This window comes from Anoplopoma fimbria, chromosome 10, assembly GCF_027596085.1.
Source record: "Anoplopoma fimbria isolate UVic2021 breed Golden Eagle Sablefish chromosome 10, Afim_UVic_2022, whole genome shotgun sequence".
Lineage (NCBI taxonomy): Eukaryota > Metazoa > Chordata > Actinopteri > Perciformes > Anoplopomatidae > Anoplopoma > Anoplopoma fimbria.
In genome coordinates this window covers 17,208,657-17,497,014 of record NC_072458.1, presented here as the reverse complement: position 1 = coordinate 17,497,014, position 288,358 = coordinate 17,208,657, and the positions used below count along the sequence as shown (strand labels likewise).

Genomic DNA, 288,358 nt, shown 5'->3' with positions numbered 1-288,358 from the left:
TCCTGCTAAAATCACAAATTGTTTTTACAGCTGTGTCCATGAAAGTATTAAACAACACAACATTTTAATTTGTGAGCTTTAAATGTGCTAGCAGGTGTACTTTTAAACTTTCGATAGAGCCAAGCCCTTAATCTTTACACTAAACTAGGCTAATTACCTACTAGCTTCAACTACACACCAATGCACAAACAAGGTTATGGTATTGATCTCCTGTTTTACTCTGGGAAAGAAACAAAATATGCATATTTCCTAAAATATTTAATCTTTACTTTAAAACAAGACGTTGCAACATAAACACACTTTTTTAAACAGTTGCATAATACCAGGGTGGCTGAAGCTCGGGGAGTTAAAATATATAGGATGGGTAAAATGCAGAGGTCAGAGTTCATGTATTGTACGTGATGTGACAATATAATTTAATAAAGTTACCCTCTCGGCTTCCCGAGTACCACACATGGTTTATTCCAAAGCACAATCGTGTAATCATGCCATACTCCATGATGTCAATGTACTCCCATATACTACTTCATGCTGTTTGAAGTTAATTGACTTATACATAAAGAAAAGGCTTGTTTTCCTGTGAGTGTCTCTTGAATCTATCGGCCTATTGAGTCTGGCTCGACACAGACTGCAGCGATGGAGCAGATGCTGGTGAATGAAAGCACTGTCAAGACCAGCGGTCTCAGACAGTTCGTCCTTTCTTCTGAGGGTCTTTCTGTGCTTTCTGAGAGCCCTCCAGCCACGCAGCCTCTTCCTCGTCATCTGTCGTTGGCAGACGTCAGGTCAGCTCCGAGAGGCAGCAGGTGGTCTTTAGTGATTGTCAACCTCTCCGTTTCTGACTGGCTGGACTCTGGATCTGCAGGACTTGTAAGAGTCTCAGCTCAACTCTGCAGAAAGTGAATCTGTGCATCACTGTGTGCCTGTACCTGTACTGCTGACACTGCACGTCGACAGCTGTTGATCTGATTTGACAGTAGAAAGTCCCTTGACTTCTGCAAACCCAACTGACATGGTGCAAAGTTACTGGGAGCTTCAGATGAGAAAGTGCATTTGGTATTGTGTTTCAGTACTCACAGGCTGTATTTTTTTTAGTTCACAGAATTTAATCAAGCATAAAACCCATCCACTCAAACTCAAGATTGATTTCCCTTTGAGTCATTCTCTGACAAAGAAGAGAAAATAGCTCTAGCTGGTGCACAGAGGTACAGACTGAATAAGATATAAAAGTTAGACACATGAAATGACAGCGATCAACTGCATCACAGGTGTGCAAGAAAATACTTGTTTACAGTCATGACTATAATCACGACTGCCAGGTTATAGCTAACTGACTGATCAGGCAGTCCTCAATTACTCTGTGACTCCTGATGAAGACATACTGGACTGCTATGTGCAAAGTACGTCTTTAAAGGGCAAACAAATATAATAGTTACTAGTGAAATATGCAGCCAGATCATTGTTGCTTTGCTGCTTCACTGCACTGTTTATGTAGGTACCAAAGTTCTTCTAAGTTAGTCACTATCCTGACGATTTCCATCATGGATGGTTTGAATGACATTATAGGTTCTGTCACTAATGGTATTTGGATTTACCGCTTGGGGCATAAAAAAACCCAATAAATGTTTCTCTGCACTCTTAATAGATCATGGATGTTTTATGAGAACGTGCTTTTTTAAAATCATTCTTTTTCATATTGTAATACCAGGTGTGAACTTAAGTATTTGTGTTAATGCAAGGTATGAAAAGGGCCTTACGTGAAATTATGAACAATACAGCTAAAGAGCATGCATGCAGCATTTTCTGCGGATCCTGAGAAAGTGGGCAACAATTCAAGTCACAAGTCCTTCATGGCAATATTCAGGTCAAGTCACATTTATTCATGAGTAAGCCGTAAATTTAAAAGAAAGTTTACGCTGAGGTGGAAAAATTGGGTGGATTAAAAACTAGTCCAATAGAAATAGACAGGCTATAAATCATGTTGTATGTAATCACTTTAATGTCATTCAAGCTTCCATTCCACTGAAGAGACGAAAACATCAGATCTGTGATGAGCAATGAGGTGACTGTAACCTTCCTCAAATTAAAACATGACACACATATCTTATTTCCATCAAGTTTTACACAGTTCATGTTAATTTAAGATTCGACTGGAGCTTTTTCAATTACACCAACTCCCTATAACCTCACACAGGTAGAAAGATGGAAATGCACATTAATTGCTGGAAATTTGGTAAAAATGTGTGCTTTATATGAATGGAAATCTGACTGTTGAAATACTGTATACAAGGTTAACACATGCTTATAATTGCAAGATCTCCACAACTGTTTACATAACCTACAAAAGTCATATTTTATTAATTGAACTGCTAGGTGGACCAGAGGGAAAAAAACTTCAAGCTCAGCCAAGAACAGCTGCTGGACTAGCTGCCTTCTTGATGATATGCACTATCTTAGACTGATCATTGGGCCATGAGAAATACACATAGTTTCTCATAATAGGATTGAGTGGTTTTCAAAAATGTTGCTGATTATCAGTTGTGAAAGCAGGAAGTAGGATATGTGTGCTTTTAAGATTATCATTTTTCTTTTTATTGCATTTCTGCTTTATCTTTTAGTTAGAGAGACAGACAGGAAAGGCAGGGCAGAGAGAGGGAGAGAGGGGATGACATGCAGCAAATAGTGTGGCAAGCACCCAGCCCCAATGGCATGCGCTCCACCCACTGAGCTACCAGGGCGCCTATGAATGTGTGATGCAATAAGTCAGACTGCTGTGGTGATGCAAGCACTCAAGGAACATTCCTGTAAACATGATTAACAGTGGGAAAATAAGCTCCTCCTTCAGTTTAATGGTTTTCTTCAATCAGTCACACTGTGTTAAAGGCACAGAGGTTACAAAGTGCTTGAGAATCTTCCTGCTGCTGTCAGGTCAGAACTCGTCAGGTTGTTGCTTTCAGGTTTACAGGCAAGTAAATTCTCTCACCCAAGTCTTAAGTCTACTTCTTCTATTTATTCCCAACAACACATTGCATCATATGACTCAAGGAGTAATTCCTGTACCATGCCACAGTCATTCATTCCGTACAGCCTAGTGATGTCAGACATTTTACTCGAGAAGATGTATTCCGTAATCAGGGGGCAGCTCTTGGGATGGGCTCAAATTACATGAGAACACATCTGTGGTTTTAAGGCAGTCTGGGATGGTACGGTTACTCGCCACACCCGAGTTTAAGTGGTTCCAAAATGTATTTAGTGTAGATTTAGAAGAAGAGCAGACGTCAAGTTAAGTTCCCCCAAGAGTTTTGTTTTTTTTATCATGTCTTTCGCACCATATTTTGTCTTCAATATGCTGCATTTCCTCCTACGTTTGGATTATACTTAAGTAAACGTTGTAGTTATACAGTGGCTTGAGTGCTGGGACTATACAACCAACAGCCGGTTGCAGTAAATTCCTGTAGACTTGTTTTCTCAGGGAATTGCCAGACAACCAGGTGGATGAATACACAGTTTTTTGCATTCTTTTTAACCTTATGCTAAGCAAGGATAGTTGCTCCTCTGTTCTAGCTCTACCGTGTGAGTGGTATTGATCTTCCTATTTAACTCTTAAGAATAAGAAGGTAATGGAGAAAATGTTCCCAAATTTTTAGCTACAGATACATACAGAAAGCGACTTTCACAGCTTTCATCTTGAATGTCAACAATATCTCCGATTCCTCAGAATACTATTTCAGACACGGAAACTGCGCCACGTTCAAGTTGAAAGTGAATTCTTTAAATTTCCTTCCTGTTGAGGTTTCTACTCACAAATGCATGGAATGAGAGTAATGTCAGCTGCCTGTGGATGTGAAGCTGCTGTGTACGGTGGAAGGCAGTCCACTCCCTGGGAGGAGACAAAGTGGAATGTTGGATGTGACCTCCTTTTCGGGGCTTTACTGTTGTTTCTTAATGCGCGAGAGAGCCTCGGCTTTACATTACACTGTTTTTAGATTAAGTCGGTAGAGTGAAGTGTATGCGTGGGAGTGCGACTGTGTTTGTGTGTGTGTGTGTCTCCACTTGCCAGAATCCATCATACTGTTGTAGAGTGGCTGTGAAGCCTGCCACTGCTATGGACCCCAGTTTAATCATTTCCCCTCATTGTCTGTCCCGGGCTGCAGGAAGGAGTGGATGGAGAAAGATTGCATTTCCTTTCAACAAACTGTCACCTTGTGGGTTTTCTGTTGAGCAGAAGTGCTTTTCAGGAGGCTAATGGGCAGCTGCTTGTGTCTTCTCTTTTTTTTTTTTGTCTTGAGTCAATGGTTGTAGTTGTGGAGGTTGTGGTGGTGGTAGAGGGATGGCAGGAGGGAGATTAGTAACCTGAGGAGAGGTGCATCCCCAGGGTGTTGAGTTTAGAAAGAAAGACAGGAACTGGGAGAGGCAGAGCGTTAAAAAAAAAGAGAGGGCGAGATGCAAGCAGAGATAGAGCAACTGAGGAAAAGTGAGGGGGGGGGAAATTATCTGATTGAGTTTTAATGGCAACAAGAAACAAGGAAAAAAAGACCTGCTCAGCAAGTCTAGACTAAAAGTTGGGCCTAAGTCAATGATTACTGCTTTGACTTTGATAAACCCTTCTCTCCATCTCCCTCTCACACACATAAAAACATAAACACATGCACAGACGCTTGCCCATGCACGTCCCGCATGAAGTAACAAAGAACCGATATATCCTGTCAATATTGACCATAATCAGTCACAAAACTAACAAGTATTGTACCCAGCTAACTCAGCATTGTGATCAGGTTCAACATGATTATAACTTATTCATATACTTTACATTTTAAATATTAAATCTGGGTGCAATTTATCCACAAATGTCAACTCCAACACAAAAGGCCCATATCGACCGAGCCCTAAACCCCCCCCCACATATGTCACCCTGTTCTCTGCACGTCCATAGAGTAATGCTACACTCACTATAGCACGTGTGCACCCAGTCCATGAATCATTAACCATCTGCTGGTTGGCTGGGAGGAGGGAGGGAAGGAGGGAGGGAAGGAGGGGGGACGACAGAGGGAAAGAAAGAGAGCGCATAGAACAAAGTCTGCTTTTTTATGGCTTCTCTAAGACCCAAAACAAAGGATCTGTTTAGTTGCCCTGCAGCATGATGGGAAGATTGGGATGATAAGGGGGTGGTGTTCAAAAACAGGCAAGAACAGAGAAGTCCAGTTCTTATGGAGGTTAAGAGAGGCTGTTCATGACATTGATATTTTTCATTTACTGTCTTTTGTAACTTGTGACATTTTTATATATATTGAGAATCATGACTTACTGAATGGATTGCCATGACATTTTGTACAGCTGTTTCCTGTCCACAGAGGATATGTCCTAAATATTTTGGTGATCCTCATCCGGCTCCACAACAGTTCACATTTTTCTCTTATCCTGTGAAATATCAACATCTACAATATGGATTAGTACAAATTTAGCAAAAACATTCATGGTTCCCAGAGGACGAATCCTTATGACTTCAAAGATCCCTTGACTTTTCATTTAGTGTCATTTTACATAATACTCTGGTTTATGGCTAAATAATTGTAAAACCGATGACATTCCCATCAGCCTCAGAATTGTGTTTCGTGCTAATTTGCAAATGTTAGCCAGCTAACAAGCAAAATTAAGATGGTGAACTCGGCCAACATTATACCTGCTAACATTTAAGCATTTAAGCCTGCTGATGTACCTCATCACAGAACAGCTAACATAGCTGTAGACTCTTAGTCTTGTATTAATGTTAAAAGATCCATTCAGTGTACATTTCTTCATTACAAATCTTGTAAAAAGGTGGATTCTTATTCGAAAGTGTTCATATTTTTATATATTTTTTATACCTTTGCCCGATACTGTGTTCAGTATTGTAATAAAATGAAGGTCATCTGGTTTTTGCAAGACTAGCACTCTATATAATGGAACAATCCAACAGATAACATACTCAAACGGTGCATAATGCAAGTAAAACCATCTGTGCCTGTTCACACCGGTAGTGTCTTAATGTATATTGTGGCTGTATAAACCACTGTCACATTTCCCAGCATCAACTCAGGTTAACCAACCAGAAATCACTACTATTTATGTCTGTTAGGCATGTCTGGTCCATACACCGGGACTGGTTTTTGATGCACTTATGTTGTTGCACTTGTTTTAAGCATTCTGAGCCCTGAAGTAAGTTAAGCATGCTGTTTGTTCAAACTGTTTTGTTTCAGTTCTCTACAGACCTGTCATACCACTTTGTAGAAGGGTTAACAACTATCTGCAACAGAACTATTGCTTCATGTGTTTCTGTACCTTTCACAATCTTACAGTAAGTTTTTAACCAGGAAGTAGCATACGGTGCATTAAGTGTATCATGGCTGGGATGACAATGACACTTTCAGGTGCAAGTAAGGGTAACTTCAAAGCACAAAGCTATACTGTCAGTGACAGTGTTGGCGCAGAACACTCAGGATCTATTCATGTACTGGACCCATGTAATTGCAATTTCCTGGATCTGTTGAATGTGTGTGATTGTGAAGCCACAACATCTCGTCTCACGAGTCTCACAATGGTAAAAGCACTGAAAGCTGAATTATTAGGTACAAATATATCATTAAGTGTTGACTCACCTAGGGTGAGAGAGGGAGATGAATGACAGCCATGACAAATGCTGTAATTCATAAAGGTACTATATTATTCTTTATTGTGTCTTTTTCTCAGAGCACGCTAGCCAGTGGAACACCATTGAGCTCTGCCAAAGTGTACTGACATGTTCCCTTTGAATGAATGCACAGCAGTAAAATGTGTTATTGATTTCTTAATGGGTCCTCATGACAGCTATTACAAAGTCAAATGAAAAAGCAGCAGTCACGCCATATAAAATTAGTAATGTGTGGTTAGCATTTACACACCTCTTTGCCAGTGTCAACAAAAACTGAAAGGCGTGGATTATTGCAGTGCCGTTGTAGATTGTACAGGTGTATCTAATAAACTATATGTTATTATTGCATATGATCCAATGAACTGCTCATGTTGACTTGCAGGTTCAAGGAAGGTCAGAGAGTGGGCATTTGGATTGAGCTGCAGAGGAGTGAGTAAAAGTTGCAGGGCAGGTCTGGTGACCATTTCTCTTTCTCAGAGACCGGCCACACCCCTTTCAACAATGAAATCAGACTGAAGCGCATATGCTTATGCTTGCTTAAATGCAGAGGATAAAATGTATGTACCTTTTAAAAAAGTTTCCCTTCTCAGATGGCGGTGCACCACAGTCATTGCAATTCATCCTGAGGAGTGCAGGCATATGTGTACCAAAGCAGTGGAACAACCAAAGGACCATCTTGACTGTGAGAAGATCCCAAGACCTTGAATCCGTGCAGCTTTGTGACTGTTTGTGCAGGCCATCATATGTAGCTTTGATACAGTGGAAAGATAAGGAAACAGTTAGTGAGTGGCTCATGAGCTGGGATTGTTTTGTCAAGCTAAATCAGAGGAATTCATTTTTCCCAGCCTTTGTTGCATTATTTAAAGTAGGGTGACCAGATGTCTCTAAAAATTAAGAGCAGTTGTTGCGAAACCCAAATCCTGTCCTGTCTGTCCCAAAAATCGGATTAAACCAGAGTTCTGATTAGTAATAGTCCATTAAAACATGAAATACTTATCGTTGTGAAACATGATGTTTGTGTTGCCTGCAGACGGGGACTGTTATGTCCTAAGCCTATATGAATTATGGCTGGGTTTTTTAGCCCTGTACAGCATTGCCAAGAATTGATGAAATACTGGACATAGCAGTGACGTAAAGTTATAATGTTGTTGAATAAAAACATTTACAGAGGGAAATTAAAACCATCCTTTACACACATAGTGCCCTGTGTCCAAGGACCTGGTCGACATCCAGCCAAAAAGCCAAAACATAATTGCAGGAGGAGTGAGGATGGAAATACCTGTGAATCATTGATGCCTTATGAGATCCAAAGCGTTTTGCAAAGTCTGCAGGAAAGAAAATGATTACCTCTGAACGTTGACATGGAATTTATTGTACTGGAGGACACGCCCACTTCGGCCACGCCCACCCCCTACTCACATGTCCAGACTTTCCCCCATTCTCATATGGTAACCCTAATTTATAGTTATTTTAAGAATACCAGCTTCACCAAAATGTTTGAGGATCATTTATATTCTTACAGAATTGATTGAACACATTATGATTAGCTGTAATATCTTCATTTGTCCTTAAAATAACCCCAACGCATTACATAATTTAAAAAAAAGCTTGCAAATTGTAATGCAATCTTTAAAAAAAATGCTTCAGATCATTTTTTGTGCAGCAAAGATAACAAAAAGCACTCTTGGTGGGCCTGTTTTGTGTGCTACAATGTGTCATTGTGTGTAAGATAATGCTCTCAAAGTGAATGTGTGTGGCAGCAAACAGCAGTGTGTTGCAATAATGGCATGGGGCAAGAATGGAGCATAGCTGCAAGCTGTCACTCTCTCTCTGACTTAAAGAGGCAGTGTGCTAACACACACACACCCAGTTGCATACCAGCTATTATACCCAACCAGCCAGCAGGAGGAAATGAAGCATCATTGTCATACGCAAGCACACAAACACACATCACAGCCTCAAGTGTTCTCTTTTGTTGTGGACGGCAACAAAAGACACTGGGACAATGAGAGGAGGAGATGGCTGCCTCTGAGGGGCGGCAATGAATGAAAGAAGTAGAGATGGAGGACAGAAAAAAGAGAACAGAGGTGGTGTTGTTGTGATGGAAAGGTGAAGGCAGGCAGTTAAATGGGGAACTGGATGAGCAAGTGCTGATTTGTATGGCATTTAACCACTAGCCACATGTCAGTATTGTGTAGGTGGTGGTGTAGGGGATATTAGTGTGCAGCACAAGAATGGGATGTGTATTAGGTCACTTGCATCCAAGCAGCAAAAGGCTCTGCAGTAACCGTGCCATTTTATCAAGGAATGGGGGCTTTTGCATAAACAGCATTTGTAAAAAATAAAATCCAGGGCCAGGATCACTACAAGAATTGCCTTATTTCTTGGATTTATCGCAGCCCAAGGTCATTAACGTGTCCTTGTATGGGACCAAACCCTGCAATTTGTCCTTCACTTTTAAATCCCAGCCTCTCCGCTCAGATCGCCTCAACATTCACATCACACTTACACCTTCTACACGCCGTGCACACGCCGCCGTGCACACGCCGCCGTGCACATACGTACACGGACACAGCTCCCCACCCACACACCCTCCAGAGCCGCGCAGGGAAGGGCTGCGGATGCCTGATACCTCGCTGTGCTCTGTCAGAGACCCAGTGGCAGGAAAGTGGCCGAATGCATGTGCAAGGATGGGGGTGGGATTAGAACTATTTAAAGCCGTACGCGTCTGTCTCTCCAGGCTCAAGCACTAGATACGTCGTCGTCCCCCCCCTCCTTCTCTCTTTTTCCTTTTTTCCACAGAAAACATCCCATGCACCACTGTGGCTCAGCGAGGCAGGCATGCAGGCCTCTGTCCCTGGGCTCAATCCACTTATGTAACATCGTCATTGGTGGAGAAGGAGCACCATCTGGGCCTGGGGCTACTGTACTCGCTGTCCTCAGTGTGTGCCTTTGTGAGTTTGTGTAACAGAGAAGGAAAGGGTATAACTGATATCATCAGTTTTCTCATTAAATGTCTAATAAACATTAATCTATCAGTGTAATAAAATTGTGATATTTAAAGAAGATTAGTGTTAAAGGATAAGAAAAAGTATTTCAAACTCAAGACCAAATTTGCGATAAAATTGTAGGTGATAAATCGTTAGAACTGATTTCTCCATCTGCCTTTTATTATCTTATTTCCAATATAGGACATAATGCTATTGCTACTGGTGGAGCCAAGATAGGGTATCAGGTGTGGGGTGCCTCAGGGATCCATCCTTGGCCCATATTTTCTTGGTATCTGTAGCTGAAGTAAAATGTCAGTTTTAAATAACACTAAAATCAATTCCACTATTTTTAAGCCTTGAGGGTGCATTCACACCTAACCTGCTTGGTTCAGTTGGAGCAAACTATGGTCTGTTTATCCGGTTAGAACAGTTCATTTGTGCTGCATGGTGTGAAATCTGTCAGTCCATCACTGGTGCGGACCAAACAACTGGACGGAGATGGCTTGAAAAGGTGGGTCTGGGTCAGCTTTAGAAGGGAATCCGGTGCAGTTCCGAAAGCAAACAAACCCACCACGATTCATCCACCAGATAGACATAGACACGTGTTTTTGACTGGAATCGTCTCAAAAATGCTCCAGAGACAGTTTAGCTGCCATTAGCAGCAATGATATGTCCTCCAACACAACTTTTGATCACAAAAAAGCAACGGTAAAACATAAATACTGTAGCCTATCTTGACCTCCACAAACAGATCAAAAAACAGATCTGTAGGACACTTTCTCAGGTCTAGTGTAAAGGGAAACAAAGCTCCTTGTCTGCATAGTACTGCTCTTTTCTCTTTCCAGTCATCTGTCAAATGTGCATTAAGAATGATTGATTGATGTCAAAATGTTATGGCACAACTATGATTGGCGTTGAGATATATGTTTTTATGCTATTGTGGTGGAGCAACATGAGAAGTAAAAGTTGTCTGGCAGGCTAATGTGTTGCTCTTATCCTCTGTCGCATTCAAGCTTGGTTTGTGGTTTGGCTGAGATCCAACAAACACATATTCCACCATGAATCCTTTTTCTCTCATCACTTGACTTTAGTGTAGCTGATATAAGTTTTCCTAAAGGAGAGATATCCTTCAATATTTCTTTTGAACAGTTAATTCATGTTCTGAGCCTCTCGCTCCATACTTTTTGATGTTGGGAAGGTTTAGGGGCAGAAGACCATGTCCTGCTGGGTTGTCACTCGGCTGCAGCAAGAGTCCCAGCGACATCAGAAAAAAATACTGTCAAAGCCATAGTCACCCGAAATGGGTTTTAAAAAGTATTCTCACTTAAAACCACATAGACCTCAAGGTTGTTTTTCTGCCCTGGAAGATCAGTTGGGTTTTTTTCACTGCTAGCTTAGTCACAGTGTTAGCTTTTATATATTTTAAGAATAAATGTTCCAATACCTCTAAGGCACTATGTTTCACTAGCTCTTTGATTATGTTATTGGAATACTGCAATATTTGGTTCACATGACTTTAAAAACCCATCGCTGGTGGAAACAACTTTTCAGTCACTGTAGTTCTGTTGGAAAAAACAACAATCCCTCTTGAGAAAATACACTAACATTGGTAACACAACCTTTGTATTAGTCTTAATGAAATAGGGGAAAGAAAAATCGCAATTAGCTGGATTATCAGCCTGGATTTCTCCAACCCAAAACCTACATTAATGTTAGACAAATTAGGGAAATTTTAGCTTTTTTAAAGAGCGACAATATAGAACAAAAACACTCCAGCCCCATGAAGGACAGTTATAAGTCACTCTCTGCCAGATTGTGTTTTATTCGTTGCCTTCATTTTTTTAGCCTTTTTTCTCTCCTTTTGACTGTTGCCTGCCTGCTTTAGCCCCGTGGATTTGTTTGCCTGGTCTGACTCCCCTCTGTTGTACTCTGTTTTTTGCCTTCTGACCTAGTTTTACACTGTTTTTTAAGCACAGCTGTTCTGCCCCCTGAGTCTGCTTCCCAGAACTAGATCTTTGATTCAGTGTTACACCTGCAGTTTTTAACACAATATTCTTTTTTCTCATATGCAAATCCATTTAGATGGCATCAGACAGCAGGAAACCGTACTCATGAGTTCATTTTTAATAATCCTCATCACTGTATAATCAGAGTAATTCTTATTTGTATGAATGTGTTATGTTTAAAGTTGTGTGTACTATCTGAAGATATTTTGGCAGATGATTGGTTATAGACCACCTAATAGCAAAGAGGGAGGAGCTATTTTGAGCCCACAGGTTGTGGATGTAAAAGTACATTTATGCTTAGACAATCTTTTAGGAAACTGGCAGTTGGAGTGAGCTGCGATGGATAAATGGACATGAAACTGTGCAATTTGAATCATCAGAATAAGGGGAAGAAACATGGCCCATGCAAGTACGCAAACACCCCTATTGACTCGCCCAATGAAAACTGTGAAAGGGTCAGATGGCTAGTTTTCGGTAGCCTTGCTAGCTTATCAACTAGAACTGTAGATGAATAAAAACAGTAAATAAATGCATAACTCAACATTCCTTGGAAAAGTAGTAAAACTCTATATCACAACAGAAAAGCTGTTAATTAACCTGTCATGGTTCTGTGGTCAGTCACCCTTTATTTCACCCTTTATTGTGAGTTTCAAAATGCAAACATTTTAAAAATGTAAAAAGGATGATAAACAAATGTCTTAGAGACACTAAGACACTAAATCATGTATGGATATTCATGCAAGCATAACTTGATGAACACATTTAAGGATACGACAGTAGTATTATCACAAAATGTTCCCTCATTTTTTAATGTGTGTCTATCAGTCGCAAAATACGTAGATATATCAGGTAATGATGAGGACACAGATCAGTGCTGCTCCCTTTAAAAAAAGTATATAGACTTAAATAAAAACGACAACGTCAAAATAATTGAAACTGGTGGCCTCTGCATGACTTTATATGCTAGCATTGTGAAATTCTCCAGAAGGCTTCATCTCCTCCCACTTAACAACACTATTGTAATAAGCCGATAATCAATTGGGACATGCACGGGGGACCTGTACAGGATCTGCATGAGCTGATCCCGTCTTTGTTCATGCATTGTGCGGGTCACGCTGGTCATCTCTCCTCCAATTTGCAATTCTCCCCCCTGAGTTCTCCGTTCATGTTATTTCATGCTTCGATAACTAAATGGCACACAGTTCATCCGCTGCAGGTTACAAAAAAACCTTGCAAGTGGTTTCAGTTCAAATGTGACCTGCTGCATTTTAGCAGAGGAAAAAAAAAAAGGGCCAGCGGAGAAGAGTGTTTGAGAGCCATGTTGAGCCCCGCAGCCTCTTCACTCCCCTCTCTCTCTCTCTGTTTCCTCCTGTGCAGAATGGCCAGCAGTAATGACCTCCCTCCGCTCTGCAGAGCACCTTCAGCCTGGCCGTGGGCTGAGGCAATCTGTCGCTTGTTTGTGCCGGTGACATCTGCTCCCATGGGGACGCAGGATTATTTCTCCTCTCTTTACCAGAAGCTCCCAGAATGTGAACCTGTGCGTTTGTGGACTTTATTGTATTGTCGGGGTGTGATGAGTGCAAGACACAGTGGGAAAAGCACTTGCATACACGCACATTCTGGTTGTGATGTGAAAATGACTGTTTGACCTGGATGGGTTGAGTGTCGGCACTGTGGCCAGCAACGTTAATTTGTGGTAAGGGCATTTCGATGAATGAAAGGAGCGTCGATGATGGAGTGCACACTAGTTTAGGCTGACAACTTGAGTGTGCTGGTTGACTTAGGGCCTCAGCATGGTTCAGATTAAGTGCACTTCACACACTGCCTGAAACCTCCTCCTGCCACACATTTTCAAACGGCAGAATTTAAGGGGAAGGTGAATTTAAAATCCTTGTTACAATGGCTATGACACCTCTACGTTCTCCATATAACTATGTGGAACGTTATGAATAGGGCTGTATCATATGTTTTATTTTTTGTTAACATTCAAAGCATTAATTGTGTTCCTTTTTTTTTTAAACAAAGTTTCCAATGTCTTTCGTCATTTGTTATGATATCCCCCTAAAAAGATGGGAAATATGATTTTGTGTTGTTGTGGTTATATAAATGTAATGGGAGATAACGGGAGAGAAAACATATTTTTTGACCACAGGGAAATGTTGTTTTTGGAATGGCTAATAGGTTGAAGCAGAATATTTTGTATGATGAAAATATTTTGTCTATAAATGTTGACTCTTGGACTGAGTACTGAGCGCTACTTTGATCGCTGTGTGCGATTTGGAGGGAGAGAATGACAGAGAGAGGGGAAGAGAAGGTGAACTATTGCACAAAAATGTTAATAATAATGATTAAAACGTCAACTTATGATTTAAGCTTTGAACTATTAAGTACAGCCCTAGTTATGGATATGATTTTGATTGTGATTTTATGGATGTAAAGTAAACCGGCCCATGATGCACATGACACTTTGAAAAGTAATTTTAAATAATTTAAATAATTGTTCACACAAATTTAAAATCAAAAATCAGGACCATGTTTGGACAATATGAAAATAAAAACGATCTCCCAACCCTATTTATTATAATAACACAAGCAAGCTAACGTGTGTGTGTGTGTGCATGGCTCTTTATGTTGCCCCATACAGTTGCGCCACACTATTTTTTATGACCACAATAAAAGCCTCTTGAGCCAGATTATAACTGCAAACACCACACGCTGAAAGAAACGGAGTGAAGAGGAGGAAAACAGTGAGTAACAATGTCCCTGGGCTGTGAAACGCAATTTGTGGAGTGGTGGGAAGATAGTGTATAGTGAAAAGTGTGTGTTTGGGTGTGTGTTATGTATTCATTGCACGACTACACAGCAGTGCTCTGTACCTAATCGCAATTTACTCTCGGTCAGCATTCCAACAATCTTACTGGTCCCTGCACAGCAGATTCAAGCCATCGACTTACCGTGGATCAAAACCAATTATGTGTGATCACCGACACAAATGGAGACATAGGGAGAGAGAGGAGACGGCCGTAGAGGGGAGAGAAGAAGAGCATGTAAAAGGATCATTTAGATTATGGCACTAAGCAGTCGTGTAGTATTAAATCAAAGGTGCGTAAACTATGACCTCCAGTCAGTAATTATCTTTTAAGCAAAGCAGCCACCAAAATAAAAAAACTTAATTTAAGCCATAACATCAATCCGATGCTCTTTATTATAATGGACACCATTAATGATTGCCATAAAGGTTTATGTCAGCCAGAGAAGGTGGACAGATATCACTTGCAGCAAAGTTAGGTGGACTGCCTGATTACGGCTGCATCCTTGACAATAAGAGAGAAAATTGGTGACATGGTGGAACATGAACTGCACCACATGAGAAATTAAGTCCCAAAATCTTGCAGAAAACAATCAGATGGAGGTGCATCTCCCTGTCTCGGGATTCTGAACCTTCAGTAAGTCAGTCAACTTCTCAGGGAAGCTTTTCATAATTTCTTCTCAAGACAGTAAGACAAAGCAGACATCTGCTTTCAAGGAAGAATCTTCGGATGTTTCAGAACCATTTAACAACCTGTTTTAACTCAAACACGCCACCCTACCCCATCACATATTCAAAAAATGCAGTTTAATTTACGGTCAGTCCTGGTTTTCTACAGCTACAACTACTTTATTCCAATCAGCAGGGACAAGTGAATGATGACAAGATAATTATTTTATTATAACAGATGAATAGACTTTTGACAAAAAATCTTTGGCGTTAAGAGTCTACAGGCAGATTTGTTATCAAGGGGCGTCTGACCTGAGCAGCAGAGAGATAAATCCACCCATGGAGTCCAGACACTGGTGGCTGATGGTTCTGCAAAGACTACTAGGTGATGGGGAAGTGGAAAAGGAGTGTCTGACAGCAACATCCAAGTGAAAAGAGAGAGCAGCAAGATGATAGGCTAACAAACGTAACACTGTAAGGTTGTGGCTGTGCTATTGATGAGAGCATCTGATAGGAACAGCTGAAACACCCAAAAAACTATGACAGCAAGGAAAGTCAGCATCCGTGAGAGAAGTGAAGGCAGGATGAATGAGAAATAAACTACAGGCCTACAGTCTAATAGTGTTTCTAACTGAACTTACAGAGTTACTACTACCACTTAGTGGTAGAATAAGTATTCATATACTTTATTTAGGTAGGTTTAAGTACAGCAGTATTATACTAAAGTAAAATATAAGGTCTCAAAATGTAGCTTTACAGTACTGAGTAAATGAACCTAGTTTTTTTCTATCACTTGATGATGATATGGTGAACAGAATCTACATTTTGCATTAAGTTTGTTGTATTCGGGGTTAAAGTGGTGAGGTTGCAAATATCTGGTGGTTGCCATGAACATAAACATTGATTTCAAGGCCTGCTGATGGTGAGCTAAGTACAACCAAATGCTGAATAAGAAATTAATGTTCACACTGTGAAACTGTGAAAGTATTATGCCGTTGTAATTACTTGTCAATCAGAAATATATATATATATATAGAAAGCCTATAGAAGTATTATAATAGCCTATAGAAGTATTATAATAGCCCAAATGGTAACACTCTGCAGTGTGTTTTCTGCTCCGCTGAGTTCAAGCTCTGTACTTGTTTTTCTTTTTCCCTGTTCTGATGACACAAGATTTACAGGAATTTGTTCTGGAGCTGGAGCAGTAATAGACCGGGGTGAGGAGTGTTTTTCCGCACAGACCCGTATTCCTTATCAGCAGGCCCTGTGTGTGTTCGTTCCCAGTCCGTGTGAGACATGTTGTTCTCGAGGGTTATGGTGCGAGAAACAACTTGTCACCGTCTTTGTACACAAACAAGGTGGACTCAGAACACAGTGGGGTTCCACTGATACAGCAGATTAATGTTGGCCTTTAACTATTTAAGATATTGGGCCACCAGAGTGATTTTACCAGGGATATTATGCTATTTCTGACTAGGGTACTAAGTTAGTTAGTTAGTGTTTTTATTCAGTCATCACACACAATACAATGTATACAACCTATATATAATATAGTATACAATATAACTGAAAAGGCATAGGCAGAAGCATTAAGTTTATATATGCCTATCCTACTTTCCCATCAATCAAGCCACCCTCAATAAAACAAAATATATAAAAAAAGAAAAGAAAATATATTTCATTCAGACTTGTAACCCTCAAAAATAGATTTATAAACAGTCCTTTTGAAAACCAAAAAAGAGTTACACATTCTTACATTTATATTAGAATTGTTCCAAATTTTAACCCCAACAATAGAAATTAATCTTCTTTTAATCCCCTTTTTAGCTTTTTGAACAGTAAACTTACAAAGTCTTGGGGCTTCTAATAAAAGTACAGAGTTTTACAGGGCCGTCCTCACTTCAGTGTGATTATACAATTGTGATTTGCCACACAGCCAGAGTCCGACATCTGCCAAGGAATGCCAGTGATGAGTAAAACCAGCGCCGCACTAAGCATCTATCTCAGATAGAAGTAAGTATCCAGTCCCAGAGAGGGATAAGGAAAGGCTATTGTTGACCACTAATTTCCACATTTATCACCACTAGTCAATCAGTGGCCAGGAAATGCATTCATGTTTGATGATTCAGCAGCAGTTTACGTCCAATGCCAACATTTAGTGGCAATGCAAGAAAGATTGTGCCCATTATAAGGCAGAAGATAAGGATGTCGAGGTCTGGGTGGTTGATGGGTGTGCAGCAAAACCATGTATAGATATTCATGGGATGCTCATTTTGTTGGAGGTTCAGCAACAAATAAACCTTATTGATGTGGAAAAAGGTTATCATATGCATCATTTTAGCAGCTGGCTTTTGAAGTTCCCTGCACTCATACTAAATTCAGATGGTTTTCATTGTTGAAGACTAAATAAATTCAACACTTCTAACCAAAAAACACGTGTCCCCGTAGAGGTTCCCTGTGGAGTTTTTGACCGCTATAGTAACCCCATGTAGAAATGTTTTCATAATAGCGCCTTTTCTCGTCTTTCAACCACTCAAAGCGCTTTAACACTACATGTCATTCACCCATCCACACCCATTCATACACTGATGGGCAGGGGCTACCATACAAGGTGTCACCTGCCCATCAGGACTAACTAACCCATTCATACCAACACATACACCGAAGGCACAGCTTTCGGGAGAAATTTGGGGTTAAGTGTCTTGCCCCAAAGACGAATAGAAATGGACTGGAGAAGCCAGGGATCGAACATCCGATCTTCTTATTGGAGGAAAACCCGCCCCATGTGCATATATTAAAATATTTGCAGACTTGAGATGTCTCTTGGCTCTCTCGCTGCAGAGCTCTGTGTGCACAGTTTCTGCCCTGTGTGCACATTTCACAGCTCTGTGCATCCAAAATTTATGACACTAAATAAATGCTGTGGCGTGTACTCTGCTTCACATCATGATACCGCTACAGTTTTCAATGCCTCGGTAATCTTAATGGAAACAGTACTGTCACAAGAGTACTAAACACAATAACTGTTTTCCAGCCTTTTTAATTACATTGAATCTAAACTTTTAAGAGAAAGACCGCCCTCTTGAAGCTTATTAGCATTTCCCTCAATTCTCCCTGTTCATTTGATAATGGGCCTTCTTTTATTTTATTCTCTTGTAATGTGTGAATGATTCAATAACTTAATAATATTTTTAAAAAGCTCCTCCATTTGTCTTTGTTTACACAAGGATAAGTTCTTTCCACTTTACTCAATGGGGGCTTGCATGAATCAAAGCTAGATGATTTCAATTGTTGACATTATCAAACTGAAAATATTCAGTCGACTAAAAACCTGGTATCAATTTGGTATCAAAAGACGCCGCTTTAAGGATATCAATAAGTTTGTCTCCTTAAGGCGCTGTTACACCAGCATTTAACAAGCAGGACTTTTGATGGCATTTGTTGAAAAAAATATTTGGTGGCCATGACCTGTGGAAAGGCGGTTATTATGTCGTGGCTGCACTTTAACAAGCCGTGGGAATTTATTATTTTGCATAGCCACAAGAAGCTGATTGTTTGTCAACTGATGGAATCCATGCAAAAAAAAGGACAATGTTTGATTCTTGCAGCTCTGGATCTTTTCATTTCCTTCTTTCAAATCAGTGATGAAGAACACCAGGAGCCATTGCAAGGAGCTGAGTTTTCATTTACACCATAATTATTTACACCATAATTATGTGTGTTAAAGAGAGAGCACACAGGGCCATATTGCCTCCTATCTTAGTCTAAAATATGACCGGTTGCTGACAAACAATGTAGCATTTAAAAGGCTAAATTTTCCAAATGGAGTCCAGCACAGAGCTCACTCCACATAAAACACACCGGGGCTACATCACATCACTTCCAGCTTCACGGAAGAACAATGAGAGCAAAACATCACCGATTTGTTTTAACCTAATATTCTGCTGTTATCTCCTCTTCATCTGTGGAGAGCCTAACCCCACGCAAAAAAGACTGAATACTAGCACAAATTATATCAGCAGCTAACTCAAAAACATGGTGCGCTTACAAATCACTTTAATCGTTTTCCTTCACACCTTCTCTTCCTCAGGCAGCTCTTTTGTCTCCAGTGCTGCTGTTTAAATTCTCTACATTCCTGACTCTCGTACGCCTCCATTTGGGTCACTGTCTAGGCCCCTGGGCTCATTCACAACAACTCTCTGCAACTGCATCACCCTCGTCATTATTTCCCCAACCAGGCAGCCAGGAGTAGCACAGATGAGTCAACAGCATGCTCATACAGTCCAGTACACCTGGTGATGTATCTGAGCTGTTGAAACACATCTACACAGGATTTAATTGCCCTGTGAGGTGTTTTCGGAGCAATCAACAGATTTCAGTTGACTGAAACAATTCCTTTATTCATTAGGCTGTACCGAGTTGTATGACAAACACCCATGCTTGGTCCTGATTAAACTGTGGAGAGCACTTACTGATTTCCCCCTATGGCCCTGCAATCAGTGTAGGATCAGGATAAAAGAGAGCCCAGCTCTCCCCCACAACACCCACATCAGTAAATTGCGACTAAAAACCTCACATCACTTCTGACATGCTATTTTTATGTGCTGGGAGATTAATTTTTACAACAATCAAATGTGAAGTGGTCCTTCTTGGGATGCAGTAATAATCTGTGTTTTCATAGAATGAACATTTTTTTAAGCTTCTGTCATCTTTTTCTTATCTAATGGTTAAGAATTGATTCGTTTATCATCAAGGTTAGGGGACGTTTGTTGTCATGGTAACAATGATATCCACTTGGTTACAGAATAACCGCGCTTATGATTAAGGCTGCAGCCACACTAATACGTTTCAGTTTAAAAAACGAGGTTTTAAAAAGAAAACGATCTACATCCACACAGGCTTTTTAGCATCGTAAACAGGAAGTAGATTGGTTACTTAGTCACAGATAATACTTATAATAATAAAAGGTTGTGTTTGATACTCAAGATTTCCCTCTGCCATCTCCCTCTATATACTCAAACAAACTTAGTTACCATGCTGAAGGTCTTGTTCTTTCTCTCTCTCATACACAAACATTACATTTGCTTTAAAATGAACACTTACAAATCAAAGTTAGCTAGATTATTGTTCAATAAATGTGGTCAACACACATCTCAAGGGTTTTACTCTGTTTCGTTGTTGTCTGTTTTCATACTCGTAGCTGTGCTGGGTGGCTGGAAGTCCCAAACGTACTGGAGAACTTTTATTATTTTGTTCGTTTACAGTTTCTCCGTGAAATTTACAATAGTTGTACAGAACACAATCAGCATTGATAATAAAAGGAAAGTCCTCTGTTTTGTGTGCATCGCCCTCCTCTCTGTGATTTCAAACGTCCGCTCTGTAGGGCTGATGGTAACGGTGGACACGGCGCTTGCTAATTACTACAATAATAGCTGGCTTCCTCCACATGAAAGCAGCAGTAGAATTATAAATGAAGGCTGTTGGACAGTTCCAGGACACTTCATGACTGCTACGACCCAATCTACATCATCATTTTCAAAGGTCTACGTTTCCACCGTCCACACTACAAGCTAACCCCGGAGCTTTCAAACTTACCCGGCCGGCCTTGGTAGCATTTCTACACTCCTTCATTGCAAAAGATATTCGTTTTGAAATGGAAACGAAGTAGTGTGGATGTAGCCTAAGAACTCATCGAACAACTGTCTTCAACTGTCCAAAATACATGCCTTGGAAAGATGTGACCCTCTCTTGTATTCTGACGTGCATTAATCAGCGATGCAAAAATTATCCCTGTAACATCTTAAATAATTGTAGTCATAGACTCATATAAAAAGCCATCGCAGAAAAACAAAGGCTGGGTAATAACCATTAAGAGGAGGGTGGAACTGCCTGTTCTATAATGGATCAGATGTCATTCTTCACACATCTACCGCTGTCACTTGATGTGTGCGCAACCAGGCGCAACACTTCAAGAATCTACTCCCTGACAATGTGTACAATGTGTACTGTTATCCCCTTTCCTCGCCCTTCCCAATGACTGCAGGCCTTTTGCTTGCCTTCGAGTGTAGCCATTGCTCAGATGTCAATTTGTACGAACTGTTTTTTGGAAAAGCTGAAACTGCTTTCAGATGATCAGAAATGTGCTCTTTGCTCACTGTAAGTAGGGCACAGAGCATAATGTGGACACTTGGAGAGGAAAAGCACAGTGCAGGTATACAATGTCAAGAAGTGTATACGTCAAATACAGCTGTCATCTCATTGGTTGAGCTTAAAAGGTCAACGGCAATCGAGGTCACAAGTTGAATTAATTTGAAATGTTACCGCTGCTCATGTTTGGGCAGCTTTAGTACCTCTCACTTTTTTAAAACAGAAACAGAAACAATATAATATATAAAATATACTTTGGTAACAGGAAATATAAGAAATAAAGGGCTGTCATTTATATAATACTGTTCCAAATAAAGGCCTATCTCTAGCTGAGGTAACTAACTAATTGAGAATTGCTGAACACACATATATTTTCTGCGATCACTAATTTACATCTAACATGAACACACGGCCTCTTATATAATGTTTGTGTTTGTGTGTGTGTGTGTGTGTGTGTGTGTGTGTGTGTGTGTGTGTTTGTGTGTGTGTGTGTGTGTGTGTGTCTTACAAGATTTACATACAACAGCAGCGAGAGTGGATGCTGTGTACATTTTTCCACCTCAAATGGTGCGTTCATACTGTGTTGCCATAGAAGCCTGATTCGATGTGTAATTGCTAATGGGCTCATTAGTGAGGGGGAGAGATGTGTGAGGGGAAAGGGAAACGTCCACTGTGTGTGTGATGCAAGGTGTTTGCATGTTAACTGAGCTTTATTGATGTAGTACGATGCTCTTTAAAATGTTTTGTGTATCAACAATCTCTGGTTGTATTAGAGAGAAATGTTCATATCAGCAGGCAGAAGGTGGCCGTGGTCCTTAATGTTTGAAACTTGCTGTAAAAATAATAATTAAAAAAGTAATATAGTAAAAACAGAGAATTCTGTTCTGAATCGTCAAATTCTGTTCATTTTGCAGGTTTGTTCTCATCAATGCAATGACCAAAACAGCAGCAGCAGTCTTATGCCTCAGCATCACCTGAGAGAAAAAACTGTTCTGAGCACTAGAAGTGCTCCAGGAGCAAACAAAGGACACTGCGTGCTGTGCATAAACATGCGGACCGCCGTACACATGAGTGTGTCGAAAGAAATAAGAGGAGAGACGATATGCATAAAAACAAGGATTTCGTGGATGGAGCTTGTTGTGTTGACATGTACATAAATTTCATAAAGCATAAAGCCTTTATAATAAGAGGTTAGTACTGGGAACAAGAGGAAAGGTGGAACATTCCCTGCAATAAACAAATAACACATAATGCTTGCCTTGAGAAAATATACAGTCTATTAGCACGTTAATTATTTTCAATAGCCTGTTTTGTTTGAGTAGTCACAACATTTTTACTGCTTTAGTTGTGTTGGTATTTATTCCAAACAGTTTTGCAAAACAATATTTAATTCCCTTCGTAATCGACATAAGCTGTTAGATTGCTGTAGATGCAGAAAACAGAATCGAGTTGGAGAAGGCTAAACACAGTTGCTAGCCATAATGGAGAAGGGTGAATGTTTAATGTCTTGGATAGATAACCAGAATTAAACTATAAAGCAGAAGGACGGCAGCAGTGGAAAACATTCAATCACAGGTTAGTTATGGGGGTGGTTTATACGCTGCTTTCATCACGTTTCTACCTTGTTTGACTTCAGCACAATTCAACCAAGTTCTCCAAAGTCAATGAAAAAATATGCCACTTGTATTTATGATGTAATTTATCTGCAGCTTTAATCGTACGCTTTTCACTTTCAAAACATAGAGTGCAACAATAGTGAAGTGCAAGTGTGATCAGTCAACAAATAATGTAGTCTCTGTGTTGTATACTATCTGCCAGTCCTGGGTACTGCTTGGATTTCCATGTAGAGTCCATGTAGATGTTTTTTAATGCAGTGGGCAGATTGCATTCATCACCTTTTTAGTGCCCACACACACACACTCTTTCAACTGAATAAATCAAAGGCACACAGTGTAAACTTTTCATAAGTTGCAAGTGCTACATTAACCTCACTAACAGGCATAGCTGTTGTCTGTTTACAAGGGCATATAAACAGATGGCCAAATTTAAAGATCATAAATTTGCAGATTAATTTTACTTGAATTTGATCAAAAGAGTAAACTACTAATGTTGCAGATCGCCGCCAGGTGTGTCTGCAACGATTGGCTAACCCCCCCCCGTCCAACACCAATGGCCTATAAGGCGTTGTGAAATGCATAAAACCCCATTCAAATTAAGAAAGTGGCTATGAGTGAAGCCAATTTCAAAATGAGACCCACCAAGCAGTCAGCGGCTAAGTTGTGTTGATGTACAGCCGCGTACGGGTAGTTCCATTAGCTGTTAGCTTTTAGCCAGGCATACGGCCCAAGCAATAAAAGATATCTGCAGTGCAGCAGCCGAGAGGTAAGCAGCAGGGGGGGAATGGTATTTCTGTTAGCTGACAGCCAAACCCACCGTTCACCGTTCAGATAGCCTTTACTGCAAACTGTTAAAGAAAAAAAACAACAGAATACAACATTTTCAACACATCAACACACAGAGCTAGAGCAGGAAAAAGGAAAAGCTTAGACTCCTTCAGGAGTGGATTGTCCTGGCAGTCCTATATAGTATTAGCCCTTCTAAGAACCTGCCTGTTATAAATGTCCAAGAGAATATCCATACGCCCTCCTTCCCAAGTCTATTCTTATGGGACAAATTTAGATTTCAAAACCAAAGAAAATACACAAAGGGTTGAAACGGATTCAATGAAACATTTGTAAAAGAGAGTATTCTGCTAAGAAGAAACTCTAAAGGAGTTATTTCATGATGATAAATATTCCCCGAAGAAAATGTCTTTGCTTGACCTTTTTTGAGGTAGCATCAACATGGGATTCAGGACTACTACAACTACCTTTGTTACAACTTGACTTTGAGGTAAAAGTTTAAAGTTAAGTTGAAAGACACTTCAAGAGTGAAATGTCTCTTAAAGTAGTAGATCAACATTTTTGTGAACTCTTGCTTTCTTGTTGAAAGTGAGATGAGAAAAATCTCTGCCATTTTCAAATGGCTTTGTTTCCAAGGCTGTGAAAAGAGACTCTTAACTCCACAATGTAACCCATTTACATGAGTGTATCGGAAGCTTTTTAAAAGCACATCTTTCTAAATTCATGAACTTGAAGTCAGAAAAATATGAACAAAACTGACATTTAATCAAGTTGGGATGTATTCGGTTGGTTAGGTTCAAATTGGTTAGTATATGTTTATCATGAATTACTCATAAATAATCATATACATTTGTAAATCCTGTTTTCAGTTGTGAATCATGAAATACGCATTTATTGATACAAATTTCTCTCCATATTATCATAGCACAAAAACTGGAAACTGGAGGAAACAGCTAACCTTCCATGAACCCACTGAAGACCTAAACTTGTCATTTTGTGTGATTTATAGAAAAATATATAGATGTCAGATTTAGAGGTACTGGTAGACTGATATGGTTACCTTCAACATAACCAAGCCAGCTGTTTGGCTCTGTCTCATCCTTTACACTTAAGCCAACAGGCTTCTGCTGTTACAGACTTATGTATCAATCTTGTCACGTAACTCTCTAATGACAGGTGATCTCTGGGTAGTGCAGTGCAAAAACACAACAGCAATGAGCCTTAGCACCAAAGATGGAAGCTAATTGAAAACACTTATTTGGGATTTCTACTTTAAATGGTTAAACAGGAAAAATTCAGATATGCAGTATCCAGGAAGGGGGGCCTCTTCGGGATTCAGGCCACACGTCGATCAGTTCTGATGAGTCACGCTGTTACACCATGCCTCCGCATCTATCCCTCTGCTGTACACCGGCTTTATCTGTGTCTGTCTCTCTCTTTCCATCCCTCCCTGCTGTTGACACAAACACACACACACACACACACACACACACACACACACACACACACACACACACACACACACACACACACACACACACACACACACACACACACACACACACATTCAGTGACAAACTCTCCTCCCCCATTATTCTGCAAGGCAAAAAAAAAAGCTAGAACACTATACTTCCCTGCCACCAATCCGTGCCCTCGTTTTAAACATATCTCCTGCCTAATTCACTCAGTTACGCAACAGACAATTATACAACCAATTCAGAGCGCTCCTCAAAGACTAGCCTTACAAGGGCACTCCAAGCGCAGCGGTAAGCAGGCCAATGGTGATGGGGGGAAGAGGAGGAAATGTGTAAGTAATTCTAATAAAGAGAAGAAGTACAGTTGCGACCCATCATAGACTAATGATAGGAAATGAATAACGTGGAGGGAAGGAGCCGGTGTGAAATTGTCAATTAGGATTTTCTTCCTGTGGCAACTAGAGGGAATTCAATAAGCCAGAGGCAATAGCAAGCCGCCTCTATTTGGAGATCGCAGGGGCCTGCTTCTCCCTCTCTGTGTGAGAGCTGAAGCTCCACAAGCTAAAGGCAAACGGCAGATTATAAGATCAGCTTTAATGAATGCAGTGAAGCGGTCATGGAGGCGTTATTTTTTTATTATCCAGTTAGTGTCATCCACCTCTGCATATATTTAACATTCATTTTTCGTATGTGTATTTGCAGTTCAGGTCCAAATCAACTTCATATATATTGGCTACAACATTTTCTGGCCTGCAACATCCCTATCTCAAGAGTTTGAAGGGTGATTCAGGTGGAGTATTTGGCAAAGAATGTCATTTTTGTAATTTGAGTCGTCCACTTTCGTATTTATAGAATACAAATCTACAGCAGACCCTTCTTCTTATCATACAAGTCCATGTGGAAAATAGTTACTGAATAGAATGTGGTGAAGACGTTTCCTCAACTGCTGTGTCTAAACCTATTTTGTCAGACAAAATATTCTTAACTTCAAGTCTACAACCTTTTTACAGACCTTTTCGGCTGTCTTTGAGTTGGCTTCGTAGTCCTGAGATTACCAAAGTAAGGAAACTTCAGTCACATGTTGTTATATTATTATATGACTCTTTGGTTTTGAAATCTAAATTTGTCCCATAAGAATAGACTTGGGAAGGAGGGCGTATGGATATTCTCTTGGACATTTATAACAGGCAGGTTCTTAGAAGGGCTAATACTATATTTTGATCGCTGCTCCCTTGTAACCAGTCCTGAATCATGGTGTGCTCCACTCCATCCTGATATTAACTGAGCTCCTCCACTGTTTTCATGCTGATGGCTGTGAGCTTCCCACTGCTCACCCACAACAGAGCCTAACATTCCTGGGAACATGTGATTTGCCCCTGAGCTTCCCTTCCTCGCTTCCCTTCCTCGCCTCCCCCACCTCCCCGACCTCCCTGACCACCCAGACACGTGACTACGAGGCTGTGACTCCCTGGAAAACAGCCCGAGCAGGAGGCTACAGTAAGAGGCCAGCAACTGCAGAGAGAGACACTTCTGATTAACACAGGCAATATGATACTGTTAATTCTACAACTGCTTCTTCTATTAATGTTACTACAATCACTGCAGCAACTACTACTGCTCTTGCCACTTCTACTACTGCTGCTGCTTCCAATTCTACAACTATCCATGATGTTGCTACTAATAGTATTTCTACTACTAGTTGTCAGCAACGTTTTAAATGCACGTAACAGCTCCAGAAGTCAGATGGGTATTTACAGACGTATTTTATGTTGTAGTCCAAAACCGAAACATCTTTTAAGCTTTTGTTAACCACAGACCTTATTGTCATCTAACCAAAAAAACAACAACCATTGACTATAGAACAGAGAACCGAAAGTCATTCCTGCACCACTCTATGCTGCTACTTTAGTGGTGCACTGTTGTTACTGTACAAAAGACTGTATATAAAGATGGAAGACCTTAAGCATCTGTTTACTGATGTTTTGTATTTTGGGCCAAATCTGCACCCGTAGCGTGAAACCTAATGGGTAATGTACTTTCTACATTGTTAAATGGTAAATGGACTGTACTGAACTAACATTGCCCAAGGACACATCGGCATGGACTTGTGGAGCCAGGGATCGAACCGCCGATCTTCTGATTGAATGACGAACCCTGCTCCACAACTGAGCCACATTTTGTCATTGTCAGGCAGCTAAGATGTGCTGAATGCTGTTGCTTAATAAAAGGTTAACGATTAGTCGTAGTGGGAGTAATTATTGTAATGCCACTCACAGAAAATAGTTGAAGATTCAAGAACCAACAAATAAACTGTACACGCTCTGCTACGTTCACAGCTCTAACGTTACTGATAACATCATAATTACCATTTTACACACACACTGTCTCCCTTGACCGGACACTTGCTCACGTTGTGCCAGGCTTGGAATACACTGGCGGCAATCCCAATAGAGAATGCCAGAAAAACACACAGCTGACTTACTGGGAAAGTGGCTGCATGTTTCCATGACAATGCACGTAACATCATGGTGGCTAACTCTCCCGGACGGGTGAACTCAGGACTGCCTGTTTTGGTAGCAAATTATGGATTTAATTGGGTTAGCGTTGCAGCTGGGCAGCTTGTTAGGCACTTCAAGCACATCACCCCTGCATGCAAGACAATCATTTAGTCTGTTTATGGTTAATGATCGGTTAACAAGGTTCTGCTATTGGTCAGAAAAAATCTTAATCAGTATCCCTACTTGTAACACTATTACTGCTAGTATCACAGCTACTATGTCTGCTGCTAGTAATACAAATATTACTAACATCTACTTGTATTGCTATGGCTCCTGATGTTACTGTTCTTCTATTATTGCTGCTGTTACCATGCCATTTCCACTGCTGCAAAATAGAAATAAAACACAATAACAACTGGAGGCCATTTGTCCAGATGGATGTAAGAATTGCTGGATTGGATGGGGCGGTCTGCATCACTCAAAGCCAAAAATGAAACAGCTGTGGTGCACCACAATCATCATGTACTGGCCACCATATCCCAGAAGGTCACCAGGCCAGCTGTTGAAACGTGGACACACATCTGCTTCTTTGAGAAATAAAAAACATCATATACCAGCCCACTTGTGGAATAACTTGGAATGTGTTACCAAATTAGAAAAAGTGAAGACTCTTGTTGATTTTCTGCCTCTGCGATACGAGCCAAGGTCAAATTTGAGTATTGTGGAGTAGGACATCACATACTTTAACATATGTTCTACAACGTAACGGCAGATCAGCACATTATGGACAAAGATGAAAAAGAAAGAAAAAAGCCTTTTCAGAATAGAAAGTGAAATGTTCCACAAGTGACAAAACATTAAACAAATTATTTTGGCAAATAATTTGAACCTATGGTCTGTTAACTAACCCTGATAAGTGAACAACTGTCGCTACGCCTGTCAAGCTTTCTCTGCTCTTTAGTTTTTTGGTTTTGGGAAGGCAGATTTAAGAAAAGATTTTCACTCTTCTCTGTTGTTGCTGCCTGCACAAAAGTCTTGCTAACTGCATCTTGTGAATATGAAGTTTATCCCACAGTGAGTGTGGGTCACCTTCAGCTTAATCAAGTGTGTCAAACAAAATACAATGAAAGCCTCCTCTTGCCTTGAGGCGCTGTCAGCGTACAAATAATTTCAGCTGCTTTAATTTCAGTAGAGCACACTTAATCCTTGTGAATTTTGGCAATATTTAATCTCAAACATTGTCTGAAATGTTGAAGTATATTGCTAAAAATGAGAAAACATTTTCTTATTTAATTTTTACATCTTTGGCTGAGGTTTGAAGAACTGTCTTTTCCCCACCAGCTGCAAAACAAGGCGATGACCTCTGGTTGTGCAAGATGGTCATGGTCAGGAGAGTCCAAATGGGAGAAAAACATCTGTCACCAAGAAGGACACCAACAAAGACCTTTCTCTAGGTCGAGTTCATGTAGGAATAACCCAACCAAGGACAGCGTGTGTGTGTTTGACCCGTTCAACCATATTTATGTGAATGAGATCGTAAAAGGATACATAAGAGGACTTGAGGAGGGTTTGCCCTTCGCTTTCCTCTGTCTTAATCAATGCTGGCAGGAGGAGTTTTGATTTACGGTTCCCAGGATCTGTGCTCCAGGAACAACCCCAGCTGTTCCATTGACACAGCTGAGGCCAGGAGCGAGATGAGTAATATAATTAGCCAATGAATGAAAGGAGGAAGATGGAGCGATGGGTCTGCATGAAGGGCTGGGGGCGAGGCGTGGGGGTGCAGATGCCCGCCGATGTTCCCACACGACACAGCCATATCTCAGTGTTTACAAAAGCCCTGCTCCGATGTCATCCTCTCAGCATAATTAAATGAGATAAAAGTCGCAGTGGAGGAGTCAGCCTTAAAGCCTAACGACTGCATCAGTGTGGCGCTGCTCCACTGTTCATGTTTCTGTGATATCAACATGCTCAGTTACATCTCTGCTGGGGCGGCTCAGCAGCTCGTGCACACGCTGAGGAATTATTGGAGAGTGAGTACGAGGCAGAGGAGACCGATACAGGTAGATAGATTTTTGCACTTTAGCTGCAAAAACCTGATTTGTGCAAAATTTTAGAAATGAAAGGCATTGGGTTTTATCCTGTTTTATTGATTACAAATCCAATATCCAATATCCAACGCCAGGTGCGCGGGGGAATTGTTTGGAGAAGCGAGCGGTTTTTCTGCACTTAAAATACAGTACCAGTCAAAAGTTTGGACACACCTTCTCATTCAACTACTTTGAAGAATCTAAAATATAAAACATATTCTGGTTTGTTGAGCATTTGTTTGTTTACCACATAATTCCATATGTGTTCCTTCATAGTTTGGATGTCTTCAATATTAATCTACAATGTAGAAAAAAAATTAAAAAGAAAGAAAGAAAAACCATTGAATGAGAAGGTGTGTCCACACTTTTGACTGGTACTGTATAGTTTTTAATAGAATAAATGCCAATACATATGGAGTGAATCTGAATATTTCATTAGATGAAAAGATTATGAATTTTGGAAATGAATACATAACATCTATCTTTTATTGATTACATTCAGACTTCTGGACTTTACAACGCTCTATATAACAGGAGTCCAGCCATTGTTACACATTCACCACTGGTTGAGTATACAGGTCCGTGTCCACCAAAGCCTTTTTTTCCCAGCTGAAAACACCAGGCTCTCTTCTAGAAAACGGCCAGCTGGGAGCACTTGAGATCACTATGGAGGCGCAGCATTTTTTCACCTGAGACGCTGTAGTTGCAACTGGTTGCTAAGATAAACGATGTACAGTACTTGCTCTGGCCCTTGCTCTTGATGAAGCATGTAGCAAGAGAGGACGGACCTATTATACATCTTGGCGAGTATCATCGATTTGTTCAGATTTTGAACAAGTTTTTTATCTCACCAGGTGAAAATCGTATGATTCAGTGCCTCAGATATGAGGTCACCATAAAGTCCACTGTAAAAGCATTAAAAAATATAGCATATCATACACAATCAGACCACAACATACTCATAATTGAACAGATTTGATCGCATTTTTATGGTGAGCTATTTGTCCTGCCCCTCCTCCACTGTGATTGGGCATCTGTGTAAAAAGTGAGCGCAGCGTTTTATACAAAGTTGAACAATCAATTTGGTAATCCAAGCATAAGTAGGCACTAGAAAACTCATAATCTGCCATTATGCCAAAATCTTTAACGCTGCAGTCCGTGTATGTTTGTAGAACATCAAACACAGCGAAGCTTCTAGTGTTTGTGATGTTAAACCTTGTTCATCATTATTCAAATAATTTCTGATATCAGCTTTAAAATTGGCACAACTGCCTATTTAAATATCTAATAAAATGTGATCCATCCTCTTATCAGTGTCCAAAAGCCTGAGAAACAGCTGTTAGACCATCATGAGACATTGAGTTTGGCAGCAAACATCAAGCAGAATTGAATTCTGCATATTCTAGTTGGCAAACGGTCTGAAAGTGTTACAAAGCAGCACCATGTAGCTTTGATCTCCGCCACAGAGAGCAGAAGTTGACAACATTTGTGCACATGCAGCCTCCTCACCACCTCACAGTACACTGTTGCCCATTAAGTGGTTAATGATGTCATGTAATGAATGTTCCCTCGCAGTGCTCCTCACAAGCTCTTCGGTCTGGAGAGGACGTCACCAAATGAATCACTGTGCGTAGCGGTGTTTCCACACAGCACTGCGCTCTCCACAGTTTATCCACAGACATACATGTGTACACTTAAACTGATCTCACTTGATGTAAAAACCTGAAAAACAAATGTCATTGGGTTGATTCGTAGCAGACAAACTGCATCTATAAAAGCATTGTGAGACTAAATACCTTAATATTTATATCTTCAAATGCCATTCATTTACTAATAGATAATGACTGATGTAATAATGGACAACTAATAGATAAAATATGGTATATATATATATATATTTATGGTACTTCAAACTGAGTGATTAACATAAAAGTCATCACTTAAATGCCCTGCATGAGGTAAACCCCCTTAAGTTAAAGTAATTATTCTGCCTGATTAGACTTCTTCACTGAGCAGACTGCCATCTTGTTATCTTCGTCGCATAGATAGATAGATAGATAGATAGATAGATAGATAGATAGATAGATAGATAGATAGATAGATAGATAGATAGATAGATAGATAGATAGATAGATAGATAGATAGATAGATAGATAGATAGATAGATAGATAGATTGTGTCATGCACAAAAACGTGCCCAACCCTCATGGGTTTACAAGACACCAACAGTACAGCTGCAGTGGATCCACATCTCATCAGGTCACATTTGATTACAAAATGACATGTTGCTTCACCGCTCCATCTTAAATCTACTCTTGGTCTCAAGATCGGTTTCAAGACCACGTTTTAAAGGTCTTGTCTCTGCATAGACCGCATATTTGTACAGCGGTGACAAGGTTTCAGTCAAAGGGGGCGCTAGATTTTATTGCAAGACCACAACTGCGGGGATATCGCTAAATTGCCTGTGCATTGTCTTATTTATTTGTTAACATTAAATTCAAGACATTTCTCATGGCATACTTATACACACATATACAGTATATATATATATATATATATATATATATATATATATATATATATATATATATATGAAATGGAATGGAAGGGGAATCCTTATTTGTTTTCTGTGGGTGTTTTTATGGGAACGTGGGTCTTTGTGATAAATTTGTGAAGTGACTTGTGTGCGTGGTCCACATTTATCTGAATTGTCACATGCAGTGTGTAAGTTCGCACGTCTCTGGTCTTGGTCTTGACTCAGTCTCAATTCCTCAAAGTCTTGTTCTTGTCTCAGACTCTCGATACTCTCTGGTCCTAGCCATGACTCGGTCCTTATACCTTTATCCTTCAAAACCCCATTTCCGACATAAACCCCCCTTTATGTTAATCTGATGGGTGAATTAGCACCTTACTCACTTTGAGTAAAAGTCACAACAGCATTCTTACCAGGTCCAAATTAGTAACATTTCTGTAGACACAAGTCTGAATTGAATGCCGTCAGATCAATGTGAACGACTGCAGCAGCACAAGGTTAAACATGCAGAGAAATAAATTAAATGCGAGTCATGTTCGCTTCTGTGAGAGAACCCTTTAGGCTATATGGTTCAATTATGGTCTCCTTCTCTGCTCCTAGCAAATAAAAAACAGAAGATAAGAGATTCGTATCATGCCGGATCAGTCTATAAAAAAACTTTATTAGGAATATTTTAATGTCTTGTCATTGAATGATTGACGTTGGAGAGAGAAATCTATAGGGGATTCAGTGTGAGATGAGAGGTGGGCGTCCCTCAAGCTCTCAGGGTCATTAATATTAAAGCTTCAATTGTAAAATACGTTTTATAATTCGGTCCTGATGCAGCCTGAGAGAGAACAGAAAGCACTTTTCTTCCTTTGTACGATTGCTTTCCAAGGCATGGTCCTGTCAGCATGAAGCCATTACAAACATTTACATAACATTCACCCCGACCTGAAGGACAAACAGCCATCACTCTAACAGCTTGAGGAAGCCATCAATGTTTCATGTACCATGTCTTTATTGATATATGAAGGCCAGTTACCCAACTCAACCTGAGCGGGGCCTTTAACTTTGACCATGAGAGAACCTGCTGTTTACCATTTAAAAGCCCTTAATACATTTGAATAATAGGATCCATTTATTTATCCTTTTGTAGATTATCCTCATCCATAACTCCTTAATGAAGGACCTTCTATGGTACAAAAATAAAGGTTACATGTAATATTCTGTAGATTTCACATGGGAGTTTACCCAGTAGCCTTAAGCATTTACCATTAGCATTTAAAATACCATTAATTAAGTCACCTTGACTTCCTAACCTTGATGTTAGGAATCCCTTCAAATATTTTTCATCCGGAAACATTTGTGTATTTATGTTACCCTTAAATTGTAATTCATTAGTTAATTTAGGTCTTTTAAAATTAAAATAATTGAATCGTGTTTGCCTTTTCAAATTAAAGGCTTTCTGATAACCACACAAAACCAAATGTTTTCAAGTGTAAATTAAGGATGAATTCAGAAGAGCGTGCCATTCAAATATTTGTCATTTTTTTAAGCGCTACATGTATATAGCTGGAGGCCGTCATTTATATCAGAGGCGCAGTATATAACTGCATGAAAGTATCTGATATCTTCCCTTTGCATTAACAAACCTACTGTGTGTGAGTCTTAATGGAGAGTGGTTGAGAACAGAATAAGAGAGAGTGAGCATGAGAGAGAGAGAGAGAGAGAGAGAGAGAGAGAGAGAGAGAGAGAGAGAGAGAGATACTTCATCACCACGGTGTAAAACAAAGTAATCTGCCCATCCCCCTTCACAGATCTGCTCCACTCTGCTGCGGCCTCACGCGAGTAAAGGCAGTCCTGAGCGCTGAGCTGCTTGAGCGTGGTGTTTAGCCTACACATTAGAACTAAAGCTGCAATAAGACAGATCTACATTTTCCATGGTAGATTGAGTGGGATACGGCTCATACCACGCACCAGAAATGTGATGGATGAGACAGCATCACTGGACAGATTCTTCTTTAAACGTGCCCTGAAATCACATTTTGGAAAGTAAGCTTTATGGCTTTATTATCTTTGCAAGAGGGAGTGTATTCGTGTCTTTGCATTAAGTATGGAGCACTTGGATGTGTTTAGCCTATGGCTTAGCGTGGATCACAGGCAAGGGGAAACAGCTAGGCTTGCTCCTTCTGTGCATTAACCTAGTCTAACCTCTGCATGGAGAGAAAGAGGAGTTAGATAATCACTTTCTTGAAGATCAGTTTACATCCATCCACTATAGCATCCCGGGATACAATGCAGATTGCCAGATACAGTCAATAAGCACAGGCACTGGTTTTGGATTCTGTGCAGACAAGATGGGACCCAACAGATGACAATACTTTGAGAAGTTGTGCAAAGTCACAACAACTGGCTGTTGTTTGCCAAGAAGTAGTTCCAGCATTTTATGTACTGATTAAGCAAATGAAGAAAAACATGTTCATTTGTGAGCTTTAGAGTTGTTGATAGGTTTGTTTTCAGACAGAGTGAGGCTCACTATTTCCTTGTACCTTCCAGTCTTGATGCTAAGCTAGGCTAACCACATCCTGACTCCGACGCAAGATTGAAATCAATCCTCTCATCTCTGTTCAGAAAGAAGGCAGATGAGCACATGTTTTGTGTAACGTTTTGTTTTAAAGAGCTGCTTAACTATAAATAGTATTTTTTACACATCCATGTTCTGCTATTTGTCGTATTAAAAGACAACAAGACAGAAACCAACTCCCCTTCTGTTACACGACACTCACTCTATTCGCGCACTGTAAAATTAATTTAGTGGATTTTTCAAAGAAAGAAATGAGATCAATCCATGTAAAAGTTGTTTGTTCATTAGTCACAGTTACATATTGGGAGAATTTCTATTACCTCTCAACAGTTCTCAACAATTGGCCAAAGAAATCATGTTTGAGGAACATTTCAACATTTTAAGAAATATGCTTCTTCACTTTGTTTTGAGAGGAATACGATGAGAATATTGATATAAATCTTAGACACAAGAGTGGTATCGATCTCTTCTACTACCTCTCAGAAAGAAAACAAATAAGCATACTTCCCAAAATGTTGAACTATGTCTTTAAAGATGAACAAAAGAGCACCGGCAGCAGAGACGTACAGTCTGTAAGAGTATATGTTTGCACAAAATGAAGGAAGAACAGTCCATTTTTATCTCAGACTGACCGGCCGCCTGGCCTGCTGCTTCTGTTACATGTCTAATAGGAGGAAATGGCTTGTGGTGGGGAGAGCATCCAGCCCTTCTGTGGGAGTTTAATTCAATCACAGCTCTGGTCAAAAATGAATTAAAACTCTCATTAAGCCCCCCGTCCTGTATTCCAGAGACTAAGCCGGCTGCTCGGGCTCACAAGTAGATATTTGGGTGTTACATAGAAGCATCAGTCAGCCTTGCAGTTATCCGTCTGTGAGTCAGCCATCAGTCACTAACTCCATCATTTTGTTATTTTAATTTGCAGTGCTTCACGCTCACCCACACACAGTGAGCTCAACAGACCCGGCTGCAGATGATCCAAACGACAGTGGGCTTTGTGGACGTCTTGTTGTTTCAATGCAAAACAAGTCACAGTTTGATGAAATAGAGACAGCGGTGCTCCCTCTGCCTGGACTTCATATCTCAATGAGCACAATGAGGATTATACACTGCGATCCACATCACAAGATCAGTGACCTGTCCACGGTACACTGTAACTAACCACTTTAGACTGTAGCTGTTTTTTATATGGAGCCGAGCAGCAGAAAGTGTTGTTGTGTGTCAGGGAGAGAAAGAGGAACCTGTGTGTTGTAACCCCACAGGAAAACATCTCTGCGCCTCAGAGCACTTAAGTGTTTCTACTGTGGGATCAATTCAGCCTCGCTCTGTCGCTTCTGAGCAGCGGCTTACATTATCACTGGCGTCACACTGATACGCTGTTACATCCATTGTTATGTCAGGACAAAATGGCATTGAGGCAAATTCTATTCTCAGCACATTAATGTATTCTAGTTATTTCTTTGTGGATTTAACAAAATGCAAACCATGAATTTTCTCACAGATAAAATGTGCAAGATTTGGGGTATTTTGTTTCTCTGCCACTTGGAAATGAGACATAAACAATTCAAGGAGCTCTAAGCAAAAACTGTGATGCTGATAATAGCCTTGTACAATCTGTAAAGCTAAACGGCTGGCTAAAGGCCTTTCTACATGAGGGAAATGCAACTTTTTTTTTTCTTCTCTAATCAAACATGAGTCTTCAAATGTGAAACATGAGCTCCCCCTGCTGATTTAAAGATGGGAAGTGTGCTGCCTTCAGGTGCACTTGAAAAGTCATAAAGCATAAGGGATTTGATGTGATAGCTAAGATACATGTAGACAGTGGTGGAAAGTAAATAGTACAGTACTGTATTGTAGTTTTGAGGTACTTGCACTTGACTTGTGTAAAGGCTTATCCATGTTATGCTATAATTCGAGCCCACAACAATTCAATTATTCTTTACATGTTAATAAAAATCCAATCAAGTCAAATATACAATAGCATAACTCACTGGAAGGGATGCATTGTGATTACATTTACTTTTTATGCTTTAATGTGCAGTGAATAATGCAGCACTTTCACTCAAGTAAAGTTTTAAATACATGACTTTTACCTAGAGTTTATTTTTTACATTGTAGTATTGCTACTTAAACACTTAAAACACACAAATGCTATCATTAAGAGGTTAGTTAACAAGGTTTTTGTTATCTTGAATCTATTTTTGGTGACGCCAAAAGAACATAGCTACAAATATTTTACCACAAGTTTGTTTATATTGTCACAAAGACGTTTTTTTATAGCAGCTATTGGTAAATGTCACTATTCATTACAGATTTTAGATTATAAATACAGCAAAAAAAATATTTCCACAGAGGGGTTTGATGATGGCAACCAAATAACAAGTTTAAAATAAAATACCAACAGACAATAACATAAATAATTTCTATTATTAACTATTTTAATGCTATAAATTATAAAATGATGCTGTTTTATTAACAAGTGCAGGGTAAGATTAACAGATGGGACACCATTTGCGGCAATAAAACAACAGCAGAGTCGCTGCCCATCTTTCGACGCAAGCTGAAAACTCACCTCTTCATGAAGTGCTACCCTGAGCCTTCCACTTAGTATTTATTGTATTCGTATTAGTTTGTTGCACTTATTGTATTCGTATTAGTTTGTTTCTGTACTTTTGCTCTGGTTTATGCTTTTAGATGCTTGTTTAAGAAAGGAGATGCACTTATGACTTCTGGTGACTAGTAGTTCTCTTGAATACCTATGTTGAATACACTTATTGTAAGTCGCTTTGGATAAAAGCGTCTGCTAAATGACTGTAATGTAATGTAATGTAAAACAAGGATATGTCCATTACTCCCAACGAACTTAGCTTTGGGCCAATAAAAACGCTGATATGATTGTGATATAATAAGTTAATTATTTCTAAATTAAAGCCATTGAATTCAGTCTGAGAACCCCTGTTCTAGAGTATATAGGACGCTTTGCCAATATTGTTTTAAACCTAAGCTGTGGCGTAGTGGAGAGCAAGGTAGTTCTCCAATCAGAGGGTCAGTGGTTCGATACCCGGCTTCGGCAGTCGATGTGTCCTTGGGCAAGACACTTAACCCTAAGTTGCTCCCGAAGGCTTGCTATCGGTGTGGACTGGATGATGAATGTTAGTTAGAGTCTGATGATGGTAGCCCTGTCATCAGTGTGTGAATGATATGTAATATACTACTGATTGTAAGTCGCTTTGGATAAAAGCGTCTGCTAAATGACTGTAATGTAAAACAAGGATATGTCCATTACTCCCAACGACCTTAGCTTTGGGCCAATAAAAACGCTGATATGATTGTGATATAATAAGTTAATTATTTCTAAATTAAAGCCATTGAATTCAGTCTGAGAACCCCTGTTCTAGAGTATATAGGACGCTTTGCCAATATTGTTTTACACTTAAGCCAATAAAGCATATTTAATTGTGTTGAATCAAGATGGTGAAGTACCAGACTAGTTCCACCAGGGGGCAGCAGAGCAGCATAGCGTATGGTGGCTGCAGTAAAACCCTAAAGAGAAGAAGAAGTACCACCTTGCTTGTAAGCAAGCGTGTGAATTGTGATGAATGATGAACTGCAGCACTAAGTCGTGGTCCAGACACGTGTAGAGTCAATTGGAGGATAGATGGGTCTTTAGCCAAGCAAAAAATAAATTTGTTTCTGGCAAAAGGTTTTTTTTTTGCTTCGTCGAATATTTCTTTAAAAGAGTATCTCTGGCTGAATATTTTGGTGAGTTGAAATCTGATACTTTTGATAGAGGTTGTTGGCTAGCTAGCAGCCTAAAGCAAGCTAAGCCAAACACAATAACAAACCAGGACATCCGGGTAAAATGTACATTTCAAAATAAAACTGTTTGAAATACAATGGCAGCAGTGCAATGTGATTTAATGATTACATTTATGAAGTAGACTCATGATCCCAAATGGTGTTTAATATGCTGATAAAGATGGTCATTTGAGCTATTTAGCAGTTTTGTTTTTATGCTTTTATTATGACTAACATTACTTTGGATTTTATTTTGAAGGCCGCGCCGGGCATTCTGGTTACATGGAAGTTGGCGGGCTTGATGGTGTGAAATGAAAAAAGAAACTCTTTGTATTTACAGAGAAGAACTCTAGTCAGCCACGGTGCTTTGTTCCGCTAAACGTCACCTTCTCCGCTTTCAAAAGCAGCCACTAATAAAGGCCTTGGTTTTGTTTGTCTGATAGAAAGACTGGTTCACAGTTAGCTTAAAGCTAGCGGTATTACTTTGGTCGCGTTTGCTTTATGGACGCGGGTAGCCCGGGCGGGCGGTCCACTCGTGTAGCTCTGTAGCGTTCCAAAGGGAATGCGGAAGTCCCCGCCCGCTCGTTCAACACTGTGTGTCAAATCCAGCGCTTCACATGTGCCATGTGGATGAAAAACTTGTATATACTTCTACTTTTATTTATATATATATTTATATATATATACACACATACTAAACGTTATGTTAGTGAACCAACAGTGTTTGTATCTGTAACATTACATTATATATATATATATATATATATATATTATATATATATATATATATTTATATATATATATATATATATATATATATATATATTATATATATATACTTACTAAACGTTATGTTAGTGAACCAACAGTGTTTGTATCTGTAACATTACATTATATATATATATATATATATATATATATATATATATAAACTTATTGTAAATACGACCTTAGTCCATTTCCTGTCAGATAATGTTATCTTAACCCCGATTTGGTAGGAATCAGACAGCCTGCAAAAATATTTATATAGTGTACAGTACCAGTGAAAAGTTTGGACACACCTTCTCATTCAACTACTTTGAAGAATCTAAAATATTAAACATATTCTGGTTTGTTGAGCATTTGTTTGTTTACCACATAATTCCATATGTGTTCCTTCATAGTTTGGATGTCTTCAATATTAATCTACAATGTAGGAAAAAAATAAAGAAAAACCATTGAATGAGAATGTGTGACTTTTGACTGGTACTGTATATCAATAGGTTATATAAAATCTAGTATTTTGTTAATAATATAACTCCAAAGTGCGCCCTAAAGAAGTCCACTAACTAAATTACTTTTGGATCTTTCAACCACATTTGTTGGGCCTTTATCAGCACTTGAGATCTACCCCTATACATGACCGCCTGTTTCTTAACTGTCATTGTAACTGTAGTTTTTGTTGCTTTGTTTTAAGCATTGTTCTTCAGAGGTGTATAGTTGTGTATATTTCTTCTCTCATAAACAGTGAAGCCAAAAACAACTTTTTCCAAAGCACAATACAGTGTTAATGATGGCTTTTATCCCTTCAATGAATAGTTATGCATGGTCTCCAGTTTGATTTGAACCTCTCATCTAGCTCCAGATACCAGAGCAGAATGATGAAGTATATCCTGGTAACTGGAGGAGTTATCTCAGGCATCGGGAAAGGCATCATTGCGAGCAGCGTGGGCACAATTCTGAAGTCCTGCGGCCTGCATGTGACTGCCATCAAGATCGACCCTTACATCAACATAGATGCAGGCACATTTTCACCCTATGAGCACGGTACGTCAGAGGAAATGATCATTCTTATGTAACACGTTCAGACTTAAACAGGCGCGTGTTATGTATGTTTGTATGTGTGTTTCACGATTGTACTGTGCACGCTTTGTCCAGGGGAAGTGTTCGTGCTGGACGACGGGGGCGAGGTGGACTTGGATCTGGGGAACTACGAACGCTTCCTCGACATCCGGCTGACCAGAGACAACAACCTGACCACCGGCAAGATCTATCAGTCGGTCATCAACAAAGAGAGGAGGGGAGACTACCTGGGAAAGACTGTGCAGGGTAAACAACCGTTGTTTTAGTTTGGTTAAGGGCGTAATGCTGAAGCGAAATTATTAACAAAGAACATTTTCTCTCTCTTTTCCAGTGGTGCCACACATCACAGATGCCATCCAGGAATGGGTTGTAAAACAGGCCAAAGTGCCGGTTGATGACGACGATGTAGAGCCTCAAGTTTGTGTAATAGAGGTAAGCGGAGCAGCTAATGTTATAACGTCATAATTTGAGCCCCAAAAAATAGCTTCTAATCAAGATATTTCGCACAGCTGTATCTGCTGCAGTGGTTTTCACTGCTCATATTTGTCTGCATGTGTTCAGTTAGGAGGCACTGTTGGAGACATAGAGAGTATGCCTTTCATCGAGGCCTTCAGGCAGTTCCAGTTTAAAGTGAAGAGAGAGAACTTCTGCAACATTCACGTCAGTCTGATACCACAGGTAAGAGGGCAACACTTTCAGGTCTGACTGGTTTTATCTTGGGGGCAGATCTGTCAACTGTTCTGCAGAACACCCTGGTTCAAACTCAAACACTTATTCATAAGACAAGTGAGTCATCCTCTGGAGGTACCAATACTTGCACTGACAAAAGAAAAAAAGATCTTAAGCAGTCTTTGAAAATGAATCATAACAGGATGAACACTGATCTCCAATTTTATAACTCCACTGTAATTCTGAATACACAAGACCCTAAATCAGATTTGACTTGTCTTCATGGCAGGTGGGACTCATTGTCAGAATAAGAAGTCTTTGTCTGCTCCTACTGAAGACCTTTGAGTCGTGAGCATTGAGTCATGCTCTGGCGAATATCGGCACAGATGGGAGAAGGGCCAGTTAAGACTGATCTCTGACTTCTGAGAGATGCAGGCCCAGAAATGTCCTTACTTCATAATTTTCTAGCATTCCAAGGTTTTATTGAGCAAGGACGGAGCAACTCCTCTGACCGGTGAAACAGAAGCAGTATGTAGAGTGTGTCTCCTGTTTCTCCGATTAAACATGTTAGTATGTGGTTTTAGATTAGTCAATTAAGCCTCACACATCAGGCTCAATTGATGTATGAAAAGTTCATATCTGATTCTGAATCTTCAATGTGTAATATTTGAACTCTAGTTTGAGCTATTTTTTTGTTTGTTTTTATACATCATTTTGATCATTATTTTTATCAGCGTAAATTGAATCTCTTTAGACTTGGGACTGATAAAAAAACAAGTTAATTGAAGATGGCACATTGAGTTCTAGAAAAGTTAATTCATTGAATTGTAAAAAAAGAGTATGTTAGATGTTGCAGGTGAAAACAGCTGAGAACCTCTAAACAGTCAGTTTAACATTCATGTTGTAACGTCTCCGTTGTTCTGTCCAGCCCAGCGCAACTGGAGAGCAAAAGACCAAACCAACACAGAACAGCGTCAGAGAGCTGAGAGGACTGGGCTTGTCCCCTGATCTGGTGAGTCAACATCACTATGGTCTTCTATGTATGTCTGCATTTTCCTCCAAAACACACTTGAACCTTTTAGGTATGACATTCTCTTGCCCTAAATCATGGTGACATTTTGATTTGGCACGGTCTAAGTGACATTGATACGTTGGTATACAGTGGCATTACAATGGTGCTCATTTGGTATGAATGGCACTTATGTGAGCCATAATCATATTTTGCTTTTGTATAAATGTAGGATTTCCGAGCATAAAGTAAAAATATCAATATTTACAGTTATACTGTATATTAAAAGCTTTTTCTAGCTAAGTTAGACTCTAGGTCAATTCAATTCTGTTTATTATTTCTCGCTGTTGGTATAATCTTCAAGGAAGTACATATTACCTAATTTGCAGATTAGCATACAATAGGAGAGTTTATTTGTCTTAAAAATGTTGCAAAATCAAATCTTTTCAAACTGAGCCAAATTAAACTGAAATAATGTGATTTAGAACAATGTTTAAAAATGTTAAGTTTTTCTAATCACAATCGTTAAAGTTTCTAATCTTCGCCGACAGATCATGTGTCGCTGTTCCACTGCTCTGGAGAACTCCGTCAAAGAGAAGATCTCGATGTTCTGCCATGTAGAACCTGAACAGGTACGTCACTGACACCGAAACACGTTGTTCTCGTCATCTTTTGATGAAGAAGAGCCGCGCCTCTCTCAGCTGCTCTGAACTCACCGACCCGTCTCGTTCCAGGTCATCTGTGTGCACGACGTGTCGTCCATCTACAGAGTACCGATACTGCTGGAGCAGCAGGGCGTGGTGGGCTACCTCACCAAGAGGCTGAATATGCCCATAGAGACTCGGCCCAGGAAAATGCTGACTCAGTGGAAGGAGATGTCGGACAGGTGAGTCTTCAACGGAGGTCAAACATTTGCTCAATTAAACGGGTTTGAAAACTCTTTGTGACCTGATGGGTTTTACTCCAGATAACGTCCTGTTTCAAATGTTTTACTGACGCAGACTCTTCTCTTCACAGGTCGGACAGACTGCTAGAGCACTGCTCCATCGCTCTAGTTGGGAAGTACACCAAGTTTTCCGACTCCTATGCTTCTGTTATCAAGGCGCTGGAGCACTCGGCGCTGGCCATTAGCCATAAACTGGAGGTCATGGTATGTACGCGGTGTTCTTAACCCACGCTGTTTATTACCACAGTCTTCATTTTGCTCACTCAAACAAACAAAAGAATCAACGTTGCAGCAGAATGCCCAATAGAGATGTAACTACTGCAATAGGACCTCCCCAGATGGAGCCTTTGCTGTGTCAAGTTTAATGTTAGAGACAAAGTGTGTGGGGGGGGGGCACTCCCTCACAGGGATAATCATGCTTAATCATCATGCTCATTACCCATGATGCAATGAGGGATGTAAGCGGAGAGTCTAATGTTGCCATGACTTTAGTAAGTTAACTGTGAGCTACAACTTGAAGCTTGTTTTTTTTTTTTTTTTTTTTTAAGCCTACATTTGTTAACATTTTGGCAAATTGGTAGCATATGTGCTCATGAACGTACGGACAACTATCACATGATGATTTTCCGGAACATTCTGGGGTCATAAGATGCCTCTTTTTACGATTATTTTGAATAGGATTTATGGAAAAATATGTGTACTGTGTCTATGTATGTGCAGTCACTTTGTTACACTGTCAGTTGATCCTGGTCCCAATCTCTATTCTTCATTGCAACAGAAAATGTTTGCCTTTTTTTTTTACAGAGACAATCCAGTAATTCAGTCCTTAAGGCAAAACAAATCTGGTAAAATGTTTAATGTGGCCCAGTGCTATGTAAACCAAAATAAAGTGGGATGTATTTTTCACCCTACGACATTAAAATACAGAAATCAACTGTTGTGTTTGGAGTAATATGAAAAAAAACATCAAGATTGAGAGTGTGCAACTTCCACTACGAATGAGCTCGCAGTTACAGTGTTTGTGGCCTACCACTCATTAAAGGGATAGTTTGGATTTTCTTTTAAGTGGGGTTGTATCCATAGTTGGTGCGTTACCTACATTAGAAGCCCTCATAATTGCAACTTGAAACCTTTGACCCTACAGAGGTCGGTGTTTTATCTACATACAAGATTTAGAGTCTCCAATGTCACGGAGGGTTAATGGGTGGGGACAAAAGTCAAATAGGTGGCCCAAGCAGTAACTTTGAGATGGAAGTGATATATTTTCCTATCAACACGTTAAAGCTTTGACTGTTCCAGACCTGCCACCAGTTAACAAGTCTCTTCTCCTCAGTATATAGACTCGGCAAATTTGGAGCCCAATACGCTGCAGGATGAACCGGTTAAATACCACGAGGCCTGGCAGAAACTCTGCAGTGCTGAGTGAGTGCTGAGACACCATTTTTTTGTTAACTAATACAGGCTTGACATTACATTTGTAGTTTCATCAACTGTTTTTGCTCTATTCTCAGTGGCATCCTGGTTCCTGGAGGTTTTGGTGTCAGAGGAACTGAAGGAAAGATTCATGCCATCAACTGGGCCAGGAAACAGAAAAAACCCTTCCTAGGTAAACGGATGGCTGTCAGAATAACTTTGATTACATCATCTTACTTCATACCTAATTTTTTCTTAAAGATTTTAGATCAAAAAGAGTAGCCTCATCCATAACAGTGAACGCACTGCCTGACTGATACCTGTGTTTCTGCAGGCGTGTGTCTCGGAATGCAGTTGGCCGTATGTGAATTTGCCAGGAACACACTCGGCTGGACAGGTAACATTAAATCTCCCATGTAGCGTAGCAGAAGGTCTACAGGGTTTTGTTTTTCCCTCTTAAAGAAAAGCTGAAGGTCCCCACGTCTGAAGAGAGATTCATCACGCTATTAAAATATGCTCTTAAGTTGCAAAGCCAGTTTTCTAATAGGTCTGTTAATAATTAAGGTGAAAAATGATATTCCAGTGGTGGATCCAAGGGTTTCTTTTCAAGCTGAACACAACAACTTGCCAAAAACTAGTTTTGTTCTTTTAAATTGTGACTTTTGGAGAATTTGATGAATTACAAATGCTGAATATTTTTAATTTTGACTATTGCCCTATTTTAACAATTTCCCAAACTGAAAAGAAATTGAGTTTAGTGGTTCATTGGTGATTTTGGGAGAGTAGTTTATGAGAACAATCTTAACTCTAGATCCACTAGCTATCCTTTTGTGGAGCGAACTGATAAAGGCTGTGTGATGCCTGTAAAATACTATTGATATAAAGATACAAATAATTGGTCAAACTGAAAAGAAATGAGTGTGCCCCTTAATCAGTCTATTAAAACAATCTGAAGAGAGAGAGAGAGCTCTTTTGCATTAATATTAATTATGTAAATGATAATAGTATTTTCAAACTGCTATATTGAACCTTTGAATTTAGATGGTTTTATTTAGATGTAATGCACACATTTGGTGTTTATTGTTACCTTCCAAAAATTGCTAGCTGCAGTAGATGAATACTTTAACTTACTGATTTCATGTCTTTGCCTGTTTTTTTTTACCTTAGATGCCAACTCAACTGAGTTTGATCCAGAATCAAAGCATCCTGTGGTAAGCTTGTTTTACATTCAGAAATAGCTTCATTTTAATCTGACCTACATAAGTGCATTGAATTGATTGTTCTGTTGAACCTCTGCAGGTGATCGACATGCCAGAACACAACCCCGGGCAGATGGGTGGAACTATGAGACTAGGAAAGAGACGGACCATTTTCAAGACGAACAACAGTGTATTACGTAAGAAAAAAACGTTAAAGTCTGCGTTCAACCTAATTCTGATGTGTTGTTGCATCTGCCATGTGCTTACAGCTGTTCTGTGTTCCAGGGAAACTTTATGGAGATGCAGAATATGTGGATGAAAGGCACAGACATCGCTTTGAGGTACGTTGACCTCACAGTATAAACTTATGTATAAACTTACTGACAGTGGAGTGGGAATATATATATATTTCTGTAACTGTATTGTCCTTGTACAGGTCAATCCTGAGCTCAAGAGTCACTTTGAAGAGAAGGGCTTCCGCTTCGTAGGTCAAGACGTTGAAGGGGAAAGAATGGAGGTCATAGAGCTGGATGGTACGGATAAGGAAACACTGAATTGCTTCTTTTTTTTTTGCGTTTCTGGGCATTTAAAGGTCAGAAATTTGACTTCAACCTTCTTTGTACTTAATTTGTTTTAAATCTAATGTTGTTTTTCAGATCATCCATATTTCGTCGGCGTGCAGTATCACCCAGAGTTCACCTCTCGCCCCATTAAGCCATCACCCCCGTATCTCGGTTTGCTGCTGGCTGCAGCCGGGAAGCTGCCGAGCTACTTACAGAAGGGCTGCCGTCTGTCTCCACGGTAAAAATAAAAATGCAGCATCAGATTTAATGTTTCTACGCCTACATAAACTACAAGTACAGTTTTAGATCAGATTAATGACAATGAATTCTGTCTTTTGACACAGGGATACATACAGCGATCAGAGCGGCAGCAGCAGTCCAGAGATATCGGAGTTGAAATTACCTTCCATCTCAAATGAATGACTTTGACGTACACAAGTTTTCAGAAGGATGTTTCATTTGCAACTTGAGTTATTACCACCAAATACAATTTCAACTTGACCTAAAGATGGGCAGATACAAGAGTTGGGTTTTTTTCCAATACATTGTGACCGATTTGTCAAATGAATACCATGTGACTGACTCCACTGCTGCATCATTCAGTTCAGTTTTGCAACTAAGCACATTAATGAAATAAATGAGATTAATTAGGTAAGATGGTGATGGACAGCAGAAACACAAATACTGGAACATTTACACCAGATCTGAATTAATATCATCTTCCAATCACATTGTGGAAACTGGGCTTAAGTAGATTGTTTGTCAGTGCAAATGTTTCTGGAGTTTTACTGTTGCAGCATTCCTTGACACAGTATTAGGGAAATAAGTTGCAAGTCTGAACCCCAATTACAAGAGGCAAACTGTTAATTTGTCCCATCTGGAAGGGCTGCTACTAGTTTGCAAGCCAACGCGTCATCTTTTCCACTATTTTAACTCCTTTTACATCGTTACATTAGTCATTCAGCAGACGCTGTTATCCAAAGCGACTTACAGGAAGTTGTGAGTCATTGTTGACTTTAGTTTGTGGCACCTGGTGAGCAGCAGGTAGTTCTGGAATACGTTACTGAATACTTCATGGCATGTAGCGCCAATCACACTATTGTGGCCTTATTTTAAAGGTTCATGTGGCTAAATGGAACTACAACCATTAACTATGAATGCACAATTGAATAAATAACAGAATTTCAAAATAATTGTCAAGTGTTTTATTTCATTTAATGACAGTACACAATTGATTGCAACTCAGACCACATGTGACTGCAATAACTTCATTGGGGGCACAGTTTGTGCCAACTGTACAGACAAATGGTTGCATCTGCAATCCAACATCCTCATAGTCCACCCGCACAGGACGACTTTGACCGTGAACACGTCACTGGATCTGGAAGGAAGGGGAAAATAAAATTAAAAAAAGATTTAAAACCATCTCTGCTTAAGCCAAATTTTTCTTAGCATATTATTCAATGGCTGATCTCAGTCCCATATCCGCGAGTTTCATCCAACAGTCCTCTCATTAAGTGTCATCATGGATCAGAAAATAAAATCAAAAAAGAGCAAATCAGTGACTACATACCTTCAGATCAGGGATGCAGTCCAGCCCATGGAGCCCAAGGCCACCCGGTTCAACTTCAGATTAATGTCTACAGTAGAAGAAAAAAAACTATTATTAAAACATGAACATTTAACACCCGACTGCTTTGCTTGCAAACAATAATCTGTAGGATAGTTGAGTGGCTGATGGTGGCAGAAGAGGCCAGAACAGTCAAAGACCACCCCATTTTCTTGCATGCACTTGGAGAACCTAGAGCTACAAACAAGCCCCGGTCCTTAGGATAGCATGCTACAATGAGAGCGAGATATTAATTATAAAAAGTTACCTTATCATGAGAAGTTCTCATCCAGTCACTTAGGAGTCAGCCATGAGGATCACCTAAACGGGAACAATTTACTCAGTTATGCAAATCCATCACCACTGTATGTAAAACAATTGTGGACAAGTGTGGCTCAGTTAAATAATGTCTCAATCAAGCATGTCAGTGAGGGCAAGTTTGTAATCACAGCCAGAATTATTATTATTTTTTTATTGAAGATAAGGCAGGCAGTGGCTGATGGTGGCAGAAGAGGCCAGAACAGTCAAAGACCACCCCATTTTCGTGCATGCACTTGGAGAACCTAGAGCTACAAACAAGCCCCGGTCCTTAGGATAGCATGCTACAATGAGAGCGAGATATTAATTATAAAAAGTTACCTTAACATGAGAAGTTCTCATCCAGTCACTTAGGAGTCAGCCATGAGGATCACCTAAACGGGAACAATTTACTCAGTTATGCAAATCCATCACCACTGTATGCAAAACAATTGTGGACAAGTGTGGCTCAGTTAAATAATGTCTCAATCAAGCATGTCAGTGAGGGCAAGTTTGTAATCACAGCCAGAATTATTATTTTTATTGAAGATGTGGCTCAGAAAGTACCTGAATTTGATGTCACGGTCCACCCATCAGAGTGAAACTTTCTCCCATTCCTGCAGAAAGGAATACAGTTATGAGTTAAGAAACTTAACACTTTACACATAGGCAACTTAATGCATTATCATTGTTTTCCAAATGTCCTTCCCCTTAATGTTGCTGTAACAATTATTCATTTAAACTGAACAGCGACCGTCGGTGAAAGTCATCCTCTGGGCTGCCTGTTGACCGTTCACTGCTACAGAAGAGCATGAACGGCTTCGATAGGAGCCGGTGACGTAGAAACGGTATGTATGACGTAGTGATGGATATACACACATACCTGTGTTCTACATAGAGAGCCATGGTCGGGGAGGTCAGGTGGAGCTCCTGCTTATTCAAGTTGGACACTGTAGAGAGAGAAACACGTGGTAAGTCAATGCATTTATGCAAATTAGTCTTCTAAAGTAAAATCACATTATGAAAAACTTAATCTGCAGAGATAGTGACGTAGAAGGGATGAATAGTGAAAATGTGCATTAAATTAGTTTTATGCAAATTAGTCTTCTAAAGTAACGTATATACATATATATATATATATATATATATATATATACACATACATATATATATATATTATATTCACATATATATATTGTGTATCAGGAGGAAGGGCTCAGAGGAACCTTGCCACGTGGTTTGCACACGTTAGCATCATGCTAATGCTAGTTAGCTTAAGTCACTTTGAGTGCAGGCGAGCCAATAACTGCGTTTACATAAATACATTATACTTATGTGTTAGTTCACAACGTGTAAGTTACGTATAAGTTATGGACATGTAAACAAAGTGTAAGTAACGATGAATAGTTGAAGTCTTACCAGAAGTTTGTCCTGCCTTCTCCTCGGAGAAGACGTGAAGAGGAAGAGATCGAATGTGAGCGTCTCTCGCCTTTATATACGCCGGCGCCGAGCAGCAGCCCTCTGATTGGTCCGCATAAATCACATGGACCCCATTGCATGACGGGATATGTATTTTTACAAGCGTTTCGGGGAATTTGGATATATTGTGACTTAGACACATTGATAACAGCAGAAAACATGATTTTAACATTTAACAGCACACATTTTTAACAATAACACAATAATTATGTATAAAAAAAATGTGAATAAAGTGAGAAATGCATTGTACAGTCCTGACATTAACCTACTTCAGAACCACGGACAGCAACCTGCCTCCTACCACTGATCTGGCTCTTGTGGTTTTCAGATAATAACTGTGTCATACAGTTGCGAAATATTACTCTCACATGCCATGTTTGTACATTTTTTTTTCTTCTATACAAAACCTATTAATATTATTATACCTCTAGGAAAATCCCCAATTATGTGGCTTTAAAAATTCCACTAAGGCTTATCTGGCTGTCAAAACACACAATAAACTTATTTATTGTTGCAATAGTGGAGCATAGGTGAATCTATCACATGATTGCTGCGGGTTGATCTGTGATTTCCTGTGCAGAAAGCAAGGCAGCAGCAGCAGCAGCAGACTGGGCTTCATGTAAACACGCAGCAGGGCTTTGTTTCACACACACACACACACACACACACACAGACGCACAGACACACACGCACTCCGCTGGTATCCCTCTCTTCTAGTCATGCAATGGATATTTTGTGGCAATACCAGTTCAGGATCATCTTACTCGGGGATTCGACAGTGGGGAAGTCGTCGCTGCTGAAACGCTTCACGGACGGTATTTACAGTGATGTGGCGGATCCCACCGTCGGGGTAGATTTTTATGCCCGATCGCTTGATATCGAGCCCGGGGTGAAAATCAAGCTTCAGCTGTGGGACACGGCCGGTCAGGAACGATTCAGGTATGTGATAGAATGAAATATATTACATAATAAAAGCATATATCTCTGTGGTTTAAATGCAAAGACCAATCTTCACCGAGAAGGTTTTGTGGTTAAATAATGGACAGGCCTTAGGTTGGCTGTCGTGTGTTTTTTTTTTTTATTCTATTGTTAAAATGAAACCCCCTTTTAATTAGATTAAGGCTTTTCCCCCTCGCTCATTGTGATGTAATGAAGTGATTGTAGGGTCAGGAGAAGATTAGATAGGCCTCGATCCCATGATGCCCTGGCCTGTATAGTACCACTGAAAATGGAGCTGCATCATTGCATTCATTCATGGATGATGGGCAGCCTCCTCATATCTAGGCCCCAGTCTGATTCCCTGACATACTGGCTCCACAGGATGTCATCTCTAAACCCAAATCTATTTATTTTTTTTGTTTTTTGTTTTAAATTCATCTGCCCTGTTGCTTGTTTTGTTTCGTGTGTTTCTTGCTGTCATGGATAATTTCCTTTGAAGCACTTCTGTGTGTGCAGAGGCAGCTCCGCTCTCAGATCTGTTTCCCCTTTGAAGGCATATCTTCAGAGGGTGGTTTCCTTCAGGCTTCACCACACTTTCACTTCTGTCTTAAGTGACTATGAGGAGTGTTTGTGAAATGAATGGGCAATTTTTAAAACCGCCATGTGCACGGATTAGGATTCGTGTGGATCTAGGTAAGGCTAGGGCAAGGGGGGGGCAAAGACCTTTAGGGGGCCCCATGAGCCGCGTTTATTGCCTGGTTTGAGGTTATTTGATTCATTTAATTAAACTCAGCTCAATTATAAACCATCTTTCATTCCCAGCAGGGTAATTATAACACGTTGGGGCCCTGTTTTATGAAGGTACCCTCTATCAAAATCTACTTTTAGTACCTTTATTAGCCTTTTTCATCGATAGTGTGCATGCATAATGTAAAAATGCCTTAATACATTAACATTTGAAGATACAAACTGTCCCATGACAAACCTGATATTTCATTTTAGAACAATACCGATAGATAGGACAGGGACATGCAGGCTGTCCGTGGCCTTGATATACCATGACTATTTATTTGGTAGACCTAATTGCAGAGGCGTTAAACACTAACACCATTTGAAAGGAAAATGTTCAAATGCTATGTCGTTTTTATTGGTCAGCATTCAGTGACCTGAAAGACTTAGCTTCACTTGCTGCGTATTGAGGCATGACTTGGACGTGCCTCAACTGATTTAACATGCATGACAGGACTTGAGACCTGACTCGCATTTGTGACTTGAAACACATAATTCTGTGGGCTGAGGGTGCAGTAAGTAAGTACAATGAACATGTAGTCAGCTAGAGGAGACGTGACTTGGACTTTTCATATATCACTTCAGACTTCTCTGAGGTCTCTCAAGTCTTTCTTGAGACCTGCTTTGACAAAACCCCAGGCTTGACGTTGACTTGTCTCAACTGACTTGAGACCTCCTCCAAAAGACTTCAAACCGCTTCGCATTTTTAATACATTTAGGATGGGGGAAAAGCCTTAGCTTGCAGGTCAAAGTTGTGTTTTTATCAGAGCTGTCCTAGATGTTCAAAAGTACTAAATCAAGATATTTCTCCCCTTGAATCACTAACATGTCATTAATCTATGCACCCACCAGGTCCATCACAACGTCCTACTACCGTAACTCCGTGGGCGGGCTTCTCGTCTTTGACCTCACCAATCGCAAGACCTTTGAACACGTGAGGGAGTGGCACAAGGAGGTGAGTGAGCACATCCTGCCCCACCACATGGTCTACATCCTCATCGGCCACAAGAGCGACCTCAACAAGGACCGCAAGGTGAGCCGCGACGAGGCGGAGCATCTGGCGGCCGAGATGGGCATCCGCTACGTGGAGACGTCGGCCAAGTGCAACAGCAACGTGGACCGGGCCTTCGAGCTGCTGACGAAGGACATCTACGAGCTGATGAAGATGGGGGAGATCGTCACCCGCGACGGCTGGGACGGGGTCAAGAGCGGCCTCACCGCCAAGGTCCTCTACCCGGCCGACGACGAAGACGAACTTGCCACCGCCGTCCCCGAAAGGGGCTGCAACTGCTGACTGTGAACTCTCCAAACACTGTCCTGTCACACCAAGAGTTCACCTCGTCTCACAGTTGTCCATCGAAACCAAGTCACTCAGGCTCAGCACCCTGTGATATCACCATCCATCACTTCCTCACCTTGTGCGTCGTGCCCTCTCCGTGTGTGTGTGGGAGTTATTCTCACATCTGGGGTTCTTTTCTAACCTGGGGGGCCATTGTATATCCAGATGTGTATCTTAACGGGCAAGTTTTGTTTTTTTCCTCTAGAGCCATGTGGCGTAGCATGAGCTGAGCTGTTTTGGGCCTTGTTAGGTTCGGAAAGTGAGGTGATCAGGTCATAGTTCTTAGAGTGTCGCCAATACTGATTTTCACAGGCCTGGAGTCAGTGGACTACTGAGTACGCTGAAGACACGGATACATTTCACAGAGCACCATAGTGGGTTTCTATCTGTCCAAGTTTGTGCGATGCTTTTCCTGCAATCATTTGTGACTGTAATATTGTAAATAATAGTGAAATCTATAGAGATGAAAGCTATAAGGTCACTGAAAGCTATTCCATTGGTGGTGTGAACAGAGACAGTGCACTCTTCAATATAAGTGTCACCATATTAAATCAGTGTGCTCCTCCTGCTACTGTAAGCTCTATGTGCACTAACGCCAAACTTACTTTTCTGTGAATAGATGAGTAATGCTTAAAAAATAGATTAAGTTGTATACATAAAGTCAGGCCTTTGTAATTAGAGTAGGTGGCCTTTAGGTATTTGTATCATAGCCTCAACAGGAGCAAGACATCAAGTCTGTTACATCTCAGTCATCAAACCTTTAATGACTGCATCCACAGTAGGAAAGACATGTTTGACTAAGAACAAAAGGAAGTTTGAACAGCTGTTTCTTTTGTTCAATGCTGAATTCACAAAAATATTATTCCAATCAGGCCTGAGCTGACGATGGATACCAACTCATTCAATCCATATGTGGATATGTGAGCTGCTTTTGCGGGCCTGTATGCTGTGATCCAGAGGTGTCAGTAGGAAGGTTTGGTTTATGTTTTATTGATGAAAGTTAGACCTCCAGGTACAAAACCTTGGCAATATTAACAACCCCTGAGATGTCACATTAACATGGCAGTATATGCTGCAAAAGCTAATTAGCATTTATTTTTTCAATTATTTTTACAGTCCTCAAACCCACCACAGTTTAGCAGCCTCGACAGGGAACATGACATGAAACCTCAGCACCCAGGATTGGATTTGGGCAAGGAAACTTTTCCGTATGTCGTTGCCCCTCTCACTCACATTTCTGCAAAATGTTTCATTTGATCGTCGTGGGGCCTTAAAAGAAAATACTTCAACATTTTGGGATGCTGTCTTTCCAAGAGTTAGATAACAAAATTGATATCTGTCTAATTTCTTTTTGAGTTAAGTGCCATTAGCCTAGCTTAGCATTAAGACTGAAGACAGCCTGCTCTCCATAGTTAAGCAGCACCTCTGAAGCTCAGGAATAAACACATGATATTCTGTTTATTCTGAACACAAACATGAATCTAGAAACAACGTATGGTTTTTGGGTACAAATTAAACAAACAAGACAGCGTATTATTTTATAGCATTAGAGGTTTTTATTTGTATTGACCCTTTTCCCCTCTGCTTCCAGTATATGCTAAGCTAGGCTAGCCAACTTATTCTTCTTATGTACTTAATTCACAGACATAACACTGGTATCCACATTCTCATCTAACTCACTCAAAGACAGCAACTCGGCGTATTTAACAAAATGTTGAAATAAGTCCTTAAAGCTATCAAAATGCTTGTTCTTACTCCGACAGAAGTGCTTGCCGATGTTAATTGACCTTTAAGGCCGGGATTTTCATTAACCTTAAAGCTGCACGTAAGAAATTCTTTGTTAGTAACTTTGACATACCAAACATAACTGAAGCTTTAACCTGTTATAATTGATAAAAGCTGTATGGTTGATCCAGTAATTCTAAAACATTTGCAACATCCCTTTATTTCTTCGTCTCTTTAGAGATTCTAACTGTATACTTCCTAATGAACTGCCATCTGTTATAGCTCGGTTTAAATACAGTAGGTGAGGACTTGATCACAGGGGCACAATGCCTTGAAATCTAACTAAATGTCCTTGCAACATCCAAAATAACCATTTGAAAACCAGCTTTTTTTATGCTACGACCTTTCTCACTTTCGTCTCTCATCTGAACAGGGTTAAATTGTATATTAATTGTTTGAGTTTGTTTGTTAAAACTGTGCTATAAGCCAACTGTTCTCCAGTTAGCATGATTCCCATTCCTGAGCACTGCACACCAGAAAGGCCCATTGTTCGGCACAGTGCAAAGATGGCAGCCTCAAAGCGTTGGAGAGCACTGGTTACATTTAAAGGACAACTTTGCAAAGACACAAAGAAGAAATGGCTTTTTTGAAAGATTGACTTTATGGGAAGAAATAAGCTTATTTCTCATCAACTATTACTAGACACCTCTATACCCAGCAATGAGACATTTAAATAAGATAATAGTGATACTATTTACAATATCATTTGTAAGATAACAAACAGTGACCATCGTGTTAAATGACCATGATAATGTTGGTGACCAATTTCAGTTCAGATCCAGCCTCTCGCTTCCTGTAATCTTAAAGGAGTAGTTCAACATTTTGGGAAATACAATTATTCTCTTTCTTTCTGGGTATTAGATGACAACATTGATACCACTCTCGTTGACGAATTTGGTACCATTGTGCCTGTACAGACACCTATAATAAAACAGCCTAGTTTGCGCTGCATCTCAGTATTGTTCGGATGGATAAACTGTTTTTCGTCAGGATATGGTTCCAGCAAGAAAATCCAAATTGTGGTTTTAATCCCCTTAAAACCACAATTTGGCCATTTTAATTTCTGTTTGTGTACAGGCTAAACAGATAAGATGAAATAGATAAATGGCGTGCATTAAATGTGTTGATAGGCATATTTTTGAACTTTTGAAAGAGACAAATATCTGTTTCCCTCTGCTTTTGGTTTCTATGCTAAGCTAGGCTAACCACAACTTGGCTCCAACCACACATTTGAACATGATATGTATATCAATCTCCTCATCTCCAAGAAAGACAATATGTAAGATCATTTCCCAAAATGTTAAACAATGTCTTTAATGGTGTATTTTTATGTTGTTCACCGGAATGATTAAACTAACCTGTTAAGGCCTCTGTACCAGAAAACATCAGCGGATGTCTGGCCTGCTGGATGGTACATAGCACAAAACTGTTCAGCTCTTGATCCCTATGGTCACATTTCACAGCTTTACTGAATAAATGTTATTTATTTTATATTTGATGTGATTTTATTGATTGGTTAAAAAAATAAATAGATGTACAATGAATAATGTTTGGACTCAAAGTTTGTTTGTTGCTTTTTAACTATAGGACTGATTATGGAGAATTATCACGACTAGATTGGTTATTCTGATATATTAATGGTGATAAAGATTTGCACATTGCCATGTTATGACAGGGACCAAACCAGGTCCACCATGCCAACTTTTATCCGAAACAAATGTTACATTAGGTATGAATAGATTTAGTTGCTGATAGTGAGATATTGCTACAATCAGGTGCAGTAGGAAGAAAATAAAACAAACAAACACAATTTAAATAGATAGTCCATATTAGCTGGGAGCCCTGGTTTTGAAATAAATGTCATAGAGTTTATGTTATCAAGTTTATGATGAGTCTATGATGCTTATACTTGATGATATTTTCAATTATATTTGTATTTAACGTAAGATTAACACATTTTTTTAGCAACGTTAATTCCTTGTCTCCAAAGTGTGTATTTCAGAATTTGAACAAAAAAGGAGTTTATACTTAAAACTATAACAAATTCCACAAGGACAGCTGTTAAGGCTATTTCTGACAATATTTTAGACAAAACATTAAATTAGATATGACAAAAAATGTACCCCTGGAATTACATTACATTACATTACATTACAGTCATTTAGCAGACGCTAATTAGATGTAAGCTACAACTTTAGTATCTCTAAAATCCTGTCTACAGCCCTGCATCTGTTTATCTATTTCATCATCTTTCATGTGGATTAAGGCATACTGAGAGAGAGAGCAGCCAAAATGTACACAAAACTTCTTTAGTCATGGCTTAATTTGCATTTGAACTAAATCTCTGTCAACCCACAATTAACATTTCCATTGATTTCGTTTGTCTCGGTGCTCATTGCTTTCCCCCACGTTTAGTGAACGCAACACTGGTTGGAAGTGCGCACAGCAACCAATGAGAGCCGACGCTTGTATTTTAGCCCCGCCTTTATTTTACCCATCATGCTCTGCGAGGGCCAAATCTACACAAGCAAATGTATCATAACTCCGATAATAATTCCCAATTGACAACACATTTTGAATATAACAATTGTTGTTAATGGCTACTACGCAGCCCAACACAAATCACGCACACACAGACATAACGTCACATTTCCGACACCTCTGAGTGAGGAGCATGTCGCCACTGGTTAGTAGGTGGGATGTTCAGGTACATCGTTAAAAAGGGCTTCTGCTGTGCTTGGCACAGGAGGGGTGGGGATAACCACTCCTTCTGCGGAATCGCCATCAAGAGATTTCGGAAGCATAATTTTTAACTCAGGGGAGGCTAGTGATCACTTGTCCTGGCGCCCCGTCCTTCATGTGTTTAAAAGAAATAATGATAGAAAACGACGCTCAGTCTGACCCACAAACGCATCTTTCCACAATGATTCTCACGGTGTAAAAACAGGCGTGAGATCTCCTTATAATGTTATAATGTTATAATGTAATGTGAAACTGGCACATTTATGTTAACTTGCATTCCATTGGTTAGGATTAGGACTCACATAAGCTTTAATATAGTATTAAAAAAGTCAAACAATACATAATAACACCCCTTCGGATACAAGCAGAGTAGACCCACACACATATATATATATATATATATATACATACATATATATCTTAATAAACAACACACATGCAAGCAGAAGCTATCACTAAATATCAAACACTCTGCACATTTAATACAGACATTCTAGTCAGTTAAATGATAATAGTTGTATTTTCTCAGGGTTTACAGGAGCGTGAAAACAAGGCAGCAGCAGCAGCAGAGCCTGGTTCTGCAGGAAGTCCAGACTGCACCTACTGCGCATGCGCGGCAGCTCCGCTCTCAATCTAGCGCTGCTGCGTTTTTCTGTCCATAAACACGGTAAGGACTATTCTATTGTTGCGTGATTGCAAAACAAATAACCTCTGCGGTGCGGGAGCAGACGAACGCACGACGCCTTGGGGGAGGGGGCTGTAGTTGTAGTTGTAGTTTTTTTTTTAGGGCGCATTACGCACGGGGGTTCAGCCGGCGCGCCGTGCCGTGCCGTTCCGTTGTTTGCCGTACGTGCCGCCGCACAGGGGGAGGACGTCATTTTGAGGAGGGAGCGGAGAGTTAAAAAACATGCGTTACGGAGAAGGGACGTACGGCTCAGGAGACAAAGCGGCACGTCACCGGCAATGCAATGCGTTTACCCCCCAACCACGTCCCGTATGGTGCAAACATGCGGTGCAAGTCGCCACATATGAAGTTACGCCCTTTGCGTTGAGCCGTAATGGCTACCGGAGTGTGTGTGTGCGTGTCTGTGTGTGTGGGGAGAGAGCTCATCTGCAAAAAAAAAAAAAAGAAAAAGCCCATGTCGGTGGTGATAACCTACTTTATTTTTTATTGTAATCATGTTTTTGGGTTTTTTTTGCAACAAATTCAGTTAGTGAATTCAGTGTGAAATTTACTTTAAATCACGCAAAAAAAACAAAAAAATTGCGGGTTTTTATTCCCCTCCTCCCCTAACGCGCGGGATATATAAAGCATGCATGTTACAATGAGCTCCAAAAAAGCTTTAGAAAAGTGTGATTGCATCGTTCATTTGCATAAATAAGCATGTTTTTTTTTTTGTTTTTTTATGATAATTTAACTTTTGCTTCATTTAGATCACATGCACACAAATAAATAAGATAATAATGCACCGTTACAATGAGCTCCAAAAAAGCTCATCAACAACAAAATCACATGCACACAACGAAACTGTTCATTAACGTTTAAATAAATAAGATAATAATGCACCGTTACAATGAGCTCCAACAACAAAAAAAAGAAATTTGACAGCTTTAGAAAACTGTGATTGCATCGTTCATTTGCATAAATAAGCATGTTTTTATTTTATTTATGATAATTTAACTTTTGCTTCATTTAGATCACATGCACACAACAAAACTGTTCATTAACGCTTAAATAAATAAGATAATAATGCACCGTTACAATGAGCTCCAAAAAAGCTTTAGAAAGTGTGATTGCATCGTTCATTTGCATAAATAAGCATGTTTTTTTGTTAAGATTTAATGTTTTTCAGATGATAATTTAACTTTTTTTTTTTGGTTAATTTAGATCACATGCACACAACGAAACTGTTAAATAAATAAGATAATAACCTGTAACTATTTCTGGAATTTTTTTTATTGAAAGAAGTAGCTCAATGATTTGTAGAAATAAGAGGATATAAAGTTGTATTAGATTTATTTTAATACTTTAGTACATTTAAATGTATTGATCATGTTCTACAAGTGGTTGTTACTGTTAATGTACAAAATGTAAATGTACAAAATAACATTAATATTAATAACATTACAATATCATCAATAATATAACATTAATATTAAAATGACAAATTTCTAAATGTGAGATTGGTTACATGGCATCTGAATCTATCATTATGTTTGAAGTGGATAATATAAAAGATAATCTATTAGTCGCCTGTAAAATATGTTCTATGTAATATTTTATTTTTGACAGTTTTTTATTGGATACAGGTTGGTAATTCTTCTATGTAATCATTTTGACAGTAGGATACAGCCTAACATTAGCTAGATAACTTAAATTTAACAAGTTATCTTAATGCTAAGCTATTAAAACAACATTTTTTTGGTTCTGCTATCCAGCTTTGTCATGGTGCAACTTGTGTTATGTTTCTATTTTAAATATATTCATCCTTTTGTCCCCCAGATGAACAAACTCCTGGATAGCTGTTATATGAAAGCAGCTCCCCTCTGTAATCTACTCTATGTGTGATGGCGACCACGGACGAGGTCACGGTGTCCATGGCGGAGGTGGTGATGGTGAAGGCTGACGGGGAAGGTGACCCTGATGACCCTAATAAGACTCAGGTCATCCTCCAGCTCCAGCCAATCACCACTGGGTATGTACTGAGGCCAACTGTCCAGTCAGTTCACTTCTAAGCAGTGTTCCACAACGAGCACAGCTACAGCGATGTAGCTGTAATATTGCATGAATATACATTACACTTGGCTTAAGGAGATATTTATAAAAGATAAACAGACCGTACATCTCTATGTTACCAAGAAGAAATGTGAAAATGAAAACCGTTTTCTCCACAGGGATGAATCTGCCGAAACAGACGCAGCTGTCATGACCGTTGAAACACATCAAGGTAGAAGATCGTCCGAATAATATTTGGACATCTTGAAAGATTTAGTGATGCTTACGTTTTGCACATCACATGACAAAAAGCATGTTTTTCCAACGGCTTCCTCAGGTTTAAACGCTGTGTGTATCCTTTCATTCTTTTAGAACATGCTGATGGAGATGATGTTGAAATAGGCTGTCCCATAACATGTGGCGACAGTAAAGCCGTGTTGCTGGTGAAGAAATTCGTATGCCCAGGAATCAATGTTAAATGTGTAAAGGTTGGTATTTATCTTTTTTTTTTTTTTTTTTTTAAGTCTACATTGAAGCAAAATGGCAACTGCCGCAGGGTTTCACCATTGGTCTTCAAACGATGGGTCACAAGGCACATACTGCACATAGGCTCTAATGTTTAAACACTTACAGATGGTGAAGAAGACTGTAACAGATTATTGTGTTACCAAACATTACTGTACCTAGCTTAAAGGCAACTAGGTCATTCAATAGTCAGTCACACAGCAGGAAACAAACTACATCTGGACCCAGAATAGCTGCATTGAACTTCTATTTTCTCTCTCTTTCCACGTTTAAGCATCAATCACAATTATAAGCGTGCGTATGCGTATGCTTACAATGGGCTGATTGAGCTGAATACCCTGAACAATTAAATATGACCAATGTTCTCTTTTATGCGTACAGCTTTTTTAATTAACATTTTTCCCCCCAGATTGTCTTGCTAATCATTTCAAACATAGTGTTTTGAGTGATTTGAATTAAACAGGTGTTTACTATTGTCAAGCTGAACCTGTAATGAGCAACTAAGCACAACAAATGCTCTGAACATAATGAAATATTAAGAACCCAAGACTCACAAGAGAAATACATAAGAGAGGTATGAAATGATTTAGGCTGCTCTAAGCATTGCAAAGAAAACTGTCCTTTAGGCTGTAAAAGCTCAGGTACAAACTAAATCAAACAAAGGCAAACAGTTTGCACAGATTCATCAAGCTCTTTCCTGGTCACAGTTTTACTTGCGCTGTGAATATCAACAGTATATTGTAAGTGGTGTCACAATTGCATGCACAGAGACCGTAGTATCCCAAATAAGAGTATGTAGAACATCCACTGAGGTAAAATGACAAATTTAAGTAATTTTCTATTGACAACATATATTCTCAAAGCAATCATTTTTTGCCATTTTGATTTGATAGTTACAGTAGACTTATTCAAAGAAAACTTGATATTTAATTGTGCCGTTGATGGACACTTGTCCCGCAATTCAACACACAACAGATATGTAGTATTTATAACAGGAATATTTGGACAAAAATGTTTTGCTGGAACTCAAAAAACAGCCAAGAAAAAAAGTAAAAAAACAGAAAGTGAAAAGCCGCATGCCTTGTAGTATTTCATATTTATACAAAATGACAAAGAAGAAAAATTATACCCGTATCCCCAACTGTCAAAATTATTACACAGAACATATTTCACAGTGGTAGTTTATAGTATCCACTTCAAACATGATGATAGATTCAGTTTTTCATCAGTCATCATTATGTAGTGCACAGCTCTAACACCACATAACCTCAGCATAGGAGGTTTAGTTTTAGAATACTTGTATTCATAATACCACAGTTTGTACATTGATTTTTTTCTTCGATTAAACGGCATTGTTAGCAAAGTAATATCAGACATATGTACATACAGTGTGCCACTTGGCGTGTATTTGTTCTGGTGTTCTATCTTCTCTGCCTCTACATTGCACTCAATGTGGTTTTTCTTAATACTCTCTCCGCCAGTATGAAGACCAGCTGATCAGCCCCAAGCAGTTTGTGCACATTTCTGGAAAAGCCACTCTGAAAGACTGGAAGAGAGCCATCAGGATGGGTGGAATCATGCTAAGGTGAGGGGACATATATTTGGATTAATGAGCCAAAAGCCATATTTCACTATTCTGAGTTCTGGTTGGTTGCACACTACACAAAATTATAATTAATTACAGTCTGCATGCAAACCCTTGCATAAGTGCTGACGAGCAGAGATGTGACTCATACATCTTGAATAAATATCCAAAACGATGACTGTGTTCTGTGTGACTCTGTACCAGTGAATTAACTCCACATTAGTCCATCACTTCTGAGCTGTAAATGAAATGAAAATAATCACCTTGGCTTTTGAATAAACCTCCTTTCTCTTTCACTGATGTCTAATACACAAGGAGTACTAAACGTATCAATAGGGATCGCATACTTACTGCATATTTAATAAACCAGAATATTCTACAAGTGGAAGTTGAGCTGTAAAAGACACTGATGAGCAGGTATTACAGCTGTCCTAGCTTGGTTCCTCTTTAGTTTAAAGTAATATGAAACTTGTTGCTTGAAGTGACGAACAAAGAGAATTATCATCGACTCTATATTAGCCTCTTTTAGCTCGTTGCGGGTCTGGTTTAGGCTAATGGTGATAAGATGTGTCTTTTTTACAAATATATGTTACCCATGCAGCTATACAATTTTTCCTTCCATTTTCATGATTTGTGCTCTCCAGAAAAATGATGGATTCAGGTCAGCTGGATTTCTACCAGCACAGCACGCTGTGCACCAACACATGTCGCAGCACCAAGTTTGACCTTTTAATCAACAACACGCGGTTCCCTCCTGACGGCTCTGGACTGACCACGCCGACATCCTCCCAAGGTGAGAACACACACCAAGGTCATGGCTTTACCGATGACGGGTTATTTACTGTTTTTGCTTAATCAGTTTTGTGCAAGATTCTGTCATGTTATATTATATTATGTAAGTCAAAAAAATACATGTTGAAAGCACACATTTATCTACAAACATACATTTTTAAAGCAGATTTAGACTACAATAATGTCCTAAATTATGAGGTATGTTTTTGGGGTAAAACAGGAAAATGATAGGGAAAAAATTAAGTTACCCATATACAATTTATACTTTTGCTGTTCTACGCTTTTGCTGGACTTTTTCATGCAAGCGTTAGCTGCTTTTTTTGTATTATGTCTGATTGGAGACATGCTGCACTCTTAAACCAGCTGGAGGAAATACTTCATGTTAGACTTCCTTCCCTTGACACATGGATTACACCTACTTGCACCACTACGATTTTTTGTGAGTAAAAGTGCGCTTTTTCTAAATTGCGGCTCAAGTGGTCCTGGGTAATGGCGGGACTGTGGGCGAGGACAGAGCAGATGTTCTGAGTGGGAAGATGGACTGGATTTCAACCTCGCTGGAGGCTGCAGAAAAGAAGGAATCTAATGAGATCTCAGGTCATACAGAGCAACACACCCCAACACCTACACTCCCTTTCACAATAATGATACCTGCAGTTGGAGATCAAACACACGGAAACACAGAACACACCAGTGACTGAGTTTTGCATGCGTTGTCTGTTTATCCACAGAGGACACGCTGAACTTCTGGAAGGGCATCGCTGATGTGGGTTTACTGGGTGAAGTGGTGACCAACATCAGCACAGAGCTGGTGGAGCTGCTGAACGGCGTGCAGCAGCGCAGTGAGCCCGCTGGCCTACAGGACACAGGTACGGAACAACGCTAATGTGCACTGGCTGCTGGGATAGCATCATCCAAACAGACCATATGTAGGACTAAGGGCTCGCTCAGAGGTGCATGAACGAGAAAACGAATGGGAAGAAGGAGCAAATTCAGCTGCAGATGGAGGCGGATGGATGAAAAAAACCGACATCAGAAAGCTTTTAGAAGGGCTACTGTTGGTTTTTGTGTATTAAATGTGACTGAGTACTTAATGATTCATTGTTTACAAGAGCTGAATTTGTTCCTCCTTTTCTGACTGACCATGTGATTTGACCCTTTGATTGATTGCCGCACTGATCCCAGATTCCTGTCTGGTAGAGGTGGCGGTGCTCAGTAACCTTGCCCAAGTGTTCGGCCTGCTCGACTCGGTCAAGAAGACGCTGGAGAAGACGAGGCAGCAGACGGATCCCAGCCAGGAGGAAATCCTCAGCACGCTCACCAGTGAGTACAGAACAAAAAACAAGGTTGACCCTGTTTACATGCACAAGATATTCTGATTTTTGCACTTATTTCGAAATAGACAATATACCCATAGGAAATCCCCTCTACTAACACCATGAGGTTACATTAAAATGTCTCAACAAATATTGGAAGAGTGCCATTAAATTTGGTTCATACATTTATGGATTGAAATTACTTCCTTAATACTGAGACAAACAAAATGTATGTTGCCGGCTGACAATTATCAATACACCTCTGGAATGACACTGGTTTATGCAATATGTACATCAAAGAAAATCAATAACCTCTGGATTGGTAAAACAAGCTGTGTGTGTATTTGAGGCAGAGAGAGGAGGCGGGATAAAATAGTTTAACATTTAACATGTAAACCTTCTGTCAATACTAAATAGAAAACAATGACTGTCAATCACAGATCAAAGTGTGAGCGTGGTTTTCATTATCCCTTTTCTTGGTTTGAAGAAACAGCTCAAAGCTGTTTAAAAGCTCAGCGTGTGAAGCAGGAAATAAAGATGACAAATTTTAATAAAAAATGAAGTAGAGTATAATTGAAATCATAATAAATATTTCAGACTGCTTGTTCTGGAAGAAAGAAATCCAATTCATTGCCTTGGATTGGCGAGAATCATCAGTCGAATCATTAATACAAAAGATTAACAACTACATCACAAATGATATACCATCATGCGTTTGGATCACACAAGCCCCAACGCCAAATCGGGCCATGGGCGTAAAGTGGAAATGACTAAAGGCCCCTCCAATGCCTCTTACAGATCTTCGAACTCTGTTTCATTTTGATCTCATAACTATTTCAGTCTTACAAGTTCCGATGCTATTTCAGTCACAATGTCTATCCACATATGACAAATAAATATCTAGCAAAGTGCTCAAAATCACTTCTGTGGTAGTTTGTGACACAGAAGGTGTCTCCAGGACCAAATTTTGCCGTGATGAATCACACACAGACTCACGAGTTGTAAACATTACCAGTGCCGCCGGCGCAGCTGGTAAATACCTGGTTATTTAATTACAAAGTCAAATGGCCTGAGATGACTTAAAGAATGAAAAATAAAAAGTTTCAGATGCAGAACTCAAGATCAGAATGGAAGATTAGCCTCGGACAGACGCAAAGGTGAAAGCAAAGACGCAACGGATGGCATGATCCTCCCGACGGAGATATTGAAAAAGGACAGATTTTTAATTGAGTCAATGTTGTGTTTGCCTTGAGATTGGACCTGACATTTGCTGGCTTGAGCGTGCCCGCCATCTCTGATAAATATTGATATGGTATATCAATATTAAGACGTGCAAAAATAACTTTTTTTTCGTTATTTGCTCTGTGCAGACCTGGACGTGCAGTTGGAGGAACAGAAGAAGCAGCAGCAGGTGCGAGCTCTCCTGTCCTGCCCGCAGCCGGCCAAAAGCAAAACTCCCACCAAGCGCCAGCCCAAACGACCCCGTCTCCAGAGGCCCACCTCCACCACTACCCTCCTGACCTCCCCCATCAACCAGCAGACCCTGCAGCCCCAGCAGTTCACCGTTCTTTCCCCCATCTCGCTGTCCTCTGTGGGTCAGCCGTTTACCATGGCCGGCCTGCCCCTCGCCTCCCTGGGCCAGTCGTCCAACACGGTCACCCTGCTCCCCGCCGGCTCGCAGTTCTTCACCCGTTACATGGTGACCGGAGACGGAAAAGGGGACACAATCACCTTGCACCCATCCTCGGGCCTCACACTGGTGGGCACCACCATGCAGGACTCCAGCCAGTTGGGCACGGTGGTTAGCCCCGTGGAGCTGCTGCACCTGAGCCAGCAGGCCGGCGGCTCAGAGATGGTGCCCTTAGAAGGCCAGGTGATGGACGGCACCATGCTGGTGCAGCAGGAGGTGATGCAGGCCGAGGTGGAGGCCAGCCAGGAGCACACGGTCATTGAGATCGACCCGGCTCCAATGGAGCAGGGGGTGGGAGTGATGGAGCTGCAGCTGACCGGGGAGTCGGGCCAAGACGGAGCCACCATGATGGTCCAGAGCGGGATGGAGATGACGATGGCTGCGGGGGGAGGAGACGCAGTGCCAAATGCAGGAGGCGCAGACTGGGGGGGTTCAGGGGCTGCAGCTGGACGCCAGCGGACAGTTGTCAGGGGTTCAGATAGTGGTGATAGAAGACAATACTCAGGAAGAAAACAAGGTCAAATGAGACACGCCTCCTATTTTAATCCAGCAGCGCAGGTATGGACTCGTACTGAGCTATCACAGACTTGTGAATCTGTAAATACATAGAATTTCCAAATCCACAATTTGCCTTGGCCTAAGACCAAGCTCTAGGGGTAGCCATTTTTCCTTTTTTTTTTTTTTTTTTTTGTGTGTGTGTGTGTGTGTGTGTGTGTGTGTGTGTGTGTGTGTGTATGTGTGTGTATGTGTACATGCTCCTCTCAACTCGAGTTGTTGATTGTTATTGAAACAAAGAGGCATCACAACAAACAACATGCTGTATGCTTCTGTTCGATATGTATTTAAAGTATGATTCTGGTTTATTACAACTCGGGGCAAATATTTGTAATTTTTTAGGTAATTTCTAGCTGTAATAATAACGTTGTACTCACCAAGTTCGATATGTTAGAAACTGTCAATAATTCTAAACAGAAGTGAGACGGGGAAAACACAAGATTAGACAGGTTTTTAACAAATCTCCAGGTAAGCCAAACTTGATTTGTGGGTGTTTTGTTTACTGTTTCCTCCAACTAGCTAACATAAATAATAATAATAATAATAATAATAATTGAGAGCTTAAAGAGGTTTACAGGTTTCTCGGCCTGATGTCTAACCTTAACTTTGGTCTCACCTATGAGGTCAATATAAAAAACCCATTTGTGGTTAAAAAAAACACATTGGCTAAATGAATCTGCCTAAACTGTTGCCATGTTTACAGCCTGTCTGATCGTACGACTGCTTGTGTTTCTTTCCCCATCTGATATCTCACCAATGACCTTGGTCAGTACAATGAAATCAAAACCAACAGAAACAATGGCCAAAACATCAAAAATACCCGAGTTGTAATCATCCTGAATCATCCTTCAAGCCTCCACGAACAACCTGAAGACGAAGAGAATGCACTGCAGCTGTAAAGTCCACATACAGGGCTTTACTGGTGCTGATGATGTGTCAATTCACATTCCCCCCCCGATTTATTACCAGTAACAGTGTTGGTGTCACTCGAGGCTGGGATTAATTGCACTGTTGTGTCGTAATGTCGCATCCAAGCTGTATTGTTTTTGCACTGCGTGGCGTCCTTTTAGGGCTACAGGAGGATGTTTGCAACAATGCCTGCTCTCTCAACATTTCTTTACAATTTAGCCACACTGTGTGGCGCGGAGTGTTTTTTTTTTTTTTTTTTTTATGTGCATAGTTAAATGGTAACAGACCGAACTCCTCTCACTGGAATTGCATCGCTTATGCACTTATTCTCTCAGTGGTTTCTTACTGCCTGATTTCATTCACAAGCTCCATATACTATGGATTATTTTATTGGATTATTTCCTTTATTGTGGTCATCTATGGCTTTATCTCAGTATGATAGATAGTGTGAGCTACTGGGCTGATTGTTTAAGTCAATATATAAAAAAACATATTATATATACTTAATGTCAAACTTGGTATGCCTGTATTTTACACTTGTGTCATATTTATTAGTTTCCAAACTGAAGACATGAGCCTCTCTTTTCTTTTAAGGTGCAAACTTGGATTAATTTATGCTCACATCAACAGAAACCCTATTCGAGACTTGTCCATTTCCAATGATTTAATTTAACAAATGAGGGTATTTGCATACGGACTTTGTAATGTGTTTTAATATCAGATTAAAACTGAAAAAAAAAACTAATGTGAATGGCTGTTTCAGTTTCTCACCACCAGAGAGCGCTGTGTGCTCACTCCACCGCGGGCTGAAACTGGAGATGATGGTCACAGCTGCATTAATAGATGGTGGGAAAAATACTTAACTGCTGTAATCTCTGACTTCTCCATGTGTCAGGTTTATTGCAGGATACGGCGTAATCTGCACCGTCATGGCTGCTGTCCGTGATGGGCAGGCCTCTCTGGAGGCTGAGCCGTGCTGACAGGGCACCGGGGCCTGCTGGTTATTACATTTCCCGCTTCTTGTTGCCCCTAATACACCCAGACAGGATGTATGAGGGGGGGGGGAAGGCGAGAGGATTTTGGTTATACAAGCACAAAAAACAGGCACATACACAAACCACAGGGCTGAAATAGACACCTAGATGAACTGATTGTAGGTGTGTTGAGCACAAAAGGGAAACATCCCGACATCAGGCAGCTGAAGGCGAAGCCGCTGTGGGGGGGGCAGGTGAGGGGCTAAAGAGGTTGAGAAACCGAAACCGCAGGGGTCATTGTGTGGTGCGGGGGGGCGAGAGGATATGCTGTCCGAGTAAATTACAGAGGGCGTGCTATGGGCTGTGGATCGCTTTTCCTCACATGTTGTGCACAAGACAAAGAAAACAGAAGCATTTGTTCCATGTCGGGGAAAACGTCTCAAAAGACTCCTGAGGGGTCGAAAAAACGGTGAAAAGAGAGGCCAACGGGGCGGACATTCTGCCAGTATCACCTCGGATATGGCAGGTTTAGCTGAGAATAGAGGCACCAGCGTGACATCTTGTAGTCAGTGTGTATCTTTCGTGAAGGACCGCTCGGGAACTCTTATCTGTAGCATCGCAGGAGGAAAACGGGCTCATAAACATACTCTGTCATCATCATACTCCAGCAGATTAAAAACCGTACGCTTGACATAAAAAATTAAGTGACAGACACGGTGATAAGTCAGTGTTTCGGGCTGGTTATAAATGATGGTCTTTAGTCATTTACATAAGTCTTCATATTTATTCTATACATGCTGACTGTAAGCTAGCATGCTAATGAAATGGGATTTGTTAAACCCATCATTGTGATGTATTTACCTGCTAGGGCTGTCACCCTCTTTTCAAGTTTGATACAATTCAAACAAGTTTTTAAGCTTTAAGTTCAAAATGTACTCAAACTCAACTCGTATCCATGCACAGTGAGTCTTAGGCACAGCAAGCGTTGTCCCATAAGCACGTGTGGCCGACTGTGTAGTCTATATATTTTCCCTTGTGGTGTCATATGCACCATGTATTTTGAGTAAGCAGTCAAACAAGCTCTATCACTCACTGGGGTTGCAGCAGACGAGTCCTAAAGTTAGTTTTGGTTTCAGAGTTTGATTACACCGAGACATGTTGCTAGAAACACGTTGCCAGCAAAACCAGTGTTTTCCTTCCGTACTGCATGCCTGGCCTTTGCTCCTCTCTTGTGCTACGCTTCACATTTTTCCAGCGTTTTTTTATATGCATATTTAAAGTTAGGACATTCTTAATGTTTCATTGAAAGGCCCAGAGTTGCACCGCTCGTCAATGTCACACTTGGTCCAGAGATCCAGTCAATGCTGTTTTGACAGTTGGACAATAAAAAATGCAGAGTAAAAGTTGATGATGGCGGTATTTAATTAAGGTGAACTATATTATTCACGGTAACTAACTATGTCATTTGTCTGCTGTTTTGCCCAATTTTGAATTGGAACAGGTCATTTTTTATTTTGTTTGTTTTAAATTTGATATTTAATGTTTTCAATGTTTGAACATTGGTAAAAATGTTGAATAAAAAGTGATAACTATACTTCCTTGAGTACCAATATATTGAAGTTGACGATACTCGTAGCTTTTAAATTTGCGGATGCTAACAAGTCCCAAAAAAACCCAGCATTTAAACTTCCACTGAAGCTAGTCAATAATTCATCTAAGAGAGAAAGAAAGTTACTTGAACCAAAATTTGTATGGTCGGTTATTTATTTAAAGCTGCATTTATCTATTTTTTGGCCAGTTGAGGGCAGCGGAACAAGTTGGAAAAAAACACGACATATATTCAACTTATAGCTAATCAAAACCACATTCAAAATGACTCTTCTTATCAGAATTTGATCCATTCTGTCAAAATAACATTTTGGAAAACTTCGAACATTCATATGATTGAATTATCGTGGCGTACGAAAGTCTTCCGAAAGTCAGCCTTGTGGCTCTGTAATGCTAACATGCGCACCATGACAATGCTAATGTTGATGCTAATTGGATATCATCTGTTGATCAGCTTAAACAAGCAACCGGAAGGCGTCACGCCCAATTAAGGAACTTGCTCTAACATTTTATAAATGAAATAAATCATTAGTTGAAAAAAGACCTTCAAATAAAGATGGCTTATGATTAATAGTTGCAGCTATAAATCCAACTGTGGATTGTAACCCAGGCCTGTTTTAAGTGAATGAGCAGCTCTTTAAAGCTTAACTAAGTTTGGTTTAAATCTTTCTTATTAGCCCTTAGTGCCAATTATAGAGAAGCGCTGATGGCTGGAGCAGCTGCCAATAGATTTCATAGGCCATCTTCACTTCTTCTTTTACTCCCTGTAGTTTACAGTGAACTGATGCAACAATACAGCATTTCCAGGTAAAAATATAGATAGCAGTTCCTCACTGCCTCTCGGGGTTGCTGGATCCGGGGGTTGCTAGGTGCAGCCGCAGGGCAGGGTGAGGCAGGTGTCAGTGGAATTTGAAGAGTAAAAACCTTTGCCAAAAAACAAGCCTAGGGGCCCCAAGAGGGAGAAATGTTCCTCACACCTTAAAGTTCAAAAATATACTGGATTCAGATATTCTCAGAGCTTTATCAGTATGGGTCTTAATGTAAATGTTAAAGGTTAATTCTGGTATATTAAAACTTGGGGATTTTAATCATTTGCATCTGCTATGATGAGATTGAACTCATCAAAAATAATTTCTGAGATTTAAGATTATGCGGAAATTTGCTAAAGCAATGTTCAACAGGAAAAAATACGGACATAGGAATATTTTACAAATCTTAAACAAATCAACAATTAATCCAGATTAACTAAACCATTAAATTTAATATGGAGGATATAAAATATAATCCCCAAATGCACAACAAAAACAAAAACTTGGCTCAACTTTTCCCATGGAATAATGCAGAATGTTAATTTTGGCACCGGACTTTTTTTTTAATTTTAGTCCTTCGAAAATATATATTAGTTTTTGTCAAATTATAGTCATTTGATATTTTTTGAGTTTAAATTGACAGAAACTAAATATCTTTTAGCCTCGATGCTGTCATGCTTTTTTTTTAATGTTCTTGTCTTCTAAGGATTTTGAGGCTACAGCTGTCGCCATCTTTAACGGGTGCAGTTACCATGGTTACAGGTATTGTTCTTGTCTATCGCATGGGAAAGGTTGTGTTGGGATCTGCTGGAAGAATGTGTTGCTACATCTTTAACATGACCTCATCTGATGTTTGTTGCTATGGCCTTCAGTGATTTGTTTGTTTGACCATTGTCTGTCTTTCACATTGTTGTTTAGTTTGTATTCGTTGATAAAAAAAAATGTAATACATTGTCGTCATCAAAGGTTACTTTTAATGTAGTTAGTCTCTATTTTTGTCATGAAAGTGAAAATGTTGTCGACAAATATTTAACGAAATCAACACAGATACAACGTCATCTGAATGGACCAATCCAAGATGTTTAAATTCACATTTTTGGTACATTGCTTTTTCACAAGAGATGTAAAATCCATCATAGTGATATAATCCACTGTTTGGCGTGTTTTCATTTGATAAGCTTTTAAACTCTGTTCTTTCTGGACTGTATTTCAACGTCTCGTCTCAATGTTTTTAGATTAAATTTAAGGTGATATGGGCATTACATTACATACAAGTCCAAAGTAAAGATATATTTCATCAAATGTCAATGTACATTTGAGCAGGGACCTACAGTTTTGGTCTGACACCAAAAATACTGACAGAAGAAGCTGAGCCTGTGGTGGGCTGTTAATCCAAACAACTGTATCATTCCAAACGCTCCATTCAGTCTTGCTTGAAGGGATTTCTGACTCTGAGGACTGCTGTGTTTACAGCGCAGACAAAGAGGATTGTCGACCTTGTCTGATTTTTTTCTTTTTTTCCCTTTTTGGAGCAAGTCAGGCTGGGAAGGGAAACTAATAAAACTCTGGCAGCCTGTGCCACCCCCATCTCCTCCCTCTGCCAGCCACGTTGGCTCGCTCGCCAGCAGCAGAAGGTACAACGTCCATGTCTGCTCCTTGACAAGCAGACAGGGGAGAGGGGTTGGCTCTGTGAGCGATGACGGGAGCCCCGGCTGATGGACAGAGGTGTTAACCCCATCGTCGGGCGGGGGGGAGATAGTGGCGTGGTTGTTTACACACACAGAGGCCCGATTGTCACCTTGTCTGTCAGGGAAACATCCTATCTGCCTCCTCTTATCTGGCGCGGGAGACAGCAAGCTACTCTCTTCTAGAGACCTGCTGCAGCTCCACATCAACATAAATCATTTCCCCTCAGCCATACCATAGTTGCTATTCATGTTATTTCCCCCCCCTTCACACCTTCAGATACTATATGCTCATTCTCTGTCCTCAGATGTCGTCCTCTCAGTCGCAGTCTCTATTCTGTACTGCTTGACAATGACCCTGTGTCCTAATATGCCTGAGAGGCAATGAAGTGAATAAATTTCCATTAAAACTTTGTGAGATTAAAATTTATCACGACGATGCTGGGGTCATAGGCATTTTTTTGTCCTTTATTAGGAAGTGAGCGGCCTTAAACTATGTTTTAAATGTCAATTTGCTATTAAATTGTGCTTATTGTTCATTTTTATGAAGTATTCAGACTGTTTAAATGTTGTGTCTCACATCTGCAAAGTGGAGAACTGAAGTTTATAGGATGCTGAACAACCTAGTAGGAAATCAGGAGTTTTTTCTCTCAAAATATACCGATGCAGTCATTTTTTAGCTTCAGCTCAAGCACTTACAAATACAACAGGCAGGTTAAAACGAATTAAAATAAATCCCCGGCACACCGGATTAAATGAAGCGCACATTGAGCTAGAAGAGTGTAAAGAGCCCGAGGACATGAAGAGACAGTGTGGATGTGCTTTTGTGGTGATGGACAGTTAGTCTGGATATACATTTCAAGGACTGAGTGGGCGAGACAAGCAGAGAGAGGGGAGAAGAGAGGAGTCCCAGGAGCTGAACATTTTCATAAATTGATGACTGCTAACTTAGGAAGCCCTAAGTGGAGAAACAAATTGATGAGAGGGGAGGATGAGGATGTCGTAAAGAGCCAAGGCCTGTCTGTCTCTTATTCTCTCGTTAAAACGAAGGAGATAAAATGTTATCAAACGCAGAGTGGGACTTCCCATTTAGAATTAAATAAGACAAATTTGTGCGTGCCGCAGTGTCTGACAGATGAGATGGAAACAGCAGATAGAGAGCAGAGATTTGCTGTTGGAGTCGCGGTGTGGTGGCCAGTTGGAGGAGCTGTAAATGCTGCTATTCCTGTTCGAGTGCACAGGTGTGTATGCGTGTGTGTATTTTTGTACACATGGTTGTTGATTGAAAAACATGTCTGCGCATGAACAAAGTGGGTGCCAGACAGACAGCGCTGTATATCTTGTCAAATGACAGAGAACAAAAAAAAAATCTATTTTATATCTAAAATGTGAAGTGAAACTGTATTGATTCTCGTTTGGTAAAAGTGGGGCACAAAAACAGCCAACAGTTCAGAATAGGGAACAGATAAAAGAGGGATGTTTAGTACCATCCAGGTATTCAGCATCTTAGTTTAGCATGTTGGCATGCTAACATTTGCTAATTAGTACTAAACACAAAGTACAGCTGAGGCTGGTGGGAATACATTGAGTTTTTCAGGTATTTGGCCATATACAGGTGCATCTCAATAAATTAGAATATCATGGAAAAGTTTGTTTATTTCGATAATTCAATTCAAAAAGTGAAACTCATATATTATATAGATTCATTACACACAGAGTGAAATATTTCAAGCGTTTATTTCTTTTAATTTTGATGGTTATGGCTTACAGCTAATGAAAACCCAAAATTCAGTATCTCAGAAAATTAGAATATTGTGAAAAAGTTCAATATTGTAGACTCACGATGTCCCACTCTAATCAGCTAATTAACCAAAACACCTGCAAAGGTTTCCTGAAAACTTTAAATGGTCTCTAAGGCTGGTTCAGTAGGCTACACAATCATGGGGAAGACTGCTGACTTGACAGTTGTCCAGAAGACAGTCATTGACACCCTCCACAAGGAGGGTAAGCCACAAAAGATCATTGCTAAAGACGCTGGCTGTTCACAGAGTGCTGTATCCAAGCATATTCATAGAAAGTTGAGTGGAAGGAAAAAGTGTGGTAGAAAAAGGTGCACAAGCAACAGGGATAACTGCAGCCTTGAGAGGATTGTGAAGCAATGGCCATTCAAGAATTTGGGGGAGATTCACAAGGAGTGGACTGAGGCTGGAGTCAGTGCATCAAGAGCCACCACGCACAGACGTATCCAGGACATGGGCTACAACTGTTGCATTCCTCGTGTCAAGCCACTCCTGAACCAGAGACAACGTCAGAAGTGTCTTACCTGGGCTAAGGAGAAAAAGGACTGGACTGTTGCTCAGTGGTCCAAAGTGGTCCTCTTTTCAGATGAAAGTAAATTTTGCATTTCATTTGGAAATCAAGGTCCCAGAGTCTGGAGGAAGAGTGGAGAGGCACATAATCCAAGTTGCTTGAAGTCCAGTGTGAAGTTTCCACAGTCAGTGATGATTTGTGGAGCTATGTCATCTACTGGTGTTGGTCCAAAGTCAACGCAGCCGTCTACCAGGAAATTTTAGAGCACTTCATGCTTCCTTCTGCTGACAAGCTTTATGGAGATGCTGATTTAATTTTCCAGCAGGACTTGGCACCTGCCCACACTGCCAAAAGTACCAATACCTGGTTTAATGACCATGGTATCACTGTGCTTGATTGGCCAGCAAACTCGCTTGACCTGATCCCCATAGAGAATCTATGGGGTATTGTCAAGAGGAAGATGAGAGACACCAGACCCAACAATGCAGACGAGCTGAAGGCCGCTATCAAAGCAACCTGGGCTTCCATAACACCTCAGCAGTGCCACAGGCTGATCGCCTCCATGCCACGCCGCATTGATGCAGTAATTCATGCAAAAGGAGCCCCGACCAAGTATTGAGTGCATATATGTATATATGAACATACTTTTCAGGAGGCTGACATCTCTGTTTTAAAAATCCTTTGTATTATTGGTCTTATGTAATATTCTAATTTTCTGAGATACTGAATTTTGGGTTTTCATTAGCTGTAAGCCATAATCATCAAAATTAAAAGAAATAAACGCTTGAAATATTTCACTCTGTGTGTAATGAATCTATATAATATATGAGTTTCACTTTTTGAATTGAATTATCGAAATAAACAAACTTTTCCATGATATTCTAATTTATTGAGATGCACCTGTATATCAAAGTATTGGAGAAATTAATTTTTAACCTAATGATGGTGTTAGAAGTTATTACAAATGATCCTGTGTGGATGATGTATCAAATATCATGACAATCCAATTAGAAGTTGTAGAGACATATCACTCAAAATTACAAATGTCAACCCCATGGGGACGCTTAAAGAAAGGTCAGGCAGTCACCAAAGTCAGTGGGATTCATTGTCCGGGAATGAACGTCTGCACAATGTTTTGTGTTTTTCCCTGAAGTAGATCTTTTTTGACATTTCATTGGTGAAAGGGAAAATTGGCACTAAAAGAAAAGGGAATCAGGGAATCACCGCATTGTGGGAACCGTCCTCTTGGGACCATGAATGTCTGTTTAACTTTCATGGCGATTCATCTCATAACTAAGATATTTCAGCCTCAGACCAAAATGGTGGACCAACTGACTGTCTGTAGTTAGCTGTAGTTAGCTAGCAACATGCGAACATCGCTCGTGTGCTATGTTCCTGTTGAAGCTGATTAGACTTATCTCAAAACTTACAGGAGCCACAGCTATTTTTGTTATTTCCCTTAAGACCCCTCTCCCTTTATTCTCCATGAATTGATGTCCTCAACACTCAGAAATTAAATTTCAGAGACGCGCTTTTCTCTTCAACTTTACAAGCAACATCAAACAGCTTTTGTAGTAGATTCATAAGCACCAGAGTTGTTTTCATGTTAAAAAAATACAAAAGCAATGTTCTTACAGGTGGGATGTTTCTCTTCCTCATACTTCTCTGTTCATCGTCATGTTTTTAAAACTTTGAGGACTTCTTCGCATTTCATGTCGAAAGCAGGACAGGTGCATCCATCAAAGCCGGATCTAAGCGAGCTTCAACGTCAATCATTTGACGGAGGCGAGGGTGTGAAACGATGTGCTGTTTTGTGGAAAATACATGATTTGATGTGGTGTGTGATGTTTGATCACCATGGGCTTAGATCACAAAATGGGGGTTCAGTCGAGAATTCAATCCACTCTTTAATTTGGTGAAACTTTGGTGTTGGGAATAGTTATCAATGGAAAACCCTCATCTCTCACGGAACATGAACAGATAAAAAATACCAAATGTCTCCTGAACAATAATGAGAGGAAGTACCAGGAAAAGCTGGACTTGACCAACCATCGCTATCCTGCCTCAACTCAACTCAACTTTGACCTTTGTAGTACAGAAACTCTTGCTGTCAGGTCCATTTTTAGAGAGAGGGTGTGATTGACCAATTGCACAGGAATAATTGATTGTTTAAAACTCCTACAAGGAACTTTTATTTTGTGTTGATTTTCATAGTCCCTGTGGAAAGTGGTAGTGTTTGTGTGCACCATAGTCCCTTTAGAAAACCTCTCATATTACTGCAACAGGGCAGTCCTGGTTGGTTTTGGCTCCGGAGATTTGCCTAGCTGTTGGTCGGAGCAGTTTAGCTCGATCTTGGTCTGTCTGTGGCGAGCTGGTTGCTGTTAGAGGCCCCGTAGGAGTCTTTTTTGATTAACCTGCATGATTTCAACTGATTTCGCACGGAATATGACCAGGGGACATCGATAACAATATAACTATATAAATATAAAGAATAACCATATTGAAATTTCCAATCTTCTTTCATGTAATTGAGCCAGTGCCTTCAATTACAATGGTGTCCATTATCAAGAATGAATGGACACCCTGCAGCCAATCAGAATTGAGTTATCACCTTGTATAAAAGCCATTATGGTTTAAATTTGTTGTAAAACTTTCAACAGACTTGTTCCTTTTTCTCTTGATAGATTTCATAAAAATAAACCATGATATTTGTTCTGTTGGTGAAAAAGACGCTAACTTTTAAAATGTCACAATCCAGCTTTGTGGCAGCATATTCAGATAATGCTGAGCAGATAAGGATTGTGTAGCCCTAAATTATTGAAAACAAATAAAGTATAGACTTCCAATGGTTAAAAACCAATGTGAATACATTGGTGTTATATAAAAAATACCCTCAACACACTCAGACTCTACCCCAAGGGACTGATATTTATAGTGCTATTCGATCAACCTGGCTGGCCACTATAATGAGGCGAGGGAGACGGAGGCTGGTTCCTTTCACAGGTCAGCGGACTAACAAAGCCCAGTGTCCTGGTCTGGAACCAGGGATCTGTCTGCTTGCCGGGGTTTGTCTGGGCTGCTTGTGCCTGCATGGGAGTGATCTGTATTCACCTCCACCGCGCTGGGGGCCCGCTTCTGTTTAATATGGGCCCGCTGTAGCCTCCCCGCCATCACCTGGCACTGCAGAGTTCATTCTCAGTGTGTGTTTTTATCAGCACCCCTAGGGGCATATGTAATTGCTCAGCGCTGATGAGAACAGCCCGAGCTCAAAGTACCATCTCATACCGCAATTACACCCGTGGAGGTACAGGGAGAAAATAACGGAGAAAATAAAGAAACTAGTCGGTGCGGCATGGGAGGTGAAAGACTACGGCCTTACCTCCTCCTGCCGAGACGATGCAGGGCTGATAGAGGACTAAAAGTCGCCCATCTCCTTGGGGATAATCATTTTGAAGCTGCTAATGCTCCGTCTGTAGATGATTGAGGTGAACATCTGACATTTGAAGACTTTAATGTTAAAGTTTCCAAAGCTTACAGGTGTGTCCGTGTGGCGGGTGTAGCTTTGCCAAGAAAATAAAGATGGTGAACTCCCTTCCTGTGTTCTTCCTATGTGTTTGAGTTGTACGCGCAAAAGGGGGAAACGCGAGTGGTGCTCTTCACCCCGGCCTCTGACAGCTCGCCGCTCCTCTGCTTATGAAAATAAATGCTGACGAGTGTCGAGCTGGCTGGGGAAGAGAGGCGGCTCTCTGGGCTGACAGGCCGACGCGCCTGGTTTGCATTGAGATGCATGACGCAGCCCTTCGCCTCGAACACCCCTACACTAGTCTCTGTGGCCCTCCGGTTGCTGCTCAGGGGAGGCGGGTGGCGGGTGGAGCCGAGCTGAGGCCGGAGCAACTGTGTCTCAAAGCCAAAGCGACACGTCCCCTATCAGTATTCCACTGTGACGGGGTGCTGATGGCGCCCTGATGCTGCAAAACTTCAGCCTGTCTTTGTTTCTGTCATTGCACTTGACTTCTGACATCCATAACTTTTGCTTTGTGTGTGTGTGTGTGAATGCTTTTTTTTTCTTCTTCTCTGTGACTCTCAGAATCTGAATTCTACTGAATGTGAATGGATTGACCCGCTGCAAGCTGCCTTTGTCCACGCGCCTTCAAAATTGAATAACTTGACCCTGTGATTTATATTAATAGATTTCATGCAAACAAAACCTATTACACAACCAAGACATAAGCCTCCTACACCAATTCTGCTTCATAATGCCTGTATCTTCACAGGTTTCAGCACACCACAATATATTTGTCTTTAAAGGAGCAGGATCAGAGATTGAAAGCACTGTGATTGCCTCTCAACAACTGGCAACATGTCGACTGCGAGCAAGCGGCTCATAGCTAACAGTGCTAACAGTGCTAACAGTGCAAACTGCGGCAAACGCATTGACAGAGCTAACAGTGTTTACGTGAGTAGGGAAACAGACGGTGGGTGCTACGCTTCCACGACGACACTGTCAGTTGGGTAGACGTTATCAGCTGTAACCATCATATTAAGAGCGGGTAGCGTAGCACGCTCACATGCACAACGCATGCATGGATGGCCGGACGGCTATATCAACGAAGCAAAAAGAAGCTCATATAACAACACATGCAGGAGAGAGTGATTTCATTGCTCAGGTGGACACTCCCCTATATCTTTACAAAGCTAATAGTTTGATTATATATTAATGTTCAGAACGTTAAATACAGCTCCTCTAAGCATGTTAATGGGACATTCTGAGCCTTAGCTATGTCAAAATATGTACTGATTGTGCAACAATTACCTTTGTCATGGCTGTTTATATTTTTTTGTTAGGAGGAATATGGTTTGGGTTTTAAAGGCCACGTAGCATCAGTGTTTCTATTTGTCGACAAAGGCAAACAAAGGGTAACGTAGCTGTACATCACACTAAAGCAGAAAGCGCAATTGAATTTGTCCTTCATACAAGTTGAATGGGCGATGGAGCAAACGTTGACGTGTATTATGAACGCACCTTTAGCCGTGGGCTCCTGTTTTTAGAGTTGTGTAACGAGATAATACTATGACTAGAAGGGATACATCACAGTAAGTCCATTAAAATACATCAAGCGCATACACAACTGTTTTCTCCCAGCCTATTCAAAACTAAGATTCTAAAATACCGGCATGAATATTTCTGTCACACATACAGGAGGTTGGTCATTAAAGTTCAGATACATAACAGCAGTTACTGTGAGGGAGCTCCACTCTGCCTCACTAACAAGTTTACTCTCTCTGCATTATAGAAGTTTTATGTGACCTTTCACAGAAGTGACTGGGATTATTATTTGGCAGCAGGAGCAGAGAACCACTGTCAGTTTTTAAAGTTCTAAACTTCGAATAGGTGCCGGATGATTTTAATTGCACAGTGTTGGTGGAGAAGCAGTACAGTTTTCGTTTGCCTCCACTTGCTGCTTGAACCTCACTTAGTTTATGCTCATTGGTGTAGGAAGTACTCAGATCTTCTATTCAAAGAAATGAAAGGAACTTTTATTTTGTGTTGATTTCGGTGGTCCTGTGGAAAAAAGTGGAAGTGTTTTACCGTAATGAAAACTGCATTTCCCATGACCCCATGTCTACCCTTATGCGGTAAAGACTCTGGTGATCACCAGTTGTTACCATTTGTCTTTGATTTGACTGTTTAGTTTAGTCAGGTATGCTACCTGCTAAATTATAGCAACTTCATCGCCATTGCAGCGGGGGTTTTGGTTGCTTAGTAACAGCATGCGCGACAGGAGTGCAACCTCCCAAGCACCTTAGATAAAAGGATGAAAAGTGGCACGTTGGTTGTTCTCTCGGCATGTGAACTCTCATTCTACATAAACAAAAAAACAATTCAATAAATACAATAGCAATACCCCGGTGCTGAAAAGTAAACTGACTCATTCCAGAGTAATGCTGTTGTATGTTGCCTAGAAAGCACTTGTGGTGATATAAGTACAAGTGGAACCTTTATGCCGGCTTTAACACATTTATTCAGGGAAGATTTTGGTATTGGTATTCATCTTGTATTAAAGAATAAATTTACCATCCCAAATTAAATCTCCACTGAATTTGTTCCTTAATTATAAATATGTTTGCTTTTGCCAAGCTGGAACTACCATTAAATTTTTCTAAAATTTCTCTCATACCATTTATTTGCTTTTAAATCATGTCTGTTTTCAATCAGAAACAAGTCAGCGTGCCTTGTCTCAAGTGTGAACATCCCTTTAATTATAATTTTATGGGAATATGATGATTTTTTTCAGTAGTCATGGAGATGTTAGGGGTTTAGCCATTGTTGTAGTCTGGCTCATGTACTTTTGCCACAGGTAGATTGCAATTTACATTCTTCTGATTTTAACTAATGAAATCATTATCAACACCATATTTAGACCTATATCTTCTTTACTGCTTTAACTGTACAGGTTTGTTTGAACTAAATGTTTTCACTCTGTAAAGAAATTACTGGATGTTCACAGCCCCATCTTCACTGCCACCAGAAGAGTGTACTCTGCTGAGTGGGCCTAATGTCATTAAACTCCATTAAAAGTGATAAGTAGCCGCGTAACACCTCTATGTTAGGACAAACTGTAATTCACACACCATTCTGTTTGATATATAAGGCGCCATAAGGCGGCAGTAGCTTGTGCCTGTGTATCCATTACACACATCGACTAAAAATGGCCCTCGACATGGCCAATATTTTCAAGTGAAGTGTTCTTTGAGGGCATTGTGCGTAGACATTCATCATAAGAGCTGCTGGCTTGTAGGCTACTTAATGTGGATATGCATGCAGCAGAGAGCGCACAGTTGGAAAGATGCAGCAAAAACTACGGGGTGTTTTTGATTTGTACAGCATCTGCTATCAGAACACTACAACAATACTATCATAAAACCAAAAAGCAAGACAGAGAAGCACAGGTGGTGGTTCTGGAGTAGATTTAAGGGGCTGGCTGTGCAGAGAGGAACCAGAACCACTGATTCATGACTCTATTTGCATTAGAATATGTTAGCTGTAAACAAGCTCTTTTTTAAGTGCGTCCTGTCATTACGTGTGTTTACATGCATGCTTTATTCTCTCTGTCATGGTTTGTTTACTATGTGTTTAAACATCCTGGATAAATTCTAATCCTGAGAAAGCAGGATATGCCATCTGGAGGACATGACATTGAGGAATGTCCCTGATCACTGTCTGCCATATGTGAAGGTGTGTTACATTGATATTAGTCAGTAAACAAAACACACAGTAAATTAGATTATGAGATTACATTGGACAATTTAATTAATCCCAAGTGGAGAAACTAGTTTGGTCACCTTTTTCACAGTGACAAACAACAAAAGATACACAAGTCAAAGCAGACAACATATGAAAGACATACTGCCACAAAAACAGAAGTAACACCAACACAGAGACCGATAGATATTCCAAGAGGACATTAGTGTAGCTCTAAAGCTCCAAAGAATATGTATTTATAAGAAGACCTTAAACCTGCCATAATTCTGTATACATTTTTAGGCCACTTGGGGGCAGCAGAAGCAAGTTCAAAACCTCACATTAACATATCATCACCTTTTAAAGAGGATAAGCACAGATTTTACACATCATAGTCTGTTGAATAAAGCCTTTTGTATCTCCAGAGCAGCTGATAACTTACCTCAAGTGATGTCGCTTAAGTCAGAGTCAGCTGAGTCTGAAGACTGGAAGTTTTAAATTGAAAACAATCTTTGGGTGTGGAGTTAGACAGAAATGACCTTACCAGACCCTTTATATATCATCTCTGCTTGAGGCTCGCGGCTACAATGGCGTATACCGGACATACCAATTTCTTTGTTATTTTGAAAGCAATAGCAACACCTTTCATGCTTTTTTTACGCCATGTCATCTGCACCTAACTATGATACGTTTCTAAAAAGTGACGTAGTAAAATGTGACAGATGTAAATGATGGACGTTGGACAAGTTCGATTGGTCATACAAACACAGGACTTGTAGTCAGGAGACCGTTGTCCCAAAGTTTTGTGGTTGTTATGTTAGTGACCTTTATGATGTGTTTTGCGTTCGCATGTTAAGTTGTTTTTTTATACGTATTATACTTAGTCACTTCAACGTTAACCCTGTGGCATAAAAATTGATGTATTCATGACATGCAATGTACAAAAACTTAGTAATGTTCTCACTGCATTGATTAGATAAAACATTCTGTCTACACGCAGTACATTTTTTATTAAGTGTTTTTTTCTTTTAGGGATTCTAAGTATGTCTCTCATTCCTTTCTAAAAAGCCATGCTGTATTTAATGTTTCCATGTTGCCTACTGACCCCAGCACCTATGAGCATTAGTACACGTATTCTCTAACACTTGATTACCACCCTCATGTTTACTTTCCTAACACACCAGTTTTATTTTGCGTTTTGACACTGATTAAATTCCCCCGCAAATCTAACTCGGCTTTATTGGAAAATTAATGTGTGGGAATGAAAACATTGTTCACAAAATCAATGATTATAGCGTTGGTTCAATACAGCAGACAGCAGAGTAGGCTTTTTGCAACACTAACTGGGCTACAAATGCCTTGAAGCTTTGTGTCAAACTCTGGACACTGAAAATATCCGACATTTCTTTTATTTATTTACATTTTATTTCTATCAAAACAAGAGACTGTGTGTGAAAGGTCAAATCAGAGATGTCAGTTGTGTTTGGAGCTTTTTGTGCTTTGCTTGAGAAAGCATTGATGAATTGAATAAATAGTCTAGATGCCGTGATTCTCTCTGCTGTCAGTGGAAATGTTCAACATCTTTCATTCAGTTTGACAGCTGACAGATTGTGAGGAAAGTATATATTGGACTACTCTGCACTTAAGTCAAGGCGTTCAGCAAAACCATCAAAAAGATAATTTTGTTAAATCAATGCATTTCACTTACTTCTACTGGATATGGTTTTTATATGTACTAGTCTCAGAAGTCTAGAACTCAGTGCAATGCACTTACGAAAATTGCCATACCTTCTCTTTATTACCAGGAAAAACTAGGACACAAGCTTTGCAATCACAGTTCATCATCCATAAAAGCTAGGTTGATTCCTATTGAGATAGAAAATTGCAGGACATGTAGAGTTGGCTTATATAACAGAAATGCTATCTCCTCAACATTGACTTTTAACTTGCGCCTGTTGATGTAAGCACACTTATCTTGACATTTGGACACAAGTGGTCATGTGGAAATGCATTGTTAGGAACTTTTATCCACATATTATATAACACATTTTCTTTGTCAAACTGTTTGTCCCTCTGACCCTGTGTTTCAGTGGTATTTAAACATTTTGGGTCATGCTGTGTGGGCAGTTGTGAACCGGCTGTAGCCTGCTGGGGAGGTGGACGGGTCAAACAAACAAAGGACTTTTAACCGAGTGGCTGGTATTTGTGTCCCAAAGAGTTGAGAGTTGAAAAGTTGAGATATTTTGAATATGTTAGTGATGTTAGTGACATTTTTTAAGTTTCACTTAGTTTAGGTAGTTCTTTCAAGCCCAAACATGATGTTTTTCCTAAACCTACCTAAATGGTTTTATTGCCTAGACCTAAGCAAGTGTTTTTGTTTGAAATCACAACGTTAATCACAAGTTTACTGCGACCGTGTGCTGGATAACCCAGTGCTTTAGAATGTGATGAGTTGGGAATAGAATGTGTTGATTGGCCTTTAGCTAATACTGTTATCGCCATTGTGGGTTTGACTGGAACATATGAATGGTTGAAATAGTTTAACCACTTTGGAATGAAAGAAGTATGTAACATTGCATTTGTTTTTGTGCTTGGTTTATGGGAGCAGCTGACATATAGTATAAAGAATTAGATAGTCCACACATGACAGCGTGAGGGGGGGTGAATCAAACCAAACAGGATTTTCATTCAGGAGACTGCTGTTTGTGTCCCATGTCACACTAAAAGTAAATGTATACATATTGTCAAATGAGTCAATAATCACATGACTTGTTTGTGAGCTGTAAGTCAGTCAGGTCAACCACACTCTTTTCCCTAGTCGAGGTAAGGGGTTTTGTTGGCTCAACCTAACTTTCTGTGAATATGGAAGTGTATTTTGTGGAAACTAACATGTCGCCACTTTGCTTTCAAAACTGACACTAGAGCGGTACCTTGAGCTTCATCGTTTGAAACGTAGGGCCTCTCAACAAGCATCGGTGTTTGACAAGTTGGGAATAAGAATGCGTTGGAACAAAAGTCTGCATCCCACGAGCATTATATGTACTGTATATCTATGACTGCCAAGGTCAGCAAACCAGCCTATTGTCTGTTGCTAGCTGGCCTTAGCAGGCAGGAAACATCTTCATCAGGCTTTAGTTACAGAAGACATTTGACTTTTCATAACAGGAAAAGCACATGTATAACTAGAAGCACTAAATTGAATAATAGCAGGCCTAGAAACTGGAACTCCTAATTGGAACGGAATAAGTCCATGTGATTTTCTAAATGTTATCTTGAGTTAATTAACACTGCCTCCTTTGTCTTATGGTTAATTGTATATTGCAGTCTCGGGTGGCTCCATAGAGACCTTGAATTGTGCAACTCTTTAGCTCTGCCTTGTCTATTTTCTTTCATGACACGTTTTCATGCATAACAGCTTCTATAACAAGCACATTGTCTTTGCATTAACAATGTTTACTGTAAACTTCAGGCAGACTGTAAATGAGCAGAGGTGTAAAGCATGTCAGTCATTAGTAGGGGCATTAGTCAATCCTCCCCCACTGAAAAACAGCTCACAAAAAGGCAATGCCAGACTGAATAGTGGTGTGATAGCAAAATGGAAATTCACAACAATATTAGACGCTGCTTACCTCATGCTCAGACTGCATGATGTTTCAAGGACGACTCCAGGTGACTGGAAATGAGACATTTTGAAGCCCAGAAAACTACAAGAGATTTTATGATTTGAAATGATAGTTTTTTAATCCAACTTGCCTGTTGCACACATTGAAGGCTGATCCTCGCTGCAATTGAAGGCCACACCACACAGTATGACAAAGAATCAAACCCACACCCCTGACCAACCTCTGAGCTGTGTTATTGACCAGCCACTCGTTTTGTGTGGGAAATAAAGATGTGGGTGAAGCTGTGGCCGTGAAAACCTGAGAGCAGTTTGTACCTTTTCAAGAGCGAAAATGAAGTGAGCAACACTGCAGTTTAGATTTTTTTATTTTTTTTTCAATTGCATTGATAGGTAACTTTTGAAGCTGCTCAGATCAATATTTGTGTTATAAGAATGAGTCAGTTGTCTTTGTGTAATCTAAGCTATGATCCTCGTAGTGAGGAAACTACAGAGGATGATCATCCGACTGTTAGTTCCCCTCAGGTGCATGGAGCATTTAGCATTTAGCTATGGTCACAAAGCACTAAATTAGATTTTATTTTGTTATTGTTACCAATATATATATATATTTTTTTTATTCATGCATGCACCATTTTTAAGTGAGAGTACCCCTTTAATGCCCACCTGGCCCAGCTATGCATTATACCTGGACTGCAACAGGACATTTTTTTGAAAATGACCACAATGGCTGAAATACAAAGTGCGAATCGATCAATACATATATTACATGTTTCATAGCACTGGCAGTCATTTGATGTTGCTCACAGCGCTATAATGTCCTCCTGGCAGAACAGTGGGTGGTAAAAGTTCAAAACCTCCATCTGAACGTTTCATCCTCTCATCATTACCAGGGAAGAGCTGTTGTGTGTAGCTACAATATAAAAAGACCGTACAAACACTTCTAGTGTAGCGGCCGCAGTCAACTCACCAAACTTTACTTTCCTGCATTCCTACAACCCCAGACATTTGCATTGCTTCCTCCCACCCACCCACACTACTCCCTGAAAACAGGTGCATGCACAACTGCGCTGAATGCCCAATGATCACATAATTGAGGCCATCCTTTCTTTCCGTACATTATAATAGCTTTTGAAAAATGAGCAACCAAAACATTTAAATGGATGCGAAACACAGCGTATGTTAAGTTCTCCGTGCCGGTTCAGGTTTGTCAAGAGATAATCTTTGCAGACTCTTCTAAATAAAAATCCATGGTGTGTAGAGGAAAGCACAATCCGGTGTGATTGTTTTTCCACACGATTTATTCAAGTGAAGCCACCTTAACATGAAAAGAAATGGCAGTTTATACTAAAAGCAGATCTATGCAAGACTATTCATCAGTAATGAGGGAATACAAGGGCTAGCTGCGCCGCTGCCCTTATGAATTATGAAACTGCCGAGACCTTAGATTGACCTGTGACTTATATCCTCTGAGCTGCTTGTATACAGAACATATTGTGGATAATAAAACCGTTGCTAAAGGCCTGACTCAAGCACTGCATGGCAAAAAAGTGCTAGTGCAGCAGCTACGCATCCGCTTGCTCAAAAGCTTCCTCTGCAAGCCTTCATTTACCTTTCCGCTCATATTAGATCACTCCAAATGTAACACGGACACCAAAAACAACTGCAGCAGTGGAGTTCTGTTAGGTTTACCTCAGCTGTGTGCATTCAAGGGAGAGGACACAGTACTCTCTGCAGGGCACCAAATCTGTGACATTGTGCAGGGTATACTCACTTATTTTCCTTTTTATTCATAAACTAGGCTAATATTCAAGTCAAATATAAAAGAAATTGTAAACAAAAATGTATAATTTTGCAAGCCTTCCATCATAGTGAGGGGGCAAACGACAGTGATATTTTACATTTTGGGGATATTGGCACCTCTTTAATAGAAGACATTCATAATACTGAGAAAAAAGCAGCACCCCTAAGGCCTTAAAGTCGAAACATAATCAACTTTTGAAGCTAAACGTCACACTTCGATGGCCAGTAATGTAACCAGCGATCAGACCGAAGACCCCCACAGGAAGATAACCCTGTTTACCATGTAGCATTGTAGCATCCCGCTGATAACCGAGCATCCAAACCTTCTGGATTTGAGGCTTAAAGTTCACAACTTAACGCACAAACGGGCTACTTAAGTGACACTCGTCCACCGCATAACCCTGGGCTAATTGTCAAAATGGCTGATTCGTTGTGAATGCAGATAGTTTTTACTCCATCCAAACATACTGATGCCTTAACACTACCCATAGCCCTGTCCTTTGTATAACCCAGGCATCATGTTCTCACAGAAATACGCAAAGTGACTGCAACCTCTTAACCGCTCATTTCATGGTGGTGGAGAGTAATGTGTAAAATGACGTGCCGCCACCAATTCAGTTTTCAGTTTATTTTGTATAGCCCAGAATCACAAATTACAAATTTGCCTCAGAGGGCTTTACAATCTGTGCACATGCGACATCCTCTGTCCTTCCCTCACATCGGCACAGGAAAAACTCCCCTAAAAAACCCCTTTAACAGGGAGAAAAAAGGAAGAAACCTATGGGAGAACGACAGAGGAGGGATCACCACAGAAACAATATCAGGCTAGGTTTAGGCAACAAAACTAATGTTAAGTTAAGGCAATAAAACAACATAGTTAGGTTAAGAGACAAAGTTTGGATTAAGAGAGGTACTTCAATTGAGTACAAAACATAAACACATCGCAAACATAACGTCACACTAACTCAACAACACTTTTGGACAAAAACTCTGCTTTGCTTGCTAGCTCCTACTTTCTGAGTAGAATTGAAACTCGGGATGTTCCTCCCAAACGTTGGTACACAGCCTAAAATAACTAAAGCAACACGGACTAGTTGAAAAAAAGGGGAAGGAAATGGCTATGAGATCTGAATCTAGAGACATTTTGATGTTCCCTAAGGATGTGAAATGTGTTTCAGTGTAAACGGACAGCCGTATCGTATTCAATCTGATTCACAGAAGTTACATCTAGAAACCATTTCCACAGATATGTTCAAAAAAGTTTCATCCTCTTTTAAAAAAATGAAAAAAGAACATGCAGCATCACCTTGCTCTCCACTACGCCACGGCTGCAATCAGAGGGTTGGTTCGATACAGTCGATGTGTCCTTGGGCAAGACACTTAACCCCAAGTTGCTCCTGAAGGCTTGCCATCGGTGTGGACTGGATGAGCATGAATGTTAGTTAGAGTCTGATGGTGGCACCTTGCATGGTAGCCTGTCATCAGTGTGTGAATGGGTGAATGATATGTAATATACTACTGATTGTAAGTCATAAAAGCGTCTGCTATGTAATGTAATGTAATTAATAATAGTTTACACTTCTTCTCACAGGAGAATTCAAATGCCAGTTCAGCTTTAATCTTGATATGAGAAAAGTTGCAGGCTAGCGGGTAGAATCAAACTGATATAAACCTTGAAGCATGGAAGACAATAAATTGATCCTCCCCTGCAGGTGTAATTGACTGTTTCTTCTTGCTGTGTGTTCACCTGATGACGACTGGAGCTTACCAACTTTATAGTTTCCAGCTATATTACTGGTGACGCGGATGTCATGAAATACAGCAAAATGAATATGGGCAAATTAACTGGTTATATAACACGTAATATAATAATTTTACGAGTGAGCTGTTAATGTTAGCACAGAGGAAGTTATTAGATTTGAAGGGCATGTAGACCACTTTATCCCTGACACCAATATATCAACCTCTCCCAACAGTTTAAAAAATCACGTTGAATTATTACGGCCTGGCAAATGAAGCATGCTACGATATGCCCCCCACTAACATCCTCCGAGAAATAAATATCTCCCAGACACAAGTTAAAAGCCCTGAGGCTACAGAATCAATATTTCATAGGCAGGAGGTGATAAAGAGTCTTGATCCAGCTCCCCCTGTCTTTGAAGCAGCCAGTAGTCCAGCAGCAAGCAGCAGGATGGCTCGATGCCATCTGAAGCTATACAGCCAAGTGGATTTGAGCCACTGCACAAATTTAACAGGTATAGGAAAGAGTTGGCTGCGCTTCACCCTGCAGTGTGTTGATAAGTTTGGAAATAAAAGCCTGGGTGACCATCACAGGGTGTATGTGGAGCTATTTATCCACCGACTAGCAAACGGTGGCCCTGTCACTTTGGAAATGACCCTGTGGCCAAATCGAAGGCCAGGGGACAAAAGTATCTGCACAGGCTGGGTCATTGCATTACACCTCGGCCATTCTAACTGTCAAGGCTCAGGACTCATTTACTGGGGACCGGATCAATACCAGGACCAGGAGTTCAAGTTTGAGATCCAAAGGTGGTTGAGACCAAATATCAAGATCTTGTTTGTTGTATATTTCGAAACATTTCATGTTACAAACTGGCCAACTTAAAGTATATATTTTTTTTATACCTCATGTATTTCTGTTATGTGTAGTTCTAGTCGAGGCTCGGTTACTAGGAGTGCAGTTGTAGATAGTAGACCAACGGTGGGTTTAGATTTAAAGGATTTCCACCACTTGATAGCACCACTGCAATGCAGCATGCGTATTGTTCATGATCAGGCTGCATTAATTATAATCCCCTCAGCAGCAGCTTTTACATTCTCTAATTTGTTCTGAGCGACAGTGGGCTGCAACACACGCTGATAGAATATCATCCATGTAACTTCACGTGTCATGTTATTTCACCGTGTCTCATTAACTGAATGGGAGACTACCTGCCGGATGATCGCTGTGTTTGCATTCAATCAGAGCAGAGAACCAATTTAGACTCGTCAGTCCTTTCCTCCCAAACTGAACTTATCAAAGAGACAACCTATGTAATTCATTTTCACTCTGAGGATCTTATTGTATTTGGTAAACATTTCATGGAAGTGTTTAATAGATTGTTTTGTATTGCATTTAGATACATGTGTCTTGTCCTGAGGTTGCACCTAAATGCAAAAATTGATAGAAAAGAAAAGAGGATGTGGGGCCAACAGGGCCCCACAGCACATTGTCACCTAGGATAACTTTAATTGACAAGTTAAAAAAAAGTTTTTAAAAAAAAATCAACTTACGTTTGTGAAACTGATTTTTTGCCTTTTTAATCATCTAATGATTTAGTTTTGGAATCCTTTGGATTTTCTCACGACCCCTGCATTGGTAACCTTAGGCTTAAATGACGCATATTCATAAAAATAAATAAGCTTTTAAATAACCCCAAGCTAAACAGAAAGCCTGGGGCCACGAACAGTTCTTTAATAGGAGCACTGGTCTGTTTCTGGCTCTGTGAAAGTTATATATGAAGATATCACATGTCACGTGCTGAGTGCTCTGTCCCTGATGGGTCCTACAGAAATGGGGGAGGGTCCCATTGGTCATCTTTGTCCCGGCGCCCCCTAGCAGGTTAGTGCGGTCCTGCTGCTGTGATTTGTGTGTGTGTGTGTGTGTGTGTGTGTGTGTGTGTGTGTGTGTGTGTGTGTGTGTTAGTACTGCTTGTTTCACTCTTGCTGCTTGTTGTCATGTTGTTTATATTTAGACTGCAATAACATATTGTCTCTCTACATTTTTGTGCATTTCCACATATGAAAAGACAAAAAACTTGAAGACCAAAACAAATCAAATCCCAGCTAAGACTGTAGATCGAAATAGACAATGAGTCGAAATACGTGCTTAAGAATAAAAAGAAATATAGATCAATTATTTTATTCCTGAATATAGTTTGGACATAAAACAAGGTGATACCTGCTTAACTAAACAATTATTTAAGCAGACCCCATGGACGAGGTCAGAGGTCAGAGTCAGCCCCGCTGGAGCTGGATAAAGGGATTCTCCAGCAGTGAACTCTGCTCCGGACCGGTGCTGTCCAGCTAAAACACAATGGCACCTTGCTGTCACAAGCAAATGTTACATACTGAAAACATTCAGAGAGAACAGCTCCTCCTGTAGCATGAAAAATTAACCGAGAGCCTTTGGCAAGGTTTTTTTACCTTTGCCTCAACACCCCCAGCACAAGTCAGTCTATGAAATTCATGAAAATGTGGAGCAGAAATGAGTCAGTTTGGAAGCCACAAAGGAAAAGACACTGTGGCAACCCAGCTGTATGTCTTAGTCATTCTCTGATCCATACAAAACTGCAGATGTGCAATGTGTGTGTGTGTGTTTTTTTTTTTTTTTTTTTCTCATCCACCGGTGGTGAGATCCATCCCCTGGCCGCATGGAGGCGCCGCAGTCCCGCACTCCTGCGTGCCACCGGCTCGTTTGACAGTACAGAAAAAAAAAACAGAAAAAAAAAAAAGTACCGGAGCCGTTACAGGAAAAAGAGGGGTGTGTGGGTGGGGGGTTCTCTTTTTTGAATGCTTTTAGCTCGAGATCAGATGCTCCCTGTGCGGGCTGAGGAGGCAGAAAGATGAGCGGAGCCGAGCGCGCAACTTCTCTGCAGTCCCGCCGCCGCTGATGCTCCTGATGCCGGACTTTCCTCTAGGATTTTTCCCCTTGTTTGTGACAAAGCGAGCTGGACTTTTACTTCTTCTGCCAAACATGTATTCAGCGGCACTGCTACTGATGCTGGCCGTCAGGATCTACGCAGACAGCATGGAGGGGCCAACAGGTAACAAAACAAACCAAAAACAACAACAACAACAACAACAAAAAATGAAATGTTTGGGTTTGTGTTTGGGGAGACAGACGCACAGTGCGCACCTGTGAAAGTTGATCGGCTGCGTTTAAAGTCGCGTTTCTCCTCTCACAGTATGGACATATGTGCTGAAGGTTGCATTTTTCTCTTTGTAACTTCTAAAGTTTTTTTTTCTTTTTTTCTCACTCACTGTGTGTGTGTGTGTGTGTGTGTGTGTGTGTTCAGTGGTTTAAAAAAAAAAAAAAGAAAAAAATCAGATCCTGGCTGCAGTCAGTGGCAGGAACTTTCTCTTCTGTACATGCACAACGTTAATATACCCAGAGGGGCATGGCATAGTGAATTGCCTGCAACCTCAGAGTAAAATCACATCATCTTTTCATTACACGACTCAGTGATATTGCTGATTACTGTAATTTCTAAGGACGTTTTCCCCCTTTGAGATTAAATCTGAGTTGAAAAATTATCTTGGAAATAAAAGTGGGCTCTTTTTTTTTTTTTTTTTGCAACTCTCTCTCTATCTCTCTCTATCTCTCTGTGTCTCTCTGTCTCTGTCCTGTGCATTCAGCATCATCACAGTCATGTTTTCATTGTGCATAGGCTTCAGTAGGTTGGCAACAATGTTTCCCTCCTCCAGTGTGTGTGTCATGCCAGGGAAATGTAAATCACATCCCAGTGATTAATTCACCCCTCATTGGTTTTTATTTACTGCTGATGTCTTTGAAATGGGGCCCCGCTAACTTGCCTGCTTGTTTTAATGGTATTGATGGAACATGTTGCACAATTATGTTGCTGATGCAGGGGGATGATTTGCTTGACTGGTTCCGTTTGTAGAAAAGAAAAAAAAAAAATCAGCCATCAGAGGCATTTGGGAGGAACAAATCAGGAGGAGCGTGTTTTTTTTTTTTTTTTTTTTTTTTGCTGCTGCTATAAAGCAATACAGTGGAGATGAATTAGTAATGTCAGTGTTGTGCCCCAAATAATAGCACTGGCAGCCGATCCAAATATTCCGTGTGTGTCAGTCAGACTCTGATAGACAGAAGTATTTTTAAAAAGTGCTCTCGCAGAGGAAAACAGAGAGTTGAAGCCATAATACTTGAAATCCACAGAGCCTGTCTGAGGCATAGGAGTTCAAATCCTCTTAAGTTTGCCTGTGGCGAGTTTAACATTTGAATGGCCGAAGGTTTCCGAGGCCTCGAACCTTGACTTTTGAGGAATGTTTTTGAATACGTTGGAAGAAAATGCCTTGGGTCAAGTTGTCTCAAGACAGTTGCTTTATCTCAAGAATGCTTTGCAACTCGTGTGAGCGTTGCAGCCTCGATATATATAAATACTCCATGGGTATCGGTTACTCAGGCACCTAAAGCAGTTGCTGAACAGACGTGCACTGAGCCACTCCCCGCTCTCCAGGATCAAGTTGGTTCTGTGGGCAAGATTCAGTGTAACAAGCCAACTGTATTATGAGATTACATAGAACAGAGAGGACGGTCTCTTCACCAGCTGGCAATCATTCAGTTTATGTGTTGGGTATTAATTCTGTCCACATGGGAAGCAATGGGTCAATTACATACAATACCAAGCTGGTCTCTCTTGGGCTGTGTATCAAGCCTCAGTACCGACTGAAATATGGTCACCTTGTATCTTAAAAGTACAGAAAGTTGGCATTGAATGTGTTTTCAGACTTGTAATCTTGTTTACGTAATTATTGATTCGATGTTTCCTGGTTTAATTAAAAATGTAATTACATTTCATAGCTCTTGGGGCGGCTTTTTGTTCAGACATTTTTACATAACTCAAAGTAAGGTATCATATCAGCCCTAGTGGCAGGTCTGCTTGATTGTTGTCATTATCAATTAATCTCTCGATTATTTATTTTCCATGAATCGATAAATACATTTTTGAAAAATGCTAATCGCAATTTCCCAAAATCGAAGATGGCCCATTCAAATGTCTTGTTTTGTCTGAACCAGCAGGTAAACACGCAAATATTTACTGTCATAGAGGACTGAGGAAACCAGAAAATAATCACCTTTTGAGAAGCTAGAACCAGAGATTTTTTATGCAAAAAGTGACTCAACTCAAAATAGTTGATTCATTTCCTGTGTGTCGACTAATCGATTGGTTGTGCATCAAACTGGTAGTGAAAATGTCAACAACACCCAGGCCTGCCTGTGTCAGATCTGTAGTCTTTGCCAATTCTTTGGTATCCTTTGATACAGCAGAGCTTCAATATCGGTATCAATACGAAATTTTTGTTCCAAGTTTCCCCTTAGTTTGAGGAATCTAAACTTTTTGCCAACATTTTTAAAGTTCTACGAAATATGCAATGCATCATACATCAATAACTTTTCTATAGTATCGCAAGATGTTAGTAAAGTTTGCTGGACTCAGAGCAGAGAATATTCTTTATAAAAATAAGTTAAGGTGCTACAAGTATTGGCTGTGTTGCGGAGGGTTTCATCATTTGATGCATGTAAATTGATTTCAGGGGGGTTGGACCAAATGTGATAAAATGCTGATTTTTTTTTTTCCTTCTTTTAAGACGAGGCATTAGTTGTGAGCTTTGGATACGTGACACTTGTTGCAAATGGATAATCCGTGTACATTTTGATACTGTGAAAGTATGGATGTTCTGAAACTTTCAAAGACTGAGCCTTGGAGTTTGATGAAGTTTCAACATCTCCCTTTTTTAGGGATGCCAACAAGTTGTGTCCTGCAGCTTTAATGCTTAAAAAAATGTTGCCCTTCGGTTGTATTTAGGAAAATGCTCCAGCTGCACTTGGAGGTCTTTTACCTGAGCTCCATAGTGTCACCTACAACCTGCCGTGCTGTTTAAGTGCGACCGACCCCTGTTGGCCGAGGCTCCTATGAGCCAGAGCAAGAAGGTAATTTAATCTTATAAATGAAACCACGTGAGCGAACTCCCAACACTGAGCAGCTCTGACAAGCAGCTCCAAACACTCCGAGATTGGAGGTCGCAAGGAGGTTAGCTTGAAAAGACCACTCTGAAATGGGCGCTGACACGAGAAGGTGGTCTTTCACGGGCCGCTGGGAGGATGTAGAAAAGGGCCCTCGGTGTGTAGCGGTGTGGATCCGGGCTCAGTGTTAATCCAACAGAAAATAGCCTGACACACACACACACACACACACACACACACACACACACACACACACACACACACACACACACACACACACACACACACACACACACACACACACACACACAGAGCTCTCCTGGGGCACATGCAGAGGCTGTAAATGGAGAAAATGGAGCGTATGCTCGCACAAAAGCCAATGATGAAATGTGGTTGTTCTGGAGGAAATAACACAAGATTCTTTAATAGAACAATGGCATAATGGCCTCACGTTGTTCAACAAAATGAGTACACCGTGTAATTATAGTACGGGATTATGAGATGGCACATGAACAAGGGTTGTTTGGACAACCATTTTATGAAGGACGAAAAAGAACACAGGAATCTATCAATTTACCTCCACGTTGTTTTCCAGACGGTTACAAGTCCTCAGAGCTGTGGGACTACAATCTAAAATTTGAAGTGTCTTTTTGGCTGAATGGATGCAATTAAGCAGGAAATGGATGAAAATTTGAAGTGAATGCAGCATTAGATGGGTTGCACGTTGCAAACATTAGTTTGTTTTTTCTTCAGCTGAAACGAACTGGTCAAGCATAAAATGTGTGGACATATTAATTCAATCAGCCAGATACAGCCAGTGAGAGCAGAAAGGCCCGGCCGAGGTGGAAGTCGCATTCCACCACTTTGATGGCTTTAGAGAACATTTTAATTGCCTCTTCTGTTAGTCGCCAGTCGTTCGTCTCCGAGAGTTCTTTTGGCAGTGTGGCTAAAGCAAATTTGTGGAGGTGTTCGACAGAATTAACATTTTACTTTTAATCATCACGAGTGAAGACTCCATGGGAGTTCTGAGGCCTGTAAATAGCTGAGAGACTTGGCAAACTTGTATGCCTTTTATACAAACCCGCGGCGTGATTACTTCTATTTATCTAAAAATGATTTTCCTCTTATCGTCGAGGGAGGAGTTAGGGCTGCTGTTGTGCAACTGAAGTCAATTTCCTCCGAGGGAGTTAAACTGGTGAAATCCAATGTTTCCAACAGACCTTATTGTGTCTGTCGAAGCCGAATTCCAGCTCCTTCTTTTCCATTTTTCGTGTATCTTCAGGGGTCAACAGTATTGAGCAATAACACATCATCTGTTACAGTAGTGTGATTCATTTTTCTTCCCAAGGATTACGATTTGAGATTTACTGTCACTGTGCCTGCATTGGACGAATTGTTCGGGGAATCGCTAGTTTGATGCATGAATGCAGTTATGCCGCGCTTACTTGATAAAATTAAAACTGTAACTAGCAGCAACCAGCTTGGAAAAGGTGTCACAACATGTAAGAGCATGACAGACTGTTGGCAAAATGGCTGCAAAGCCACAATTACTGGCATTTACATAGAATTAAAATGCAATTTAAAAAGAAAACCCTTAAGTAAGCTTATATAGTCTAGTCTATTTAAATGATGTGAAAAGGCAAGCAGTGGACGTAACCATGCGTAAACATACTTCTGAATAGTTGAATGTTTTCTCGTTTTTCTCCAATTCCACTAAAATTGTTTGAATGCATCGTTTGCCTCCAAGAGAGTAGAAATACGGCTTATTTACATGTTGTGTTTTCTCGGCTGTCGTGCTAACGTTAGCCATTGGTAAACCAATATTCTGAATCAGGTGGTTGCTCAGACTTGGAGGATGTGAGAGGCTCTTGACATTACTTTGAGTTAAGGACTTCTGAAGGGCTGCTGATTTAACTACCAGGTCAGCTAGTTAAAGGAATACTTCACCCTCAAAATGACCATTTGTATATCAATTACTCACCCCGTCTTACCTTGAATTCTTGATTTGCTTCACTCTCATGCCGCCACGGTGAATAGAGAATCAAAAAACAGAGAAAAATCTTGATGGAAGGTAAATAAGGGCAAACCATCTGTTCACAAACTCTCACACAACTCAGTGCAGTATCACCCGAGTCTCATTTGCTCAACACTTTCCAAACATGCACATCTTTGCTAATACCCTCACTATTTAAAACATTCAGCCTCGTCCGGAGGAGAAGTGCGCCTTCGCGAGGGTGAGACTGATTATGATGAAGTGTTATAAATAGTAAGGTTTGATAAATGAGACTTGGATTACACGGCACGAGTTGTGTGAGAGTTTGTCATCAGATGTTTTGACATAGTTTTCTTGATTCTCCGTTTTCCTTGGAGGAAAGTGAGAAAAACAAAGTTTTCTTCAGGAATTCAGGGTAACACCGGATGAGCAATTAATATACAAATGTTCATTTTGAGCAGGAAGTATTCCGCTACCAGCTAAGCGAGCTGTTTATGTTTCAGTAAACATCCAAACTGTAGGCTGGCTGCTTGTTAAACCACATAGTCTTCTTTACAATGTCTATTGTTCTCTAATCATACACATCATGATACAGAAGATGGGATGTGGAATGGTTTGAAGGCAACCAAACAACATGTTGGTCAGTCACTGTGGAAGCAATGAGACCATCGCTGACCCATTATCGCCTTGTGCAATATGTTTTTATGACATTAATCTAACAGTGCTGCTGCTGGTGTGTGCCTGTCACCACCATGCGTTGTTAATGGAGCTGACAGAGCTGCCAGACTAGCTTGGCCCGGATCCACGAAGCATCTTCTTGGGGACAACCAGAACCGGCTTCGCCTCTCCAGGTGTTAGAATCGTGTTGTTTTTCCACCCCATCAACAACAAATTATTATTGAGCAGATGGAGGAGTGCCAGCATGCGCCGCACTGCTTGTCAAGCTGAGCGCTAAACATGTTTTGGACAATAAAGTTAAATTTGCTCCTTTTTTTTTAGACATCCTCTCGCTACCGAACGCCAATGTTTGTATTCAATTTAGGTTTCTTTAAATAAAGCTGCCGGGTTCGTGATTTCTGTTGCTCGCTCTTCCCTCGGTGACTCATTTCATTGCTTTTACAGCTCTGCTTTATTCCAACAAGCTATATGTAATGATCTGCCGGATGAAGCGCTTCATGACATCAGTGAAACAGCTGAGGGGGATACATTTACATTGCATGAACGCATCAGCTGCTTGAGAATCAGCTGTTGCTGGATTTTGGATTGTGGAATTTGCTGTCTGTTGATGGTATGCAGTGTGCTGCTAATTCTTTATCATAGAGGCCCAGAGTACTGATCTGCTGCCGGGGCAACAAAAGCTAGTGATTGTAAAGGTCCAGATGATACCAATAATGATAACAACTTTCTAGAAAAAGCTCCAAGTGCCTGATATTCCTCCCTGCACTCCTCCTACCACTCTCTCCTTCGATATAAGAGCTCACCGTCTGCCACAGATCATGTCTCAAATTGTCCGCTGAGCATTGAGAGGGTCAGGACGGTGCTTTGAAAGCGCCGGCATAGGCCGCTCACCAAATTGCGCTGAAATAATTGCACTGACAACAATATCTGTGTCTGAAAACTCAACTACATTTCATGACAGCAGAGCGTCTCCTAATTCCTCAACCGTCTTCAGCAAAGGAAATATCACCAAGACAGGCAGTAACACTTATCTTGTCAAATATGAAGGAATGAACGGCTAACAGATTCACCTTTAAACACTTCAACAGTGTTGGGTAACAGTTGGTGGGTGATGGGCCATGCATTCCCTTTTGTGTTGGTGGGGTGGTGTATATTGATTTTCTCTAAGTGAGAACACTGAAGCTGTCTCTGTTACAAGAACACAGAATTTCTGAGCAGGTTTTGGTATAGAGCAGTGATACTAGAAAGGTGAAAATATTAAGTGTACTCCAAAAAGTCAGTATGCATACTGAAAGTGCTCGACTTTTCTGTTCTATTGTCCCGAAATGGACTTCATGGTAAATACAGATGAGATTCTATAAACTAAGAAACATTCAAATGATTTACAATGGTGAAACAAGAGCAAGGAAAATGTAATTCATTAAGTTTCATTCACTTGTAATTTTGGCGTTGTGGTCATGTTGGAAAAAGGGGTGTGCATCTTGACCTCCAAACAGTAGAAAGTACAAGCATTACAGCATATGGAAACATCGTCATAATAATTGTAAAGAATAAACTAAATTACCTACATACGAGAAGATAAACGCCTTTACAGAGTTAAAAAAAATATATGAATAATGGGAGTTCAACTTATAAGCCTTATCATGAGATAACATTATTTATTGTTGTTCATTAGTTTCAGGGATTTCAATTACAAATGTTTCAAATCATCGAGTGGATGAAATCCACTAGATGATGAAATTCAAGCTTCAAATAGATATTTTGCTAAACATATAACCATTCGATTTCTCTCTTTTATTCTTAAGAAAAAGGACAAATATCAAAAAGGAATGGGAAAAAAAGATTGAACTGTAGGTGCCACCCACTTGCAAACAAACCCCAAACCACTTAAGAAGACATGGTCTGTGGTTTCTATGATGTTTTCATAGAATATGAAGACAGCAATGCTTATCTTGACTCGCTGTTCTAAAACCATTTTTATATTTCTCAATTCGAGGTATCTAAAAGTAAGAAAATCTAAAGTCAAGTAATGTTCCGGCACTATTATCAAAACATTTTCAAATGAAAACCTACCAGACCAACTTATAGGGAAGCAGACGAAGCAGGGTAAGGGAAAGTGGCTAGACTAGGAATGCAAATGAGAGCACTTCATCAGAAGTTAAGAAAGGAGAAACGCACTCACAGATTGATGATAGATACCAGTGTGGAGTGTTTGAGGGGAGGATTTTTCCCTTTCAAGGATAATTTACCCTGTGGTATCCAAATCATTGCTCTCAGCACACAGACGTGGGCCAACTCGTTTGGAAATTAGCCGGTCGAGATTGACGATGTATATCTTGTTGGTTGGAGCTGCGACTCTGTGCTTGTATGACGGGTTGATGTGGACAGGGGAGATGAGATATGCAGGTGCATGACTGTTCTGCAGTGATGGCCGCCCTTCCATTAAGGCCGGTCCCGCTCTCGGACAGATTCGGTTACCGCTGCCATTACCTCCCCAGATTTGTCACCGCCGCTGACAGCCAGCCGTGAATACATTTTATGAATATTCCTCTATCGCCTAGACGACATGTGTGTTAACAGTCTCCGGCTGAGCCAATTGTCAAAGGTTTTTTTTTTTTTTTTTTTCTGTCTTCCCCGGCCATGAAACCTGTGGCCGGACCTGTCACGACCGCTGACAGGTTGATGTGGGTCGTGACGCTGGCAGCAGAGAGGAAAACTGTCGCTCGGTTAATCGCTGCAGCGTGAGACGACCGAGCATGCGATTCAGCAGACGTGTGGGGGTCGGAGTTAAGCTCGCGGGATGATTTTGTGGCGGCGCTGTCAGCAAGTGTCGCTTTGGATTGAGATGACATCTCGGGCCGAACTGCGGGGAATGGCATTGCTCTCGCTTGCTTTTCCACTCTGCAGCTTCTAGGGGTAAAATAACTGCGTGACGCCAAAAGCTATTTCTTTTCAGCTCTGCTGCCTCCCCCTCAACGCTTTATCTCCCAGAGTTTTCCCTCTCGGGTTTATGTGTTTAGTCCCCTGTAACATTAATGTAGAGACTACAGTGCTGATAAACTCAAGTGAGATTAACTGCCAAACTACAAACTCACCCCTCCTTGTATCTTACCCTTCGTTTTGGAAAGAAAATAAATTCAGTGATATGGAGCAAGACCCGGGCTGTGGAGGTCCCAGGGTAGCTGTAGATATTACACTTTAAAAAGTAGGCGTTTAAAGTTATCAAACCTGTGGGCCTCCGAGTGTCCCTGTGGCGCACAAGAGATATTAAAAGTTGAAGGGAAACTTGAGAGAGAGAGAGAAAAAAAAAAGTCAAATTATTAAATAAATAAAATGACATGTCCCTCAGCGGTGTGAACAAGGGCACTGCGGCATCGCCCGCTCACCCTCGTCAAGGTTAGCAGTGACCCTCCTGTGCACAGCGGGGGAGGTTATGCAGCATGAGCAGCAACACCTGTGTGTCTGCTAGCACTGCAGGACGTCTTCATCAGCGGCGTCTTCACTTCCTCCTTCTCTAAGGAAATTGGATAAATGCCAGTTTTGTGCCTCTGTTTTGCCCTTTTGCCGGATCATCTTACTTTGTAATGATAGACGTGAAGTGACAGAGCTCCAGGGGGAAAGCTGAGGGGGTTGATGAGCGATACTCTCCCCTCCATCTGCAACTCCTCCAGAGGTGCTTCTGAGCTCATGACCCCCCCCCAAACATTTCCGCTGCAGCCGCAGATCTTGTGACGTGTTGTTCGACCGCATCGTCGGTTGGCAAAAGTGTTTATAGCTGTGCAAAAAAGCTGTCCTGTTCAAAAACCTTCATGAGCCCCTTTTTGACCTCAATGCCGCATGAGGAACTCATTGGGTATGTACCGCAGAGACCAGCGGATATAAAGTTCCTGGAACATTTTTAGAGACATTTTAACTCTGGGGGAAAAAGGGCCTTCGTCTGGCATTTCTATTCGTTTGATAACAATCAAAGTAAAGTTAGGCTTTGCTGTTCCTGACTTATTTTAAAGAGAGACCAATGGAAAAGGAGGGCGAGATCACGTGAGCGAGCTAAGAAGGCAACCGGTAGAAGAGAGAGCGAGAGAGCTCTGCGGTGTTGTGAATGCAAGAAAAACTAATTGTCTGATTTTTTTTCTTTTTTCTTTTTTTCTTTTTTTCTTCACTGCGGTTTCGTTCCAAAGCACAAATAAATAACCATCGAGGAACTCAACAGATGATTTACTGTGGAGAGTTTCATATTCCTCCTCTGCATTTTAGTCATTACAGCCAATGTGCATCAGTAAATACAATGCAGGAGTAAATGCTGTCGCAGTGAGACAAAACCTAAGTTTATTTTTTTTGGTTGTTAAAACGGGCGGGCTTCAGAGTGGGTTTACCTCTGTGACCCCCAGCAGCCCTCGTCAGTCTCCAGGCCCTTAGAGCGCTAATGGGAAAAGTAGACAACAATGTGCTAAAGGAAACTTTTAGGTGAGCGATAAGTAGTACCGGGACTCAAATGACCAGAAGCTTGGTAGAAAAGGCAGTTCTAGAGAGGGACGACAGGCAATGAGCGTTTAAAATGGAGATAGAGATCCAGTGTGATTGAAAGGAGCCGTGTGAATTAGCACCAGGATGTGTAAAAAGAAGCTGCTGGGTAAATAGGTTTGAAAGTGAAATTAATAAACACCTCCCATCATAGGCGTTCACGCTGGGAATCACACCTTCAACCCCGGCAGTGTTAATTCCATCGCAGCCTCATCTGGGCCCTGTTGCCCCTCAACCCCTGTGTGTCCTTCCTCTACCTCTTTTTACTCGGCCTGCACATTTTAGTCAGTTCCGCCTCTGTTCTTCTTTCTACCTCCCCCGCTTGACTTCTATGCGAAAGGGTTTACCTTGGCAATGATTCAGACCATGGCGGTATTTTGGCACTTCTAAGATGCAATAGCACCTGGGCCAGCATCTGCTCTGTTTCCCTTCCAAAAGGCAACTCCATCAGCAGCGAGTACGTTTGGGTTGTGCCGGACCCCCCCTTTGTGGCCCCTGAACTTGGACAGATAAACCCAAAGGATTACATTCATGAGCAAGGAGCTGACGGATCATGCCCCGCATGGGAATGAGCGAGCTATCTTTGCATTCACAAAAGCAAGCACGTCAGCCTAGCCAAGGATGATTGGAAGCATATACCTCTAAAACCCTCATTCTGTTTTATGAGATGTTCCGCCGCGGGTGCCTGGAGCAGGATGTTGTGATTTTTATAAGCTTGCTGTTACAGGAGGCCTTGAACCATTGACTCAATAAGAAAGACCCCCCCGAGTGTAGGCGCAGCGTCTCAGGTGGAGGTGGATGTAGAGAGTGTAGGTGAAGGAAGTGGGAGAAGACAGAAGTGTGTGGAGTACAGGAAAATGGAAGGGGAAGTTATTGATTACATCTATGGAAGCTGTTGGGGAAACGGCATGAAAATCAGCATGTGGTCGGCTTTTTTGTCCGTACCGCAACGGACAGCATCGTCTTTCATCTTCCCTCCGCCGTCTGATCTAGCAAGCTGGCCCGAGGTGAAAGCGACTCGGGGGATGGCGTCTCCAGATCGGCCACCAGACATGTGTGTCCCTGTGCCCTCCTGGCCTACCCCTATAATCTCAGCTTCAATAGACTGTGAGCAGATGGCTCTGCGGCCGGGGTCAGCCAGCCCCATACATAATAATAACAAGGCGTGAGAGGATGATGAGGCTGGGCTCAGACACTGGAGGGATGATGCAGGGATGACCTGAGCACACATAAAAAACAGATCTACTTTGTTTGCCCTTGCATCAGACATATGTTGTTTGTGAGTAGGTTTAAACAGCCTCCTGTATATCGACCTAGAAAAGTGATGAGAGCAGCAGAAAGCTGGCTATCAAACGGCTGCACCGGTGGATTTTTCTGTGTTTCAGTTAAAAGCTCATTGCTGTTGTTTATGATAGTCTTTGTCAGCGTTCAGGCTAAATTCATGCCAAAACAATTTCCTAAAGGTAATTATAATTATTTAGGGTTTTGCTTATTCACTAAAACAAGTGGGGCAATCTCATAACTCCTAGCAATCAACCTTCAATCATCGGGGCTTTTGCACAGGCAACAAAATATAAACCGAACAGTCAACAGCGGCTTGACTGCACAAGGGCAGTTACTACCAGTTGATTGATCTGATTTATTGATCTCAGCATGCCCTTGAATGAAATAGCGCTTTACTGCCTCTACATTGGTATTGCAACACACGTGTCTTCAGTCCACGGATATTTATACATATATGTGTCCCTGTCTTCAGTTTTTTATTTAGTAGATAACTTCCTATAAATCACCGTTTTTATCCTCGGCAGGGGAATTTCAATATCGCCCAACCGTAATCAGGAGGCGGAAGAGCAGCTCTCAACTGAGCTAGAATCCACTATGCTCCATATGCTTCACATCAGTGGATCTGATGTGCTTTATGAAGCAGAGAGAAGATACCAAAAAGAAAGGAGACAAAATGACGGAAAGATGAACATCAAAAATTCAAGAGATGGAGACAGGAGACACCTGTAGAAAAAAAAATAGAAATAAAAATCAGTTTAAAGCCAGTCAGGGTCCCTTGGCTAGCTCCTCTTCTTGTATGGAAATATTCAGTGTGCTACAATTGTCAAATGATGCAACTTGCCAGTATGTGTTGCACCTGAAAGAATACTCTGCTGATTTATCATTTCACTCTGAAACTTTGTAGGACTCATGGTGGATAGTAAAAAAAAAACTAAGAATTTAAATTTATTCCACACATTTATCTTCCTGGTCAAAATATTGCACCTACATTATCCACAATGCAACTTGAATCGACTCACTCGACTTTACAGATACGGGTGTGTGCTTTGGAGTTTTTCTCAGTGAGTTGGAAAAAGTTCAGAGCCATCCAGGTATTCATTCGTGCCCTAAAGGCAGTTATCCAGGCCTGTTAATTCATTGTGGTTAGGGGGCTATAAGGGTAGGTAAAGCTAGGTGTCGTCAGCATAACTGTAGAAGAAATATTGTACTTATGGATAATGTGGCCTAAAGGGAACATTTAAATGTAAAGAGACCGGGGCCGCGTATCACACCTTGGGGACATGGCAGGAAAGGGGCTGCGCTTCAGCCTATAAGAAAGAGGTCGGTACAAATTCCTGACTCAGCTGCCAGAGGAAGGTCATTTTTCACTTTGTTATGCAAATGTGCTACCTGACATCCCGATTTCTTCCCCCCCTTAGCATTCATATCTTCTGTCATGTGCTTAACAACTGGGTTTAAGTTATCTGTAGCCGGCGAAGTGCACAGAGGTGGGGGGAGGTTACAGAAGAGGGGAATGCATATGTAGAACAATGTGTGACATGTTTGTCATTGTCACTCCTCAGGGACGGCTTGCACATAAATTGCCTCGGCCTGAATCTCTGCAGCCACGCCCCCCACCCCCCTCCGCGCCTTTGTAGTCCCAGACATCTCTAATTATGTGCACACGAAAGTAGGCTATGTATTGTTTTCATATCTCCGCATCACCCCCCCACTCTCCTCCCCCTACCACTCACTTTTTTTTTTGCCAGGCTGGAAGACCTGTTGTCAAATCAACCTGCCAATCATGGAGAGAGAATGGAGGAGGAGGAGGAGGAGGAGGAGGAGAGTCAGTTCCTCACTTTCCAGAAAGTGTTTTACTGCAGTGCTTACTTTATGCTAATAGAGTCAGTCACATCTTCATTTAAAATGCTGCAGCCAAGGACAGTAACGGTTGACTTAAACCTTGTGTGTGCCTTGTCCACAGTCTGTATACGCATGGGTGCATTTAGGGAGGGTGGAGCAATTAATAGCGGGTGCAGATTAGGAACCCTGTCAAAAGTGACAGCTCTTTTTTTTTAATTTTTTTTATCTAACATTTTGTCTTGGGTGAAAGGAAGGAGAGGTTGAGTAACGAGCTCCGTGACACAATCCAACACGAGTACGGGCGTCCTTTTTCCGTTGACACGTCCTTGCCGTGTGGGCGCCGTCTTTGACCCCCATGTGTTGTCCGTGTTTAATTAAGAATCCGCTGGAGAGGGATTACAGTACAAGGGCAGGGTTGAATCTGCAGAGGCGAGAGAAGTGAGAGCATAAGTCGAATCACTAATAGGAGGGTTTAGTGTGGCCGGTTGGCTGGCCACAGAATGGGGTGGGGTGGGTTCGGGTGTATTGAAAAGCAGCAAACCATGTGAGTGGAGCCTAACAAGTTTGTTGTATTCAGGGATGGTCAGCATGTTTTTTGGGGGGTTGGTTTACAGTAAATCCTTAGCTAAGCGGCCTCCTGCCTGATTAAGTTGATTTGTTTGTGCTCAATTGGGTTAAAGACGTGCTGGAATTGCTGCTGGACTTGCTTATTGCAGCACAGATGAGAGATTGGCCCGAAGCAAACCTTACCTTGTAAGAAAGTGCACACTGACACACAAACAGTCACAGACATGCACGCAAAAAAAACCAACAACTCAAGGATCACTAAAAGTTATCCGATCCGTGACACGATCCCATCTGTGAGTTTTAAGATCCGTTGCATCACTGAATTCTACTAATACTGCTGATTAGTACTGATCCTGCTTCTACCAACTATTACTACTAATAATAGAAGCACTACTTCTACTTCTAATTCTGCTACTACTTCTAATGTCTCCTGCTACTATAGTTCTACTGCTGCTAGTATTGCTACCCCTTCTCTAAATACCAATGCTTCTCCTGCTATTCTGTTACTAATCATACTAATGCTTCTACTGTTGCTAATATCCCAAAACATCTGCTGCAACATCTCATTTAACGCCCGTAGCAAAAACAAATCCACCAATTTGGAGATAACATTTTGGACTGTCGGGACATTTCACAATATTTTCTGGCAAGATGAATCGAATCATTGGGGAAAAAAGTACCATAATGCAAATCCTTAGTTGCACCACTTATACAGAGACGGGAGATGTTGTCAAGGTAGGGTTACCAGGAAATAAAGAAAATGTTGTAAAATTGCTGCATGTCATGGAGTTGTGTGTGTCACTGCTGTTGCTATTGCTGCTGACACTGCTGCTGATACCCGTACTAATCAGTTTAGGATAACTTAATCACATCCGTGTATGAATCTGTCTAGCCATAATCTGAAGACATTAAAACTAATACATTAACATAATGTGCTGCTTAGAGTGGTTCTGATAGCATTATTGGTAATGCCTCAGATAGAGCCTAAAATGCTAATCGGTATGGGCGTCTATGCACCGATCCGATATCACACAGGAACAACCATACCAAGCCACTTTCTACCCGATACATACGTCCTGCCCGATCAGTACTGCACATGTGCAATCCAGTACTACTCTCTTGGGCTCAATGACAGAATCAAACAGCTAACGTTAACAGATGTTGTATTGACTGACTCTATGATGCGTTCATGGTCTGTTCAGAATAAAATTAGTATTGGTGAAGTTAAATCATAACTTTCACATGATATGTTCAAATGTGTCATCTTGTAAAAAAATTGTTTTTTTTAATATATACATATATACATACATATGTTTTAGCCCTGCCTGAGCCTTGGATATGAAGCCCTGGTTCTGTGGATCTGCAGGACCACTGGGATCCTGACTCAGGACTGACCTCTAACTTTTGCTGGTGCAAAGCGAGCCCAGGGGACTGGTGGAGATTTTTGGCGGCAGGTTTGGCCAGAGGGCATCAGTTCTGTTTTTGCTCTGCACAAACCCTGACTTGGTGTCTGTTGGGTGTGGGGGGGGGGCAAAAAGGCAAAAAAGAAAAAAAAGGACTCAGCGTGTGTGTGGGTGTATGTGAGTTTTGACCTAGCCCGGGGCATGAATAAAAATGTCCAGTAATTCTCTCACTGAGATCATTACTACAGGTATTTGAGTGGTTGCATGCAGGGATGTAAGCCTGTAGAGCAGGGGTGTCAAACTCAAATACACAGTGGGCCGAAATAAAGAAATTGATACAAGTCAAGGGCCGGATGGGTTCAATGTTTATTGAAAACTTATTGAAAGAACCTTAGTGCACATATTGAACCTGGAACTAACAAGGCCTATAGAGTATTGCCTATAAAACAACATTAATTATGAAATAAATGAAATAAAAATTATAAATAATACATAAATAAATAAAAATAAAAGTAATAAAATCAGTTTCATTAATTGCTTATGGCTCTATCTGCAGTTTTTCCAGAGTAATTTCAAGTGAAAACATTTTCTACAGGCAAACAACAGCCAAAAATAATTTACTTCAAAGAAAAGTTACTACAAGAGAAAAAAAAATGCAAAAATGAAACTACATTAAAAACTGAAAATGCGTCAAAGCACCGTTTGCTGCTTTGTGATGCTCACTGGTCTGAGCCAGACACTTGGTGTCTCATCTTGGATACAAGTTCATCAATGTCTGGGGTCAGGATTGAGTGAAGGTGCTCCTCAGTAAGACGAGTCCTGTGTGAAGTTCTGTTTATCAAAGAGAACAGTTGTTCACACAAGTATGTGCTGCCAAACATAGAGAGCGTCTGAGCAGCCTGGGAGCTGGGGCATTGTGTCGGGATGAAACGTGGAAACTCTGCAGCCCACAGACTCATATTTTTCTTATGTTGTATTCTTTCATTACAGCCACACTGTCTCCGCACAGAAGACACACAGCTTTGCCCTTTACATCCGCGAACATATACTGTGCCTCCCGCCTGTCTTGAAAACTCCTGTTTTCAAATTCCACCTTTCGTTTAGCCATTTTTTGGGGAGAGGGATAGTTGAAAGTTGACACAAGTGGTATGTAATACAGACTGTGAGGCGCGCAATTGACGTGCCGACACGCGGACAGTGCATTGTGGGATTTGTAGTATTTTGGTGGTGCGTGCGATATACCGGCGGGCCAGCTCTAATAGTAAATAGATTTTATCATGCGGCCCGCGGGCCTTGAGTTTGACACATGTGCTGTAGAGCTTTGACAGAAAAACAACCTTTTCCCTCAGATTTCTTTAAAGACTTGGCATGAGGTTGTAATGATTAGGAAGGTATGGGCCCTTTTCAACGTCACCACATTTGACAGTTGGTCTTAATGATGTTGACATTTCAAATATGCTTTGGAGAACATGTTGTTTCGAGCAATCGCCCTCTCCCTTCATGTTATGAAAAACAAAGTCAGTGGCATGTGAAATTTGTGTTGGTGGATAGGGATGAGGGTGGGAGGGGGGTAGGGAGGCTGTAGCACTGGGAGGAGGGTACAAGTTTTTTTTTTCTAGTTGATTAGGCAGCTGAAATCATCCTTTGTGAAGGCAGCGCAGGCAAAGCAGGGAGGGGAAGCTGAACCTCCCAGAGGAAGGCCTTTTGGGTTCATTGCTGCTGGATTGATGGGGGGGGGTGTTGTTCTGGGCTCGCTTTCAGGGGCGTTGGTCCATTCAGAGGCGAGACTGGAGGCTCCTGGATTTATTCCGGCCCAGTGGGTAGCTGCAGCGATGCCACCGGGCTGCGCTGGAGGATTTAAACCTCCCCCCCCATATCGCAACGCCAGAGCAGCATGCTGCTCGCAGAGAAAATGAGAGCAGGGAAGCAAAACCGTACACTCATCATCAGAGTCTGCAAGAGACTGAAACGGAGGGGACGGACGGAGAGAGAGAGATTGCTGCGGAAAGAGAAGCGGAATGAGCCGAAGAAACAAAGACAGTCACGGTGAAAAAGAAAACAGAGGAAGAAATAACAGAGCAGAAAGAAATAACAGAGCAGAAAGTTTTCTAATGCCTCAGTAGCAATATATATCGGTCTTCAGCTGCAGCCTGAAGGAAGCGAGAGAAGGAGGAGACGGAGATTAGGAGAGGAGGAAGATGAGAGGGGCTACTTAGTGGCTGTGTGAAGGATAGAGGGGCCTGTTGTCCACTGTTTGAGGACAGCAGAGACACTGTCTGCAGCTGCATGGTCCCTGTGGCGGAGCTCCATCTGGGGGACTATGCGCATCAGCATGAACACAGAGAGAGAAGTCGCACTGAAGAGAGGCGTCTCATTAATGTGCGCTACGGCACCAGGCTCATTTTAGAGAAGGGCTTCGTGTCCTGGTAAGAACAGCTCGTTTGAGTGAGAAATTGCAGGAATCACGTCCGATTTTGTCGACACTTAAAGTGGAACCAGTCCACATAAAACTTCAAAACTGCGACTACATAACGCCCTGTGTGGGAAATATCCACGCTGTGTATCTTTACATCCAGAGATATAAAAATATATATAAAGAGAGCGCGTTCTATTTATTCTCCTGGCCCTCTGCCGCCTCATCTCGGCCTTCTTTCAAGACTTTGAAAAAAAAAAAAAACACCCAAGGGAGACACTTTGTAAACCAGGTGTTGGAGACAGGAAGCAGTTTGTGTGTATGCAGTAGCTGCCTGCCTATATATATATATATATATATATATATATATATATATATATATATATATATATATATATATATATAAAGATGCCCCTCACAACTTGGGGATGAACTCAGAGAATTTTTCTAGAGCATCCTCCCCAAAGCGTGGCCTCCTCCAAAATAGCACAATGTACCAGAAGTCTGTTTCAAACTCAGACTTGATGTGGCTGTGGGGCTGTTTCATTGGTGGTGGGGTGGGGAGCAGCTGACTGGGCCTGTCTGCCAATATATGAGAATTCAGTTAAAGATGCCCCTCACAACTTGGGGATGAACTCAGAGAATTTTTCTAGAGCATCCTCCCCAAAGCGTGGCCTCCTCCAAAATAGCACAATGTACCAGAAGTCTGTTTCAAACTCAGACTTGATGTGGCTGTGGGGCTGTTTCATTGGTGGTGGGGTGGGGGGTGGGGGGAGCAGCTGACTGGGCCTGTCTGCCAGCCTGCTCCAGGGTTACAGATGATGAATGGACAAACTCAAGGACTGCGTGTCGGAGAGTGGAGAATCTTCCAGGACTGTACAGCGTGACCTTGGAGGCAACGTGAGGAAGATTCCCAACCGTGGTCTGATTGATGATCTGTGGACCTGATCCCTCACCTCCAGGCTCCGTGTAGAGCAGAGCGACATGCTGTGACTATTGGGGCTGATGTTTTGGTCTGCTGTTACGGGCCTTTTACTAAAAAATACAGATAACAGTCATGTTGTATTGGTTGTATAATGATGATCCACCACACCTGTTGTCCTTATCCGTCTTGATTCAAGCAAGTTTTTTGTCACTTTCTGTTCAAGTATGCCTTTAATATGAGTTGTTTTCATCGTTGTTATTACAGTTGGCATTTGATAGCATCCTTGTATCAAATCTTAATCATTTTCAAATAGTTGAGCTTTCAACTTTTTCACGTCATTTAAGTTATTAATACCTAAATGTTGGTTACATTGCTTTTTTTGCTAATAAAAAGGAGAGATAAAAGGTCTGATAAGAGATTTGTTAGCGTTAGTGCTTTACAAACCTTTGTTTTTGTCAATTTTAGATCTGATTCTTTTTTTTTTTATATTGTTTGTTATATGATTTTATTTATTAAAAATTGTAGGTTTCCTCCTTAAAGTCCAGTATTGGCTAGGCTTTATCAGATACCTTTTCATTCTGACAAGAATACAATTGAGTAGAAATTAAAACACTAAATTCTTCGACAAGAAAGAATGTTTGCACAGAAGCATAATAGTAATCCATATCAGCAAGAGGCAGATTATTCAGTAAAAAAAAATTGAATGCACTTCAAAAATCCATATCAGGCGAAAACCTGTTTCCATTGTGCCTCTGTGTGTCCATTGGGATAAATGTTAACATCTAATGTATATCAGTCAGGTTTACGCTGCATTTAGATCGGATTTAGCGTAAATACATCTGCGAAGTGTGACAGCTGTCAGTTCGGTAACAATGTATGTTACCCGTACGAGATCCTGATATCCCACTTTTCCATTATCCCCTGAACTCACTGTCAATTTTTAAGTACAATTAAAAGTTGTCTTTGCACTTCTCTTGGACAATGCACTATTTTCTCTCCCACCCCACTACCACGTGTTCCGTACTTCCCCAGCCTCCAATCCTGACTGCAGCTCACACTGGAATGGGTTTTGATTACTTGAGCCAATAACACAAGTACATCTGATTGCAAGGACCTTCATCCATGAATAAAGAGTGATTCTCAAATATGCTTAAAGATGCATTTTGTCTTAGAACGCCACTCTATATAATCCATGGTTGTGGCGTTCCATGTTATGCGGTGCTGATTGCCAAGTTTTCTAGATTCTTGTTGAAATGGATGATAATTACAGCCCAGCTCTGACAGATCATAGACTTCTCTTTATTGAGTAGTGAATGGAAAATGAGAAAATTGGTGGTATTTTGTCCCAAACAGCTCCCCCTAAAAAAAAAAAAAAAAAAACCCCAAAAAGTACCAGCAATCATCGTTGCTTCATTAACAAACCGACGATCAGTGCTTCTATTAAACCAGGGCGGAGGACAAGGAGCTGCTGGACTATAGTTGGCGTATCATTCCTCTTGCAAATGAATTACCCACTTTCTCAATGACTCATATAGGATACAATAGACTCTAATTATAATCATTCTCAAGGGTTTGGGAGAATGTGTTATATCGCTAAGTAGGCTGCCCATGCTGAGAGAGATCCCTAGACCCTGCAAACGCCGAACGCTGCCTGTTGCTGTTGAGGCACCGTGTGGGTTTTATTCAAGTCAATGCTCCTAAAATAAAGACCGCTTTATGAGGCTGGTTACTGCTCCCCATCTTCCCCTTTTGTCTCTGATGTTCTAGTAAATTTCGCTGAATATCTTTAGAGAAGCGTCTTCCACTGAGGTATACGTCTCTTCCACAGGGGACCGCGTGTATTTGCAGAAGCAATCTGTCTACTTGAAAAATGCGTCTCTGGAGTGTCTTAACTCCCATTTTCTTCTCTTACTGCCAAAATGAAGGAAGACACACAGCGCTGTCTGCCCATTATCCTCAGGGCTCGGTCTCTCCTGTCTTCTTAGATGAGACGGAGGATGAGAGTGTACATGTCTGTATCTGTTTGTCTGCATTAGGGTGCATGTTTCTGCCAGCGAGATGACATTCACACCTTGTGTCGCTCTCATAGAAACCTAATTCCCCCGACCCCAAAGGCATTTAGTGGAAATGGGAACCATAGATGCACAACACAAAAATCAACATTTTATCAAGGACTTTTTAGTCTGATTAAACCACAAATAAATCTAACTTTATAAAAACGAGTGAAACAAATCTGCCAGTGCTGTAATGGTTTAAGTGCAATTTCTTATTTCGTTAGTCTCGAGTCATATATTTTTTTAGATTTGACTGCATAATTATGGCTTTAATAATGGCTTTAATATAATTTGTAGAAACATTTTTGAGACGTTAAAAAAAATCTTACTTCACTGGTATATTATTCCACTTTTTGTAATGTAGTAAACATTATTTTTGTAGTTTCAGCATAAGATACTAATAAAGAACATTTGATTTAAAAACATTTATTTTGCTTACAAGGAACACAAGATGCAATTATATGGAAAATTAAATCTGGTCTGTTTTTTTCTGTTTTGGTTGAAAACACCACATACATACTAGTGTTGTACCACTGTTAAAGGATCATTCCTGGAAGGTGTGCAAGAGTATGGATTTCTTAAAGCTTTATATATCATTTATTTCATCTACCACCTTTTTTACTCGTCCAAAAATAACAGGGGCACAAAAAAGCACCTTATTGCAGTTATTACAAAATGGCCTGATCACGATTTTTTTTTATGTGGTTGCTTTAATTTTTGCATAATCGTTGAATTCCACAATCAAGTGGATTTAAAGCCGATGTTACAAATGTGGCAACAGCCGGTTGTAAATAAAGTGTCTACCTGGGCAAAAGGTATAATGTCAGGAAAATAGAACATGGTAAAATAGATATTGTCAGTCTATATCATGCTGCTGTTGGGCAAGTCATTCTGTTCCAGCTCATATGAGACTACATTTGTTTTTTTCCCCGTCGTTAATAAAGTAGAGGTGCCGATAATGGCTCTCCTGATTTATAGTGGAGATTCTTCCCTACCGGTGCAGCGGCGTGTTTGACAGCTCTGGGGAAGGTTATGCAGGAGTTGTCGCTTCCATTCAGCTTTTCAAATTAGGTAATTCAAGTAAAAATGTTGGAAACACGGTGTCGTAAGAGTTGCATGGATCCTGTCAGGAATAGTTCGATGTGTAGTGAGAGCGTAGCGAGTGTGTGTGGTCGAGCGATCGGGAGAGAGAACGGTGGACGAGCTCAGAGCAGACAGGTGTTGGTCGATCGGAGCGGAGGAGAACTTTACCGTTAAGTGGTGTAGTAGTAGTAGTAGTAGTAAATGTACAGGTAAGGATTCAGCCTGTCTCTGAGTAAATGCTGCATTAACAGTGGCTTTTGATTTTCCCCCGGTTTTGTACTAACTGGTGAAAATAACATCAAGCCTCCTCCTACATTAATCAACTGTCTTGAACCTCATTTTCGTTGTCATTAGCTCTGCCTACACAACAGTTTTAAGACAAGCTATTTTAAATAAATTGACGTGCAGCAGAGCGAGAGCAGAAAACATTATGTCAGCAAACTATTTGTTGATTAATTGACTCTCTTTTGCCAATGATCACACATTTCGATGAACAGCCATTGAGATTATGAGCAAAGATTTAGGTCTAGTTGCAAACAAGCGGCAACCTTTAATAAAGCCAACGCGGATATTACCAAAAACTGCACTTCCTCAAATGGCCACTTGACTCTGGCTCCAAAAAGGGACTCAGTACTGACATACCCCCGTGTTAACTTTACAGCAAAACAAGTAAAATGTACAGCCTGGTACAAAAAACAGTTTTGGTCGTTATAGCTATTTCCCCCATTTATGACAACCGTACAGGGGGTGAAATTGTATATAAGTCACCAGCTTAAATGCTTATAATTAGGCATAATTAAGGGCACAGATGCTTTGAGTGACAGGTGCGTCCCGCCTCAGGTCACTCTCTGCTAGCTGTCTGCTCTGCGGAGTCACCTAGGCCGGCCACAACTCCATCAACGCTCCACCTGTTGGTCCATTCTTGGATTCGCCGGGATTTAGGCAGTTTCGTTGCTGATGAGGCGGGGACGGCCGGAGCCGCCAACTTTGACGTCTTGGAGATGACTTCCATATTTTATACAGGCTGTAGTGGAAAAGATAAACACAACAGCACAGCTTTGTGGCATGACATTCACAGAAGAAGAAGACAAATAATTGTAAATGAGAATCTCATAATCCTGACCGCCCTACGGTTTTGTTGACCGTAACAAAAGCTTTCAGACGTCGCTATGAGTCCCGCCTGTTGTTGAACGATCCCAGCCCCGTCTACTGCCATTTTCAGCTCCCTGATGGATGGTGCAGTGATTGAGTTTCAGCTACGGAGGCTAAAACGCCTCGCTCTCACGCCAGAAAAATTGACAGTGACAAAGCAACATTTTATTAAACTATTCATCACAGCTTTTTTGCATGGTGACACATTACCTCTTAACCTGACATTTTTATTTGATCTCAGCTACAGTTAGTCAATGACGTTATTGTCTCCACACCATCTTCAGTATATACAACTTCTATCAGCTTCAGGTCTTGTTGCCAACTTTGGTCGATTGAAATAAGGCTGCTTAATGCAGCTTCAAAGCCTAACGTATACAGAGAGCTTCATCATTTTTTTCAAAAAAGCGCCACACTTTCTTTCTCCCAGACACAAAGTTGGCAACCCTGTAGCTCCACTGCCCCGTCCGTATGAATAAGGCATGAAGCCAGAGTTGGCTGGTTTGCTGCGCTGTTTCCCACGCAATCCCCTCTGCTGCCGGCTTTCCACAAGGATCAGCTGCTCATTAGAAGTGTGTTGCCGCTAATTGATCGGCGGCGTTTGGCCCTGGATGACCACCCCCCTACTCAAATGCTCGGCCATGTCAGGGATCAGATTTATTTATTTTTTCTTATAGAAACTCTCTCTGAAGCTCAAGCATGATCCAAGCAGCATGAAGCCTCAGAACTAAAAGCCACAGAGGCAGACATACAGGAATAGCTGAAGGCGTCTCTTTCTTCATCCCTCACATGCATGCACATTCACACTCGCTGCACCCCTGCCGACAGACGCACATTTATTTCTTCCCTCCTGTGCTTTCTAATGCACACGAAAGACAAATACACACAGGTTTTTGTTTTTTTTGGTGCTTTGCTGCTACACACCCACCAGCCCGCACCTCTTGCCTGTCCTGGCCATCAGTCAGCCTTCCCGCCGCGCTGCCGATGTGACAGAGGAGCCGTCAGAGCATCTCAGTCAGCGGCTGTGATGCTGAGCCAGAGTGACAGAGCGACAGGGGGAAACGCGCCAAACAAACAGCCAGTAATATTGCCCTGTCCTTTCACTTACAACTCTCTGTCAAACCAGACTGCTGACAGAGTGGGAAAAAGTACAGACACCCATAAACACGCACACACACTCAAACGTGTGCCCACACACACACACACACGCACACACACACACACACACACACACACACACACACACACACACACACACACACACACACACACACACAGCTGTTCGCATTATAATTGGATCATTTCAAAGAAGCTTTTCATGCTGATGCACGTTGTGTGATTTTGCTGTGAAGCTCCGTTAGCCGAACCAGAGGATTCATGAATGCCAAAACTGTATCCCTCGCAGTGTGCACGTGACTTTTCCGTCGGAACCCCCCTCCGAGCCGCGCCGAGTTCTTTACACAGCTTCGGGTGGGGATTAAGTCCGCGGGCCCGTGATTGTTTTCCATGCATGACTGGCATTAATGTGTCTGGGTTGCTAAACAGGCTGGGTGATGCACAGCGACGCGGCTGGCTCTTACCTCAATCTGGGCATGGATGATCCGGGATTACTGGGTATCGCATCCATTCATGTCCTATGGGCTGCAGCCTGGGCTGTCTCCAAGATGCCCCGCCTAGTACCACATGCTGAAATGGAGCATCTGCAAAAAGACTAAACCAGAAGATTGTTGGAATGCTTCCGAATGTAGCTTATCGGCATGTAGTTGGCATTTGGGGGTGGCAACAGTGAGAGAAAAGGTTTCGGTACCCACTGTTCTCGCTGCAGGAAGAATCCAAAACTCATTGGCCATGTTTTATGAACACTAGATTAGTACAGATATTAATGACAGATTAGCTGATTTACATTCAAATTTACAGTTGTATTAGCACACACTGCAGGAAATGTCTTCACTATGTGCCTCTGCTGCTCCACAAGCCTTTGGCAGCTTTGGCAGCGGCTCATTTTTCTGTTATTTAGGGTACAAAATAATTAAACAGCTGAGTGCCATTATTGAATTTAATGTGGAAAATTTCCTTTTCTGAAATAGTCATTGTCTCCTGGCTGAGTTCTGCGGAACAGTGACAAAAGAGATTAAGGGGCCCTAATTCTCCTCTGAAAATCCACTTCAGCCCGACTGGAGAATCTAGCCTGAGGGTCGGAGAAAGCTTTATATCCCTATCGCCATACTGCGCTCCTCTTAGCTTTATGTGTCCCCAGTATCTCTCCCCGTTCAGCAATGACAGGTGCATCTGATAGTGTTCACCTGGGGCAAATGACTGGGATTGCTTCCTGGACGCCAATTTCGGAAGACCTTCTGACCTCCAGACGGACTCGATGGGTTCTCAGACATCTGACTGCCTGCTAAGGATACCATCTCCATACTAATGTGGAGACGTATCTGCATAATTCAAGAGACTACACTCCTCTTGGTCCACTGTTATTTGACCTTTGACCTGGGCACCCTGGCCCATGTATCCCCCTGCAGTGCATCAACGTATTCAGGCACAAAGCACCGATTTAGCACTCTTCTTCTCCCAACTTGTCTTTTCAGGCATGTGTCTCTCAAAGTGCAAGTATTGTCAGTCTAGATAACACTCAAGCTCAGCCTGACTGGAGGCCACAAAGACCCCGCCGGCTGCCGAAAGCCGAGATCTGGCCGCTCCCGAAGGTGACACCCATGTTCGTTGAGTCGGCGATGAATTATTTTGCCCTTAATCTGGGCAGAAAAGATGCTCTCCGTTTTCAAATGGGCTACACAGCCGATGTCACCGGCATCAGAGAGCATCATAAATCACGTCTCAGACTTAGCTGCAAGTATGAATCATTCGTTGGGGGACTTGCACGAGGCTCCGCTCCATGGATCTCCTAATTTTTTGGGGGGGCTCGTGGACAGATGGAGCAGTAAACAGGTAGTTAATTCACCCTTCAGCTATGACAGACCTTTACTGGAGACGAAGCAACCCGTGGGCAGCCTGCAGATAAATCTCCCTTCATCCTCGTTATCCCAGGACCTATGGATTTCAAGATGGTGACCGGAGAGAGTCATCCCATTTAGAGCGGCCACATTTGGTCCATATGTATTTATGTGTTTCATCTCTCTGAGAGCGAGTGATGCATTTTTGTTGTGTCGGGGCTCGCTGCTTGAATAAAGCATTAGTTGCCAGGTTAGCCAAATGCAATGCTCCTTTCTGGAACTTCACTCTGTGATAGCCTAAGGGTGCAAACATAAGTGGATTAGGAAACACACTGAGGATCAACTGTCTGTTTTATAAAACCGGCACGTCCCGTCATCCCTAGCTCGCCCTGCCCGTCCTTCTCTATCCATAAAACACACCAAAGCATTTGCAAACAAACACACATGCATACGCATGAAAAGAACCCACATGCTGGAGCATCATTCCGGGGCGATGCGTCCGCCGCGGCCTTTGCGCGGAGAATCTCAACCCCCTCGCTCGAAATCCAGCTGTGATGCTAACACGGGTGGACGTGTTATTCGGCACAGCCCTGTCATGAAGCGCTCGCCGTCTGCGTGGTGGCCGCGGCACCAACCGTGCAACCCACGGGCAATTGGTACAACCTCGAGCAAGGCAGCAGGAGAGATCGAGACCCAGAGATAACGATGCAATGCATGTTGCTCCCATTTTTTGCATTGGCATCATTACGCTGCCCGCCTCATGGCCTTTTTTTCCCACAGGCAGGCCATTAGTGGGATGTGATGGTGTCCAAAGCTTTCTTCAAGTGACAAACATGATTTAATTCCGCTGCGTGTTGTATCTCCATTTGAAGAGAGGACATGGTCTTGTGCGCAGCGTTGGGATGCATCATTACAGAGCGAAATGTCCTCTTTCTCCTTCACAGAGATTCCAGCGAGGTCCCAGAGTTCCTTGTGTTAGATAACAGATACAGTATACCTACAAAACAAAAAAAAAGCATTCATTACTTCACTGCCGGGACTACTGTGAGGGCTCTGTGTGTGTACTAATATGTGAGTGGGTGGCGTGGCTTGTTTTCGTTCAGGCGTCGCCCGCGCTGAACGTCTTCAGACAGCATTAGACAATGTCGGCATGATGGGAGCTCCACTTAATTCGTTGACCCCATTCTTTGATCTTGTTTATTTGTGTTCTTCTGGCTGCTTAGCCGGGTCGCTGTAATGACGGCGGGCAGCTAAAGCCGCGCAGCAGCTCCAGCTAATGCCGCTCAGAGGGCGTACGTGCCTGCTCGGAGACGAGAAAAAGAAGGGAGATATTAAATTATTTCAAACGTTATTTCAGCTCTCCCTTCTCATCCGTGGTGGAGACTACTCAAAAAAAAAAAAAAAAAAAAGCAGTGGGGTAATAGACTTTTAAACCAACTCTGTGAATGACTGATTTAATGCCTGTATGTCAGAACACTAAATCAATACTTTGCCCCACCTTCAGGCCTCGGTACAGCAGCTCCTATAGGATATCCATGTATTGAGTGGATGATGGCGGCCAAGTAAAAGCCACCTACTCCCATTAAACCCCATCATGAGGAGGGACGGGTATAGGTCACATTGTCCGAGGTCTGACAGAGATTAATTGAGGGCGTGCGACTTTGCACACCAGCGGGGCCTCCGGGGGTGGGGGTGTGGGGGGCATCTTTGTCCCTGCCCTTAAATAACCCTGCGGTGCCCAGCCACCTTGCCGACAGTAACAGGTGAATATTTTATGAACCGCAGGGACTTGAGAGAAACCGATTTTTTTATTTTTTTTTAGGTGCCCTCTAATTGCCTCAGATGTGTGAGAGAGGAGAAGGGATTGGAGTTTACGTTTGCTCGACCCGACTCGAGGATTTGACAATCTATTCAGCAGACAGAGGCTGTCTCCACTGCTCGGTGGCGGACTAAGTGTCATATTTGTCTGCCCAGACACTCAAGTTTTTAGGAAGGCCAGACTTATGAGAGAGCAACTGTAGTAAACTCTGCATGGATGTGTGGATTTAGTGGAAAGGCACAGATGGCTATGCTGGAAGGAAATGCAATGACAAACTGCGATGGAGACTCTAGCTGTCATTTGTTTTTCAAATCTTCAGCTGCCTGAGACTCCTTCTCCGTCTGCTTATGTCAACCTGTCTCGCTGCGACAAACGCTTGAGTTAAACCGCTTTTTATGCCCGGGCCTCTTTTATTGTTTGTGTTTACAAAGCATGCACAGCTTTCATAATTGGACTGGTGATTTTCAGTCACCAGCTCTTTTCTGAATAGCTCCCCTCCCACTACACACACACACACACACACACACACACACACACACACACACACACACACACATGCACTGCGTGGATACACTTAAGAAAATGTACGGTACACCTCGTGAAGTAGAAATGCTTAAGATTTTTTCCTTTTTTTTTTCTCCATCATGTTTTTTTTGTCTGCATTTCTAAAGGATTTCCCCTGTCAATCAAACAATGATTTCTTAGATTGTCCCTCTTGGAGTGTCTGTAGGAGGCACTTTAAAGGAAAAAAATCAAAAATACATATTTTTCCATAGTTCCTTCATGAAACTGCAATGTCTGTTGATTATTTTGAGTGACTGGGTTATGATTTCTGGAAAGATACTTTGCTGTCTTTTTATATCTTTGGGGCGCTATGAGCCAAGTACCATAAAGTCCCATTATATTGCGAAAACAGACATTTCTTCAGGTGATATCTCCAAAAATAGGAAACTCACACCAAAATAATATAGATTGATAAAGAGCACTACAGCTAAGAGGAATTTATTTTAATTTTTTGTAGTTTAGGCTGTGATCTAAAATAGCAAGTAACACAAGCAGTCAGCATATCAGAATTTTAAATAAACCTGTAGGTTAGCCAGACTTGAAAGAAAAACAAATGTAAACTATAAAATCACCCAAACTACCTTACTTAAAGTAGTTCTAGTCTGAAACGGTTGTCATTGGCAACGAGATCCACATTCACTGTGCTCACTTTTGGTTTAACATCAAAAGAAAGTGGGTTTGCATCATCTTTTTTATGACTTTAGACTCGACATAATCAAAAGAAGCATAATGCACCAGAATGATCCTATGATCTGCTTTTATCACTGCCCAGGACAATTACACACTTCTATTTATTTCCAACAAACCATAACAATAAAATCCATCACTTCCTCTGCAACACAAGATTCTTCCCAGGAAAAAAAGCAATCCGGACTGCGAGTGTTTAGAGGGCAGCATTGTTACCTTAATGAATCCGCTGTGAGCAATTTAAGCCCACCTTGATTTGGCTCACAGGTTTTATTGAGCTCCATAAATGTTTGGACAGAGGTTTTTTTCGCCCCCCCCTGTGCTGTCATTATCCTGGAAATGAAAATGATACAACAACTAGAGCTATGGATTGTTCGCTTCATCTGGGAGACTTTTTTTTTTTTTTTTTCAAGCATCAGCCGATCAATAGTTACACCTCCCGCCTTTTCAGGCTGCCAGACATTGTTGAATCATTGCTACAAAAAAAAACCGTGTAAAGAAGAAAAAAAATGTAAAATGCTGTAGATTACCACGTTGTGTTATGTGTCACATGAGTGTGCACTTTCACATCTTTCTGATGAAGGTTTAGCAATCTGCACACACTCGTCTAGGTGAGGATGTGTGTGCATATGTGCCACCAAACAGTGTGTGCTCTCACATTTCTGCATGTATTTCCACACTATGGTGTGTGTGTGTGTGTGATTCCATCTGTCTCCGTGTTTGAATAAATGCATGCTTTTTCAAATTGCTCTCCATAAACGTCAGAGCAGAGTACATCAAAAGGGCCATTGCTCCCCCCCCAGGCCATTTCACCTGCCTGGTGAAATTGCGTACCCCCTAAATCTCGGCGCCCGCTGCTCCATTCAGACTAAATTACCTTTTGTACACAACGATGTGACATGTCGTTGCATGAAAAACATCTCAGGTTTCATCACTCTCTCTCTCTCCGACGTCTCAGACGCTCATCCTCGCTCTTCTCTTTTCCTGTTTATTTTTTTTTCTTCTTCAACTCTCATTTCCGTTCTGATGAGCCGCGAGGGTGACGAAACCCCGGGAGAGGAAGAAGGGGCGCCGTTTGTCGTCTAGACACGGTGGTTTACAGCTCAGATGAGAGAGGGGTGGGGTGGGGTTTGGGATAATTCTTTCGCCGTGGGGGGTACAAGGAGAGGAAGGCTCTGCTAGGTTTGCAGAGGTTTGCGGGGGGTAAATGGAGATAATTAGACCCATTTTGAGGCTCAGAGGGGGGGCTCCTCCATCCCTTCCATTCCTCCACACATACGATGAGAAAAAAGGGGTGTTTGCTGCGGTTCAAATGACAGCAATGCAAATTTCAAATAGCCCCATGAAGCAAACACCTGCATCCTCGTGTGGCTGCTGTTATCTTTACCCCTCCACTTCACTCGTGACTAATTACCATTTGTGGCTGAGAAGAATGCTGCAGCGACGATAAGGGGGCTGGCAAGGACAGCTGTCCTCCACTAGGGGAACCGTGCGCTCCTGGGAAAATAGAGCAAAATTGCTTTTTGAGAAATGAATGGCGAGAAAGACACTGATGTTGCATTTAAGGGACTCGGTAAACAACAGCTTCTTGCTTGTAAACACTTTGTGTCAGCTTTCAGGTGGCGCAAATTACTTTTAAATAACTTTGTAGTTGGTGTCACCAAAGAAGAATAGTCGCGTGTCGGGGAAAGATATATTTCAAATTAACTTCTAATTAAACCAACAGCCGGCTATACGAGGCGACTGTGCAGGGAGGAGCGTTTTCTTTTTCCTGACTCATGCAAGTAAATCTAACTAACCCCAAAACGAGGACAAGGTGTCGCTTGTTACGCTGACAGTGAACCCAAGAGGAAGGTGGGCTCCATATTTGACTGATTACTATCATCTGTCTCTATAAGAAGAGCTTCCCTGGCAAAAAACTTTAGTTCTGCTTCGGGCTGCAACTAACTATTTGATTAATTGATAAACTGTTTTTTTCAGTTAAATGTCAGAGACGTAGTGACAAATGTCTATTACATTTCTGCCCAGCTAAAGATGATCATATTAAAATAATATTATTATTTTAGTCGACTTACGGTTACAGTTTAAAACAGCTTTACTATCCTACAAGACAACAAAAAAGCAGTAAATCCTCACACTTGAAAATATGGAACCAGAGAATTTTTATCATTTTTGTTTGAAAAATTACTCAAACGATTAATCAATTATCAAAATACTTACAGGATAATTAAATCGTTTTATCAACTCATTTTTGCACCTCTAGCTATGGTCCACATGCTCCATCCCTTGTTGGTTAACTATGTTAACATTTTCCCTTATGAGTCATTTAAATGCACTTTATCGACATAACTATCTTTCTAACCACAGTGTTGTGTTGTATGAGACTGAGCTGCTCTGAAATCCAAACGTGGACTCAGATATTGTCACTTCAGAAGTTCACGCGGAGCAAATGTCAAGAAACAAAGAAACCCAAACTCAACACTTGTTCTTTCTAGCTGTGGCTATACAGCCCTACAAACCTTCTTAAACACTCCTCTGTTGTTGTTTATAACAATCTTTCCGACAGATATTCCCACGTGACTCTCTCTTTCTTCTTCACTTCCCGTCTTCTCCTGTGTTATTGTTTCTCACTCAAGACATTCTCACCTCTTAAGCTCGCTTGAGTCTTCCTGTTGCGGATCTCAGTGTGTGTGTGTGTGTGTGTGTGTGTGTGTGTGTGTGTGTGTGTTTGTGTGTGTGTGTGTGTGTACGTGTGTGTGTGTGATTGCCTGAGGTAGTGTCTATCATCAGTGCAGATGATAAAACCAGTCATCTGTTTGACTTCTTGTTCTTCCAAAGGGTTTTGCATCACATATCGTCATATATTTATTTACTTTCATATTGCCATCCATCTGGAGTTTTTGGATCACGAGATCAACCAACTTAACCACATTTATGTTTCCTTTACATCTAACCAACATGGTCTGAAGTGAATATCTGTGAAGGTTTACCAAGTTTTGATTGAGTTAATGGCGTCTCAGTGGATTTCCTTTGGCCTGGGTAGAGGATTGTTGTTCCTCTTTCTTTGTTCTATTTCATGTGCTGTCTGGTCTACGTTGCCACTAACATTTTTTTTTACTTTTTGTATCACATCCAGGCGTTATCACAAGTTCTGAGACACAGACTCCTTATAAGAGTATAGATGTAGAGAGTTATGAAGACAGCTGAGTCTCTGAGATGTTTAAGATGTGTGTTCGTCTGAGGGTCAATAGCTGCCATTCACATATTCTATGCATATTTTGAAGAATAGCATCACAAAAGCTATGTGGTAGTGGCAAAATTTGCTTCAACTTCCTCAATTGTGAACTTAAAGTTTTTACGCACACTTGTGGTGGTTTTTGCCTTCGTTGAAAAAAGAGTCAATGTGCTAAATGACTTTCAGAAATGCCTTTGGCCAATAAATTCTGACATAGCGAACATTTAACACACATAACTGATCAGCTGTTTTTGCTATCCGCATCTTCTTGGATATAAAAGAACAATTCAAACTTTGTTTCCAATTGAAACTAATTCCTGAAATCTCCATAAATATTCTAATAAAATGATGGCCTATGTAAAAAAAAATCAAAATTATTTTACTACATATCTTCAAAATCTCAACCTCATATTTTATTATCCCATATGTTTCTCCAATATCTTGTGAATCTTGTTTGTTATCTCGCCATAGCCTCAAAATGGAGCAATATTTTTCACCTATGTTTAGTTTTTTACCTTAACTCTTAAGACATTTTGATTGTTGGCTGCATTATGATTCAATCTTCCCCATTATCCTCCTTCTTACTGTATAGCTATTCTATTCTGTTTTCCCCTTTGGTATCTTGTGGCTTCAACAGTTGGATTTCCTCGCGGCAATCATGAATGTTTCATTTTCTCTCATCTCATCTTCCTCTCTTTCTTTCCTCAAAGTATCTGCTGCATTCTTTTACTCTCCAAAGTCTGAGCTGCACTAGAGCTCTGCTGCTTCTTCAGAGCCGGCTCCCGCTGTGCTCTCAGATCATCATGATGCTGGGTTTTCTGCCTAACAATGCAAAGGGTTTGGGCTCGAAGCCTCAATCATCCTAAGGGGGGAATAGTTCCAGCGCCAAACTACATTACTACAGCAAAGCAAAACTGTATGTGTGAGGCTGCAGCATCAAAACGGGCTCAAACAACAATTACCCAAAAGCTTGTATGTCTATCATGTCTTCTGTGGCTCTGCAGGAGCTTCGTCAAGTCTGACAAAAATGATCCTGATGATGTCATAGTGATGTCATTATGGTGGTATCATCCAATTCATTAGAACAAGCCTGCGTTATAAACTGTGAGTTTGAGAGACAGGAGTTTTTAACCAGAAATAGAGGGTCCAACCAAACTATTGAGTTGAATTGTGGGAATTATAGTGTCCATAGCTTAAGCTACACAAGTTTATTATAACAATATGCAGTAAACATCTTAGCACTATCAATAATTGAGATTGTTACAACTGGAGAAAAACCTTAGGACTGGGCAATAATTCAATATATGATAATTTATCATCTGTCATGGAATCATATTGTGATGAAATCATATATCGTGATTCAAAATGACGGCGTCTTAAGAATAACAAGCACATAACCCAATTTTCTCAGAAACCGTATTGTTTTGCTCTAAAGTTCGTAATTAAATGAGAAAAATACCCTGTACTTTTCATTTGTCAAGTATTTTATTCACAAAGAGTCTACAAACCATATTGTTATTTCATATTGACTATTTATTTATGTATTAAATGATAAGAAAACATGGTGTTGTGAGATTTGAAGTAGCATATATATATATCTAAACATATAGTTATCAAGATATGAAAGTCCAGTCCACAGGGATGATGGGCTCATATATAACTTACATGACTCTTGTGGAAAAGTAAATAGCAATCCGCCCCCACACACTTCCCTGTCAAAACAAGGAGCAGAGAGCTGACATTTCATCCTGAAATGACATATGCAGCGTTTGAAAAACTGGGATGCCTTACCTCTTACAAAACGGCGTTATCATTAAGTGGGTTATCATTAAAAATCAGAATGAATATTTCGGCTTTAATGGGAACAAGTGAACAAGGACATGTACAGGAACAATATGATTAGAGGACATCAAGTTAAGTTAATGATTCCTAAGTAAAGCTGCTTTTTTCTCTATGGGTCTATTAAGAAATACACAACAATGTCAGGACTATTGTTTTTTCAGTCCCAAATGCATTTATGTGTCTTTCTATTCCTGGCAGGTAAGACTTAACATTCTCTCTCCGTTGTACTCATTAAATGTGTAGTTTCGTGTCATTTAGCCCTGGGAGAGAAACACCTCATGATCGTTGCTGGAAACAATTTACAAAAGACAGATTGTCCCGATATGAAAAATAATATTTATCACCAATATGTAAAGAACAGCCCCGGGGGCTCATGTTTATCTTGCTCCGTACATTATGTTTCTGCTTCTTTTTCCATTAAAATGTAAGCATTTTCACTTGCACCTTCAGATGTGAGAGGTGTGAAGAAAAAGCCTGATAAAGTGAATGCGTCCTTGTTCTCCTTTCATGCTTATTTGTACAGACTCCAGCTTTACAAAACAACTTTTTTACCCCCCCCCCCCCCTCCCCTATCCATTTCCTTTTTGAATGAAGCGAAAAAAGGAAAGCGGCAATCGGCTTCAGTGGAACCAGCGCTGAGGGGGGTTTGGGCTCATTAGCCTCTGGGAGACTTTGTGCTAATGCTCTTTTTCATTATTCTACAAGTTTATGAAAAGCTACTCTTCTCCAAACTCGCTTGTTTCATCTCCGTGTCTCGTGTTCACTTACAATTATAGATAGAGCCCTGTCTTTATAGGGACACACACACACACACACACACACACACACACACACACACACACACACACACACACACACACACACACACACACACACACACACACACACACACACACACACACACACACACACACACACGTTGACTGGCTTGACTTTGTTTTCTCTGCTAGCAGTTACTCAGAGATGAGAGAAAAAGAGAGAGAGAGAGAGAGAGAGAGAGAGAGACAAAGGCAGAAGGAGAGCTCGGCTGATGAGCCAGATGAAAGCTGTGTGAGAGAAAAAAAGGGAAATGGAGGCATAAATTGCTCTTGAAGGAAAATGTTAAGATTAGTAATGCGCCTCCATGTGGTGATTAAGAGCACCCGGGGGTTGTTGAGAGTGGTGGGAGGCCCCCGGGTTAGTTTAGCGGGAGCTGCAGGATCAGGGCCAGATTGACAGCTCCCCAATTCCCTGTCACCCCGACTCATTTCCTCAATGCTTCATCACCCCTGGCACCGGCTCCCCCCACCCCAACCGCGACGCAGACGCACCCTACTACACAGAAAGCCGACGGTCATTATCACCCGTGAGCGCTCTGCGGGGCTTCGAGGGGTCCGTTCCAGTCGGCTCTTTGCACCAGCGTTTGAGTGAAGCCATCTGGTCCTGGCTCATCCGACTGGGTCGTTTTTTTCTTCCTGCAGGGCTTCTCTTGATGCTGTTCAGCCCCACGCTGGTGGAGAGGTACAAGTGTGACGACAGCCTGTTGCTGAAAGTGTTTGGATAGTTAGGCCTGTATGATGGAGGTCATTCATAATGTGAAGTGATGCTGTTAAAGCAAGAGGAATATGGTCACATCATCATCACCTTATCACAGTATGAAGAGGAGGCGGAGGCAGGCTGAGCGTCAGGTGTAAAGGAGGGCGGGGCCTTGGTTTCTATTTTCTCGAGAGCTTAGAAACAATGGAATCTTTAGGCTTTCTGCAAGCAATACAGTTAAAGCTAGAATAATAAAACTTGATACAAGAATTTGAACATATTATTTAAAAATAATGACTGATTTAAATATGTCTTTTTAATAGCAATGTTCCCTTTATTCGGCATGAAATGGCTCCCTTTTTACAAAGTATGTGTGTCTCTGCTTGGTGCGACAATATCACAGCATCTTGTTATATTAAATGTCACAATCCAAATCATTTCCATAATAGTAACGAGTTTTACGGAGCATAAATTTCTGGTGAGTAGGAGTTGCAGGGTGTCAGACCCATGGAGAAGAGACGGAAAACTGGCTTCTAATTAAGGATTTCAAATTCACTCGGATTGATTAACGGGGCTCAGCGGGCGGACATGCCACTCCAACAGAAACATCTCTGAAAGCACAGTAAGGTTCAGATTCTAGAGATTTTTTTTTTTTTATATAAGATCTTAGTTCTGATAGTAAATAAGTTGAATTCCTCATAATATGGGACTGAACAGGATTCAGGGGAAACTGCATTTTAAACTTTACATTGCACGGCAACACCTGACTCAAGATAAAGGCAGCATTATCCAAAGTGATAATTAATAATGACTGCTTTTGTAGCTATTTTGTTTTATATTAAGTTATTTTAAGATTAAAAAATCCTCTGTCTCCACCACAGTAAAAAGTGCAAAGTGAACAATTAAGTCTTTTTTCGAAAACCATATCCTGTTAAAGGACATGGTTTCTGATAAATCAAGATTATCCACCAACCTCAGTGATTACATATTTTTCTCCCTCTGGTAGAAAGCAGCTTAATAAAGAAATGTTTGCATAATGTTTAGGTCCACGTCTCATATCTGCCCCCTGGACAGTTAATCCGACCCTGGCATTATCAACATTACAAAAACCCTCCTCTACTCCGTACTTGTAATTACCTCTATAAGGCTAATGTGTTTCTCCCAGTGGGCAGCCCGATACAATGTTAACACCGCATGAGGCGCGGGAGCCCATCTGATCCCCCGTTAAGAGGTTGGGTGTTTTAATGGAAGGTCACTCACTGCGTTCTGCCCACTGACACCGACAACCCGAGGAAAATAAAATCTTTTTCTTACAATACCTGCAAAAAAAAGGTGCTACGTGTTGGCGAGACGCCCGCTGCCTCCACCCTTTTTGAAAGGACACAGTGTCTCCCAAATACACACAAACACACATCAAGGTCAGCTCTGTGTCGATAGGACGGTGTAGTGGGGAACAGCTTTCTCTGGCGTTCCTTTTTGTCTTTATGTCATTCTGGAAATATTCTACCTTAAAAAAGCTGCCAACTGTGTTTCAGTAGAGTGTGACTGTCACAGTGACAAAAATCTAATTATAATTTTGGGAATTAAATAGTAAAAATTTTAACATATTAAGTGACTATCGGCTCTTTGGTTTAAAAAAAAAATAATAGATTTTCCTTTGAAAGCCTGAACCATAAAGCACTCTTACTTACAGACACGTAATTGAACCAAAAGCTGTGTGACCCTGAACGCGTCCTGATTGAAGATCAGTTTAGGGTCACACTTTATTTCCTCCTGTTTTAAATCTGTTGGCCCGTGACACACCCCCTGGATCGGGGGTGTGTCCTGTGTTATAAAAAGGCCAGATGCCAAGTGGTGCTTAACGAGGAACAAACCGATGCCGTTGGCTCGCCTTGGCCCGGCCCGGCCCGACCCTGGATGTTATATAAAAATATTGGCAGCGGTTTGAATGCGAATGGTAAATGAGGATGGGATCTGCTCGGTCCGGTCCGAGTGATGGATGGTGAGCTTTAAAATATTACCCTCAACAGCGGCTTAAGTGTCATAATGGATATTACCACATCGTAAACTTTCATTCCTTGCTTAATGCTCCGAAGACACGTTACTCCGAGTTTCTGCGCATGCCTGCACGTATGCCCACGCACATCCAAACACACAGACTGTCATAAAACGTCCACACACACTCACACAGGCTCTAGTGAACCTCTGCAGAGTCCCAGCTGCTCGCTAGCGTAGCTGAGATGGCCATGTGGGCTGTGGGCCCTGGCCTCTATATTGGCTTCTATTAATATGAAGCACAAACTCCCAGCCCTTGTAATTCTTTACCCCTCGCTCTGCAATCTTTTAAACTCCTCCCCCGGTGACCCCGACAGGCCTTCACATCAGATCTGTAGTTCTGTACGATGGCGGATAAGCACCTCATTACCAGCTTATACGGCCCCGTGAAGGAGGGTATCATCGCCGTCGCCAATGTGAGGGCCCTTGTGAAGGTGTCGAGGCCGGCCCCTCTGGACGCAAATAGTGCCAGTTGAGCAGCCCCTACACCCCCCAGCTGTGTTAATTAAAGCCCCCCCCACCACAGAGCCTATATTTCAGAAACATCCATCTGGCCTCCTCGCTCACAGTTGTCTTTGGCTCAATGTCTGATGTCGGCCTCAGTGGTAACATATTTGTGCAGCTGTTACCTGGTGGAGGGCTATAGTCTGTGAAGCACCAAAAAGTGAAAATATAGCTGCGTGGGAGAAAACGAGGGTCAGAAAATGTAGTCATTTAGCTGAAGTGAGTGTAAGATTCACATCAATCTGACCTTAATTAACATGTAATATTGGAAATTCTAACTCAGGTGGAGTTAGGTTTTTTTTGTGAATCTTGAGGCCGTAAATAAAAATACAATACAGCTAAGCATAGTCCTTATGTAAACAAAAATAATTGGATGATTTGCTTTTCAAGCCTTGCGTTTTCATTCTTTCTTCCAAATAATAAAAAAAACTAATAATACATTTTCTATTTCCATCTCTCTGCTATGTGAATAATTCATTATGACTGCATGAGTTTTGTATGGGCAAACATTTTTTGTTGCTTTTGGCTTTTTTTTTCTTTCTTTCTTGCTTTTTTTTTTTACATAGTTAATGCAAAACAGTAACACTGCTACCTACTTTCTATTAATTCTGTGGCGTATTTACATTAATATTAGCTGTTCTGTGGTGCTGTACACATGTGTCACTTGTTTACTGCAACATCATTGATGGACCGGGTGAATATAATGAGACCTTTGTAGCATCAGAGCAGAATAATTGCTTTTGAAAAGGTTTAAAATAGCAGCAGTTCCTGTTAAACATGCTGCACGGCTGTGAAGACGACATGTAGAAGTGTCACTTCACAAAGCTCTTACAGTGGGGGAAATAATTATTTGATCCCTTGCTGATTTTGTAAGTTTGCCCACTGACAAAGAAATGAACGTTCTATAATTGTTATGGTAGGTTTATTTTAACAGTGAGAGACAGATTATAAAAAAAAATAATCCAGAAAATCACATTATATAAAAGTTATAAATTGATTTGCATTTGATTGAGTGAAATAAGTATTTGAGCCCCTACCAACCAGCAAGAATACTGGCTCCCACAGACCGGTTAGATTAGTCCTTTCACTTTAAGAAAGTACTCTGAATCTCAACTCGTTACCTGTATGAAAGACATCTGTCTCAATTCATTACCTGTATAAAAGACACCTGTCCACAGAATCAATCAATCAGATTCCAACTTCTCCACCATCGGCAAGACCAAAGAGCTGTCTAAGGACGTCGGGGCAAAGATTGTAGACCTGCACAAGGCTGGAATGGGCTACAAGACCATCGGAAAGCAGCTTGGTGAGAAGGAGACAACTGTTGGTGCGATTATTCGGAAATGGAAGAAACACAAAATGACCATCAATCGCCCTCGGTCTGGGGCTCCACGCAAGATCTGGCCTCGTGGGGTATCGATGATCATGAGAAAGGTGAGGGATCAGCCCAGAACTACACGGGAGGAACTTGTTAATGATCTCAAGACAGCTGGGACCACAGTCACCAAGAAAACCATTGGTAACACACTACGCCGTAATGGATTAAAATCCTGCAGCGCCCGCAAGGTCCCCCTGCTCAAGAAGGCACATGTACAGGCCCGTCTGAAGTTTGCCAATGATTCAGAGAAGGCTTGGGAGAAGGTAATGTGGTCAGATGAGACCAAAATCAAGCTATTTGGCATCAACTCAACTCGCCATGTTTGGAGGAAGAGAAATGCTGATTATAACCCCAAGAACACCATCCCCACCATCAAGCATGGAGGTGGAAACATTATGCTTTGGGGGTGTTCCTCTGCTAAGGGGACAGGACAACTTCACCGCATCGAGGGGAGGATGGACGGGGCCATGTACCGTGAAATCTTGGGCGACAACCTCCTTACCTCAGCCATGACACTGAACATGGGTCGTGGATGGGTCTTCCAGCACGACAATGACCCAAAACATACGGCCAAGGCAACAAAGGAGTCGCTCAAGAAGAAGCACATTAAGGTCATGGAGTGGCCTAGCCAGTCTCCGGACCTTAATCCCATAGAAAATCTGTGGAGGGAGCTGAAGCTTAGAGTTGCCAAGCGACAGCCTCGAAACCTTCAGGATTTGGAGAAGATCTGCAAAGAGGAGTGGACCAAAATCCCTCCTGAGATGTGCGCAAACCTGGTGACCAACTACAAGAAGCGTCTGACCTCTGTGCTTGCCAACAACGGTTTCTCCACCAAGTACTGAGTCATGTTTTGTTAGGGGATCAAATACTTATTTCACTCGATCAAATGCAAATCAATTTATAACTTTTATATAATGTGATTTTCTGGATTTTTTTTTGGGATATTCTGTCTCTCAATGTTAAAATAAACCTACCATAACAATTATAGATCGTTCATTTCTTTGTCAGTGGGCAAACTTACAAAATCAGCAAGGGATCAAATAATTATTTCCCCCACTGTATAAAGTAAAGATATGTGTGTGTATATACCATGTCTTTACAGTGGTGGTGAGATGGGTTTAAAAGTTATTTTTTCCTCCACAAACCTGCATTGGAGTGAAACAATGTTCTCTGTGTCAGACACAGTGCAGACACCAACCACGTCTCCTCAGTTGCGTTGAGACAAACTCTTAGAAGCCTTTTTACTGAGCCACCTGGCGCTCGCCGTTTCACATTCTGATGAAATAGGATGTTATCTGGCAGTTATTACATCAGTTTCTACAATCCTGTTAGAGTGGATTTGATATTTTTTCAGTTGTGGAGATGCGTTTGGTCATTGAACCATCAGTCCTCAGACAGTGGAGGGGCTGCTGTGTTTTTTTTAACTTTGACCTTCCTTGAATGGATCTCCTCCACATGATCTGTCCTGAGCCATTGTCATCCAGGTTATGCTGACATGAGAACATTTAGGGGGACCTTCTTCCTGTATGGCAGTGGTCCTCAACCTTTTTGTGCGCCATGGACCGGTTTCATGGAAGACGATATTTTCACGGACCAGCCTTCAAGGTGTGGCGGATAAACACGACGAAATAAAATGATACGACCGGCCTGAAAACAAATATAAAATGCATAAAAAATCCAACTCACCATAACGCTGAAACAGTGGGAGCCCTGAGCTTGTTTCTCTCCAACGAAACCGTCCCATGTGGGTGTAATGGGAGACAATGACACCCGAAGTGTGTTCCATATGTACAGCCTACTCCGTAATTTAATTTTGATTGCTGTCACTGCAGAAAATCCCTCATTTTCGCTAGCTTGTGGGCTTAATTTTTGAGGTAACGTATCACGTGACCGAGACAAGCGTCCTGACATGTGTCAAGAGGCACAGGCGGGTTTAATTGGGAGAGAATCCGGTCATTTTTCAAAATAAAACATCTTTCAGACTCTGATAATCAATAAAATGGAAATAATATAAGTTATTTATTCTTTCTGTGCGGCCCGGTACCAAATGACCCACGGACCGGCACCGGTCCTGTTGATTGGGGATCGCCGCTGTATCGGACTCGTAGCCAACACATAATGGCCAGCTGGCTGACTAACAGAGCGCCCGGTAGATTTTCTACTCAGCTTGACGTTTAAACCATTTTAGCCTCTACCTTTTTCCCCATAGTTCCCCTGTTTCCTTTGTGAGGCTGTTGTTATGTTGAAGAGAACGTTTTAGCTTGGGGAAATCTCTACATTTACCTCCACTGTCGAAAGAAGAAAAAAGCACACTCTTGTTGTTCTCATAGCCAACAAAGACCCTCTCTCTCCGTTCAAAACACTCTCTCTCTCTTCTGTTTTTCTCCTGATACAACCTTTCTTAGTCTGGTTTGGTACGACCTGTAGTTCTATTCAATCATAGCTCATTTAACATGCATGGTACTGAGTTATTGTGTTGCCTCGATGACTCATCTCTACTTGTGCCATTGTTGCACTACACGTACCATTATTCCATATTTGTTCCCCCTTTTTATTCTCACTTAAACGCCTAAGCAGACTAAAAGAACCACATGTGCTCACACAGCAGCTTGATGGAGCGTCATTTGTTTCTCATTTAGCTCAACGGTTACAGATGTAGCAGCGTTTAAAAAAATATAAGTCGCATGAATATTCATTCAAAGACGAAAATGTGATCGATTCATTTGCAGTTTTTGGTTTGAAACTTTTTTTTCAAAGAGGATAAACACTTTCTTTTTTCTTTCTTTCTTTCCTGCCTTCCTGCTTTTTCCCCCCCAGATATTGAGGATATTCTAAATAACTACAGGCATTATGACTAAGCAGCTAGTCTCCTGAAAGATTGAAGAGCAATTACGTCTGCATCTCGGACATTTTGGTTCTAATTCTTTATCATAATAATGGACAGCACGCTCACAGCTAAGCCTCTTATTACGAGTGCTCATTTAAATGTATGCGCCGCTGAAGGAAGTGCCGCTTTATAATGTGATGTAAAGCCTCTTGTTACTGAATACCACTTTGTGCCTCCATGTCTAACAGTTCCTCCACGTGCGGCGGAGTGGTGTCACCTTGTGCTGCTCCTAGAATGATGCTTGATGCATCTTCAGCGCGGAGTGCAGGGGGAAAATAAAAATAAGAAGTGAGAGCGGAAGACACAAGAGCTCATGAAAAGGGGGAAGTAAACGATGCCACCGGAAGGAAAGGATCAAGTGTTCCACAGGGCATCTGAATCAAAGCCCTCTCTTCTTCTTCTTCTTCTTCTTCTTCTTCTTCTTCTTCTCTCTCCTCTGCAGAGTGAGACGAGGAGGTGTGAGCTGTAATTAAGCCGAGGCAAAGACAGTGTGACTCTCTCTCTGAGGAGCACTGATCCCTTTCAAAGAAAAAAGGGGCCGCTCGTGCTTACAGTGCCCCTTTACGACTTGAGCGTATTGTTTTTCGCGTGCAAATGGGATGGCGTTCGTGCTGATTTTTCAAGTGCTATTGTGGAAACAGCTGCTTGTGTAATTCCTTTTAACTTTGCGACAGTTTACTTTCAGAGTGGCAGTGTGTGTGTGCATATTCAAACTACATTAGAAATAGCAACAGTGTCATTTGGTGGCCTAGGTGCAACACTCTGCATGGTGACTCGATAGCATCACACACTTCCTTGAGGCTTTTGAGCAACACGCTCATGGGACGCGGTAGTGTTTTGGTATCGCAATTTTTGGGTATCACAACCTGCCAATGGAATACCTGAGTTTCATACGGCTGATATAAACTCACTAAAGATACATTGCTGTCAGCCAGTAAGTACTAAATAATGGTATTACAAGTGTGTTGGTGTGCGGGAGAAATGGACGTTTTTAAAGAAAATGTATTAAGAACAGGTCAGTACATTACAATTTCTAGTTGGAATGTTGATTTTGCATTCTAAAATCAACATGAACAGACTAAAAACATGTAGGCCTATTTAAAAAAAATGATTGAAATCAAACAAGGATCTGGACAGTTATTGTTTTCTTTTTACGCATCAAACATAAAAAGCACACGCTCTCCTCAAAGCTACCAGACTCTGTAGAAAAACACAGTCATTTTAGCTCACTAATTCAACACTTCATTTAAATTCGACAGAAACAAAATGAAACTCATCAGCCTGAGCCTTCTCCTTCCATTGTTCCAGCAATCACCAACTCGTTCTAAATTAAGCCTTCATTTACAGAGTTGGATGTGAAAATGTGCCTTCTCTTACCCACTGTCTCTCCCTCCCGTTGTGCTCTGTGCTTCTGCTAACGTAAGTGGGAACGAGTCTGCTGTTTTTTTTTTGTGCGAAACAAACTCTTAAATCAGGTCTTGTAGATGCAATGAGTGAAGATTCAGCAACTGGATTGCCAATTTCTCGCCTCAAATTTGTTCAAAAACAGATCTTGGCGGACAAAAGGGTGAGGTAACAGAAAGTTTACTAGCATATTTTTCTTGTTTCCACATCTTTTGACTGGAAATGCATCATGCAAAATGGAATGTGGGTGTTTTTAGGAGAGCAGAAGATACACACATGCATTCTTGAAAAGTCCTCTGAACAAAAGTCTCAGTCCTCAGTTGATTTCGAAGTATCCTAGACATCCCAGACACCTAGACATCCCAACAGCCAAGAACAGGCGGTATGCCCTGAATAACATCCTTGGAATTCAGCCATCCAAGGATTCTCCCTTGACATTAAGTAACACATCTTGCTCATTATTGCTTAATAAGTTTATATTAGGGATTCTTATTAGATATTTCTTTATTGTACGCAAATTACTATCTCATCTGCCTCAGAAAAGGCTGAATCATTGGGCTCTTAAAGGGGCATTACAGCATCAGTAATAATAGTGCCATAATATATCAATGTAAAAAACTCAAAAGGGGCAATTTTTCTGAAAATAAGACTACTTAGGTAATATTTTTAATGCATGTCCTTCTCTTTCTGTAGTTTTTTCATATTGTAATATTGCTACTTTAACTTAACTAAAGAATCTGAATACTTTCCATCGCTGATTATCTTAAAGAACTGTAATTGAGAAGTAAATCCACTGGAGCAGGATGCTGTCAGAGCGTTAAGGAACCCTCTTGGTACCTGGTCTGAGGAGTGACCTGTACTGTAGCAGCAAACTGTTTGCGCGCACACGGGGACTGTGTTGTCTAGCCATGTGCCTGTTGGGATCCGGACAGCAGGGAGGCTGTGCAGTCCGAGTCCTAATGGAGGTCAGGGCTCTGCAGCTGCCTGCAGCACCCAAGGGACCAGCTGCAGCAGCAGTGTCGGGGCCTGTGGAGCTCCGAAGGGGAGGGAGGCTTGTCATCCCAAACCCCTGCATCTCATGGCTTTGTATTCTGGCCACGTTCCCTTTCCCTAGTTGATTTTTCTCTTTCTTCTTTACAATATGTAAAAATGTATAATAAAAACTTAAGAATGGCTTATCGAGGGTTCTGTTCGGGTGGCCGACCACACGCGGTGAACACCAGGACTGCGTGCATAACATATTCTGCAACATGAAGAAGAAAGACGCCAATTAATAACCATCACTATCTTGCTGCAGTAGAGTCGTTTCCTCATTTGTGGTTACACATGACTGAGTTCAGTCTGCTCGGAGCCATCCTGAGAATTTCTTTCTTTTTTTTTTATTTTTTACCATTTGAGTGTATGGAAATGGGCATCAAAGCCGTCGGGCGGTTGGCAGTCTTGACATAATGCAATCAGGCATGTTGTGTAAATCTATGCACGAGATAGCTGAAAAAACATCATCCAGCAGAAAGATGCAGCCTTTTTGTTTTGTTTTTTCTTTTGGGAGGCCTCTTTATTTAAATGTTTAAGGATCAGGCGTGTTTGCTTTTAAGTGGAATGACACCCTCTCCGAAAACCACGTTCCTAAAGAAACGTTCATTAATATGTCGCTTGTAATTGGCACGGAAGAATCAAAGCGTGGAGACAGTAATAATTTCCAATATGAACACATCGCCACTAAACAGAGATATAACGCTTTCAACTAATGCATTTAGGTCAGTCCTGACGTGAATATTCATCTGTTGCAGGGGACAAAAAGACTTGACACAACCACTTAAAGTGGCTTTCCACATGAAGGGAAAAAGGCGTCTCCTCCAGCACTCTTGATTAAATTTTCATATGTAACACTAGTGAGAGCGTGTCTGTCATTTTCCTCCGTTTCCTCCATCACTGAAGAGGCCTAGTGCTGTAATGCAGGTGCCGAAGGGAAAAAAAAAAAAAAAGAATCTCCGTCTTCTTAATTAGAGTGATTTGAGCCTGTTTTTATTCATCAGCTTCTATTCATGCGCCCCTCTCCTCATGACGCCTCTAACAATAGCATTAACTGGCTAAGCAGTTCAGATTGCAGGAGATGGAGACCTGTCACGGATGTCTCTGTGGAAAAGATGGGAGGTGGGGGAATGGAAAGATTTAATGTGGAATGAAAGGAAAGAGCCTGGCCTAATGAAAAGTACCTGCTTTGTCCGCAGTGTATGCTTCGTGGCTATCTTTTCCTGCCTAAATAACCCACTGGCAGAGAGTTTATATACGCCGTCTCCACGCTGACAAAGGGTTTCTGTCTAACGCTATCTATTCTTCCATCTGGGTTGGTGGTATATCATGCAGCCACCCCTTTCAATCTCCCTGTACACGGACCAGTTCATCTGTGCCGCGGTGCCGGGTCAGGTTAGAATGATCCTCCAGGAACAGGGACTGTGGAAAATGCAGAGATTTTTCACCTTTTTTTTCTAAACAGGAAACTAGTTCAATTTAAAGCGCATTAGGTAATCAATGACCTTTGGCAACCTCTTAATAGGAACTGTAGCAAATTCCCTTTCCAGCTTTCTGTTGCAACTCATTTAGCTGCATGTATCAACAAGCCTCTCCAACCCCTGCAGGTAGACCGTGGGTACTTTGTGCTATGGGGCAGTAAATAATCCATCTATTGCCTTCTTAAGAAGGCTGATGGTTGTTAAAAAAGCGGTATTGGCCTTTGAAAGTACTGGCTTGGCTTGCCCCAGCTACTGGGAGTTCTCCTGTTGGGGACTGGAACCATCGTGGACCAGCAATGAAACAATTTCACACAACAGCGTACGCCCTCCAGTGCCAATCTTGCCTACCAATCCCAACCCGAAAATGCTTCATGCAGTTAAAGGGAAATTAGATAGATTGTTTGATTGAATGGTTTTACCCTCTGCCACCATGTGTCCATGTCTCTGAGTTCTTGGTGAATCAGTATAGGGACTATTTGACTAGGATGCTACGAGGAAGCTTTGATAAGAGGGGAAGACGTGAGGAAGGGGAGGAAGAGGGATGTGTGTGAGAAACATGTCTGAATCTTAGAGACATAGTTCATCCTCGTTTTATGGAGACTTATGACCAGGTTTGTCTCATTTACTCCACATTTGCTGTCTTGTAAAGGTCACAAGAGATGCAGTGGTTCAGCCCATCAGTCCTAACAAGCTTGGATATCTCCAGTCAAATCCCCGTATCATGATAAATGATGATGAATGACTGCAGTAGGGCGTCCGCCAAGTACATTTTGATCGATCCCTCCTCACATACGCAGTCTGTTTACTCACGCAGGCTTTGAAGTCGGCGGTTTGAATGAGATCAACCTCTGATTCCTGCCACATGTATATTTGCATTTAGTGACTGTTGGTTTTTATGTAACGCACCACTTAATCATCAGTTGACATATCATTGCTTTGGTGAGGCTCTACTTATATGCACCACCAATATTACACACTGAGGCTGCTACTCGTAGCACTCATGTTATCATTAATACAACACTCATGTACCTGCAAACCCCCACTGGTAGGGATCAATCATTTCAAACATTGAGATAATCAATGATCTAGTTATGTTTATTCCGAGCATTTCTTTTTCAGACACAATTACAGAAGAAAGAAAAAAATAAATATATAAATAACAATAATAAGACATTTATTTTGTTTGTCTGTTAATGACTTTGCTTTGAATTGTGTAAACTAATTACATTAATGGAATAATCCTCCATTAGATCATGTAGCCAGGGAATTCATAAATGAACCCCTCATCTTTTCAAAGTCCATTATTTTTAAGTTTATTGCACATGCATTTTCTTTACATTCATTAACATTAGATCCACTGTTCTTGCAGTAAAGGCTCTTGCATCCTCTTATTTTCGTAAAAACAATCGTCTAGTTTATAACACTCTATGCATGTTTTTGGTGTGTATACATCATTTAAACATCTGTTTTTTGGTGTCTGCCTTTCAGTTCTAGTTGGTTTAATGATGGTCTCAATGCAGGTTCATGTTTAAAAGAATGAATTCACTGAATGCATTAAAAAAAGGGATAGTTTGTTAGCCATCCCTGAATGCGGCATATTGCTTTTCGTATTGTCAATCAAAAGCACGAATTGTTGTTTTTCTTTAATATTCCACTCTTTGACCAATTCTTCTTCGTCAGCCCACTCCCTCTCTAGCACTTCCCGTCCTCCTCCTCCTCCTCCTCCTCCTCCTCCTCCTCCTCCTCCTCCTCCTCCTAACGCAGCAGCTGTTATTAATGGTCTATGAAGAAGTTGTGTTGGGATTATTCCTCTGCTGGGCTCACTATTGATGAGCTATACAGCTGCGTGCCCCCCACCCCACACCCTCCTCCACCCTCCCTCCATTCCCCATCCGTAAGTAAACTTGTCAGGTTCTGATGCATTGCCTGCACACGCTCAAATGCAAATCACGCAGCAGCGGAGCTTTATCTCAAAACCAAACAAGAGCAGCGGCAGAACATCCCGGATCCTCAGTCCCCGGCAGAGCGGCTGTGTTTCTGAGAGGCTCTGATTAAAAGGAGTGCCAGCAGAGCTCCAGCTCAGCTAGGTGGTTCGCCTGAGGAATTTGCTTTAATGCAACGGGAGATGAGCTTAACGGCTGCCTCATGAGCACAGGGTGAGATTTTCAGCCAGGTTTCACACAGTCAAGTTTAAGTTTCACGCAAGGGAAGATTATGGTGACTAGAAAGGCGCTCCATGTGTGTTTGTGTAGGAAGAAATTTGCATTCGTATTTGTAACTCGTATGCGGGAGAAGTGCAGTTTTTCTAAGTCTAAGGGCCTCGTTTTACTGCAGGTTTCAGTCGCATTTAACGTTCTTTAAATGAGCAGCGAATGGCATTCTTTAGTGGTAGCCGACCATGTAGCTGTGATTTATATCCGTGAGAATCAACCTTCGCTCTGAGTAATTGCAAATGAAAAATCTGTACAATATAAAGATGATTTAAACCCATCTGAGAACTGCATTGGAACAGTGTTATCAATAGAAACACATCCTCATCTCACACTTCTTTGATGACCTCTTGATGCTCTATAGGTTTTGAGACAAAGAAAGAAAAATCTTGTTTTCCAAGAATCCTCTTGTTACACTGTTATCTGTGATTTGTTTTCATTTTCCCCTTCCCTCTTTGCCTTTGCTGTCTCTCTCTCTCTCTCTCTCTCTCTCTCTACTGTTGGAGGGCTCTTCACCGAGCCCAATTTCCGTCTCGCCCCTCTAATATATTTTGTCCCTCTCCAGGATAAATGCTAGGTAAGAGGCTTGTGTTTTCCTCCCTCTCCATCACAACTTATATATATGATATGCCAGCTGCGCGGACTATTATTCAGGGCCGTTGTGTTCACTGTAGGAGGCTGGACCGTGGTACCCGGATTCCATCATGAGCACTTCAGACTGGCCTACACCTTCTCCCATTAATCTCCCTCCAGGGCCTCTTCTGGCTCCCTCACAACCTCTTTGTGCAGTTGAGTTATGGTCTTCCCGGCTTCTTCCTGACTTTGATCCTACACAAACGCTGCTAATAGGATTCAATTAACCGGAAGGCATTAGACTCCTGACTGGTTTCGATTGGCATCTCTTAAGGATCTGTGGACCCGGATTACAAGGGCAACATTTTCCCACTTAGTCTTCAGATGTTTTGGTTTTATTTGGTCCGGCGTTGAGATGTTTCTTGAGAATTTTGGACTCGTAGTAAGTCAGGATTTCTAGGTCTCACAGTATTAATAATAATAATAATAATAATAATAATAATAATAATAATAATAATAATAATAATATCGTACAAATAATACAAAAAACTCACCATGAAAAGTCTTCACTGTAACTACTTTCTACTAAGTCTCTAAGAAAATTCCATTCACTTCCATTGTACTGGGGCCCTACAGACATGTACCAACCCTTTGATGGCTTGAAGCCAACGTAAATCATTTTAAGCATTTGTTAAAATATGTTTTTTAAGCTTTTTCTCAAAGTAATTTAAGTAAATGTAAAGCTGCTGATAATGCATATATTCAATATGTTTATATCATAAGGTGATACCTTTTGCATTTCTTTCTCAAATCCCATGACAAGAACATACGTATATATCAAAGCCTGATATCTTTGTCCTCTGTGCCGTTGAGCTCCATTGTTGCCCAAAAACTATTAAAAACACATTACAGTCACACTGTTAAACTGGGTGACTTGGTCCTTCATTAACTTGAACACACACATTGTAGTTTTTTTTAATCCCACATACACCCTCCTGCTGCCCCCAAATGCTCAATAGAGAACACAATGTGTATTAATCTGCTGCTGAAAATAGTCCCTAACAAATGCAATATTTATTTCTTCTTGAATAAAGTTTGCTAAAAACTACAGTACCCAGCAAAATGTACATATGTGACTCATTTTCAGTTCTGTAGAAAGAATGGATGTTTAAGTACGGGTTAAATTGGACAATTTTAAATAATAAAAAATGGAAGTCAGAGAAATGACTAATATTAGGTTTTCCCTTCAGAATTCTGGTTAATACCACGGGGAAGCCTCAGATACAGTATTTAGACGGTCACTGAAAGCCGTATTAATGAGATTTTTAACTGCCTCATGCAGGCTTTTGCTGGCTGTTGAGTAAAATCCTTCAACACCACACAAAGGATTTCTCTGATCAGCGGTTTTCGTACAAAATTAGAAACAAGAATAAAATGTATTGCTTTGCTCATGTGGAATCGGATGAAACTCTGCAACATATTTCGGATTGGAGGAATAAAGTGACTTCAAAAATGAACCACTGAAACTGAATATGGATGGTAATGGTTGGATCACTGGGTTATAACAGCAGGAAGGCACACAGGTGGGACTCTCTGCTGAGGAATAGACACAGTCTCACTGCTAATAATTCTTTCTTTGCCAGGATGAAGAAAGACCCCAACATAGATAACACATTTCAGGCATGGTATCTAACGACAAGCTTGGGTCTTTCTTTTTGTTCGGCAAATTACTCCTACCTTTCAAAGAGGTGGGGCGCCTCGATCTTGCACATCTATTTATTTCTCCTTCTTTGTTCTCTTCCTGTAGAACCTTGTCAGCTGTGACAGTGGCTCACTAAAGTTATCTCGGGGCCCCGTCGTCCACGTCTCAAGGTGTTATTGCTGCTCCGCGTGGCGGTGCATTGCTCGGGGGACTGTGCCGAACAGCGCTGCGTTATCGCCTCTGATAAGCAATTAGCATTCTCAAAGCTGCGTTCTCTCACATTCGACTGATGATTGTGTGGAAATTTGAGCAATCTTAGTCCCTCGTTGGCCAGAGTCCCTGTTGCTGCGATGAACACAAACAATTCATTTCCGGCCGTTACAGCTTCAGCCTGTGTGACATTGACAGATTCATTATAATTTCTTTCATTTTTTATTTTAAGTAAACCTTTAAACAGCAAACAACACACACATTTGAAGCAAATACACACACACACACACACACACACACACACACACACACACACACACACACACACACACACACACACACACACACACACAGACGTCAGTTAAAATTCAGCCGAATGCACGTGGCTTTTTCTAATTACATGGGTCTGCCCTCCTGCTGCCAGAGAAGCTCATTTGGGCACTGAGAGGAACGTGCACGCTAAAAGCAAAAGGAGGCTGGGAAGGATGAGTCTTAATGAGGGGAATCAGTGGAATGTGTCTGATGGTGACATTTCTTCCTGGAGCTGGAGGGCTCTCGATGAAAAGGCAGGCCTCCACCGTGGGGCCTGCTCCACCGCTCGGCCCTCTCATCCTCAGATAACCGGGCATGGCGAGGCACAACAAGCAGCTCCTCACACAGGAGGCAATTAAAAACTCTGATCTACTTACACACCCGGAAACGCTCGCTTGGCTGCAGGCGTATGGGGAAGAGGGCCGCGGCGTTCGGGGACGTTCCGTCGGTGGTTGGTGGTGGTGATATGTGTTTGTCAGCAGAAGAAGGGGCGAAATTGGAGGTCCAAAATAAGTAGTCGTAATAGTTTTATTGCAACATATAACTCAAAACTTGTATAATATGAGAGTAAACAGATGCAGCTTCCAGACAAAAAAACAGCATTGGGGGAGTAGGCCAAACGGGATACTATTAAGCGGAAGCTGGCACGGAGTCAGAGTTGCTCTTTAACACCAGCAGCACTGCTGCCAAGCCTTAATGCGTTCTGTTAGCGAACAGGGTCCTGGGACCGCAGTGGGCTCACGGCTTTAGATAGCAGTTAGTCTGGAATGAGATAAAGCTGCAAAAGCAAGAACATTGCTGCAATACATCTTATAATATGATTTATTACAACTTTGGATTCATTAAATGTTGCTTTGTGGCTTTGTCATGATGTCAATGTGCACTAGCGGGTACTGAGGTCTTGAACGTGGTGATTTAGCCCGACCAACAAAACTACCACTTTATTAGGAGGTAAAACCTGAAAATCACATGAGTGAAGCACAGAACTAGGCCAAGTACAGTAGGTCAGAGTTGAACGAGGAAGTCAGGCAATAAGTTGTGTTGGATGTTTAGTTAAGGTTTGTTAGTTGACAGTTAACCTTCTGCCTCTAGTACATTTGGGTAACCAGGAGATTTCCTCAAAACCTGTATATTTGTCTGACTGCTGAAAGTTTGTCCACAGAGCAATGTCTGCATGATCCAAGACAGAGGCTACCAAACTATTTATATCAGGGCCCTTTAGAAGCCAAAGATATTCAATAGATAATTAAATGTTCTATCCATGAGCTGTTTTTACTCCCTCCATCTTGTATTTTACATGTCTTGCTCTCTGAATAAATCTTGCTCTCTGAATCTTGATATCCTCACAGCATCAGAATACTCGTGTTTCTTTTTCGTTCCCAAATTAATTAAACTAGCAGCAAAAGTCACAGGTGGGGAATTAATAACGATTAATTAATGATGCTCTGGTCCCGCAATGTTTGCAATGCTGCAATTAGTGATGTTATCAGGTAGCTTGACAAAAAAAAGTCTTATTTATCCTCATATTCACGTGCATTAGGGTTGCAGGGGGTTGATAGAAAATGTAACCAACAGTTTTGATTATCGATTTGTTACTTTTCGAACAAACACTCTCTGGCTCCAGCTTTTCCCTTTTTTAGATCATTGTAAAACAAATATATTGTGCTTTGGAAAAAAAGGGGGCTCTGGGAAAATTGTAATGGACTGAGAAATTAAAAGTATGAAATGATCAGTCAAAGAAGGTAATAATTGTTAGCAAAGGCATCTTTGTGTCCAAACCACACGTATCAATGGTAAACATCACTCTACGGATGAAGCCAAGTAGAACATAAGGCATATATGCATGACCACAAATTGGTTCTCCTCAGTCAAAACTATTGATTTTTTGATTTCCTGAAGTGCACCCGTGTTTTCTGACCAATTAAACAAGAACACACCATTTTGTCCCCTGGCTTGACAGCCAAGCTGGTGGCTTTAAAAGCCTGGGGTTCGTGTGATAATGGCAGAATAGTGAATGCAGCCATTACAGGCCAGACAGGGTCGGGTCACCTTCACAGGCTAAGAGCCGAGCTGTTGTTGTCCTCCATCAACTGAAGAACCCCTTTCGCTGCTCTGGTGCTGCTGCCCATTATTTCTGGCTATTTGGGTGACCCTGTGACTGTTGTGTCATTTTCACACCACAGGGCTAATTGCACCAAATGGCGGTGGATTTTGAGGGAACAGATGAGATAGGCAGTCAGTGCTGACCGCCCGGTGCCAACCATTAGCAGTAATTTAGTTTATAGCTTCAAAGATTCTCAAAGAGTTGATGTATTAACACATTACCAGTGGGCCTGTGGTGATGTAACCGAGCAATCATTTCGTTGGTGTTTTCTCTGAATAGGGACTACAGAATGATGCATTCCTTCAGCAGCGATATGTAATTAAATCTGTTTCTCCTCTTCTTCCTTCACTGTAGCTGGCTGTACCTTTGATGAGGACTCAGACCCTGGCCTGTGTGAGTACCGACAGGGACAAGACGACGACTTTGACTGGCAGTTGATCAGGACCTACAACTGGCCACACCCGACCCCGGATCTTCTACGAGGTTTGTTTCCAATGGGCCTGAACGCACCACCTCTAAAGGCATCAGATCCAGTTTTCTAAAGGCATCAAATCCAGTTTCAGATTCTGCAAAACATTACACAGTGATTAACTGGAATCATCTGTCATTTCTGTAATTTACGTCAAGAGTAAAGAGTTTATACAATTCATCAAATTAAGTTTCTAAAGCAACGTGATCAGCATATTAGCAGACGTCCCAGCATGAATTGTGAGTTAAAACCCTCGAGGAACTCCTATGTTTTGTTGCTTGAAGAAGACATATTGGATGGAAACCTGCTGCGTGTATTTATTAATATAAGCGACGTTCCTGCAGGAATATACTGTATATCTAGTAAAAACAAACATGAACCAGAGAAGCCTTATGTCTAGAAATAGAGTTAGAAACAATGCTGTTTTGGTACAAAAACACAACACAAAATAACCCACCAGTCTACTATAAAGAGGTTTGCCGCAGCTTTTATGTGCCGTGCTGTTATTCAGTTGGTTCATTATGGGAACTCTGAGAATGTTCAGAATAAAATAATGACACATTTAATGAAAACAAATTCACTGCAATCTGAGTGGGACTGTTTGTGCGTAATTCTTTTAGTTACCAGAGGGGGACTGCAAGTCCAAACATCAAGTCTGAGCAATCAGGGCTGGATAATTGTGTGGTATTGAATGTGGAGGGTCCATAGGAAAGGGGAGACAGTCGTGCATAATCACTGCCAGTGCTGTGAAAGCTACTTTCAAAAGTTAAATGTTTTTGGCAAAATTTCAAAAGCCCAGCAACATTGGCTGAACTATTTCAGTATGGGTAATTCTCAATGGGAGTGCAGCGCTTATCTTTTTAATTTGGATAATTTCCCAACACTGGTCACTTCACAGACACATACTGTATGGAATTAAAGAAAATGTGAATTCATTTTCCAAGTATTGAAATAGTCATTTTAATTAAAGCAGAATCACAGTTTGCAAAATACCATATTTGATATGTGGCTGTGCTCAAAGTTTGATTTATTAGAGAACAAGAAGATAAAGAGAAAACTTTAAAACTCTGTCTCCTACAAAATGACGTTCGCATACAACTGCATTATTAATTACATTTTGAGGGAAACACATTTTCTTCTGTACTGAACAGTCGCAGTTTAATACACATAGTAAATGAACAAAACAAAGCAAAAAATATATAATTTGGCTTAAAATGACTACACAATTGGAAAAAAAAAAACAACTAAGTGCAACAAAAGCACTTGATTATGCTAAAGCAACAAAGCTACTTTTTTACACAGGACACAAACAGCAGTCTACTAGTTTGTGTGACTGTGTTTTGTGGTCCTTCCACTATCCCGACCTTCTCTCCTCCCCAGGCAGACTCATTTTAAAGTAATTTATGAAGTAAAAAGCAAATGTAGTCCACGGCAAAAGTAAATCACAATGCAGTTTGTTGTAATGGGAACATTATTTTTGTGAGACAGTTGACAATGTGGTCCTTCAGTAAGACTGTGTTTTCCTATCTTTCCTCCAAATGTTACGTTAGCAATCGCGACCCAATTAATTCCTGTACTTTGGTTGCTTCTGCACCTTTACCGTGAACTTTTTTCTAGTGAAAGAATCACTCAGGATTACTGACTTGGCCGACACCATAGTTCTGCTGCCTACCCGTGACTGTGTAAAGGAATGACTTGGAGTTGAATGGCAACTGTTGTTATGAAGCCTAGTAATGTAACGTAACAACGCAGCGTAACAAGTTGATGTAACAACGTAACATAACAACCTAACAATGTAAACGTAATAATGTAACGTAACAAGTTAATGTAACAATGTAACAAACTAGCTTAACAACGTAACACACAGTATAACAACATAACGTAACAACGTAATGCAAAGACGTGACGTAACTTAAGAACGTACCTTAACAACTATAACAACCATAGAAACTATAGAAACCTTGCTTCCGTAATGAATCAACCACTTGCCCTTAGCGGACATTCTTACATAACGTTACGTAACGTGACAACAAACAAAGTCCTTTGTTTGTTGTCATTTCAACAGCCTCTTATTACTTTAGTAATTTTTAGAATATGATGCAACAAATACTAGATCACACAGGTTAAAAAAAAAAAAGAAAAAAAAAGAAAAAAAAAGCTGACGGCTTATGATTACACACGCACATTGCTGACATGCTGTGAAATCTGCCCATTCTCAGCAGTAATCACAGCAGTTTCTCACTTGTGTGTCTTGAGGAAAGTGTGAACATGCTTTGTTTCCACTCTGGTTGAATGTTAATGGATGTTGAAATGGACTTACAGCCTACGTCTGCATGCTCACCAGGTTTCCACAGGGATTTATGCCAAACAATCTTTTTACCTTGGACCCTGTTCCAATCATCAACCTACTGACAGCTTGTTTTCCCACATTCAGCCCCTTGCTGCTTTTTCTATTTAAGTTTGTCATGCATCTACACAGGTGGCCTGCTTCCAATCTGCGCTGACATTTTACATACATGTTTATTTAAAGCAGTTTGTTTTTTCTAGGGAAATGCTTTGCAAACCTACATCTGAGAGGAAAGCTTCCAAGTGTTAATGGTGCTTTTTTTTAACTTTTGCTGTTTGGGGTAAATTGTGGCAATTCGTGGAAGGAGCTGGAAAAACATCCGGGATTTCATAATCCATTCACAGTTATCAAGTGCTTGTTCCGCTGTTCCAGGCACAGCTCCCCCGAGGCAGACTGGGTATATGAAGGAACTCCCTGGGATTGGTGGAGTCTAGCATGGGTCATTGCTGATTACACTTCCTGGAGTTCCTCAGGGGCCGGCAGTGCCACAAAGGCTGCTTTTCATCTTCTCTTCATCCATTAGAGAAGGTTAATTTCAGACAAGATGAGCACATGCTCGGATGACTTGGATGTTCCCCTCAAATGCTGCTGGATAAGAGATGAATATATGATATATGGATGTGTGGGATCTCATCATCGGATGAGCCTGTTGTGAGCCAGCTTATTGGGGTCATGCATAAACCATAAGCTGTGTTAGGGACTAGCAGCAGGTGCTACACTGACATTATCTCCTCCTACACAAGTCTCTGGCATCATCAGCCCTCAGCATATTATTCACTGTAATTATAATATATGATATTATTCTTTTAAATGTTAATTCTCACCATTGTTTGGTCAATGGTCTGTTATTTAGTACGAAATGGAACAATTTATTCCACGAATCCTTAGTATAAAAATTTAGTAAACTAGGTTAGAAGCATTCGGGCTGGGCTATGGACACAATATAAATGCTGATTGTGACATAATTTAAGTTCAACCCAAAGAGGGAAGTTTGAGTTTTATTTTGAATTAACAGAAACAAAACTACGTATTTCAAACCAATCATATGGAAACCCTTTAATTTATTATATGGTGATAGATACTTGATACTTTTCAAGTTAAGATTTGACATACAAAACAAATGATGATCTTAAAACGTAGGAAATAGTTATGGATTATTTTACACAATAGCATGTTAAATAACAAAAATTGAAATACTAGTAGCTACACATTTATACATCAGTAATTTTAATAAAGATAATGATAATGACGCAAAAAATAATAATATATCACTTGCAAGAGCTATTTTTCTGCATTGGGTGCTTTTAGTTTTGATAATTTTGGTATATTATGATAGTAATACTTCTGTACTTTGACTTAAATAACATTTTCAATGCAGGACTTTTTCTTTTATTGGAGTATTTTTTGTAGTGTGGTATTGCTACTTTTATTTAAGTAAAAGGACAACGAGAAAGTAGTCCCACCTATTGGTATGATCACTCTGAAAGACCCAAACAACATGACATAACAGTACTATCTGCATTTCGCAGACGTTAATTGAGACACACAGGATTTAGCTTTTTTTAAATGCAAAAGACATAATGCTGATATGCACGGGAGGGATGAATAAAATAAACATTTTAACTAATGAATGTGAATGACCCAAGAATAATGCAGGATTTACACCAGCAGACAGATTTTCCTTATTGCCCAATCCTACTTTACAATATTAAGTATGGGAATGAAGGATAGATTTTTATTATGAAGTGGTTAAATATAACCTGCTTTTTCTTTACTCAACACTGCACCAATATTTAATGCAGGGAAGTGTAGATTATTTAGTTGGAAGTGAACCCTCTGTCTTTTTAGAGTTGAAATATGACTTTACCTGATCATCTTCAGTATAAAGTCAGCTTTATGTTTTCACACTGCGATGAAACCCGACCTGTCTATCCACCCCTCTTGTTTATCCAGCAGCTAAGGAAGAATATGCAAGGTCAGAGTTTTACAACACAGTGTCTGAGGCAATGTATATATTAGAAAATATAGAGTTTACCTTGAATTTTTCCAAGGGGCTTTAAATTCTTTCAGAGATGCTAAAGAGACTGCAATTGAGACAACAACTTAGTTTATTGGGCAGCAGCAGCTCGATAGTATTGATTGGTGCCCACGAGCCAGTAGAATACCAATGACATGAAACATTGCAGCTGAAAGGGAACATGTTACGCCCTTCAGCTTTGCAGTTTTTTTTTTGGTCCACAACAGTATTTCTTCTAAATCGCTCAGCCTGACTGTCGACATTGTGATGCAGGATGTGAGCTGCCGAGGCTCAGTGTCTGGAGCTTTGCGGGAAAGCAGACATGATTGCTGTGCATGATGGACAGGGTGTTTTTTTAATAGTAAAATTGACCATTTTTTCTGCCGTGCTGGATCAGACAAAGCAGATTCAGAGGGCCTTGAAGGAGATTGTATTGGAGTTAAATTAAATTAAATCTAACCCCTTAGAGGACACCTCAAGAAATGGTCTATGTTTGGGTCGATATATCCCCCACAAATGCTGTTTGAGAAATGGAAACTTCTAGAGAGGTTGGTCGAGATTATATTTAAAAAAAAAATGCCCTACAAAAGCATGCATTTTTTGAATATTTCTTAGATATTTCTGAAACCTGTTTCGTTGTCTAAACAAAAATGGTTCTCGTTCAGATTAATCACAGTTTAATCTAGCAGACGGAGTCAATAGCTGGTCTGTGGTTAATACTAGGATGCCTAATTACTTCGTTTTGTTCGGACAATTGTTTTCAGCCTGAGAAAGCGTAGCCTGTAAGCCAAAGCGAAACACGCCCCACTGATCCACATGAACTGCTTTAGAGACGGCAATCTGGAAAATGAGGGCAATTATCAGGAAGAAATCCTTTAAAGGGCAGCACATAGACTATTTGTGGTATATTTGCAAATAGCTTAATTGCTACATTCATATCCGCTGTCAAAACAAACATGAAAAAGTGTTTTTCGCGGATTGCAGCTACTTCTAGTGTCGAAGAGAATAAACCTGTTCACATAAAAACGCAGCAGCAGCACCGGCGTCCATGCATAGAGATGATGTCTGCTGAGAGAGTTCTTTCACACACTCAGCCCTTCCATTTCAAACAGAGACAAAATGCAAATATCATGGAGCTCACGTAAGAAAGTCATCATTAACGGCAGCTTTCGGTTGAGCATAAATCACCTTTGAGCTATGGATGATATTGCGGCGCTGGTCCAGTGTGCACGGAGCTCTGCAAAGTTCAGTAAAGCTAAGCAGCCTTCTGAGGCTCTCCTCCCTTCAAACCTCCCTCTTGGGGTTGAACATGACGTTCATTTGCTGAGTAGAACTTCTAACCGTTTATGGTTTCTTGCTTCCACCCGCTGCCCTCTTGCCTGTCCCCGCTCTGGTTTTTTTTTCACGAACACTGCTGGCTCTGATGATCCTTGGCCCAGAGTAGGAAAACTAACTAGAGGAGGCAGAATTACTCTTTGCATTTAAATGGCACATTAACAGAGAGCAGTTTCTCTTGATCGCATGACTTATTTGAATTTGTCAGCATTTGAGAGTCTGTTATTGTGGAGGTACAGTAAGGTCTCTGTACTCCTGAAGGACCTTTTTTTTATAAAAAAAACAATCACATATGTAGGTGTATCTTATAGTACAACATGGACATCAGCAACTGTGAGACAGTCCTCACCAGAAAAACTGTAGTTTTTATAATTGCCCAAGAGCTTAAAAAATCTCCTCTTATAAATAATGAATTATGATTCTTCTGTGTGTTTAAATTCAACACAATATTTAACAGCTACTATAATAAGATTTGTTGTTATCTTTCACGTTTAAAATTTATTTTTTCCTTTTATTGAAAATTGTCAAAACAAATCTGTTGCCGCTTCTGCGAACGAATATCTGAATATGTTTAGAATTTAATGAACTGCTGGCTTCATCAGATTTTGGCTGCCATTAATTGGTGCCACAGACAGTGGCAGAATGCACTGTTTTTGTTGCTAACTATTTAGTGCAGTACTGGGAATCTGGACCCCTTTTTTCTTCTTGAAATAGTGACACTTGTCACTGCCCTCGTTGGTTCCCCTGAAGTTCTAATTCACTTTCTCTTATCAGACCTCAGGTGAAAGTTAAGGGGAGGACATAAACCATGTGTGTAACTTGAACAAGATTGACTGAGCTGTCTAAACACCCCACGCAGACCAAAGACTGAAAACAGGTTGAAAAAATATATACTGATGGAGAAAAGGCGATGTGCTGTGGGGAGATTCAGGAGTGATAGGCTGAACACTGAATTGGCTGATTTGCAGTATTTTCCATGTCAAAGTGTTACCTACCTGTTGCTTTCTCAACCTCAAGTGGTATGATAAATGATAAAGGCTGAGGATGAACATAAATTGCACTTCTGCTGTTGGAGAAAACTGTTGCTAACAAAGAGATCTAAAAAACAATCCAGATTGTGAATATTATTCAGTGAAAAAGTGACACCTTTTTTTGTGACAAGGTTGACTTGTCTAAGCTTTAGCACCTACAAATCACATTGTGCAGAAATGGTTTATTTGCCCCTATATTTAGTAAAACAACAACACATATATTTTGGAATCCAAACCAAGATGACAAACTTTATTATTCCTTTCACCCCTGACAAAGGCAGGGGACTAGATCCACTTCTTCCCTTCTTACCATTCTGTTCGCAAGCAAATGTTTAGCATTTTAATATTGATTTTTTTCCTTGGTGTATAATCACCTTTGAATAAAAATCATTGTTTTTCGTTTCCTTTTAGAATCTGCAGTTTATATAAACATACAAAGTGGGTCGTCTATAGAGAGCCGGCCGCCATGATTCTACAGTAGCCCAGAAAGGACAAACCAAACACTGGTTCTCGATAATTCCCGCCCTTGCGTCAGCTACCATAACTAACATACACGTTTGACACATGGGGGTAGTTTCAGTTGTTAGCAATACGCAACCTCACCGCTACACGTCGCTGAATCCTACACACTGCACCTTTAAGGCTCGTCCCTGAACGCAACACATTGTGTGCAATGGACTGTCATGAAGGAGTAAACACATGTTTCTTTTTTTTTTTATCTTTGTGAATCAACAACATGTGTATGACGCTATATAAATGGATGTTGACAGCACATGTTGATTGGCTTATTATCCAGCTAGGCAGATATGTGATTAGACGGGCTCCAACTGATTCACTATTGTATTTGGAGAACTGCTGCTGACCACCGTAATCAGTTGATTCAATAGAGAAAAAGATTTTTGAATGGCACATGTCATCATTGAAATAGATTAGAATGTATGTGGAGAAAGTCATTATGTGTGCGTTTTGACAGGTGATTTATTAGCACTTGAATTCTAAATATAAACTTAATAGGGAACAATACGCTGTAATGCCAGAACAGTTTTCTGCCTCGACTTTGACAACTCCTAACAAGCTATTTTTTGTTTTCTTTTTTTCATACAACACCATGTCGTGTTCAATCACAAGCATGGGATGACATTTTAAATGAAGGTGCCCATTTTGTCCTCACATCGACAGGGGCTTACTCTGTCTCAGCAGCAGGTATGACAATAACGTGACCGTGCCTCTATAATTAACAGGATTTTAATGACAGGCCTGTAAATAGAAAAGCGGTGTGAGGCTGGTCACGCCATTAGAGCCAGAGGCAGATGCACCCTGTTAAGATGGACCACGATGTCATGTTTGCACCCTTTTTGGTGTCCATTGAAGCATTGGGGGCATTGAGAGGTTGTCAAAACAGAAAGTTGTTGTGCAGGGAATTATTAATAAGAGCTTGCTGATGTATTTGTGTCTAACTGCATTCAGCAATAGCACAGGTCAAAATGACCACTATAGGTGCAAGATCCTAGATTGGGAGCAATTTATTGCGTTTGAATGACTGGCGGCTCAAAGCTAACAGTGCTAACAGCGCATAACAGTGCAAACTACGGTGAAAGTGCTGACGGAGCTTACAGCGTTTACCTATAAGGGAAAAGAGAGGGTGGGTGCTATGACTCTGTGACCACACCGTTGCTAAATGGAAGGCGTTATCACCTGTAACTGCTAAAAAAGAGAAGTGCAGCGGCCGTGAGCTAGCCAGTGGTTCATGTTAACACGCACTAACATGCACTAAGAGCAAGCTCAGCCGGATTACAAAACACACTCTCTGCTCAGGTAGACATAACTCCATTATCTCTTTAGACAGCTTATTGTTGTTTGATGAGTTATTTAATGTTCAGAATATGTAGAGCTCATTTAAGTTAACTCCTTCAAGTCACCTCAGGTAATTAGATACATAGTCAAATTTTGCGTTACATTTACTTTATTTTCAGCACCTTACTTTGTGGATTTTGTTTTTGCTGGATAAGCCAATAACAGACATGTTTAGCCACTACTTTCTTTAACACTTTCTGATTTTTATTTTTTTTGCCTGTCCCTACTTCATCAAATTAGCTAGCTTCAGCCTAAAACAGCAGGTTTTGTATTTTTCAGCAAAACCTTTTTTTTTTTTTTTTTTTTTTTTTTAACAAAGCTGCAGGCGAGACGAAAGCATTTGCTTTTTCTGATATATTATACATTTTAAATGTTCAACTCTCAATCAAGAATATAATTTCCGTTGAACTAGGAAATTAAGTTCAGCCTAAATTACAAACTAGCAGTTCACATACAGTTCAAAGTCCAAAATTGGTGCCAGCGTGAATGATGATACCTCACACCCACTCCTTGTGTCCTCAGAAACCTCATCTTTCCTCTGGTTTTCCTGCCAAATGTGTCTTTTCAGTCCTCCGCTAACAAGGGGGTCAATCCCAGCACCCTGCCTAAGCTCTCTCCAGTTTATGAAAGGCATTTAGAGTGGATCTGCATTATTTATTAGCTGTACCTATGCCCTTCAATGTTTGCTTGAGCTTTTAATACCTGGAATTAACAGCACGTTGCACCGCGAGTGACTCTTCCTACAAACAGGTCGCCCACTGCTCCAAAACGGCCTCTCTGTTACTACAACAACTGATTTGAAGGCTATTTACTTCCTTCTCGGACTACTTTATCTCTCTCTCCGCACTTCAGTTCACACACACGCATTACAATTCTGAGTAGTGCATCTCCTGTCACTAGTTTAAAAACATCCAAGAAAGCCACATATAAAACACATTTTAAACAATAGTACGGTGTAAGAACATTTTAAAATGGATGTATTTTGAGAAAAAGCAAACTAAATATATTTTCTTCGCTGTTGATGTATGTGTACGTGTTTTGAGCAGGCATCTGGAAGCAGGGCTCGATTGTAGACAAGTTTTTCCCATTCTGCATCACTCCAGGTGTATTTATGGTAACACTGCTGTGGAGTTAAGTAGAAAATATAAGCGCAAATGGCTCTCTATGTGGTACAAGTCAACAGGTTTGGATGAGGACTATACGTTAGAGTGCCTTCCTACTTATGCTAACTTTACAGCACTGTTGTGGCCAAAAGCTCATATTCTGAATGAGGTCTTTCTCAGGTTAAGCAGCTTACTTGCATGCCTTTTCATATCCTTACTACAAATATCCCTGAATAAATTGACACATGCCTGAATTAATAAAATCATTTGAGATATACTACTTATAAAGACAGTAAAAAACATAAGGTTTCTTATTATTCTGTTCACTGGTTGCAAAAAGCCTAGACGGCGACGGCTGTAATCCAAGATGGCGACGGGAAAAAACGCCAGACTTGAGGCTTACAACCTGCAGTCCACAAACCAATGGATGATATACAGTCTATCTTCTTCTTCCTACTTTTTACTTTCCATTGTTACAATTATATCTTTCTCTTATCCTCTGTTTTTTTGTCTTCTTTCCTCATCCCTTCCCCTCAGGTGCTGACAGGCTATCTTTAGGAAATATTTCCATATCCCCCTGCTGTCTCGTTGTCTCACTGTCGGCATAATTGATATATTATATATTATAGGCTCCAGAGTTAGGGTGAGTCATTTGCATATAATGGGCTGATAACTGATGTAATAATGAAAGCCTAGAGCCGTGCCCAGAAAAGGATGAGGCTTGTGAGACTAATGACCGTTTAAATAATGCACAATAAGTGATATTTTCCAGCCAGATCAAAACCTCCGGAGCTCTGTAGCGAGCAAAAGGAGAATACACAGGAAATCCTGAGTTTGACTGAACTCGGAACAAAGTCAAAAGAATCCTTCAAAGAACTTTGTCGACACCTAAACTCTTTTAACTAGCACCTGCTGAGACCACAGGATTTCTGACCCACAATCCCAAGACCCACCACAAACATCTTACAACTACCAAAAAGTGGGAGAGTTAACTTTTTATGCTCAGATCAGAAAGAACAGATTCAAGGACAGAAACTAACTACTTAGTGAATTCCTTTGAATTTGAACATGACTGAAGCTGCTACAAGTCATTTGATGATGAGGCAACCCCTTGAGGCATTAGTGGTCGTATTTCTGGCCTGCATCTGCTGTCAGTTTCTATTTTAGTTACAACTGCAATGAGCCAGAAAATGATACATATATATATATATATATATATATATATATATATATATATATATATATTGCTTAATAATGGCGCCTCATGCTCAGTCGCCCACTGTTCAAATCACGCTGCGTTTGTAACTGAATTTAAATAGGCGAAACAAATACTCTCACAATGGCATTTAATACACAGTTATCTTCATGCTTTAGTACTGCTGGTGTGTTTTTTTGACATTGCACATGATGGTGAAGCAGCTACGTCTGGAGAGTGGGAGTGTGTGTGATCTTGATGTTGATACTCTGGTAATGGAGCAGACATAGTGCATTAACAACTTCGCTTAACCCTGACTCAGCTGACTCGACTCCGCTAACCCGGCCGTGTGTTGACCAGCCGCCTCTGGCCTGTCCACTATAACGCAGCATGGCTTCCTTTTCTCCTAAGCACCACATCCTTCCTCTCGCATCACTCAGTAGTATTGCCCTATGTTTCGTGTTATATCGGAGAGCTTCCTCGACATGTCTCTAATATCTGACTGCTTGAGCCCCTGCTTCGCCACTTTCCCTGTCCTGGTCGAGTGTGGGGGTTTTGTTTCCGACCCTCTTCTCAAACACATGATATCCCTTTTCCATTTATACCGTCTCCGTGAAAAATCCTCGGCTCTACGATGAGCTTTTGTTTTGCCTTGCTCTTCGGTCCCTTTTCGGTCTTGGCTTCCCAGTGGGCTGCTCCAGAAAATGCCCTGTTTCATGCTGACCAGGTGAATGCAGTGTCTGAGGAATGCAGTGTCTCTTGGGTTTTCAGGCATAATAGACACACCAGATGAAACATTAGCCTCAGTCCTGTCAGTAGTTCACCGGGAGAATAATGCAAGTCAATAATGCAGTCAGTGTTCTCTCAAAGCAGCCTTAAATGGTATTAAAAAGTCCACCAAGCTCTTGAACATGTTTTTCTTATGCTGTAGGCAGTATCAGTTCCTTACCCTGAGCAGATGTTAATTTGAGCAAGACTAGAGGAAACTGAAACGAATGAATCATCTTTCATTGTTAATACGTCTATCCATTTTCTGCCAGTGATGCCATTAAGTCATTAATTCAATTACAAATAATTCTTAAAAACTGCTGGGAATAAGTCACTGAAAAATAACATTATATAAGCGTCCCTAATGGTTTTCCATCATTCTTACACCGGCATTGCCATGAAACAGGAAGTAAATTTAACTCCTATTTGAAATTAAAATGGTCTCAAAAAGATTAGACATTTAGGAAAATAATCCTGTTTAAGCAAACCAATGCTTACAGAAAAAAAGCTACTAGCCATCGCTACATTATATTTCAGACAAAATTCCAAACACGTACACTATTTATAAGTTTGGTATAAGTATACATTTTGAACTAGAACATACGAAGCCACAGCAACATTCACACATCATTGAATAATCGATCTCGACACTCCTTCAAGCAGTAGATGCTTCAATGCTTCAAGGTGCACCAGATCGTCTTCCGTTGTGTGCATTCTTGCGTGTATTTGATCGGCCTACCTACTGCTTCTCTGAATGACGTGACACTGTGCTGCAGCAAAAGTTGAATGAGAGGAGACCAGTGTTTCATCTACGGACACTAAAATGTGGGAATGATTTATTTTGGTACCGACTCAACACGTCAGGAGTTTAATTACTATGGAGCTGTCGATGTTGTACAGCTAAGAAATTATCTTCCCTCTCCTCTCTTGCCTTTTGTCTGAAGTAGCAAACGGAGAGAAAACTGTAATTAGTTTGTACACTTTGTCCAAAAAAAAACCATCAGAAGAGGACGTGATGTATTGTGTTCTTTCCCTTTGAACATAGGGCTGCAGCTTTTTGCGGTTAAATGCTGATCATTTCTGATTTAAACTTTATCCCTTTCAGACCGAGAATGTTCAGCAGCGGTACAAGCACGAAAGGCCTTTATGTCATGTCAGAAATGGATTAAATAAACAAAAAGAAAAACAGGTAGTAGATACATAACTTAACCAGTAAATTGGTTTAGCCCTACTTTTTAATGCCCGTAACGTTGTTCCTCCTCCCCTCCCGTGTGTGATAAATCCCCTTTTGTATGCGTTAGTATTTCCCACTACTCCACTTCTTTCATGTGTTGCGTATCAGTTGCCCTGTGGTTGCCTGACTCTCCTAATTCTCGTCTCCGTCTGTGGCTCGCGGCTCTCTTCTTCGGCTGCAGGTTGTTGTTGTTGTTGTCGTTGTCGTTGCCTCTGCGGCGGCCGTCTTTTCCCTCCGTGTGGCAGATAAAAATTCTGGTTGACACAGAGGGATGACACGGGAGGGTTATCGGACTCAGAACAGGCAGCCCCTGACGCGCCGCTTTCCCCACAGTCAGGTTGGCCACATGGGTAATTGGCTTCTTCTTCTTCTTCTTCTTCTTCTTCTTCTTCTTCTTCTTCTTCTTCTTCTTCTTCTTCTTCTTCTTCTTCTTCTTCTTGCCTGCTGCCCACTGATGAGTGCTTGAGCTGCTCATCTCAACCACGGTGAAATTGAAAGTTTGTAGGATTAAAAATTTGAAATGCCTCTGCTAAATATCCTCTCCACCCTGCCTGGCGTTTTGAAAAAGCTGAGGCAACGTGGGAAATAAGGCTGGCGGTGAAGATGATGTTGTCATAAGGAAATATTTTCACCGTCAGCCGCTCGCATCCAAATGTAAAAGCGCTGTCTGGGGATGGAAAGCCATCATCGGTCTTCTTTTAAAACCTGTTGAAGTGGCGCTAAAGTGTTAGCTCTACTCTGCCCGACTGGTGACCTTTTCCTGTAGTGAGCTTACTGTAAATTCTCAAATAGTGGTGACAAATTATTACTTACTTTAACTGCTTTCCTGTTTTCTCACCTGCTTCCATTTTATTTTGATGTTGCTACTATCAGCTCTTAACACTTCCTTAATTTTTAACGAGCTGTCATTCTAATTTTCAAAGCACTTATTCCGACTTTGAAACAACAGATACATGTCATCATGACTAATTGGTTCCTTTTCGCCAGCAGAAAAATCTCATCTCCACATCTCAATCACTCATTATCTCCCGTCAGCTTTTGGATCGCCACAAATGAAACTCAACACTTTCCTCACGTATGTCGTACATTGGATAGCATCCTTTTGATACAGCCCTTGATTGTGCTTCCTTGTGAACTAAAACACAGCAAAACATACCCTTTCAAATGGAATTGTTAAGTTTACAGTGGGAATACTAATTAAGTATATAACATAATGCACCTAGATGGGAAAAACGTATAGCGAGTAGATGGATGGTGATAAACTGATGGAATCAACTGAAATTGTTACTTGACTATAATCTACTTTGGTGGAGACTTGCTCTTATTTTCTTTATTATAACTGAAGCATTAAACTTTGTAAACTTTTAACTTTAAACTCAAATATAGTGTCAGTAATAGAGTAGTGAGATATTTTTAAAACATTTTTTGTAATACAGAATAAAGCCATATGTCCTCCTATGAGGGGTTTGGAGGTGGATTAAATCAATCATATAATTAAACTCACCACTTCCGGCACAGATGGTCCACATTTAAAAGCCTCAAAGAACAAATGTCGGCAGGTGATCTTAAGTTTCATTAATTGTAACTCAACAACGATAGAACATCTTAAGACAGCAAATGGAATTAATTAAGGACTGAAACTAAATGCTTACTGAAAAAAACCCAAAAAAAACAACTTAGTGAAGTAGATTGGTAAATATGCCCACAGATTTTTATAAAGGATGGGCAATATTTTAATACCGGCCTTAATAAGAGAACATACGGCATCTTTACCAAATGTAACTGAAATCCTTTTAAGATCAAAAACATCTTACGATCTTGGACTAACACAGGGTATTTTTGGGGCTTTTTTCATGGTACCGATCTTCTAGCCTTTCCTTGCATGCCTTCTTGTGACAAGTTCACAATTACTTCTGGTTTCTGTCTCTGCACTTGTTTGCCTGCTTGTCTTTGAATTACCACATAGTTCCCACAGTGCCTGTTAAAGTCAAGCAACTGAGAGGCAACCCACCACTCGGAGCAACGCTGGGAGGTGCACCCATGGGTACCTCATGGTTCCTATGCTGCACTTCAGCAGCGGATGGGGGTTGTCTTGGCTTTCCCCAGGCGCATCTTTATGCTGAGATGAACTGACATGCTCCCCTGGAGTAGCCGACAGAGGGAGAGAGAGGGGGAAGCGAGGGAATCTACACTTGGCAGGGCTAATCCAGACTTCGGGATGTGCTGTTCCAGCCTGCTATCTTTAACCGGGGGCTGCTATTCCAACGGAGGAGAATGCAAGACTTTGATTGGGCCGCCCACACTGGTGCAATGTTTTGGCCAGAGCTGGAGGCTCAGTTGTTTTATAGTTGTTGCTGTGCACTTTTCTTTTTTTACTCAATGCCAGAGTGAAACAACGAGTAGAAGGTTGTGACCTTGAGAATTGCCCTTGGCTAAGATAAGCATAGACTTTTGCTTTTGCTGCACTTTCCCTGCTCCATGAGGAGAACTGACACCTCAAAGACATGTTGCTGCAAAAGCAAACCCCCCAAAAAATCTCAAACAGCAAAATATATTCACCATATTCTAGAAATATAAGTCCCCAAAACTCCCCACAAAACCCATTAAGTCTGTGTTTTCATTTAGTTTAGATGAATCTGAGCTGGGCAGTTTATTCTGTACAATATTAATTGGATGTGGAACAATCACTCCTGATTAGACCAAATTGGAGTTGGTCGAGGAATTTTCACTTTTCTCCAGAGTTCGATTTGAAGCTCCCCAACCATCAGCAAGAGTTAAGTCTGCTAGAGCGATGGCACAGGCAGATAAGGAGAATTAATATCCCCCAAAACAGGCGAATAATTAATTGGACAAGAGAGGATTGAGTAATCCTGTTTTCTACGGGGCGTATCCACCCCTCGTCCTGGGACTGCGGACCCAGGCACTTCAAAGCCCGGCCGAAAAGACCTGACGGAGATTGAATGAAATCCACAGCTCAACGATACATCGCCTCCACCCCCTCTCTCTATCTCCCAAGCCTGTGCTCTATCTCCCTTCCTTTTCTCCTGGTTCACACCGAAATACTGTAAAGACAGAGGAAATGAGAGCGATAAAGTAATTAAAAGTCAGGAAACTTTCTCTCTGCACTGCACATTAAATGCGTTTTCCTGGTCTCTTTTTTTTGCCTTTAAGTGGTATTTGAACACTGCATTAGCCCTATCTTTAAAGGAGCTGTAATGAATGAGAATTTAATTTGTTCAGGTCCTCATTTTCTTTTGTTCTCACTTTCTTCCAAAAAGATCATAAAACAATGTAAGGTAAGGTAAAAAAGTTTCCACCTGAGCAAGGGCCATCCAGAGGTGTCAAATTATTTTTATGGAGGGGGGGGGGCAAACTCTCATCCCAAACAAAATGTATGATTCCCTTTGCCTCCAAGTGCATTCCCCCACAGCTTTGATAACTGAGCTTTCGTTTCTCCCACCTGTCAGCCAGAACCAAAAGGGGTGGGGGTCTGGAGTAATATTCCTCTCCTGCAACAAGAGGGAAAATGTCCAAAAACACACACAAAAAGAGGAGAGCAGTCTGCTACGGGTACTTTTTCAGAGAAGGTAATCATCAGGTTGTTGGGTTTTTTTGTGCAGGATTATTAGATGGCCGTCCTCCTCCCTATTATGGATATAAAGAGTTTTTTGGGGCCTTTTCCGTCTTTGCTAAGGATATCATTTTAAAACTGTCCTTGCACTGAAAATGGTCCAATTTCAGCATATTTGGTAGCACTCAATCTTGGAACCCATCGGCTATGGGACTGAGGACAGATAAGCCTCTGGGGGCAAGGGACTATATTTGTCGTGTTCATAACCGGGCCAAGACTTTGTTTTCCCTGTGCTGCTCCCACGGTTAGATAAGCAACTTGAGATGCAAAACTGGATTGTTACATTTGTAGCCTGTATAAAAGTTCATTTGAAACTCAAAAAAGCAAAATCATTTTCAGACGATACCCGGTGGCTTCCCTGATTGCACTTCGGCTAATATCCATTACCTATTTTGCATCACCCTGCATTCGGCTTGCTCGGAGGTGATTGGTGAGTACTACTCGGACTACAAACTGAAACCACAATGCTTCCAATGCCAAAATCTTGTCCCCTACATATTCTACATGTGGATGCAGAATCTGTTTAGAGATTCATAGGCACTAGAACATTGTGGCCACTGGTGACTCCAGGTAAAACATATGAGTATTCGGCTTTGGAAACTTATATTGGTCCAACCCTTTACAAGATTAGGCCTGACACAAAGTTGTTTTGCCGACATGTCATCCAAGAACGTCAGAAGGCTAAAGTGTCTATGCCTGTTCCAAATGGCCATTTGTCAGAGGTCTGGCAAAAAAACCTGCTATCATAGAATCTCCCATCTCTCCAGGAATTCCTTGTATATTGCGGTTCTTTGTTATTTCTACACAATGAATCGTACAAGAATGTGAAGAATGAAAAGCTTGTGAAAGAAATGAAACCCCTCCCTTGCTTTCACACTTTGGCACAACTGGTCAATCTCTGCTTAGAGTAAACACGATAATCAGAAAAATGTTACCAAGTAGCAAAACGTGGCATTGGATGTTTGGTCAGGTAGTTCCTGATTTAAATCAGAATTTAGCCTATTAAAGGCTTTTATTATTTTTGCAGTTCTTTTACGGATGATTTGTTAAGACAACATTTTACATTTGAGAACGTTAGCTCCTTAGTACCAAAATAAGTATTGGCACAAGCTAAGGTTTCGCATCGACACTGATATTAATAAACAATCTGAAAAAACCCAGCTCTAATATATGATAGATGTTGATTTTGTAGCATTTGCATCATTCATATGAAGGACATTCTGAGGGCAAAAATACCCCCCATCTCTGTAGAACAGCAAGGTCTCAAGCACGCTCTCTTCTTGTTGTGTTAATCCCACAAGCCATTTTCTGTAATTGAAAAACACATTTTTGTGTGAGTGTCTGTGTGTTCATATACTGTATTTATTTCAAGTAGCATAGGCAGGAGTAGTAAAAAACAACAAGACAAGACAATCCTCCGAATTTTAAATTGATCCACCCTGGTCTCAAAATCTTCAGTCTCTGGAAGAATGAAATCAGCCGGCTTTTGATTTCCATCTCAGCTCAGCTGTGGCAGCAGTTTTCCATCTCTGGATTTTGAGCTTTGTCATTGTTCAGAGTGCAGAAACATGGGTGTGATTAATGGAGTCTATAATGCACCGAGTGCATATACTGTCCTCCGTCATAAATAAAAAAGAAAGACAGAAATAATACATGTAAGCTGCAAGTGGATGGATAGGTTTCAAGGTGAGGGAAAAAAATAAACAAGATGCTGCTTTATTGGATTAAACCACTGCAATTGTCAAACCAACAAATACATGAAGGAGGTAAAGGTGCAGCAGACTTTAAAATGCAAGAATAGCCAAATGAAGACTTGTTGTCTAGATTGTAATTACCCAACTGGAAGTACTGCTATAAAGAATACAACCATGTTAATCAATAAAGTCATGGGGAAAAAAAAAAAATATTTAGTGGTACATACACTACAGAAGTTTTGTTACACAGAAGCTTTAGTCAAACTAGCTTACAGACAAGTAGTAGTTTGATAGAGGTCATGGTCAGAGCTGGATTCACCCACCAGGGAACCCTGGTCTCTACTTAGCCCCGACCACACAATGTTAGTTTGATTATACTTTGATTCAATCAAAATGCATTTAGGAACATGCACCATGTAAGCCTGATGTCAACTGCAATATAAAATGTATTAAAACTGGATTTTGAAATGTATTAAAAACTGGATTTTGACTTGGGGCCCTTCTCCGTGACCTGGTGAGGGCACTGGATCATAACTCTAACGTTATTACAATTCATCCTGCGTGGGAACATGAATCTCCACACCAAATTTAATGAAAATCTCATGCTGGCATTAGATGAAAAGTCAGGAGATTGCCAAAGTAATTAAGATGTGTTCTCTTGGAACCATAAATATCTGCCACAAATGTGTCTTGAAAATCCACCTACAGTACTAGTTATTAAAAAATGTCACTATAAACCAAAATGATCAACCTGGTTGCACTTGAAAAGTTATCGCAGCTATTTGAGTCTGGACTCACTTTTAGTTTCTAACTAGTTGGGAAGACTTTAAAGCAAGTACCATTTCCAGTAACAAGTTATCTTACCACTAAGTTTTATGCAACAGTTTTTGGGAGGCAGTAGCCGCTGTGCATGTGTCTCACAGTCGCTGTTATGTATTAAATCTTCCTTATCCCCTCCTACTCGTTCTGCTGTTGTGCTTGTTTTTAGACCTTGTCGGGTGTCAACAAAACTCGAGTGGGATGCTGTGAGAGAGTGTCTTCTCCCTACCAGGATCTCATTATTTTCAAGGTGCCCTGGTTCCTCAGGGTACAGCAGAGCTTTTTCCACTTTACAGGGGACAAAGGGAGGTACCATCGTAAGAGTAGCACCGGCATGCTAATTCTTTTCATTTGCTCTATTAACTCTATTTATGATTGCTTTTGGTGCAGAATGAGAAAACAGTGTCCTGTCTCCTCAAATTGAGATTCTTTAAAAGTTGTAGTCGTAGTTACCAAGATAAAGTAACATTTTCTGAGGTTTTAAGTAGGAAAAGCTGCAAATAGTAATGGACAAATTAAAACCGAAGCTTCTAAAACATCTGGATGAGTTTAGGTACATCTGGGGGAAACTGTTAAACCGAGGTCGAATCAGGTTGAAAGAAGAGAAAACTGAAGTCAGAGAGGAGGAAAGGGGGGGAACAAAGTGAGATGAGATCACGCAAGTTTATTATGCAGATGAGGAGAGTCAGCGACTCCTAAACTGTCTGAGCGTTACCTAATTCATCACTGTCGCTTTGGGTGTGTGCTTGAGTGTTTGTGTCTGCCTGTGTGTGTGTGTGTGTGTGTGTGTGTGTGTGTGCGTGGGTTAGTTTCGGTACAGCGGAGCATCTGCGTGGTGGCCACCGGCTCTGATTGATCACCCTTCTGCAGACTACAGGAGCACATTCCTGGTGCCATGTGCACCCGCGGGTGTCTCAGAGCCTTGATTAAGGCAGAGACGACCCCAGAAATGAGTGCCACCAGAGGCCTCACCCATCTCACACCTTGTTCTTTCTCTTTCATTCTCTCTCTCTGTCTTTAGATTAATCTATCCGCCCCCCTCGTTCACCCATCTGCTCATTTCTTTCTTCCAACTCCTCACATCTCTTGTCCAGCCGCTCGGCAACTCTTTCGAAATCGACTTCGTTGTTTTTTTTACTCACCTTCTACTTTCTCTTCTGTCCAGTCTTCATTTCCTTCAAAGACAGGCTACACTTGAGGGATTTTTGTCCAATAAGTGATGACAGCATTATCACCAAAATCATTTTTTTTGTGACCCCACTTGTAAGCTTCAGTGCTCCAGTCTAACATATTTTTTTTTAGACTAGTAGTAGCAGTTCTTTTCATTTACATCTGCTACTTGTCAGGGGAAAGTGTTCTCTATTTAAAGTTTATTTCACGTTTAGCTAATGAGCATTAGCACTTAACGCCTACAAGCCAGCATTTTGGTTTTAATAGACCATTCTAGAGAGTAGTAGACAGGGTTGTGCAAGTTCAAAGTTCACAAAAGCTAGCTCAAAATTCTGCTCACACAGATTCAAATGAACTGTTTCAGTTTCATTCCCGGTCGGATGCTATGACGTTTAATTAGTCTCAAAACCCACACACATAAAAGCAGCCACATACACATTCACAGATTCGCTCCTGTGAGCATGAGGCTGTGACGAAATTGCAATTGCTCAACACTCGATCATCAAGTTGACTTTTTTGAAATTTTGGCAATGATGGAAAAGTCAGTGATTGCACTCCTTGCAATGACAAAGGCCTTGCAGTAAAAACTCAGGCGCTTTGAAGGCGCTTTGAACAAAATGCGAGCGTGTGAGTGCCCACGTTCATTAGTTGCAAACAGACAAGTTCAGTTCACTGTTCCCCATGAACATTTCAATGCCGCCATGCACAACACTGCTAGTAGTAGACGATTCAAACTTTTGGCACCAAGTCATGAATATGTATATATGAAGTCTCACTCTGTCCAGCTTTCCATTCTTACTCCAGGAACAGCAAAGTCACAAGACGACCCCAGAGATCCTAAGGCCTACTTTACTCTGCTGTGGTTATTTAAAAAAAAAAAACACACTTTGGATGAAAAATGAATGCTGTAAAAAAACTTGTTTTCGAATAAGTTGAACCTTCCAAACACTCACAAAAAAGATCTAGCAGGTAACATTTTCTCATTAGCAGTCTGACCTGACCGTGACCATTTACCAAAGAATGATCAAAAAGAACGAGAGTCATAAGTCTTTTATTACATTAGTCGTGGCATTATCAAAAGTTCCACAATTATTTTAAAACCCAAACAAAATGCTCTTCTTGGTTTAGTTGTAACAAAAGTGTCTCATGCCAAACAGTGAGTGTTTGAGCATCACTGAGTAAGAACTACAACGTGATCGGCTGACAGATAGACTGTGGAGTGATGGGGGAGAAGTTTCTTTGTGACAGCTGACACAATAAGGCCACTAATGGGTTGCTTAAGTCATCATGTTTTAAACCAGACCGGTCAAAGGTTATAAGGGGTAGATCCATACTGAATGAAAAGCTGCAGATATTTTAGACTGTGACAGTTGATGGGCAACACCTGCTGGGACAACACTGATACTGGAGAGCAGCATGCTTTAAAGTTTCATGCCATACAGTAGGATGTTTTCTCTCATGTCATCCAGTGAGGATTTAAAGGGCAAACCGCAAACACGACAGAGCGATCGACTAAACGCTGGCGTGTTGCTTTAGTTTTTCTTTTTTCTCCCTCCTCCTCCTCCTTCTTCCTTCCTCTTCCTTCCTTCCTTCCTCCTCCTTCATTTCCATATCTGCCGGGCTGCTATATCTCTGGAAGCGCTGGGCTGATGGCTGTGAATTTGTCTTCTATTAGAATGGAGTGTTCCCCAGGAGTGTCACCAGCTCCAATCACACGGATGCTATTACATCCCGTAGACATTACATTATTTATCTTCCCGGCTGACACCCATCACCCGTAGTGATTGCTCCGCAGCCCCGCTGACATCCCTGCTGTCACCCAACTGCCGCAGTCCATTCGCACCACATTAACATCTCCGGATCTCCTGGGGGGTGGGGGGGACCCAAGCATGCACTTTTTACCACTTTCACTCAGTGGGAAGAGCCTCCAAACCTCCACAGCCCAAACACACACACACACACACACACACACACACACACACACACACACACACACACACACACACACACACACACACACACACACACGCACACACACACACGCACACACTCCCGCATAGGAGATGGGATTTGTGTAAAAGCTGTGGAAGGATTAGAGAAGATCGTTAGAAAAGTGTGGAAATAGTTTCCTCCTCCTCGATCGATCAGAGAAAAAAAAAAAAAAAAAAAAAAAACAACAAAAGTCAGGGCTGCTTTTCATGTACAATTTGGGAAAGTTGATAATTTTATTTCATAGAACTTCAAAGGGCCATAAAGGGGGAAAAAAGAAGAAAATGCCAGAAGTCCAAGTACATTAGTTACAGTACTTGCACTTGGTTCTGAAATAACAAACACGGCCTGGCCTTGATCCAACATGAATGCACTCAATAACCACTCTCCCTCTCTCTCCCTCTCTCTCTCTCTCTATATCTCTCTCGCACACAAACACAGGTCAAGGGCCAGCGGTGTATTGTTTCCCATCTCTTGTGGTTTTTCCTGCTCTGTCTCTCTGAGTGTCTTCCAAACCCCCCCCCTCTCTCTCTCTCTCTCTCTCTCTCCTGTCATGGATTAATTGGATTTTTGACCCAGTTCCAGTGTGCTCCCCTTCCTTCTCCTTGTGCTCTGCTTAGGCGCTGTCATGAGATTGTGTGTGTGTGTGTGTGTGTGTGTGTGTGTGTGTGTGTGGTGTGTGTGTGTTATCAAATGTGTGTAGAGGATTTAGTTTGTCGCTGGCTACCTAGTTTCCAGTCTGTTGGGACCCCCTTTGTCTCCATGCTACCCCCCATAGGAGGGCAACAGCCGGCAGGACAAAGCCGGACTCCCTCTTTGAACCCCTCTACACACACAGACACACACACACACACACACACACACACACACACACACACACACACACACACAATGCCGTATTCCCCCTCCTTCCCCTCTCAGTTCCAGCCACTTGCTGCCTTGTCACAACTGCAACAGCCACTGCCACGTCCACTGCTATTGTGTTCTCCCGGCATTTTGGGAGCACACTGGGGAGCTGTGGGCGTTAAGTCCATCTGTAGTGCTCTGCACAGTGAGCCAGCAAAGGAAGGGGAGACGAGGAATTATCCCGACTGTACGGCTGAAAACTTGTGTCTCTCCGTTTTATTTGTCGTTACACCCGTCGCCCTAAATCAAGCCCCCCCCCCTGCTCTCTGTAATAAAACTCATGAGAAGGCCGCTTTGGGAAGCCTCGTCTGTCCCCCGATCATGTATTATTGTCGAAAAAAGGTTCTTTTTTTTTTTTGTCCGCAGTCAGTCATTCGCTCCCCGGCACATTCCACAATAGAGCGTGTGACCTTTCTCCTCTCTTTTGCAGGGAAAGAAATAATGAATGTAATTGTCGTAGCTTTGTGTGGGTATTTTCCTGCAGGGATTCAAATCAGGATTTTTTTTCATCTCTGCCTTTGCTTGTAATTACAGGACCCAAGGCTGCATTCAGGTGCAGGGTCATCTTACGCACCCCCCCTCTTTTATGGACATTTTTCTGCTCTCCTTCCATGATTTGTAGTCCGTCGGACGGCTCTGCTCGCACTGTTAGCGAATCCAAGGATTAAGAGTCCCGCTCATAAATGTCAGATGATAGATTCGACAACAGCGTTCTTTACCCCCCTCCAACTTCAGCCGAGATGCTTATTATGCTGATTTATTACTATTGATTTCAATTTCCAAGGCTTTATTTGCTGGAAGCTGTACCATTAAAACTGCAACCACACAGGATCTGAATTAAGATCCCGGGGATTTACAAAGGCCTTTCAATTGTGTCAGGCAGAGCGATGACTTTTGAATGAGCAACACTGTGGGTGTGCGTCAGTGAAAGTAAACGAACTCGAAAGCAGCGGCTGCCTTTTTTTGTTTGGCCCGTTTTTGAATCACGCAGCCCGCCTATTGGCTGGTTTTGTCTCTCCTCGCGGCCAATTGGGTTGAAGCGTGCCTGATTTTGAATAACTCACAGCCACGGCGTTTTGTCTGTGACACGTTGAGCCGTTGGTCCGTTGCTTCAGTCCCAAAAGGGAATTGAAAGGCCACTGACAGTTAACGGTCCGCCTTTCAACGGCACATTTAACATTTAAACCACCCGGCTGCTTTAATCCAACGGGGTGCCGTGTGTTGTTGCTTGAGATTAGGGACACATACAGGTTCATTGTTATTTTTTGAATGTCCTCAGTGAGTGTTGCAGGCCAGTATTAGTGTGCCCCCTACTGCCAGACTGAAGCCCCCAAACATGTCTACTCACAGACTTAGGGCTATTTCTTGAAATTCGAAAATGATTCAAAAAGATTCTTGTCTTTAAAATGAAGGGGCTCTGAATATGGATTACAGGGAGATAGATATATATATATTATTAATGCTGATAAAATGTGCATGTTACTGAGGTTGTGGAATGATATATTACAACTTTTAGTACCTCTAAGATTCAGCCATGATGCAAGATGTAGCCAATGAGCAGACAACCAATCTGCCCTGTTTTTGTCTTGATTGAAGACTTTTGGGGAAAAAACATTTTGTAAAACATGCTTTTTTGAAATAATAATAAATATATATATATATGTATATGTGTGTGCAGTTATCAATGTGAAGATGCAGAGTCAAATAATATTCAAATTGAGCTGGATTTTATTGGATAACATATGTTTTTTTATTGATACGACATGTCTCATTTATCTATTTAATACATTTATAAGATCTTTTATTTATTTGCACAACTTCAGCATCTTCTACTGGAAAATATCTGTATTCCAGCTCAACTCCAAAGCCAATGTATCAGACCCTTAGTGTTACCGTCACACTCACGCTGCTGCTGTAGTTCCAGATTCCACATCCAGCATTTCAGCGTGTCCCTGCCCACGCTAACCCCGGCTGACAATATGTTCCCGGGGTCAGGCTTCGTGGCTGGGTCAAGGGAGGGACAGGTGGAGGGAAAGTGCTGGTCTATGCAGCTTGAAGGTGATCTGGACCAGATGGTCTCTCCTCTCTCCTCCAGATGCACTTTACTTTTCCATATCCGCCACTGGCACACAGTGGGACTGTAACAGATAGGGCCTTATCGCGGCCACTCTGTATGTGGAGGTAGGTGGAGGAGGGGTGGGACTGGGACCTGAATTGGGCCTTGATCCAGCCTGGCAGATCCAATACTCCCCCTAACCCTCCCCTCCCCTCCCTCCCTCCTCCACCACACAGATGCTGCAGCTCTGCACTGCACCAACTGATCAAAATCAGACTTCTTTTTTTTAGGCTATTGGCCTCAAACTTCCCACCCACTTCTCATAATGCCTATCAGTTAAGGGCAAATACATCCAAGAAAAACGGGCTTATCTTGATTGGAGATGTTGGTTTTGGGGAAAAGGAGGACCTTGTTTGTCTTTGCCAAGCAGCACGACAGTCGGGGACTCGGCACAGCTCGTCTCCAGGACCCGGTTTTATCGATTAGTCCTCTTCCTCCTCTCACCTCAGGTTACTCCACCTGAGCAGCTGTTCTCATGTTGCAGTGTGTGACGTGCCTTGCACTTACAGGATGTCGTACGTCTCCTCTTTCCCTCTCCTCTTTGTACGACTTGATGTCTGAGAGATTTCAAGCCTGTTACATTATGGCATGCTCAAGCTGTTTCTCTTTGCAGCTCGGGGCCTGAAGTAGATACATTAGTTCTTAAGGGTATGTTTTTTTTCTCGCCCTTAAGGACGACAGCCCTCAGTCCCATCCATTAGTCGTTATCAAGAAGGCAGTTAAGTAGCATTATTTATTTTCAAATGTAGCTTTTGGTCATTTTTATTTTTTTGTTTGGATGTTACTGAGATAGTGTGTTTGCTGCATCCGTCAATGTTGGTTAATGCTACGCAAAACCCGTAACAATCTATATATTACAATGTCGATGAAATGTCGAGCTAACAAGTCAATAAATGCTATTTTAGGTGAGACAGAAAATCATGCCTTCATTTGCACGGACTAAAAACAAAGAAAGGAACATCACTTAAATAAATAGGTCTGGAGGCATATTTGTATTTGCATATTTATATATTTTTTCCAAACAAAATCAAATAAAACATGAATTTATTTAGTTACGCAATAAAGTAAAAAAATAAGGAAAATATCAAGTCTAATCGCTCAAAAGCACAAAATACAAACACCTACACGATGGTGGGAAGAAATATTTATTAATACTTAAAAAACACTGTTATTTTAATTATGATTGCATCTATTCTAAAGACTCCTGCCTTTTGTAGCCTCATGTATGCTGCTCTATATACGAGGCTCCTCAGGGGGAGAAGCTCCCTTCTACTGTACCTGTTTCTCCAGGAAGTACCTGCATGAGCTCTGATCCTCTATACAGAGCAGAGGTAAGCAGCAGGGCCTGGGAAATGACATGCTCTGTTTACTAAATGACCAGAGAAACCTGGAAGAAAATAGGGCAGACCGAGCGAGTTATACTGGCATGAAGAGCGAAGAGAGAGAGAGAGCAGAAGCTCCCCAAAAGGCCTCCGGGATGGTGAGATGAAACAAACAGTAGATCACAGGAGTTAGATGAAGAGGCTGAGGGCGGGTGGTATATATCAAGATGCAGCGGTGGGGTGGAGGAGCTGGTAGTGCTATGAGGGGAGATAGTCAGCCCACACGTTGTCGCTGGGCGGCTGCTAATGCACTATTGATTTCTGCCACCGAGAAGATTCCCCCCCCCTCCGCATCCTGCGTCCGTTTCCATCCCCTCCTGCCTGTCAGCCGGCCCGGACTCCGACTGACGGTGTTTAGGGTGGAGGAGGGTTTGGGTACAGGATTAAATTTATTTTTGGGGAGAGCCCGAATCTATGCTACGAGCAACGGCGAGAAGTCCCATCTTTTATTACTAAGCAAGCATTGCTTCTAGGGATGCTTGGCTGAAGTGAAGGCGGTCAGTGAGTCAGTGAGAAAAGTTGGCCATAGCTAAAGTTTTCTCTTCTGCCACGGGCACACAATCACATTTCTCTGCCAATTCTTTTCTCCTGCTGGAACAATGCTTTTTGTACAATGCGTTTTACCAACAATAATCGAGCCTGGCAAGTGAAGAAAGGAACCAAATGTATGCTCTTGACCTTTTCTTATTTGATTTGAAAGAAATTGCATACCTGCTGTATGTCTATGAAACATTTTCTCCACCAAAGAATGTTCTTTTTTGGAAGAACCACACACATTCCCTGCTGTGTAATACCTTTTTTTATAAGCCATCAGCTAAGTGCTACCCCTGTCCCCTCTTTTGACTTTAACAATGGCTGCTCAAAATAGAAGCAACCCCATTTGTAGGGGAATACTAACCAGATTTAGAAGCACATACTGATGATTTTAAGTGTGTTTTTTTTTTTTTAACAGTATATGATCACACTGTGGTTCAGTCCCAAATTACTGATCGGAAAAACTAGTAAAACTTGTAGTAACCGTAAACTGTTTTTAAAGTTCAGAAGTATTTATTTCTAAAGCAAATGTAACCCAAAGCTCAACAAATTGTGTTTTCTATCCTCAGACTTTAGTCGATGCTTCTTGAAGGTGAACAACACTTTACTACAACGTGGGTTGTAGCTTTGTAGCCTTGGGTACCAATTCGTAACAGTTTTCATAAAAAAACCTTTAAATAAGTCCAACGTGGAAATAAGAACAAGCGATCAGACCATCAATCCACCCAAACATTAGAGTCTTGTTTTCCAGAATGTTCATGAACATATACATTTGTATATATTTTTGTAGGCTTACACACCTCGCTCCAACCGTCTTTATTCTTTCTGGAATCCATGTTTCCCAAATCTCTACCTCATATGCTGAATTAAAACTACAAATCTGATCTGAAGCCTCTATTGAGAAGCTCTAATTATTTTTCTTCGCCTTCAAAGACTGTTACAAATCACTGTTGAAAATGATATACATTTTATGACATGATAAAGGTTTAGGAATAAAAGGACAACTTTGTCAAGGTTAGTGAAGCTTCGTCGTCATGGTAACAATAATATGTCGTGATAATGCTTAAAATAAACCAATGTTGACAATCCTTTGCAAAAGGGAAGCTAACAGCAGTGATATTTTATTGATGGTCTATAATAATATCTCCTGATTTCATGACTTTGCTCCCGTCTTAAACACTTTGGCCACTAGAGGGCTTTGTCACTTGAACGTTAACATGCCATTTTAAGAACAGAAAATCTTCACATAAACAAAGATTTTTGGTACCAATGAATCTGGCACCACTGCACAGAACAGACTTTAGTAGTTACAATTATTATTTTATTTTTTTATGTGCTAATATTTGACTGAGTTCAGGGGCTGGGATTTAACCAGGTCTGAAATTCCATATTATAATGATTCTTTGGATAATGACACGATATCCGCTCATATCACAATGTCCACAATGTTATGATTTAGGAGCCTGCAATCAATTTGAGCCAATATCACATGTCCATTTAACACAGTATCTCATTTCGTTTAACTCACAAAAACCAACTAAATATGATTTGACGATTTCTTTACTGAGCTCTTCCATTGATTTAAATAAAAACGAATTATTTTAAATAAAAAATAGACCTGTTGCTGGAGGTCTGGTTGCTGGTTAATTAGCAGCTTGTCACCCAAATGTGAAAAGCTACCATAAAGGTCATTCCACCTTAAGTGAGCCTGGGCCTTTTGTTGTTGCTAACTTTAGAGCTAACCCCCTCCACTTCAATTAGCAGGTGGCAAGCAAGACACGGGAGCTTTTCATGGGTCTTTCATGAGTTTCATCATGTATTCCTCCAACAAACTGTAAAAACACTGCAATGCTGCGTTCACAGCCTTAACGATACTGCTGACTTCATACTCATTGCCTCTCGACCGAACACTCCTGGCGCTGTTCGATTGTTTAGAAAGGAGGTGTCCTTGTACGGAAGCGGTAGGACAGGCGTGCTATGGGAATTTCAAAATAAAGTCATCCAGATCCAGATCAATCGAAGAGTAGCTCAGGCATTTCCACTACCTGTGATGCTGCGTTGGCAAAGACATTGTTTGCACATCAGTATGTTGTGCTAGTCGCTTCATCTTGGAAGCGCCATTTTAGAAACTGGCTAATGACTCTGTTGTTGTATCTCCATGTTTTTCTTCCGGGCTCCTGTGTCCGACCTGGGGAATTCAATGGCTCGTGTTGTCAGCTGCAGTCAGACTTGTGTTGTTTGTGCGACGTTTAGGCTCTGTCAGTGTCGCATTCATGACCAGCTGCTGTTGGTTTGCAGATTTCCCATTTGCACGGTGTAAGCACTGTGTCACTTTGTAAATGGCAAAATCTGCATTGCCTTTTGGCTCCAGTAAACAAGCCCCAGCCCCAGTGTGTTCCTGCCAGCCGAACGGATCACACAGTGCAGCCAGAAACACAGAGAGGAGCAAACAGCGAGACCAATCTGTGCCCTTCCCAATCATATACGCTCGCTGTACTTCACTTCACTTGTACACGCAATATCATCTGAGGTCACCGTGGCTCCGGGGGTTGTAATATCAGAAAAAAAAATAATAAAAGACAAAAAAGCAAATGAAGATCTGAAAGACCAAATTCAGAGGCCAAATCGAAAATCTTGGATGACCTTCTGCAGATGCCCTGGAGTAGGGAGGGAGGGAGTGGGGGAGGGAGGGAGGGTCGAGGAAAAATAGTCTAGCTCACTCTCAACTGTCACACAATCTCGACATCACCAGACTGTTAACCGTTATTCACGGAGAGTGCAGGTGGAGGCGGCGGTGGGAGGTAGAAAAAATTGTTAGATAAGAACTTGATTAAAATGCATCAGGTTTTGCTTGGCCTTTTCCAAGGAAAGATGGTGTTGTCATTGTGCAGAATGGGGCCGCCTGAGTTATACACAGCGTTATTGATGGCAGCGGAGGAAAGCTAACGAAAAACGACGTAGACAAACATAAAGATAAAAGCCCTCACTATCTCTCCCTCTCTATTCCGGCTGCATTATCCCCGCCCTCACTTTCCACCCTCGGCTCCTCTGAGCTTTTTCTTAGTGTAAGTGTGATAAAAGCGGGCAGACCTATGACTCAGGTTCCCACCCCATATACTGATATGAATTCTGGGAGCTGAGGCCGTCCCCCTAATCTCTTAATGCATGTTTCCTCGCCCTTGGCAGGGTCACGGGAGAAATAGATGGGGCCTTATCAGCTTTTATGGATTTATGGAGAATTTCTCTGCAATGAGTGTATTTTTCTTTTTCTTTTTTCTATTTTTTTTACACCAACCTGTGTGTGTGTGTGTGTGTGTGTGTGTGTGTGTGTGTGTGTGTGTGTGTGTGTGTGTGTGTGTGTGTGTGTGTGTGTGTGTGTGTGTGTGTGTGTGTGTGTGTGTGTGTGTGTGTACTCTATGCGTCTCTTTGTGTATCCTGGAAGGATGTTGAGTAAGGTAATCAAAGCTAGTAACGTCTTCATGAATTTTGAATGAAGTTTGTTATTAGAGCATCAATAATGTTGACTTACTCAATCAAGCTAAAATTAAAGAAAAAGAAACACTGGGCCTGTTTTGACCAATTTGAGTGTTCCGACCTTCAGCAGCTGATCTCTTATCTGTTCTCTTACACTCAATGCTTTGTCAAAACAAAAAATCAATAAAAATATGAGTTATGCACATTAAATACAGTGTTTATTCTTGAACATTAATTCCTCTAAGATTGCTTTTGAAGGAACTCAATACGTAGATGTTGTCCTCTACAATCTGATTCACATTCTAAACATCAATTGATAGTCAACGATCCTTACAATTACAGGTAAAAACTCAAATTACAATACTTAAAAAAAATAAAAATAATTGTAAATTTTATTTTGGTCTACAATATTTGGAATTAATTATAGCTGCAATGATTTAGTTTTTTCAAGAAAGTTTTTTAATTAATCCCAACTCTCATATGTGAGAATCTGCTGCTTTTGTTGTTCTTACATGATAGCAAGTTGAATATTTTGGTGTTTTTGGACTATTGTTAGAACACATTGAGACAATAAGTGATGCCACCTTGTGCTCTGGGATATTGCGTTGGGCATTTTCACTGTTTTCTGACATTTCTTAGACCAAATGATTTATTGATTAATCAAGATAATAATCAGAAGATTAAAAGATCGAGAAAACAATCGTTCGTTGCAGAATTGATTTATTCAGCTTCTCTGTGCTGATGACATTTCTTATTCACTCTCACTATCTTAAAAATAAGACTATTAAAATCTGAATCTTTTCAAATATCCAGAACATGAAGAGTTTGTATAGAATATTGTTGGTCACACAAACCTCTGAACTTCTGGATCTGTGGCGTCAGAGTTTCCCATCATGCAAAGAGGCACTGCTGTACTTGAATCTTAAACCTGCAGCCTCATGCGGTTATCGTTGCTGATGTCATGATGTTGCATCACAGCAAGTCACAGATAAATCCTTCTGGCATGCATTGTGTGCTGATGGACAGTGATCAATTGTGAGCGGGCTTGACTCATCTCGAGAAGCTTACATCACATTGAGAAGCTAAAGACGCCTTTTCACAGCTCCTTTTTAAATCTGCTTATGCAAAGCAGTTTACTGGCTTGTTCTTCACTCTCACAACCACCAGGTGGCTTCGGCTGAATCAAACGCAGATGGGAGCTTACATGAAAAGAGAAACTGTTGAGGCTGTATCTATATTTGGCTTGCCACAGTTGCTTAAATACATTTGAATATAATGAGAAAACTGAGGCTTTTTTGTGTCTCTACTGTCTCTCTCACTAATTATTTCCCAGTGCAAACCTGTCATAAGAACAGTTGGAGACTTGCCCTCCAACAACGAGGGGGTCCAGCTCTCGTAGCTGAAGAAAAAGCAATTTAGCCACAGGTTGCTTTGTGACATGCATCTTAAGGCTCTTTATGTGCAGGTTGACGTGGACCTGACCCGAAATATTTTTTTTTCCCTCCTGCCATTCCGATCGAGCAAACAACCCCAGGCCAAACATTAAACCAGACTCCAGTTGACTTTTTGACTTTTGAAAACCAAATGATGCAACTTCATCACGACTGAGACTTGGAAAATCTTTGCCTAAATAACAAGCTGCACTTAGAAGAAACACAAATCTAAAACAACAGCAGAAATGATTTCCTGTTTCTTATCATTGACAAAACTGAGTCCACATATCACCTGTTAATGAAAGATCCTCACTGATGTATTTCCCTCGTTTTTGCCTTTACTTCACAGCAGAAAAGAGAGGGAGAACATTTGTCTATTTATGCTTGTTTATGCATATTTGAGAATTTTGATGAAAAGGAGCTGGTGGAGTTGGAAGGATTAGGAGATGAAAGAAGTGGAAAATGAGGCAGAGGAAAGGAATTGAGGAGGAGGAATGACAGGCGGAGGTTAAAGAGGAAGACAGTTCTTACTCTAGGGAAGGTCAGCAGGACTTGGATCTGAGTCTGCTTTTGGCCCTGTATACTGTGTGTGTGTGTGTGTGTGTGTGTGTGTGTGTGTGTGTGTGTGTGTGTGTGTGTGTGTGTGTGTGTGTGTGTGTGTGTGTGTGTGTGTGTGTGTGTGTGTGTGTGTGTGTGTGTGTGTGTGGTGTGTGTGTGTGAGGAGAGCGTGAGCACACTGATATGTGTCCTGCATGTCAGCGTGCGAGTATTACAGCCATCTCTCTGGTTTAAGCATTCCCTCGGTTGCCATTACGGCCTAATAACAGTGTCAGTGTGATTAATGGCAGGAGGCAGGGCTCGGATTGCACTCTCGCTCGACCACAGTACGCATTCAACTACACTACCCACAGTACCGCTGTCTTCTCTTCGTCCACCGCGGACACCTCACGCCCACAGCGCCTGGATGTGAAGGTTATACGTGCAATTAACAAGCTTTCTCTCTCTCTCTCTCTCCTGTTGGCATCAAAGAGTCAATGTGATGATGATGATGATGATGATGATGATGATGATGATGATGATGATTGAAAGATTAGAAGTAAGGGAGGGAAACCATGTGATCCCCAAGGCCCCTTTAACCAGTCCAAGGTAATAAACAGAGACAGCTTACTGCAACTCCTTTTGTCTCCTTGGGTTCATCTTCAACTCTGTTCATCTTTTCAGGAGCAGAAGTTCTGAATGAAGGAATTGAACGGATGATAAGAAAGCAGAAACTACTTGAGGCGGTGTGTTTTAACTTCGTCTCAGGGAACAGTTTTCATCTAAATACCCAGAGTTGAAGAGGGATCACATGAATATTTTATCCACTCAACCTTCAACGTTTCTGGAGCTGTAATTCAAACGTTTATGATTTAAACACTTGTTTTTATTCCATTAAACTGTTGCACAAGGGACATTTTTGAAATTTTGTAGAATTAATCATTTGTGTTTTTTCATGAATTAATTAACATCTTTGAATCCACTTGTATCGTCTAGGTATTTATTAGCAGCTATGGTAAAAGAGACGGGCTAGACATGCGAAACGTTTATTGTGTGATTCCATCACCTTTTATCGTATCTCTTTTCATCTTTATTTTTCTATTGAAAATGTTTTGACACCTCAGCTGACATTTTGCAGTTTTTTTTTTCAATTCTGGCATTTCTGTTGTTGTGATAAAGTCTGTTTGCCCTTTGAGGAGGGTTTCTCTTTCTGTTTAGAGTTAGAGGTAGGCACTTTAAACAATATTAAAAGGCAAATGTAAATTGTTAAAGGTCTGTGATGAGTTTCTGGTTTCCTGACTAAAAAAAAACTTTACTTTCCAAGCCCCAACATGGAAAGTTATGCAAAAGTTCTCCCTGCTTTGGTATTGAACTCTGTCTAATGAGAAAACAGTGGCATGTTTTTATGCGCTGATTAAAAATGCAGATAAAAAACAGTTCATAATTAAGAGCAGTGAAAAAGCATCAAGTTCCAGTTCGAGCATCTGGGCGTCTCAATAGGTCTTATCAGAATGACTAGCATGTCTGACTTATTTTGCCTTTTTTAGTGTGACTTTGCCTAAGGGGTCCTATTCTCTCAATGCTCTCAAACCTTTGAACATCATGGCAGGCTGTAAAAAAAGTGATCGGTCTGACGTCTCTTTGGGCCGAGTCAAGGCAGGACCAATTGATTTGAGATAGCGACCATCTAAAAATACATTAAACGCTTTGTTTTCTGATCAATGTATTAGATGTTTGGTACAGTCCATGTCTGACTCATAATCCATAGTTAAAAAAACAATGAGGATAAAGAAAGGACAATAGTTTCATATTTTAAATTTTTGAATGGAGACATGTTATGCTCATTTTCAGGTACTTTTTGTTTTTTAGAATATGTCAACAAGTGTTTTGATACCTTTACAGTACTTTTATAACGTTTAGACCTGGTTTCTATAATCCAAAAATACATGGACATCTCACATTTTATGATTTGAGAATAATAGTTTTAATGGTGTAACTTTTATTCCTGATGGTTTTCCAGGATGTAGTGGAAATATCATATTATTTAGATACATGATGTGTTATTTTTAGTGGTGGATAGGCATTGACTTGTGGCATAGCCTACAAAAGAGCTTACAAAGTCTTTTTTTGTTTACTTTAAATTGAGCTTCCCATTACTGTCGAAAGCCGCAGTCAAAGGCAAAGCTCCCCCTTTATTTCCCCTCCTGTCCATTGTGGTGCTCCTCTCGTGGCCACGCCATCTCCGCCGTGCTGACAGGATGAGAGAGCCAACAGTGACTGTGTGAACCTCAGTCCAAAATGAAAGGCCAATCTGACACCCGGCGGTGCAGCTTTGAACACACCAGATCTGATGGAAGCCCAGTGAAAGCAGGAAGAAGCAGAGACTGACCAAATACAGACAGATAGCCAGAGAGGATCACACAGATATTCGGCGTAACAACCTTGAACCTGTCAACCTTGGCTCTCAGACTCATTTTCGGGATTAAAAAAAAAAAAAAAAAAAAAAAAAGGCAGACGTTCTTCAGCGGTTGAAAACTTACATGACATATCTATTCAGGGTATGTTTCAGGTGAAGACCAAATAGTTGGATCTTGTTATTTTCTTATACTTCAGGTCACTCAGAGCTTATCTGGCAGGTGAAAAATGCTGAAATTGCCGCTATTTGTGAAGTGTATATTGATATAGATGTTGCCTGGGTTTTATTCACAGTAAACTTTCAATCTGCTCTTTACTTGTTCAAGTTCCCTCAGTAAGCTGTCTTTGAGAGACTGCCAATAATAATTGAAATGTAAATTGAGCAGTATTTGATACTTGAAAAAAGTACTTACAGTCCTCTAACGCATCCTTATCTTCCGTCTTCGCCTCCAGGGTCATTCATGATGGTCAATTCCTCGCAGCATTTCGGGGGCCAGCGAGCTCAGCTGCTCCTGCTCCCCCTCAGCGAGAACGACACCCACTGCATCCAGTTCAGCTACTTCCTGTACAGCCGCGACGGCCACAGCCCCGGGGACCTGCAGGTCTACATCCGGGTCAACGGGGGCCCAAAGGGCAGCGCCGTGTGGAATATCTCGGGCTCCCAGGGACGCCAGTGGCACCAGGTGGAGCTCGCCGTCAGCACTTTCTGGCCAAGTGAATACCAGGTGAGAGTTAAACACATATAGGAGGACTCCATTAGGCTGGAGTGATTACCTCCACCAACACCAAGGTGAAAGTAGTTATGTTTTCATATATATCATATTTATGTCCTATTGGTAGAGGTATACAGTATCTGAAAACTACTACTGTTCTCTTCTATAAATCTCACTCTATGCTGGCCGCATTCCAGCTGTTGCCTTCATGTACCATTTTGTCAGAAATTAAACCTGGTAGGAAATTACAGATTTACAGATCCAAACAAACAGTTTAGAAACCCACACATGGCCACCACATTTTGTCCAGAGTCCAAAAATGTTTAACTGTATCCCCCAAAAACAAAACAGCTGTCAAATGCTTCCATTATCTTCATTTTTGTAACATTGAAGAGAAAGAACATTTGTAGCTCCAAGCCATTTTGATCTTGCAATGTTGTTCTTATTCCATCCAATAAATATGAATTTGACATAAACATCGGGGCACTGTCACTTGTAGTTAATGGAGCACACCACAGATCAGTTTACTTTTTCATGGAGACTGCTGCTTTGCTTGTAAAAACAATTGTCTTCTGGAGGGATCTTTCTAACTTTTCTTTCTAAAGTTTTAAAAGAAAGATTTAGTTTTAAACTAAGGGTGTCAAGTTTGGAAGATGTAGGGATTAAAAAGGATCTAAGGAAAGATGCTACTGAGTTGAATTATGGGATCCATTTTTTTGGGCGCTTGACCAATACTAGGGACTAAAAGTCAGGGTATCTCTGCTGCTTCAATCTCTTTTTAATCTGTCTCTGGTGAGTTTATGGAAGTGCAAAACTAATTCCTGCAGTTGCCCTTCAAAAAGCCAATACTGTCCTATCAGCTGCACTGACATTATAAGTAAACTGATAGCTAAGTAATACGCTGACAGAAAAACTGTAATTTAGATAACGGATTAGTCCGTTTATTGATTTCTCCACTAAAGTAATTACACATACTGGTCACAGCTTCACAAATTGATACTTAAAAAACATTTTCTTATCCCTCACAGCTTCATTTCTTATCAATATGAAAATACTATATTTGATATGCAACTCGGGCTAAATAATACATTAGAGGGGGTTCTGCCAAATTGTGATGATTTATTAAATGGTAAACAACTGTATCAGTCAGTCTACTTTTGAGATGATAAGTGAGGACGAATTGTGATGAAATCTTCATGTCATGCCACTTTTCGTTTTGTAAAATTGAAGCTAAACTAAATGAGCGGGTTTTTAGTCTGATGCCAGTTGTGTGTTAGCACGCTAACATATAGCATAACTAAACAATCTGCACCTGAACTAAGATAGGGAATGTAACAATGCTTAGCAACAGCATGCTAGCATTGTCCACTTTGAGCATGTTAAAATTGCTAATGTTAGCATTTAGCTTAAAGTACCAGTCTCACGAAGCCGCTAGCGTGGAGTCATGTCTTGTCAGCTAATTTTGCATATATCTGATATGTATTGATATTGGACGAATTAAATAGTATGGTTATGATGTAAGCCCTTGTAAATATCATTGTTTTATTATAAAAACATGATTTGTCACTAAACCACCAGCTGCTCCACTGAGCTGCTGGTACAGCACCGTGGCTAACCATCCCCTATCCTTCACACCACATGCGAGAATTAGCAAATTGCATCTGTGTCGTATATCTCAGTGGCTCGATAGGTGTATAATTACAGTGGGCGTCTGTTTGCATTGTATCTTTATTTATTGGTCGATTTACCTGCGTACTGCAGTACAATCAATAGCTCCGTTTGATGCCTTTATTGTCGATGCTGCATTATTAGCGCTGTTGTGTAGCTTGTAAGATTCTGATGACTGGATGCAGCCCTGCCTCACCTCATTAGGGCCAATAATTTATTCCCTAATGCTCTCTTCCCCGCCCCAAGACTCCCGCCTCCTACAACCCCGCCACTGCCCCAACCCAAAACAGACGTTAATGAGAAGCCAATGGCTGGTGTAAGGGATTGTGGGAGCGTGGGTCCGCCGAACAGTCAATTGACCTCAATTCCATGCGACCCTCGGTGCGGGGGAGCGGGCGGGGGTAGTTTGCTTCCATAACCTTGGTGCACGCTGGGCCCCATCTCAATAAATCAAGAGCCAGTTAATGAGATTAGAGGGCTGCACAGATCAATGAGGACAGCTTGCGCTTTACCATCCTCGGCTCTCCTGTCCTGAGCGACTCTCGCAAACAGCCAAACTGATTTAAAGTAATGATTTTTCTTCGCTTCTGTGTGGACGTTAGAAGTTTGTCTGCCGCGCACCGTAGCAGAGGAGTAGGAGGTGGAGGCAAGGGGGCGGGAACTCTCAGAGGGGGGAGGCTGAGGTGTACAATCAGACAAGATGGCCCAGGGCGGGGAATTTGCTTAGCGCTGCAGTGTTTACCGTTTGGACAGGCGTGCATAGGCAATGTAATCTACTATTCTGGTGATGTATGTCCAGGCTGCCTGAGTGATGAGAAGGCGCTGTTCTCTAAAGTCTTCCCGCCAGGAGTGTAGACACAGAACAGATTGCTTTATTTGTCCTATAAACCTGGCTGATCGGCAGCACATAATGAAGCACGCAAAGCTGTGCAGATGAGTGAGGAGGCTTAAACATAAGCCTGAAGGAACAAAGTATGTCAGTCTGCTGTGTGGAGAGGGACATCAGTGAGCTGGGATTGAGGCTCGCTGCCTCTTTTTTAGTTTTCCTCTTCCTTTTTTGCCAAGGGGAACGCTCCCTCTCTTCCTCAACAGCTCCTGCTGCTACAACTCAAACCTCATCGCAGGCCCCACAGGGCTCCACTCATCCATCGATAACGATCACTGTCCAGCACTCCCAGCCAACAGATCAGACCGTGCAGGCGCAGAGGAGCAGCTTCACCTAGGGAGAAGACTACTGCTTCAGAGGGCTTGGAGTAGAAAGTGTGTGTGTGTGTGTGTGTGTGTGTGTGTGTGTGTGTGTGTGTGTGTGTGTGTGTGTGTGTGTGTGTGTGTGTGTGTGTGTGTGTGTGTGTGTGTGTGTGTGTGTGTGTGTGTGTGTGTGGTGGTGTGCTGGTGGTGGTAGTGGTGGTTGAGATTAAATAGAAAAAAAAAAATATCTAGTGATCAGCGAGCATCAACACCCTCAGGAAAGACAGACTGCCTCAGAGATATGTTGGACTTTGATCAACCTTTGCATTTTGCTTTCACTGATGCCAATATCTCTGGGTTTCAAATGTCCATTGTCAATGGCCTATTTTGTGCTATAAATTAGAACATTTTCTACTTCATCCCGTCACTTAAGTGATGGCAGATTCATTACTGTTGGAACTGGGTGGCCTAACAACAGTGCAAAGAAATAGAGACGAGTTGGCATACTGTCCAATTGGTCCATTTAGCCATTTAAGTGGAACTTTAACGATTTATTAATGCACTTCCATATAGTTGAAGAACTCACTAGAGACAGAAAAAAAAAAGAAGGTAGATGTCTGAAACCCTCGAAATGCTCGATCCCACTTTTCCCATAATGCAACCAAGATCATCTCTTCATTAGAGAGTTTAATAACACTGATACCTACATTATAACGTTGGTTAAACTTGTACTGGCTGACAATCTGATTGGATCAACATGTGTCATATAAGTTCATGACCTTGCCATCTAACCTGCGTAGATCAGACACTGCAGACATTTTTTTCCCTTTTTTATTGTTTTTTGGACCTTAGATAGTCATGGCATTGATGGACAGAAGAGAACATTGATCAGACGGGTTCACTCTCTCCCTGTCAGCCTGGATTTGGGAAGTTCAGTAGGTGTTAAAGAGGTGCTCTTTTGGAAACGCTGGCTCTTCTCCCTTTAGATTTTTAAAAAATATATATATTTTTATTTTATTTTCTTATTCCTCCAGGGTTCACTCTGTGGCTGTTGTGTCCTCCTTATCCCACCATCTTAATTCCCAGTGCATCTCACCATTAAGTCCCCTTCTCTCTTATCTTTCCCCTCTCGCTCTCTTTTTTTACTTACCCATCACCTTCTCCACCCATGCAATGGAGCAGTGTTGCAAATAAAAGTTTGGATAAACCTATTACCGTTAATTGTAAGGCAAACTACCATCAGCCAGGGCCGAAGCAAAGTCAGGTCCTTGAAAATTTGGGCTTTGACTTAAACGTTGTAATTCATGAACATTCATGGAATCAATCCCCATTTGTTATATATATGGTCAGCATATTTTCTTTTGATGTATTTACATCCATTAATTACATCTCGAAAAAGTACATTTTCGTGGGGTCGGCCTTACCTGCCCTGCATTCAGATTACCTAACCACGAGTGCTTCACAGGAATCTTTGCATGCAGGTAATTCAGTGCAATTTTTATCTAATTGATATCTGCCTCACTGTTTAGTGTGTGTGCATGCCGTGCAGAGGACACAGAATGGTTAAACAGGGAAAATAGGGGTGAGAAAATTGGCTCTCCCCGCTGTACCCCGCTTCGATTACTGCCTTGCTGCTGTTGATGTGTAGTCTCAGAGAGGTGAGCAACCTACCAGGTCAGATAGAGTCCATGAATTTAAAAACTTCGATGTGTGGGTTGCCAATCTGTGACTTGAATGTAATTCCTCACATTTTGTTCATTATATCCTAGAAAATGTATTTTTGTCTGCTCTGTTTATCATCCAGATGAGGCTCAATAACAGCTACTCAATGAACTTTCTCCTCTTAATTAACTGCTTGTCTACAAACATAGTTGGCAATTTTATAATCATTGCCTACTCCATCACTTTCTTTTAATACATACTTTAAATATGAACGACTTAGGCTTGTGTATTTCTCTGTCAATTACCGACCATTGCCATCTAAATAAGAAGACGTCTATTGATTTCTGACAGTGAATAGTGGAGTCATTTCAAATTTCCAAGTTTCTTGTATTGGACATTGATTGAAGCTTCAGCTATTTTCAGTTTGGTGCAACAAACAACTAACTTGTATTCCTTTTTAAGTAGATTGTGGATACAAGTACATTTAAAAAGTTTATAGAAAATCCTGTTCTTGTGACAACTGGTCAGGGAAGTTCGTTTGGGACTGAAACAATTTTAAAGGTCTTGTAAATATCTGATGTTAGATGTGTTTAGAGGGATGCATTTAAATGAAAGGAGGTGATCTTACTGCTGACCCTTATACACATTTTTTTATTTTTGCAAAGATTTTAGAATACCTTCTGGGTAGCCCTTCATTTTAATGCAGTGTGAAGCTTGAAACTAGTTAGGACATGCATTTTGAGTCTTTCTAGTTGTTTTTGTTTGTTTTTTTTTTAACAAAAGAATGATTCAAAAATCATCTTTAAGGAGACTGATTCATTCTGTATGTAGCCTGTTAGATAGCCCCCCAATAGAAAGCACGCCTTGGGCTGCATGCCATACATATTCTGAAAGTGTGAAAAAGAAACGGTGTGTGAGGGAGTTGTGAAAATCAATCCTCCAGCCTGCTAAGTATGAGCATGGAATTTAACATTCACACACCTGCAGGTCCCCTCTGGGCTAGAAATGACCTAAATTAGCTAAAAGTGGTTTTAGACATGATTTTAAACATGATCATGACCTCTAAAATGTCCACTGTTGACAATGCTGGGGTCCTTTACTGTTGATAGGTAAGAATGTACACACACACACACACACACACACACACACACACACACACACACACACACACACACACACACACACACACACACACACACACACACACATACACACAAACACACACACAGCCCGCTGCAGTGAAACTATTGCACTCCTCACTTTATTTTCTTCCGCCTGCAGAGGCAAGATGGCAGCTGTAATTGCACGTCATATATTTCAATGTTTCCCTGCCACATAGCCGATACGGATCGATAGTGTTGGCCTCATGCTAGCCGAAGAAATTAACGGAACACTGTTGCAATCTTTGTTCACCACATTCGTCAAAAGATTGCATGTAAGTCCTAAATTTAATCAAAAAGTCGCCCTGAAGATCGATGGCGGTCCACAAATCGATTGAGAGCTTTATCATTAATGCAAACACATAAATAAAGTCTGCAGCAATGTGATGAAAACTAAAAGCTAAACATATTTAATTACTGTTCAAATCTTAGTTTTTAATGGGATCCCTTTTACTGCCACCATTTATTTTATGAATTCACTGTGAGGCCTCCCTGGGTTGCAATATGGATTTTGTTACTCTACACTATCACTTCTGCAGCATTGAATTTTATGAGCCAAACACGACACTGCAGGAGGCGCTTATTAACATGCATGCATGCTTTTTACTACATACTGACTGTCCAGCTGCGTCCCACTACACTGCTGTTCTTGTGCCAGAACTCTCTTCCTGATTTGGATTTGTTTCTCGTGTCATTTCCTTTGGTCGCTGACGATGACACCTTCGGTAGATGGCCACCCCGCTGCTTTCTGTAAACCAAACCTTGATTCACACTTCACAGATTGTGTCTTTGCAGTGTTACGAGCCTCTTTTTTGTTGTTGCTGTTCATCTTTGTCACAACAAAAGCCTGAGAGAGGCTGAGAAAAGCTGGAGAATGACATCACCTTCAACTGGGTACTCTCAATTGGACAAATCTGTTATATTCTTTGCCAAAATCGATTTCAATCAATTTTTTTCCCTCAGTGCACACTTGTGTGAGTACAGGAAAAGAGCGAAACTTTGCTATCAAATATTAAAGATGCTATCTGGCCCCGTCGTGACGAACAATATCAGTGTGGCTTAAGCTTTCCCCCCTCCAATCTCCTCTTCCTATGCAAGGTGTTTCTCCCACTATATTTCTCTCCATGCATCTTTTTATATCTCCTTGCTGACAGCCCAAGTCACTGCATGATAAACAAAACACAAATAGATAGAACTCAAGCAAATGAGGAAAAAGCTCTTCACGATTCAATAACACATGCAGAACATTTAGGGGAAAAAAGCAAAGGAATAACAAAAACAATGCCAAATACATTTGAGACAAGCAGGAATGTATGAACAACGTGGACACATTTAAACACAGCCAAATACAAAGACATGCTACAACTAAAGGAAATACAGCCAAATACAAAGACACGCTACAACTACAGGAAACACAACCAATAACAAAATGACACTGGAAATACAGAAAATTGAGAAAAAAGCTGCAGATACAGATAACGTAAACACAAACTCACTACAAATAAAAACAAGTCAACCAAAGACAGAATTGAATTGAAATACAGAAAACACGACCGAATACAGAAACTTGCTTGTGTTGTCTATTTTTCTCTGCTGCCTATTATTTGCAGTGAGTTTAGATATGTTATATATGTATTGTTAAATTGATGAAGATGTTTTGTTTTTTTCATGTGTTTTAGCTATTTGCAGGTGTTTTCTGCACAGCGTTGAGCTCTCAGGGCCACCGTACCTTCTCCCACTCTAGCTTCCCTGAACCTCTCACGCATTCGTCAAGCAAATCGTCTCATTTTTACTGCCCTGCTTTGGTATTTGCGAAGTGGAAGGGGATCCTACTGTAGCCATTTGCATAATATATGGTGTTTGCATGCATGCGCGCGGCTATCGGATGCCAAGTTCGTCAGTGTCTGGCACAGTCATACTCAGGCACTTTCCTTCAAGTGAGGGCAGATGCAGAGGAGCTTAATGATTGCTCAAAGCGCGAAGCTGAGTGAATCAATGGTGGTGGGTGCGTTGACGCGTGATGTATTGAGGAGTTAATCGGTCTGACGTCTCTAATGGCCCGACGCAGGAATGAAAAATAAAAAATAAATTAGTGGAAAGAAAGCCTTAGTGTGTATCCATCTGCCAGGGCCTTTTGTGGTATTGATTGGCCCTGGGCACTTAAAGCCTGATGCATTGTCAACATTACAATCTATTGCACGTCAGAGTGTGCGGCCACAGTCTGGCTTCCACTGGGCTTTGGCATAGATAACTATACGTTGTAACAGTGAGCGAAACAGTAAGCTGCCACACACACCATACACACACACACACACACACACACACACACACACACACACACACACACACACACACACACACACACACACACACACACACACACACACACACACACACAATGTAGTCACAGCTTTCATTTTACCAGCTGTTAATGCACTCAACCCTCAAGTTCAGAGTTCTTTTTTTCATGCTGCAGCGGTTATAAGTGAAGAGTGTCTTCATTTAGGCTCTGCTGACTGTAATTACTACTTGGAAACCCAGAATGACTTTGTTGCACTCCGGGAGGCCTCCCGATTCACTTTGAGGCTCTGCATGCTCCCAGACTCATTTATATGAGTGAATATTTAGGCTGCGTTTAAGGACTCCTGCAGCTGCCATATGGATTGATAAAAGGGACACGAGAGGGATTTATTCATGTTTTTTTTTTTTTTTGCACTATATGGCTTGGTGAGCCGGGACTTATTTGAAGACTAAACTAATAGAATTTTTGTTTTTTTTTAAGCCAATTGAAAGTGCTTTAAAAATTCTCTACTATGGATTCTAAAGTAGCAAGACGTCTGTGCCCTCCTGTGATTTTAGTTTTCAGGGTTGTTTATCAATGAGCTTGTAACCACAGAACTTTATTTCCTGTTGTTTACTTTGCATGTGAGTTGTTGTTTTTCAATGTTGTTTACAGTAAAATAAAATATGTATTATTGCAAATGTGTGATTGTACAATGACGAACAAGCTGAACAGATTGCTATTGCCCTGCTCCGCATTTTACTGCTGACTGCTTTTGAGTCGAGTGACAGCTTGTTAACTGGCGTTCAATTCAGAATGACTGGCTTCTCCATTCTTCAAGTCTGTAAGTGTAAATGGTTTGGTGCTCAAGGGCACTACGGAAGCAAACTGGCACCTCTCCAGCTAACAGTCCACACTCTAATCTGGTCTGTTCTGGGACCTGAACCGGCGACCGTCTAAGATGCTACGAACGAGCTCTTTACACACTTGCTCTCTGAGATATGTGATAAGCCTAAGAGATATAAGCAAATTGTTGATATTTCAAATTAAGAGCTCAACCTTATGCTGTAGAAAAACCCTGGGCTGTGATGGAAGAAGTTATTACAGAATATCCTTTATAGTACTCGAAATATCCCTAAAGCCATTTCAGCAAGAAGTGTACAATCAATACTCCCTAACTGAGAGCTAACTCGTGTCATGCATTTTGCAGACAATTGTGCAGAAAAAGAAAAGCACGTATAACAATCCAACATTGGGAAATCATTGTGATCAATACACTCACCTGAAACCACAAACTGTCAGGTGGTAGCTGCATTCAGATCTGTTCACTTCAGTGTTGGTGCAGAAATTGCCTCCACCAGGACTCTTCTATGATTGTTTTTCTCTGTTTGACCCGTGGCTTTGTATAACAAAATAGTGGCTTTTTTTTTTGATTCTCAGGCCCTCTTGCTAATATATTCTATTCTAGGTGTTATAAGTAAAAGATACCACCAAAAAACTGGACCAGAACTACTAGAAACCCTCCAGATTACCATTTTAATGGCAATATCAAGTTCTACAATGAAGCTATCTTTTAAATGTAGGGGGGGATTTAATGGAAAATCACTGCATGTCCGTTCTTGACAGGCCTTTGGACCACATCTCTCTAATTTCCTACTTTGTCAGTCTACCTGCCACTCAAGTATGTAATGATCTGCATCCATCTAATGCATCCATTGTCTCCACAGGTCATCTTTGAAGCGACCATTTCCGAGGAGCGTCAGGGCTACATCGCCCTGGATGACATTGTGCTGCTCAATTACCCTTGTTGTAAGTACCCCTTCTGCACTGCTCTTAGCATACCTGCTGACCTTTACTGAGCCGAGGGGAAAGTGTCTGTCTGAACCGCGGGAAAAAAACCCGGGCCAGGAAACTTCAAGAGCATTTTCTAGCAGATGATTGAAGACTATGAGCCTATCTGGCTTACTGGGGGGGAGTTTCACAGCCACAATAACACAGTGGGAGGCTTCTCCTTTTTTTTCCGGGGCAGAATGGCTGACCTTTCCTTCTGATCGCTATGCTCGCAGCCAGGTGCTTTTAGAGCTAATGTGATGTTACAGGCAGGAAAAGGACAGTTAGTGGTTGTACTTTGATCCTCTCTGGGAGTTTTCTTTTGTCTTTGTCATCACTGGGATATCAATGGGTTGGAGCTTTATGGGCCCCGGTAGTGTTACATTATGTTCTGTTCTGTTCTGTTACGTTTACCATTATACCTTTAGTACACAGGCTCTGTTAGGCTCAGTGAGGCTGCGCTGTAGAACGCTGACTTGTAAAAAGAAATAACATGGTGATAGAACAGAACATAATATCATTAAATTGAATGTTTTTATTATCCTGTAACAGATTTACTAATTTAACCGTTATAGGTTTGTGATATAATGCAGTGTTTGCCACATTACTCTATAATGAATCAGTTCTACACTGGTTGTTGATGGCAGGTTGAAGTAGTAATGCAATATTTTAATTAGATGATTGTTTTTGTCACTTTTAATTAAGTTGATGTAATATTTGTGTGTTGAGTTCGAGTTCTTTGTGAAGGTTTTATTGCATCATGGTGGTTTATTTCAGTTTAAGAGGCAGAGCTGAAATGAAAAGCTGGAACATTGTGATGTTTTTACATTTTTCTCGCTTTTTGCTCCAATCCATATATTTATATAACGCTGCACTAAATATTTTTATATTGACACTGGGTGAGACGGCTCTGGTATGTGAAAGATGTTGCTCATTTTGACGAATTCCACAACAAATTATCTGTAAACTCTGAAGTCCTTTTTTTTGTTTTTGCCTCTTAATTGTTTTGGTTTTACAACACAGAAATTCCATTTTTATCAACCCTGTTTTACAACTGCAGAAGGAAACTGTGAGAAAAGCTTTAATGAACCAACTGTATGCTTACTGCCCGGCACCAAAAGGCAGGCAGGCAAAGTTTGTGGTCTGGTGAACATTATGGAGCTTCCAGCGGCTAGAGACCCAAATATTTTTCTCATAGGTGGGAACAGACCAAAACAGAGCTTGAGTGTGAATGTTTTTTACACTTTTTTAATATGTAATATGTTATGTATTGAGCTTGTTCTGCTGCACTAATGTGGCCCAAAAGAAATGCATGCAGCTTTAAACTTTGCTCTCATGAAGAACTTTATGAAGCTTTTTTTCAACAATACTGACATTGTTCTTCAGAAACTTGGTATTTCTATCAAACCTGGCTTAGATTTACACTGGCCTGCTGTGAGAACGGTAATATTGTTTTGCAGCCACATAAATGTGGGAAAATGTTAATGAATGATAATGTTGGGTATTCATTAGCTCATGAAATTCAGATATCCTTTTCTGGCTCTACTGAAAAATCAGTCAGGCCGCACAATATAAATCATTGAACCCTCACTGGGAAACAGACAGATGAACTAGAATAACCCTATCCGAAACCATCTTCAATCTCATTTTTAGATTTTCTGTACCCAAGCTCATCTCAAAGTTTCCTACTTGCCCTCCGTCAACATATCCTCAATTGAGCAGGATGTGTTTCCATGGTGATTTTAAATGGGGCTTTTTTGGTATGTGGCGTGGCCAGGGCCCTTTGATATGATATTTAGGCTGGTTTTAGCCTTGTTGCAGATGGTGACATGTCTATTAACTCACATTAGGGGGTTGAGTCGCTGCCAGGGACTACTTTCAATATTTAAATACACACTAAATAGATAAATCACAGAGCACAATTGATTAACACACTCATCTACTTGTACACAGACAAATGCCAAGTACAGAAAACTCATACATGTGCACGAACACTATATACTTTTGTACCAGCTGGTAAAGCAGCATGAGCAGTCACCCATAACGTCCCTCAAAAACACACACTATCACACAAAGATGTAAGTAAACATTAGTAAGCTGGCATAAATTTCCCCACAGGCAGCAAGAATAATGTTAGGCCCCCTTAGGAAAGATTCAAGTCAAAGGCAGCAGCTATTCAGTTTGAATTCCCACTCATTCGACATCTGTGTTTGTTTCTCTGGAGTCAGCGTCTATATTCCAAACACGCGGTTCAGTCAGGACCAATATCTCCTGCATCACGAATAAGAGTCAGCATTACTAATCTAGAGAACCAACATCTCAGAGAGGCGGATTGCATTTGAGAATCACATTACCTTGCCCACATTTATGTTTGGCTGTATTAATTAAGGCTAGACAGGTCAAACATACACACTACTGGGCTTTCGGATTTTTAAATTACATTTTTTCTGTAACTACTAATGCAACTGCCTCATCCTCAAATGACTTCTCCTATAATTGGGTCTGTGAATGCTTGTCTAAAAGATGACTGGAAGCTTGTTTTCTCCAGACGGAAAGCTCTGAAAGGCACCGCAGCAATTGTCTACAGGCCAGGGTGTACACTTTGCAATAGTTTTCAATCAGCTTTAATTTTGGCTTGCAGAGTTTCTAAAACATACAAGGTTTATACATGGGAAATGGTGTTGTTTGATATGCACCTGAGGAAATTTGTTGCCCTCTCTAAATGCTTATTGGTGGGGAAAAGCATGAAAAATGCCTGCAGAGAGGAAATAGTGAATGAGCAATAGGTAAAATGGGGAATGCAATTCATATCGTCCCATCCTTAGCCAGATGTTGCTGTTGGTTGCTGTGGAAACCAAGGATAAAAGTGGATATTGTGTGAATTGTGCCAGCCTTTCCATCAGAATTAAATTTTGTCCATCATATTGGTGTCCAGTTGAAACAATTTGCCCACAACATATTGCACCAGAGCAAAAGGTCCAGTCAGTATCGTTCATGTCTAATATAAAGGTTATTATTTTTCACATCATATTGTTATCATTTTGTTTAGTATACCCCTAAAAAGGGTCCAACTGACAATTTAAAATCATATTCAGTGATAAAAGTGTAGCAAATGATCCTTCTGTATAATTATTAGATAAACAGAGCTCTGGTTCCTGTATCTTTCCACCTGTTTCATTAGAGAATCCATTTTATCCTCAATCTGTGTTCAGTGTTCAGTTCAGTGTTATTCTTTTGAAGAAGAGCTGCACTTTGACTTTTTTTTTTCTCGCTTCACCACGTTTTCTGACAAGCTGCAGAGAACAAGAATCAACATGAAACAGCAGGTTCAGATGTCTCAAATTAACCAAGATGTGACATTTACAGATGTCACAGAGATACAACATTTTTATTTTCCCAGTACTAGGTAATTCAGCTAGCAATCCACTTATTTGGTAGTAATTATGAAGCTAGCTAACTGTCTTGTTTTTTTAAACTACATTTGGTGAAAGATAAAACAGCCAGTCCAGAACCGTAGGGGCTGACATGGTTACTTAACATTACTAACAAACACATTCACATTCTGTAGGAAGCTGCACTATAACACATTTAAATTGAATGCTTATTTATAGTAATACACACGTTGCTGTCTAGCTAGTGTTAACATTAACTTACGTTAGCCAGTAAAAAAAATGTAGCTGTCAAAACTTGTTAGAATTTTATCTTAATACTCAAACCCTAACTGTAGACCAAAGATTTGTCATAACCCTAAAATAATAACAGCCCATAACAGACATATACTAGCGTTTGTTGAAAGTATAAGCCTATTCATTACTTGTTTCTAAATTGCTGAAGTTGGAAAGGTAAATGCAGCTAGCTATCAACTATTGTCAGCTAGCTATCAACTATTTGATATTAATTATGAAGCAAATTTTTTAAAAACCAGCCAGTTGAGAAAAGTAGGTGCTGTCTTGGTATTAACCACCATGTTCATATTGTGTAGGAAGCAGGCATTGTTCTTTATAGCCAAACATCAGTTGCTGTCTGCTAGCGTTGGCAAGAAATGACGTCAGCGTCATTATTTGTTGGAATTTATATCCTCAAACACTTGCGTTAACTGTGGAACAATAACCTTTAACCCAACCTAAGCCTTTTGTCTAGAACTGTAATGTTAGTAGTCATTTTGCAGTTCCGTTCATTATCGTTAAATTAAAGGTAGTTTTGTTTTTTGGTATTGTATAGCCGGCTAATGCTGGTTCAGACCTGTTTCTGCCATAAATACATTAATTGTGTTGAGAAAAAGGGACTGTTTTTTAAATAAAACTTTAATATAAGCAAAAAATATAATTACCTTTCAGCTATGGTACAAAAGCATTATAAAGTCTTATATAAACTCTCTTTGTAAACTCTGAATTTGTTTCAGTTAAGCTTATGTCTCATGTAAAAAGAGTGAGAGAACCCCTTTGGATGTAGGTACGTGGGAGTTGTTGAGCTTTTTAAATAATGCCAGCTTTTAAATAATGCAAATGCTGGAGGGTTAGATTTGCTTATAGAAATGCTAATTTTCCCAACATAATTGTTTGATGCAGTGAAGACTAGAATACTTCTTAGTTAATGTAATGGATTTTGGAGGTTGACACATGGCCAAGTAAGGCATTAACGAAATTGCAAAGTACCACTTCAAAATAGGGGCACAGAAAAGGGCAGTGCTTCTTCTACAGCAACCATCTGATGCTTTATATCATTCTGAACAGTAAGCCAAGACATTTTGACACAGTCACAGTTGGAAAAGCACAGGTGAATAATAAAATGAATGACTGCTTCCGATTCGGGTTGATGGTATTTTGCATGCTTGCTAACTGTCACACTGTCATGGCAGACTGAGTCATCCTTGATGTTATTTGTGACAATTGTGCTTTTCTTACGAGGCAAAGTCAAAATGTCTGCTTTAAAAAAAAAAAATGTTTTTAGGATCAAATTCTGAAGCATAATTGCTTACAGACATTTTGGACATTTTAGCGAGCTGAATAAAAAAACTCAAGTTAGTATTACTGGTGTTCCTCAGGAGCATTCAGATGTTTTCTATGCATTGCAGTAACAAATAATCTCAATTCTATTATTGATGGACACATACGGTATATGTATATATATATATATATATATATATATATATATATATATATATATATATATGTATATATATATATGTATGTATATATATGTATGTATATATATATATATATATATATATATGTATGTATATATATATATATATATATATATATATGTATATATATATATATATATATATATATATATATGTATATATATGTATATATATATATATATATGTATATATGTATATATATATATATATATATATGTATATATGTATGTATATATATGTATATGTATATGTATGTATATATATATGTATATATGTATGTATATATATATATATATATGTATGTATATATATGTATGTATATATATATATGTATGTATATATATGTATGTATATATATATATATATTTTCAGTATGTATATATATATATATATATATATATGTATATATATATATATATGTATATATATATATGAGCATATATATGTATATATATATATATGTATATATATATATATATATATATATATATATATATATATATATATATATATATATATATATATACACCATATGTGTGCTCTGTTTTTGCTTATTGTTCAAAACAGCTGAAAATGACTGGAGGTCAATTTTCCTACCACTACCTATTAACTACTTCATGCTACTCCACTGATTTGCAGTTAGTGGTAGTAACACTCCTCTAAGTAGCAATGTGCCAACAAAAGGCAGGAGATACGAAGACCGCTAGCTAATTAACATGGATGCAAACAATGTAGAAAATATATTCCACAAAATCATACTTGTAAATATTTTATGAGGAAGGAAATGCAATCAACCGGTTTGTTAAACTCAAGGGGAAAAAAAAAAATGTGTTTAGTGAGAAAAACAAAATTTAAATGTGTTTAAGAAAACTCCACAGGACACCTTAAAGAAATGAGCAAAAAAAATATGTTTGTCTATATATTTAATGACGACACTGTGGATTTATTGCAACTCTGTGCCGCCATATGGCGTCTCACACATTACAGTAAACAAATGTAAAGCTGTGTGTGTATACTGGCAGAGACTGGTGTAACTAACTGTGGGGTATGTCATTTGATAAAAACAATGCATATGCAATTAAACAGACCCATTCCTTATGCATGTTTTTAATAAGCATGTTCAGTGAATCCCTCTATTAAATCAGCCTTCGTTTGCATATCAGTTTTTGCTATTTCATACTTCATTGAGATTTAATTTTGAGTTATAATTCAGGAGCCATAGAAACACAGAATAAGTATACTTGTGTTCTTGATAAGGCTATAAATAATAATGTAATTCAGACTCCAGATACAGAAGAATCCTAATAAATGTGTAAATGAGAACAGTATTTGATGCTGCAGAAAAACATTGTCTCTGTGATCGTAGGCAACTGTGTCTCTGTCAAACTGAATGGAGAATGTCTTTATGTCTGCGTTTGTCTGGCTGGGGTGACAGTAATCTTCAAAAATGTCAGTCTTGATAAGTTATTTAGTCTCGTATGCAGCCTTATGATCTGTATTTTCTTTATATAAGTGTAAGCTTCTGCCATGGAGGGTGAAGTTATTCTACTTGGCTCCAAAAACTGCTTTAGCTGATACTTTATAGATTTTAAAGTAAGTTTGTTAAATATTAAATATCTAGCAGAATATTTGTGGTTATATACAATGTTCATTATACATGACGCTGCTTTATGCATGCATTCATGTTTGTGTGGTTGTATCCAGGCCTGGGTTTTAAGTCATTGTACAGGCTCTGAATAAATCACAATTCACATCTGTGTGTTTTTAATATATTTAGACAGTGATGCTCGGCTCCAGATGTGCCAATTTCATCACTGTGTGTGTGTTTGTGTGTGTTTGTGTGTCCTTCTTCCACAGACAAGGTGCCTCATTTCTCTCGGCTGGGTGACGTGGAGGTGAATGCCGGGCAGAATGCCTCATTCCAGTGTGTCGCCACGGGCAAAGTTTCTGAGACGGAGCCCTTCCTCCTGGAGGTGAGAACAAGATATGTGTGAGCGCGGCTGTGTTTTTTATCATCGCCGCTCGAAAAAGTCAAACCAAACATCGCAGCACCTGGATAATAGAATTGGATTGGAGATTGTAGGAAGAAGAGCCAACACAAAGGATAACGACAAAGACTTGTTTGGCTTTTAATTGACTGACTCCAGAACAGCTTACTGTAGTTTGCATGCACTGCTGCTTAAGTCTCATTCAGACTGCTGTTTACATGAGCTGAGTCTAAACCGGTTAAGAGAATATAGAGACTTTATTGGTACCTAGAGCTCCATGTATTGGGATGAACATGATGTCCAAGCTGCTAACAACACGATACAGTGGAGTTTATGCCTAACTGTAATTATTTCAATAGTGCATTGCCATTTTTCTTAGTACGTTAACTTAACCTGAGCACAACAAACCCTGTAAAGAAAAGTTAATTATGGCCAAGCTGAGGGTTATGTTGCTGACTGAACCCCATTTACCCCATCTACATTGTATCAACATACAAAGGGACTTTCAAGCTTTTCATTTTATTGCATCGGTCATGAATCTGGTCATGTTTTAACCAACTCATTATATGCACATAACAGCAATGGGTGGAAAGATGCATTGATGATTGATTACAATTTGCGCTACATTTGGATTGAAACCTGTCTAGATGCTGTTAGGGAGTCCTGGCAGCTCTGTAATAATCATTGACGTGACATATCTTACATATCTTGGCCACAACAACATTATAATTGAAAGCCTTCATCACCAGCTGGGGGTTGTGAATTTCAAAGCTGTACATATTTACCTAGCGTGGAGGGTTTAGAAGAAGAGAAAAACACATTAGTTATATTATATGTCTAGGGTACGCTGTTGTGAAACTAGACTATAAAACATACTTAATCATGAAATCTCAGCTTCTGCTGCATCAATTCTGTCCGCCACAAGTCCCCCAACTTCATGGAAGTACAATACATAATCTCTATTAATAATAAACTCACCCGAATTGCCTGATGAGGAAGAGCTGGAGTCACCTACTCTAACATTGAGATTATCTATTTACAGAGGTAGTTTTTAAAGGGAATGGGAGCCATTATCTTAACCATTAGCATTGTACCAGTAATAATACTGTAATTTCTATAATCTTAAATAGTTTAGCAAGTTTGTGACTCTGAGTTTGTCTTTAATGGTTGTGTTGTTGCAGGGAAATGAGTCATTTGAGAGGTTTGGGAGATTATTAAGTTTGCGCCTCTGCTTTTGTAGCTTTTTGATTATGCTGGCATTTAGTTTACTAAAGCCCTAAAGTCATTTCTCTCATGCACAAACTGAAGATATTTAAAATTTTCCTAGTTTGAATATGAGCTAATATTAGTCTTGAAAAATCCATCCCTGAATGCCTCCACTCTTCTCCTCTGGCCTTGAAGCCTGCACTTCTAAGTGCTTTTGAAATGATGGCAGCGAGGAGAAAGCGCTTTTGCAAATGAGATCTCAGCATACTTGGTGATCCACCCCTTGTGATTCCACCCGAGTTTCATTTCACACACCCCGCTCTCATCTCTGTATTGAAACCCTTTGAAGATCATCGGCATGAAAAAAAGAGACATTTCTTTATTAGTTTCAGAGTTTGCGACTTTGTTGACGGAGCTACACAAACACACACGCCAGGAAACGCAAACAAACAGTACAAGGCTTGTCTTTTGTAATTTGACAGTATGCTGCAGTGAACTCTTCTTTTCGTAAGTCAACACTCTCTTCAGCTCCTCTCATTAAATGGAAAAAAAAATAGAGATATATCACATTCCATTACTGCCTTCTGTTCCTCAATTTGTTGTTCGGGGCGCATTTGATCGTCAGCACCAAGTCTGCTAATTGCTGCTTTCTCTTTGATCTCCTGGTGGTGGGGAGGTCTTCTCTGGACCTGTAGATCTGTAGATGCTCCCCTCTACTCTTTTTTTCCTATTAAGGCAGTCCAAACGAATATTACATTACATTACAGTCATTTAGGAGACACTTTTATCCAAAGCGATATCATTCACCCATTCACACACTGATGACAGGCTACCATGCAAGGTGCCACCATCAGACTCTAACTAACATTCATGCAACATCCAGTCCACACCAATGGCAAGCCTTCAGGAGCAACTTGGGGTTAAGTGTCTTGCCAAAGGACACATTGACTGCTGAAGCCGGGTATCGAACCACCGACCCTCTGATTGGAGAACTACCTTGCTCTCCACTACGCCACAGCCGCGTAGTAGTTAGCATAGTGTTTCTTAAACCATTAGCATCATATTTCCTCAGCTGTCCTCTGGCCCAGACTGCAGACGGCTGTCTCAAATGCTATATACATCTTTAAAACATCAACGAGTCCAAACCTGAAGACGTTATTAGAACAGCTCTAAATAGCAATGTAATGCTGGGCACGCTGCCAGACAGGAATGGCAGCAAACTTGGCTAATGGAAGCATTTATTTGTTATGAAAGTCTGCAGGTGGATTTTAATGTTGGATTTAATGTTTTTTTAGGGTGACTCATGTGAAAAATCAAAAAATGTGGATGCTGTACTCTGAAGAGGCACTGCTAACTGAAAACTACGAAACATAAAAAAAAAGAAAAAACTTGGCTTTAATAATAAAAGAGACAGATTATATTGATACCAAAATTAAAACGAGTTGTAATCTGTAGCTTTAGGCAGTAGCAACCAGCCACTGTACATGCAATTTCATATTTTCTTACAGCCCTGCGTTCCCCCCCCCCCCTTATCCTTCTAAACCAATTAAAACTTGCAGATGTCAAACCCACTTACTTGAAGAAAAAAAAAAAAAAAAAAAAAAAAAGCAGGAGCAGGCGACAGTTTACATAATAATCTGTTTATTATGTGAGGGCGCTGCATATATTGTAGCTCACACCTGGAACAGCTCATTGCGAGTGTTGGCCTCATGTTCCACCGGTTGAGCCAATTGCCAGAGTGCCTGAAGCGCTGACACATTAGCATGGCGCGCGATGAGGAGCTGTCAGCTCGAGCCCCCGTGCTGCGAACAACAACCCAGGAGGCCTGTGTCAGCGGCCTGTGTCAGCGGCCTCGCCAGCGTAAACACTGTTGTTACCGGTGACATTTATCAAGCATTTATTATCTTTGCCCTCGCTCGTAGCTAATTCCAACCCTCCTTTGTCCTCGTCTCAGCCTGCTTCCCCTATTTTTAATCACCCCAATAGACTTCAGGTAAACATGTGTGGTTAGGTTGCTCATTACTGCTTTTTCTCTCTCTCTCTCTCTCTCTCTCTCTCTCTCTCTCTCTCTCTCTCTCTCTCTCTCTGTGTATCGTCTGTCAGCGGAGAAACAGCGTGGTGCTGGACACATCCTTGCTGTCTCGCTTGAGCCATAAGCGGCTGATGGCGTCCTTCCATGTAGAGGCTCAGCGTGGGGAGCAGGACCTCTACCGCTGCATCACCCTGTCCACCAGGGGCGCCTCCGTCTCCAACTTTGGAGAGCTCATCGTCAGAGGTAAGCTAGGTTTAGGAACACGTGACTAATTGAACCAGTGTTTGGTAAGAGTTACAAGAAGTATTTTTTTGGTGGAGGTAAGTTCTTAACAAAACACACAGATGAGACTTATATCTAACGTCTTTCCAACTGCCCGACCCTACAAAATGCCAAAGTAACAAGTGTTAATGGAATTAGTCACCATTGATAATATCTCTTATTGTATATTCTAATAAATAATGTCATCAAATACTAGGTGTAGTCACTGTGTAATGTATTATCATGATATGAATTAATTTGATGTTCGCTGGGTTGATAAGGGTCTTATTATCCATCAAGGCCTTTTTTTTTAGGTGCAGAGAGGTCCGAATTAGTTATGCAATTATTCATGCAAATAAGCTCTTATTCTGCATCATTAGAATGAAAATTAAGGATTTACAGCATTCAAGAGTCTCTCTCTCTCTCCCTCTCTCTCATATACGTGATGTGATTAAAGGATTTTTATGACTCAATGCTCCAATCGAGCAGAAATAATGTTATTAAAACTGTAAAACAAAAAAAGAAGAAAAATCAATGGTAGAAATCATTGACTTATCCTTTGCTGGCATGACTTGGCTGTCTTGTGCAAAGAGAATACCAATGTTTGACGGTCTTTCATCAGTGTTTTTAAGTGCGGATTTTTATTTCAGTGCTTCAGTTTTCTAAGTATTATCAGTCAAAGATCAGCCAGACACTTCAGTCTCATATGTATATATATTTATTACATATACAGAACAATGACGATGCATTTTTCTTTCCAGTGCCCCCAACACCGATTGCTCCCCCTCAGCTCCTGCGGGCCGGCCCCACCTATCTGATCATCCAGCTCAACACCAACTCCATCGTTGGGGATGGGCCGGTCATTCGGCGGGAGATCCAGTACCGGGCCAGCCAGTCCACGTGGACGGAGACTCACGGTGTGGGCTCACTTACCTATAAGATTTGGCATCTGGAGCCGGACACAGAGTACCGCATCAGTGTCTTGCTCACCCGGCCTGGGGAGGGGGGAACAGGAGCACCTGGACCCCCTCTGACAAGCAGGACAAAGTGTGCAGGTGAGTCAGATCAAGCGTTGACAACAGTGCAAACAGGAAGTGCTAATGGCAGCTGCAGTGCCAAAACCTTATCAAGTTTATCCAGGATAGAAATAAGTAAAGGAAACATTATTAGCTTTCTGAATTTTGTACCTTTTAATACATTTTTGCAAGCGGCATGGCTCTAAAGACGGATGGATGATTACATTTTCAGATGGATTGCCATCAAATATCATCTAATCCTATGGTTAAAACATAGTAGTTCAATATATTTCTCTATACGACATGTTACCTGTGAAACTGACAACATTCCCATCAGCTTTGTGTTTATGCTAATTAGCAGATGCTATAACACTGTAAGTCTCTACACTAAGATGGCGACTGTTTGCTTAGCAACTGCAGATTCACACAGATCCTACATGTAGCGTGATTATGCACTCTTTGTCTTGCAAAGGCCTCTACAAACCGTTGGAAAGACTGATAAAGGACAAATATTTTGCATCAAAACTATTCATACAGAATTTGCCACCATAGCAGCACTGTTTCAATTAAAGGTCTGAATAGATTTGTTTAGGCAGAGGACCAACTACAGGGACCCTATTGAACCAGAGCAGCTTCTGGCAGGTGGTCTGAGCTATATTGCTGTATAACGTAAGCTGTAAACAATTTTATTGAGTTTTCTTTTAGCCAAATGCTCTAAGGAATTTGCCGCCAGTAAACAGTTGTGCAGTTTATATGTCTAGGGCTTTTATTGTGAAAGGTAAGAATTGAAGAAGAAGATCTGCTTTGCGTTTGCCTTTGTCAAGGTTGAAAGGAGTAATAAAGATAGATTAGGGAGACTTTGTGTTGTTTTACACTAGGGTTTGCTGTGATATGTCCACTTCGCACAGCCTGATTGGTCAATGCGGTGCTAAAAAAAATCAAATATGTTTTGAAAAAAATGAAGAATCTTCTCACCATGTAATATTTGGGATCTGTCTATAAACTTCTAAAAAAATATATACTGACAAATGAATCGCACAAAAAAAACAGCCCTGTAAAGGCCTTAAAGGTAAAACTGGAAAAAGTTGGCAGTTATTATTCATTCATTCTCCGTAACCTGCTTATCCAGTGAAGGGTCGCAGGGGTGCTGGAGCCGATCTCAGCTGTCAATGGGCGAAGGCAGGGTACACCCTGGACAGGTCGCCAGTCTGTCGCAGGGCTGACATATAGAGACAGACAACCATTCACACTCACATCCACACCTATTTAGAGTTATTATTATTATTATTTTCGGAAAACTAGCCTACAACATGCACATTTTCATTCATATGCAAATTGTGCCGTTTTTTTGTGTAGCCCAACTTCTCCTGAATAAAACAATATATGGCATGCCAAGCTAAGACAAAGTGGCAATACATAATTCAAAACTGAGCAAAGGGTTAAACAAATATTAAAAAGTAGAAGGTTTATGGTTATTAAAAGTTTTCAATTCCAAATACAGAGCATATCTAGTGCCCCCACACGGCTCAATATGACCACTGGTGAGCCGGCTGCTCTCAGCTAACAGGGCTAACAGCGCTAGCAGTTAAACAACAGCAACAGTGTTGACGGAGCTAACAGTGTTTACCTGGGGGGGACCAGACAACCCCATGCAGCCGGATTATGTTATCAGCTGTAACTCCTGTACGAGCTACTTCACTCTCTGTAGAGGTAGACGTTGCTCCTCTATATCTTTACATAGCACGTATTTGTGTGATGCTATATTAATGCCCTGATTGTATAGAGAACATTTAATAGTTGACTGACTAATCCAGTAATAGACCGAGTACTAATTATATAACATCCCTAAACAGAAAGTGCAATTGTACTTTGTTTCTTTCAAACTGAGGGACTCAAAGCAACGCTACACAACAACAAACAGAAGACCATCTGGTTACTCCTGCAGCAAACACTGTTTTCAGATTCTGTTCCCGCTCGGATGCTCTGAGATTCACCCGAGTTCTGAGCCGCTGCTGGGAGCTGCATCAAACTGTTCTGACGCATCGCTTTAACAACTTGTAGTTTGCCTGCAGCCACTGAGAACAAAAAGGTGTGTTTGTTGTTATCTACAGTCATTTTCATGCAAGACAAGGATTGTTTTTGCGAGTTGCATGAAAAAAACAAAACGATAACAGCAGATAAGGTGTGAAGATTTTATATTTGCAGCACCACACCCTTGGGATAATGACTGGTTTGAGCCCAGCTGTAGAAGTAAGTTCAGCTCAAGAGCTCGTTTGGTGTCGAGGTTCTCGTGTCGTGCAAGCAGAGGACAGGATCGTCTCGCCACCTCTCATCTGTGTTTTCCGTCGCAGCGCTGCTCACCCGGGTGAAAAAGACACCCTGTTGCTCTGTCAAGTAGACGGCATGACACCCCCTGTCACCTGCCACACTCTTTGATCCACTCTCGTCAGTGTCTTCCCACTTTCGCCCACCTACTGTCAACTCCCATTGCTCGGATGTGAAGCTTTATCCCCAGGGAGGCAGCAGACAACAGAGGCGCCGTGACACCAAACCCTGAATGAATTTGTCTTCCTAATGTGCCAAAGAGAGACATTTCTTTCAGCACAGTGACTCCCGTTTTACGGACAGTCTTTGAGTGTGACATTTCATACTTACTGGTGCAGAGGATTGCAATCCCATGGGCCATTGTTGAGGGTGGTCCGGTCCAGAAGCTAAGCGAATGATGCGGGATGGTGCTCCCCCCCCCCGCTTTTTTGTGTGGTGGGGGAATTCTGTCAAAAATCAATCACTTTCTAACCTTCTAACTTTCTAACCTCTGCCCTTTTGATTGGAAGAGAGTTGGTTAGAACGTGGTGTTTTAACCAGAATGACCGTCCATTCACACAGAATGACCAACCAGGGTTAAGACACATACTTTCTTCAAAAATTTTGAAATTTTCAATCATTGGAAGCAAGCTTACAATCAGGGTTATCCACATTTTCAAAGCTTAGGATATTTTTGATATTCTTTTTGTCCTTGAAACTTAATTTGCAAAAATACGTGTAAACTCTTTTTTCCACTTTGTTATATGTTATGCAATGGACAGATCTTTACATTTTCTGATGATTTCATATTGTGCCCACAATGTTGCACATGAATATAACTTTAGATGTATCCCATTTGTTTATAGTCACATGACTGAAAAACTGAAAATGAAAGTCAAATTACATAATAAGGAATCCAAAGTCAGAAAATATGTGTAGTGCATAGTCACACGAACAACACACAAGGATGAGAAGGTTTTCTCATCTGGAATTAGGCAGTATGTTGCTTTGTGACTGGTTATTCAAGTCTTGTCCTAACACTCTCTCATATACATTCATATGTGGGAAAATAGTTGTTCAAATTGAAAGGGGTGAGGTCAGAAAGTGATACATTTCTGACAGTTTGCCCCTGGCTAAAAATCAGCAACGTACTGTACATGAATGCTCATATACTGTGGCATTCATGCTTCCTGTCTCTTGAATACAGTTGTATTTAATATTTGCATGTTTTAAATTATTCTGATTGCCCACATTTTTAGTTTTCTAGGAAAATGGCTCAATTGAAAAATTGGCATTGAAATTCTTTAAATGTATTCATCTCAATGCTTCAATATGCTTATTAAGACTGTCCGTCAAGCAAGTCCAATGCTATGAATGCCTATGAGGATAAACTCTCAAAAAGTGTGTGCTGTCCCCCCCCCTTGCAAACTTTTAATTGTGTGGAGACAACAAAGACACAAAACACAGAGGACCAATTTTACTGAGGCTTTAGTGCTGGTTAGTCCTAAACCTTGTGGCAGAATGCCTCAAACACAAGGTGTTTATTTATCAAACAGACACAGCAGGCTGGAGTCACAGTTTGAATGTCAATTTAGAGCGTTTGCAAGCTGCGTCTCTCTCCTCACTGCACAGGCAGTTGTCTCCTACATTTCAAAAGTATACTCTATCCTGTAGGTCAAGGATTCTGTACTGCTTGTTGCTGTTGATGACATGTAAACAATCCCTGACTGACACATATAGCAAAAAGCACATAACAGTATTGCCAGTTGTATCTTTTTTTTCCCCCTAGACCAGTCTCTACTCCTCTTTGAAATCCATTACAGGATCATTTGTTAAGTATATTAATATTTCATGAAGCTACGGAATATCAAAATGATTTAGAGGTTACGTTTCAAGGAAGTAATTCCTGCAAAAAAATATGCATGTCAGTAGTCCAAACCCCCATGTGGTTTCAATGGTAAGTATCAGGGTGTGCACTGATAGTCCATCATAATTCCAACATAGCTCCTGGCAGGAGGGACAGGCCTCAGTGGCAGCTCACTGAGGCGGCTGTTAAAGATGAGGAGCATGAGATGAAATGTGCAGACCCGTAGGGACTCTTCCTCATTCATTTTTTTCTCTCTCCCCCCCCCCCCCCCACTCATCTCTTCTCCGGCCTCCCTCTCCCTCCTGCGCACCCCCCCCCTGCCTCTGGCTAATCCCTCTGATTAGGCTAATCAAGCTGAATGTCAGTTTGGGGTAGGACTGGTGGAGGACCGGCGGGTGGAGAGGACAGGACAGGACTTGCAGCTTGCTGTAATGATGAGTAATGGCAGAAAGTGAACATTCAGTTAGTGGGTCCCTGGTGGCAGACCTGGTTATAGCAGGATTAGAATGTATACAGGGCTGATGTTATATAGAAAAAAAAAAATGAAAAAATCTGACATCTGATTATATTCCCCGGTAAGGTTTAAGCTTGTGTCAGTATCGGCTGCGAAGACACAAATCAGCCAAACTCAGTTTCACCCTTTTGGGAAAGAGCAAACATCTTTCACATCAGCAAGGACATTCTCCTCTCTGTCACGTCTCTGTCCCCTCAGAACTGATGTCTCCTCCGTGACATTGCTTCATTCATATACGCCACAGTTTGTGATCTATGTGTAGTGAAGCAGCAGAGCTGTAGCCTGTAACCCCCCACCCCCCCTGGTTCCTGGCCTCCAGCAGTCTGCAGCTCTGCACTGCCAGTCTCTGTACCACGCTGAAGGCATCGCCCTCCTCTCGGTTTATCTGATGTCTCAGCAGGACACTTAAAGATCCGGGGCCAGGCTTCAGGACAGAAATACCCCCCCCCCCCCCCCCTTCGAGTTCTTGAAACTATACATTTTGCATGACAGGGACATCACGGCTTTCACACACGACAGTAGTAATTAGGCTTCACAAATGATTTTTCTGCAAAGGCAGTGCACCGGTCTCCTTCTGAACCGCCTTCATGTTATGGGAGATGGAAATGTAGAATTTTGTTGTTTTGTTGCTTTTTCAGTTACGTATGTGTTTCCTATTGATTCACCCCTCTGTAACCTCGTCGTGTAAGTTTGTAAAGTCAGCTGCAACTGTTTGCTGTCTCCCTTTCCCCATCAGTATTTCCTCTTTTAAGCTGCATCGGGAGAGATTTTTTTAAGGTAAAAATATGCTTGTCTTGTCAGCATAAATCTCAAAGTTGTGCCGCAACAGTGAACAGCATCTCATCTCCTGCAACTTGAAATATTTTGATCATGGACCACCATCCATGTATTCTATTTTGTTTCAAAGACTAGTGGCAGTAAAGTAGCCAGACATCTGTCTCCCCTGTCACGTCCTCTTGACAGAACCAGAGATGGTCTTAGGCTGGATTGGGATATGTAGTCCCTCCAGCATGCTCTGGCTCTCAGTTGGACTTTCCCAGAACACCTCCACGAGGAAGTGTCAAGATGCATCCTGATTAGAAGTCTGAACCAGCTCAACAGGCTCCATTCAAACTGACCTTCTGGATATCAGGACATCTTCACTCTCATCCTTCCCCTTACTCCAATCGTGAACTCATTCTTTCGGTCAAAGCTCATGGCCTTCTGAGAGGGATGGAGTTTAAATTGATGGATGGTGCAACACTTGCATGAATGCAGACACTGCACCAGTCAGCATATCAATCTCAAAGAATATTAACTCAACCCAAACTCAATCTGTTGGGTCAGCAACTCCGTCGCTCAACTTCTGACTATGAAGTTGTGTTACATTTACGTGCTGATAACCCCTAATGGGAAAGCAACATGTTAACATGTTGTTATGTAACCATCTGTTATGTGAAAGGTGTGTCTTGCAGAGATGAAACCAAAGATACTCATCACCAACTCGGCCTTCCCGCTAGATGTTTTAGGATCTTTCAGTTATTTGTTTTACTATCTGCAATTTTATTGTTTTAGTTTAAGCTCACTGCTCTTATCAACCTTATTTCCACCAGCAGCTGACTCCACAGAAAAACCTCACTGTATTCTATCTGCTCCAAAATGGCATACAAAGTTAGTGACTAGCTGCGAACGTGGCTAAAGAGCCAGAGTCTGTTCAAATATGTTGGTAGAGACCAAAACAGAGCCAAAAGGAAAAGGAATATTTGACTTATTTTTGTCTAATGAATCAAGCTTCTTGCAAATTCGTTTCGCAGAACTTTTATATCATTAGGATGTGTTTACATATGTTTATTTCAATGTTTGTTTTAATATTCCTTATACTATCTTAACAATGCATTCATTAAATAAAAAAATGATGAGTCAAATATAAAAGAGAAATCAAGAATACACGTCGGCAGATCTGAAATTTGTTGATCCTGAAAGATTTGTTGATCTTGAAAAAAGGTCACTTCTTAACTGCAACTTTTATACTTACCCCATTTGTCCAAAACGAATCTCACCGTTTGCATTTTATTGACGTAGATTCTTCTTCCCGTCCCTCTCAGAGCCCATGCGTGCCTTGCGGGGTCTGACGGCTGCAGAGATCCAGCCCCGGCAGCTGGCCCTCCAATGGGAGCCGCTGGGCTACAACCTCACCCGCTGCCACACCTACTCCTTGTCCCTGTGCTACCGCTACTCCATGCCCACGGGGGGCAGCGGGGGGAACAACGCCACCGTCAGAGAGTGCCTGTCCGTGGACCGTAACACCTCTCACTTCAACCTGAGAGACCTGCCACCCTTCCGTGCGGTCCACGTCCGGCTGGCGCTGGCCAACCCTGAAGGCAAGAAGGAGAGCAGAGAGGTCACCTTCCAGACTGAGGAAGACAGTGAGTGGGCGGTTTTTCTTTTACCCAGCGGTACCCAGCAGTAGACGGGACAAAAGATGCAAGGGTTTTTTACAAGGATGGTTTTTTTATGAATGCACTGAAGCATTTTATTGTCCTAGTTTCTCAGCTCTGGCTGCAGAACTTTTTGAATTTCTATCAGTCTTTTCATGCTCCCTCATGCTCAGATAATTATTGTACATTGCTTACACAAATCCATGCCTTTACACTCAAAAAAGACAAATATTGACTCACAAAAAAAGCTGGATCAGCGTAACTAAATGGAAGATCAGCCTTTTAAATGGAAACCACTGGAACATTAATCAGCTCGGGACTGTGGCCGGTAGCAAAATGGTAAAATGATTTTGCTTATCTTTGTAGTAATATTTTTCTGTGTACATCAGCAGATTAAGCACATTCTAATGCAAATTCCCAGAGAGTGGAAGTACAGAAGGTCAAACACTTATTGTTATGTGGAATAAGCAAGACTTTTCAATGTAATTGAATGCCTCTCAGAAATAATCTTGACCTGGTGGGGAGCGTGAGAGGGGAGGACGGCTATGATATGAAATTGGCAGCATTTAAGTATCGGCTGAAAAATGTAATATGTTTTTCTTTCAATTTTACAGCAACACCAAAACACCAAGCAGTGGATGATATAAGAAAAAAAAATAAGAAAAACTTCATTATGAACACCTACGAAAAAACCGTATCGTGGGCAGGAGGATTTTAATTTACATAAATTGAATAACATGAAGAATGTAGCTTGGTATTTCTTCACCCATTAGATTTGACTGGTTAGAAAGTGACAAGTAAAAACACACGTGTCAAAAAAACAAGCCGTGATTGTCCCCATTTTAGTTGATATTTTGAACGTCAGCACCAATGGAAAGTTTTCTTTTGAGCCACTGAATGCCAGTCTGACAGTTTGACAATCCCCAATCCCCCCTCTCACAGGGAGAGCCGCCATCACCATCACAACCTCAGTAATTGAGCCGCAGCTGCTGACAGCTCCTCCTGCCTGTTTCATATGGGCTCAACAATCAAACACCGGTGTAGCACTCTGCTTATGCTCTGTCTCTGCTGCTTCTAGAAAGCAGATTTGGCTGTCAGGGATTCATGGGTACCGCAGGATTTTCGTCTGGCGTTCTTTGCTTACCACAGCTTCAGCCTCTGAGGCAAACAGACAGGTCAAAGAAGTTTGATATTGCAGGAGAGGAGCATTGCGTAATTCAGTCACAGCTAACACACAAACAGAGACATCTCTCTACTGCCTTTTTAAGAATACAAACTCAGTCCATTTTTTTAAGCTTTGTAAACATAGGAATTAGAAACATACAGTGATGTTCAAGCACTAGACAATTTTTTTTTTTTTGTCATATATGTAAAGTAGCATGGAGCTTATGCAGGCCTTTATTTCTAGTGGTAATAATGACATTGTACGAACACAGTTTTGAAATATAGGCAGTTTTAAACAATCCTACAAGTAAGCCAAACATTTTGAAAGAGACAAGAAAAGAAAAACATGAACAGTAACATTACCCAAAATATCTGTTACCATCAAACTTTGTTGGAATTTTTCACGACTTAACAACATCATCAGCTAACATGGGTCTTGTGGCATTGTCTTTTAGAGGGACTCTGTGTCAAAAATCTAATTGTAAAGTTAGCTTCAAATCATATTCTTTGGTAACCTAAATAGTCATGCTTAAATGAGCAATCAAAGTAAAAAAAAACATCCTTCAGTATCTGTATCTGTCATTTAAACAATGAATAATTACCAGGACAGTGTGGATGTGGTTTGATCAGATTTGACTTAAAGTGGCCAACCTGGATATAAAAGATCAGGATGATCATCAGACCAGCATTTTTTGGTAACTTGATAAATGCCAAGATGATAACTATCTAAATAAGGACCAAGTCTTAATTTGTATATGTGAGGTTACACAATCTTAAATTAAACGTATGGTCATAAAATATGATATCATGCAGCTTTTTTTTTTTTACAAAAGTAGGTAATGAATTGAATAATTATGCTGCTATAACCAAAAATGAACATTGCACAATGGTAGTTATGCACACTGAGACAGTCTCACTTTATTAAGGATGGTATTGCTTGAGCTTTCATTTCCTGTGCCTTCTTCAATTCATACATTTTAAAATGGAAATGTGATTCACTCAAAATAGATGCAGCGAAGTTTATTTTTGGATTCCTTTCAGGTGAGCAACTGTGTTTTTTTCACTTCCTCGCACAAAACTATCAGACTTAGTATTAACATATTATTTAAGACTACTCTCTCAGCGTGAGAGCTCTCTTAATTCTCCTTTTGTGAGATGTTAATGCTAGAGGGCTGTTATAACCAAGTGTTACCACAGAGCCAGCAGCCCACTGTGAATGATAATTTATTCTCAGTGTTTAGTTTACCATACAGCACTTGCCACCAAAAAAAAATCCTTTAACGAGATGCATCTCACTAAGACAAATGCAGAGAGGTGCTCAGCCAGTTCCCAGGCTGGATTACTTTGCCTTTTTACTGTCAGTAAGGTGCTAAAGAAGAAAAATTGACTGTCATGCTCCAGGACACGGTGCTCTGTTATCAGACAGTAGAAGCCAGAATCTCAATTCATCCTGAGGGCTGAGGAGGCCAGTCGGTACACCGTTTCCTTTCATCACCTCTCTTCTGCTCCGTCTCCCTATTCCCTATTTTTTTTCTTTTGGTCCACCTCCATCCCTCCTTGGCCATGTGGCTTTTTTCGCTCTGTCAAAGATGTTTTCACCGCCTGGTATTCCTGCGCAGGAGTCCATTAACTTGAGACCCGGGCGGAATGTTTGTTTCAGAGAAGGTTGTTTTTTTTTCTTCCTCTCCTTGCTGTAGTTCCTGGCGGCATCGCTTCAGAGTCCCTGACCTTCACCCCGCTCGATGACATGATCTTCCTCAAGTGGGAGGAGCCAGTGGAGCCCAACGGTCTCATCACGCAGTACGAGGTAGGACGCCTTGTTAGTCGTGAACGATGCGGCTGTCCTTTACATCAAACACTTATCCTCTTCAGGCTGAGGGTGTTATTTTCCCCCATGTCAATATCTATTTTATTCATCCTCCTTCAGTAGAATGATGACTGAAATCAAGGATGTGTGTTCTGCTCACTCTAAAGACTGTACATCCCCCCTCTTTGATTTTCCCCCTGGCTTGTTTTTTTCTGGTCCTTGCACAAACGCTGGTTGCACACATGAGCCTCAGCCACTAGAGTGGGGAGGACCCACTTTTCACAGTTCATTGGATTTACTGTACATGTTCATATGGTAATGAAGCTGAGGCACAGACTTCAGGCTGTAATTACATGGGGGACAACCACTCTAATTACTTATTTGCCTAAGAGATGCCTCCACAAGGGGGCAATTTTAAATGTTTCTAATTAATTATTGATGGCCCCATATCAACCATAGACCTTTGTAGTATGGGCTTTGGAGCGTTTTCTTTAAGTAGATGTGAAGACCCACTCGCCTGATGGGGAGTGAAACTAGTTTCCATTCATAAAGCAGAAGAAGCCTGGAAACTGAGGAACCAGGCAAGGAATTGAGTGGTGCTGTAACATTGCTCTGCATACAGATGAGTCGCCCTCATCTCTAACCTCCAAATATTACTGCTCTGAATGTACAATACTGTAGTTCTGAGGCTGATGCCATTACAAACAGGCAAAGACAATATAACTCGATATATGCTTGTTATCATGGGAGTTTATTACCACATAGGCGAATTTGCCTCAATATCATATACCCCAGTACGATAAATCTCTAACAAGCTTAAATGGCTCTATATTAGCCATGCTATTACTCTGGCTCTAATACACATACATAGTTTCAGGTTGACTTTGTCAGCATTACATTAAGGGCTTGGGCTCGCCTTAGGAAACTAATAGGGAGAGGGGAAAAAATAGCGACAGAGTTACGTTAGTTTAAAAGAAACAAGACAAGCGCAATCATCTTGTCCTCCATAAGTCATGTCCCGTAGTTCTTCTATGGGTTAATCAATAACAAATTGTACTGACGAGTCAGTTTATCTGGACCATCCATCCATTTATAGACATATTCACTTTCCGTTTCCAGTTTCATCTGCCCTTCAAAACGTTTCTCTGGACTGTAGGAGTGAGTTGTAGCAGAAGACAGAAAACCAACATTAACAAAGAAAAGACCCCAGACAGCCGAGTCAGGTTCAACTTCTAGCTCTAAGGTCGCACTGCTATGTGAACCACCACGCTGAAGTGCAGCCAAGAATGACGAATGGGCAATTTTACAAGAAGCCTGGCTGATTTCCTCAGTTTTATGAATCTTGATCTACAGACTTAAAAACATCCATCAAATTGCAACAAAAAAGCAATAACCTCATGCTGGTCTTCATTCATACTTTTAGTACTTGTTGTTTTTTCTCCAGCTTTAATTTATCAACTAATCCTGATATTGGTGTTAAATCAGGCCAGCTGTGCTGTATAACGAGGATATGCCTACCTGAGTCTGATTATCAGTGGCTAACTGCAGCGTAAGATGTATTAGCTCAGCTCTGTGAGACGACATTTTAAGATAAATTGAGAGACGTTTCTTGTGAGAGAGCCTTTAAATAAAATGCCATCTAAATTCAGACTTTCAGCAAGTGTGAATAATAAGCCATAGGCTGTGTGAAGCATATTACGGATAGTCTACAGGCTTGTGCAGTAAGATTTGTTCTGACTTAACAATGGTTTAAATTAAGGAATACTTACTATGATCTGATTTGAACGCTATTTTGACCGGGAGGGGACTGACTTGGCACAGTTCCTCAGAGCTGCTCCCATGGTTGTAAACGTTTGTTTAAATCCAGTGTCATCTTTTTCCCCCTGTTTCCAGATCAGCTACCAGAGTATCGAGTCCTCGGACCCGGGCATTAACGTGCCAGGTCCTCGTCGTACTGTGTCCAAGCTGAGGAACGAGACCTACCACATGTTCTCTGGCCTGCATCCCGGAACCACCTACCTGGTGTCAGTCCGAGCCCGGACCGCCAAGGGGTTTGGCCAGACGGCACTCACCGAGATCACAACCAACATCTCTGGTGAGACCTTGTGCAGACTGCTGTCCCTGTTATGGTTGGTTAATTCTAGTAGTGTTTAGTTGTGTGTGTGTGTGTGTGTGTGTGTGTGTGTGTGTGTGTGTGTGTGTGTGTGTGTGTGTGTGTGTGTGTGTGTGTGTGTGTGTGTGTGTGCCAATAATGACACAATGCACTTACATGCTTATGATGCATGCTGATTATGCGGACATCATGAGAGCGCCACTTTAAAGAAAGGAATAACCAATTTTCCAAACAAAAAGTATGTTTGTAGCATTTGCAGACAGAAGACTATGTAATGACTTGTAATTCCCGTCTTTTGAAGAGCTTTTGAATTAAATTACACATAAATTATACCAATTATCTTCATTTTACCTCAGCCAAACAGCTGATGTGCTTTGCTTTTGTTTGATGATGATAACAGACCTGTATTACAGTGAACTACAAATGTTAAGCTCGAATGAATTGGGTGAAAATGACTTTGTTCAGCCAACTTCTCTGCAAACTGAGTCTGTGTTTGAACCATTCACACGCGACGTTTGGGAGTGAAAAGGTTGCCGGGATGGATCTTGCGATTGGTCTGGAAAATGTGTCCGTGGGGAATGTGAAACACTAATAGATATCTGTGAGCTGTTTCATTAATTGTGTTTACTCAGGGGAAACATCACATGCTATTGTGATGTTTTCCCAAAAGAAAACGTCTGGGACTAAGTCAAGTGTGTGGATGATTCCTAAAAATCCATACAGAATTTCTAGGAAAAAAATAGACTTCCCAAACAGGTCAGCAGGCATCACTTCCTCCTCTTTTCTTATTTGTGTATCAGTACAAACCACTTGTTTGAACACAAACACACATTAGAACCTGAGTAGATGCTATTCCAATATTTTTTTGTGTTGATCAAAAGCTTCAATCGACTTATGTTTATATCAATCTGTCAATAATCTCTAATAGCCATGTGGATTTTGACTTTTGTGACTCAAAGGCTGAAATCGTTTGACATTCTTAGCTGTGAAAGCTGTATCCGTGGCTGTGCTTTGGTTGTCATGATTACGGCTGACACATCCGTTTCCATTGGATGTAACGCTATCTGCATGCAGGGGTTGTATGTGTGCAGAGAATTGATATGGTCGTGCTGGCTGTGCCTTGCATTGAAGCTTTTGTATTATTGGACTCCTGTGTTCTGTTGGTGGCAACTCGTCCATCACGGCGGGTTCAAATCCCGTGAAGCTTTACGCCGCTGTCTTGTCTAACGTTAACAGGAGCAGTGAAGAGCGGTCGTCAAAGCACAGCTAGCGTAGCATCACACAGTCAACCGCAACTGCAGCCGTACTCCAAACAGTATCCACAGCCAGACAGAACAGCTGCATACGGTCGCAGCCAGCAGCTGCATACGGTCGCAGCTCGGCCTTTGTAGAGCAGCAATGAGCAATAAATGCGGCACGTAAAGTGTCACATCATCTCTCCTTTCTGTAGTTTTCTAAAGAACGTTTCCCTAAACTGGTTGTGTACACACTAACTGTTGCTATGCATCGGTGGGGTGCTTTTTGTGCACAAACTAAGCTCATTAAATTGGCAATTTTTGATGTTTTATTTCTTATGCTGTCTTACATCCTGAGCAGCTATTTGAGCTTTGCACTTCACCTCCAACTGCTGTAATAGTGGGTTGTTGTGAAGGATGATATTGAGGATGCAAAACATGGGGTAAGGTAAATTATGGGGAAAAAAAGGTTAAAATATAGATTCAAAATATCTTAAAAAAGGTATCTAAACACCAATCATTTTAACTGAAAGGATAAACGTAAGTCCTTTATTCGTCCCAACTCTGTAAATAATGCCGTGTGTTCTCTATCCCACCTTTCTTTTTTCTGTACCTGTTCCATCTGGTTGAGAAGGTAGCCTAAGTAGGCTAACTGCTGTCGAGGTATACTATTCATCCAACGGTATCACATGCTCTCTCTTGGCTGAGCCGTCCTAGTGGGAACCCAGCTCCTGCACCGATTGACGCAAACATGAGAAACATGTAATGTTAGCCTTTTCATAATTCATGCTTGGATCCAACCACCTAACACTCTCCGGCTCAAACACTCCTCGACGCCCACTATGTATAATGCAGACCTCTGTTTTTTTTTTATGCAAGCGTGAGTGTGTGTTCTTTCCAATGACAGCTATTTTACAGCGAGCATTAATGCCCGGCATCAGTAGCAGAAACATTTCCGATTGCATTCGGCAGGCTTTATTTTTTTTGTTCCAGGATAACCATTTGCTTCACTGCATACTCCAGTTAATTCACTCCCTGTAGTAAAACAGAGACGGGAACACTCAACCTCATTGTCCCCCGAGCTCCGCTGAGGTTATGCAGCTTTGAGATCCGTCCTAATTATATTATAAGGGCCTCTTGTTTTCTCTGTAGTTGGCTGCTGTTTCTAGTCATCATCAGTCACTGGCGCTGTGTGGGAGGCCTGCACACACTACAGTACACAAGGGACATGTGCGGGTAATGAATAAAGATAGCACACTATGTTTCGTGTAGAGGTGGAAAGATCACTTAAAACATCGGAGAAGAAGTGCATCTACTTGTCTTTAAGCCTAAATCTAAACCAAACATATTTGATCTTTTCTCTAGGAATGCAAACCTTTAAATGATTCTGTTTTTCCTCCCACAGTATTTCAACTATTTTCACTCTGCCCTAACTCTAAGCGGTCTCCCCTACTTCATTTCTTTTCACAGCCCCGGTGTTTGACTATGAAGACATCCCCTCTCCGCTGAGTGAGTCGGAGAGCACCATCACTGTGCTGCTGCGCCCTGCGCTGGCGAGAGGTGCTCCGGTCAGGTACAACTAATACACTGTGTCCGCTCCCACGGCAGCATTCATTCAGTGCTCTTCTGCCCTTTGATATTTAAAGCTTCAGTCTAAATGAGTTCTCTAGGCTTGAAGCATAGCAGATGCCATTTTAAGTACTAGAGGGGTACATTGATTACATGGAATCTATTCCTCAATAGGTTGAGCTATCTCTCTCTCTCTCTTTGTACAGCTTGAGCTAGTATTGAAACAATCACCCCCCCCAAAAAAAGAAAGAACATAAATATCACTCTCTCTATCCTGAATCCTGACTCACCATGTCAGACAGTTGTGGAGTGACACCACATGCCAACCAATCACATGTTGACTGGTCGACAGCTGTGTCACTGTAATGAGGAATCAGGGTTGAGAAAAAATCGGATCACTACGCTTTGAGGAAAAGCTGAAAAAAAGAAACTCCAATTCTTTCTCAAAGAATGACTTTCTCTTCGTCAAACATAACAATGCGAATAGGAATATATATGTTGTGTGACATATGAGGCTTTGTTAAAGACAAACAGTACAGTATTGAAGTTTTATGATATATGTTTTGCTTTTTGATGTTGTTAACGATAATGTTTGGTGTCATGGAAGGACATATGACAGAACTTAAAAATTAACACACTAATAAAAATGATCTAGGGAGTTTTAGTTTAAAAAAAATAAATAAAACTATTAAAATGTACTTAGATAATAGTAGTGCAGTGCCCAACACAAGCATGTTTTGAATGCTTGGTGGTTTATCTGCTTGCAGCTTTCTTGAGAATAGTGAATTATGTTACTCATTGTACCCGAAAAAATAACTTTAAAAAGGCCCCATAACCAGTTCAAAACTATGCAACTCAACTGTATAGTACTTACTTTGTACTTCTCCTTCAGAGGGAAACATTGTAGTACTAAATTGAGCTGAAAGAGAGAATGGTTAAATTGCAAATTCAGATTTTAAGCACGAAACATATAATAATGAAAATATCTAGAAACTATTTTTCATTGAACTAACCAGCATTATAAATTGAAAGCTCCACCTTGAACAGACATTTAGTAATATTAAGGACATTGTGATGATAATGCCTCCCTTTCACTCTGCACTTGAAGGAAAAAAATATGAATGATTTTCTGTGCGGTAATAATAGTTTTTTTGAATAGTTAATAGTTTTACTTCAAACATTTTAACTACTTTTAATAAAAGCTTTAGCTTATAAGGTTTGATATGTTTTAATGCGAAAAATGTACTGTTTAGATTCTCAATATGTGGTTGCATTGAAACCGGCCCGGACGTCACTTAAGCATACTTCAGTGAACCCATTATATGAGCAGTCTGCTGGATAAATTATACGAAATTGTGAATCATAGTTCAGAAGTGAAGAAATATATATTATGCATCCAGCAGCAAAAGTGAACTGCAGACGACATGTTGGAGAACACACAGACAGACAGACGGATGGACAGACAGACAGACAGACAGACAGACAGACAGACAGACAGACGGACGGATGGACAGACAGACACACAGACAGACAGACAGATGACAGACAGACAGACAGACAGACATGACAGACAGACAGACAGACAGACAGACAGACAGACAGACAGACAGACAGACAGACAGACAGACAGACGGATGGACAGACAGACAGACAGACAGACAGACAGACAGACAGACAGACAGACAGATATATCTTATAGAAACTTGAGCAGTCAGGCAATCAGACAGGTCGTAAATAAGATAAGATAAAATAAGATAATCCTTTATTAGTCCCGCAGCAGAGAGGATAGTGCAAACGAGAGACATAGTAAAAAAAACAAGATCAAAACTTAAATAAGTAAATAAGTAATAACACAATAAAGTTAAAAATTAAAAATCCACAATAACTAAAATATTATATATACAGACAGAATAATTGTTGTATAGCACAGTGGATTGCAGAGATTGCAGATATTTTGATATTGCACAAATAAACCGCCAGGTAAGCCAAACGAAAAAAGGAACGGGAAACGAATGAATCTACACGTTACAAACATTTATCACAGTTTACAGACTGACTCCCTGTCATATAATAAACAATCAAGGTTGTTTGGTCAGACATACAGTATGTATATTCATATGACTGTACAGTATGATAACTTTGTTGTCCTCCTGCAGTGCGTACCAGGTGGTGGTGGTGGAGGAGGATGGTTCCCGACAGGTGAGGAGGAGAGAGCTGGGCAGTGTCGACTGTTTCCCCACATCAAACTCTCACAGCGAGGCGCAGGCCAAAGGGGCCCCACACTACTACACGGCTGAGCTGGCCCCCAGCAGCCTGCCCGAGGCCACGCCCTTCACCGTGGGCGACAACCACACCTACAACGGCTACTGGAACAGCCCTTTAGATCCCACCAAAAACTACCTCATCTACTTTCAGGCCACCAGCAACTTCAGAGGGGTAAGAACTATTAAGATGCCTGACAGGGCTTTTGTTTTCTGGAGCTCAGACACGTTGCTTTTATGTTCCAGCAACCTTGAGAGTCAATTTAGATTTGTGTCGAGGAAGTCAGGAGGCAGTGTGCTGGAGGCGCTGTGAGAGAGAGGAAGCTGTCCTCTGTTTGAACAAGGCTTTATTTGTTACAAAATGATGTAATGTATGCAGTTTTAGGAAGGCTTTGGGCTGATTGTTTCCTGGTAAATCTTTGACTTGTTGCATCAATTCTCCAGAAAAAGTCCTCTAAAACACCCCACAAGTCAATTGGCGAATTAATCTTAACAGCTTTGAGGAGATAATAACAATATGTGCTCTTGCATTTTTTTGTCCAGTTGTCAGATTCCCTCATATTTCAGCTCTTTAAAAAAACCTTTTAAAAATGATTCCCTGGAGGTGAAAATCAAACACTGCCTCCCAGGCTTTAAAACAACCTGAAAAGGAACATCTTGAGCAATTGGAAAAGTGACTGAAGCATGAATAAGAACTTTGCTGGCCAGTGTGCACAGAAGCAGTAAAGGTAAATGCTGTTTAAATCATTAGGCCCATATGGAGTTTATGTGCATCTGCCTGGCTGCAGCTCCTCATCTGGATATCAGTATGTGATTCTTCAGCAGATGCATCCAGTATCCTCTGGGGGCTGCAAAGTGGGCCTCCAGAGCTATGGAGAACCACAGTCACCCTCTGGTCCAGGTCTGATTTGACATCAGCAATGAGCTTCAACCATCATTTGTGATGATTTTCCTTTAAAACCAAATTAAGTTTCTGCTGTTGACTCGCAGCTCCGAGCCAACACAACAAACTGAATATTATAATTCATGTTGATCTCATCTCTAATATATTTTCTAAACTATAGTTCCGTTTCAGGAGAGAAGGGCCGCTCAGGGAGGTAGAATTTTATTTTTTTGACAATTACCCTGGATAAATGAGATGTATGAGGCTTATTTGGGCTGCCATTTAATTGAAACAGTATCGCTTTGGCAGATGTGTCTTCAATGTGGCTTGAAAGATGCATTATTGGTGCTGTCAATTTCCTTTTAAACACCCCAGCAGGAAACAACGCACACTTTTCCACATATGTTTTCTCCCTATCAAGTCTGAAGGACTCATTATGTAGATAACTGCTATCTGTTACACTAAAAATTAATATACCAGCTTGCTGATATTTCCTTTTCAACCCTCTGTTGCGTTTATCATTACTTATCATATGGGATTAACTGTCACTCATCCCAGTTTTTACTCACTGGATAAACCTGATGCATATTGGCTGGGTTCTAATCTCTTTTTGATCCAGCTTCAGATTTAAAATACTCAGATTCGCTAAGCTTACAGATCTATTATTACATCTTTTATCCATTCTTGTCTTTTCTTTTTTTTTTTATTAGCAAAGAGTTATGAACAAATTTAGACAGTGCTGCCCACCTCTTTTACTGTATTACATGACAAATGGAGAACAGAATCACTAATGTTTGTAAGCTAAGTGGTTTGTAAAAGGCAGTGTCTGTACTCAAGGTACACTGAAAGGTATCACTCATAGTGACAAATCCACAGAGAATTGTCATCTTACTCTGCTGTTCCACCCGGCTCTACAAAGCACTTTAGCATCTTTTACTTCTACTTTGCTTAAGTGTTATTGTTCTTTCAACCCTGTCTCCAGCAGCAGGCAGGTGTTTTCTGTGAAGAAAAGCTCTGATAAACACACTGTACTGTACCTACTCCACAGTAAATACCAGGAAGTTAGAAACTAGCTGGTGAACACAATTGGGCATTTATCAGCTAAAGAAACAGATATTTAATTGAGGAGTTGGTGGAGACCAAAAATAGAGCTCAAAGGAGACTGAATGGGAAGCAGATCATAACAATTTTAGGGTAATAATAATTTTAGGGTAATAATACTGTATCTCAAGTATGATTTTCTGAATCAGGAACTGCAGAATATTCAGGTGTGCAGGGTTAGAATGCTTTTATTTCAATGTGGTTGATACATTTAATACAATTCATAGCGTCTCACAATTTTAAACATTAACCAGGCTAACTCTCAAATCTGTAGTATTAATGTACACTCTGACAAGTTTTTTGTTATTTATAACTTTCCCATTTACTTACAAACTTTGTAAACAAAACCCCATTTGATTCTGTAAGGGATTACAAAGGATTCAGAATTGAAAGGCCGAGACAATACTGAAATCGAATTTGATAAAATGTCATCGAAATCCACCCCAAGGATGAGCGATCCAATATGCTGGATATTCCTCGTCTTAACTAGATTGCAGGTTCAGCTGCATTAACATTCCTTTGACAAGCACTGGTGTCCGTTTCAGCAGCCAAAAGCCCCCCTTGAGAGAGGACAGGATGACACATATGACATACTACCTGCTGCTGCTTTAATAACCCCCGGGTGGGAGTAAATATGACTTATCTGTCACTGTAAGAGATGAGAGGAGATGAGAATCCACTCGAAACAGATTTCCAATTAAAAAAGCTAATTTGGCAACCGTTGTAGGTGAAAGGTTTTTGACTCCAATCCCAGAGCACAGATTAGCATAATTGCCCATAAAGGCTGATTTAACTTCCTTAAATCCTAATTTGGGTAACATGGCCCTCTTTCTCTGGGATAGAGGTGGCTGTTTTTGGGGGTGGGAGGTGGAGCCAATCAGTGGACCCGAGTGGGAAACCTCAAATGGTGGAGAGGAGCAGAGGTCTCTCATATTACAAGTAGATGTCATCCACTTGGAAATTTCAATTATTTCGACCACATTGCAAAGGTCTGGGTGACTTTGCCACACACGGCCCCCTGAGTCGCATGTTTTAGACAAGGTCATGGATTTCGACGGACTGACTCATAATTAATCAACTAGTTAGTCGTTCTTTCCTGCTAATCACTGTGTCTTCGTGGTACCGAGCCAAATGAATTAACTCAGCCTTTTTCTTCTTTCACTCACAGGAGACCAGAATTAACTGCATTCGGATTGCCCGCAAAGGTAACACTTGTTTTCCTTTTCAATTTTCAAAGGTGCTCCACGGACATTTCCACATCAATAACTCATTGTCGCATTAACTTTGATTCGGTATAGCTCAAACATGACAATCACAGAGGCTATCTGCTGGCCTCTTCTTTTGTGCCTTTTACATTGTAAGCTATCCAAGTGGATTGGTGAATAGATGTACAGCACACAGAGAGCACAAAACAAGATGATGGTGCTCTTCTCTTAGTGCAGATGGAGCCTCAACTGTATGGCGATTCCAAATATCGAAGGCACTATAAGTTAAAAAGTGTCACACACTGACATTTGTAACAATGCAAATAACAACATTTTATGAATAGTAGTCCCAGGAACATGCTTAACTTGTTCAAGAAGACCAATGGCAGAAATCCTGTAAGAGAAATTGCTCTGAGTTACTGTACAGATGCTAGTGTAATGGTAGCTATAGCCGAGAAGCTTCATAATATAAGATAATATAAGATAAGATAATCAAGGATTATAAAATAATCCTTTATTAGTCCCGCAGCGGGGAAATTTGCAGGATTACAGCAGCAGAGAGGATAGTGCAAACTAAGAGACATAGTAAAAAAACAAGTTAAAATATTATAAATAAGTAATAACACAGTAATAAATATTTAATAACTAAAAAAAATAAAAAATCCACAATAGCTAAAATATATATACAGACAAATACTATGATAAAATACTTGATTTACTGTTAACAATGGATGGTCATACTGAAGGTGTAATACATTTAACTGTGGAATATGATTAGTGTGTTGGACGACACTGTTGACTGCCCTTGAGTCGTCCATATTAAAGCCCACTAACTTTTATTCACTTATGAGCTTCATTGTTAACAAAAATGGGATTGCAGGGGACGCTAATGTCGGCTTTACAAATGGGGTCCTGCTGCAAATACATTAGCAGTCAGACAGGATTTTAAAAAGTCCCTTGTTGAAGCCTTTCATCTAAAACCACTTACTCTGAGGTAAAAATGAATTTGAACTTTGCAGTCATCATCTTAACCCCGTCGTATTTGTAAGATCCGCGTTATAATATCTCAGAGCTACTTTGTGGCTGTATTCGCATTGATTGGAAGATTCTAATGGATGATAATGATTGCAATAGCTAAGATAATGAGGTTATACTGGGGACTTGTTCTGCATCTCTCTGCTCATGTGGTTGCCCCACGGACTCCTTTATTAAAACTGTGTCTTGCAGTGTCGTATCCCCATGTCTCAGCAATTAAGCTGCTGCAGAAAAATGCTATCATTGTTTGTTTATGAGGGTATGAAAATAAAAAAATAATATCCTGAAATCGCCACTGTTGCAGCACCAAGGTGAGACAGAAACCCCAGACTTTCTCTTCCCTGGCTAACTCTCTGGGTGATCATAACCACAGGAGGATATATTTGCGGTTCCGTTGGTTTCACCCTCGTGGTTCGGGGTGCGTGTCACAGACTTCGACAGTTATCCTGGCTCAGGCGGCTGCCTAAGAGATTTGAAGCGGACTTAGTGTTGTTTTTTGGGCGCCGCAGGGGAAGAAGCCCCCTCTGCCAATCTCCCCACACTTGAGACACAGGAAGAGAGGTGAAAGCAAACATGTGTCCGTGTCCTCTCTCTCTCTCTCTCTCTCTCTCTCTCTCTCTCTCTCTCTCTCTCTCTCTCGGTTCCTCTTGAATCACTGACACTGACATTTTGGCAAACCCCAAAGGCTCGGATGCCTTTGAAATCCAGATTGCAGCAACGTATCCTTTTTTTTTTTTTTTTTTTTTTTTTTTTTCGCTCCGTGAGAGAGGAAGCGACCGGGGGTGTTTGCTTGAGAGAGAGACACAGATAGAAGGCTCTCAGTTCAAACAATAGGGGGAGAGGGGAGAGAAATGAAGCTGCGCCCCCCCCCCCCCCCCCTCTTCCTTCCTCCCCCCCACTGAATTATATCTGAAGTTTGTAGTGCTCTTGAGAAAAGGTGGCAGTTAAATTGGATTCCTCTCCCTGAACTCTTTCTTATCTGAAGTGCGATGAAATCAAAGAATTCTGCCTTTGCTTTTGTCTGCCGGCATGTCACGTCCACGGACGAGAAAGGTTGCAAGTGTATTTATAGGAGCCATTTTTCTACAGTAGTTCTGCATATATATATATATATATATATATATATATATATACGGCTTTGGCAGGCAGGCCCAGAGGACATGCTGATGTGACTCCAGAGGTGCCACGGAGGTCCCGTTAAGACCGTTCCTGGCTGCTTTTCATTTCCTTTCACCAGCTTCCCACGCACACAGATGCTGCCAGCTGTGTTCACTGGGACACCTGGCCCCCTCGCCACCCGGGTGCTTTTCTTTGTTGTTGTGTTTGTCCTCAGATGAAATATGGCACAGATTATATGACACGAAAGAACAGAGAGATCATGTTACTAATCAAATCAAATCGTCTTGAACGGCTCACCATTCTGCGACAAAAAGCAGGCTTTAATTCATGTCAGCTACGCCGCTAGAAAAGCATCACATCGACAATCAGCCTGTGCAGCGTTTGAAAATTTAGCTTAAAATCTATGTGACATTTGAATGAAGTGGCCCAGACCTTTTATTTGAAACCAGCTTATATTAGATGAGTGGGTTTTTCAAATGTGACTCACATTTTTTTTTTTCTTCTGAGCTGCCCTCGTTTTAATTTTCTTTTGATGTGCTGTTAATTCTGAAATTGCATGATGTACATTTCCTCAGCCCTTACAGCATAGTTATGCCACACTCGCCATTCTGCTGCTCTGAGAATCTTTTTGACAGAAATACAAATGTTATTAGCTACTTCTTTTTATCCGTGTTGAGCTACTGTCGATGACTCCAGCACAGATGCTGTTAAGACCTTTCTTGAATGCTTTTTGAAGAGGTCAAAACTCCTGCAACACAAGATCAACTTTATTGTCATACCAGCACATTTCGGCTCATGGCCTCCATCAGAGTCATCATAAAAACACATGGCAAAGAAAATTCCTTTTGTAATGTACTATGTGATGTTATCCCTTTCGGATCTACTTGCAGAACAACTGCTGGATTTTGGGTTTTTTTTCTGGTGCAGAGAAATTTAGTGTGATAACCAATTTCTAAAAATGGCCCTTAAAGCAGAATGAGTCACCCAGCATGATTTGTGTGATTATGGCAAGTCTGTCAGGCTGCATTGTCTGCCAGGAGCTATAGTCACCACCAATCCACAGCTTATCACGCCAAACTCAGCATTCTGCCTCAGTGTAAAGGCTTTTATTTTCTTTCTCTCTCTTCTCAGCCACACTGAAACATAGACAACCTTCCTTGTGAAGCTTAGTTGCTTTGTTAAAATACAGAAATGTTGTCCGATTCAATTGTGCTGGCAAACTCGTCAATCCATGCCTGAGACCCTTAAATGATTCCGTCTCTCTGCATTTTGTTTTATTCCCCACCTTATTTGTTTTCTCATCACTGAGATGGCCTTGTTAATGAATAACACAGCTGCCAGAAGACTAATAATGCTCCTACAATTCATTCTTACTTAATAGCGATTTTTCACCTTTTATATATAACACAACAGGGAGCGCAGATGATTCATAGAGGGAGATTTCATGCTCTCGGCTAGCTGAGATGGGGAATGCAGACAGAAATGCACTGAGACTGTGACATATGGCTGGGGGGGAAATAGCTGCCTGAATGAGACCATGCATCAGTTTGCTAAGATAACCAGTGTGTCGTCTCACCCGAGCCAAACATGTTTAGCTCCCCTTTTCCAGAACGTTGCTGATATCAGTGCAATGAAATAGTGTGAAATAGTGCCCGTCTCACATACTGTGAAATAATAAGTAATACACAACCTTGGTGACGATTGTCTCTCCTGTGAAAGCTCAAACTAGTTTTGCGGCGACCTTTAACACACCTCAGTCCCTCATGGGTGAGTCAGCCCGGTGCATTTAACACCGCAGAGTGTGAGGCTCCTTATCCTGTCAGTGCTCTGCAATCACCATGCCCAGATTACTGTAACAGACGCCATCGGATCCACAACACCTACAAGCTTTTTTGTATCCATCGATGGTCGCATATTATATAAATTAGACTTGAAAGTGAGCTGCAGTCTTTGAAGTATCACTGTGATAGGTTTTATGAAAATATTATCTCCAGGCAGCTCAATGCACGAAGAGCTATGAAGAAGCCTAACTCTGTACGAAAACGACTTTTCCTGGTAATTTAAGTATTTCTAACAGGGTGCAATCCGGGGTACCGTTACAACAGGTTAAAGACACAACATGAATGCCCTCCATAAGGCCTTCAAAAGATTCTCTTAATGGAACAAAATAAAAGCAGTGTCCACTTTGAGGGCAAATCAATGTCAATATCCGCGAGTTCAAATAAGACCCAAGCATCCGCCTGTGTAGAGGTCTAGCACGGTATACAGGTGGTTTGCAATCCACCACTAAAATCTACTCCACATGCATATTGTAAATAAATATGTGCTTTTTACTCCACCATATCTCAGAGTTAAATATTGTACCTGTTAATCCACTAGATTCTTTTGACAGCTTTTATTTACTTTTCAGACTGTGCAGACAGATGAAATAGAAAGCATGTTAATAGATTTTCGAAATACAAAAATTACCTTACATTGTGTTTCTTTTGTAAATAAACTGGAGTCAAATTGCTCAGATTGATTTAAATCACTCCATCGTTCCTTTACATACAATGTGTGTTGGACAGTCAAACCTCTTGTGACAAACGGCTTAAAGAAACTTTTTGATCTTAATTGATTAAAACATGATTGGTTCATATTTATGAACCAATCAATGGCGGCTGTGGCACACGAGGTAGAGGGGTGCCACAGCCGCTCATCCCGTAACCACAAGGTTGGTGGTTCGAACCCCTCTTGAGTCAACGTGCCGAGGTGTCCTTGAGCAAGACACCTAACCCCAAGTTGCTCCCCGGGCGCTTCTTAGCAGCCCACTGCTCCTCCGGGATGGGTCAAATGCAGAGAATTGTAATTTCCCCATTGTGGGACTAATAAAGGCTTAATCATCATTAATTAATCATACTGTTGTGCTTATAGAAGTTAACAGAAAAAATGTAGTTGTATATACTATGAACAAGTAGGTGGACCGGGTCAAGGATCTGGAGCCATGGTTAGAAACCACTGTTTGTACATTAACTGTTTGCTAAGTGAGTTCCCAAACTTGAATCACTTTACTGGAGTAAAAGTACTAATGCCATACTGATGAAATATTCCACTACAAGTAAAAGTCCTCCATTCGAAACCTTAGTCAAGTACGTTATTATCAGCAAAATGTACTTAAAATACTTAAAGTAAAAGTACCAGTGCACTAAAGTGTTCCCTTTCAGTGTTTTATTTTTATGTCTTATGTTTCAGGATATATATTATTATTGCATTAAAATAAGATAAGATAATCCTTTTATTAGTCCCGCAGCGGGGACATTTGCAGGATTACAGCAGCAGAGAGGATAGTGCAAACAAGAGACATAGTAAAAAACAAGATATACAAGAAATAACACAGTAAAGAATATTAAATAAGTAAAAAAATTTAAATCCACAATAAATTACTGCATTATGTTCATCCCGCATGTTTTAAGTCCTCTATATACGGTTGGTTAGTTTAACCTTCAGCAATGCATCATATTCTATAAGACCATCGTATGTTTGTGGTGTCTCTGCCTTGTGAGAACTGCGATTCTCTCTCCCTTTCAGCTTTCAGCTTTGTAACTGTCCATTTTCCAGCTGATCCAAGAGGCTTTATTTCCCTCAAAAAGTAGGATCATTTTCTCAACACATAAAGGAACACTTCAGTCTTCAGTTTATCACAAACATTCCAAATCAACACATCATGGCATGAACACTACTACGTGCTAACAATCCCACAATGCCATGCACAACATTTTATAGCTGTGAAAGTTATTACCTTCACCTGTCAGTGTTGATGGTGCAGAAGGATGAGTGTTTCAAGCCTACTTGCATAAAAACTTGCATTTATACACTTCCATTAGTATCATCTAGCTATGCAGATGCTACGAAAGCAACATTCGGGTGCACTGCTGTACCAGCAAATATCCAAGTCAGTATTTCTTTAAAGATATTATCTTTATTAATATCTGCACATGTAAAAATATGTATGTTCTGTAAAAATCTGTGAAGGGTAGTTTCAATCAACACTCTCCACAGTGAGGTTTGTAAATGATCACGTTTTTAATGAGACGTTGTTACTGGAAAAGACACAAGGAATGTTTTTAAATCACCCACATTTGTCAGTGCTGTATTGTTAAAAAAAAAACATGTACAGATAAAAATCTTGTCAAAGGAAACCAAAACAATTTGCATAGCTAGATATAGATCCCGCAGGAGGGGTTAAATGAGGAAAGAGGTTTGTTTTGTCGTTTGGATGGGCTCATCGTTAAGCCTCTGTCTACGGTAAAAGAACGGCTCACTTTCTTTCTTTTTTTTATGACATAAATAAGCAAAGAAATCCAGCAGATTTTACGCCAAAGTAGACTTCCAGTGTCGAGGCCAGCAGAGGCTTCCAATCTTCTTTAAGTGTTTTGTTAATTATGCTGAAGTTAATGTGACAATGATTCATTGGCATCAAACATTGTTTTTGGGATTAAAACTGAATAGATAATCAAAGTAGCTGTCATACACATTCTCCTCTTCCTCACCTCTCTTTCACATGTTGCAGCTGCCTGTAAGGACTCTAAGCGAGCTCTGGAGGTATCCCAGCATGCCGAGGACATGGGGCTGATCCTCGGGGCCTGCGCCGGCGGTCTGGTGGTGCTCATTCTGCTTCTCGGAGCCATCGTCATCATCGTCAAGAAAGGGTGAGTGGCTGTGAAAATGTGTTTTTGTGTGTCCACAGGCCCAGTTGATGAGAGATGGGTTAGACCTTTACAGAGTCAAACATTAATGGTCCAAAGTTTTATTGTTCCTGTGTAGCCTATCCAAAGAAGTAAATTTATCTCCATCCCACTTGGCAGCTAGGGTCTATTGAAGAAAGCATTTGGCATTGAGAGTGAATTACAACCAGAGTTAGTGGAATGGTAGAGCATTAATCCTAAATTCTCCCATCGCTGCCTCAGCCAAGCTTTTGTGTTTCATCTCATCTTTTAATTTCAAGGTCTGTGTGTTGGCTGAGCACATTCAAATGCAGCCTGCTCACACTGGAGTCGCTGGCTGCTCTCCACCTGCAAATTACCTCCGTCGTCAATCGCACCTGCAGTGTATTCTTCCTTAGCACACCGGGTGATGGTGGAACACTCATCTGAGTGTGAAATATTTCATCAAGGGGCATGTTATTCCATTGCCCACTCAATTACATGAGGCAAGCAGCTGTGAGGTGCCAGTGGATGGGCTAGTAATTGGTTAGGAAGGTTGTTTTTGCTATATATATTTTTTTTTTCATTGAAAGAGGGAGGAACTTCTCTGCCCTGAAGAATTTTCTCACAGAGAATAGAGGGGAGAGTGAACGGGATGTCTGGAAGAAGGCGGTGACTGATAAGATTCATTGGGCCTATCTCGGAGGCACAAAAGGAGCTAGACAGCCGCATGGAGGAAACAGGAGCAGAAGTGTTTATATTTAGCCACCAGATATTGTCACTCATATATAGTTAGACTGTATATGTAAATATGTTTTGGTTCAGTCATCAATGGGAAAATTACAGAGATTCCCTGCAGCATAATTCAGTAGGGTGCTGATCAAACCCAGGCAACGGAAAAAAGGAGAGAAAAAAAAGGATGTGCTGCACATCAAAACTCAGCTCTGGACCAACTTCAAAGTTATTGCACACTTTACTTTAAGGACAGAAATTTTGGATAGGTTTTAAGACACATACTAATCCATCCCCCTACATTTTCTTTACAAAATTAAAATTCCTTAATTTTTAATCAAAAAGTTTGGAGAAGTTTGACAAAAGAAGGATTGTCTTGTTTCACTGCTCACTAATTGCCTTGTAATCCATTTTGAAAGATATTTGAAGACTTTTTAATAATTCAGATTTGCACTATTGAAAAAAATTGCTATGGGTTTTTAGTTCTTTGAAAATAATGTATTTTCCCTGTCAAATGTTTTCATTCATTAACGAATTAAATCATTTAAATTTGTGCATTTAATCGCACAAGTGTGTTCTCTGATAGTTACATGAAAAGTGACCATGCATTTAAACTGTTACTAGAGGAAGAGGTTAAGAAATGACAACAGCATACTGAATGCAGCGGCATCGATGCACGTGTAATGCAGGGAAACCTCAGAAAATGTAAAAAATGTAAAGCTTTCATTGGTCCAGAGCTGAGTTTTGGTTGGCAGCGGGCCCGTCCTCCATTCTTTATGCTTTTTATCCTGCTTCATGATGGCTTGCTAGGAACATTCCAACGCGCTGAGCATCTTCATTAATCTTTCTGATGCCCATCTTGATAAACCATAGTCACCTCTCTTTTTTTTTCTCCTCACTCTCTGTCTCTCTCCTTTCCTCCTCCCTCATGCTAATCAGAAGGGACTTCTATTCTTACCCTTACTACCCGTAAGTTACTCCTTTCTCCATCTCCCACCTCCGCCATCCTGACGCCATCTTCCCCTTGCTTGCCCTTCGTAGTTCCAGGATTATTAGAGTGGAAATGAGCATCGTTATCTCCACCCCATCCTCCAGTATAGCACCCCCTCCCCCTTCCTTCCCCCTTCTCCTTTCGCACCACCACCACCACCTTCACCACAACCCCACCGCCACCCCTGACACTCTTTTGCTATCACCAAATCGCACTTCCCCCCTCGTCCAGTTTCAATCTCGTAGCCCTTATATTTCCCCCTCAGTCCAATTTCTCATCTCCTCACCCGTCTTCCTTTCCTTTCTTCCTTATCTATTTGCTTGTCTTTCTCTCATTCTGCCCCGTCTCTGCTGTCCTCTGTCTATTATTTCTCCCTGCCCCTCTCTCTCTCTCTCTCTCTCTCTCACTCTCTCTCTCTCTCTTTCTTTATTCTCCTGCCTCTCTCTGCATCTCTACAGTAGGAAGAAGGTGGCCATAAACAAGGCAGCCATGTCCTACAGGCAGGAGAAGAGTCGGAAGCTGAGCTCCTTGGACTGCAGCATGACAGAGCAGAGCACTCTCCAGCAGGACGAGAGGATGGCCCACTCCTTCATGGATGCCCACGGCTGCAACGCTCGAAGTAAGACAGCTAGGAACATATGGGCACTCTTGAGAAAGTGTCTGGAGAGACGAAGCTCCCTCCTTCCTGACCTTCAGCCATGTTTACTTCCAAGCATGTATCCAATCTGTTCTGCCAGACCATAAGGTGCTCTCAACAGAGAAATCTCCTGCAAGTCCCTCGTCTGTTTGAATATTCTGCAGTGCCAGTCAGCCCTCATGTCTGTGCAGAAGCGCTGACTTTTTTTCTTTCTTTCCTTGAGCTCCCCCCCCCCTAGACTTTTTCAGCCGAGTTTACATTAATAAAAAATAAAAAAAGCACAGACTCCACGTCGAAAAGAGTGCATAATGCCAGCGGTATGCCTTGAACTGTACGTGTTTGTGTTCCCAGATGAACAGCGAAGCTCCGTCAACGAGTCCAGCAGCTTACTGGGAGGCTCGCCCCACCGTCACTGTCGGAGGAAGAGCTCGCCTTATCACACGGGTCAGCTCCACCCTGCAGTAAGGGTGGCTGACCTTCTACAGCACATCAACCAGATGAAGACGGCTGAGGGATATGGCTTCAAACAAGAATATGAGGTAGGAGGGAGAAAAAGAAAGATAGACTTTAGTAGTACTTGGGCTGTTTGTCATTGTTTTGGCTCCATCCTGTAGTTCCAATAAGGGGAAATCATTACGCAACGTATCATGATGTTGTGCTTCCAACAGTTTGGGGAAAGGCCCTTTCCTGTTTCACAGTTATTATATAAATGTCTGGCGCTTCTCCAGCTAGTTACAACAGTCGAGACTTAACTGAAGATGTACATGTTCACCGAGCAGGTGTGAGTTAAGTCCCCATCATCTGCTGAAATTGTGGTACGGCTGGAAAGATGGAGAAACTAATGATAGAAGAGCCGATATTTACACTTGGAGCTCATTTCCTGTGACAGAAAACATCGTTTTATTTTATGCAATAGTGTAAAATAAAGCTGATGCTGTACAGTTACTGTTACTTGAATGTGACAATAGCACAAGTATGATCTCTTGCTGCATTCACTCAAAATAGGCCACATACTTTTGGCCATGTACTATAGTATATATAGATATATATATATTTATATATATATATATATATATATATATATATATATATATATATATATATACTGTATATATTTGTGATGCCTGTGATTGTGCGTTAGTCGTTTCATTTTTAAAGCAATTTACAGCAAGTGAGCAGGACAATCTCAAGACCAATCACACACATGACAGCCCAGGTGCTCAAACCTGGGAGATTGTATTTCTCTGACATCCAGACCTCCCTTTCTCCAGCTGGCACAGAAAAGAGAAGCAAATACAATGTTACAGATGGTGTCATTTCAAAATTGCTGATATTGTTTTATTTCTTTTTTGCAGTTCGTGTAAAGAGCCTATCTCTGTTGCGCTGCAGATAACAGTGTCTACTTTAACAAGGCTTAAATGGAGCATTTGAAACCCATAAGCATGCAGTAAAAATGCTGTTTCACTTCATCTGCATTACAGACAGAATGCAGATATACAGGACTTTCTGGTGCCGTGTGGACTAAGTTACTTCATGCTTTTGAAGTTACTCCTTTCAGCTTTCTTTTTACTTTAATATAATGTCCTCCGCATCAAGCCGTGTTGATGAGTTGTTTTTTTTGCACATCCACCTGGAGGAAGCCAGCTGCACCTTTTTTCCGATTCATTAAGATCCCTGAGGGCCGACCAAATTCCCCCCCCCAAAAAAAAAAAAATCTATATGTGGGTCACTTTTCCACTCCTCAGTATGGCTCCCCATCGCCTGGAGAAATAAACAAGATGAGGGGAATCAGCGTGCACTCTGCTGTCAGACTTCATAACCCTTATTTCCCACAGGGTCGGGCTGCTGCCATTGATCAGGCATGTTGCACGGCATTATGGGGGGGTTCTATATGCGGCCCTCGTAGTGGGTAGGGTACTGTATGTGTTGTGCATGGAAGCAAACATCTGTAACCAGAGCCAGTGAATAAACACATTCACAGAAAGCATCTCATTCTCCCTGACGGATGCAGCCCTCCTATACATAAATCTGCCATCTTGTTTTCAGCTGGAACTGCAGCTTCACTGCAACACTGTGATATGATGTAGAGCCCAACCACTTACCAGCCAGGTATTGGGCCATGTCCAATATTGAGTTTGATCATTTAGATTCGAAAACAACAGGCAATATTTATTTCTGCCAACATTTGTGTTAAGGAACCCTTAGATTTGATCATTGAAGCTGCAATTACAACAAATTAGTCATAACAATTGAATTATACCTTACATGTATTTTATCTTGTTCTGCTGCCCCCAAGTGGCATAAAAAAAATGGATCAATGCAGCTTTAAAGAACTGAGACAACAAAAAAATAGATTAGTGATAGCAAAATTGTTTCTGAATGACCTCGAACAAATCTTTGGCTGAGACAAATTCCTGTGCTGCAATTTCAGTGAGCAACACATACTTAAAAACAATGTGCTGTGTCTGTAATATATAGGCTAAAATCTTCTCTAGTATGAGGATTTATTTTTGTCAAAATCAGATCAGCTGTTGGCAGCTGTGGGAAGTTAGATATAATGGACAAGTAAACAAACCATTAGCTGGCTCCTTGTGGATTGCATTTCATGTGGTCTGTCATGAAGACACAATTTTCTGCCATCGTTTGAATTTATGTTGCCGACCTCCATGCAACAACCAAGATTTGGCAATATTTCATCATTTCAACGCCTGTTGGGTTGTTTGCTAATGTTGCCAACCCATACACACCCAATGAAGCAGATTAGCTGGGCCATTAATAAATAATACCATCTTCATTATTTATTAATGTTACATAGTTTATTATTTGAGGGGTTGAGCATGATGAATACAACTAATAAACTAATGGAGAGGAAATAAATAAAGTAAAGCTCCAGGAAGGTGAACAGAATGTTGTTGAGGCTCAAAAAAACTGCAGCGTGCTGGACAAAGGCTGGTTTGTTAAGCAGGATTGGAACCAACATTCCCTGTATAGGATCCAGTGACAGATGCAATCCCCTGATCAGCTTGCTTTCCGTGTGTCTGCTGGGGTCTCAGGTGGTCCCAATATGTGACTGAGGGGGGATTGGTAGGCGGTAGATGAGAGCATGGATGTTTCTACCGATGTAGCAGGGAGATCAGGCCGAGGCTAAAAAATGCAACAGAATATGATACGACTCAACCCAGGATCTACGCTCATAAAGCTTTTATCTCCCTCCTGCTCTTCCCTCTCACATATAGTATTGATTTAAATTCAATGACACATCTTGTTCCGCCAGATTTAATAGATGGGTGCGTCATAAACAGCTGTCTCAAATTTAGCAGTTTAACACCGAGGTATTATAGAGCGGTGGCGTCTTCAGGCAGTGAGCCTCACGCTGCGTGTAGAACGAGAGAGACTGCAGTGGGACACCTCCACCTCCTCCTCCTCCACCTCCTCCACTTCCTTCCTCAAGGCCACAGCCATCTCTCAGTGCTGCGTGTCACCTCCCAGCCTCAGCCTCTCCTCGCTATGTTGTGGCAGATGTCTTTTGATGACTTGGCACGATGCTATAACAGTGAAGTTGCTCAGACAACCTCAGGGTAACACTTTGGAGTGCATTTGGCAAAGTTGTTTTTACTGTAAGTTTCAAGATGCAGCGCCTTTGATTTTGTTATATCTTGTCTTATTAAATGTTAAGCGTGATCTTTAACTTTACTTTGCAGAGTTTTTTTGATGGCTGGGACGTCACGAAAAAGAAGGACAAGGCCAAAGGGAGACACGACAGCCTGCTTAACCGTAAGTAATAAAAACCTGGCTCTGTTTCCGTCTCTATTTCACCGCAGGTTACAGCACATCTTAACATTTATAGCTGTCCATACATACACTGTAAAGCACATCGCCATTTAATGATACTACTACTCTGTTTTACGAGTCAGTTCAACGCCACCCAATAATTAGTTTTACTCCCAGTTAAGTGGTGGTTGATTTTAGGAAAAAATTCATGGTTTGATTAATTAAAGTTGATTGTTCGTAATGTTTTTTGGAAATGTTAGTCTCCATAGCACGCACACTCCATATCTTAGCCTCAATGCAGCGTAGTGTTTTTTTATAGTCATTGTGGAAAAGCCCTGGGAATAACGTTAATAGCCATGAGGCACTAAACAGAGCTTTTAAATAGTGAGGCAGGTTTCATCCCAGACCCAGCAGACAGTGAATATGTCCAAATGAAGTTGGTTACATTTCTAAATTCATCTTTTTCCCTCCATTTCAGTCCTCCGTCCAGATTAAACTGGGTGCAATTAAAAAAATAATTTAACTTTCTCTGTAATTGTTCATTTTAAATGAAAAGAAAAATGAATATGCTACATACTGTAGCAGCCAAACTTTTCTAAAAAAGCAAGAATATCCTTTAGTTGATTGGAAATGTTGCGCTGAAACAATTAATTGATAGACAAATTATTCACAGATGAGGCATTCAGGGGTCAAGTTGTTAAGGCACGTGCTATATAACTGGTTCGGTTCCGGTCGGGAACCTTTTATTGCATGTCATGTCCCTTTCTACACCCTAACCATTATTTAATTTGACAGCCTGAGATCTGCTTTTGTAAAATCAAAACCCAAATCCTTTTTTTGTGCATTTCAGATGATCGCCATCGAGTCAAGCTCCACTCGCTGCTTGCAGACCCAAGCTCCGATTATGTCAACGCCAACTACATAGACGTGAGTCATCTTCGCTCCCATTTTACCTCCTCCTCTGCCTCCTACTCCCTCGTCTCTTGTCTACTGATCCCACAGCTCCGCCTTAAGAGCTCATACTAGTCATCTTCTATTGTTGTGGTTGACCCGGTGCTTGACCAGAAGACATCTCTATATCTGACATCTGAGTTTGTGTGAGCTCTCTGTTACTCACACTGAACTCCCATTTAGTAACTCCACCCACAACATATAGCAGGATATCTATGTGTGCTGGTACATGCAGGCTTTGAGGCGAGATTTAATCGCAGCTGCCCCAGAGATCCTACAAGAGCCCATAAGCTCGGAGCGGCGGGCCGTGTGACTCACCCAAATGCTTTTGTGAGGCCACATTGCACGGCAGTTGGACTCCGTATCACACGGCTGATCCTTTCATCTACTTTCAGATATTTTGATCTCACCTACAGTTCGGCTCGAGTGAGTATCTCAGGGAGCCTCTACAGTTCCAGCAGCAGCAGCAGCAGCATGGACTCCTGCCAGATCTCAGCAGCTTTGCATTAGATGGACAAAAAAACTATCTGAAGGACAGTTTGTCTTTTTGCTCCAGCACAGGCCATGTGGTCTGCAGCTCACATATTACAGAGCAGTCATTTGAGGGTGACTATGAGAAGCTCTCAACAGTCTTGCCTTTTTTTTTTCTCCACTGTTAACTGCAGCTCTCACTCATTGCAGGGTTAGTTGCTATGGTCTCTGCCTGCTGTGTTACACCCTGTGTTTTTTTTTGCTTTTGTTTGCTGAACAAAAGGAAATGTAAAATGGACAATCAGTAGTGGGTGCCTGACTCAGCGTATGTGGGTGGCATTGGTTAAAGCGGAACGTCAAAGCTCACAGGGCCGTGCGTGGCCACTTTATCCCCTTTAGTGCTCCGTGAGGGCTCCATTAGGACAAACGCTCCAAGGACCTTTGTGTCATTAACTGTGCCGTCTACAGCACCGCCTGCATGTCATGCCAAGACCCCTGGCTCACAACACTGCAGCGAAATGATTCCAAATGATTCATGGAAGAAGCCAAGGTTGGAATAAATGGAACATTGCTTTTATAAAAAGGTTAAACTGAAAAGGTTCCAGCCCTCAGTCCCCTCATTCACATGCAGTTTTACATAATTTTTTCTTTGGCACGGGTAGCAAGACATGATATTTTTGTGTCAAATCTTTAGATGTTCCTTTTGTTGCCGTCGTTTGCTGAGCTCTTGAAATATTCTGCATTCACTGTTAGAAACACCCACTGACAGTCTTTCATTGCTCTGATGCTCAGGAATGGATGCCTGTCACTCTTGTGTTGGAATCAACAGTTATTTGTTTGTAATGAGATAAAGTGGGGAAGGAGAATGTGAAGTAGTGGCTGAGGAGACAAATCAAAATGCCTAATTTCTTTGAATAGCAGTCACAAACCGCTTTGCTTTAAAACTGATTATACTCTGTATACTATGTATCTTTGTCCGTCTTTCTGTGTCCACTGGGTAGGGCTGGATAACCCACTTCATTTGCCCTTATCACCCATTTTAACACTCAAATAGTTAGTTCTTGCCATCTCTCCCATCATTAATACCAACATTGTACTCACCAAGTTCATTTCTGAAATCTCTGAACTCTACAACAAAGCTACATTAAAAAGTCAGATGTGGTAAGAAACGAGCACGGTCAGACAATCAGACAGATTTCAGACAACATGCTGTATTAGCCAAACTGTTTTGTCAGAGAACACATGGGTGAACAGAAAATGTTATACCAAACCTGTAAGGTGAGGACCACCTTCAAAAATAACTGATCAAAACAAAACTTTACAAAAAAAGGAGAAAAAGATAAACTGGGCTGTAAATATGTGTTATGACACTGTCAGCTGTGATGATAAATGTGAGATAGACATTTTGTTTACCGTCACCCATCACTGCCTGGCGTTATGACTCCAAATGTAATGTATTCAGGGTCATATTTCCTCACCACCTGCTTTGGGGATTTAACTGGCGCAGCTTCGTCTCTCAAATCACTTTTGATGTCCATTTTGTGTCACTGCATCAAAGGAAACATTGGCTAGCTAAAAGTGGCAAAACACGTTTGTCGTGATTGGCTAGGTGATACTCAAATGCAACTGGTCATTGAAATAATGCAACCATGTCTTTTCTATCCAGATTAATTGTTGAGAACATTTGGGTATAAAAATAACTAGTTTAGTAAATTCCCCGAAAAAATAAATGCATTTAATCTGACAATTTGTACCTCTGCAGCCCACAAGATGGCACCCTGAGGCCCCGACAAGTTTAGATAATATTGATGAACTGCTTGTCTGACTTTTTATCAATAAAGCTGCTGAGTACATGTAGACGACATGAGTCATAGTCATCATAATCATATTTGATAGAAACAACAGACAAAACCAAGTTGGTTAACTGTCAACTCAAACTTATTACCAAACAAGAATGAATCCTGAAGTGCGAAATCATCCGATATGGATGTAATTCCTAGAAACACTGAGCTGGTCAAGTGCCGCAGAAAACACTGCAACTTTTGAAAAAAAGCCTTCGCCTTGACCAGTTAAGAGAATGTATTCAATTGCATGTATTTCCTGAGGCATCTCTCCTACCATAACATTACATTACATTTACATTACATTACAGTCATTTAGCAGACGCTTTTATCCAAAGCGACTTACAATCAGTAGTATATTACATATCATTCACCCATTCACACACTGATGACAGGCTACCATCAGACTCTAACTAACATTCATGCAACCGATGGCCTTCGGGAGCAACTTGGGGTTAAGTGTCTTGCCCAAGGACACATCGACTGCCGTGGCCGGGTATCGAACCACCTCTGATTGGAGAACTACCTTGCTCTCCACTACGCCACAGCCGCCCACACACCCATAACCTCTTTCATTAGAGAACGTGCTGAAGTGTCATCTGTGTAGTAGACGCCAAGCCTTAACAACAATATGTAGCATGCTAAAGGTGAGAAGCTTCAGACGAAATGATACTATAGCACAAAAGTGGCCCTTTTTGCGCAGAAACATGGGAATTTGAGTCTTTCGAACATTGTTCTATCCACAGGTCCTCAAGGCAAGCTTCTCTCTAACCATTTCATTACCCTCTTTTCCTGGTCTCTAATCACAATAACTAGCTCTTGTTTCCTCCCCTACTTTCTGTCTGTCTTTCTCTCTCTTTCTCTCTCTCTCTCTCTCTGTTTTCCGCCCTCGTTTTCAACCTTTTGGCATCTCTTAGATTCGGATAAACAGGGAAGTAAGTATCTTGCTTCTCTTCTCTTTCCATCCCTTCTTGCTTCTCATGCTGCCTCGTCTTGCTGTCCCTGCCAGCCCTCCATGGCTTCCTTCCAACAGCAGTTCTTCCTTCCATTTTTCCTTTCTGAGCTTCTGAGCTTGTCCGCCATCACTTTTCCCCTGAGTTAAATTCTTTGCAGACTGAGTGCAGCAGTGTCCTCTTTCATCCATAGTCAGACGCTCACCTCGGGTACTTGCTTAACATCAGGCTGTCTTATAAAAAACCTGATGGTATGCCACAGAGGATAATAGACTAGGTCAAATCAAGCAACTCAGATCACAGCAAGCAATGAAACATATATTTCCATGACAGTGAACTGGGGGAAAAAAAACAGAAAGCACAGTGCATAAAAGTGCAAGAAGTATTTTAGAGACAGCACAAGTTTTTCTTGGGGCCCATATTCTTCAGGCATCTCAGGGGAGAGTGTCAAGTCAAACCATAAAGTGGCACAGCAAGATTAATTGATGTCCTTGTAAAATAGGAGTTACTTGTTGTCTGGTGACTTGGTGTCCCATTGCAGGGCTACATTGTGAAGTGTTGTGGCTGACTAGTTAACCATTAACATGCTAGTTGGAGCACTAGCCAGTCAAAAAAGATAGCTACAGGTTGCAATTGAGAAAGCTTGTTAACTGCCGGTTTGAAGGTTAGTTTGCTAAGTATTAGTTAGCAAGTTCTAAGGATTGATAGCTTCCAGTTAGCAAGTTATCAAAAAGTATAAACTGCCAGTTAGCAAGTTAGATAACTTGTTCGAGTTAGCAAGTTATACATTTCGTTAAATGCCAGACAGCAAGTGAGCGTATTAGCTTCCAGGTAACAATTTATAAAGATTATCAACTGCCAGTCTGAAAGTTAGCTTGTTAGCTCAAACTTTTCAACTTTTTTCAATACATACATGTGAAACTTGACCTGAATTTAACCCATTCTAAGTGTTTGCTAGCAATGGGCTGTTGTAAAATGATCAAAGACAGTTCCACATGCAAACAGGAGGAGCTGGGGATCAAACCAATCAACCTTGTGATTAAAAAAACAACCCACTCGTCCCCTGTGCCAAAGCCCACAGCCACCGCTTTCCATTTAGCAAATTGTTGAGATTGTTAACTGCCAATTAAGTTGGATCATTTCTAGCCTTACAGTTAGCGAGTGTAAATTGTCTGTAAGCAACAAACCAGCTCTGTCACAGAGTTTATTTGCACAGTTATCTCCTGTTATAACAAATGACCGCAAACAATTACTTTTGTCTGGAGCAGTTCAAACTCCAGCAAATTAGATGTTGCGACACAGCATATACACAGCGACACAGCTTATACACAGCAGGGGCTCAAAAGTCAGCTCTGTTAAAATGCGTTTGCAGGTGACAGCACATTTTGTGTATCAACATTCAGCAAAGTTAAACCATGCATGCAAAGCTATCAGGGTGAATAAAGATTTAAAAAAAATAAAATGGCACATGTTCTAACAGGTGGAAACATAATAGGAGTGAAAGTCTTCATTTCTTAAAACCAGAATGCTGCAATAACGATATCAAGTGGATCAAAATGTTTTGTGGCAGCTTTTGATTAGGGTGGTAATAGCTCCTTTCATAAATAACTCCACAGGAATGGAATTCTTGCAATTTTTGGCAACAAGGAAATTAAGCTACAACAGCGATAATTTTGGTGGGTAGTTTTAAAAAACACATCGAGTATCATTTTTGTATTTTGAAACAGATTTCAGATTTGGCAATAATACTGTTATCCATAGTCTCAGCTTGTGCTTAAGAAGCTTTTCATCCACCCACCCTTTGTCTTATTTCGCTTTGCATGCAGCTGTTTTAAGAGCAGCTGTAAGGTATTTGAATATGTTGATCCTACAGTTTGGCTAGAAAAATTACATCCCTCCCTTTAATGTCTTTCAATTTTCTCAGAGAGGATCTTTATTCAAATTTAACATTTCAGCAAGGTTATATAAGTGATTCTGAGAAACATGATATATATGAGCACTTATTTTCATTTACTTGCATACACGAAGGTCAGCTTTCACAAGTTCTAGTTAGTGAGCCAAATTTATCAAAGCAAAACAAGTTGTTTATCCTGTCGTTTGGATGGTATTGATAAGCTTTCCACGTCTCAAATTACTCTGCATGTTCTTGTTTTTCTTTTCTTTTTCTTTCTCTTTTTCAATCCATTGTGAACTGACATTGCTTGATGTTATTTCTGGCCGTCTGCTGTTGGAAAATGTGGTTGCCAAGGTGACAGACAGGAAACTGGTCGGCTCAGGGAAACTCAGCAATGGAAGCTCATGGGAATGAGGGTCGCTGCACTCTTTCATAGCGATGGCCATCCATCTCAACTTCCCTCTGTGGCATGACAGTTATGGAATGTAATTTGTGTGCCTGCCTGGCTAAATATTATGTATATCAGTGTATGTGTGTGTGTGTGTGGTGGGGTTGGTGTGTGTTGGGGCGTCTGTACAGTATTTGTACAAATGTTCAACCTATACAACAGTAGGAATCAATTTACTCTAGATTGATGAGAGGGCGCACTAATCTTAATTCTTGGGGATCTATCATGCTTGGCTGCTTTGCATTCACCACACAGGGTTTGCCTGGTGGATGGCCAGGGCGCCACTAATGGCCAGACCGTGCACACTGTATCATAACTGCACTAATGACAAGCTGAGCGGAGAGGAGACAGCCAGATCAGTCAGTGTCACTGAGGTAGAATTACTCCCAGAGCCGCGGATCCCTCACCTGTCAATCTACCTTTTGATTAGCGGCCCTGGCTGCATGCACAAAAAAGCACCGCACGCCAGATCGCCTTTGAAACATAGCTCCCTCTACCCTGCATGTAATGACCTGGCTCACAGATAGACAGACAAAACTTGAATTAATGCCCATCTCTGTCTGCATTATAATTCAGGGTGTCATCCTCCACCCAAACTCGGAGCCTAAACAGTGCAAAGAATTTGGACGGTCAAACGTGCTAATTGTCCGCTGGAAAGCAGAGCAGAAAGCGCTGACATCAAACCTGGCGCTGAGATGAATAAGAGATGATATGATGCTGAAAATGGAGAAAGAGAATGGATGGGAGGGGTGAAATGAAAGTTGGAAGTGCCTGAGTCTCACTTCATCATACACTCTTTATTATTAACTCCCACCCATCTCTTTTTTCCTTCTCTTCTCCACCATTTCTCTCACTCTCTCTGTCACACAGGGTTACCAGCGATCCAATCACTTCATCGCCACACAAGGTGAGTGTAAAATGCCCGGCAGCGGTGTTTTGAGTGCTAATGTTTGCGTTTGTTTGCGGCGTTCTTTACATAGCAGCCCAGCTGGCAATATTGAAATGGCTTCACTGAATTATGAATGTGTAAACAGCAAGGAGCCTGCATTGCCTCATGCTCACATCTGGATTTCCACCATAAAGCATCACTTTCCTCCTCCTGTGAGAAACACTCCCATAACAATCAACTGTAACTGTCAGTCAGTCTGCACTGTTACACTACCTACTGTCGCTCTCTGTGAAGTTCTGCTGCGTCTCTCCTCCCCGCCATCTGCATGTGCGGTGCACTATCTCTCTGATGTCATTTTGATACACTATGTAAGCTATATTCCCAAGCGTCACATGCACACACACAGCGAGAGAGAGAGAGAGAGAGAGAAAGAGAGAGACTGAGAGAGAAAGAGAGACATTCTCTTTATTCTCACCCAGCTCTGATCCTATTTATTCAGTGAATATGTTTTTCACTTCGTAATCCCCCTCTGATTTTCTTTCCATCTCTCACTTTGGTCTCAGCTCTACCGCTTCACAAAAGTAACCTCCGAAAAATCTCTCTCTCTCTTTTTCATATTTTGTCTTTCTGCATACAAGAGATGCACTCTTGCAGAGGTGGAAAGAGTGCCATGAGTGCAATTCAAGTAGAAGCATTGGATGAAATTTGACTCATACTCTAACTAAAGCTAACAAAATGTTAAAGTTTCTTTGATTCATTTAATAAAATACTGCTTATTATTTTGAAAGAAAACATACATTTTACATATTTACTTGTTACCGATGCCAAAAAATACTGCCTAAAAGTACCTACAACTGTTTGCATTTTCATTCTATTATGAAAAGAAGAATATACAATGCACAAAGACAGAGTGGACAGTAGCTATCTATGTACATACAAAATGTAAAATAGCCTGATGTTATGCATACAATTGGAATAAGATAAGATAAGATAATCCTTTATTAGTCCCGCAGCGTGGAAATTTGCAAAGAACAATAGCATTATAGATATCCTGTTATCCTGTCCTGTCAAAGTCCAGGACAAAAAAGGGCTGTTAACTATGCTACTCTACAGAGTTAAGTGCCACACTTACTGCAAGCTGTCACAGATAAACCATATTATTTAGGACGGTAAACACTGAATAAATTCCCTCAGATTGTTTCACACATACTGTATTTGAAATTCTAGTATCACACGGTAAGTTTAAAATATTGCTATAGACATATTGTACTGTATATTGTCTGCACAGGTGGTGTTGCATGTGCGTCACGTCACAGTCGGGATGTACAGTATAAAGTATAGGTTATCCTTGTTTCGGTAGCCTTTAACTGCAGTTTTGCACATAAAAACAACATAATAACTACACATGTTAGAAGCTCAAATAATCTCTTCTGTCAGACGGACGATTGAAAAATGTCTTCTGTGTAGACATGCTGTTACGCTACGTGTCCTTAGAAGCAACCCAAAGCTTCAATTTTCTGAAGTGCATAATTACACTCTATACTGTGCCTGAACGCATCCTGTGTAAACACTGCACTGTTGCAGCAAATGTACACATGGATGGAGACAGTGTTTCTACAAGTTAGTTAGTGTTTTCTCCAGTGGCATTTTTTTATCCCAAAAAGGGGCTGTTGGTAGGTTACTGTAGCTAGCAAACTCAGTCAATAACTGGTGCATGTTTTCTCTGCAGTCCTCACCTAATGTTATTGTCCTGCTTTGGTCCACTAACATGAAATCGAGTTTGCAGTCTACCTGATTCCATGTGAATAAAGCATTAGTCTACTACACAATTACTTTGGTGGAGGACAGTACAATGTGTTATCGATGCCACAATAATTCCAATTCATTACCTTCACTCTAAGACACATGAGACGTGTCTGCACGTCCACTGACGTACACACATCGCCACCATACAGTACACACACTGCATCATTAAAGCTGTCACTCGCCCCTCACACCACTGTCACCGCAGGTTGAGGTTGATTTGTTGTATTTTCAATGAGCCTTAAGGCAGCTGTGCTTGTGCAGCAGGCAGCAGGTGCTCTGGGCTAAGTCTCTATTATGTCCAGAGATGAGGAAGAGGGAGGAGGTGGGTGAGGCGGAGGCGGACGAGGAGGAGAAAATGCCAAGCGCACTCTGAAAAGCCCGAAGTCCAAAGCGGCAGCATGTTGTGCTATGCATACAGATTCGCCCCTGGCCGCTGGTATCACACATCATCTGCCTCTCGGCTGACTACCCTGTCCTCTGGCGATGCATTAGTGGGCATCTCCTGCTGCAGCTGAAAAAATTAACATCTGATATCACTAATACGCATAGAAAACCAACACAGTGATTGCTGACAATGGAGCTGTGAATAACCCTGTGAAGAGGAGGAAAAACATCGGTTAAAGTAGCTGCCCACGTGTTCACATTAAAATGTACACAGGCTGGCTCACATAGGGTCAACTACAGTAAAGACCAGTATCTGGCTCTTTTGAAAGGAAGGCTCTGCACATGCCCTGTTGTTGTTTTGTTTTTTTAAAGGCAAGTAAGGTTATTTCTCCTCCTGCGCCTGTTGTTTCACGGACTGCGCAGGTCTTTACCCTGGAGCTTGTAGTCAAGTGCCCACACTCTTTGATTGATCTTGTTAAGACTACTGGAAGAAAAAGCAGTGAAAAGAACACTGCTGTACTTCTCATGTTTGTTTATCTGTGCAGACACAGTGGTGTCTTAGTGTTGCTTCCTTTTTGTTTAACTTAAATGAAGGATAATTCTTTTCATCCCAGTCAGATTGTGACACATTTGTTCATGCCTTTGTCATCGGCAGGCTGGATTACAGCAATGCTCCTTTTTGCTAAACTTCCTGTAAAGCCATTCGACGGCTTCAGCTCTTTCCAATTATATCTTAACTAGGACCCAAAAAATTCAATAAGATCACTCAAACATCTCTACTGGCAACCTGTTTACTACAGGGTTGGCTTTAATGGATAAGGCTGGTTTTACTTATTTATTGTCAGAAAATCCTATGAAAGATGCTTGGTGAAATGTTACAGGTTCAGTTATATCAGAACTGGAGAATATTTCTTCTTTGAAAGAAGAGCAAAGAACAACAATGAAGGCTTTTCTCAACCCGAAAATATGTTTTCCTTCTTTTTCTTTTTACTGTCTTCGGTGAGAGTTTGATTGAGAGATGGTTCATGGTATTTTTTGATAAGGCCTGCCCTTTACCGTTTTTCTTTTCCAGGTTACAAGATCTCTGCCAAACAGGAAATGCATCCTTAAATTTACTTTGATTGAAATGATTGGGAGCCAGATCCAATATTAGACAAATGAAAGTCAAATTGCCCCACGCTTAACCGGAATTAGGATGTGCCGTATAAATTACCCTTATTAAATATATATATATATATATATGTGTGTGTATACACAGCTGAGATATACTACTTTATCAGCATATAGAAAGGATCATAAGGTGCAGTCATCCAGGTCAGTTACAAGAGACAAGATAATATTCCTATTAAACAAACTGCGTGGGTGAAATGAATAGACATCTTCTTCACTAAAAGACAGTGCAGAGTGCGTTTGGCAGAGGAGTCAGTACGGGGGAGGACCTCGTGATATTATCAACGCCAAAGCGTAATTAAATCAATGAAAGTGTCATCTTCTACCACAGGGCTGTGATTTGTGTCTGCCACCGGTGCCCAGGAAAGGCAATACAGGAGCTTGTTTGCACAATAGCTGAGGATTTGTGGGTGTATTGAAATGACATTTCTCTGTAGTATTAGGAGAACACGGCGCAGGCAATAGTTCACCAATGACACATTGTTACTCTATTTCCTGCCATGGAATACACGGCGCCTCTACATTGATGGTTATTGCTGCTATTTTCTCTGACTTATGGCTCATCCTTCCGCCCTCTTTATCCTCCTCTCTTTCTCTTCCTCCACCTTCTCTCCTCGATTCCCCCCCCACACACACACACACTTCTTTACCTTATACCTCTACTGTATATCTCCTCCTCTGCAGGCCCCAAGCAGGAGATGATCTATGACTTCTGGCGGATGGTTTGGCAGGAGAACTGCTTCAGTATTGTCATGATCACCAAGCTGGTGGAAGTGGGCAGGGTGAGTTTTCCCTCCCCTTTTGTCCTGTGACCTCTCCAGCCACCTGTGAAGATGGATGGAGGGGATATATATTTCTGGAGCTCACTATATATCAGAAGAGCTCCTGCGTTCTGTGTTGTGGGAGGAAATGGCTGTTGCTGTCTTGTCATGAGTGATCACCCTTTGCTTTGGTGGCTCTGCTCCAAGGTCAAGGCTTTGATGTATATGAATGAACATTGTGGCTTTTTGAAAATCATACGTTTGTCTGTACAGTCCTTCCTAAGTTCTTAGTAGCTAGTTGCCATTTTTTTTTAAATAACAAGACACAGAATTTAGTGATGTGTAATTTGGTTGCTTAGAAACATATTTTCCAGGCTTTGTAGGTGAGAAAAATAATCATAAAATGGGTTCACAGCCTGAAGTAGTAGAAAATGTTGACACCACGCTACCAGCAGTAGAAGAAAATATGCCAAAAAAACACTCTGCAGCAACGGAAATATGAAACAGCCATTCACTTAAAAAACTTAAAAGTGCAATGATGTTCGGGACATCGAGGAAGAAAATAACACCATCAGTAAGTTCTATCTCCAAGAGGAGGGAAATGCCTCTAGACATCAAATCAAAAAATGTCTTATCTAACCTTGGTGTCTTTTTATGTGTCAAATGTTGGAGATTAATGGAACAACTGTGGTAAAGTCCAAATATGTAGAAAAAGGTCACAACAGGATTAAAGCATTGCAATTTGTCTGCTTGTTGAAATCTCAGTGTCTAGTGCCGTGAATGTTGGTTGGTTGTCGAGATAAAGCCGCTGTTTATGTGTGCGTGAACCTCTCTGAACTTTTGCTGTTTGTTGTTTATCCAGATGAAGTGCTGTAAGTATTGGCCTGATGACACTGAGCTCTATGGTGACATTAAGATAACGCTACTGAAGACAGAAACACTGGCAGAGTACACTGTGCGCACCTTCGCCATGGAGAGGGTGAGTCATACTCGCATTTCTTTTTTTTATCTCAACTCTCGGTTTAGCCTCTAAGTCGTATACTAATGCATTTCTCATTCAGCTTCAGGTTTGTTGAATTGTTTCCTATTTGTGAGATCTCTCTCTCTCTAAATATTCCCCTTATACTCAAAGCATCTCATTAGATTTGCCTGATGTTTCTTCTAGAGAGGTTACCCTGCCAAACATGAGGTGTGCCAGTTCCACTTCACCTCCTGGCCTGAGCACGGGGTGCCGTACCACGCTACCGGCCTGCTGGCTTTCCTGCGCCGGGTCAAGGCCTCGACACCTCCTGACGGTGGGCCTGTGGTGGTCCACTGCAGGTAACTCATCACTTTAAACACTGATAATGACCTTCCCACTCTAGCAGGTGTATGTGCATCAAATAATTACAGACGCAGGTATTCATCTACTCTTAAATAATATATTTCTTTGATTTTCCAACCCACACTTAATTTGCTTTGTTTATTCCTGTTTCAGTTTGTGATTATCCACATTTCTCAAAATAACTTCCATCCTGTTGGCTGTGTATATGTGTAGGTGGAGAGCACAAAAGTGCTAAAAACAAATACCAAAAATGAAAAAGGACAGGATGTTGTGTTTTAAACATGACCAGCAAGAAATTCACAAAGACGTAGGCAGTTGGATTGTTGACAATCTAGGATAATGTCAGCCTTTGTGAATTTTTCTTTTTTAGTTCCCTGTATGATATTGCCTTACACTTGTTAATATGTGCATTTTAAGTTTTTGCATTAAAAAGCACCAGAACCATGGAAAAAATAATGACATATATTTGCTTGGTTGAGGTGTAGAATTTGTCCAATAGGAAATGTAATGGAAACATATTTTTTTGATACCCCCTGACAGAATACTGCCTCTTTTTTTTTTTCTATTATAGAGAAACACACACACTGCCAGTCATCGGTTCACGCCTCTACTCCACCAGACAGCCCAAAAAGTAAAATAAGTGATAATAAAAGTGTGGTGAACTTAACGTCAATGTTCCTGGTTGAAGTCCAGAAGGGCTCCTTGAACTGTGTCTCCCTTTTCTCTGTCACCATAGTATCTGATCAATTTGTTTCATGGTGATTTCTCACCTGTTTGGTTGGGTTCAACAAACTATGCTTACCATTTAGTACAGTTTGCTTTGAATGCTGCAAAAGCTATGAATGGAACTCTGGTGCGGACAAAACAATCTGACCCAAGACCACTTTAAAAGGAGGGTCTTGGTCAACTTACAAGGGATGTGGTTCCTTTGTGGTCATAAAGCAAATGGACCTACAATATCTTGTAAAAGTTTATAAAAAATAAATATATCAAATTTGTATTAGTTTGACCCATATTGGGGGGGGGGGGGGTGAAGCCAGTGTGAACTTTAACCACACCAGACCACACTTTTTTTTCTCCCTTGGTCCCGACCGAATCAACCAAAAGGTCATGTGTGACAGCTCCTTTGTTCGATCATTTAAAAAACAAACAAAGGAGAAAAAAAAGCAGGAGAAACAGAAAAACACAAACGGCTCTTGAAATGCTGTAATGCACTTTGGATTTCTTGAATTTTTTTCCATGTGAAACTTAACCAAAGATAACGTTTTAGGTTTACAAACTAGTCAGCTGATTCAGACCAGAGAAAATTAACTATAGGTCTGAAAACGGTGTAGAGACACACTCAAGGTCGTCTCAGACACACTCAAGGTCGTCTCAGACACACTCAAGGTTGTCTCAGACACACTCAAGGTCGTCTCAGACACACTCAAGGTTGTCTCAGACACACTCAAGGTCGTCTCTCAGTGTCTCAGACACACTCAAGGTTGTCTGAGTTGGGCTTTCACATCAGCCTGAATGAACCAAAGTGACCTATTTTGAATTGAACCATACAGGTTATGATTAAAAACAGCCTTATTGACAATGAAAGCCTTTTAAACTTTTTTGAGAAATTACATCAAAATGTAAAGGTTAAGAATCTAGTTTGTGTTGCTGGATTTTAGATTTGTTTCAGTTTATAAGTATCCCACTTGTGTGAATGATGGCTGAGGTATTCACACAGTCCCAGACATGCCTTTGTCGCAGTGAAAGACCAAGAAATGGAAGGCATAAGCCAGTACATCGATCGTATTTAAGTACTCTATGAACTATAACTTAGATTATTTTATGAACATTATGCTCACTGTATTTGCTTCATTTCTTTCCATAACAAAGACCCTCATTATACTTGAGTTTTGGCAGAGTATCTCAATCATTATTAAAGGCTCCCTGCTGAGACTTTTCCATAACAGTGTTTCATTCAGGCTGGTTGACCCTTCTCCCCTCTCTCCTCTGCACCAGTATGGGGGCAGGCAGGACCGGCTGCTACATTGTGCTGGATGTCATGCTGGATATGGCTGAGTGTGAAGGAGTGGTGGACATCTACAATTGCGTCAAGACTCTGTGCTCCCGACGCATCAACATGATCCAGACTGAAGTGAGTGGGAGGGCAGGAAGGTGGTAAGAGAGGCTGACACTGTTAACCAGAAGCTCACAAGTTTGATCTTGGAAATACAGAACTGTTGGTCGCCCACATTCTTTCATCGCTTATTATTTATAATGAATGTTCGCAGTGGAATCTTTTCAGGCTGGAAAAGCCTCTGAAACAGCATTCATACAACCATTGGCAGGGGTAGAGGAAGTATTTAACGTGTAAAAATACTCCAGTAAGTTTAGAAGTTAGATGAAAGATGAAATTGCAAATACTTAAAGCTACATCATGATACTTCTTAAAGACAAGGATGAACTCATATAAGATACTCGCCTTAATTGTGTTATTAAACACACAATTGCCAGTTATTCTATTCAGAGTCTACTGAGTGTTAACTCCCAATCTTCAAATAAACAAACCAGAACAAAATACAGTAATTACTAGAGTAAAAATAATATTTAAAGCTTGTAAAATATTTTTTTAAATGTTCTTTTATTGACAAGTCTTGGTGTAGAGACAATACAGTAAATACCAATGGAATCCATCCCGCTCTTAATTTCATCTTTTCACTTTCAGCTAGAGCTCGTCTACCAATTACGGAACACATTCAAAATTATAAATAAGTTGTAAGGGGGACATTTTTATGCCTGTTATTATTAATGTATCCTCGGCTCTTTGGTCTTTTGCTTGGTATAGTGTCAAAACAAATTTCAGAGTTTCGTCGTTAATTGCACAGCTCATGACGGTATTTAACTATTGTGTGTGGGCAGTGTTGTCGCTCCTCTGATGTGTGTTTTCTGCACTTTTTACTCCATTAATAGACACATTTCTGTATTGGAACAATGCCAAAGAGTGGGCATGGTGACTATTAGTCAATATTCGACAGCAGTTATTAAATTCAGCATTGTTCTTCACAAGTGGCCAATTAACAGGAGGCTCATAAGTGCAGTGGGGGTTTTGTGTGACTTTGTAAATTTGTTAATGTTTTTCCCCGCTGTCCGTCTCTCAGGAGCAGTATGTGTTCATCCATGACGCCATTCTGGAGGCCTGTCTGTGTGGAGAGACTGCCATTCCGGTTAACGAGTTTGCCCTAACCTATAAGGAGATGTTGAAGGTTGACTCTCAGAGCAACACCTCGCAGCTCAGAGAGGAGTTTCAGGTAATGCACAGAAACACATGACTTGTATTTAACTTTGTATTAGTGTCTGTAAGGTGGATTTTGAGTGATCACACTCAACCTTAAAGCTAAAGTCTCTGTTCATCGAGAGTAAAAAACAAAAAAAGTACATTTTTAAATTAAGGGTGACCGCGAATAGTCATCTCGATGATTCTATCTACGATTGATTCGACTAGAAATGTCCAAGTCTAATTGTTGCAGTTGGAAAAACATTTTGAAACAAAAGATCATTCCATTCTGTCTATATGGAGGTGCGTAATGTCTGATTTTACGTATCATTTCTTGGTTTATCCCAATAAATTGTGACACAAAGCCTTTTTTGGTATAAAAAAATTAGCCTCAGCCCTATCTATCTCATAAAAGGGTGGAAAAAATGTTGCACTATCCGTTTTTATGGGACCATCATAGCAGCATCTTGGCGATATTTTCAAAATCAAAGAATAAATGTATGAATCAGAGCACTCGCATAAGAACGTAGCCCAATCAGAGCGCTAGTTTGAGTTTATGAACAATTCTGTAAAATACGATGGGGGAAGCACATTGAAACAGTTGTCGTTCTCTCGTTGAGTGTCCCTTATTTCCCTGTAGTCTCCCTTAAATCTGGGGTATGCTACAATGGGGAAAATGGAATAATGGCGGAAAGTTATATTAACAACCGCGAAAAGCAAGCAGACTAAGAAACCGTGTCTGTCGAACAGTTAAGCACTTACGCCGCATCTACACACACACAGACCCTACACACAACAAAAAGTGCAGCCCATTATTCTGAAACGACAGATAAGTAATAGTCACATGTATTTCAACCAATACTTTGATGTTTTTAATGTTTTTCTTGAGATATATAAAGTTTAGGCAGAGGCTGATCAATGAGTAAATAAAACAAAACAGGATTTGGCAAGACTTGACAAATCAGATTTGACTGTAAGATCTTAGTCGCGGACACCCATAGTTGAAAAAGAAATGTTCAAACCTCAAAAAAATGTGGCAGGACAACCAGAGTTGTACTTGTAGTAATGTCTCCACAACTCAATTCACCTTTCACACAGCGTGCAGAAAAACACTCACTGATTTCAATGCTCAAAACTACAAACATGGCCGAATACAATCACTACCTGTGTGACTGCTCTGATGTGAAAAGACTGCAGTATATTGGCACTGCCCCTTAATAAGGTAGAGAAATGATACCGAGGCCTATTGAGACTGAATAACAAGCAAGTCTAAGCACAGTTGGCTTCCAGTGCCAGTCTATAGCTGGGTTTTTAGTGGACAGAAGATTGGCACTGGAGATGCCCGTGGCGTAGGTTTTGATTTACAGTTCAGGGTCAGATTTCCCCCAAATCTACCTTTTAAGGACAACATTAATAATCCACTGCAAATGGTATTTTGCATTTGAACTAAATAGTTATGACTTCAATGTTCTCTACTCTTACTACTGTGTGCTGTAAATCTTTAAAAGATGACTGTGGTGGACCCTCAAAAATATACAACAAATTATTAATGTCCCGGACCTCACTCGCTTTTACATTTGCCCTTCTAAATAAACACACTTTGTCTTGCACTGCAGGTCTTTGGTGAGAAATATGCACGGCTTGTTAAAAATAAATGAATAGTCAGCATGAGAGTGATTGCCACCAAGGCTGCTTTTCTAATCAGTATACATTAAACATAAAGAACCTTTTGCTCAGCAGAAAAGTTTTAGATTGCAACTAAGAAAGTGTATTTGTCTTTTGTGTAATGGTATTGCCTTGTCCTGTTAATACCAGTAATAATTATGTTATTGATTGGTGACCTTTGGCCAAAATAATTATATATATTTTTCCTTTCCACGTGCAACACAATTACCCTCTCTCAGTGCTGCTCATATGAGTCGTCCAATAAGACAACCGCTCATAATTGGGACCTGCAGTCTAGATGCAATATTCCAGTTATGAGCTTGAATGTTCTATTCATTTTGTCTAAACCAATGGGGAGTCATTCACAATATGAAGCAAGTTAGATAATCGGTTCATTTCAATTTCCATTGCTTCATTATATGCTTATTCATAATGCATAAGATTGTGCTAAGTGTGTTTTTATCCATTAAGCCTTGTGGGGATTTTGACGCATAATTAATGTGTTTTTAAAGTTTCCCGGAGATGATTGGAGATAGTTGTGCTTGTCAAGTATTGACTGAATATTTTTTCTTTGCCTCTGTCCATCTCTCTTTGATCCAATTTATGTTCCGCTGCGTCTGTCTCCTCTTATCGCAATCTTTATTTTCAGTCGTTCGTTTTTATCTCGGCATCTAGAATCCGAGCACATTGTCAAACACACACGCCAACCCTTTTTAATTATCTTCTCTGCACACTCTCTTTTCTCCTTCACTTCGCCGCTCCTCCTCCTCCTCCTCATCCTTCCTCAGACTCTGAACTCGGTGACCCCTCACCTGGATGTGGAGGAGTGCAGCATTTCTCTGATGCCCAGGAACCGCGAGAAGAACCGCAGTATGGACGTCCTGCCTCCGGACCGCTCCCTGGCCTTCCTCGTCACCACCGAGGGAGAAAGCAGCAACTACATCAACGCAGCGCTCGCCGACAGCTTCCTCCGGCCCGCCGCCTTTGTTGTGACACCGCACCCGCTGCCCGGCACCACCACTGACTTCTGGAGGCTCCTGTACGACTATGGCTGCACCTCTGTGGTGATGCTAAACCAGCTCAACCAATCCAACTCTGCCTGGGTAAGAGGAGAGGGGCTACTTAACCAGCTGGAGATTTAATTATCGACACATGACTTGGGAGTATAAGTCTTTTCATTATTAACTTCTATCTTATCAGCTTCCTACTTGTAATTTATCCATGGGTAACTTTTAAACCCCTATGCTTAACAGCATCTGCATCACAGCTGGATTTGATGTGGATTTAGATTAGTGCTGTTTACAAAAACTCAAATTAAAAAGATAGCACCACAGTATAATATTAGAGGAGTGTTTCCTAACATTTTGTGATATATGACCCTATTTTTAAGGACAAAAAATTCTCGTTACTCTTTGTTTGTTTCAAAAGTATTATCATATAGTAGTGATACATTTCAAGCCTTTTTCATTTATTCTGACTTGTTCATATTTATTCAGCTTACTAAGGTTTCACTTTTGTCACCAGAGCAGCTTTTCCTCTGAGAAATGTACTCCATATATAAGAAGATATGGGGAGTGTAGAGTGTCGGAGCCAATTCCCCTCCAGTTCCAAACACTGTAAGGCAGTAAGCTGAAACCCAGAGCAGAAGTATAGTATAGAGACAAAAAGCAATGTAAAACCCTCAAAAGGTGTCAGGCTGTCTCCTAAGGAATCTCAAAAATGGAAAGGAATCTAAAAAATGAGGAGCTCCATCGTTGATGTGTAGAAAGCAGACTACACCTGTTTCCCTGCTCGAACAATCAAAGCACATTACAGTCATTTAGCAGACGCTTATCACATATCATTCACCCATTCACACACTGATGACAGGCTACCATGCAAGGTGCCACCATCAGACTCTAACTAACATTCATGCAACATCCAGTCCACACCGATGGCAAGCCTTCGGGAGCAATTTGGGATTAAGTGTCTTGCCCAAGGACACATCGACTGCCGAGGCCGGGTATCGAACCACCGATCCTCTGATTGGAGAACTACCTTGCTCTCCACCACGCCACGCCACAGCCGCCCTTCACCTCCGTCTGACGTGGACCTTATGAGCTTAATTCGCCAATCAATGTGGGGAAAAAAAGATAATCATTGGACACTGGAAAAATCATTCATTAATTAAAGTTTAATTTAGGTTTAATTAATTAAATGTCAATTCATATTAATTGTGGTACAAGCACAGTCTGTTCTCATGATCCTGTGTAGCTGATAAATTATTCTTAATAAGTCCTGCAGTGATAGTTTCGTATGAGTAAAGTTTTGCCCGTTTACGGCGCATTCACCTCATATGAGGTTCTGAATTAACATAAGATTTCTGGGGCTGTATTCCGAAAAAAGGCGTTTATCTTAAAACCAGGAGTCCTCCTAGAGGCACTGAAGAGTTTCCACTTAAGACCTATTCACAAAGCTGCTGAGAGACACTTTTAGTGAAGAACAAAGAGAACTCCTTAGCTAAGAGAAGGGGCCTAGTTGACCCATTTGCTATGGATGACATCATGCTTTATGAATGAACCCACTCGGAGTTACACAGGAGCATGAGAAAATTGATTCATTTGAATTAGAGATAGACAGACAGACAAGACATGCAGCATGTGATATGTTTCAGCAACAAATCAAATGCACACTTTTTCTGTATAATCTCATTATGAAATGATTTATCTCTTACAATCATGCCCATAAAGCACAGTCAATTGAATTAATTCCAAACATTAAAGTATGCACCAAATGTACTTGATATGAAACCAGCTTTAATTGCAGTTGGGGATTATTTAATGTGCGCTTGTTAACTGTTAATCAAATTGGGGTCAAACTTGATGAATAGTTTGACAGACAGCTGAGATATCTCAAGTTCGTCGGCTCTTGAAGCCGTATTTTTCATAAAGTACAAACTGTCATCTCTGGTGTAATTGATTTTTTCCCCCATTGTTGGTGAGCCCAATAAGTCCTTAAAAGAAGTTTGTTATCATTTTATATTCATAAAATACTGACCCGATGACACACATTAATAAGTGTGACTAAGTCTCAGTGACTCAGGAGTCCTCTGGACCCCATTTAACTTTAAGCTAGTTCTAGTGCTGAAAGGCTTTGTTCATTACTGTCAGACCAAACATGCGGGGGTGTAAAAGTAAGGACCATAGAAATAGAATTCCATTTATATGGTGCGGACCGACACTGTGAAGCTTTATCAATTAGTAGCTGCCATTTCTTACTGAAACTCCATGTCGTGTTAGAATGAGAGAAGTCTGCCGTCCGAGTGTTGCATACGATAAACCAAGTTATTTTTCTCGTTACCAGCAATTAACTATCTAACAACTTGTAATTTTTTATATAAGCCATTATGACACTGATGCAACATGTCATTCTCAACATGTTTTCTACCCCCTCGATCCAGGAAACCTAACTATAAAAAATAAATAAAAAATGATGGTGCAAATATTGAATATTTCCACTTTTAGTGTATAGTTTTATAATATGTCAGAAAAATAATGATTAATGCTAGTGACATTGTCAGATTTTTGCTGAATTTCTTCTGCCACTACTTATTATCGCAAGTAAAATCTTAGCTTAAAGCTTATGAATTTGGAAGAAAAAAAAATCATCTGATTTTAAATTCATAGTTAAACATGACTTTTTATATTGTCCTGTGTAGTGACAACATGCCATCCCTATCGCCCCTTCCCGTCAGATAAGACAGAAAAGGGAGGACGGGTCATCACATGTCTGGCCTTTCAACTGGTGCTCTGACGCCAAAGCTTCAATCCGGCGTTCAGGCCGCCCGTTTAATTTACACGGCCTGTCATGGCATTAGCGTGTTCTTATCGTTTCCCCACACTTTTGCTCACGCGTGGGTTTGTTCTGCCGTCTCCCTATCGTCGCTCTGTCACCGTGTCATGTTGGATTCCTGCTCAACATTTCCTCCGTGCCTGTCAGCGGAAACCTGTCCCTCTTCCTCTGTCACTCTTTTCATTCTTCTTCTGCCTTCCTGCCTCTCGCCACAGTGGATTAACAGTTCACTCTCCAACACACACATACACACTCAGTTTGCCCTCCTGAGTTGGAGCTGCCTGTCTCCTGTCTGAATGTATAAATATTTATCTCCCCTCCTGCCCAATGTCACCTGTTAATGCCCTTATGTCATTGTGAAATGCCATTATCACTTCCTACTCCAGGGGTCCCCTCAACCCCAAAGTCACTGCAGAGCTCGTCAGCGTGTCAACACGGCTCCCCTGTGTGTTTTTTACTCCGCTATTGGCTGGGGGGGGGGGGTCTCCCATCAACGGTGATGGGAGACCTTGGCTCTTGCGCGCGCCAACCTCTCGGCTAACTTCCTGTTTATCTCTCCCAGGCATAGCCAAGGTCTCCTTCTCCATTAATTTATAATGTGCTAATGGTAATGATTTCTTTCGACTCATGAATAATTCAAACTAGGTGAACACGGATTATGTGAAGGATTGTTCCTGTTTTTTTTGCTCATTTAATTTACCGTTGCTATTTGTAGACAATCATTGTCATTTAGGCTAATTGTGTCTGCTGTCAATACTCAGGTGTCTTGTTACTGGGCCTCACCATCACTGGCTGCTGACATAATGATTTGTACTGCCTCAAGCAAGAGTGAGCTAATGACTTGTTACCTCCTCTCCACTCCACTCCTCTCCTCTCCTCTCCTCTCCTCTCCTCAGCCTTGTCTGCAGTATTGGCCTGAGCCTGGTTTGCAGCAGTTTGGGCCAATGACGGTGGAGCTTCTGTCCAGAACGGCCGACGATGACGTAATCATCCGTCTCTTCCGGGTTCAGAACATCACTCGGGTAGGTGGATCCACAACAAGAAGACTCCCACGGTCCGACTTATGAAGATCATGTGTAGACCCGATTAGTGTATTTAATTATATCTCTTGTTAATCAAAAGCCACCTGTTGTCAAAATACATGCCAGGAGAAATTTTTGCAATCCAAAAAAAGAATGCAAGAGGTGTGAACCCAATTAGAGGCACAACTGGAACATGAACTGTAAGTTTCCATTGTGTGCAATCATGTCGCCTCTAAATTTACCTAATGTTCTGACTGAACACACAGTTAGACAATAATTGCTGTGAATAAGTTGGCTGTGTTACCAGTTATCTTGGCTGGGGTGAGAAGAAAAATGATTTAAGGTTTGCAACTGATAATTTCACTCATTACTCAGGACAAACATTTGTTGTGATAATATCAGCTTTATAGATGCCAAAGCACAGTATCTGGACAATTAACATCACGCCAATACTAAAAATACAGGCAGCCATGTGGGAAAACTTTTCATGACGGCTTTTTAATTATAATTACAAGTACAAGATATTAGGAATTTCAGTCGTCTACAATATGTCCCACATGGCAAAAATAATTGTGTGAAAAAAACAGTGCCAAAAAGACTGCAAAGCCACTATATTCAGAAAATACAACAGTATTAACAATTGAATTAGATAATTAAACAGGTTTATAAATCAATGTTGAGGCTCAAACCTTTTAAAAAGCTTGGCGTTCCTACATTGGGGCTTTTTCCACACTTAAATCAAGCTTAAATTTGTTTGGCAAGCTTGAGTCTTGAAAAGCCTGAAAGCAGGTGTGTGCATTAAAAAGCGTGACAGTCTTGAGTGTCATTGTTGATTGTAGAGTTTCACAGTTTCACTCAACCGAGCTCTTGATGACAGCAGTGCACGGTGAAAGGCTGACCATATGTCAAGTTTTCTAAGTTTTCCTTATGACACTTGTTTATTTTCTCCACATTGTCCAACTTATTTCCCCTAAAATTAATTTAATGAGAGCATGTAATTGCCTTCATGTTGCTGTCTTCACAGCACAAACAAGTGTAAACTCTGAATCACTCTAAGTTGCCTTGATATGGCAGTTTGACAGAGTTAATGGAAAAATTGCTGTTTAAATGTTAAATTTTCTTATCAAATGACATGTTTCTGCTTAAATGATGGATTGGGGCAAAAAACACTTGCTCAAGCAGAGACCCAGGCTCAAGCTCTGCATTGCTGCAGGAGGCATTTCCTGGCACTAAATCAATGCATTTATTTTAAGAGGGTTAATGAAGCCTGATACTAATATAATGATTCAGAATGGTGACCTCGGTCCCAGCTGGCATTTGTTGTTCCCGGTAGTTGGAATGATTTGCAGCGTAATAATCATGCTCTCAGAAAAACAACTGTATCAATAGTATGGTGATGTTATTAGCCACATATAGTCCCAGGACTTAATAAGCAGATCAACTTCTGTATGAGAAATGATGTGATATCGAAACAAACAGAACCTTTATTTATTAGACCCCATGTTTTTACTGTCTACACTTACTGAAGCAGTTTTTTTTTAACCATTTTCAGTATTTCAGTATGTTTTTTCGTGTTGCTGATTGTGTTTATGGGTTGTGAGTCTCTCTGTGTGTGTGTGTGTGTGTGTGTGTGTGTGTGTGTGTGTGTGTGTGTGTGTGTGTGTGTGTGTGTGTGTGTGTGTGTGTGTGTGTGTGTGTGTGTGTGTGTGTGTACCCATGTCTGGGTGTTGTCTGAGTGGTTTAGCTTAGCTCCTGTTCCCACTTGGAAACACTTTCAGCTCCCATCCTTTGACCCGAGTAGGTGCTCAGCAGTCTCCTGTAGATGCTTCATGCAGCTCGTTGAGCAGATGTGTCCTTGTTGTGAAGCTTCCTGTAGTTGACAAACCCTCCACCTTACCTGACCCCTTTAGTTTGCCTAAACCTCCCCTGTCAGTGCCCCCCGTCACCTTCCCACTCCTACCCAGCCCCTCAAATATCTTGGCAGCATGTCAGAAACTTTTCCCGCATGGCTCTCTGCAGGACCCCGAGGAGACAGGCACCACAGAGCGAGACACCGATAGCCTCTGTCCCACGAAGGTATTCTACCAATTGTCCAGTAGATACAACAAAGCTGCTACGATTAGCGTGCTTGCCAACCAATAATGTACTGTGATAACTGTTGAGATGATTAATAGCTTCTCCCTCACACCAGTGGTATTGTTATTTTTTGTGTTCCTCCAAATTAAAGGTACCATGTGGAGTTTTTGACCACTAGTAGTGCTATCAAACTGGGTTCTATTGTTCTGTATCTTATGCGCATACACCAAGACACACATGTACGCTATTCTGTGCTCAGATACTTAGTAACATGCCACCCAAAGGTAGAAAACAAAGAAGACTGCTAGCTGATGTAAGCATGGCTGTAAACAATACAGAAAGGAGCAGAAGGGTTGCATTTCTACTTCGGCTTCACCATTCAGCGACAGTCCTAGACACTTCATTAAAAATGCAGTGTTGATCATTTTGATGGCATGGTCTCGGTTTAAATTCATTTTAATAATGTCTCACTTTAATGTGGTAGGTTACAGCACTCTGCAACTTTAACAGCCAATTAGAAGTAAAGAACTGGAGCTCCACAGTTGAACTCAAGCAGGTTTCAAATTGTTGACAGAATCCCCCCCCCCGGCTGAAAATCAGATAGCTGTTTGAATGAGTTTGTAATGTGTTGAGTGTGTGCGGTGGGTTAAATGCATATATGATGTCTTATATTGGAATAAAAATAAAGCCCTTCTCACTTCTTCATCCCTCTCTAAACTCTTGCTGTCTAAAGCTTCAAGAAGGCCAGCTTGTGGTGCGTCACTTCCAGTTCCTGCGCTGGTCCCCATACCGAGACGTGCCCGACTCCAAGAAGGCCTTCCTCAGCCTTTTGGCCCAGGTTCACAACTGGCAAATGGAGTGTGGAGAGGGACGCACCATCGTCCACTGCCTGTGAGTAATCTAACATACATCTGCACCGTACATGTGTGTGTTTTGTAGACTTAGGCTGCAGACTATGGTCATGTGATGTTGATGTGACATTCAAAACTAGCATGAACTCAAAGTCTCTTCATAAATGTTATTCTTGTCTGAATGGAAATGCATTAGAAACAACTTTCAGGGTGCGTTCACACCAGCCTTGTTTAGTCCAGTTGAACAAACTCTGGAGTTTTTACCAACTTGGTGCATTTCGCTTGGATTTGTAAAGTGCCGGATTCTCAACCACTCTCTGGTTTTGCCTGGAAGGGATGGTCTCTGGACCGCTTCTCAGTGAACTTTCAGGTGGTTCATTTCTGGTGTGGCCTACCATGTATGTGTCATTTCATTGGTTTAAAAAATGTTTGCTTTTCCAGTTTTGGTGACTGGTGAACTAGTAGCCTGTTTTTGCGTTTGCTACCACTGAATACGTTAAATTCACTTTTTAACAGACCACAAAAGATACAATAATTAGCTAGCTAGCACACCCCACTATCCCTCTGCCTCACTCACCACTGCTAGGATGCTAGTTATGCTAGTTTGCTGGGAGGAGAGCAGGTGGCAGCTCCAGGTCTCCTAGCAACGGGGAGTGACGGACGAGCGTTTAGACCCATTCCGCTGTTCGGCTCATTTTCCCCGCCCTCTGACTCTCCGTTGAAGGCTGATTAAGATGCCACTCAGCATTTATATTATTCACCTACCTACCAGTTATTAAAGACATTGTCACATTTAATGAGACTTAATCACTCTGAAAAGTGTGCAAACTTTCTAAGTGTTGGTGTCTTTACACTAGCTGCTTGACTGCTGCTGCCTGCCTTCCATTACATTTGTCCCTCATCTCCATTTCAGGTCCCTTTGATCTCTGGAGGTCAGGCTGCGTGTTAGCTGTCTCAAATCTGATTAAGTTCCCGCTCCTGTATTTTAATGAGAACTTTTTCACAGATATTCATCTTGCAAGTCTGCTAGTTGGCCTTTTTCTGACAGCATGCTTGATCTGTGTTCAGTCTAACTGTGACATTTCACTCTGTACCACCCCCTCTGAGAGGCTGTCTGGGATGCTGTACCACATCTTTATTAGGTCACTCATGTCTTTATGCTTCTTTTCTGTGTGTTTGTGTCTGCGTCTTTGTTTCGATCTTTCTGGAGCAGGAATGGCGGTGGCCGAAGCGGTACCTTCTGTGCCAGCACCATGATCCTGGAAATGATTCGTCATCACAGCATGGTGGACGTGTTCTTTGCTGCCAAAACGCTGCGCAACTCGAAGCCAAACATGGTGGAGACAATGGTGAGCAAGCGGGGATCATAATCTCTCTTTACAGCAATATATTATATCATACTATGTTCCTGCCTCCGCAAGGGATTACAGTGGAAAACTGCTCTGCAGGAAGACAGAGAAATTAAAGGGACCTTTTTCCATAAATATGTATATTATATGTATATAGATATTTTTTTGTGTTTCATAAGAAGTCAAAAAAGTCAGGCTAAACTAACATTACAAAAAAGCACCTGTTGTCTGATGAACTTAGTCTATAGAGTTTCAAAGGAAAGCTTTTAAACATACCTTTTTGTTATACAAGTTACAAATATCTCTGTCAAATAAAGCAGAATTCTGAAGCATATGTTTGGATAGAAATATTTAGAAAAACTGCATAAATGGAATAGTCCACAGTGAAAGTGTGTTTAGACTGAAAGGGAATATCATTTTAGATGCAGCATATTGCATACAAATTAAAGGAAAGCAAGTGGGCGCACATTTTCTCAAAGTAGCACAAATTGAGAAGTCTTAAAAGGGAAAAGTTTAAACATTTTCAGAAAACGTACATCTACTAACTTACTACCACTTGTGTGTTTGCCTGCTAAATATGAAACTATAGCTTTTGCAAAGACTGTAAGCAGGAGGAAACAGCTTGCACATCTTTGTCCAAAGATAACTAAATCTGCCACTATGACCCTCTGAAACTGACTTATCAGAATATTGTATATAATTTATTGAATCTCTATATATTTTTTTTTTATCATAAACACAACTGACTTTCTTAAGTATTATCCCCAGTCGAAGGTTGCCAGGCAACCAGTGGAAATATTTGATATAATTATATCCTTAAACAGCTGGGAACCAGAGCTTTTAGCAGTCATTACTATTTCTAGCAGAAAATTATTAAACATTTTGTGCACTTTTTACCAGAATAGTTTATACGCAATTTTAATATATCAGGCTTTGGATATACACAGTACTGACAGGAAAATGTATGTGTGTTTGAATGGGTGAATGAAAGGCAAATTGTAAAAGCTTTGTCCGGTAAGTGGAAAGGCGCTATACAAATGCGGTCCATTTACCATTGAGGGGCTGTTCACATGTTGCATCTTTAGCACACACAAATCCATTCTTTTCAATGGAGACCAGCTGAAGGCACACGCAAAAGCAAAAGTGACACTGTCGCTGTTAAGCACCTATTTTTTGGGGCGCGTCCATTGCCCACCGAGATTGGAAAAATCACAACATTTTCTAATGCAGCAAGCGAACACAAGGTCATGTGACGAGAACTATCCAATCAGCTCCACAGGACTCGCTTCACCCTTTTCCTCCAAGGAAGTCACAACATCCGGTTGAAAGGTCAGCCAATTTGATGCCTCTTTCCACTGACAAGTCGAGCAGGACTTTGTTAAGTTTAGAAAGTGAAGCTTCCTGCTAAGTTACATAATCATCGCCATCACAGGGCACAGGTTTTGGCTGATTAGTAACAGCAGGCTTGACAGGAGTGCAACTTCCCAAACACATTGGATTCAAAAGGATGAAAGCGGAGCGGCTGGTGTTTTCCCACGCATTTTTAGACACAACTTGTGAAAACCCCATTAAAAGTCTTAAAAGTCTTTGGAATCAGTTCTCTCAAAAAAAGGCCTTGGAGGGTGCTAAAAAGTCTTTAAATTTGGAAAAGTATTTATTTGCTCCTGCTTGTCTGGGGCAATTATGTTAGTTGTAAAATGTTTGTGAATGTGATTGCGTGTGCACCATCACTACTGCCAGCTAGAGTAGCTAGGGAGCTCAAAATGGGAATATATCATTTTTAGTACAGGTGAACCCTGAAGAAACCCTGCGTTAGTAGGAGAAATTCATTCCAGGCTGTAGTGTGCACATGGGACAATAAGACAAATACTTATATTAATCCTTTTACCTGGATCAATTCAGCGGTTGAGCAAATGTGGGCACACCAAAGAGTAAATCACAATATTTGATCACTAAATGTCTTTCTTGATTGTACTGAATATTAAAACAAATTATTTCCCACAATATGGGAAAATCCCAGGAAAACGTTGTTGTTCATGCAATTTTGTAACTGTTGATATGGAAAATAATCCCGGTCATTGTCTGTGCTTGTTTTAGGAGCAGTATCGTTTCTGCTATGACCTGGCCCAGGAGTACCTGGACTGCTTGGAAGTCAGATAGCACCAATCCCTCACTTCTCCTCCTCTTCGAGGAAAAGGTCTGGATCCTGGATCCAGTTTCCTGGATCTGTGCTCCTGCCTCCGTAGTCCATGTACACAGCTTTGGTCGTCTTCTTCGCCATGCCTGGATGAAACACTGTCTGCCATAAGGACTCATTGAGAAAGCTCACTGGACAACATGTAACATACTACTGACACCCTTTTTGCTTTTCCTCGGCGCTCTGATCCAACCTGTGCTCGTTTGTGCCAACTTTACAGTACATCTGCCAAACCAGAGGACACGTTACAGGACTAGAGTTCATTTTATACTCGACCGCTGTCAAGACAGCCGGACTACCTGTCATCCACCTCAACGACAGGGTTCAAAGAGCTCAGCTGTATCCTGCCTTACAATGAACAAACACTGAACGGGAACTACAGTTGATGCCAACCACTGGGTGATATTTTGTGTTTGTTTGTAACACTGTAAATGGTGCAATCTGCTGTTGGTGAACATCCCATGTCGTACTGTACTATATTTGAACTTTATCGTGGGTGAGGCTGAGGATTGAAGGTAAACTGATGGTGAAAAGGAACCCGATGGACATATGTGTACAGTAGAGTTGTCTTGGACCTACTTTCTCTTTATTTATTTTCTGTGTATATAGATGTTTTTTTCCTCCTTCCCCCCGGGTGTTTCTAGATGTTCTCAACGTCTTATCAATGTGCCAATCCATTCTCTCTGTGTCTGTAAATGGGGACCTCTTCAGCATCTGCATGCCCAGTCTTAAGTGTTTCATTGCAGTGTGTGGCCCAAGTCTGCTTTAGGATGGATTCTGCAACGCAAATCCCTCCGCTACTCTCTTGAGAGAGAGAGAGCTCCGTAAGAACAACCGCCTGTTGCTGTGAGAGTACGGCGAAAATTCAGTCGCTTTCTAAATTTGTATTTATTCAATGTGTTTTATTTTCTAAATAGTGTATAAAACAGGAAAGTAAATAAAATATGTTGTTGCTTAACAACCATGGCTTTTTGGGGGGATTTTTTTGTCACACCTCATGACAACAAAGAGTCAAAATGACACCAGAGAGTCAAAATGACACCAGAGAGTCAAAATGTACAACAAAGGGAGTCAAAATGACACCAGAGAGTCAAAATGTACAACAAAGGGAGTCAAAGAAAAAACAAAGACACTCAAGACCACCAAAAAGACAAAGAAAGTCCACCAAGAGATGCAAAGTGACCACAAAGAGAGTCAAGGTGACCAAAAAGAGACGCCAAAGGTCGACCAAGAGACCTTTGGCGTCTTACCACAAAGATATGCAAATAAATGCTATAAAAAGAGTCAACGCGACCATGAAAATTGAGAAAAGACCAAAAAAAGAGTCAAAGGGGCAGCTACGACACTCAAAATGACCACAGATAGTTAATATTACCACAAATAGACTCAAAATTACCACAAGTAGACTCAACATTACCACAAAAGTCATAGTAGCAACAAGAAGACACAAAATGACCGAAAAGATAATAAAAAATCGACCACAAGTAGACTCAAAATGAACAAAAAGGGCCTTTTACATGTCTGTTTCCAGGATCTCATCATCTCCCAATCTGTCCATGGTTGTAGACATGGCCCCGGGTTTAATATTTTCTCAAACCCCCCATTTTACAGAGCTCCAGCTCCATATATGGCCTACGTTATACTCTGCAAAACTATTTTCAAGAACTTATGAGTTTTTGATGGAAGAGTTGTAGAAGTCCCCCCATACACCACCTCCGCCAATACCGACCAGAAGACACTGCTGTGTAAAAAAAACAAAACACAGTTCATCCGCTTGACCTGTATTTTAATTTACGCTTATCATTTAATTAGCAACTTTAATGGACTTTTTTATCATTACCACCAAACACAGCCTCTAGGATTCAGCCACCTCTTTAATTGGAGAGTCTTGATGATCCATTGATCGAGGGACCGACGCACTTAATCTGCACGTGGCGCTTTATAAGCTATGTCACATCTAGTTACTGTGTTTTATGAGTGGCTGATAAGCTCCAGTGATTCACTGTTTGACCCTTTTCTGCACTCTGCGCTGTGTTTCTTATCAATATACTGTACTCCCTCTGCTGCCTGTGCACTTTTAAAATGAGAGACAGGACAGTGACAGATGGTTTTCTAAAATACGCAAAGGCGAGAAGCCTTACAGCAAGGAGAATGAACTCCAGAAATAGTCAGACAGCGCGATGAAGGTCAAAGGTCGCGCTAGCATGTATTGTTTTGGCTGTCAATGTTGTCTCCACAGGTTCAATTGCCTTCTCTCTTTGTGTTTACGCGGCAATAGATCTCCCTTCACTGCATTTAAGAGACGATGAAAAGCCGCATAATGCGCCTCGGATTTAAAAAAACAAACACAATTGCTATTGTGTGCGGCGCACAAAAGGACGAGGACGACGCTCTCCTCAAAGCATCCGTTTATGTCAGATCACACAAACGTGGAAATGTGTTTTTTTTCCCCTTCACATGTTGCTTGAAAGAGAACACAGTTCCTCAGATTTGTCTCCACTGCCTTCTTTCTTTTGGAGGCTGATCTGAATGCTTAAGAGGACGGTGGATGAGTCTCATTGTCACAGCGGTAGTGTCTGTAATTACTGTTGCTATTGTTTCACACTAAAAAGGCTGCATGCCAGCACTGGAACGAGACTTTCAAGATGACTGAATGCGATGAAACCCAGACACGGGGCTTGTGGGTATCCGGGGATGCTTAATCTTGATGATACTATTAATCACTGGACATTTTCTCCACACGCACACACACAGGGAAATTATATTAATTCCGGGCAATCATCAGAAACATACAGATTATCTAACAAGCATATAAAGGTGATAATGAAGCTCAGTAATTGTAAAAGTGGTGGGAGTGTTTTAGTCACTGCTCTCACTACAGCTTTGCACATGAATAGTTAAATATTTGCTCCTTTGTTTCATTTCCATCGTCACACCCTCCTACTAAGAGAGCGATCACAACAGAAGGATGCGTGCCTATTTGATTGTTCAAATTCTCACTCATAAGTTATTAATACCCACATAAAAGAGCAGACACGCCGGGCTGTTTGAGAAGACTATAATCCAACAATAAACAACACCGGGCTGCTTTCCACAACAGATCTGCTGGCGGTGGGCTACAATTTGTCCTCAGTTGAGTCCAGCAGGTTCTGACTAGTCCTTTCCTTATCCCTGTCGTGTAAGTGCACAGATTTGTGTCTTGCGTAATCAATCAGTAGCTTGTTTGTAGTGCTAAGAACATTCGTGGGCCAAATGGGCTGATGGGATGTGCGAGCATGTTGGGAACAAAGCCCTGGTGCACCGGCATCACAAGTCTGCAGAAGGGGAAAGCTGTGCAAACACGAATACAAAGATGCAGCTCTTTCACCACGCTGACTTTGTGTTAAGTCTCCAGCCATGCAGGGGGTAAACCGCGTGAATCAATTAATCTCCTTCATTTTGACATAAATTCACCACAGGAGGTGGGCTGCAGCCCGTCTGGTGAATAGAGATGTATCCGCGTGTCTCCCCCAGACTGATGGCGGATTCAATTTGAGCTCAGTTGAGCTCTGTGCGGATTCATCTTATCTCTGACATGACTTTACATTGCATTAAATTAGATTGCTCTTACCCGGTACGCGGACCGGAAGCTTCCCTCATCTCTTTACACGGTCAAATCAAATAATGTCGCACAAGGTCTGCAAAAACCTATTCCAAGACGGATAAGGCTGCTGACGATAAAAGCTGGTGTGTTTTTTAAGAATATGGCTCATTCAGTAAGGCAATCATCATTGATTATGTCAGGCCCAGATGATAGAACGTCCATGATGGCTCCAGTTAATGGCAAATATGTCGTTTGGTAAGAACACAGCACATCAGTCACAGGGGGCCCCTGGCAGTGCTGAAAACACGGGACAGAAGAATCTGTTGCGACTGTTCTCCCACCCACAGCATAATCTATTGAGGTGGGAGGGAGGATGCGAGGGGGTGGCCGAGGGCGAGCCAATAATGACCCTGCTTTATCCTAGTGACTTGCAGTTCACAGAGCCTGCTTCTCCATCTTCCACCTCTCAGTGTGATAACACAATAACAATAAGCTCGCAGGGAGGCTGAGGGGGTCTGAGGTGGCTCGACCTGTACGGACATGACTGATATGAGTCATGCAGTGCACCCTGGCAGACACACACACTTCTCACTTTTGATAAATACACAGCAGTCAGAGCTCCATGCCCAACTCACGCTGATGCACGTGACACTGAGTATTGAAAATGAGCATTTTTTTTTTTCATTTGGAAATGTAAAGAAAGTGGGTTTATGGTCTTTTTTTTTTGTTCTACATTTTCACTGGTATTTGATAGTAAAGGCAGACAAAGCAAAGCAGAGGATGCGCAACATGCAGCAAACTGACTCAGATTTAATTGGCATTGTATATGAAATGCACCTAACCACCTAACTATCTAAAGAAATACATTTTTGCCGCTGTTATAGCATCATGCCATTATTCCTTGAATCTTGGCCGTATATACAGGGTTGTAGCCTGGACTTTCTCATTTTCTCATACCGTATTAATCAAGCTAGGTGTTTTATTTCATTTTCTGAGAGTTTTATTTAGATGGAGTTCTTTCAAAGAAACTCTTCTGGAGTCTGTCTGCTGTCAGGTTATATTTCACTGCTATAATTGACAGGCTAGTGGCAGAGCTGGACAGAAGATCAGACTGGGTTTTCTAGTACAAATATAACTCTACGTCTTTTCCTCTCCATCACAGTCACCAACGCAAACACAGAGCTATCTTTTCTCTAAACTTTTATTTGCAGTAATCTGCAGTTAACTGTATCTAGAAAGACTGAGCCACCTCACCTTAATGTCCATCAAACATGACATTCTTAGGGGAGTTTACAGGGAAGAAGGGCAGAAAAAAAGCACTTCTGAAGGTAAGACAATATCTCTCTGCTTGTTTTGTTTTACAGGTTTTAATTGACAAGACTCGTGTTGCCGTTGTGCACACAGGCCTAATTGGCTGTTAACCTAGCTTTGTTTTGACTTATTGTTGACTTACAGTGGGTACGGAAAGTATTCAGACCCCTTTAAATTTTTCACTCTTTGTTTCCACGGATTTAAATGACACAATCAAGGAGTTTACAGGGAAGAAGGGCAGAAAAAAAGCACTTCTGAAGGTAAGACAATATCTCTCTGCTTGTTTTGTTTTACAGGTTTTAATTGACAAGACTCGTGTTGCCGTTGTGCACACAGGCCTAATTGGCTGTTAACCTAGCTTTGTTTTGACTTATTGTTGACTTATATGTTATGTTTATGAGTTGCACATTTTGTTCACTGATGTGGAAGGCACACTGAAATCAGCAGCCCTGCCCTTTAATATTAGTCGCTGTCCATTGGAGGGAGGTTATGAATGAATGTTGGCAAATCGCATAGGGAGGGCAGGGCATCCAAAACGTCTGTGGCCTCCGGGCCTCAACTCATACTAATGCGCTTTTGGCAGCTTTGTGTCTAAATGGAGGATTTATCCCTTGAAAACAAATGGCCAGTTTGGATGAACTAAAGAACTGGACTGTGAAGGGTGAGTCCTAATCTCTTTGAGTTGGGTATGAAAGGCAAAATGAGTATGAATTGTCCGTTGCGGTTTTTCAACACAACCTTTGAAGTTGGCCCCTCCTCTCCGGTTTGACGGCACTAGTCAGTGAGTTTTGTAATATTCAGTCAAGCTTGCTAATGGGCATAGTATTTGTATCCAGAAGGGAGAATTTAGCTGAGCTTCAGACGACAATGATTACAATGTCGGCCAGGTCAGAACAGAGCCCAGAGAGAGACAAGGCCAAGAAGCGACAGCTGGAGGCTGGGGGCCATGTGAGGGGGAGAGAAATGCCCAGAAATGTCCTAAACACAGCAAATTGAAAATTAAAGAGAAAATACATGCAGAGGCCGGGGGTCTATGCAGATACACCAACTGACACATCAGAAGTGATTGACAGTAACATTGTTTTTGAGGAAAATACTACTCATCGAAACTTTAAGTGACTGTTAGCGTAGCAAATAAACCTGGTGACAGTTGTTGTTTGGCACAAGGTTATCATGGATCGTGTTTTATGTCATATTTTATACTCTATGTGTGTCTGCACGAGTTTCCTTTTACCATTGGTTATGAGACGGCTATGTCGGTCACTGAACTTGTGATAGTTATTATTATTATATTCCTTTATTGATCCCCATGGGGGAAATTCAAGTGTTGCAGCAGCTCAACTACACAGAAACAGATAATAAATACACATATTATACAATAAAATAAAAATAAAATGGCAGTGGGCACAAATGAGCATCTGAAGCGCTACGTCCTGCTCTTTGGTAGAATCAGCCGATGGCTGAAAGAGCTGCCCAGCTGCCACAGTTCCTCATGGAGCGGGTGAGAGGGATTGTCCAGGATGGCTCCGAGTTTGGCCTTCATCCTCCTCTCACCCACTGACTCCAGACTGTCCAGCTCCAGACCCACCACAGAGCTGGCTTTCCTCACCAGCTTGTTGAGCTTGTTGGCATCTCCAGTCCTGATGCCACCACCCCAGCACACCACAGCAAAGAAGAGGGCACTGGCTACCACAGACTGGTAGAAGAAGAGAAGAAGAGGGCGACCACAGACTGGTAGAATGCCTTGAGCAGTTTATTGCACACATTGAAGGACCTCTGCCTCCTCAGGAAGAACAGCCTGCTCTGTCCTTTCCTGTATAGGGCGTCAGTGTTGTGTGTCTTGTATGTGACGTGTGTTGTGTAGTGCCTGCTCCTGGGGCGTCATTTAATAATGTTAAAGGAAAACTATAGGCTACTAATTAAGTTAGCGCTGTGGTTTATATCACATTTAAACATGTTGTGTGTTAAACTCGGACTGTGCCTGTCTGCAAAGTGTTGTATGGCTGTATGTTTAATGTTACATTCTAAAGGTTAGATAAGGCATTGATACATACTTAGTCTTTACTGAGGCACTCATACTGTACATATGATGTTGGTCTGAGGAGCCTTCAGAAAACAATCACTTTTTATGAGAATATAACTTGCATTATGGTCTATATTCTAATTATATTTAGCTTTTTATATTTACTTTATATGTTATTTGATAAATCTGTACTCTTGTGACCAATTAATTGGATGGTCAGAGCGGTGGCCATTTTTATGTGTACTGTTGCCATTGCCAACCTTATATTGGGCTGCTAACAAATGGCTAAATGACACTACAAAACATCACCAAGCCAACTAGTCCGCCTTTATAGCCTTGTTGTGTGTACTCACGCTTTTGTCAAGTGGTGTAGTTTGTTTAGATTGCATTTACACTCAAATCATAAAAGTGCTGTTCATTTGTCAATATTATGCAATACGCTGAAATAATTAGGAAAGATCCCATTAGCGGTTTGTTGTGGGGAACCAGTGCAATGCTAACTTCCAGGGTTGGCCTACAAAAAGACTCATTCCCTGCAGTGCTCTATTGACAAGTGTTGTCACCATAACAACTAAGAACAATAACTGTTTATTTTGTACTAGTCAAATGACCATGGAAAACATTTTACTGTCCTTTCTACGCCTATTCTATTTCTATTGGTTCTATTAATTCAGTTTCGGAAGCATCTTACTGTCCATGCTCATCAATGTCATTATTAACACCTGTGCTTTCCTATTTTCACAAGTCTAAATGTCTGCTGTGAGAAAGTGCCATCCCCAGCATAACTCAGAAGTCTAATTTTGTAGAAATTAGACTCCAGCTGTGCAGGACCTTGTAAAAGTTGTAAAAATGGTTCACCAAATTCCAAAACAAGACCCTGTAATCATATTTATGGATTGTTTGGATAGCCAGTGATTGCACGATTTGTCCTTTTCATTTTAAAAGGTACAAAAACGAGTTTCATGAGCCCTTGATTTAGAAGTACATTTCAATAAAATATAACCCTTTTGAAACGATATTGCTATAATTATTATCTACATTGAAATTCAGATTGATATCCTCCACCTCTGGAGACAGTCCATCCTTTCTTTGCATGAGCAGAAAGGGGCAGAAAGCCAAAGCCAGAAAAATAAAAAAAAGTCAACGAGGATTTCTGAATGGCATGCTGAGCAAAAAGGGATAATCTACAGAAGAAGAAGCAGTGACTCAGTTCCTCAAACTCTCTGCCCTGTTCTATCGCTTACTTTTGCATGGTGGCAGATGAAAGGCCTCTGTGCCACTCTGGCACTCTTTTGATTCTTTTGATTTCTCCGTGTCATTCAAATGGGAAGGAAAGAGAGTCTGCAAAGAACCCATTTTCTTTCCACACAGTGAATACTAATACCAGATCACTATTCATTAAAAATATTGGACTCCAGTCTTACTTTGCTTTAGTATGTTCGGTGCAACAAATAGCCAAGGTAGCATTGTACAGCGGGGGCATTGTCATTGTATGTCATAGGAAAGCTGGACTATCTTATCACTGGGCAATATTAAAGAGTGATGTCAGTCAATAATCTAATCTGCTACATACCATTAAATTTGAATTGATTATTAAACTGGAGCTCTTTCATGGACTTTACACAATGAAACAGTGTCACGTCTGACCATGACAGACAGTCCATGAACAACAGTTGATAAGTTCCTCAGTGCTAATGGCCCTAGAAATGAATTGGTGAGGGACAATATTTCTCTCTTCTGTCTTTGTTGGGCAAAAGCTGCGGGCCAATCTACTACACAGATGGAAAATCAATAACCAATCACATAGCAAAGACATGAGTTGGTGTACTTATGCAGTTAACCTCCAGGACAAATTTCTCCATTCAGATTAAGATACAAACAATACTAACCATTTAGTGGAGATATGTTTTTATTATTATCTACATGCAAGGCTTTTTTATGTTTGTGTGTGTTGTCATACAGGATTTCAAAGAAATTGCAATGCCCATGGGATTGACTTGAGGAAACGGCGGTGAATAAGAGCACGGCTCTGTGAACACACAGGACTATGATCAATGGTTTCTTTTACTTTAATGCCAGGTCTATGAAAGCACATTGGCTCTTTATTGCTGTAGGCTTCACTTTGAAACTGTGGACTTGGGTTAGCATGGAGATTAAAGGAGGGAAGAAAAAAAAAAAGCATGGCGGTACAGGAACTGTTGTTACCCAGCATGTTAAACACCCATCTGGCTGTCTGTCTGTAGCAAGTGGAATAGGGCCATTGCCAAATTCAAGATCTAGACTGATGGACAAAATGGCTTTCCATCTTGGACTCTGGGATATTGTGATGGACACAGTTCTCACAATTTGACATATTGTAGACCAACCGATTTAATACAAAAAAATAAATTGTAGATTCATCAATAATGGTTGCAGCTCTAAAACCAATGTAGATTGTTGTAAGGAAACAGATTGTGAACCAGGGTCACCTGAGTCAAGGTCACACAGTTGAAACCGTTGACTTAACATCCTCGCTAAGCAGCCCTGTATCCTAAAAAATATTTTCCCATACAAAGAAACTGCATTGTGGTATACACTTTTTTTTTTTACCCAACCCAATTACCCAATATATTTTGTCGTGGATCATGTTTGCTTTTGACGTATCACAAATAGTCCAAGTAGGGAGGAGGTTGGTGTGTTGAAGGGGACTGCTGTTTGTGTCCCATGTGAACCAGTACTATTGTTGCCTAAACATAACCACATGCTTTTATTGCATTTTTGATATGTTTTGTTTGAATTTCGTGTTCATATTAAGCAAAAACATGATGTTTTTAACTAAACTTTACCAAATAGTCTTGATGCCTAAACCTAACAAAGTTGATTTTTGCATTTTTTGGTTTTGTTTCATCTTAGTTTACAACCACGTTTCCAACTGCAACTTTAATACGGCAGAAAGTATTTCTCCCTCTGAAGGGATCTGCAAGTGCAGTCTAGTTGTATGTGAATGTTATTTTGTAGGAGACAGGGTTGCTCTGTGGTGCTACAACAATGTCCCACTGCTACTGCATTTGTTATCGAGAGATGGCAATTTGGTGTGTACAACCTTTTCCTTTTCATTTAGTCTGAAGAAATGGCCGATGCTGTTTTTTTTATGGTGAGGGCAGTTTAAAATAAACAACATTGGCCATGTTCTTTGAATGAAGTATCAAAGAGTATTTTCTGTGTTTTTGTGGATTCTGAATAGCGCTGGCAAACTTGATAGTTGGACAAATTTGTCATTGATTTAGGTTGTTTCATGGAATTTTTGTAGTGCCATCCCTATCTTTTTTTAATAAACCACAACCTTCATTACCTGATGTAAGGAGCTCAAAGCATTTCTCCTCCCACCAGAGGGACAAATAGATAGAAAAGACAGATAGGGACAAAGAGAGAGACGGTGAGGAGGAGAGAGATGGAGATTAAGGGTTTCTCATCAGGGACCTTTTGAATCGTCACCTTGAACAGTGAACTTTACCTGATCCTAGGATGCCATTGGAGATCTAGTTTAGCCAGTATTCCCAGTAATCTTCTCCAACACTGCATGTCTGAGTGCTTTAATCTGCCTGGCTGAGGGGTTTGCTGTGCGACCAGTAATGAAAGTGCCTTCTGGTGTCACCGACACAGCTCTGGGGGATCAGTCCTGCTTCATCTTTTAAGAGATCTGTAAGGTTACCATTTCATTCAGTAATTAAAATAGATTTGGGTGGGAAAATCAATGCCAACAGGTTGACATTTCAAACTAACTGCTAGTAGATGTTGATTTTCTTATTGGGATAAAAGCCCACATTGGTGCGCCTCAGCAATCACACTGCAACAACCAGTAAGTAAAAGGTTGATGCGCACCAGTGAGCTGAGTGAAACCATGCATGTCTGTCAGTCTAATGATAGCAGAGCACACCGAGCAGACAGCTCCGGGACATAAACTAGCACAGCATGATAAAAGATATCTGTTAGAGCTGCAGCATATTGGTTGATGAATAATGCTCCAGTATATTTTTTAACCTCACTTTGAAGTTTTCAATGGTTTCTGCTATAAATCCTTCATAAACTGCATCATTATTTGGTTACCCTCAGCTGTTGATGCATTTGAAGTTGAGTGGGCTTTTCACTTTGTCGCTTGGTTTGAAAGCCGTTATCATACCTGTATATCCCCCCCCCTCTCCTCACCTTAAATGATTCAATACTGATTCTCTAAAAATAAATGTGTGGCATCAAAAAGCACTTGCAAACTCTCCTGCCTCTCCAGGACCCAACTTGTCAGACTATAAAGCACACTAATGTGCTAGGGCATAGGGTCTTTGTCCTGCTCTCCTAATCATGCACTACACTGGTTCATTAAAACTAAACTTAATGAGTCATATACTTCAGAGTCAGAGTTGCCCTCAGCAACACCAATTAGTTTCTGTTTTGGCTAGTTACAGTTTCCTGAAGGGCCCAACGCTGTTAGTGAAGATCTGAGGTTTAGTCACACAATAGAGCAATAAACAAGAGTTAAACAGAGGGAAAAACACTGTTTCATGTTCTTATACTCTTAAAAGTAGTTATTTCATTTCCTCTGTAACTTTAAGCATTTAAAGATCAGACATTTTTGGTTAGTTAGATATTAATATTTGCACATTAAACAGATTAGATGTGCAATCATTCAGTACAGTTATGACAGTGAACAAAACTGAAACCATAATCAATCAGAATTATTGTAACTTTAAATGAATTAAAGGGCCACTTCTGAGTTTTAGTATTGCATATATAGGCTTACATTACTTTCTACTTTTTTAATCTAATGGTCTATGGTAGGCCCCTTATGTCATTAGTAAGTAGTCATCACCTGAATACTGCACTGGATGAAACGTTTCTCTCTGCGACAGTGTTTTGATTTGAGATGGTGCATCCGAGATTTGGGGTCAATAGCTACATTTTGTTCCGTGGTATCCTGCTCACTCTTCTGTTTTGATGTTACATGTAGACTACTTCTCAATTGTTCATGTAGATACCAGAAATATTGCATTTGCGTTTTTATGGAAATGTGATCTTTTTATTTTACTGTTTATGCATTCACAACACTATTTGTTTTTCCTTTTCCTCCATCAAATTACCATGTGATCACCTTGGATGCAAGTTTGTGCAGATGGAAGGATTTCATCTTTAATCAGTCTACAGAGCCCATTCACCCAAAGGGGCCTCATTTCATTTTTAAGCTCTGTTACTTTCCATTGCTTTCCATTGGCCTTCTAGCCTTCTGCACACAAAAAACAACTGGATAACTCTTCTTGATTGCAAAGCTAAGGGTCCGTGCAGAGCAAAAACTCTTTCACTCTTTCAGCTTTTGTCCTAATTGGGGATATTGAGCAGTCCTCCTGTCCTGTGATCTCACCTGCCAGAGTGAGCCGACCTCTCTTTAATGTGGTGTTTGAGCCAGAAGTCAAGGAGAATGAAGCCCAGGCTTTACTGGCTGCCAAATCAAAATCTCCCACTACACAGCATTTTGACATCTCCGAATGATTCCATAGGAAACTTTCTAGCCTCCTTCTCTCAAACAACGTTTGGCAATTTGGTCACAGTGAAATGATGGTGGAGTTAAGTGAGTATTTTTTCCACTGAAACACCAGCAAGTCATCTCATTTTGTCGAGATATGGTATGGTAGAGTGCGAGGAGAGCAGAGCTCATATCAAACAGGCGGATAACTTTAGAACCATAGATGATAGATAAATGCTATATCTGTTTCTGTGGAAATCAAAATTGAGGTATAAGTGTGCAGAATTAAGTAGCCTACAGTTATAGACCTCTCTTGGATTTTTCCATCTCTGGCCAGGTGGAATAAGCCGGCTGACATCCACCCCAAACAAACTTGTGTACGAATCCAGACATCACCAGTAGGCAGTGAACTGAGCTGAACCCCTACCTTTAATATTTATCAGATTGTGAAACCCATATCTGCAGACATCCCTCAGCTTTACATCGCTTATCAAAGTGCTCGCTCTCGATTGGAGCAGCCGGTAGTCATCTGGCAAGAGTGGGTTTTAGTTAGCACATGAAAGCTCGCCTGGAGGCAGGATTTCAGACTCATCTGTTGTAGTGATTCTGCTGGGCACATGTTGGTCTGAGCCTGCAGTGACGGCGAGGCATCTTTGGACTGCAGTGAGCGCTCCGAGAGGGAGCCAGTGGCGCCTTTGCCTTTTTGACTCCCAAGAGTGAAGCAGAGGCCGACTGCCAGCTTATCAAGGCAGGGTGTAAAATTGCTCTGAAACATTAGGACTGAGAGTGACCAAGAAGTGAATTAGGCCATGGTGAATCATTTTATCCCACCCCCAGCTCCTACCCACTCATCTGTCCCTTATCGTTTCATTCTGCTGAGGGTGTCTTGTGTTGTTCTAAAGAGTTTAAAAAACACTCCCTGGGGCCTATCAACATGTATTTCATGTGCTTCCATCAGCACTCTTTTTTTTTAACTTGTAGGCTCAATGTGAATTGATTTGATAATGTTATACTGAGGCAAAAAAGACTAAATATGACACCAGATGCCGACTATGCATTTGTTTAGTTTTCTTTTTTACATAACCGCTGTGTGTTTGTGTGAACATGCACACATATTTTGCCACACATAAGTCACGTAAGCAGTCAATGTTGGTGAATGCAATATCTGCTGTCCTAAACTAGCGACACATTCTCACATCAAATTACATAGCTTTGTCAGGGCTCTTAAACTTCTTAAATTTAGATTTAGGAATGACCGTGGTTGATGTTAACTTGACTGACTACCGACTCACGTCACTAGTGAGTGACAAACGAGTCACAAGACTAATTGCCCCTAACAACTGATATCAACAACGTCGCACAGGATACAAAAAGTGGTCTCCTGGACGCAATGCCTGTGTTTGTTTGACCCGTCCAACTCCCCTCCCTCCCACACTGTTTTGACTATGTAGCGCTAAAGGAGCGTCAATGTCAGATGCAGAGGAGCACTGACGAGGCTGCATGATTTGAAGATGGGAATTGGGAGTGAGAACAGCAATGATCTGGGATTTGCATGTAAATACAGCATAGCTCTGTTTTCTCTTTATCTATAACTGATACATGAGTCAACACATTGCCAGCTCCAGAAACTGTATAATCTCTGCAGCACAGGACATGATGTTTTATGTTTGCTGCTGTAATTTGAGGACTCACTGCAGGTAGTTAGCATGGCCATTGATGGGTTAAAGAGCACTGCATACAAAAAGAAAGACGTGTCTGATAGTTGCAGATTTTAGTTGTATTTGTGGGTTAAAGTGCATATAATTTGTCTCACAAGAAATCAGAGCATCTTCACACGTGTCTTTGTTGTATCCGTCCAATTTATCATCGGAGCTCTCGGTCATGAAGACATACATCAGACCAAAAGAAAAACAGAATAATAAGTCTCCCACAGAAGTGGAGAGGGCATCAATTATCAATTGACACACTTGAGGTGACACAAGACAAGAAGTGATTTTTTTTTAACACACACCTAAGAAAAAGTTGTACCATAGAAAAAACACCTCTGTTAGATGTTATTTTTATTATCTTTTACAAAAAAGGGCACAGCCATGGGCTCTACACAAACATGTATGTGAGCCTTTTAGCATACTTTCATAGTTTAAATAAATGTGTAGATAATTGATGACTCTTGTTTTGTGCGTCTCTGGCATGTCTCTTTTTCTGAAAGTTCTGTTTCACATTTTGAGGGTTCTTTGAGAATGACACTGTTTATTTTTGTCTGATTTTTGTAGTAGCTCACCACATTTCCTGTAAATGTAAATTTCAGATGTCCTGTTCTGGACCAAAGTACTGTTCTGAGGGACAATCTAGCTGGCTGAATGACTGACAGACAGACTGGTGCTTTGGTCTGAAAAAAAATACAGTTTCCTGTCGTATCTATGTCATTTATAGAAACGTTAGCCCTTTGTACCTGTCAAATCAGCCTGAAGGCCTTCAGCATCAAACCCCTCCCCCTGTTAATTAATGCCACTCCCTGAGTGGCTCTCTGATTGTCTACAGGTGTGCTGGAGTCAGAGCAGATTACCACCAACTGAAACTTCTCATCAAGACTGCTACAAATACCCTGCCTGCCATCTCTTCACTGCCAGATCGTAGAACCTGCTCGTCAGTGTATACATCCAGCCAGTAATTCCGAAACTAAACTTTGCTCCTTAAACCCTTGCCTGATCCTGTTTTGTTTTTTCCCTGCAGTTCTGTCTGCTCTGCTCCAGCCCCGGTCATCAGCCTGTTCCTACTCCTCCACTGCACAATTTATATATTCACCTGCCCCCTGGATTCAGCCCCGGACTGGTTCCCGCTCATCTTCCCCTCTGCACTCTGGACTCACAGCCCCGTCTCAGAATCCATACTAAGTTCTTGGCAATAAACCTTTGTTAAAAACCCCTTCAGTGTCTGTGTCCGCACCTGGGTCCACCTGGTCTGCTACCCCGCTTAAAAGTACCCTCTGCAGACATCTTTCCAGACGTGTATTTATGTGACTCAGTTTGTCCGTATGTGTGTGAAACTCCACATTTCCCCATCAGTTGCTTCCTGTGCCTTGCGATCCACAAGTGGAAGAAAGATAGACATAGAATGGTCTGCGGTTACTGAGGTGACGTGAGAGGATGCTGGAATGAAAGCTTTGTGAAGTGTGACAATTGGACTGAGATGCTGCTCAGTGACACAGAAGACGAGCCACCAGTCAGACATGTTGCTCTGGTAGCCAGAGTGAGATTTCTTGAAATGGAAAGTGCCCTGTTGAGTTTCGCTGAAAATGGATATGCTGAGAGAGAACGAGAGAATGAGTCATTTCAAAGGCAATCAGTTAGCTGGATTGACCTCTTCTAATAGAGGTGGTTTGAATTGCTGCAGTTTAATTCTTCATGACGGCCCAATGGACAAATTGGACAGAAAACTATAGGATACTAATCATGAGAAAGGGCACTTGTTGAAAAACAATAGGGGAATATTACGCTTAAGGTTCCAACAGCAAAATCTAAAAGGAACAGTTATGTAACTTTAATGAAACATCCCTACGACTATCAAGTCACGGTCACGTCCCTTCTGTCCTGTCATAACTGTTATCCTCCCCTCTCTTCAGATCGTTAACCAGAGCAGCTCTTTCTCCGCAGGATCCACTCCACAATCTAATGTAATGACTTACATCTCTCGGGTGTTGGGGAAAAGATTAACATAAACAGTATGAGCGAGCCGATTGCCTGACACACTGAGGTCTTTCAATTGATCCCGTCGCCTTCACAGACATGCAGTCAAATCACTGGGCCTATAGTGTTCACACCAATAAGCATTTGTCTCAGAAATGCAGCCACATGGTTCCAAAAAACTGTACATGCTCCGATTTTCTGTGTGACAAACCTTTGGCCTACTGCGTTGGATGGCAGAAAGGTACTCTTCATTGTGGAGGTGAAATATGTCAAGTGATTTTCATATAATTCCAGAGACAATAAGTGATACAAGTGTCCTACTTTGCCAATCTCCTCTGCCAAATGGAGGAATTTAGGCTCCAGACAATGTTCAGCAACTAAAGTTAGAAAGAAAACTCATAAAAGAAGTGATGGGGAAATAATTCACTGGGTCGGACTCGAAATAGAGATCTGCTTTCTCAGGCAGTGACTTTTTGGGCTGAAATAGGCTACAAAACCTATATGGACTAATAAGAATGTCACCATCTCCATCCATCCATCTTCCGGGGCCTGGTCGCAGGGGCTGCAAGCTAAGGAGGGTCCTCCAGACGTCCTTCTCCCCAGAAACACATCCAGCTCCTCCTGGGGAACCCCGAGGCGTTCCCAGGCCAGACGAGATATATAATCTCTCCAGCGTGTTCTGGGTCTACCCCGGGGCCTCTTACCAGTTGGATGTGCCTGGAAAACCTCTAAAGGGAGGCGTCCAGGGGGCATCCTGATCAGATGCCCGAGCCACCTCCGCTGGCCCCTTTCGACGCGAAGGAGCAGCGGCTCTACTCCGAGCTCCCTCCGGATGTCTGAGCTCCTCACCCTATCTCTAAGGCTGAGCCCAGCCACCCTACGAAGGAAGCTCATTTCGGCCGCTTGTATCCGCGATCTCATTCCTTCGGTCACTACCCAAAGCTCATGACCATAGGTGAGGGTTGGAACGTAGATGGACTGGTAAATCGAGAGCTTTGCCTTATGGCTCAGCTCCTTCTTCACTACAACGGTCCGGTACAACGCCCGCATCACTGCTGACGCTGCACCGAACCGCCTGTCCATCTGCCGCTCCATTTTACCCTCACTCATGAATAAGATCCCGAGATACTAGAACTCCCTCGCTTGGGGCAGTGACTCACTCCCAACCCTAAATGTCACTATATGTAAAAACACCAGTCAAATATTCCCACTATCACTCCTCCTCAACCATACAGTCGATTAAACCAGTTAACTCAAATACAATTCTGGCGTTGAGCACAGTCACGTCTCCCCCCCTTGCAAGTTGTGTCCATTTTGAAGGCAAAGCATCACTGATACCTCATTGTTTCACTTTTGATTTTAAATAGCAACCTTGTTAGCAAACAGTTCTATCGGGCAGATATTGAGCAGCATTAGCAATTATTAAAAATATTTCTGGCCACCAAGCGAATGTTAAACATTCACTGACTCTTTAACTGATAAATGCTCCTCTAAGTTCACCAGGTAGTTGCTTGCTTTGTCTATTTGCTGTTTGGTGCAGGGCAAGTCATTCTTTGTTTTGAGCCTTTTGCTGCCTGCTGCTGGTGGAAATCACCCTGTGAGCGCTGTGAGAGTGAACCAAAGTAATAAAGCTGTGTGTCATGAAAACAATGAGCTGAAAGTTGTTGTTAAGCTTCTTAGAGCTGAAAGGAGCTTCATATTGAGGTGATAAGACTATCAGAGAGCTATGTCTTTCTCCTACAAGCAGTCATGCGATCCCCACTTTTTGTGAGAGGAAAAAATAATTATAAGGATTTTTGTACCTTTCAGGGGAGCAAACAACCTGTTCTGAACTTTTTTTGTGGAAAAGCTCCTGTGCTTCAAGCTTCAGTGAGTGCATTTCACATGGCACACTGGCTGACATCATAGCCTTGTGTAGCTTACCAGAATTGGTACACAAAATTTGTTCACCTTTGCCAGCAAGTCCACATATCATCGGCCACGTACCATGATGGTTTTACAACATTCTAGATTTGGCAGAACATTGTACCCACAGAGATACTGCACCAATAACATTACCAATGTAATCTTCCTATGAAGAACAACAACGTTTGGGCATCTGCTACCAAATAACAACACATTAAAACAAGAACCTCAGCTTAGACAAAATCATTCTTATGCTGAATAATGATTCTTATAGTCATGTGACCCTTACCTTTCAGGTTTTTTGCGACCCCTGAACAATCTGTCAAAGTTTACAGTGTGATTTCAGGTTTCAACTTTTACCCAGTGTTCTTACTGTTTTCGTGGATGGTTTGACAGATCCTATACCTTGCATGATGAGAACAGCACAAAGGAGAATAACAACCAATAACTTCAAATGGGGATGTGTAGTGCCTTCTCGTTTTCATAGATCTCCACAGACTGAGGCTGTAAAAGGGACAGTATGAATGCTTAAGTGGGATTGATTTGGCACCAAATTGAAAAGCACATTGCAGCATTTGAGTTGTAGGTATGTTATTGTCTGCCATCACAGCCTATTCATAAAAGATAACAGACTATTTCACTGATTATTTAGAAGTCTGCCATTGGCCTTTGTACTTTATTCTTTAGAAAAAAAGATTTTAGAGTTGAGCTGCAGAAATGCAATTTAATAAGTTGGTCTGTTCGTGTTGATGTTACATCAACGTGACCACGAAGGGACAAGGCCAAATCTTTGAGGCAAAGAAAAATCAAGACAAAACCCAAAAGGCAAATACTAGAAATTATGCAGTTTATCACAGAGCTGCAGCAAGCCAGCATTTCATGCACTCTTTAGATGATGTTTGATGCCGCCTGTGAGAGCCGCTGAGATTTCCTTTGGCTCTGTTGGGTTGTGATGGGGAGTGTGATGTGGCACAGCACTATCTCTATTGACAGCACATTTATCACACTTTGTCTCAGATAGCATTCATTTGCATGGGCTCATTTCCAGTCATGTTGCTGGAGGTTGGTGTGACAGTATGTTCATTTTTCCTAAAGCCAACAAAATACAAACATTTGTTCAAAGCCCAAAAGAAAGCTGTGTTCTTTTATACACTACGGAAAAAAAACGTCATCCCTTTATTGTTCATTCTCATCATTTATTTTGTGTCAATGTTAACCATGCCATGTCACATCAGCTTCATATCATGCAACAGCAGCTGCACATCATGCACAGCACATGGCAGAACACTTGACTTTGATTTTGTAATGGAATCATAATTAATAATATATATTTTCAGTAAAACCAAAGTAATTGATGCAAACAATATTTTTTTAACAAAGTAAACCATTACTTTCTTTTTTTACATATTTTAGCAGACTATTAAGGCAATTATTGTTTTTTTCCAACATTTAACTACTTTTTTTGACAAGAATGATATTACTTCTTTTTCAAGATACTATAATATGAATATATTAGATATACTACACTATGACTTTTTATGACTTTTTATCAACATGCTATATTATGACTTATTTATGAAAAAAAATCTCAGACTATACTATATAACGAAAAAACTCCTGCACACTGTCTTTTTCACTTGCATTAAGGTTATTTAGTGACAACGTTTCAGAGTTTTTTTAGACATTCGATACTATGACATTTTTTTAAATAGTTAACTATGACTTTTTTTGACATTCTATTCCTTGATTTTTTTGACATTCTATAGGGAACTTTTTATGACTATAATTGAAATGCAATACTATGATTTCTTTCGACATACTGTACTATGAATTTTGTATAGCTTTTTTTTACATGCTATATTATGACTTATGTTTTGGTCATGCTGTTCTTTAATGATTTGTTCTTTTTTCAACATAGTATTTGTGACTTTTTTATGACTTTTTTCAACATGCGTAACCTTGGCCTTGCCTAACCTTGTTTTTTTTTTTTAAATACTATACATTTACTTTTTGGACTTTTTGGACATACTCTACTATACATTTTTTATGACTTTCTTCGACATGCTATACTATGACTTTTTTATGACTTTTGTCGCCATGCTATAATATGACTTTTAATGAATTTTTCCGACATATAATACTATGACTTTTTTTTGACATATATTACTCAACATATATTATTTTTCAACATACTATACCATGAATTTTTTCAACTAATAAACTATGACTTTTTTGTGACTTTTCTCGAAATACTATACTATGACTTTTTTGTGACTTTTCGACATACTATACTATGACTTTTTTGTGACTTTTCGACATACTATACTATGACTTTTTTTGACCTACTATACTATGGCTTTTTTCGACATACTGTACTATGACTTTTACGACATACAATATTATGAATCGGCTGCATGGAGGTGTGGCTAGCATTGCTGCCTCACAGAAAGAGGGACTTTATGTTCTCAACGTTGGTTCTCTCCGGGTTCTCCAGCTTCCTCCCACACTCCAATAACATGCAACTTAGGTTAATTGAAGACTCTCAATTACCCGTTGGTGTTCATGTAAGCGTGAATGGTTGTTTATCTCTATATCTCAGACTGCGATAGTCTGGCGACCTATCCACCTTCGCCCAATGACAGCTTGGATCGGCTTCAGCCCCCCGCAACCCTTAACAGGATCAGCTGCTACGGATAATGAATGAATGAATATCCTATGACTTTTTTGTGACTTTTTTCGACATGCTATACTATGACTTTTTCAGACATGCTATACTATGACTTTTTCAGACATGCTATACTATGGCTTTTGTATGTCTTTTGTCGCTATGCTATACTATGACTTTCCATGATTTTTTCTCCTCCCAGGTATTTTTCAGAGAGTGTGCTGCAAAATAGATTCTAAAGACATATTCAAAAGCAAAACTTCATAAATGTATTGATATAAAGGTCAGTTAAAGGTGAAAACTTGAAGTTGTTCGGTCATACAAAGACACAATGGTTCTCCTGATAGCACCTAATCGTGTTCCTGAGAATAATTCCTCTGGTTTGATAGTTCTTTTTTTGGTCAAAAAGGTGCTAATGTGGATGGCAGAATATGTGAGGTTATAGTTCTATAAACAGAAGTGGTCAGCAGTGTGCTTTGTTATTGTAATCACACCCAGCATTGTTATCACTGTAAAAACACACCCTCAAGACCTTCTTCATCACTACAGCAAAATTAGATGTTAAACCACCAGAGTTCAGGAAAAAAATTTAAACTGCTGTTGAGATGCTATTTAAGACATGAGGTGCTCAGAAACCTGTCTTGGGTGTCAGAATGTATTCTGTTCGGTACTGTAAGCAGCCAACATCACAGTCCTCCTCCTGCAAGAGAAGAGCTGAGACGTAATCCTTGGCTAGTCCAAGCACTGTTCAGGGAAAATAAAAGATTCACAGCGGTTGGGCACAGTTTAAATGTAAGTTCAGCAACTGAAATAATACACTGAAATGTTTGGCACAGTAAGATAGAAAAACATCAAGGTGAGTTAGAGGATTACCTAAAGAGAGTGAAAGTGCTTGCAGAATGTCACTGTCTGATGATGAATGTTCTCTTTTCTTTGTTCAGGTGGTTATTGACAGCAGTGTTCCTGCTCTATTATGTTTTTTTCAGTTTTTACTTGACTCTGCACATGACCTCAGACTTGTCATTTTAGCCATGGGTACAGCATTTTAACTGGGCAAACTACATCATAGCTATTTCAACACGAGGCGGGCCTGTGATTGAAGTCGCTATTGTATGCGATGTGTTCTGCCTAGCAAATACTTAACATACCTGTCTTGCTCTTTTATTCACTGTGTGACCACCTTAGTGAAAGCTACCACTGTAGCTCGAATTGTAATTTTTCACATTAAATGTGACTATGTAACATTAATTATTGATAGTGAGGATATGTTTCTGACTTCTTCTTTCCATGGATAATTGTGCCTGACTGCAATTATTGATTAAGAAAGTTGGGAAATAGCCTGAAACGCTGAAGGTGAACACAAAGCTAGCACTGCTTGCTGGAAAATGAAAATGTCACACCAAAGTGAAACACTACTTTGTTTGCGTTTGAGGTAGGAAGCCAAGCTGCCAGGCTTGGCTTCCTACCTCAAACGCCTTCAGAATGCAATGGCCATGCGTAAGCATTTGTATGTGTGCTTGTCTGCAGCATCCATGGGGAGTCTTTACTCATCTAATCACTTCACTCCCCTGAGTCGGCATGCTAATTAGGTCTAAAATATACATCATAGTTTCTCTCGTCTTTTTAATTAAAAGTTGATGCTGACTATTCAGCTGTCAAGTGAAATGCTTAAAAAAACAAGTGTCCACAAAGTGTGGCTCAAGTGCCTAATAACTAGAAATACCCAATTTTATGGGAAGATGGAATGCTATATGATTCTTTATGTTCTCAGAAATAGTACATCATTGCCTTTTTAACTGAGCATGTGACTAAAAAGGAATAGCTATGAAACTGAAAATGATGAAATCTTTCATAGAGGAAAAGTGATCTGGCACAGGGTAATTATTTCAGGCACTGAGTGGTAGAGTACATTTTTAGCATTCAGCTTTGCATTCAAATAAGCATTTGCAAGGTGCAAAGGTTTTCCCTGTTTGATTTGCTCTCCAGCAGGTAATGAGAA

The 288,358-nt window shown here is 41.0% G+C and overlaps 4 protein-coding genes, 1 long non-coding RNA gene and 4 other non-coding genes across 11 annotated transcripts; 5 read left to right on the top strand and 4 right to left on the bottom strand.

Annotated features, from left to right (window-relative positions):
• The first annotated feature begins 38,434 nt into the window (after positions 1–38,434).
• On the top strand, positions 38,435–47,461 carry ctps1a (CTP synthase 1a). Its single transcript, XM_054605696.1, has 18 exons — positions 38,435–38,605; positions 40,260–40,447; positions 40,559–40,729; positions 40,815–40,915; positions 41,045–41,161; positions 42,081–42,164; positions 42,713–42,793; positions 42,896–43,047; positions 43,179–43,311; positions 44,441–44,529; positions 44,619–44,713; positions 44,855–44,917; positions 45,688–45,731; positions 45,820–45,916; positions 46,005–46,060; positions 46,156–46,252; positions 46,376–46,520; positions 46,627–47,461. The coding sequence occupies exons 2-18, from the start codon at positions 40,279–40,281 to the stop codon at positions 46,703–46,705; spliced, it is 1,773 nt and encodes a 590-aa protein (XP_054461671.1). The 5' UTR covers positions 38,435–38,605; positions 40,260–40,278; the 3' UTR covers positions 46,706–47,461.
• Positions 47,462–47,482: 21 nt separating this feature from the next.
• LOC129097019 (uncharacterized) lies at positions 47,483–49,669 on the bottom strand. 2 transcript variants are annotated; one of them, XR_008531505.1, is made up of 7 exons: positions 49,608–49,669; positions 49,072–49,138; positions 48,756–48,805; positions 48,531–48,583; positions 48,160–48,212; positions 47,856–47,922; positions 47,483–47,663 (listed from the first exon to the last, which is right to left on the bottom strand). It is a non-coding gene; the product is annotated as an uncharacterized LOC129097019 (long non-coding RNA). The 2 variants fall into 2 exon arrangements; XR_008531506.1 differs by lacking the exon at positions 48,160–48,212.
• On the bottom strand, positions 47,748–47,817 carry LOC129097827 (small nucleolar RNA SNORD99). Its single transcript, XR_008531556.1, has one exon. It is a non-coding gene; the product is annotated as a small nucleolar RNA SNORD99 (small nucleolar RNA).
• LOC129097816 (small nucleolar RNA SNORA44) lies at positions 47,996–48,125 on the bottom strand. The gene has a single exon (XR_008531545.1). It is a non-coding gene; the product is annotated as a small nucleolar RNA SNORA44 (small nucleolar RNA).
• LOC129097829 (small nucleolar RNA SNORA16B/SNORA16A family) lies at positions 48,886–49,024 on the bottom strand. Its single transcript, XR_008531558.1, has one exon. It is a non-coding gene; the product is annotated as a small nucleolar RNA SNORA16B/SNORA16A family (small nucleolar RNA).
• A 633-nt stretch (positions 49,670–50,302) lies between the features above and the next one.
• Positions 50,303–52,689, top strand: rab42a (RAB42, member RAS oncogene family a). Its single transcript, XM_054606485.1, has 2 exons — positions 50,303–50,606; positions 52,248–52,689. Exons 1-2 carry the CDS (start codon positions 50,392–50,394, stop codon positions 52,687–52,689), a joined length of 657 nt encoding a protein of 218 aa, XP_054462460.1. The 5' UTR covers positions 50,303–50,391.
• Positions 52,690–57,236: 4,547 nt separating this feature from the next.
• On the top strand, positions 57,237–57,370 carry LOC129097824 (U11 spliceosomal RNA). Its single transcript, XR_008531552.1, has one exon. It is a non-coding gene; the product is annotated as a U11 spliceosomal RNA (small nuclear RNA).
• Positions 57,371–57,845: 475 nt separating this feature from the next.
• On the top strand, positions 57,846–66,587 carry gmeb1 (glucocorticoid modulatory element binding protein 1). Of its 2 annotated transcripts, XM_054606130.1 has the most exons (11): positions 57,846–57,928; positions 59,765–59,957; positions 60,157–60,209; positions 60,350–60,465; positions 61,984–62,087; positions 62,732–62,880; positions 63,357–63,476; positions 63,611–63,748; positions 64,080–64,202; positions 65,566–66,236; positions 66,307–66,503. In XM_054606130.1, exons 2-11 carry the CDS (start codon positions 59,830–59,832, stop codon positions 66,409–66,411), a joined length of 1,707 nt encoding a protein of 568 aa, XP_054462105.1. In that variant the 5' UTR covers positions 57,846–57,928; positions 59,765–59,829; the 3' UTR covers positions 66,412–66,503. The 2 variants fall into 2 exon arrangements, with proteins under 2 accessions (XP_054462105.1, XP_054462104.1); XM_054606129.1 differs by having other exon boundaries at positions 65,566–66,587.
• A 25,400-nt stretch (positions 66,588–91,987) lies between these two features.
• On the top strand, positions 91,988–266,561 carry ptprua (protein tyrosine phosphatase receptor type Ua). Its single transcript, XM_054606668.1, has 30 exons — positions 91,988–92,226; positions 145,903–146,031; positions 181,455–181,726; positions 191,401–191,482; positions 198,507–198,622; positions 201,947–202,118; positions 202,898–203,191; positions 209,922–210,242; positions 213,116–213,225; positions 215,119–215,320; positions 218,044–218,146; positions 220,299–220,578; positions 223,556–223,592; positions 230,296–230,434; positions 232,100–232,129; positions 232,610–232,770; positions 233,140–233,327; positions 236,490–236,562; positions 237,410–237,486; positions 243,988–244,024; positions 248,051–248,148; positions 248,990–249,106; positions 249,293–249,447; positions 251,450–251,585; positions 252,589–252,738; positions 255,158–255,472; positions 259,097–259,222; positions 262,032–262,189; positions 263,363–263,498; positions 265,596–266,561. Exons 1-30 carry the CDS (start codon positions 92,073–92,075, stop codon positions 265,656–265,658), a joined length of 4,431 nt encoding a protein of 1,476 aa, XP_054462643.1. The 5' UTR covers positions 91,988–92,072; the 3' UTR covers positions 265,659–266,561.
• Positions 266,562–288,358: the final 21,797 nt, after the last annotated feature.

What these genes read in the sequence shown, in the direction of transcription:
- ptprua (XM_054606668.1), top strand. Translation starts at nt 92,073, where the DNA reads ATGCTCCTGATGCCGGACTTTCCTCTAGGATTTTTCCCCTTGTTTGTG. An exon ending in GACCCCGGATCTTCTACGAG is followed by an intron (nt 146,032 to 181,454) that starts GTTTGTTTCCAA and finishes CTTCGCCTCCAG; the next exon opens with GGTCATTCATGATGGTCAAT. An exon ending in GTCTCATCACGCAGTACGAG is followed by an intron (nt 213,226 to 215,118) that starts GTAGGACGCCTT and finishes CCCTGTTTCCAG; the next exon opens with ATCAGCTACCAGAGTATCGA.
- ctps1a (XM_054605696.1), top strand. Translation starts at nt 40,279, where the DNA reads ATGATGAAGTATATCCTGGTAACTGGAGGAGTTATCTCAGGCATCGGG. An exon ending in ATTTTCACCCTATGAGCACG is followed by an intron (nt 40,448 to 40,558) that starts GTACGTCAGAGG and finishes CGCTTTGTCCAG; the next exon opens with GGGAAGTGTTCGTGCTGGAC. An exon ending in GCCATAAACTGGAGGTCATG is followed by an intron (nt 43,312 to 44,440) that starts GTATGTACGCGG and finishes TCTTCTCCTCAG; the next exon opens with TATATAGACTCGGCAAATTT.
- gmeb1 (XM_054606129.1), top strand. Translation starts at nt 59,830, where the DNA reads ATGGCGACCACGGACGAGGTCACGGTGTCCATGGCGGAGGTGGTGATG. An exon ending in GGAATCTAATGAGATCTCAG is followed by an intron (nt 63,477 to 63,610) that starts GTCATACAGAGC and finishes GTTTATCCACAG; the next exon opens with AGGACACGCTGAACTTCTGG. An exon ending in CGCTGGCCTACAGGACACAG is followed by an intron (nt 63,749 to 64,079) that starts GTACGGAACAAC and finishes CCTGTCTGGTAG; the next exon opens with AGGTGGCGGTGCTCAGTAAC.
- rab42a (XM_054606485.1), top strand. Translation starts at nt 50,392, where the DNA reads ATGGATATTTTGTGGCAATACCAGTTCAGGATCATCTTACTCGGGGAT. An exon ending in GCCGGTCAGGAACGATTCAG is followed by an intron (nt 50,607 to 52,247) that starts GTATGTGATAGA and finishes TGCACCCACCAG; the next exon opens with GTCCATCACAACGTCCTACT.